The 284,989-nt window shown below is 41.4% G+C and overlaps 15 protein-coding genes and 1 long non-coding RNA gene across 41 annotated transcripts; 6 read left to right on the forward strand and 10 right to left on the reverse strand.

Moving 5' to 3' along the window:
• Window positions 1–1,412: 1,412 nt before the first annotated feature.
• bin3 (bridging integrator 3) lies at window positions 1,413–38,294 on the forward strand. Of its 3 annotated transcripts, XM_085179314.1 has the most exons (9): window positions 1,433–1,635; window positions 11,093–11,141; window positions 13,900–13,940; window positions 22,835–22,896; window positions 24,471–24,607; window positions 28,807–28,847; window positions 33,288–33,429; window positions 34,523–34,657; window positions 36,775–38,294. In XM_085179314.1, exons 1-9 carry the CDS (start codon window positions 1,628–1,630, stop codon window positions 36,919–36,921), a joined length of 762 nt encoding a protein of 253 aa, XP_085035440.1. In that variant the 5' UTR covers window positions 1,433–1,627; the 3' UTR covers window positions 36,922–38,294. The 3 variants fall into 3 exon arrangements, with proteins under 3 accessions (XP_085035442.1, XP_085035440.1, XP_085035441.1); XM_085179315.1 differs by lacking the exons at window positions 1,433–1,635; window positions 11,093–11,141 and adding an exon at window positions 11,148–11,479; XM_085179316.1 differs by lacking the exons at window positions 11,093–11,141; window positions 13,900–13,940 and having other exon boundaries at window positions 1,413–1,635.
• Window positions 38,295–38,417: 123 nt separating this feature from the next.
• Window positions 38,418–60,426, reverse strand: acsl2 (acyl-CoA synthetase long chain family member 2). The gene is made up of 20 exons (XM_085179307.1): window positions 60,317–60,426; window positions 45,729–45,961; window positions 45,521–45,635; window positions 45,300–45,364; window positions 45,093–45,194; window positions 44,481–44,580; window positions 42,977–43,155; window positions 42,823–42,855; window positions 42,580–42,631; window positions 42,349–42,422; window positions 41,970–42,047; window positions 41,743–41,877; window positions 40,926–41,060; window positions 40,208–40,376; window positions 40,033–40,121; window positions 39,833–39,949; window positions 39,619–39,762; window positions 39,429–39,530; window positions 39,273–39,344; window positions 38,418–39,187 (listed from the first exon to the last, which is right to left on the reverse strand). Exons 2-20 carry the CDS (start codon window positions 45,957–45,959, stop codon window positions 39,047–39,049), a joined length of 2,133 nt encoding a protein of 710 aa, XP_085035433.1. The 5' UTR covers window positions 45,960–45,961; window positions 60,317–60,426; the 3' UTR covers window positions 38,418–39,046.
• A 694-nt stretch (window positions 60,427–61,120) lies between these two features.
• On the reverse strand, window positions 61,121–68,280 carry prkg1l (protein kinase cGMP-dependent 1, like). Of its 2 annotated transcripts, none has more exons than XM_085178885.1 (20): window positions 67,869–68,280; window positions 66,998–67,199; window positions 66,772–66,886; window positions 66,398–66,564; window positions 65,912–66,025; window positions 64,479–64,584; window positions 64,255–64,318; window positions 63,998–64,075; window positions 63,725–63,819; window positions 63,497–63,562; window positions 63,310–63,387; window positions 63,131–63,227; window positions 62,914–63,053; window positions 62,740–62,829; window positions 62,477–62,618; window positions 62,231–62,394; window positions 62,008–62,130; window positions 61,746–61,808; window positions 61,587–61,653; window positions 61,121–61,510 (listed from the first exon to the last, which is right to left on the reverse strand). In XM_085178885.1, the coding sequence occupies exons 1-20, from the start codon at window positions 68,106–68,108 to the stop codon at window positions 61,427–61,429; spliced, it is 2,295 nt and encodes a 764-aa protein (XP_085035011.1). In that variant the 5' UTR covers window positions 68,109–68,280; the 3' UTR covers window positions 61,121–61,426. The 2 variants fall into 2 exon arrangements, with proteins under 2 accessions (XP_085035011.1, XP_085035012.1); XM_085178886.1 differs by having other exon boundaries at window positions 66,998–67,190; window positions 67,869–68,277.
• A 589-nt stretch (window positions 68,281–68,869) lies between these two features.
• ubl4a (ubiquitin like 4A) lies at window positions 68,870–74,489 on the forward strand. The gene is made up of 4 exons (XM_085178893.1): window positions 68,870–69,060; window positions 70,252–70,357; window positions 70,465–70,703; window positions 73,873–74,489. Exons 1-4 carry the CDS (start codon window positions 69,013–69,015, stop codon window positions 73,978–73,980), a joined length of 501 nt encoding a protein of 166 aa, XP_085035019.1. The 5' UTR covers window positions 68,870–69,012; the 3' UTR covers window positions 73,981–74,489.
• A 115-nt stretch (window positions 74,490–74,604) lies between these two features.
• On the forward strand, window positions 74,605–88,101 carry LOC146507011 (dynamin-1-like protein). Of its 4 annotated transcripts, none has more exons than XM_085178890.1 (18): window positions 74,605–74,855; window positions 75,308–75,434; window positions 79,999–80,140; window positions 80,378–80,416; window positions 80,608–80,654; window positions 80,760–80,831; window positions 80,926–81,012; window positions 81,151–81,313; window positions 81,629–81,749; window positions 81,843–82,181; window positions 84,052–84,172; window positions 84,277–84,432; window positions 84,543–84,632; window positions 84,726–84,824; window positions 85,003–85,119; window positions 85,209–85,318; window positions 87,633–87,792; window positions 87,973–88,101. In XM_085178890.1, the coding sequence occupies exons 2-18, from the start codon at window positions 75,333–75,335 to the stop codon at window positions 88,027–88,029; spliced, it is 2,022 nt and encodes a 673-aa protein (XP_085035016.1). In that variant the 5' UTR covers window positions 74,605–74,855; window positions 75,308–75,332; the 3' UTR covers window positions 88,030–88,101. The 4 variants fall into 4 exon arrangements, with proteins under 4 accessions (XP_085035016.1, XP_085035014.1, XP_085035015.1 ...); XM_085178888.1 differs by having other exon boundaries at window positions 74,605–74,816; XM_085178889.1 differs by having other exon boundaries at window positions 74,605–74,811.
• A 4,156-nt stretch (window positions 88,102–92,257) lies between these two features.
• Window positions 92,258–105,846, forward strand: disp3 (dispatched RND transporter family member 3). Of its 3 annotated transcripts, XM_085178873.1 has the most exons (22): window positions 92,258–92,276; window positions 92,516–92,605; window positions 96,560–97,561; window positions 97,642–97,861; window positions 97,944–98,080; window positions 98,177–98,311; window positions 100,082–100,242; window positions 100,396–100,571; window positions 100,681–100,772; window positions 100,881–101,045; window positions 101,387–101,548; window positions 101,635–101,781; window positions 101,885–102,021; window positions 102,116–102,285; window positions 102,387–102,517; window positions 102,791–102,975; window positions 103,092–103,218; window positions 103,369–103,514; window positions 103,610–103,769; window positions 103,887–104,000; window positions 104,090–104,262; window positions 104,349–105,846. In XM_085178873.1, the coding sequence occupies exons 3-22, from the start codon at window positions 96,568–96,570 to the stop codon at window positions 104,703–104,705; spliced, it is 4,089 nt and encodes a 1,362-aa protein (XP_085034999.1). In that variant the 5' UTR covers window positions 92,258–92,276; window positions 92,516–92,605; window positions 96,560–96,567; the 3' UTR covers window positions 104,706–105,846. The 3 variants fall into 3 exon arrangements, with proteins under 3 accessions (XP_085034999.1, XP_085034998.1, XP_085034997.1); XM_085178872.1 differs by lacking the exon at window positions 92,258–92,276 and having other exon boundaries at window positions 92,464–92,605; window positions 100,432–100,571; XM_085178871.1 differs by lacking the exon at window positions 92,258–92,276 and having other exon boundaries at window positions 92,522–92,605; window positions 97,944–98,311; window positions 100,432–100,571.
• On the reverse strand, window positions 98,176–137,422 carry bmp1a (bone morphogenetic protein 1a). Of its 2 annotated transcripts, none has more exons than XM_085178874.1 (20): window positions 136,640–137,422; window positions 126,672–126,785; window positions 123,811–123,927; window positions 123,218–123,335; window positions 121,679–121,857; window positions 121,351–121,456; window positions 116,695–116,819; window positions 115,008–115,123; window positions 114,734–114,836; window positions 114,348–114,464; window positions 113,858–114,003; window positions 113,549–113,744; window positions 113,179–113,304; window positions 111,908–112,101; window positions 111,604–111,784; window positions 111,361–111,486; window positions 111,069–111,196; window positions 110,489–110,702; window positions 109,939–110,189; window positions 98,176–108,639 (listed from the first exon to the last, which is right to left on the reverse strand). In XM_085178874.1, the coding sequence occupies exons 1-20, from the start codon at window positions 136,782–136,784 to the stop codon at window positions 108,505–108,507; spliced, it is 2,937 nt and encodes a 978-aa protein (XP_085035000.1). In that variant the 5' UTR covers window positions 136,785–137,422; the 3' UTR covers window positions 98,176–108,504. The 2 variants fall into 2 exon arrangements, with proteins under 2 accessions (XP_085035000.1, XP_085035001.1); XM_085178875.1 differs by having other exon boundaries at window positions 111,941–112,101; window positions 136,640–137,421.
• A 1,935-nt stretch (window positions 137,423–139,357) lies between these two features.
• On the reverse strand, window positions 139,358–158,766 carry kansl3 (KAT8 regulatory NSL complex subunit 3). Of its 8 annotated transcripts, XM_085178880.1 has the most exons (22): window positions 158,742–158,766; window positions 156,814–157,088; window positions 156,529–156,699; window positions 156,354–156,444; window positions 155,211–155,396; window positions 150,709–150,837; window positions 150,485–150,601; window positions 150,287–150,385; window positions 149,963–150,034; window positions 149,773–149,847; window positions 149,442–149,599; window positions 148,723–148,786; window positions 148,445–148,633; window positions 148,058–148,214; window positions 147,610–147,687; window positions 147,180–147,359; window positions 144,545–144,632; window positions 144,181–144,308; window positions 143,702–143,808; window positions 143,043–143,220; window positions 142,041–142,162; window positions 139,358–140,190 (listed from the first exon to the last, which is right to left on the reverse strand). In XM_085178880.1, the coding sequence occupies exons 1-22, from the start codon at window positions 158,742–158,744 to the stop codon at window positions 140,185–140,187; spliced, it is 2,673 nt and encodes an 890-aa protein (XP_085035006.1). In that variant the 5' UTR covers window positions 158,745–158,766; the 3' UTR covers window positions 139,358–140,184. The 8 variants fall into 8 exon arrangements, with proteins under 8 accessions (XP_085035006.1, XP_085035003.1, XP_085035005.1 ...); XM_085178877.1 differs by lacking the exon at window positions 139,358–140,190 and having other exon boundaries at window positions 141,542–142,162; XM_085178879.1 differs by lacking the exons at window positions 139,358–140,190; window positions 158,742–158,766 and adding an exon at window positions 158,360–158,631 and having other exon boundaries at window positions 141,542–142,162.
• Window positions 158,767–162,886: 4,120 nt separating this feature from the next.
• Window positions 162,887–166,392, reverse strand: LOC146507015 (uncharacterized). Its single transcript, XR_014877300.1, has 3 exons — window positions 165,364–166,392; window positions 165,102–165,184; window positions 162,887–164,801 (listed from the first exon to the last, which is right to left on the reverse strand). It is a non-coding gene; the product is annotated as an uncharacterized LOC146507015 (long non-coding RNA).
• A 117-nt stretch (window positions 166,393–166,509) lies between these two features.
• Window positions 166,510–167,434, reverse strand: msmbl (microseminoprotein, beta-like). Its single transcript, XM_085178894.1, has 4 exons — window positions 167,311–167,434; window positions 167,049–167,130; window positions 166,842–166,947; window positions 166,510–166,739 (listed from the first exon to the last, which is right to left on the reverse strand). Exons 1-4 carry the CDS (start codon window positions 167,311–167,313, stop codon window positions 166,610–166,612), a joined length of 321 nt encoding a protein of 106 aa, XP_085035020.1. The 5' UTR covers window positions 167,314–167,434; the 3' UTR covers window positions 166,510–166,609.
• A 1,221-nt stretch (window positions 167,435–168,655) lies between these two features.
• On the forward strand, window positions 168,656–196,152 carry antxr1a (ANTXR cell adhesion molecule 1a). Its single transcript, XM_085178892.1, has 17 exons — window positions 168,656–169,229; window positions 171,751–171,822; window positions 171,916–171,987; window positions 172,533–172,614; window positions 172,782–172,815; window positions 173,679–173,758; window positions 174,372–174,440; window positions 174,956–175,036; window positions 176,776–176,836; window positions 177,995–178,093; window positions 181,872–181,941; window positions 182,049–182,127; window positions 182,280–182,375; window positions 184,074–184,118; window positions 186,114–186,377; window positions 187,539–187,619; window positions 192,638–196,152. Exons 1-17 carry the CDS (start codon window positions 169,072–169,074, stop codon window positions 193,010–193,012), a joined length of 1,818 nt encoding a protein of 605 aa, XP_085035018.1. The 5' UTR covers window positions 168,656–169,071; the 3' UTR covers window positions 193,013–196,152.
• Window positions 196,153–202,984: 6,832 nt separating this feature from the next.
• Window positions 202,985–217,931, reverse strand: gfpt1 (glutamine--fructose-6-phosphate transaminase 1). The gene is made up of 19 exons (XM_085178895.1): window positions 217,805–217,931; window positions 215,702–215,809; window positions 214,621–214,728; window positions 214,362–214,487; window positions 214,220–214,278; window positions 214,000–214,134; window positions 213,851–213,912; window positions 213,587–213,666; window positions 213,393–213,501; window positions 213,107–213,270; window positions 211,330–211,425; window positions 210,973–211,070; window positions 210,664–210,784; window positions 210,231–210,388; window positions 207,354–207,468; window positions 206,758–206,885; window positions 206,491–206,658; window positions 205,894–206,055; window positions 202,985–204,924 (listed from the first exon to the last, which is right to left on the reverse strand). Exons 1-19 carry the CDS (start codon window positions 217,809–217,811, stop codon window positions 204,880–204,882), a joined length of 2,049 nt encoding a protein of 682 aa, XP_085035021.1. The 5' UTR covers window positions 217,812–217,931; the 3' UTR covers window positions 202,985–204,879.
• Window positions 217,932–218,615: 684 nt separating this feature from the next.
• On the reverse strand, window positions 218,616–223,366 carry nfu1 (NFU1 iron-sulfur cluster scaffold homolog (S. cerevisiae)). The gene is made up of 8 exons (XM_085178897.1): window positions 223,251–223,366; window positions 220,877–220,977; window positions 220,522–220,657; window positions 219,749–219,815; window positions 219,538–219,655; window positions 219,363–219,426; window positions 219,089–219,263; window positions 218,616–218,963 (listed from the first exon to the last, which is right to left on the reverse strand). The coding sequence occupies exons 1-8, from the start codon at window positions 223,307–223,309 to the stop codon at window positions 218,931–218,933; spliced, it is 753 nt and encodes a 250-aa protein (XP_085035023.1). The 5' UTR covers window positions 223,310–223,366; the 3' UTR covers window positions 218,616–218,930.
• A 42-nt stretch (window positions 223,367–223,408) lies between these two features.
• c12h9orf78 (chromosome 12 C9orf78 homolog) lies at window positions 223,409–227,648 on the forward strand. Its single transcript, XM_085178896.1, has 9 exons — window positions 223,409–223,551; window positions 223,713–223,772; window positions 223,895–223,946; window positions 224,110–224,180; window positions 224,262–224,339; window positions 224,517–224,714; window positions 224,879–225,015; window positions 225,097–225,201; window positions 226,780–227,648. The coding sequence occupies exons 1-9, from the start codon at window positions 223,475–223,477 to the stop codon at window positions 226,875–226,877; spliced, it is 876 nt and encodes a 291-aa protein (XP_085035022.1). The 5' UTR covers window positions 223,409–223,474; the 3' UTR covers window positions 226,878–227,648.
• On the reverse strand, window positions 227,154–231,313 carry med22 (mediator complex subunit 22). 4 transcript variants are annotated; one of them, XM_085178898.1, is made up of 5 exons: window positions 231,184–231,313; window positions 230,809–230,962; window positions 230,059–230,139; window positions 229,407–229,615; window positions 227,154–227,944 (listed from the first exon to the last, which is right to left on the reverse strand). In XM_085178898.1, exons 2-5 carry the CDS (start codon window positions 230,929–230,931, stop codon window positions 227,752–227,754), a joined length of 606 nt encoding a protein of 201 aa, XP_085035024.1. In that variant the 5' UTR covers window positions 230,932–230,962; window positions 231,184–231,313; the 3' UTR covers window positions 227,154–227,751. The 4 variants fall into 4 exon arrangements, with proteins under 4 accessions (XP_085035024.1, XP_085035025.1, XP_085035027.1 ...); XM_085178899.1 differs by having other exon boundaries at window positions 231,194–231,312; XM_085178901.1 differs by having other exon boundaries at window positions 231,241–231,305.
• A 1,042-nt stretch (window positions 231,314–232,355) lies between these two features.
• Window positions 232,356–255,936, reverse strand: aak1a (AP2 associated kinase 1a). 7 transcript variants are annotated; one of them, XM_085180347.1, is made up of 20 exons: window positions 255,111–255,936; window positions 251,745–251,863; window positions 251,100–251,208; window positions 250,460–250,602; window positions 250,174–250,295; window positions 249,989–250,070; window positions 249,768–249,900; window positions 249,550–249,653; window positions 249,137–249,216; window positions 248,877–249,040; window positions 248,112–248,281; window positions 245,392–245,613; window positions 244,179–244,366; window positions 243,700–243,893; window positions 243,541–243,609; window positions 240,988–241,092; window positions 240,681–240,782; window positions 239,435–239,593; window positions 238,957–239,046; window positions 232,356–234,890 (listed from the first exon to the last, which is right to left on the reverse strand). In XM_085180347.1, the coding sequence occupies exons 1-20, from the start codon at window positions 255,268–255,270 to the stop codon at window positions 234,037–234,039; spliced, it is 3,369 nt and encodes a 1,122-aa protein (XP_085036473.1). In that variant the 5' UTR covers window positions 255,271–255,936; the 3' UTR covers window positions 232,356–234,036. The 7 variants fall into 7 exon arrangements, with proteins under 7 accessions (XP_085036473.1, XP_085036477.1, XP_085036476.1 ...); XM_085180354.1 differs by lacking the exon at window positions 232,356–234,890 and adding an exon at window positions 236,116–238,429 and having other exon boundaries at window positions 255,111–255,935; XM_085180351.1 differs by lacking the exon at window positions 240,988–241,092.
• Between the last annotated feature and the right edge of the window lie 29,053 nt (window positions 255,937–284,989).

A 284,989-nucleotide genomic window follows, 5' to 3' on the forward strand; every position in this document is an offset into this window, starting at 1 on the left:
ACTGTGGATTATTTTGAATTGATCTGACCCAAAGGTATGCTCTCCTCCAAGAGACAAACTGTGTTATGTTGCTTTCTGTTAAAGATTGATGTAGACTAAGGCGTCTCCATGAAGCCATTTAATTACAGCTACAAACGTAATATTTAACAGTCTCACTGTTTCTGTCATTTATTGTTTTGTGGCTAAAAAAAATGAGTAATCCCCCACCACCACTATCATCCCACTCCCTTAATGTAATATAGCAGCTGAACAATAGAGCCTGCTCCATGTTCTTCTGAACAACCATCCGAGTAAGGTGTGAATGGTACAGACATACATCAATGGACTGTTGAACTCAGAAACAAACCCACCACCTTTAATAATGCTTTTCCAATCATTTTTTCTTTCTTTCTTTCTTTTTTTTTTACGGTCTATTGTCCAATAGTGGGCAGCTGAAAGCTCTGAAATTGGAATTTGCCTCATCCCCTGCTCCGTATTGGACTTGAGCCAATATCAGCGGCCATCTTTGTGCCAAACTGGGTTGCAGGGTTGGCTGATCAAAAACAATACATGATGAGAACTCCGCAGGAGCAACAAATCATAAATGTGACCTCCCTCTGCTTGCAACTGAAGGCAGCCTTGTGCTAATGTTTGTGTGCAACTGTTTGATTTGGTCTCCGTAAAGCTGGCCTAGGGCAAAGCCCTAGGTTTGGGCTCATTCATGACATTTAATAACTGTAGGATTGTTTTTTAAAGAAAAGAAAAAAAGCAAACAAAAAAAAGATGTTTGAAGAGATCTCAATAATGTGTAGATATTATAGGTAACTCACGTCATCTTATGGACTACAGGGTGGCTTCAGGGATTTTGTGGTCTTCGGCAGTGACACTGGTGTTCAGATGGAGTCAATACTCCCTGTTTTCTGTTGTGTTGTGTTTCCTTTCATTACAAGTATCCTCATGTTTGCATGTGCACGGAAATGTTCCAAAGTGCTACCCTCAGACGCTGTAGTGGGTGGCGCTCATTTCTTTATTATGCATGAAAATAAAAAGTCTCATTGGGTGAAATGGGATAAACCTTACAACAATGCAAGACAGACAATTGGAAACACACACTGGGATAACTGTTCTGTTGGCTTTTTTTTTTTTTTTTTTTTTTTTTTTGTTCAAGAAAAACAAGGGGTCTTGTTTAAAATGTTGTGGATGTCTTTAGCCTATTTCATGTTTTTATTACCTTATAATAAGGTCCTTTTATGATGAGCTGAATATTGAAATGAATTTTACTATATCCTTGTGATGGGGAGGTGTGCTCCCCTGTTTACCTGGCACTTCAGTTTGTTGTAATGCAATTGTTTTGTTATTTCTATGTATAAGTACTTGAATAAAGAAAAATATAACTTGCCTTCAGTTTACTCGGGTCTCAAAAGAACAAAAAGGCGACGTTTCAGTCTGATATTACATTACATGTGCTTCCAAGTGACTTTTTTCCTGTCGCTGCTGTGTTCGTGTCCCACAAAACTTCCTTAGAGGAAGCAGACGCGGCTAAGCTCCGGACTTCCTGTTTTGAGCTCGACTGCTGACTGGTAGAAAGGAGTAATACTCGGAAGATAGTAAAACTACCCAATGAAATCGGAGTAAAAGTTCACTCAAAATGAGCTGGTATGTACCCTGACTACATTGTTATGAATAAAATATAACTGTAAACGATCCATTCAAGTTAATTTAGGACTGACCTGTCGACCGGGCTCAGGCTATAATCTGGAAGCGCTCACAGACACCTATAGTGTAACTAGAGTTAGCTTTAGCGTGTCAAACCAAGTGTTTCACGAATAAAAACGTCTTCTAGTAACCTTTCCGTAAGACTAGGTTGCCCCAAAACCCTTTCTGTAAAACATGTGGTCGCAAAGCTGTAGTTGTTACACACAGTTGGCACTTCGAGGAAAAAGGATCGACAAAGTCGTTTACGAGCTACTTGTACAGTATATGTTAGCTAGCAGTTAGTTCGCCTGGTTGCTCTTAAATTAGGGAGGAAAATGACCTAACTGCTCTTTTAAGTTTAGGTTTCTTGTTTCTACTGTTTAATAAAATCTAGGGTTGTGGCTTTTGCTAAACGTGGAAACTTAGTGTTGTCAGTTGTCAGGTCGGACGGGTTTACGGTGAAACAATTTAAAGGGATTTAAACGTCGGTCGACAGTAATCAGCTGTGACTAGCTGGTATGTTGACACATGTTTTTGGGCTCTTTGTGAACTTTGATTTTCTAAGCAATGATAGCTGTGTGTCGTCTTCATTTGTGTGTCTCGCAGGAGTCGTGCCAAAAAGTGATTTCCAATTTTTCTGTGTTTTGTTTTATATGTCTACCATATATGTCTACCATTATATGCCTGTGCTTATAATGGTAAATAGACTGCAGTCAATCTGATTTAAAGGGGAGTTGTACATAAATTAAAAAAAGGGAGTTGTACATAGAATAAATAAATAATCTGTTTTGCAACTGTCTTTATGACTGCATTATTGTACCTACTTAGTTCATACTCTACATTATACTCAATCCGGTTCTTTTTTGGCCATTTAAAATATCTTCAAAGACCTGTTATGTTATATTTGTTCCCATTTCTTTTGGCCACCATGCCAGCTCTCTCTTGAAAAAGACATTTTTAATGTCAGTGAGACTTTTTACATGGATAAATAAAGAATATAGAAAAATGGCTTGATGTCATTCATGAGATATTGTTTGAGGAATTATTAGCCACCAAGTCATTTACAACAGTTCAGGTACTGGCAGGGATTTTTTGAGCGAACACCAGAAGTCATTTTTTGGTAGACAATCATTTTTTGGCACTGTGTAAGAAGGGCGATTGTCAGTCTCAGTTTGAATTCTTTAAGCAGATGTGGATGCCAGGCCTTTAGGTGATTTTTTTTTTTACATTTTAGCATTCAATTAGCATTAGCCAAGAGGTAAGATAATGCTACAATCATCAGTAAATCAACATGAGTAACCTTACTTAAAAATATGTTTATTATCTTGTATAAAGTAATAAAGAGAACACTTAAAATGCTAACATTTACTCCAGAAGAGAGCTTTATATAAACAAACTTTTCCCCCCCACATTGGAAAGCTGTGACATTACAACAGTGTAATTATTCAATTGCATTGTTGGTACTGGACAGGTTTGATGACGCAGGAACAAGTACCAACATGGGGATATCTATCCGGTCTTTAAGTGATGACGTGATGAATCCTGCTTCCAGGTCCAAACTACTCTGCGTTTAATAAGGCTTTTGTGGTTTTTTTATACATGTTTTAATGCTTTGTATCTTGTTCTATTTAATCTCAACAAGCCCCTAAAAACAGTCAGTAATCACTGTCGGCCTCTCTCGGTTTTTATTACCGCTAATCATTTTAAAGCTCAGTTTTTAAAACCTTACGATGTAACTATAGCTCAGCCCATGCAGCAGTATATTAATAACTAACCTCGTATTGTGGATGGATTATCTCAGTTGTTCTCACAACTGAAGTTCGGTCCGTTTACAGCATCCTGCCATGCAATTGCATTTGTACCGAACCTTCGGGAACGCTCACGTTAACTTTTATTGAGTGCGAGCTAACTTCCTGCTAACTTCTAACTCCCGTTAAATTTCATAAATTCAGTTTTCATGGATGCCTGGATGTTGAACTTAATTGTTACACCTGGTAGAGCAGCAACGCTGATCATTTTATTACAGATGAAAGGATTTGGACAGTTTTTAACTCTCAGTCATGCCATAGTGATCGTTGGACTTAGGGACCTGCAGTGGAGTTTGGGCCCAGGCACGCCTAATGACGTCAGACTTAAAGACCGGATTACACCATACAACTTTATCCTGTAGCTCTAAAATGCTAATGGGGTATTGTCATCACCCTGCAGGTGCAGCTACTAAAAATCTAATCTCAGCGACCTTGACCTCAAGGTCAGAGGCCAGGTTTTCTGAAAATTATGTGAATGCAATACAGGGTGGTGTAGGATTTTGCAATTAATAGCATAGGTTCAACTCCCAAAAATCTTGGATTAGTTCAAATCTCAGTGACCTTGACCTGAAGGTCAGGTTTTCTTAAAATCTTGTGAACATGATAACAAGATCAAGGTGACTTGGGATTTTCAAATTCATACCATGGGTACATCTACTAAAATCTCAGAGAAGTTTGAATCCCAGTGTCCTCTGGGTCAAGGTTAGAGGTCAACTTTTCTGAAAATCACCTAGGATTTTCATATTCATGCCACACATGCTTCTAGTAGGAGGCTAAGGGGTTAGCATTGGCAGCTACCAGTGCTTTTTTTATATTGTGGATTGTAAATCGATTATCACCCTGCCCCCACCACCCCACTCCATTTGTAGGTTTTCCTGTAGTTTAGGACTTCTTCCTTCTTCTTCTTCAGCATATATAGACAGATTAGAACAGTTGGAAATGCACGCTCCCCCTTTACTTCAGAAAGAATTACCCATGTGATACATATGCTACCAAAGAAAAACAAAACCTTTTGATATTGAATGGTACCAAGAGTACTGGTTCTGGTAATATCCCTACTGATTATACAGTTATGAAATCTCACATGAGAAGAGCTCCAAAGTGAGTCTCCTTCACACTGGAGTGATCTCAAGACTCCAGTTACTCTGCTTTCTTGGGTCTCCAGCAGCATGCGGTGTGTAAAAGTCGACTGGATGAATGTTCAGAAGAACTGTTGAAAGGCTGTTGCAGTGCCCTTTACAATGACTGTAATCAGAGCCCATCTATGGAGAACCCGTTCACTTATTGTTGGCTTTCTACCAAGCGGGCGCTCCTAAACAGTGAGTGTAGTTAATTGGCTTAAACCATTGTTTGAATTTGTTTACAGAAAACCCCCCACCAAAGTTTAGTTTCTTGTTGTGAATGTAGTGTCAATTATGTATATTCCAGAAATACTCGTATTTTTTAGTTATTTTCTTACAGGGATGGAAATAAATCACTAGCATTCTGCTTATATAAGCTTTTTTGTTGGTTAAGGGTTTTGCCAGGAACTGTAGACACACATGGTCAGAAGCTGTTTTATTTTCCACAGGTTATTTACTTGTATTGGGTGGAGTGGCCAAATTAAACTCACTTAAAGCCTTAGATGCAAGCAGTTGATCATTGTGAAGGTATAACAGTAAACAGTTTGTTGGCAAGAAAAAAGAGAGAAATTTTGCATTATTTTAATGTTGTGGGTTTTTCCCCTAACACTCAACCATTATCTCATGATTTTTTTAAAGAAAGATGACAGCACTTATAGATGGTTAAAACTGGAGTTTTTTTGACTAAGACATTTGAGCTTGATCTCCAAAATTCAAACCAAAATTCTAATCCGCAAAGCATATAAACCCTTTTTAAACCTACCACACGGTCACACTTAACACTCCGGTGCTCCCTTTTAAAACCATTTTCTCCATCCACTTAGAAAGTGCCAAGGCCCTAGTTACACAAGGCTAGACACTAGTTGGGAACCACCGGTCGCACGAGAATAATGCGTATTCCCCAGCCAGTCGATGATTGGTTGTTGGAGGTTGCTGGGAGTCACTGTAAAATCAGCAGGCCTAGAGAGTGGTCAGTGACACCCTGTCAACCACAAGTTGCTAGGGACAAATGTGTTTTTCCCAGTTGGTTAGTGAATAGTTGCTGGCAGGGGAAATCAATTGCAAAGAGTTATATGGTGCTTCAGGCCATGTCCACACTAATACGTTTTTATTTGAAAACGCATCTTTTTCTCTCTCCGTTTTGGCCTTCCGTCCACTCTGAGACGGCTTTTTCGTTCAAGGAAAACGCAGCGATTTGAAAACGCTCTCCAAAGCGGATACATTTGAAAACGCCGTTTTCGCATGCAGTGTGTACAGCGAACCCGGAGCCTTTTCGAAAATGATGACACATTTTAGTCATGTGATGCAGTCATGTGACCAATTAAACTAAGATAGCGGAGGGCATTACACAGCAGTTGTTTTGTTTGCGCTCAATTTTTACAGCCCTATTAAAGATTAATATCAGTTTCTACATGCTCCAGATAGTTTTTCTTCAAATTCTTTAACTCTCACTTGCTTTTGCAACTTTGTACTTTTGTGGTACTCGCAGCAACAACTCCACCTCATTGTTAGTCCATTTAAAAAACTCTCTGCTTTTCCTCGACATTTTGCTGCAACGTTTCAAAGAGCCAGAAAGTAAATAAACAACAGACAGAAATGAGGCAGGTCGAATCGTCTTGCATTTCACGCATGCGCAGTACTGGAACGTAAGTGTTTTCGGCCGTTTCAATGTGGACGCACAACTCTGTGAAAACAACTGAAAACGATAGTGTGGACGCAGAGCATTTTCAGGCGAAAACGCTGTTTTCAAATTTATCCAGGCTAGCGTGGACGTAGCCTTACTGAACCTCCTTGCAATTGCTTTGGCCAAAAGTAGGTTGCCAGTGTAGCATTGTAGTTTGCATTGATGACACCTGCTTGTCTGTAAACACTCACCAGCTATTGTCCAAGCTAAAGCTAGTGGCTACCTAGTATGCTTAGCTAGTGTTGCTCTCTTTTGACACTGGAAGTGCAAGATTACTACTGAAGCAAGGCACTCAGGAGCAAGCATAAACATCCCATACACTGGATTTTTGTACAGTATTTTCCCTGAGTTCTTTGTGTCAAAGTCACTCCAGAGATTGTCAGGGAAAGACTACTGTTTATAAGCTACATTATAATCCAAACAGACATTAGTAATTAAGATCGTTAATATAAAGGCTTGATAATCCGGTCTGTGCAATATTGTGAGCAATACTTTGTGGCTAGAAGGATAGTTTCCCTTCAAGAGGCAGGACTTTGCCTTCGTTTTAACATTTATTGTGAGATTCTTGTCTAAATGACATGCATTTACCAGCACTCCACTAAAACACTGATTGGTTTTTTGATTGTCACATTTGCAACATATTTATGTTCACAACTGTTGCATTCTCTCTTGTTTAGCATATTTTACATTTAGTTAAACTTATGACTAAATTATGACTATGCAGTTTTTTATGTGTTTTTTTTTTAAACAAATAACAGGGGTTGGTCATAGCAGCCCCTAATTCCATGTGGCATTTTACACATTTAAAAGTAAATTTGCATAATTCATGTTTTGTCTCTCACAATTCATGACTGTGATTCTAGAGAAAATGCAAAAAAGATAACTTTTCAGTGCACTTATGACGCGTATGTATATTAACTCACTTGTAATATATTTCAGGTTCTTAGTGTCATTCAGGCAAGACTGTAAGTAGTAACCATGATAGCGTCATTCAGTTCAGTCATTTGGTCAATAGCTGGCAAACGACACATCTATCAGTACGCACCGCCAACCGCAAGGTCAAGAGTGGGGTGCTCACCCAGTGAAAAGAGTCCTTCATGGGCTCTGCTGACTGATGCATTCCAGCAGGGCCTGCACACTTGGTTCTATGACGTGAGCGGTTTGACTTCAGGGTCATCATCAGAACAATTCCACTTCCCAGCATCTTCAACTAGCCTTCTGTGCTCCACGGAATATCTGAGGTCAAATGATGCACTATCTTTCTAATGGTGTACACATTTGCAGTTTTATTGAAAAGCCAATGGTTACTCCAGTTGGTGCATTATGTGTCCAGAATCAAGAAGACTGTTATGTCTTTGTTCTTGCCTACGTGCTTTGTTGATGGCAGTGACGTGTATTCTATTACAGCAAAGATTAGATAGCTCATTAAATGTGAGATGACCAACTTTTTGATAATGGCTGCATGTGTAAAGAGCCAGTTTAAATGCGTCTTGGTCAAGGAACGGGCAGAATCATGATCCACTGCAGTTCTCCCCAGTTATTTGGTTAAATCCATGTCATTACATAGTTATATGTCTATATGTTTTGCATAGTTATAAAAGCTGTCACATCAGACTGAGGCTAAAGACCGAGCTGACAAATCTCTGCATCCAATTTTATGTTCTTACCAGTAGTGGGATGTTTCATTTTTTATTGCTTTGATACTTCTTTAAAAACAACTTCTTGCTATGCTGGGTCTCTGGCTAAGTGAGAGAGAGAGAGTTATTGTAGGGATCCAAGCTAGCCAACAAGTTGGATTCTGAAAAGCCAATCACACAGTGTCGTACAGTGGTAATCTACCCTTAGGTCTAATCGTGATCGATTAAAAAGTTGGATTAAATAGGAAAGACAGCAACAGTAGCTATTACCGGCCGATTTGCATATTTTTTAATACTGCTGCCTTGTGAGAGTACACAGTTACAAGATGAAGATGTACGTCTGGAAGACTCATAGAAACTATGGACCTTTTAGATTTTAGTTCATATGTATTTTTGGGAAGTTTTGGCGCTGTTATTGGTGACCTTAATCATGTGTCTTCATAGTTATTTGAAAAATCCTTATTTATGTGTCTACTCGTGCGTGTCATCACTTGGCTTAAACTTAGTTTCAGAAAATTGTGGATTTGAGTTGGTGTAATGCACATTTTTTCTTTGTTTTTAGCAGTCGTCTGACCAGTCCTCTGCCATGTCAAATTCTAGTTCTGAGTTCACAGGACTGGGCTTACCAATGTTTCTAAATGTGACAGCCCCTACAGAAATATTGCTGTGTGAAGAAACAGTAGAAATGATTCTCACAGTGACTACCATCCTCCCTCTTTCTCATTCTCTCCCTCTGCTTGCAGTTGCCCTCCCCAAAGCACACTTCACCCGGTGTGTTTGCCAGTTCTCATGAGCAGCTGAAGAGAGTGACCACTTTTTTGGCTCTTTGCTGAAGTGCACATATTCTGAATCTATAATGTTACAAGCTTCCTTCAGTTTTTTCCCCCCCAAAGCAAGTGTGTCATTTGATACATTAAAGGGAAAATTCACACTAATATAGTGACAGTTTAACTGATCCTCTTGATGTAAGCACATTTGGATCCAAACTGCAGAGAAACTGAAAAACACAAGAGCATTTAAAGCAAACATTTAAATATATGTACCTCTTCTCCTTTGTAAACCATTCTTGCATAATACCCTTCTGTTGTCTTTTTGCTGTGGATGTCATGATTTATAGCTTGACACACCCATTAAATAAGAACAAACTCAAAACCTGCTTCCAAATGTTGGGCAATCTTGGCAAAAAATTTCCAATCAGTTCCCTGAACTTTTGGTTTAAGGACAACTATATTAATCTCATAAGATCAGTCAGTCATTTCATGCACCGTACAAAAAATGTATAAACATAATTAAAAATGGCAACTCTCTCTGTTTAATTAATTAATTTCTTATTATTTCTATTACTTTTTCCTCTTCATTTTATACCAGTAGTTGGGCTTAATTGTTAAAACTGATTAGTATCTTTCATTTCTGTAGTCACTTACTTTTTTTTAGTTGTGAGTTGTGCCTAAACTGTAGCTTAATTCTACACATAGACTTCAAAGTAAAAGTGTTGCAGATCACTGGTTGTAAATGCATGTGCAGAACAAAAGATTGCGTTAACAAATAGAACCATCATCACAAAATGTATGTTCAGCTATATTAATAGATGGGATATGTAGTCAATGCTTAATGTGTGGTTTAAGTCATAAACTTTCTGCTGATTTCTCCTTATACAGTCTGACTGGGCTGAACTGCTTCTTTTATGGTTGTTTTGTCTTAAATCTTAACTGATCTTACAAGAGGTAGTGTGGAGGCTGTTTCTTCTTGTTTTAACTTTGGGAGAACACCAATCTAAAACTCTCCGTGTTTAAATCTCCAGCTGTTGTGCTTTGGGTAAACAATCCCAAACAGTTTCAAAGACAGGTACGTGTGTATGTAATGCACGTAGTTTGACATTACAGTGTACCTATCACCTCATCGGAGAAAGGTGAGTCACATGAAGCTGAGTAATTTCTGTGGGTTTTTTTTTCCATGTTGGCTCACCCAAGTAGTGACATAGTGGGTGAAACTAATCCCCGAGCGAAAGCAGCAAAATGTTTTCAGGGATTTGTAACTGGTTTTTATTCTTTTTTTTAAATTATTATTTACCAAAAAAAGGTTGTCACCAGGTCAAAGTCCTTGTTATAATATAAAGTACCAGAAAGTCAAAATAAATGTAATTCCTAAGCCACCAGTGAAACTTGTTTTTTTTATGTATTTTTTTCCCCAGGCTTAATCATACTGTTTTTTTGACCATGTTGAGTTTTGTGATTGAGCTGTAGTCAAACGGATCTTTCCGACATATCTGTAGCTTTCCCTGGTTGCACAATAAGGTCCTACATCACACCCTCACTTTTCCATCTCATTAGTCTACACACCTTTCTTTTGACACAGCTGCTCACCCTGGCTGTCAGTAGCAACTGTCCATCATGTAGCTTAGATTTCAGACCATTAGTGCAACATCAATGACAACGTACAACATAGAGCAAATCACAATGATAAGGCAGTGTTTTCTGTCTCATGGATATCCAAGGCACTCTGATGCGCTGCAGCAACTTATTAAGGCATAGGCAAGGGTTTTGAAATGGGGATAAAAGATTGTGTTTTAACTAAGACGAAACAAGTTTCTTTTTCTTTTTACTGAAAGTAGAATCTCTGTGTCTTTTCCTTCCCGAGTGAAGAAAAGTTGTACTTCATCCTGAAAATTATGTGAAACTATTGCAGATACAGTGAGCCTTGTAACATGTTTTGGTGTTGATTGTTGTCACGGCTTTGTCTTTTTGAGTCCTGGTATATGAAGGTGGCTGGGGGGGGGGGGGGGGTAAGGGTTGCTATTTTTCTGATGTTATAACATCTGCATTTGATTGCCAGTAGGGGTCATGTAAAATCACACAGATAAGGGGACAACCACTTCTGTTAAGTGATATCTGCTTGCAGTGGCAGCCAGATGTGATCAGTGATGACACAAAGTTAATGTACATGCCACTGACAGCATGTGTGAGAGGAACAGGGATTGACAGCCTCAGATTGTCTGTGTCAGTGATCTACAAGAGGCAGTAAGACACCGGTAGACCTGAGCTGTCCTTTAGTCGGTCATCATGCAACTGTTGACAATTTAAGCATTCATTAATCTCACCTTTTTGGTAATCATTTCCTGTTGCTTGTATCGGTCAGCACTCATTGCTTGTTTTTTCGTGTTCATTTCAGGATCCCGTTCAAGATTGGACAACCAAAAAAACAGATTGTCTCTAAAACTGTGAGTCACAAGAACAAACTTTTACTCTATCCAGACATTCAGGTGAAACAGCAGTTTAAAAGCTGTAGTTGTTGAGCTTCACAAATGGCACAGACCACACGAATAGTAGTCTAAATACTGTCGTCCACAAAGATTTATTAGATGTCAATTTGTCTAAGTCTTTCAAGGGGGCTGAGGTGGTTACCTTGAAGTGACAGTGAGAGGGTGTTCTTCTTGCTGGAGAAAACCACTTCCACCATAATAGGTTTGTGGCCTGGCATTTAGACTGTGAGACAGGAATTCCAGCTTCCTGTGCCATCCTAGGCAAAAACCATGGAGTGGGAGAGATGGTGACAGCTGTGAGTAGGTCTAAACTCAGATTAACTCTGAGATTAAAGCAAAATTTTACTGTGGGAGTCACAGATTAACAAACAGTTCAGTTTTATCACAATACCTACAAAGGCAATTGTATCATGATATAATTCTGCGGTACATGATGCATTATAGTACACCGCAATATCTATGTTTAAAAAAGACCTTAAAAAGTGAAAAACATTGTATACATTCAGTACAAGCGGTGTCACTGTTGTATGGATTATTAAGATTATTCTATAGTTTACGTTCCCTTGAGTGAGTGTAAAAGGGTCCTGACTTATTTATTACAATGGCTACCACACAACCAGAACAAGCTGACACCCATCACTTTATCAGATCCAGTTTTCCTACCCAAGGAACACATTAAGGAGTGGTGTTAAATACGAGTGCATGGTTAGCACGTAATGCATGGCCAAACTGGTTTTTATCACCAGAAATTGCTAGTAATATAACTGGTATACAGAAGAGTGCAATTAGTATCTGCCTCAGAATAGCAAATCTAGTCTTGTAGATCAATTCAATGGGAAAATCAGTTAATCTCAGAAGAATGAGTAAAAAAACTAAATGAACACCAGATCTCAACACAAGTGCTCAACAACACATAGCCTGCAGTTACACATGCACACCCCCACACAACAAAGCTCTGAAAAATTCCAGCCAAACAAACAACCAAAGCTGGAATTAAAGTATGAGCGTCAACCACAGTAGCACACCAAAATGTTACTCCAAACAGAAACGTCCACACTAACCAAAATGTCCAAAATGACAACAAAGAGATAACCAAGCTACTGCAAAGCTCACAGCAATTCAAAATAGTTAATGGAGTCAAAGCTACCAGACAAAACTACCAAGTTAAATATTTTACGCCAGGTACAAATTAAGGAGTAGTGACACATAAGTGTTCTTGGTTAGCACATACAGTAATGCAAGGAAAAACTGTTTTTTATTACCCGAAATTGCTATTAATATAATTGGACACTCCCAAACAATATTCCTCTGAAAAACGTCTAGCAACAAACAACCAAAGCTGTAATTAAAGTATGATCATCATTTAGCAGACCACAAGCTAATTTGGTGATTAACACTGACTCAAACTTTAATCTCACCAATGGGTCGACAGATCCTGGACGAGCCCCCATTTGTCACAAACTGGCTCAAAGTAGGTGACAAGGAAGGAGTCCACACAAGAAGTTTACTTAAATATAAATTTATTTTTTAAACATAACCTAACCAAGACACAAAGATCACCAATAAGTTGATGCCATGTGAAGTGGAAGAGAGAGACTATGCAGGTCATCTGAGCCAGCTTTTATATTCTGCAATACACAGATAACATGTATTAGGCGACCAACCAACAGCAGCCATGGCTTTCATGAGTGCGGGCGGTTCCTTCCTTATTTATTATTAAAATGGCTACCACTCAACCTGGCTCGCAAAACAAGCAGACACCTATCAGTTTATTAGATCCAGTTTTTCTACGGCAAGTACAAATTAAGGAGTGGTGACACATAAGTGTTCATGGTTAGCACATACAGTAATGCATGGCCAAACAGTTTTTTATCACTAGAAATTGCTACTAATATAATTCCCAAACATTCCCAAACAACAGTCCTCTGAAAAACTTCTAGCATCAAACAACCAAAGCTGTAATTAAAGTATGAGCATCAACCACAGCAGCACACCAAAATGTTACCAAGTTACATATTTTACAACGCTATTCAAGTTTAAGTCTACAAATAAACCACTTAAACCTACTCAACTGAGAGACTCATTTGGCTATATTCGCCAAAAATGATATCTGAAACCCTAAATTCATGGACTTAACAGCCGAGCAAAATACTAGTGCTGCTCTCTTCCAACCGCAAAAACTCTAAATTAATGTAACCAATCCAAACTAATGTTATTTAGAACTGCAATACTAATGATCTGAACTTCTAGAACTTCCTAAGATGTTAGTCACAGTCTAAAATACCATAACAACTGTACTCAACGGCTGTACTCAAAAAGCAATTCAATTTAGATGACCATTTAGCAAACTGTAAACTAAGTTGATTAACAAGGGCCCGGACTTTAATCTTACTAGTAGGTCTAAAGATCCTGGACAAGGAAGGAAGGAGTCCACGCAAGAGGTTTAGTTAAATATAAAATAATTTATTAAACATAACCTAGTTGTTTTACCTGCATTTCAGCTGCTCAAACCACTGTCTGTCAATCCTGTTGCATAATCCTACAGGTAAAGACAGTGAATATGTCTAAGTGGGAAAACAAATGCCTTCTGAAGTAATCATTGTTGCTAGAAATAATTATATTTTGCACATATATTTATTGTCCGTTACAATTTTTGGAGTCATTATTTGTACTATGCCAAAATGCTAATATACTTGCAATGCATTCTTTATTTTAGGTTGAAAGAGACTTTGAGCGAGAATATGACAAACTCCAAAAGTAAGTTTCCATTATGCTTTATAAGACTAAGGAGGTAGACAGTGACTAAAGTTTCTCTGTGTTATTCAGAGTTACATTGGTATTAAAATAAACATTTTATATTTTATAAAAATATGCATGTGTTACCAAGTGTTTTCATGATCATGTTTTGTTTGTTTTAGCTTGGTGGTTTGTATATATTCGATATCTTAATGTCTGTCATTAGTCCTTCTGCCAACAAAAAAATCTGTAATGTTTTTGTATTATTTATTTTATTCTCATGAAATGACTTAATGTACAATTACTAGTCAGGATTATAAAGTAAATAAGAAATCTGAAATAACTAACAGTTATTTTGACTGCATATTTACATTTTAAGTTTTCGTTTTTGCACATGTAGATTTTCTTTTTTCTTTTTCATCTTTTGGTAGTTTTGGACACTGTTTTTTCTTGACGTGAAATATTAAGACATTTCAAACTTGGCCACAGCTGAAATATAAATTTTTTACAATTTAATGTCATTATGGATGTAGAAATTCTGTTAATGGTCTTTATTTCAGTTTCTCTGTGAAACAAAGGCAAGTAGGGATCACATCATTTAAAATTCAAAACTTGTAAGCTCAGTACATCAGGCCCAGTCTTACTGGGAAGCTGAGGTTACAAAAACTCCCTGAGGGCCCAGCAAAATGAGTGGGAGCATCATTTTCCTCTCAGGTTTTGTTGAGTAGGAGGGCCCTTTATCAGGAAGGTGTGGTGCCAATAGACCTTATAGATGAGTCAGAGCAGCAGGCATGTAGAGACATTTAGGTTCTCCACCCTAGAGATCCATATCAACACTTCATGGTGCTCCTGTGGTCTAAATGCAGTATACTTAGTAGTAACTGATAACTGTGTTTGCAGTTTGTCCATCTGACTGAAGACATTTAAATTCTTCTAGTACAAAAATAATCTGTACTTTAACACTCTCCCATATTGAAGTATAGACCAATTTCAACATCATTTTAATTTTAGTGTTTGAATAATCTCTATGATCTATAACAAAATGCAGCTCTATTTTCTATTATCTGTAGTACCGGCAGTGTAAAACAGATTTCAATCTTATAGAACTAGCCTTGACTCCCCCAAATGAGATCTGAAAGGTTACATGCAGATGTATATAGTCTCTCTGTATGTGCACACTTTTCCTCTATAGCCTGTTGCATCCTCCAAATTGATGATGGTCATATCTTGCCCTCATATCCTGTGTACATCCAGCTGGAAACATACCTGATAATTTCCTCTCAGCCTGAAATATCATTGCTTTGTTATCTGCATGTAGTGTAAAAGTGGCTTTAAAGTGCTAGCTGATAAAACATTTAACACAAGATCATCTTATTCCTTCCGCTACATCCATCCATCCATCCATCCATCCATCCATCTTCATCCGCTTTATCCGGGGCCGGGTCGCGGGGGCAGCAGCCTAAGCAAAGAGGCCCAGACCTCCCTCTCCCCAGCCACCTCCTCCAGCTCATCCGGGGGAACACCAAGGCGTTCCCAGGCCAGCCGAGAGATATAATCTCTCCAGCGTGTCCTGGGTCTGCCCCGGGGCCTCCTCCCGGTGGGACATGCCTGGAACACCTCACCCAGGAGGCGCCCAGGGGGCATCCTTACCAGATGCCCAAACCACCTCAGCTGGCTCCTTTCGATGTGGAGCAGCAGCGGCTCTACTCTGAGCCCCTCCCGGATGGCCGAACTTCTCACCCTATCTCTAAGGGAGATGCCAGCCACCCTTCGGAGGAAGCTCATTTCCGCCGCTTGTATCCGCGATCTCGTCCTTTCGGTCACTACCCACAGCTCGTGGCCATAGGTGAGGGTAGGGACGTAGATCGACCGGTAAATTGAGAGCTTCGCTTTTACACTCAGCTCCCTCTTCACCACGACGGACCGGTGCAGCGTCCGCATTACTGCAGCTGCAGCCCCAATCCGTCTGTCGATCTCCGGCTCCCTTCTCCCATCACTCGCGAACAAGACCCCGAGATACTTGAACTCCTCCACTTGGGGCAGGACCTCATCCCCGACCCGGAGTGGGCACTCCACCCTTTTCCGGCTGAGAACCATGGCCTCAGATTTGGAGGTGCTGATCCTCATTCCCGCTGCTTCACACTCGGCTGCGAATCGCTCCAGTGCGAGCTGGAGGCCCTCACCCGATGAAGCCAACAGAACCACATCATCCGCAAAGATCAGAGATGAGATCCTGAGGCCACCAAAGCAAAAGCCCTCCGCCACTTGGCTGCGCCTAGAAATCCTGTCCATAAAAATTATGAACAGAACCGGTGACAAAGGGCAGCCCTGACGGAGCCCATCACCCACTGGGAACGAGTCCGACTTATTGCCGGCAATGCGAACCAAGCTCTTGCAACGGTTGTATAGGGATCGAATGGCCCGTAGCAATGGGCCAGACACCCCATACTCCCGCAACACCTCCCACAGGACACCCCGAGGGACACGGTCGAATGCCTTCTCCAAGTCCACAAAACACATGTAGACTGGTTGGGCAAACTCCCATGCACCCTCAAGTATCCTCGAGAGGATGAAGAGCTGGTCCAGTGTTCCGCGACCAGGACGAAAACCGCATTGTTCCTCCTGCATCAGAGGTTCGACTAGCGGACGAACTCTCCTTTCCAGCACCCTGGCATAGACTTTCCCGGGGAGGCTGAGGAGTGTGATCCCCCTGTAGTTGGAACACACTCTCCGGTCCCCCTTCTTAAAGATGGGGACCACCACCCCGGTCTGCCAATCCACGGGTACTGCCCCTGATCTCCACGCAACATTGCAGAGGCGTGTCAGCCAGGACAGCCCTACAACGTCCAGAGCCTTCAGGAACTCGGGGCGGACCTCATCAACACCAGGGGCTCTGCCACCAAGGAGTTGTTTAACTGCCTCAGTGACCTCGCCCCCAGAAATTGGCGGGTCATTCCCCTCATCCCCAGACTCCGCTTCCTCCTTGGAAGATGCGTCAGTGGGATTAAGGAGGTCCTCGAAGTATTCCTTCCACCGCCTGACAATTTTCTCAGTCGACGTCAGCAGCGCTCCGCCAGCACTATACACAGTGCAGGTAGAGCACCGCTTTCCCCTCCTGAGACGCCTGACGGTTTGCCAGAACCTCTTCGAGGCAGTCCGAAAGTCTTTTTCCATGGCCTCTCCGAACTCCTCCCACACCCGAGTTTTTGCTTCAGCCACTGCCCGAGCCGCATTCCGCTTGGCCTGTCGATACTTGTCGGCTGCCTCCGGAGTCCCACAGGCTAACCAAGCCCGATAGGACTCCTTCTTCAGCCTGGTGGCTCCCTTCACCTCTGGTGTCCACCATTTGGTTCGGGGATTACCTCCACGGCAGGCACCAACCACCTTGCGGCCGCAGCTCAATGCAGCAGCTTCGGCAATGGAGGCGCTGAACATGGTCCATTCGGACTCAATGTCCCCCGCCTCCCTCGGAATGCTGATGAAACTCTGCCGGAGGTGTGCGTTGAAGATCTCGCGGACTGGGGCCTCTGCTAGTCGTCCCCAGCACACCCTCACTACGCGTTTAGGTGCACCAGGTCTGTCCAGCGTCCTCCCCCGCCACCTGATCCAACTCACCACCAGGTGGTGATCAGTTGACAGCTCAGCCCCTCTCTTTACCCGAGTGTCCAGAACATATGGTCGCAGGTCTGGTGATACGATTACAAAATCGATCATCGACCTACGGCCTAGAGTGTCCTGGTGCCACGTGCACTTATGGACACTCTTATGTTCGAACAAGGTGTTCGTTATGGCCAAACTGTGATTAGCACAGAAGTCCAATAACAAAGCACCGCTCGGGTTCAGATCAGGGAGGCCGTTCCTCCCAATCACGCCCCTCCAGGTCTCGCTGTCGTTACCCACGTGAGCATTGAAGTCTCCCAGCAGGACAACAGAGTCTCCAGGTGGAGCACCTTCCAGCACCCCCCCCCCCCCCCCCCCCCCCAGGGACTCTAAGAAGGCTGGGTACTCCGAACTGCCACTCGGCGCATAAGTGCAGATGACAGTCAGGACCCGTTCCCCGACCCTAAGGCGCAGGGAACAAACCCTCTCGTCCACCGGGAAAAACCCCAACGCACCGGCAGCAAGCCGAGGGGATATTAGAATACCCACCCCAGCCCGCCGCCTCTCACCAGGGGCAACTCCAGACTGAGACAGAGTCCAGCCCCTCTCCAGGAGACTGGTTCCAGAGCCCAAGCCGTGCGTAGAGGTGAGCCCGACTATATCTAGCCGGTACCTCTCAACCTCACGCACTAACTCAGGCTCCTTCCCCACCAGAGAGGTGACATTCCATGTCCCTATTGCCAGTCTTGGCAGCCGGGGGTCAGTCCGCCAGGGCCTCCGCTCCTGGCCGCCACCCGGCACACAATGCACCCGACCCCTATGGCGCCTCCTGCGGGTGGTGGGCCTGCGGGAGGATGGGCCCATGTCTCCTCTTCGGGCTGTGCCCGGCCGGGCCCCATGGACTAAGGCCCGGCCACCAGACGCTCGCCCTCGGGCACCCTCCCCGGGCCTGGCTCCAGGGCGGGGCCCCGGTAACCCTATCCCGGGCAGGGTAAACTGTTCCCTCTGTGTTTTTTTCATAGGGGTCTTCTGAATCGCTCTTTGTCTGGTCCCTCACCCAGGACCAATTTGCCATGGGAGACCCTACCAGGGGGCAAAAGCCCCCAGACAACATAGCCCCTGGGATCCCTGGGACACACAAACCCCTCCACCACGATAAGGTTGCGATTCACGGAGGAGCCTTCCGCTACATATGAAGCATATTTGCACTTCATATGTGTTAAGTATAAGTAGGTATTGACTTGTGGGTTCAGACAAAATGTAAACACTATTGTGGAACAGTAAGTGAAATTCCACAACTTAACCAATTTGGATAACAGTGTTTTACTTTTTCTTTGTCGATGTTATTTGATCACTTTTTAAGATCAATATTTTGTAATAGCAGTATAGGAAATCCAAATGTCCTAATATACGGCTGTGCAAGTCTATGTGAAAAAAGTATTTCAGTGACAAACTTAAATTAGTCATGTCTAGAGGTATTAAAATTTGATTTAGTCTGGTACAATTCTTGGTTTTAGAGTGATTTACATAGAATTGCAGTTTCTAATAGAGATGGCACGATACCACTTTTTTATGTCCGATACCGATACCTATATCATAAATTTGGATATCTGCCGATACCGATTTGAATCCGATATAGTGTGTTTTTTAATCAATAATATCTTGCTGCATTTTGTATAAGTTCATACTCAAGTTTAAATAAACAACAACTCTAAAGCTATTCTGTTATACCTGTATGTAAAAAAATACACTGCACCCAAAATATTTCATAGTTCAGCAATACTGATCAATCTAATAAACTTAAACCTCCTTCCTATTCTGGTATTTTAAAGAGTACTTAGCAGAAATATTAAGCAACCTAACTAATAGGGTTGCAAACTCCCAGCAAAAAAAAATAGGGAACCACCCTCCACCTCATGATGCTTAATCGACGTAATCAACTTTAATTTGATGCAGTGTGAAAAAAAATGCACAGAAATAAATTATTTTTCAAGAATAATTAAATAGATTCAACATCTTTCTTCAACAGAACTGCAGACTGCACAGATGGTACCTTCCCAAAGGAAAAAGTAGTATAGCTTACTAGGGTATATTAGACTTAACAGTTACTATATACAGTAATGGACTTCTATACATTTTACATCAGATTAAACTTTGGGTGTAAGATTCAGATAACTATGTATTGAAAGCTAGACATTTTAAATGAGAATAAGAAAGAAAAGTATGTCTTTGTGCCCCCCTTTTCCCTGTTAATGCCCTATCGGCCCCCCTGGCTAAACTTTGCTAGATCCGACCCTGCACAGTTACCAGCCGTCAGCTACATAGAAAAGGATCCTGGTGTAGAAAGTAATATTAAATAAATTCTAACAACAGCTTATCAAGGTTAAACGTGCTGCTGTTGTTCAGCCGCTGGTTTCCTCTTTCTGGCGCGAAGTGAGCAATAAACAAACAAGAGAGACGGACTCGCGACAGAAAAGCCGATCAGCTGATCATTAATTAGTTTCACGATTGAAGTAGCAACAGGAGAAGGAGGGAGAGAGAGGCAGTCGCTCCATATATCGGTTGTTAAGCTTAATGTGGGAGTGCTTTACAAACATTCAGAGACGAACTTACACACTTGCTTTACTTCTCTCTGGGATAACTTCCTCTGAGATGAAATGCCGGTTTGGTAGCGAGGCTCCAAATACACACAGCCGCTCTATCACGTGATGCATACTGGTGCTACATGCTACGGTTATGAGCCAAGTTACGCCATGTTGCAAGTTTTGTGAGGTGCTTTTTTGATATTTAATGGATCGGATTACATTTTTTATTTCTCTCCGATATCTGATCCAGTAATTTACGTCAGTATCGGACCGATACCGATACGTAATATCGGGTCGGTCCATCTCTAGTTTCTAACCTCAGTCTTGTGTGAAAAGCAATGATCCGAAAAGCAAATCAGAGTAAATGGTCATGTTGCAATGTATAAGTGATATATTCAGCAGTTTTCTTTAAAAGTCTTGAATGCCTTTAGTTTTCACCACCCTGTGTGGCGTGACGGCTGTGGCTGCATGGGTAGAAGGTTTAGGGCATAGGTCCAAGGAGCAGCAGCTGTTCCAGTATGTTACTCTATTAGCACCTTTTGGGAAGAGACTCCACGCTGGCATGGCACTCATCCAGTATGGCTTTCTCTCACCATCAGTTCTGACAGAGAAGGGAAAATGCAGCAGTATTTTTAAGTAGGTGGTAGTGTCTGGAACATGACTTTCACATGCACAAATAACCATCACAAGAATATATTCTGAGTGCACTGGGCTCAGAGCGCACTGGTTTGTTTACATAGTAAGATACTTTCACCCACTGTCTTACAAACTAATATGCATGACTGGCAGGATTATGCTGTAATTTTTTTTTTTTTTTTTTTTTAATTTTTCTGATATTATATTTTTGCTTGGTATTACTTAGTCTAGTATTGCAGTCTAAACATTTAGTTTGAGTTGTCAAATATCTCTACTTTATGTAATCTCAGACAGAAATGCTGAGATTAACAACATATTACAATTTCAAAATGTTTATGACAATGTCAGAATCAGTTATCAAGTTGTGGCTCTAACAACAAAATGTTATCATTTGAAGATTTTATGTCACGTCAGAGTTTAATGCAAAGATGTTCTCAACAACAGAGGAAAACTGTGATGACCTGAACTTGTCACACTGACTCTTCTCGTCCAAATATGTGCTAAAAATTGACTTAATGTAGTGAGACGAACACAGGAAGAATCTCTCTTGATTATTAGATACTCTCCAAATCTTGCCTGAAGCGTTGATGATAAATTTACTACAATTTGAAATGCCTGTTTCTGGATATTTGAAACATAAGCGTGCATTTTCATTAATTTAGAGAAAGCCTAATATAGCTTGTGAGACCTAGTTCTATCTAATTGGTGAGAGGGACACAAGAAGTTACTGTGGAGATTGTTCTGACAGACTGTTTTTTTCTTTCCCGTGGTGTGAACAGTATGGGATGAAGTTACATCATTTACTGCAAATGACATTTTAGGAACAACCTCCATCTGGTCTGTGGTGATTTAGTATAAAATCCTTTAACGTCAAAAGAAACAAAAGCTTAAAGAGAACATGTTCTGTTTTAAAAAAAATATATATATAAAATAATTATTTTACTATTTGTCCTTTCTTGGATAAACAAACAAAAGAATAAAAGAAAATCCATTTGCAGATGAAAATCTAAAACCGAAGTTGTCAAAGGGCACGTGTATTGGCTTATGCCACGTATCCTTCTGTATGTTGCATTTTGGGAGACTTGAACTTTTCTTTACGGTCCTGTAAATGCTGCTTTTTAATCAGCAGTCATTTTCAAACCCTTCAGTTTAACAGTTTAGATTTGGTTAGTGTACCTGTGAGTATCCTCAATCGTTCTTTGTTTCCCAGCTCCTAAACCGAAAAAAAATCTAAAACATTTAATTGGAGCCGCTTGACTTGCAGTTTTGGTTTGCAGCTCTGAAAGAGCTCTGCTTGTTCTGCTAGTGTCTTTATATCTTGTGGACATGCACAAAAATGGGATTACCGTTACTGACTTCCTATTTAATATTGTTCTTGAAAAACAAGGGTGGAAGCGAAACCTGACTGCACCACATTTTTCATCAAATAGGAGTAGTGTTATGAAGGTAGTCTCAGGGGAGATTCTAAACCCCTTGTTTGCCTTAATTGATATAATGAATGGCATGTGTTTTCAGCCTCCATAGTCTGGTAATTGCCATTTTTAACACACATCAATGGAATATGTGCAGTGGAATGATTGAAGACGTTAATGCTTTTGAGCGGAAATGTAGTTGACTGAAGGATTCACACTATTGTTAATTAGCTAACAGATTTTATGTGGAATCAGTCGAATGTGTAATTCCTTCTTAATCCATATTGTTTTATGTCTTTTTTCGAGGTTTGTGTTTTCTTTATCCTTGTCAATGTTTTTGTCCAAATGAACGGGTTCAGAGGGATTCAGGGATGAATCGATTTGAAAGTATGCATTCATACTTTTGTAACAGTGGAAAATTTTTAAAAGTTCAGGCCTTGATTTCAATTTTTTAGCATTTAAACAGCATATATCAATTGATAAACCTGAAGGTATCAGTAAAACCAGGTTCACATTAGCAGATACCAACGTTTGACTGATGTATTAATGCATGCCTACAGCTCATAAAGTAAATCTTGACTTCAGTATAGGTTATTAATTAATCCAAGTTAGGATAACAGATTCTTTACTGTACTACGAGACAAGAAGCGCTCTGATAATCAGTCTTCTGCTTGTCCCACAGGCTGGAGGATCAGACGAAAAAGCTTCACAAAGACATGAAGAAAAGCACAGAGGCAGATTTAGGTATGTTCTGTCACTTACTTGGCATTGCCGCCTGGTGAGCCATTGATCAGCACTTGTTCACCAACATACTTGATGTTACTTGGCATGTTTTTCAGGGCCAGAAAGATGTTTGGGTGCCTGTGTTTTTCTTTTCTTTTTTTTCCTGTGCTGTGTTCGATCTCCAAATGATATGACATGAAACAATTGTGTGTGAGTCTCTACCTTAATCATTTCCTTTTTTAGGCTCTTGTAGCTGTCATAGCAGGTGTGTTTTTTGTTTTTTGACCATGTGATTTATATTCAGTTGGGGATCCTGGTTTACCATCTCTGCCATCATTTATCCATGTATTTGTCTGCCACAAAACTCTTGTTTACTAAAGATTTATTTGCCGATTTGCTGGTTTTGTGTTTTTGTATTTGGGAAGTGGTAGTAGATATGGCCTGTGGTAAGTAGTCACTTGTGGGGGTGGAAGAGCGGGGATGGATGGAGCAGTGAGAGACTTCTTCATTTCCTCTCCTTTGTGCTCCGCAATATGAATGTCTGCATCATCAAAGTGTCATAGCTGTCAGGGCCTCATTATCGTTAATGGATTCCATCTGTTGCACAGGTCCCATCTCCACTAACTGCTACCAAACAAAGAACTGGACCCACTCTGCATGTCAGCACTGCATTTAATACACTTCTCTCTGTATCACGCCAAATGTGTTTATATGCAGCACTCTAGCGAACGTGCTGACAGTCATCTGGTGAGGGCCAGTAATATCTTTTTAAGGGTTGCTCCTGTACACATGCCAAATCAGGCTAAATAACAGAAGGCAAATAAAATATGTTAACTTGTCTTGCCTCATTCAGGACATGAATTTCACCTTTTCCCTCACTGCTAATAACGAGCCCTCAGGTCACCTTTTGATTTTCACTACCCTGTAATTAAAATGTTTGTCAGATCAAGCAATGTATTACAAACTGAGAGAGATGCAGAAACGCTACACCGTGATAATTGATTGGTTGAAAATTGGTCCCAGGGGAGTGTGAAATGACCAATGACTGTTCCAAATCTCTGTAAAGCCCATATTCAGTGCAGCTCCTGTCGTCAGCTTGTGTCTCCTCAGTGCACCTCATTTGTTTTGACAGTGAAGCCATATACTGATACATGCTCTGTGTCTAAACAAAGTGGCACGAGTGCAGATTAACGGTAATTGATGCTGTCAGTGTAGAAAAATGGCAAAAAATTCTTGTTGCACTGGTGAATATTCAACGCGGCAGGCAGCCCCACCACCCCCTCAGATTTTTACAATGGGGGCAGCACCGTGCCATTCGAGTTGTGTGCTTCCCGACAGGCTCACTTTTGAATACCCTACTTCATATAAAGTGATGAAACGCTTAAAGCTTCGGTTTAATCGACAAAAATTGCGTCCACAATTTCAGAACAATGTAAGAGTCTTACATGGAATTAGATTAAAATGTGTAGATGCAGACATCTTCAGTAACCATTTACAAAATCGGTATTTTGTGAATTTCTGTTTTCACGAAGTTAACTGTGTTTTAATAGTATTTTCTGCTTTGTGTATTGCATGCATATTTGCATGGCTGACAGCCATGTCTAAGGCAGCAGTGAAGATTTCCGCAGACCTCTTGAGTAACCCGCTGTGTGAGCAGGATCAGGCCTTCCTGGACTCTATGACTGCTTTAGATACAGCCATGAGAAGGATGGATGCCTTCAACCAAGAAAAGGTAAGACTCTTTCCCACATTTGGCATCTTTATCATGTTGCTCTTTTTCTGTTTTGGCTTTTTGACACGGTGATTTTCTTCAAATTGTTTGAAAAATTTTTTGTTTCTAACAAGCAAAGTAGGAAACTAGACAAGGGTTTGTTTTTTTGAAAATGCATGTTTTCATATTTGTCAATATTGTGCTGCCTGTGGACTAAAAACTATCCGTATGTCTTTCCTTCTGCTGTTTTTGAAAAGCATCTGTGGTATGATCCTCTATAAGCTCAAGCTACTGGTTATCAGCTGTGAAAATTGATGCATTTGTGACTCACTGGTGTCTAAAATAACTCATACAATGGATGGGCCTTCTCTGAAGAGGAAAACATGCCTTGCCACAAAATTCACAAGAGTAACTCACAGCTTATGTGCTGAGGTCTGTTGTATTTCTTGCATTACTTCCTAATACATTTGGCTTCAGGTAAAATCATTTTTTTGCATTGGTAGGTTACCCAATATGTTCTTGATGGATTACAGGAACTTTATTCTTCCCTCGGGGTGGAGTACCTATGATCAGCTTGAACACTGTAAACCTCTCAGAGCCGTACTTCTGGCAAACCCAACATGAAATCCTCCCAACACTTGTCCCGTCCTTCATGTACATTTCATATCATATTTTACATATTTTTCTTTCTGCTTAGATATTTGCAGCGCTTGCATTTGGGAAACCATTTCTTTTTTTCTTATTATTCTTGTATGTTTTGTCCTAAGGGCCAGCAGCAGACAGACCGGCATGTCTGCCTTTCCAGAACTGTAAGCGGTACAGCGTATTCTTGCTCGCTCTTCCACAGCTGTACTCTGTGAAGATCTCTCTGGCTGTCAGGGCTCTTCATATTATTTGCTGGGCGCCCTTCACTTTTTGATTAGAATCATCGCCACAGGTAGTTATAATGTGAATCATAGTGGCACTGCATGTGTGGATCCTCAAGGCACTACGCTGTGGAGGGTTTGAAAAGAGGAAAAAAATACAGGAGAGAACATAGGAGATCACACTAAGGCATATACCGATTGACTTTTTTCCATCTGTGTTTTCTTGACTCATTGCCCCGCTAGTAGGTGTTCTAGGCTTTTCACATTTGTTGCCTTAAAAATATTCCCCTTTCTTTTCATATTTTGCTGTGAACCAAAATGATTTCATAACCTTTCCCACAACAATGATCCAACAAGGGGGAGAAAATGAATTCCTTTGCAAACGGTGGGTAATGTTGTTATTCCATGGTAAAGCTGTAGTATAAGTATTTCAGGCATAACAGACCATCTGTCACCTGGAAATATACATATTGAGCAATGAAGAGTTGATTTCATATTTTCTGGGAAACCTCAGGGGCTGCACTCGGTTTCTATAGATAATCAAGCTGTAACCTGTTCCTCAGTGTATATAAGTGAAGCAATGTCCATGTTCCAGAAATCAAAGTGATGACTGACAAGTCCTCACTTTAAATGAGCATACTGTCTTGAGCTGGTAAATAAATGTCATCCTAATGTTCAGTGTTTGTATATGAGATTACAAGTGTCGCTGGTCTTGTCTCCTGCCTTTACTTGTTAGGATATACTTCCGTGCTACTCAGGCAAACTCAGTATTATTGTTTTGAGAATAAAACATACTAAAAGCATAAGACAGCATCCAAGCAGATATTCTGCAGCTGTCATTTATTTTCCTTTCCTTTCCTTGATTCTTCAGCTTTTAAGTCTTTCAGACTTGCTTTGCTCACAGCTCATCAAATTTTACAGGAGCCATTTTGAGTGACTAGACAAAGTAAAATGTAGGTTGGACTGAGCGTGTGGGTTTGTGACCCAGGGTGCATATGTTCCAGGACTTGGCTTGGTTGAGTGCCCAGGAGAGCACAGTTTGGCTGCTGTCAGGATGAAGTACTTTTGCATTCTTTAGATTTTTTTTTCAATATCAAATTTAATTAAATTTTTTTCCCCCATTTTCACTCTGTTTTTTCTTTCATTCTGAAGGGGGAAAAAAACCTACGACACATACTTGAGTGTGAATAAATAAGAGACAGCCATTCTTCCTTTTAATCAGATGTTTTTTTAATCAGAAGTCACTTGTAGTTAATGTCTTTATAATGTATAGTATTGTTCACTGTCTGTGTAGCCTTCCTATTTGTCTCTGTGACTGTCACTTGTTTGAAAAAGATTGATCCACTCACTTAGATCCAGACATTTTTTCGCTTGTAAAGGACAACAGTCACCAGCTGGATGGATTTTTCTTTGTTGTGTTTGTTTGGTTGTTTTTTTTAAACACACTTTTATTCAGAGTGACTTTTGACAGCTAGGTCACACCTGATAGTCTCTCCACTGCTCTCAGTCCTTCTAAATAAAATCCTTGCCTTAACCCAATGTTCACTTCCAGCTTTGGGCTGGGCTGTGTGGCTTCCTTTGTAGAGTGGCTACAAGTGAGCTAGAGGCAAAATAGTGATTGTGAGTACTTTCTGGTCAGTCTGTTGTATGCATCACCTCTAGGTTTTGCTAGGTGTTTAAAAATCCAGCACAGCACTAGAACACCACTCTTAACTTCTTCCTTTAAGCTGGCTGTTGATTCTGACGGCAACAGCAGCAAAACCTTATCGCTCCAGCAAAACAGACACAAAAGCATCCACCCTTTGCTCTTCTCCGTGTTGAGACGAGATGTTCTGCCGCAGGGCCCACAAGTGAGAGAGCCAGCAGATAAAACGTGCAGCGATAATGAAGGCAGCAGTGGCCCAGGTCTGTGTGTTTATTTCTGGGGCTGAGGAGGGCGCACAGCCCCGCCGGCACACTGCTGCCGAAGCTGAGCCCCAGTGTAGATGGCGGCAGCACAGTAGAGGATGCTCCGTTTGGAGGGATATTGATTTCCTCAGCGATCTGTGTGTATTTTTGGGAGGCCTGTGTGCCGGGATGGCCTCTGCTCCGTGACTCACTGATGGAGACTGCTGCTAGAGCGCCGGCCTCGGGCTCTGCGGGGCCTCCAAGGAATAGCTCTGCCCCCCCTCTCTGTGGGAAGGGGCAGAGGGTAGAGGGCACCAGCATGCTTAAGCAAATCTGCCGCTGTTCTTCTCCCTCCTCGCTGCATGCTCTCACCTTAGAAGCAGCGGCACCGCTCGAGCTGGGGAGGGGGAGATGGTGTGAATATGTAAAACAAAGACAATGTGAATTCCCATGTACTTATTTGTTATTGGTTCTGTGTTTTCCCTCAAACCACAATCAACCATTTTGTACTTGGAAATCTGCCTGTGTGAAGCAGCGAGTGTTGCTGTATGTTCTCGTAGATGGTCAGGGCATTTTTACAAAGCACAGCTGCGATCTTGCTTCCTTGTTGTTGTGTGATTGACTGTCCTTCCAATAGCAAGTGAGCATATGATTAGTGGAGCTGCTCACTGTTCTCATGCAGCTGTCACTTCACATCTCCCTGCTTTAAATTCTCCTTCTCTGTTCCAAGCGTGTTCTCTCCACTTGACTCGATTGCCTGGTTAACTTAGCCGTGTTACGCTCGCAGATCTAGTAGCAGCAGTCATTTTGAATCTGCAATGTAAATGACTCTAGAAACTTTATTAATTGTGCTCCAACTTCTCTCGACGAGACTTGGTTCTGAGGCTGGAGGCCTCGAGATGAGATGTTCGTTTACTTCCATTTAACACCCCCCCCCCCTCCCCTCCTTCCTTCCCCTGTCGGTTCTGCCAAACAGAAGGAGAATGCAGGAAAATATAAACTGTTATTGTTAAAATGTTTGTTTGTAAAGAACTTTCATCTTGTATGGCAGCCCACCCTCCACAGGAAATCATTTGGGCTTTGCTTTCATGTCCGTCCCCTGACAGTTCCATCCTTTTGTATCGCAAGCTCAATGAATATTCAGGGGTTTCTCCTCGGGGCTTGTGTACAATAAAAGAGTCAACGTCATGAAAGTTTCTTTGCAAGCCCCCCCCCCCCCCCCCCCCCATATCTTCCCCTTCCCCTTTTTTCTTATGTGCTCTGTTTGAAATATACACAATTGTTGGTGTTTGTGCTGCAACATTACATTGCAGCTAATGAGCAAGAGATGTAGAAGCTATTTGGTTCAGATTTCACTTCTGATGTAACTCAATTTGACAGTGAATAACAAATTGTAATGTCTCTTCATTTGTTAGAAAGGTGAGCAGTGCTTGTGTTAACAGCTTTTTATTTTATTTACTTTTACAGGTCAACCAGATCCAGAAGACTGTTGTCGACCCTCTGAAAAAGTAAGTGTCAGTTTCTTGTGCTGCTTCTGTGTTAAATGTCCAGCTTTAAATTTGAATCTGCAACAGGCCGCGGTCAAATAGTTTTAGTCTGCAATATTTGCATTTTTAGGAGAGCCAGATCGTGAACTTTTTGTGTGAAGTATGGTAAAAGCGATTTAGCTCAGTTGTGTCTTAAATTCCATGGCTGTGGAGCGATAAAAACCCAGTGCCCTGTGTCATTTTTACTATTTAACCTTGCTCTGCATATCTCACTAACTGAGTGGAAAGAATAGCTGCAGTGCAGGACCTCAGGAAGGCCTCCAGTGTAGTAATATGCATTATAAAAATGAACTGGGAGTTAACAGGGCTGCTGTGCTGGTAGTGTCTGGAAGAAAGTTTATTTGGTCTTCGTTCCTAATACTCGCCCCCATTTGAGGAGGCAGTGAATGCTATTCCATTCCTTAAGCCTCACTTTGCACACACACGCACACACGCGCAAAGCAGAGGTACTGAAGGGAGTGGCTGGACAATCCCACCCGTCTTCCGGAGCGCTTGTTAAGGTTTTCTTCCTCCTCCTGGCTCCTCCCAGGAGATTAAATACTTTGAAAGAGAGCATGTTCATACTGCTTGTATAGATTTCTATAAATTTGTGTTGAACTTTCTCCCCTCGTGAGACACTCGTTTTGTAAAGTAACTAATGTGAAGAGAATACTCCATCAAACCATGGATAGGTCAGGTCAGCGTGTGTGTGCGCGCGTGTGTCAATCCCTCTCTTCCTCGTGCGCTCTGGTGGCGGAGCAATGACAGGATGGAATGGTTCTAATTTCCTCTTCCTGGTGGGCGGCAGGCGGACGTGTGGGCAGGCTCAGAATATGGCAAAGGGCCCAGCTTCCTGGGCCCAGAGCTGCGGATTGGTTCAGGAGGAGAAATGTCTCAGGACAGTGCACGCTCTCACACAAACATACACACGTACACAAACACCAGCTCCGATTTTAGAGGGGGCGCTGTCTCACAAAGATGGTATTTAAGATCATAAAGTTAGGCATTTACATGAGTCTAAAACAGAACAGAGGAAGTGAGTTCATAAACAAATTTTAATGCCAAACTAAACTGACCTTTCTGTTTTCTTTTTCCTCCTTAAAAACGCAGCGCTATTACTTATTAGTTTATCAAAGTGTTGTCTATAGAAAACCAAGACGCACAAGCTGCTATACTTTAAAGCTTCCATTAAGATTCCATTAGTCCTCTCACTAATGAATATTTGTAATTGTTTTTCTTGTCTCAAAATACTCTTCTGGTGAACTTGTGTCATTGTAAAGACAATTAGAGAAGAGTTGAAAAGGAGAACGTTATGTTAATGGAAGACTTTCAATGGATTGTGTGTGTGTGTGTGTGTGTGTGTGTGTGTGTGTGTGTGTGTGTGTGTGTGTGTGTGTGTGTTAGCTACATGATTGTGTCCATGTGTGATTGCTATTTCAAATTTTGGCATCCATCCTTAATGCTTAGTGTGGTAAAACGCACAATAAACAAACGAAAAAGCAGCCCCCCTCTACTCTGCCCCCATCCTGCGTTCAGTGTCTCCTCTCTCTCAGGCCCAGACGTGCGTTTCATCCACTCTGCGGGGTCACTGAATGACATCACTATGTTTATGTGAGGGGAGGGGAGTGCGTGGGCATTGAGGCATGTGTGTTATCTGGGCTTTGTAACCTAGCCCTTTTTGCTCCGTTGCTCTTTTGGGTGAAATAGAAGTCAAGCCTGTTTTGAGACCTCTGCCCTGGGTTGAGCCAGGACTGGACAGACCACCTTCATCCCTCTCAATCAGAGGAACACGCTGCCCTCAGAGCAGGTTGTGGGGTTTGGAGCTAATGGGAGTTGTTGACCTTAGCTCTGGGGCTGATGCAGGCTTTTTATTTTTATTTTTTAGGGGGGGGATTGTTTTTTTGTAAAAAGGATGTTGTTGTTTTTTACCATCTTATGTGGTGTATCACGCACTGAGGCTGCGTGAGTTACGTGGGCTTTAAAGCACTAGGCAAGTCACAGCAGATCACACTCTTTCTTTGCACGCTTTTTGTTTTTTGTTTTTTCGGAGACTAAGGAGGTGTTGCTAGCATTTACGTCACAGACATTCCCATGGTCTACTGCTTTTAAACCATTTATACAACAGGTGGTAGTTATTTCACTTTCACACCAAGCATATTTTAAATGAAGGTGCCACGTGATGTGACCCTAATTTTTCTTCTGAGACCATGACGGACAAAGGTGGTAATTTACACATAAACAGTTCCCTTTCCCATATTTTTAGTGTGTTTTAATCTGATTTTTTTTTCTTTTTTTCAGTAGTGAGTTATGTGATGGTCATAGTCAAAAGTGACAGCCAGCCTGCTAGACTGAGGGTGTCTAGACCAGACTTGGGCTTGGCTGCTGGGTCAGGCTGGCCTGTATGTGGATTGGCCTCGGCTCATAAACACACTCTCTGCTCCAGATGCTATTTCCATCCAGCCCTTTTTTTTTAACCACACCCTGACCTGTCACGTGGACAGTGGTGTATCCTTGGCCTCTTTGCAACCCTCAACCATCTTAAGAAATCACCCAGACTAGGCTCACCGCAGGTACAGACCTTGCAGGCTGACCGGTAGTTATCCAACCAAGGCCAGGACATCGAGGGAAACATCCGGGGCCTGGACATTTCTTTTCTTTAAAAAAACCAAAAACTGTTATTTCAGTGTATGCATAAGCACATTCGGGTTCTCATGTGGGGGAGGGTAGTGTACCGTTGAGTCACAGTAACCGAATGTAACACTGAAACTTCAGCGTTCAGTGTGGAAGTGACACTAATGGGTTAACAAGTAGTTGGCTTTGTGTCTAGCTCTTTTTCTCCTCCTCCAGCACAAGGATAGCATTGGCCCTGAAGTCTCCCTGTGCTCAAACATAGTAGTTGCAGACAGCGTTGTCCCCTTTTAGCGCGCAAACAGCAGGCCACCGCGGTGTGTCATGAGGAAATTGCACCATGCTGTCAGGTGAACTAGAATCCAGCCTTTGTGTTGTCTGAAAGCTGGTTTGCTGCTGTGTTGTCATCAGCCCGTAGGACTGCGTTGGAAAGCAGTCATGCCTGGAGGGCAGTTGCATAATCCCTTGGCACTTCAAATATGCGTACACTGGAGCAGATAGTAGATTTGAGGATCGGCATCCACCCCTGCCGTAAACTGGGCCAGAGTGGTATTTTATAAATAGCGGTGGAGTGTGGGCTGCTGGGTTGGGCTGAGCTCATTGATGTCACTGAAACACTACAAGACCACTCCTTGCTTAACTTCCTGTCGGAAACAATCTCTGCTTGTCTGACATGGAGTTCGCGCCACTCCCCCCTCTGGCCTGTAGTAAGGTGCACGTCGGGCAAACGCAGTTGTAATCCAGGATTTCATAACAAACTCTCGGGTTCTCTCATCCGCCACACAGAACAGGGCAAGGGTTGGCATGGAGAGGAACGTAAATCATGAAGCCCACACATTTTGTGGCTAATAACACTATGGGCCGAGGCGCACACAATAAAGTATTGTAGTAGTGTGCCTACACACTTGGTAAATTGCTTTAAATGAGTCATTCAGAAAAGGCTATATCTAATTCTTTATTACGATTGTTTTTATTGCTGACTCACATCTGGTATGCACCTGCGTGACTAATCTTGTGGCCTGTTTTTGAAAAACAAAGTCAGTGCTTTTTGTTTACATTTTAGAAAATTGAAAAATGTTTAATTTCTTATTCAGGCATTCAATATATTGGTTAAAGCTATACCATTTGTTATAAATCATTAGCCAGATCTAAGCTGAGTTTAAAGAAATAATGTTAATGTTACAGTCTAACTTTCAGACATGTTAACTTGAAAATTTCTATAGTTTTATTATTAGGTTAGACATGTTCTGTATACAGTTTTCCTGTTCCCTATTAAAAACAGACACAAAACCAGTGCAACAAGTCCCAGGATGAAGCTCCGATTCCTGTTGCTAAGTTACAGATGAATGTTTTCCTATTTTTAGTGCTGAAGACTTGGATTCTTGTTGCAAGAATATATTTTCATTTGGAATATGATAATTGTCACAAAATGAATTGTTTCATGCCATTCTGAACTACAGTAATTAGATAATAGATTAGAGGAAGCTTAATGCAGAGCTGTCCTCTGGGGTTTGAGAATACCGCTACAATAAGATGTTGAGGAGCGGGATTTTATTAAATCATAATGACTTTTATTAAGATACGATGCAAAGCACAGTGCATGTCTACAAATTACATGGAGACGGGAAAGTTGTTTCAGTATTTTTAGTAACTTCCCTTTCTCTCAGGGGAAAAAAAAGAGGAAAGTTTGATATGTATGTCTGGGATCTTTTTTTCTTTCGTTGCATGCATTCACACGGTGCACATGCATGTTGTGTTCAGTAACCTGGTTTTCTGTGTGCTGGTGTTTTTCAGGTACAGTAGTGTCTTCCCCAGCCTTAACATGGCAGTGAAACGTAGGGAACAGACGCTGCAGGACTACAAGCGGTTGCAAGCCAAAGTGGAGAAATACGAAGAGAAAGAAAAAACGGGGCCCGTGATGGTCAAACTGCATCAGGTAGCGTCAGTTTTAAAGCTCGCGTCGGCGCACGTGTCGATCCACTCGAGCTCTCCCTCCAACTGCACAGGAGCAGAGTTCACTTGCTCTTACATGCTGTCCGTATTGTGAATAGAGCACAATAGGTGGAAAAAGACACAAATGCTGACTGGATATGAACAAAAATAGTTGAGCACATGCATACTGTACATGTGCGCTCCTTCACCCACGCAAGCTACCAGGCTCTCAAGTAGTGCCTTTTCAAAAAGGCACTGCTGCACATCTACAGGCACGTAATTGAGAATTGTAGACACACACATACACATATACACACACACGCACACACCATGAGGCCACTACAGAAGCACACATTCACAGATAGTGCTGCAGTGTTGCCTATGCTATTGCTTCTAACACATCCTCACATGGTGAGCCACCCACACACATTGAGAAAAGCACTGTCAGGGGAACAAAGCCTTGAAGAGGCCCCTACATCCATGCCCTCTGAGTCCCTGTGCACTTAAAGAAATGATCCTGACAAAACACTTGTACACCATTTCAGTTACAGCTGGCATGTGTAAATAAAACTAAAGTGAAGAGAGCATATCATAATGCAGCTGAAAGACAATATGTTTCAGTTTGAATATAGCAACTCCCCCTTCCCCTTAATAAAAATTCTCACCCTCTCACACTTATTCATTGTGCATTCCATAACTCCATGCCTACAGTAGACTACCCACTAATACATTCACACACAGATCAGTGGTGCTGGAGTCCACTCACAGCCAAGTCTGCCCACATTACCCACTCCTCCTCACTTTGGTCGTGATTACAGCCTTTTTTTTGCACTGCTTCTCCGTGGGAATTAAGCAAATATCTTTCAGAACAATAAGAGAAGAAGACAAATGATGGCTCAAGAAGTGAATTCACTTCAGACTAACTTGTTTCGCTTTGTAGGTATTAATCTGTAGCTCCTTAAGCATATTTTAGCGAACGAATCCTTAATGTGTAGTGTGTATTGCATCGCAGTGAAATGAAAGAATGTAACTCAAAGTCAGAACTGAATCCTCAGTGACCAGTTCTTTTGTTTTGCTCTTTCTCTCCGACATCACAGGCAAAAGAGGAACTCCGACCGGTCAAAGATGACTTCGAGGCCAAGAACAAGCAGCTCCTGGACGAGATGCCCAAGTTCTACCAAAGCCGCATCGACTACTTCCAGCCCAGCTTCGAGGCTCTCATCCGGGCACAGGTTAGTGACCTCCATCACCTTTAAGTGCACACCCAACGAACCTCTCACAGCTGCAGACAACCACCCTCCCTCCCACCCACCCACTGCTCCACTCTCTGAGCGTCGGTTAAACAGTGCATAAAAAATCTGATGAAGGGTCTGTATAACCTAGGCAGTCTGTCTCCCTCAACGTTGCTCTAATGTGATTAACCCTCAGTGACGGCCCACGCTGCTGTGTTTAGCTGAGGAAGGCCTCATCTGTCTGGCTCCACTGCAGCCCTGCAAGCCTTCCTCTAACCTGAAGCTTCTCTTAAAGCAGCTGGGTGTCTCAAGTTAGCGCCACTGTGTCCCCCTGACTAACCCCAGACCTGCCTGGCCATGTCATTTCCTCCTTGGGACAGCCACTGGCACAATCCTAATAAGTAAACTAGATTATCCCAGACCTAATGACAATTATGGAGTTCTGTGATGCACTTTGAACTTAGCAAATTAGCAGACATATAGTATTTCCCCACATCTTTTATCTTGAAGCATTAAATAAATCTTACCTGTTTTTGTCCGGTGCAAGAGGTTCCATTAGGCACGCTAGCCATTTCATTCTTGCAGCTTTATATTTATTCATATAATTCACACACATGAATGAATGTTTTCACATTTGCACAGCCATGTGTGGGTGGTCAGCGGACCTCGTCCCCAGTGCTTGTTTCATGTGCTTGATTTGGTCCTCCACACCCTTTTCTCCCAGCTGCTTGTTGCTGCTCAGCATCCAGCAGCAGAAAGAAAAAGAATAAAAGGCGTCTTTGTTGTGAGGCTTCAGTTTCACTATAACAAGTCCTGTCCAGCAACTGTCAGAGGGAGACACCACCTGACCTGTCAGTTTCTACAGATGATGATGAAGTGAGGCATTGTCTTCATTTATTCATCTTTTTTTTTTTTACTTGCTTCTCTTACAGTGGATGCTGTGTTTACTGAATCGAATCCAACTTAAATTATTCATTTTGTTGTCAAAGGTCAAAGTGTGACCTCTCCATGTAAATATTAAGCAGCTGGGAGTATGGTATGTTAAAATGGCTCTGTTTTACCCCAAGCTTTTTTTTTTTTCTTTCTTTTTTTTTGGGGTAGGTGGTCAGCTGTGTGAGCCGGCGTTTACTCCTCGTGATGACTTGACTAATTGTAATGGTAGTCTTTGCTACAGAGGGCGCCTAGACACTGATCTGGTGTACATTATCATCACAGTTCATATGGACATTTCCGATGGCCCTTTCAACAAGCCACTTTTGGGAAAAAAAACATATCCGCTTTACCCCCACAAGCAGCAGTAACCCAATACTTATAGCCCACTCATGTGGTTTAGGTGGCACATATTGGTATAAACATGCAAAGGTCTTTCAGGCGGAGCACTTAAAAAGGCTTGTATAAGGTGGTTTAGAAGCAGTGTCTGGTCTGCTTATGGCAAAATTCTCGTTCTGTTGTGACCCTTTTAGTGAAACAGTAAACGTTTCCCACGGGTCTCTCAGTTGGTTTTGTTGCAAGGGAACACGTGCAATTTTAGAGAAGTCGGTGTTGTCCCCCCCTTAAGGAGCATAGCATCGTATGTATCGCTGCATGAATAAATATTGAGATGTGTGTGTGGGTTTCTAGGGGTTGTATTTCCCAGTACTTTCATTCTCTGCCCACTCTTCTGGAGTCTTGTAATGTGATTAAAGTCTATTAATCATCAAAGCAACTCTCTAGGGAGCCTGACTCATGAACTAAGGGGAAGAAGCAGGGGTGGGAAGTGTCAAGAAAGCTTTCAGTGAACACTCTCTATCTCTTGTTCAGATTGGGAGAGAAAAGCAGGGTCACTACCCACTGAAGTGCTGGGTTTTGGGGCTTTGTCAGAGTTGTTTGATATCTGTGGGCTCCCCATTCTCCTCTCAAGTCACTTCTCATTAGCAGGGTTGAAGTAGTATGAGAACAGCAGCTTCAGACTTGTAAGCAGAAACACGATTAGACTGTATTTGGTGTTCAGATTTTGGATTCTGGTGTTTCCTGAGAGGTCTGTGGATCGACCTGTTCCCATTTTCATCAGAGGACAGATATTCTTTTCCCCTGCCATCACAGACATATGTTTTTATTTTTCCTTCTCTACCCACCAGGTGGTCTATTTCACCGAAATGTACAAGATTTTCAGCGAGTTAACAGACCAGATCGACCAGGCAGGGTTGACTGACGAGCAGAGGGAGAGGGAGACAGAGGCCAAGCTCAGCGAGTTGCGGGCTCTGTCCATTGTCGCCGATGACTGAGTGAGGAAAATACGAAAACGGGCTCTTTTCATGCCTCTCTGAATGAATTGCACTCTCTTCAAGCTCCTCCAGAGTTCAAACGGACAGCAGTGACCTAAACCTGATTATCCATTTGTTTCTTTGCGGCCTCATCCCCACCCCCAATTGCTCTTGCACTACACCCTAATCTTTCATCATCTCAGCAACTCAAAGCAGCTGAATGCCACATTAACTAAGCCATCAGCCAAGTGCAACATTATAAGCCAATATGTTGTCGTGTATTTTTATTTTCTTTTAGTAAAGGAATCAGACAGATCTTGTCAGAACTAATTAACAAGGTTACGCTTCATGGTTTCAGAGGTATCTATAACCATTTGTTTCTAATGTGTAAAGTGAGCAAGGAAATGTTTCTATTAGTCACATCTGCCTTGTTGGCAGCAGCGTGTGAAATATAGTTTTATTATCCAACTTTGAAATTACACTGGAAGGTGTTATGTAATGTAGTGTAGGTTTAAAAAAAAAAAAATCTCTCAATTTTGGTCTTTTCTGGTAATCTGTGAGTTTAGCTCTGTGCCATTCTGTGTGAGGGCTTTTTATTGGGGTTCATCAGAACACATTAACTCACCTGTGATAACATGTCTGACTTTGGCTATAACATTAAAAACGGTGTGACACGGAGTGGTGTTGAAAGGTCGACCACTCAGGCTTCAGACATATCCAGGTTTGTTTTCTTTTTAAACCCCACAAGTAAGAAAGAAAAAAAATCAAAGGCTGGTGCGCCCTCTAGTGGAAATAAAGTGACCCATATTTTCCTTTTGTTCACACCATCCATCCTTTGTTCTATTGTTGGTTAGAGTGTGTGTTAGCAAAGAATCTCACACATTGTTGGCAGCCTTAAAAAAGTATTTTTCTCTGTATCCTCTACATCAGGGTTGGAAGACAAATGTTTTATAGCGTCTCTTATTTTTGGACCAAATCATGCTCTCATCACATGCCTTTGTTTCCACTTTCCATCAGGTAGAGCCTTGGCATGATAACTACACTACATAGTAATGTAAACACACACTGAATGTTACTCATTAGTGAATTTGAAGTTACAAGTATGTTGACTATTTATTTTTTTGTGGCTTTTTATTGTAATTACTGAAGGAAAGGCTTAGCCGGTTGCTCGTCTTTGTGTTCTGCAATGCAGACTGTCTGATTACACGCCAATAACTGGATGAATGAAGGTGCTTTTCTAAGTTTAAGTTATAGTCATGGTTGATTTTTTTTTTTAAATATACCAAAATGAATACTTTGTGATCAGATTGGGTTTTATGTAAGTTTTTAAATAACGTCAGATGATATTTTCTGCTTCATTATTATCATCATGCAATAAACAAAATGCAAGAAAAGCAGCCAGTGACTATTTTGCTGTTGTCTTCGTGTGTGTGCGCGTGTGTGTGTGTGTGTGTGTGTGTGTGTGTGTGTGCTTCTGCACATGCCTGAGTTTTTATGAACTGAATGATGCAAACACGTCAATTACTAATCTTTATTTACTGGCATTAGTAAATTCCTGTTTACAAATCATTTTCCCCCCCATTCACCGCTCATTCATATTAATTGTTTAACTTGAGGTGAAGTCAGTGGTTTGAAGTAGTCACTAAGATGAAACATATTCATCAGAAGCTTATGTGACAGTGATGCAAAGACCCAACAACCATAAAATACGAACCTACAGTTAATGCAACGTCTAGGAGGAACAATGCCGTAAGTGCACATAAAGACTCCCTTTTAAAGTCTTTGCTTGGGAAAGCAACAGTGCAGTGTAAATAAAAGGATCAAAGTTAATATCAGTTCTTCCTAATATTGTCTGTGCTTCTCCTCTATGCAACTAAATGATAATGTCCATGTAAAATCTCATTAGTGACAATGACTGGAAGGCAAATATGGATCCACTTACTTAATTTCCTTGTTTGGAATTAAGAGTGAGATGTGGTTACAGGTGGATGACAAATTTCTGGAAAACAAAATAATATTCCAGATATAACGAAATGTAGGGTTTGAGATGAGGCACTGCAGGATTTTCACTCCCAGGTCCCGTTTTTGTTCTTTTATTGGACACCCCTGACCCACAGGTGTTGCGTCTGCGAGTTACTGAGTCGAGTTAGTATGCCTTCTTGCTGTACATGCTTGAAATCTGTTCCTGAAAGTGTCTGCGGATGTCGGCGCGCCTGCTTTTCAGGGTGGGCGTGAGAAGGCCGTTGGCAACACTAAACATCTCTGGATGCAGGTAAAGGTCCTTCACCTGAGACAGAAAGGTGAAGCATCGAAATCAGTTAAGTTCAGCCACTTTGTAACTTGTGCGTTTGAAACTCAATGAGTATGCTCACTTGTTCAAAGGAATTCAGCCGTGCTTCCCTCCCCACGGCATTCATGTCCTCTAAAACTGCCTTCTTAACATCCTGTTGAAGACAGAACCAGTTTCCATTTAATCCTGCTGTGAGGACTTTAATCAGATGAAAGTTATATTCCAGAATTAGGCCTACAGGATTTTGGCACAGCTCCTCGTAGGACCCCACAAATCCCCGATCCTTGGCCCAGTCAACAAACACCTCTGGGTCAGGGACAACTATCCCTATTAAATAAGACTGATAAGAAATGCAAGACAAAATGAAACATCAAACCGTGCCTCTGAGAACACTTCGCTTTGGATAAGAAAGCTAAAATGTGCCGTACCTGTAAACTGTCTCCATGCACAAACACCTGGAGTACAGGGACACAACGCATGTAGACGTTTTCTATCTTCTCCGGAGCGATGTATTCTCCTTGTGCCAGCTTGAAGATGTGCTTTTTTCTATCAATGATGCGCAGGGTCCCATTCTGACAAAAACAAGTGTGGTAACACAAACTCACTTGACTCATACAGACTAGTTAGTGTGTCTAATCTTACTGGAAGCCACTGGCCCACGTCCCCGCTGTGCAGCCAGCCGTCGCTGTCCAGGGCTTCAGCCGTCTTCTCTGGATCCCTCAGGTAGCCTCTGAACACGCTGGGGCCGCGAATACAAATCTTAACGGGACAAAGCAGTGAGAAGTCACCACACAGCATCCGCTGATAGGTAAAAATGTGTTCATATCTTTGCGCTGGCTGACCTCTCCTGCTCCGTTCTTGGCATAGTAATTCATCTCTGGGATGTCCACCACCTTCACCATGGCGCAGGGCAAAGGAGCACCAACATGACCTGACACAAACATACGCCTGCTGTTAACAGGAGAAACCACAACGGCATCCATCCTGAACACCTGACAGTAGAAGAGCGTTTCCTACCTGTGCTACAGTCCCCTGGCATAGAGAACGTGCAGCCCGCTGTGCACTCAGTCTGTCCGTAACCCTCAAATATCAGACACCCCAGAGTGGCTCTGAGGAAGGACAGCACTGCTGTGGAGATCGGTGCCGAAGCGGTCAATGCAAACCTCAGATTACCCCCTAAACTCTCCTGAAAAAAAAGAAAAAAAAAAAAAAAGTACCTACGGTGAAGTATTTATGCAAAGCAGTTCAAACACAATCATATTGTGGATGCGAGCTCATTCCCATTTTAAATCATATTCAACCTTGGTCATATTTTCCCATCTGTATTGATCACACCAAGCCAAAATCTTTCAGTCCTTGTTTGCCTGCACGCGTGCTTCTCCAATACACTCCCACAGGGCCAATATGCTCCGGGTGATTTTGGCACCGATTGCTGGAATAGTTGTGCCTCTCTTGTAAAGTTTGGATACAAATTTGTTGATTATTTGCAGGGCTGCTTGTCTACATGTACCACCGTGTTAAGTGCTACAAAACACAGACGACGACAACTGCAAAGTCAGGGATTTTCAGAAAATATGGCACTTAATAGTGAAGTTTAGAGAAGAAAAGATGTTCTGTGGGCTGATTTCAGAGGAGGCCACTGCAGAGCCAAGCATATGGATGAGTAACCTACATATGAATGTAAACAGCAGCAACAGGCTGAGAAAGTATATGATCCACACTGTCAGCCACTGACCTGGATCTTGTTGAACACCAGTTTGTCCCACAGGCTGTTGTTACGTACAACCCCGCTGTTGAGCTCCGCCTGCTTTCTTTTCACAGCGTAGTTGAGCAGAGCTCTTCGAAACGGTGAGGTCACCGAACCCAGGATCTATGTAAAAAATTGGCGAGAATGTACAAAAAACAGAAACACACCCAGGATTATGGCGGCCTTCTTAATACAAGGTAAAAAATATTGGATTGGCTATTTTTAGATAAGTCAGCAGAAGTCCTGTTCGGAGCGTTTTCCCCTTGTTACATATGCAAAGTGCTCAGTCTTAGTATTTCTGTCGTAGGGCCTTTGCCTTAAACTAAAAAGGGCCTTGACGTGACACCTATTGTGCTATATAACTAAAACAGAACTGAGGTGAATTCTCTGCGCAAATTTGAGGTATGTGCTGACATCACTGAGCACGCAAGTGTTGTGGGTTTAACGGGACTTCTAACCACACCAAGGAGCGATCTAAAAAAAGAGCAAGTCACACTGGAAGACGTGCACGAGAACGTTACCTTAAAAGGAAGATCAATCTGGATTTAAATCAGTCTATTTTATGGGGGGTTTTTTTGCTTTTCAGTTTTATTGCAATACAACAGTGGAGAGAGGACAGTGGGAAGGCAGGCAGAAAATAGCCTCATGACGGATTAAACCCAGGCCCATGCAATGACCTTACAGCACACGGGCTGTCTGCTGATGCCAGCGAGCTATACTGGTGCATGATTTTTACTAACGGGTGGATCTGCTGCACTTTGCACCTTGTAAAAGAAAATGAGGAGCAGGTAATGCGTTTGCTGACCTTGTCATAGATGCGATTGAGTAAACGAGGCACGACGGGAAAGAAGGTAGGCTTCAGAGTTTTAATGTCATCCATAAGAAGAGAAATGTCCCCCTGGTAAAATCCTACTCGGGCCCCGTAGCAGAACATAGAGACCTGCAATAGAAACAGATTTAATTTAGGGTTTATACACAAAAAAGTAGGAAAGAAAGAAAGACAGAAAAGCATGTGAGAAGAGGATCAACTACCTGAATCATTCTCTCAAACATGTGGGCAAGCGGCAGGTAAGAGATCGACACGTCGTCTTGCTGGATCTCAAACGAGCCCTGAGAGAAAAACGAGAAATGAAATGAGCAAAAAAAGCACAGGGGACAGATTAGGTTGAGGCAGCGGCATACGGCGAAGCCTCGCAGGCAATCAAACATGTTGTATGGCAGAATCTTTATACAGGGGCAATTAGTTAAAGTACCTCGCAGCGACAGGAGCAATCAAACACCCAATTAATCATACCATTAGACACAGCGGGGAGGGGGACAGTTTGGAGACATGCAGACACAAGCAAATGGGAAGCAACGGTAGCTGTGAGGCTGTTCTCAATTAGACAACGAGGTGGAAGTGTAGACAGACCTCCAGGATCTTAATGACAGAGGAAGTGTTGGAGGCGATGTTGCCGTGGGTGATCATGGCTCCCTTGGGCTTCCCTGGGTAAATAAACAAAACATTATTGCAGTGCCCCTGCGCAGCAAAGGAAACTGCAGTGGTGCCATAAAGAGTGGTTGTTAGTGGGCACTGAAGGGCATTTCTCTAATGATGTGAGTGAAGGATAATTACGGAGAGGCTTATGAGATCAGACGGTACCTGTGGTTCCACTGGTGAAGCAAACCACGGCCAGATCCTGAGGCTGGGGCGGCTATAGAGGGCAGCAATAAAATATGAGAACATGACAACGGACTTCCTCCGCTCTTAATTTAAGCCCCTGCTTATGAGTGAGTGTTAATGATATCCTATTGGACAGGAGCGACGACAGAGCTGTCACGCCAGTGTTTAGGAAGGGGGAGATCAGCCTTTTACGTGAGCAGCTCTGAGAGATGACAAACTCACCACAGGATCTTTGAGGTTCCTCCTTCCGACGTCCTAAGATGTGGACAGAGAGGAGTTGCTCGTATCAATTTGCACATCAGCAACAATGAGTCGATTAAAAGGGGCTACATTTAAATGGCTACGCCCCCACCCCCCCACCCCCACCCCAACTCACCATGAGCTGCTCCAGCTTTAAAACCTCCACCTCACAGCTCTTCGCCCTCTCCACAAAGGCCTGGCTGAAGTCGTTAAAGAGAACGAGGCAGGACAGCTTCGGAGTCGTGCCATTCTCCTTGTTCTCTAGCAGAGATGCCGCCTTCTCCTCCCGGTCACAGATCACCACAGAGATCTCCGCTAAAAAAGCACCGAGCACACACTTACACAGAATGTTTGTGAAGAAATGTTCTCATCAAAGTGTGAAATCTGTGGGGGTTTTCCACTCAGCTCTTCTGCCCGTCTCAAAAGGACTACCGAACACAGTCTCACTTTGAACTAATGAAGCCAGGATGATCGCATTTTTCACATTCAAATATTTCTCCTGTCTTTGAACTCGCACGCATATACTGCTGCTCAGGAACAGCTAAAACTGAGCAGGCGGGTTTACTTTTACTTCAAGTGATCACGTGTAGCCCTAGCTTTGTTTAATCTTTATACACACTCGGCCACTTTATAAGGTACACCTGCTCATTTACACAAGCATCTATGGCAGCAGCTCAGTGTTTGTAGCCACGTAGACATTAAGGACTTTGCAGCATGGATGCTGGTGCCAGATGAGCTGGTCTGAGTGTTGATCTGCTGGGGTTTTCCCACACAAACATCTCTAAGGTTTACAGAGAATGGTCTGGAAAAGTGGAAAATATCCAGCGAGCAGTGGTTCTCTGGGTGAAAATGTTGATGTGAGAGGCAAGACTGCTTTGAGCCGACAGGAAACCAGGAGCAACTCCGATAACCACCTATTTCAACCGAGGTATGTAGAAGAGATGCTCTGAACACGCTGTGCTGCACGTTCACACAGCCCACCTTAAAACAGGCCACACTGCGTTTTACTCCTGTCAGCCAATAGCAGGGAAACTGGGCCTGCAGTTTCCATAAGCTCACCAAACTTTGATAAATAAGATCAGAAAAAACATTGCCTTATCTGAAGAGTCTCAGTTTCTGCTGCTACATTTAGGTTGTAGGTTCAGAATTTTACGATCCACCCACAGCCTAACTTAGTATTGTAGTGACCACAGTGTACCAGTCTTCTGCTGGAAGAAATATTTTCTATGCATTTAGATAGAAATGCTTAATTTAGTTATTAGTTGGTTATTAGTTATTTACATAGGAGGGAAAAAAGCAAAACAACAGGAGCATTTTGTAAATGTTCGGGAAGTTCTTCTTTGAGAGTTCAAATCAAGTTAAAAAACCTATAAGAGGTAGAATTATGCAGTTTTTCAGTAATAACAGTGACAATGATTAATGCAGGACTTTTACTAGTAAAGGGTATTTTTATGCCTGTAGTACCTCTGATATTTATAGCATATTCTGTACACGATGATCTTCTTCCTTCTCCAATATTTTCTTTATTCAAAGGGCAAAATATCCATATGCAGTTTGTATGTCTGATGTGATGAAGGCTTCACGTTTGACACCATGTGAAACGTTTTCATTTTCGTATTTTAATGTGAAGGTTTCCTTACCAAGGTTGAGGATATGCACCATCGCCTCCAGTCCCAGCGTGTCATAGAGAGGCACCACTGCCATGGAGTAGGTGTAGCAGGCCAGCTCTGAGATGATCCACTTTAACCAGCAGAGGGAGACAAAGCAGCACTGTTACACTGAAGTCATTACCTGGGAATGACTTGGGGACTGGGATCCACTTTACAGTGCGTTTCATATTTATAAACCCATATACAACATAAACAACACTCAAGGTGTAGATCGGTCAAATGAGAGGGTTAGGGGCTCTAATAGAGCAGAAAATTGTCTTTTACTACGGCAATAATTGCCCAGTCCGACACTCTCCAATATTAGCTGCCCTGGAGACACACATTCACCACTAGCACTGTGCTGGCAATATAAATAAAGCCAAACACAATTTCACAATAGATGGATTAAAAAAAGAAAAAAAAGAAAATCCTAAATTCAATTTTCAAAATGTGTTTAAAAGGGCATGCTGAGCTCCGAGGGTAGAATCATCATCCACAAAACCTCCGCTGAGATGTGAGTTATTTAATAAATTTTTAAGATCAAAGGCAGCCAAACTAGAGTGGGATGAGCTGTCACACCACAGAGCAGTGGGAGGTCCATACCTCTGGCCTGTTTTGTGCATAGATCCCAACAAACTGCTCCGGATTAGGCTGGCAACCTTTAGCCAACAGGCCAGAGCCGAGCACCTGCGCCTGCTCAGCCACCTGAAGGATTACAGGCTCTCCGTGAACAAACAGTAAAGATCAAACACATTACATGGAAGTGCTGAGATAACTGGGAGGAATCACAGAAGTAACGATATGCCAGACCTCAGCGTAGGAGATCCACTCGTAGGGCTGACCCGGCTTCCTGAAGCCAAGACACGGGCCACTTCCTGAAGGACACAACACCGCTCTGTCAGCTCAGAAAGTCTGCTGATAGTTCTGCTATCAATCCACTTTCCAGTTTTCCTCTACTCTGTTCGGTTTCACACCGACCTCTCCATCAATAGGAGAGTGTTTAATGAAGTGTGTGTGAATATGCGCATCACCTGAGATCATCAGGCCCCTCTGGAACATGTCGTAGGCTGTCCTGGTGTCGTCATAGTAGAACTCCAGCAGAGTGTCATCTTTGAGGATCGCCGATCGCCTGCAGCTGGGATCTCCCTGCAATAAACACCACCCTGTCACTGACAGCCCTGCAGCAATGCAGAGCATGCTAACACATGCCTAAGCCAGCAACAGCCGTCCCTCACTCACGTTAACGGCCACAGACTGGGCTTTAAGATCACAGGGAGGGCGCATGGGTCGAGGACGGGTCACCAGCCAGTACGCTGTGATGGAGGCCAAGGCTCCTAAACCGAGCACAGAGGAGGGCGACAGGGAGGAGGAGAGAGGCAGAGACGGCAGAAGACTCCACAAGTCCTCCGATTCGGAGCCTTTAAGTCCTGTGCTGGAGCGAAGTGACCGCAACCACTCCCGGAAATGCATAGCTGAGGAGACAGGATGTAGAAAAGGGAAAATAAGCAGTCAAAAAGGAAGAAAATTACATGGTGCATGGGGACAGATGTTAACTCTGCTGCTACTTTAAAACAACAACAAGCATATAGAGTAGCAGACTAACACTGAAGGTTTTTTTTATTGTTTTCTGTGTGGATTCTGCTTCTTTTTTTCTCTTTTTAAACTTGATGTGTATCTGATAAATTTGATGCAGGGCTTTATTGTCTTTCCACGACTTTTATTTATATATTTATTTATTCATTAATCTGTGTTGCGGTGAAGTTTAGCACTAAAAGAAATGTCTACCTTGTTTGGGAGCTGGGGATTATTTTTTTACTAATGATTAATCTGTTTACATAAAGCTGCAAAAACAATTTAAAACCAACAAAGTAATTTAAAAATCCCAAGGCTAAAGTTAGTACCTCATTTTCTTCCTCACAGACCAGATTTTTTTCCAATTTGTTTGATTTATGGCTCCAAAGATTACCTGGCTTCCAGTGTCTGCTCAGTGTGCTCTTTTTTACAGTGCGGTATGACACTGAATTCACCTCTAAAAAAAGAAAACGAAAAAAGATAATAGTCATGATCGTCGCTATGTTCACTGACCTTTTGGCCTCTTCCAGAACGAGAGCTGCTCTCTCCCTCACCCTCTGCTGCAGGTCTTCCACACCTGAACAACACGCTGATCATCCACGATTTTGTTTTACATGTGAAATGACAATAAAAGGCTATTCTATTCTATTCTGCTCATTTGTGAAACTACACATGTCGCTCCATCAGCAAGACCTCCATGCTGTTTGGTTGGTGAGCCCTGAGATGTGTGGTTGCTGGATTAAGCACAAAAAAAAAAACAAAACACCAAAAAAAACACAGCACTACAGTGATCTCGGGAGCTGAAAGTGGCAAACCTGTGGGGCCTTGGTGTCTTTGCATGTTAGTGGAAGCAATTTATGCACATTTTCTCCTGTTTTGTGGCCAGCCAGGGAGCTTAGGTGTTGTACTTTTATTCCAACTTAGAGCTTAGTGGGGTATTTCCTCCTTTCTATCAAGAGTGGGGGGTTCGTTTTATTGTTTTTGTCCTTGAAGACCCTGAGGTCACTTTGCTTCCTTCCTTATTATTCCCTTTTATTTACTTTAATGCTTTAATTGTAAATACATTCTTATGATTGTAAAACCAACGTGGTTGGAGACTCAGTTCATGGTTGGGTGGCACTTTGTGCAAAACTCCACGTGTCCCCGTAGACTTCTCAGGGTTTTCAAAATCACTTTAACCAAGAAGGAAGCAAAGCAACATTTTCCCTTCACTCCATTTGGCAAACAGCGTGCTGGATTTAATAAGAGATTTGGGTCACATCATCAGGAATGATCAGTGTGATGATGGCGATGTGCAGCAGCACAGCAGATGAATTCAAAAATGGCCCTCTTTAAAAGCCTGCTGCACTCTGACTTTACAGCTCATTTGTGGTGCAATTACAGCCCAGCAAAAGTGGAAAAATCTTCAGGTGGTGCACTGGACAAGACGTTCCAGTTGCATGTGAGACTAGTCATGCTTCTGAAGCTCTTGGTGTGATGGAGAACTGTAAGCACATCTTTATCTATGCTGACTAATTTTTGCAAATGTAGATGCAATAACAAGACTTTTCTGTATTGACCTGGACTTTGAACTTGATCAAAACTACAGTCAGTTGAGAGCTACGTTTATCTGTTCAAACTAGAAGTAGAAAAATACCCCATCAATATTGCATAGTATTGCAATATTTTGCGAGGCAATATTGTATCGATATTTTATAAAATACATTAAAATACTCAGACTACTACGAACAAGTGGGCCAATCTGATGCACACTGGACGCACTTAGCTCGAGAACACTATCTCGTAATTCAGAGTAAACTAATAGCTGAGTGACACAAGTAAAAAATAAGACAGCAGCCTCCAACATCTACAAAAACCTCAGTGGCTACCTGGGGACTGTACTGAAATTCATCACATTTGTGATTGATTGCAACTTGTGGTGGATAAATAGTTGTCTGGAGCTTGAAGTTGTTGCACACTCACAACCAGTTTTGGGGCCAGATTCACTAAACAGGGGAAATAGCACATGAGTCCAATCCCTAAATAGTGCTCATAGGTGTAGTTAGTTTTATGGGGGATTTATAAAAGTTGCAATGTTTTCTAAACACAGTTGATTTTTATATCTTAAACTGCATTATTTGGCGTGAGCCCTAGCACCATCTCCAAATTGAAGGCCAAGTTCCATATAAGGGATGTCAGATTCAGGCTAGGAAGTGGGCGTCCTAAGAGAAGATGACACAACAAGAAGAGCGTTTCCTCACCCTGTCAACACTTAGGAACTGAGGGCAGTCTTCTACAGATTTGCAGTCGAGGTTTGCAGGACAATATGGCCGACGGCTCACTACCCACACAATCTGGAACAAACTGCACACAGACAATCTCTGGTGTCATAGGGCTGCCAGAAGGCCTGCCATGACAGCCCATTACCGTCGGGCCAGTTTGCGCTGGTGACGGCAACATGTGGAGGAACGTTCTGTTCAGTGATGAGTCCAGATTCTGCCTATGCCATACGGATCATAGGTCCAAAGTGCGGATATGACACAGAGAACACTATTCTGATTGCTGCACCGATACCGTAACAGCTTTTGGTGGAGGCAGTGTGATGGTGTGGGGTGGCATCTGCCTCACTTGGAAAAAAACTAAGCAAGGCTTGTCATCATTGGAGGCAATCTCAATGCAGAGAAATGAGGATGAGATTCTGCAACTAGTGGCATTCCCATATCTCCACACTCTTTGTCCAACCTGACAAGATGACAACGACATCTTCTAAGATGGTTTATCAGAGACTACCTCTGGAATTTGGAAGTGGAGAGGAATGGCTGCCTGCAGTCCTGATCTCAACCCCACTGAACACATTTGGGATCAGCGTGGGTCCAGACTGACCAACACAACCACACTGGCTAACTTGTGACAAACACTGGTTTAAGAATAGGATGCTGTCCCACACTAGTATGTGACCAAGCTGGTGACCAGCATGAGGTGGTGGTGCCAGGTTATTCTGAGTGTGTATGAGTCTTCTACATGCTCTTCAGACTTTCATCATCCAATCAAATAAAAAGGCATCAAACAAGCCTGAATAGGACAATAAGCTGTTTGGCGATGGCAAAGAAGATTTAGCAAATTTTCATGGGCGCAAACCACATACTCAACTCTGCTGCTCAACCCCAAATACATTTTCCTTACAAACGTGGCACCATTTCAGGGAAATAAACAGGCTTTCCAAGGGTATAGGATTTATTGTAAAGGAGCATCGTTACAACAAAGAAATTACGAAAACACAAATTTCCTTAATTTTTGTGCTAGGTTTATGTTATTGCAATGCATATAGCAAAATGTTTAAAATTTCAACAATATCTTATCGTCCATTTTGAGACAGTATCATATCATGGGGTGTTTAGTGATTCCCACCTCTAGTAAAAACAAAAGCCAGATCTAGCTCTGCGTCCCTATGCTTTATATGGGAAGAACAGAACAAGGAATTAATACATTCATTTACCTACAAGTTATTCAACTGCAGATGCATTCTTCTCATTTGCAACAGTACCAATGCAAACAGTGCCAACTTTGCCCTCCGTGGCTAAAACAACTTCACAGCACATGTGCAGTCAGACCGAGAGACACAGCTCCTCTCACTAACCGCTGAAGCAGTTCAGGTTTGCAACACTGAACAACATTTTAGGAGGAATTTCAGAGGTCAGTAAAGCGTTTCAACAATGTTAACATTAGCTGTTTCACTATCAGAAATGACTAGAAATTACCATTAGCCACCTGTTATCATTAACATAGCAGCTAGCAGTCTGCAGTTAGATAAATATGAATCATTGTTGCAGGCTGAACAAATTGCAGATTGAATACTGAGCAGAGCAGATTACAGACAAATGGACAACCAGGTGGGTTTCTGGCTGTGCAGAGCAGCGGGGGAAGGGTAGCTGAACCAAACAGTGTGGAGAACTAATCCGAGCAAATACAGAGCGAAATCCAGAGCAGAGCAGCCGAATCAGACAGAAGACATGGTAAAGGGATGCAGTGGGAACACTGGATAAGAGAGGCTGCATGTCCGCTACCTGCCTCATCCGCTGAGGGTTCTGGAGAGCCCGGCCAGCACTTTCTCGTCTCCGCTGGAGGGTCCGAGGGGCCCGTCTAGCCACCTGTCTCCGCTGGAGGGTCCGAGGGGCCCGTCCAGCCATCACCGTCATCCACGCCTGCAGCAGCCTCATCAGCTGGGGGGCCCGAGGAGCCCGTCCAGCAGTCTGCAGCTTCATCCGCTTCGCCTGGTCCGGCTTCGGCTTCGGCTTCAGCCTCGTCCGGTCCAGCCTCTGCCTCGGCCTCGTCCGGTGCTGCGGGGGCCACGCAGCCTTTGGGTCCCATACTGCTGCCGTCGGTCGTCTGCCAGGCCGCTTGTTGGGCGTCGTCGCCGCTGCCTTCCGCGCGGTCGGCCCCCTGAGCTGTTTCCACGCCGCCGCCGTTGCCGCCCCCACGGTCGGCCTCCGGAACTGGACTGTCTTGGACCCTTGCATTGCCATCCTTCGGGACGGCCCCCTGACTTATTGATGAACTGCTCTCTGTGCACCGGTGTTTTTTGTGCACGTTTTGTTGTTGGACTCTTTGTGCTTCTGTTTTTGTTCCGTCCTGGACCTCCGCCGCCCGCTCTGGGTTGTTTTCTAGTTGGGTGTGGGTTTTGTTTTCTGTGTTTGGGCTGTCTGGAGCCAGCTCTTGAGGGGTACTGTCAGGATCCTTGGTCTCCTGACCCAGCATGTTTAGTTCTTTGTGATTTTTGTATTATTGTACTTGTGTGAGTTATTCTATGGTTTCTAGTTTCGATCCCTTGCCCTTCATGTTTCTCTGTGTCCCCTCTGTTCTGTGTAAGTCTGTGTCTGCAGGTTTGAGTTTCCCCTCTGTGTCTTTCGGTTCTTAGAGTCCTCAGCTTTATGGTTTATGTCTGTGTTCTTTTCACCCATGGGTGCAGTGTCATATTAATGGGAAGGAGGTTCTGTATGTAGGAAAAGAAACACTGTTGAACCATGTGTGAAATAAATAAAGAAATGAAATGTTTCTTAGTTGCTGTCTTCACCGTGTCAAGTTCGCATGTCTGTGTTATACTTCCTGTTTTACTTTGAAGGTCCGGGTCTTCCTTGTCTCGTCAGTTCTGATTTCTCCCAGCTGTGCCCTCCTGTGTCTCATTCCCCTCGTTACTTCCCAGTGTATTTAAACCCTGTGTTTCTCTGAGTCAGTGTCGCGTTGTCCCTCATGCTGTGTGGATCTCCCTGTGTCTCCCTGTGTGTTTAGTTTGTCATTTTCCAGTTTAGTTTAGTTTGCTTTTGTATGACTTTTCCCTGCCAGCAATAAAGCTGAGTTCGTTGTGTTTAAACCTCGTGCCTGAGTGCCTGCATTTTGGGTCCAACTCCTGGCTGCCGCACAGCGATTCATGACACTGCAGGCAAATGTGGACAAGCTGATAAATTTTAACTTTAAACTACCTTTACAATAATTTAGTAAAAGGTGTTTCATATTTTGTGGTAGCTATGACGCCATTTTAAAATGCAGGCAGTGATCGGTTCAGTCTGCTTCACAATATCTTTGTTTTAGCATAACTAATATTACACTTTATCCAAAGATCATTTATACTCCTCATATTAGTTTTCCATAATGCTCTTCTTCTACAATAATTCAGTTACTTAGGTGTGTGTGTGTGTATTTATTACCTTCACAATTTGTAATGAAATTATCTAAGTAATTTTAAAAATGGATAAAATCTCTACACTTAACCTTTATACTTAATATTGAATATTTATTTAGGGAAAAATTCATTGAATAAATTTATTTTTTCCTGGGTGTGAGTATCAAGTCTAGTATCCTGACAACTCTAGTTACATATCTGTCCCCCTACACCCTGTTTATCCACATACTAAAGAAAAAAAATATATCATTCCACTTCTGAAACACAACAATCCAGCTTGAAGAGCCTGGTTTAAAAGGCCCAGCCACAGCGGACCACAGGTTTGGCACAGCTGAGAGAGAGAAGAAGAGAAGAAAAGACTCTGGGTCTATACAGGAGAGAGAGTGGTGGGTGTGGGGGGGTGGAGAGACACCAGGAAGTAATAACGATTGGCTTAACAGAAACAGGCACCGGGGTTACTCTCAGTCATGTTCTGCCACCCTTTCATTCGCCAGAGAGAAAGAGAGACTCAGGGTGTGTACAGTAGCAACGGGGGCTGGTGGCGAGATGGGGTGAGGAGGGAGGACCGGCTGGGTCCACCCCTAATGGTTCTCTGCCAAAGACTTCATTGTTCATATCAGAACTGAATGAATCAGGGAGACACGGGGAGGGGAAAATCTCACACACACACACACACACACACACACACACACACACCTCTACCAACAAAGTGCAAGACCAGACTTCTCCCTGAAACTGCTAATTTCATCCCCTCAAGCAAACCACTTCATCTTCTACCGCACAAGGAATTCACCTCTCTGAATAAACCTCCCCTTTCCCACATTTGCTCCCCCCTCCCTGAACGCTCCTCAACCTCTCACCCACTTTCTCCCCCAGTGCCCAATTGGAGAGGATAGCTTCCCCTTCCCTCCTGTTTAACCGGAGCTGATGCTGCGCCGCTTCCCTAGCCTGCACGGGCAAAGCAATGCCACACTCGTCCTCAGGAGGATTTATAATCTGCTTTAAGCATCAATTTATGTGAACTAAAGTTGTTCACTTCCCTCTTTACACCTGCTGAAGTCACAGAGCAGCTGGTGAGCCCCGAGTCCTTTCACTAGGTAAATAAATTGAAAACAAAGGGCTTTATGAAACATGACATCAAAAAAAAAATGACAGTGTGGTGTGAAGAGAGCTTCCTGTGGCCCCTTTCTGTCTTTCTCTCTCCCCGGCCCTCCCTTCTCTCTCACTCCCATTCATTATGGCTATTGTCAAGTCCCAGACAAGAACCATTGTGCTTCCAGCTCTTACTCCCAAGAAGACAGGAGACAAAAGGAATGGCAAACACATGTGAAAATATACTGAAGGAAAACAAATGCACCTTCATTCTCTGCCAGTTCCTGCAGGGAGAGCGCGCATTTGGCTACATTGTAATTCAGAGAGCTGCTATCACAGCAGGGCACTCGTGACAGACGTGCACACAGTTCACACAGTAAGTGCTGTGATGTTTGAACAGTAACAGCGGATCGAAACTATATTTGGTGTAAGTAAAGGCATCCGTATGTGGAGTATATGCCAAAATGCAACACACACACAAAACAAACAAAAAAAAGGTTCAAGTGGAGATGACAGGCATGTCGGTCTCCATGTCTGTGCATGTTTACTCTCGCTCACAAGTGGAGACATAACCGAGAGCTATTCACTAACAGAAGTATGACAAACACATGAGTGGAACGCAGCATGTTGAAATTACAGACATTAAAAAACACCAAAAAAAACAACCAAAAACCGGTTTTGAGTCAAATCTGGCATATAGTCAATAATTACAACCTCGTCAATGTTCCTTTATAACCGTCAAATATTTCGACTGCTGTCAAACTAATGGGGTGTCATGGGAAAATGTTCCCGGGCAGGTGGTAAAAAAAAAAAAAATTTTAAAACAGCATGGTGAGGTTATGAATTATTGTAAGCTTGAAAGATCTAGGAGCCACAGCAGAGACTGCTAAAGATTCATGTCACTGCTGAGATCAGAGGATAAGAAGAGAAGAAGACTAGACCCTGTACTGACTTGTAACATTTTCAGAGGCTGAACACTGCAATAGGACCCAAGTCTGCTATCACCTAATTTAGCTCAGCCCTCCAACATCCCACAGCACCTGACTGCGGAGCTGGGCCAGACAAACATCTGGACCATGCAGCCACGACTGCAGGTCTAGAATGAGCACCAGCACTCTCCGGGGCAGTGTGTTTTATGCTGCACTGCAGCTGTAACAGTAGATTTCCAGATGACACCCTACTGGAGTCTCTAGATCAGCAGCAACAAAGAAACAACTTGCAGAGAGGCGATTGGGCTTGAAGCAACGTGATGTAAGACCAAAAGCTTTTCCCTGAACACGGTGAAACTGGAAGAGATTCCCACTGACTTCAGCAAGATGCTCTCAAACACAACTGAGCCTCAATTAAACTTCTGTGATGAAAATTGTGTAGTTTTTCCTCCAGGAGTGTTTTTTGTAGATGCATTTTCTGGTGTGCTTTCTTTCCAAGTCAAATTTATGCATAAATTTTGACTCCAGTAACCACACGTGGGTCCTGGGATGAAATAAATGTTATAAAGAGGATCACAAGTTTGATTATTCAATTTTTTTTAAGTCCATGTTTTACCAAGAAAACTAAATAACATGCATCTATTTTCTTCTGTTTATCCAATTCAATGTTGCGCAGGAGAGCCTAGACACATTGACACTAACACACATTGACACCCAGATTCACACCTACAGCCAGTTTACAATCACCAGTTAACCTAACGCCATGCATTGTGGGCTGTGGGAAAAAACTGCAAGTAATCATCCATCATTAAAGCTGACACAGGAAGAACACAGAAAGTCCGCAGAGGAAGGTGACAGACTAATTTCAGACCCAGGATCTTCTTGCTGTGCCATGCCGTCCCTCCACTGCACCATCCCCACAAAATCCCAGCAAAACTTTTGTGTACAATTTATTTGTTAACAACAGTAAAAGTCTTACTCTTGGCAAAAGGGCGGAAATGTAAGCGTATGGAAGAGTGGTTTTTAGAGTTCAGGTGAATTACTGCAAAACCTGGCTTTATCACAAGCTTTTAATATGCTTTCAGTGTTGTAGGAAGCAGCCGTAAGCTGTCGGGATTCATGAATGTATTTTGGCAACATCACCGGCACAGTTAAGTAAAGCTTGCAAGTATAAACAAAGAGCTTGAAAGAGTGGAATTGAATTTGCTGCTCTGTTCAGATCGGTTGTGGTGGCTGTAAATGATTTTATAGAGCAGCCAAAGACTTATTTAACACACATGCACAGAGTTTCCTCTGCATTAGACAGGCAGGCAGCAATGCTCGAGATGCTTAAGCTGCCGTCTCCTTTCCTTGTTCGTGTTGTCACACGAAACATCGGATAACGATTTGGCTCTGTGCATCACACAGAACGTAAGAAGAGCTCTGTACAGTAGCTTGCAGAGCTTTTCTGTGGTGACGGGAGCAATGCTGGGGAATGCTCCCCCCTGACCCAGAAAACTACAGGAGGTGGCACAAAGGAAGAGGGGGAAGGTTTTTATAGCTGGGAGACAGGCCACAGCATTTTGTGCCAGCACAAGAAGACCGGTGTAGTCTGCACACGCTCCATGTGCCCAGGGAGGAGAGAGTTCTGGTTGGAGGGGACCCGAAGAGAGAGGACTGCGAGACGGACACGTGAGGCTGGCCAGGCAAGCGGGGCGGGGGGGGGGGGGAATGAAACGCACGGGTCTTTTCTGGCTGTGATTCCTAAACAAAGCGTGAAGAACACAGACACAAGCACGCTCGGTCCCAATGACGTTTCTCTTGTAGCAGGAACAAGAAAGACCACACATCCGGGATGCAGAAAACACTAGGGGTGCAACGATACACAAAATTCACGGTTCGGTTCGGTTCGATACTTTGGTGTCACGGTTCGATATTTTTTCGATACAAAAAAAATGTTCATGCCTTTTTATTAATTTGTCATTTATTAAATTTTCACGGCACATTCTGCACCACATCTCTGTGCGTTCATCATTTGTTTGAAGCCAGCTCACCTCCTGCAACCACTTTTCAGAGAATACGCGCTTCTTTTGTGGTTCGGACTCCTTCTGACATTTCTTTGGAGGTGGAGGAACATCACAGTAACTGCTTAAAGGAGCTTCTTCGACATCTTTAAGAGTTCTAAACAAATGTCTGTCCTCCTGAAAATCTTATGTACGCAAACACGCGTTGCAACTTCTTATCTTGTGCGGGTTTTTATTTTGACAGCGAATGCGCACCTGCGGACCACTTATGTGCAGCCCTGGTTATTTAGCTCGTCATATTGCAGCCACAGAAATTCTTTTGTCCATGAAACCATAAAGCTGCACTTTCTTTTTTCCTTATAGTCTGATTTGTCATAACCTTTCCGTTTTGTGGTAAGCTTTTCTTTGGCTGTCACTTCTTCACGCTGACCTGTCTTATTTGGCTCAGCAGAACTAAAATATATATCCTGCTGCTTTTACACACGCACTAACATAACGCTCAGCGATTCTCTGCGCGATCAACCTCTCACATGTTTAAGCTGCGGGAGATTTCACTTGTCATGTTTGCATAGTAAGCTAACGATTGATAAGACGATGTCAGAGGAATTGGTGCGCAAATTATCATCACTCACCAATCAGTACTGTCGCTCTCTATACACAGTTCACGCGATTGCAAAGTGAAAGCAAAAAACAAGCGCAAATTCAAACGCGATTTCAGTATGTCACATATTGACAGTGGCCGATGCCAATGACATAATTACCCAGCTACATTTCCAAAAGAATGCAAAAGCATTGACATATATTTTTCCTTCCTAGGATAGGCCGACGGGCAGGGCAGAGATAGATTTTGGTAGCCCGACTGGAAAAAAGCCCCGTCGGGCTAGCGATTTTGCGAGCCCTGTATCTGATTGAGGAATCACTCATCTTTGGAAAAGAGAGTTTATTATGGAGAAATGTCTCTTTCCAAAATAAAAGCTATACTATACGCTTCTTCTGGGCTATATTCTCAGCAGCATATTAAACATATCAGGTCCCCATAAGGAGAATCGTGTGCTAACGGCTGTCTAAATGACTCGGGTAAAGTTTGTAGCATGCTGCTTGTTGTTTTTCTCTGCTTCCACTTGTCTTTGCACTAGGATGATGTCGGAGTAAATGTGCAGTCATATTGGTTGTGTTCCCACTAGTGCTGTCAGCGTAAATCTGAAATGACATTAACGTCACAACACGGCAAATCTCCGTTAACGAGCTACCGCGGATCACCTCATGAGTGGGGCTGGAAGACGTCAACACATTAACGAGCTAACTGCGCTAACACACTAGTTCCCACCAATTGAGCATTGCTGGCACATCCAACATACTGTTTTACTTTTGTCCATGACAGGCTTACCTTCAGGGTCATACATCACATGAAAACCAAAATAGTTCCAAACGCCAGATCTGAATGAGGGTGGGGGAGGTTCAATTTGCCATGTTGCAACTAGCCTAGCTTCTGTCTCGCTAGCTTGCCCTGCGCTCAGTGAATCTGTGTTCGACTACTCCGCCTAGGCTGCACTGTCGAGCGCAGATCCACTGAGCGCTCAACACAGACAGCATCATCAGAAGGAAAGTTGATAAAATAAATTAAAAATGTTGTATCGTTCGATACATATGCGTACCGAACCGAAAGCACTGTATCGAACGGTTCGATATCGATACGAGTATCGTTGCACCCCTAGAAAACACCACTTTCCTCAAGGCAGTCAGGAGTCTCCCAGGGTCTCGAATTCACTTAAAGCCAAGCGGAGATTCTCGAAAACAAAGCTACAGTTGTGCATTCTTTTGCGGACGTTTCTGGTTTCAGGTAACTAAGCAGCGGCAGATTCAAACGTCAACATGCTGTCAAAGCTCACGTCTGACCGAGCCGGTGTATTTGTTAATTCTTAATGGTTGACTACAAACGTCAGGTGACACATTCAACACTGTAACTGTCAAATACACACAAGGGGATGCAAAACAGATGGCAGGAGGCCATATGGACAACTCCAAACACGTTGCCTCCGAATATCTCGACAGATTAGAAGTATGATTTAAAATGAAAGCAGATGTAACGTGTGGAAATGAACAGTGGGTGTGATTTTACACAACAAAAATGGCAGAAAACCTACAATTAGGGCTGAAACTCTCTCCAACTGTAATTATCCTCAACTTGGACCACAGACAAAATTCACAGCAGCCCCCTTTTCTCTGTACCTCGCTTACATTTTCCACATATAGCCTGTAAAGTTTGGGCAAGTTTAGCAGCAAAACAAACCCTCTACATATATATACGTTATCCCCCAACACTGGCCTTTTAATACAGATCATGTAGATAAAATAAAGCAAAAAGGTTCATGTACAGTGGCATGCAGAATGCAAGGACGAAGAAACTTCTTAAAAAATAAAAGTGTCTGTACTAAATTGATTTATGCAAATGTAAGCAGCGTCTTTATTGAGTGCTCGTGTTCTAAAGAATATGGCACTTCCTGCGGACTCATTCAGGCCTCCTCATCTCTGACAGGTGACCTGTGCTTGATTACTGCAGTGTCTTCAACGACAATTGACTTTTCCTTCTGCGAGTTCCACTTCAATCTAGACTCTGAAGTTAGCAAGTGCGCCATTTTTTTTGTCATGTGATTGCATTTGAGAGGCTTCTCTGACAGGTAGATGACCTGTCCTGCCTCTTACCCAGTGGGTGCTGCTGGGATAGGCTTCTGATAGTAAACAGATGTAAAATGTGATATAATGTTTGCTTTGTGGAAATCACAGCACTCTTAATATACCAGGATGTCGCTTTCAGGTTGTGCTGATCATTGAGTCCATTGATGAAAAATTATAAAAACTATTTTTATATTCCTTAGAGGAGCTTCACATTTTTCAGTGTGAGGAAGAAAAAAAAAATCACAATTGTGGCAGTAAGACTGGATTTGGGGAATACAATGTTGAAAACATCTGGAATCATTAACTGATGGTACAGAAAAAAAGAACATGCTGCACGTCTTTAGAACATTATCCTACCACCACTGAGACGCACAGATAAACAGTATCATGTTTTTGGGGTAGTTTTGCCATATAATATGAACTCTTTTTTTCCCAATAAATGAGAAAGGGTTCCACGTGTGCGACTTTAAAATCTGATGTTAATGACTGAATGATGTGTTGATTTAGTTTCCGTTTTTGTTTTATCATCATGGTGGAAATATGTTAATTAATTTAAACACAAAACATAACATGTCAACATCTTCCACTTATCCAATTCTGGGCTGCAGATGGGACTGGAGCCTTTCCTGGCTGTCACAGGGCAGGGGGCAGGACACACCCTGGAGAGACTGTCAATCTACTGCAAGGCTAACTCAGAGACAGAAAACCATTCACACCTACAGATGATTTAATAACCAAATAAGCTGACATACACCTGTCTGGACTGTTTGGAGCAAGACTGAGCCCACACAGAGAGGGCCAAGGGTTGATTTGAAACCAAGACCTTGTTGCTGTGAGGCAACAGTGCTAACCGCCGCACCAACCCCAAAAACTGTCAAGTGAGTATCAATAAAATATTTGGCGCTTTAAGTAAGCTATAAAGTGATAAAGTGAAAATTGAAGAAGAAAAACAGCATAAAGCATCTTATTAAGGAGTTGGACCTCCATGCTCCTCGGCACTGATTCTCTAAGTATTTGAAAGTGTACTTGAGGGACACTTTCATCTGGTGTTTTGATAATAGTGGTGGTGAACACAAACACGTGGGTCCACCGGGTGTTGACTTCAGTTGCGATCTAGTGATTTGCAAAGGTCAGAGCATGTGACTGTAATCACATGCGTACTCAAAAGCATTCAGTGACCCCCTTATGAATGAAAAAGAAACCACGCCGATTGGGAGAAGCAGTTCATTACTGGGTGGAAGGAATCACTCAGAACAGCCCTGGTTTCATTTTCAGTTGACAAAAGGCCATGCCAATCGATTTTTTTTTTTTTTTTTTTTGGTTTGTCACCATTTCAATTCACATAATCTGTGTATCTGAACTATGCTGGGAATGCATTAAGAGTAAACTGCTGGTGATTTTTTTATGGGAGAAGATTATCCCGTTCTCACATCCACAATACATTCAAACAAACTCCCAATCAGCTCACAGCTTATATGCTATATTCAGTTATTAATATTTAACCCATGCAAAAAACACAGGTGTTCAGTATTTAAATGCAACTTGATTTACGTACATAAATGTTTCATTTTTGCTTGTTTTTAACAGAGTACACAAAAGTTTAAGAAAAATGTTTTTACCAGATACACATTTTTCCTGCTGCCTCGAATCACTTTCAAAGAAATCTCTTTCTTTGCTTGCGTAAAACTTTTCACAAGTTAACAGGTTGATTCCTGTTCACATTCCTCCAAAATCTGCAAATATCAGCACGGCAGCATGGGAACTCGGCGTGCTGCAGCCAAACTTAGTTTCTTTCTTTTTTCACAGTCTAAGCCTGCTCAGTTTAGCTTTGTGCTTCTTTATCGAGCTGAGACGTCTGAATACAAACTACCGAAGAAAGAGACTCTGACAGAGACTTACCAGAGTGAACGCAGGTTTCCAAACGGTCGTTGACTGAGAGCCTCACTTAATCCTGCCTCAGGTCCACAGAAATTTGCCCACTAGTCCAGCTAAACGCAATTAACCTGTGTTTCCGGTCCAAATCTTCAAAATAAAGGACTGCGCTCAAACACTGTATACAAACACACTGACTTTAAAGGAAAACAGTTGTACATGTACAATGATAATAAGGGCTATTCTATTCTAAGAGAGGATAATATGAAAAAAATATTATATGTATATATAAATAACAAATAATTCTTATTTCATTATAATATATATATATATATATATATATATATATATATATATATATATATATATATATATATATATATATATATATAATTAGTTGATTCACTTTATTTTTAACCAAAGCAGGGTATATATAGATAGTTATTTCATCATCTTTGCACGCTGCACCATTAAACATATACATATGATATATGTTGCTATTTGCCTGTGTCATGTTGCCACTGAGAACGAAAAAAACAAATAGAGCCCGATTCCTTGTGTGCAAGCACTTATTAGGCCAATAAAGCCCATTCTGAATTTAAAGTATTAAAGTTATACAACTTCCTGTGTGTTTGCCTTTCCTTCCGGGCCTTGACGTTTTTCTGCAAGACTGGGCCCACACTGACGTAACTTCTTAATTACATTCATGCATTTGAGGGAGGGATCAAAAGTGATTGTGCAGTCCCCCCAGCCCCCCAGCCTACCATTGACAAAGTGAATCTCATGGTGGGAATCTAAGTTTAAAAGGAAAGAATAGAGAGACGCAGCTCATTTGATTAATGAATCTGTTTATTTATTGTTTATTGGATTCGATTTGACTCCAGTTATAGGCTATGTTTGGAAATGTGTAAAGGTTTTATGCAGATACACAGAAAAAACAGTCTTGGCTTAGCGCAGCAGGCAGTATGGATCACTTATCAAACAAAAGCTGCATCAAGTGTTACAGCGGAAAATATTTTTTGTCTTAAACTGTAATGAATTTGTAATGGCAGTAGGTCTGTGGGTAGTCAATTATTCATGGAGACTAAACCTGAAGTAGTGTCTGACAGGATTTTGTTTCCGGTTCATAGAAATCCCTCAGAAATCATCCAAGTCTGTGCACGGCTCCACCGAGTCCTCGGTATAAAGGCCAAATGAACCGCTTACCAAAGAATGCTTGACCTGAAAAAGACAAATTTAAAAAATGACTAACATGAAAAGCTGTAAAGACCAACAGCCAGTATTGGATTTGCCTTACTTTGGGAATAACCGGGGCTGTTAATGTCCTTTCACAAAGTCCGTCCCAGTTGAATCCTTCAAACCATCTGAATAAAAACAGAACATCATAACAACATGTTTCCAAGCAGAGCCTCAATGTTCCTCTCCAGAGTACCAAAAAAAAAATCCATTATCTTACTTGTGTTTCTGAATGTCCCTGGCCCCATTTCTCTGACTGCCCAGTCTCTCTGAGGGATTGCTCCTTGAACAGACCAGCAAATAAGCTGAATTAATAATCAGTTTCTCATCTTTAGGAGGTGGTATTACAGCACACTTGCACTGTTTCTGTCTGGTTTTGTGTGTTGAGGGTGGAAAAAGTGTGAAAAAGCACTAAATAACAATAATTAAAAAAAAAAATCTGTCCAAGCTTTCACACTGTGCTTAGTGGCTCATATTCACACCTGCACAGTTTCTTTATGAGACTGGAGGCACTTCTGCTGATGGTTTTTGGGAAGTCGACCTGATCGATGCCACGAATTGTTGCAGTGAGAATTTTCAGGGGGTCAGAGTGGCTGAATGGGAGCCTGGAGAGGAGAATAGGTGGCTGTCAAGATAACTTCAATCTGCAATCGGAAAAATATGCTGGAAAAAAAGGAGGGTTGTCCAAAAATTTGAAAAGCTTACCTACCACTCAGAAGTTCAAACACAAAAACACCCAGCGACCACAAGTCTGCACACATGTTGTGGCCTTTGTTCGAGATGATTTCAGGTGCCATGTAGCCCAGCGTACCACAAAACGTCCACGTTTTCTTACCCACCTCAACCTCCTTTAGACACCTGGAGCCAACCTGCAAGAGACAGATATGAGTAGATTCGCTCTCACCTCTGCTACATTTCATTTAACAAGACGTGACGTTAAGACTGTAGTACCAGCTTGGCATAACCATGCTCATCCAGAAGAACATGCTCAGGCTTGAGGTCCCTATAGATGACACCTTGGCACTGCAGAAAGGACAAGGCCTTTACAACACAAGCTGTGTAGAACCTGGTGCTCCATTCATCCAAATATCCTCTGAAACAGTTTGGAGAAGTGGCTGACATCAGGCGCAGGTCATTTAATATTTTACTGTGAGGAAACACAGTGGGACTACAAATACAGGCCTCAAATATTCCGTTTATTCTTAAGTACTTACTTGTCTTTGAGTAGATTAGATAAATCTCCACCAAGACAAGCTTCTGTCAAAACATACAGACGCTCTGCATCTTTAAAGGTGTTGTGCAGCCTGTGATCAATGAAAATAAAAATTACTTTCAATCTTTTTACTCAGCATCAACAATATTTTACCAGACCTAAGTATGGGACACACCTGACTATAAACGAACAGCTGGTCTCCATTAGGATGTGGCTTTCTCTCTGGATGTGCTCTCGTTGGCCACTGCTGACAATCAGCTTCTTCTTGAGGACCCTCATGGCAAAAGGACACTTTGTCTTGCTCTTCAGTTGCACCTTACAGAGAACAGAAGTAAATGCATTACATTATAGACACATCGCCGAGGGCGAGCTGCTTGCAGATTGACCCTCACCAGGTCTACGTGACCAAACTCCCCGACCCCCAAAGGGCAGATAATCTGGAAATCACTTAAGGTGGAAGTAGACAGGAGGGTAGGATCCACATCTGAGCTGCTTACAAGGAAAACAGGGATGAGCTTTTATTCTGGGTCTTCTGTATATAGAAATGAAACAGTGTTTTAACGCTTCTCACTAGACTTCAGGTTCACTGTTTTGTTGCTCCTCTTGACTGCAATCAGGTGTCAAGCCGTCAATGATGCCCTTAAAGGTGCTGTAGTACAGACAATTACGAATATTCACGTTAGATTAAGCACATTTTCAAAGACAGTAATGTGACAGCTGAATCACTTACAGTTTGTGAACAAAAAATATCCACTTACTCTCTGTCTATTACCAGGCACGTAACTTCTCCAGCAGCTATCACACTCACAGCCCGAATGTCCTCACTGAAGACAAGCAAGTATCACAAAATAAAACACAAGACTATCAATGCATATATATATATATATATATATGTGTGTGTGTGTGTGTGTGTGTGTGTGCTTTTTCATTATATGTGCAGAAATTTCTTTATAGCATCATCTGAAGGAGCTTTTTTTCCTTCTTACCCCCACAGAGCCTTTTCTCCAAACCACTGTCTCTCAGAGAGCTTAGAAAGAACTACCTGTTCTTCCTGCTCTTGCCCCTTTTCTGTCACTTTCACCTGTCAAATGTAATGAAAAAAGAGGTAATGGTGATGAGCGCAACGCACCAAAGTAAATTATCACCATCATAAAGTCATTTCCGCCACTGCTTTGACATTTCTGTCATCCAGGCTGTAAATCTTTTCCTCAGAAAGCCCCCCTTGATCTGCGCAGCAGGATGAGAGCAGAACACTTTACTTGGCCTTTGCTGATGATATAAAAGGTGTCTCCTGTGGCCCCTTGTCGAATGATGTAGTCGCCATCGGCGTAATGTGTCTGTGGAAGGCAAATGAAAACCGACAGCAGTGTGACCAGTGGAAAAATATCAATAAAACAAAGAAGGGTTCATCCAGAGAGCTTTCCTTGCACTTATAGAGGCACTGCATGTAAACATTCACCTCATCTATTAGCTGGATACATTAGTGTGCTTCACAGTTAAATAACTTCAAGTGTACCTCTTCCATGAGATCCGACATTTTCATGAGGACATCTGCTGGCAGCGACTGGAGGAAGGGAATGCTGCATACAGATACAAACAAAAAGCACTGGATATCATCCGCAATAGCTCATGTAGGTGCATGAGGATAATGAGCAGATACCATGCTCAGAGGTAAAAGCCTACATAGCCCATCAAAGCAGCTTTTTGGAGCTGCTCCATGTGCATCAGTCTGATTTTCACCTGCTAAGAAGCTCCACTGAATGGGAAAGGCGCTTGAGACCACTCTGCATGAGTATGGTCTGGTAGCTCTTGCGATCCACAACCCACAGCCTGCTGTCCGTTCGTGCTGCAGATCAAAACACAGAGACAGAGGAAGACGCTGTGTCAGTGACAGACGAGTGAAAGCACTATCGAGACTCACGCTGCCTGTGATGGATGTGGACGTGCAGCCAGTAAGTAGGCCAGGATTTCATTAGAAATGCTTACCGTGTATCGTAAAAACTAAAAATACTTGTTTTCCTCGCAGAGGTCAGTTGATATCAATCAAATCTAATTTCCTTCAGCCATCGTCACCATCTTTCTTTGTAATAGAGCTTGAAAGAGAGTGTCGTTAATTAATAATGACCAGTATTGATTGATTCACTGAACCTTCCTGCAAACGGAAGACGACGTCCCCTCCAGACAGTCTAATAAGATCGAGCATCTGATTATTGCGGTGCAGTCCTTGTCTCAGTTCCCCGTTTTTGGATACAAACCAAACTTTGTCGCTTTACCTTCGTATGGCACACGGCGGGCAGCCATTGGTTTTTAATTTAATCTCTTGTGCCAGATATGATGGGCAAAAAAGGTAATTTCAGGTCAGGAAGGAGAAAAATGCAACAGGCCTTAAATGGATTGAAAAAAAGAGGGTACATGGAACAAGGGGGAGCAGCGAGCAGACATCAAATGAGTTTTGTTACCAGAGAGCAGACAAATGTAGAACAGTGAATTGGAAAGGCTGCCTGGTTGCAGGATAAAGAGAGGAGTTTTTAAAAAAGGGGAGGAATGGGATGCTTTTGGGACCAAACAAGGCAAAACCGAGAGATTTTTCAATTTAAACTGATCCGGCCATTTTCACAGCCTATTTATTTGTGAAACCAGGTCAGACACACGCAGCCACGACTGAAAAGGTTTTCCCACAGGACTCTACGATCGGATCCTCAAAGGAAATGATAGCACAGTTTCTGCTTGTAAGAGGGGAAAAAATCACCACAAAAGCACAGATGAGAGGTTGCAACGCAGCGGTCATTAAATCGAGATTGTTTACAAGAAGATTATTTTTAAATGTTTGCAAGATGCTGAGATGCTGGATTGCAGGGAGGAGATGTGGCGGTCCAGGCAGCCGTGTTAAGCGGCAAAAACCGAGGATGCTTTAAATTCCTCACATCTGATAGAAGGCCATGCAAAGCTGTTGTAAAATCTCAGAGGGTCTTTTGATTTCGAATTCAACAGGCGTCTTTTGTCCGAGGCCACAGCCAGAAATCTTACCGCTTGTGAAATTCGCTTAAACTAGAATTATTTATATCCTCGCCGAATCAAAGTTAATCACAGAGACATTCTTCAGGTTGACAGCTCTCCTGTGACATCTGCGCGCAATTATAAAATAAAGAAGCCGATGCAAAGCTTTGATATACCTGACACAGAGTAGGTGTGGGTGCAGTTGTAAAGGAGCGCTAGCTCTCCAAACATGTCTTCTGGTTCAACTGTGAGCAGCTTCAGTCCATCTTTCATCATTTCCAGCCTCCCTTCTGCGAATAAACAAACACTGGGTGAAGGACGACGCAGAGAAGTGGGTTTTATGTCAGATAATGTACAGACTGAGAGAGATATACAGCACAAACAACAGAAAGGCAAGGCAACCGGAGATAAAGAGCCGCTCCGTCTCCTCAGGCTCAAGCTGACATTTCAACCCAAACTAGAAATGTGTTGCTCCACACTCTGTCACTTTGTTGCGTTTCTATTTGCTTCTGTTTATCAGTACAAGAATTTAAATATAAAGATATGATCAAGCTCATCATTTAATCAGTCTGTCCTTAAGCATCTGACATCTCAAGGAAGCCTTAATAAATATCCTCATGTGTGATTAATGGCGGCCATTGTGAGAGGAAAAAAGGATTTACCTTCCAAAACGTAAGCCTGAGTCCCAGCAGTCCCCTCCTGAATAACATAGCAGCCTTGATTGATGGTGGTGGAATGCATGCAGGCGATGATGGCTCTGATTTCTCCTTCATCAAGGTGCTTCAGCAAGTCGTTTCTCAGAAATGATGCCCGAATCAGCCTCTGGGACCTGAGGACATGAGGAAACGATATCAAATTTGCACGTGAGGATGAGTTATTAAACAGTGTCAATTGCTTGAGCGTCTGACAATGAATAAAAAAAGCATTGGTTCATCATGAGTCATGCAGTCAGCAGTCAGTGAGCCTTGAACATGAATAAACGTAATTTTTCAATCTGAGCAGGTGTAGCTCTGAAGGGAACACTGTGTCCTCTTACTCGTGGCTTTTGTCACAGCTTCTCTGTGAAACCAAGGCAAGAGTCACTGGGTCCAGAGTGAGGGGCTCACAAATCACCGTCTGCCTTCTGGGTCTCTTGTTGTCATCAGTTTGAGCTGAGGTAGAAGCAAAAAAATAAAGAATAAAAAAAGTCAGGGAAATTAAACAGAACTCTATATCAGTCCTAATAAGCCTTGCAATTATTAGAACAGCACAAAACTGCCTACATGCACTGACTGCAGAGGATCCTGGGAGGGAGACAGTGGTTCTGTAGCGGTCTAGTTCTTCCTGCAGCCGCCGGATGAGTTCATCCTTCGTGTCCAGCTCAAGCTCCAGCTCATCTATCAGCGTGTCCCTCTGGCGAAGCTCCTCAATCTTTAGTTGCAAAGCAAACTGAAGGTCCCGAAGTGTACCCATCACCTGCAAACACTAGCAGACTTCATCTATGCTTTTTACAAAGAGCCATCCATAGAGTATATACATTCCTACAGCTCCTATGCAGTATGGATCTATCTATAACAAACTTGATCTCTGTCTGATTTTGATCTACACACCTCTTTATTATTTAGCTAATCTGTTCAGGTGTAATGGCTTCTACCTGGATAAGAGCATAGATCCACCTGTTTTGGGCTTCTTGTACATTTCCACACCTATACGCGTGTTCATATGTTTATGAGCACATTAATGTTCACTGCAAATGAGTCACAGGTAAGGTATAGCTCCACATTGCAAGTATTAGCTCTAGTCTATTGTTCTGCATCTCTATACATAATTCAAGCCACATTAAGACAAAATAGAAAGAAAGTAGAAATGAAATGCTTGCACAGTAAATGTTAGTGCAAACTTCCTGCTGGGTCCCACACAAAAGTCTTAACAGGAATGAAAACATAAAAATAACATTGGATTTTCCATGTGACTGTTAGGCGTGGCTGATGCTTTCACGATGATTTTTTCTTTATTTTAATCTTTGCTGCTTTTACGCTGTTATGTTTCTAATTGACTGTCTGTTAGCACAGATGAGGCTGTGTCCGCAAACTGTATTAATGCTGTGCGATATTTCACACCATAAACAAACAAATGAACACAAACATCACTTACCACACGCAGCCTGTATGGCGTTATGGGGGTCTCTTTCACCGGCGTGTTTTGGCCTGGTTTGGCTGCAGACTGTTCACTCGACAGGTGCACATCCCGTCTGTAAGTGCCCAGCTGAAGGATGCTCTCCTCTCTTGCTCGCGGCTGGCCGGGGCTGGGCACAGACAGCAGGCAATCACATGACCCACACGGTGGAAACCATGCGGGGAGGGTGAGATGAGAAACGTGTGGACCGGATCCCATCTGGGTCACGGGGTCCTCGGGGTGTTCCTGAGCCTTGGGAGTAGGTGGGGATCCGGCAAAATGTGCAATGCATGTTAATGATTGTATGCCCAACCGATCATGAAGCAGGTTAAAGGCTGGCCGTGTGCACCGATCAAAGATTTATTCGTTTTCTCTCCATAGCAGATGTGCAGCCATCCTAATATAATTTTACCTTATATCATGTTTTTTTCTCAGTAAAGGCTTGATATGTATTTGATGTAGGTGCATAAAGTAACAAAATAAATGTTACTCTGCAATTGGACGGCAAGTAGTTTTCCGATAACTACAGTTTCAAACTACATGTGATGATGAGTTATGGTAACAACGCTATAATGTTGCAATAATGTGAGGCATTAATAAGAAAATCAGTAATAAGTTACTGTGTTCACCACGATACTAGTAAAAACACGCTAGAGCCATGCAGCCTTAGTCCACCTTATTTAAACACAATTTCCCTGTGTGTTATTTAAACACACACAAAAAGGAAAAAAATTGTTTAAAAAACGTAATAAATTAGCCCTAGTGTAGCATTGTTGATAATATTACTAATAGCCGCGTTATAAGTCAAAGCTGTGAGCCTTTTTGAGTTTTCCCATCCTCTTTTTTTCTTTTTAATATTCAACATAATTAGGAGAAAATAAATGGATTATTGTTTGTTTTTGTTGTTATGACACTTTCCTCTGAGGGCTGGTGTAGCTGCCATGCCACCCTCCGGCCAGCGCGCGGCGGTAGTGGGATGCGGGAGAAGAAAATGGGCCGTCGGCAAGCAAAGAATCGCGAGCTGATAAAGTAGCTGTACTCTGAAGCAGCACACTCCGGGAGGCTTTGTTACTTCATCTTTATTGTTGTGTATTTTTTTTGTTTTTTGAAAGCATATTCAAAAATGATCCTCACGGTGAAACCGCTTCAAGGAAAAGAGTGCAGCGTACAGGTGAGTGAAGTACCGCTGCGCTAGCTCACCGCCTCTTGCTAACTGCGATCGCAGCTAGCAGTTTAGCCGAGCCAGCATTGGCATGTCACATGCCGAGCTATCTTCAGAAAAACGGCTACGCATATGTTTTTTAAAGTAATAAAATAGCCTGTCAGAAATACTGGGATTCAGTGCTACACACTGTAGCCTAAACTAGCCGGTTGTATGGGCATTTCTCCTCAGAGTCATTGGTGTTATAGTGGCTGGCGTGCTAGCCAAATCCTGGATAAGATGTTGCACACAATCTCGCCTGACAACAGCTGACTAGTAGCTTTTGAAGCCGGTCTTTGTGGTTTCGGGGAAAGAAAAAAAAGGGGAAGTCCTATCTTAGGGAAACACTTTTTCGTGCAGTAAGAACAATATAGCTGTCAGTTAGCTTTAGCCTCAGTCTGTCTCTCACACAGCTAATTTTTAAAACATCATGAAGCACAAACTAGATTATTTCTAAAATCGTTTAAAAATTCTGTGTTCAGCAGAGAAGTGGTTCCATGCACAACATCTACGCTATAACAGTGATTACAGCCATTTCGTTTAAAATGTTAGCCAGAATGCACTTTATTTTATTTTATTTTTTAGAGAACGGGGCCTCTACAAAGGTCAGTACAAAGCGGGGATGTCACTTATATATATCCCCTTTCTGTTTTTTGCTGCTGTGTTTTTGGTCACTATCCTGTTGCATAACCCAAGGGCGTTTGAGTGTTAGAAGACAAACTAATGACTGGACATTCTACCAGAAAATCCTGAAGGATAGAGCAGAATTCATGGTTCCATCAATTACACGAAGTCTTCCAGGTCTCGAAACAGCAAAGCAGCCCCACCATCACACTACCTCCACTGTGTTTTACACCAGATGTAACACAGAACTCAAACTCTTCAAAAAGTTCAGTTCTTTTCTCGTCAGTCTAAAGAATATTTCCCAAAAAGTTTTGGGGATCATCAAGATGCTTTTTGGCAAATGTGAGATAGGCGTGTGTGTGTGTTGTTTTGTTCGAAATATGCCAAAAAACAAGAAATCAAGAATGGGACAAATACTCTTTTACAGCACTGTGTGCTGTGTAATTTAAACGCTGTTCAGCTGCACAGAAAGAAAACAGCTAGCGTCATGCTCTTAAATTACACATGTACTACATGATTGGGTTGTTTATCTTCCAGGTGACTGAAGACGAAAAGGTCTCCACAGTGAAGGAGCTTGTGTCTGAACGTCTCAACATACCAGCAAACCAACAACGGTTACTCTACAAAGGGAAAGCTCTAGCAGGTAGATGTGGCAACAGTGCCACATTTGATGGCAGCATTTGTTAATACTTTTCTGCATGCATCATATGTAAATTTTTAATGGCAATACATTATATCACTCTCCCTCAGATGAACACAGACTGAGTGATTACTCTATTGGTCCTGAAGCTAAATTGAATCTGGTAATCCGTCCCGTGGGAGAGAGGACTGCAGCTTCAGGGACAGCAGCACCAGGCGGCGGTGGTAGCTGTAGCAGCACCAGCAGCGGAAGCAGCACACAGGGAGGAGTATGGCAGACCATCTCCACTATACTTGCTAGACACTTTAGTCCGGCAGATGCAGCAAAGGTTCATGAACAGCTTATTAAGGTATTTAAATGCAGCATCATCTATTTTTTTTTTTTTTTTTTTTGTCACACAAGTTGACAGCTGTGCATATTTAATAAATGTAAAATATTAAAGTTGAAAGGGCCAGTTATGGATGATTTATGAACATGTAGTGGTAACAATGAGATACTAATTTAATTTCTGGAAATCTATTATTAATAATTACTACAATATTTGTATAATGCTTTTATCTTTTAATGAGAACGGATTTTACTGTAGAAAGTCGATGTACTGACAACTCTTGAGTAGGGCTGTGCGATATGACCAAAATCTCATATCCCGATAGAGATAAAGACATCTATCGTCCGATAATGATATAAATCACAAAAATTTTACATTTTCTGTACATTCTGAGAATCGCGGGCTGCTCGACTTGCGTAAAGTGTTTCCAGCTGGGCGTCGTGTACCTGGAGTCGAGTGTTTTAACCAAAGCATGAAACTATACATTTTTAGACATAAGTTGTAACAGCCGCCATTTTCTTTGTGCTGCGGGGAAAAGCCTGTTCTAACGTTTGAGTCTAAGGTTTATTTTTTTTAGCACCTGTCGGCCCTTTTTTGCTTCTCATCCATAAGTACTCTGCATACTCTTTTACGTGATTAAGTTTATTTTGAAAAGTCTCAACAGGATCTTGAGCTTTATTGTGAAAGGTTTATGTGGAAGATAAACAAGCGGCCACACGATGGTTTTACCGTCATTGTTGCTAAGGACAACTCATAAAAACAGTCGCTTGTCTGTCCATAGTGTGGTTATATCAAATATAAGAGAAAGACAGAACTTTAAGAAATTAATATAGCCACAGTGACCATCAAAACGATGAAAAAATATTGCCGTAAACAGTTTATTTTGCGACACCACGAAACAAACGATAGCGTAAAATGAAACGATAGACGTTTTTATATCGTCATCCGATATATATCGTCATATCGAACAGTCCTACTCTTGAGTTTGTTAGTTGATCAGCTCCTATCCATCCAACTGTGCTCACTAATTAGAAGCTACATTCAGCTGCTCCCTCATTCACGAGGCGTTGCCACAGCAGGTAGCTCTGCATGCCTTCCCAACGCAACCCCAAAGGGATTCATGTCTCCTCCTTTCGCTTGTTAGGCAAATATGTAAACCACTAAACTATGGAGCCACTAATTATGCTGGGCTAAATAATTAATTGAACAACTCAGACCAGTAGCAGCCAGACATGCGTGTGTGTTTGAAGGGGGGGAGGATGAAGCAAAATCTAGTTTGGCCTTTTGCTGCCAAATTCTGTTGTTATCCTGAAATTGTTGAATTATTTGTGTGCAAATAATTTTAACATCATTACAAAACAAACAGTCAAAATTGCAAACTAGCTTACCTCCACTTACGTCCACACTGTTTGGACTTACAGTGGGGCAAAAAAGTATTTAGTCAGCCACCGATTGTGCAAGTTCCCCCACTTAAAATGATGACAGAGGTCAGTAATTTGCACCAGAGGTACACTTCAACTGTGAGAGACAGAATGTGAAAAAAAAATCCATGAATTCACATGGTAGGATTTGTAAAGAATTTATTCGTAAATCAGGGTGGAAAATAAGTATTTGGTCACCTCAAACAAGGAAAATCCCTGGCTCTCACAGACCTGTAACGTCTTCTGTAAGAAGCTTTTCTGTCCCCCACTCGTTACCTGTATGAATGGCACCTGTTTGACCTCATCATCTGTATAAAAGACACCTGTCCACAGCCTCAACCAGTCAGACTCCAAACTCCGCCATGGCCAAGACCAAAGAGCTTTCGAAGGACACCAGGAAAAGAATTGTAGACCTGCACCAGACTGGGAAGAGTGAATCTACAATAGGCAAGCAGCTTGGTGTGAAAAAATCAACTGTGGGAGCAATCATCAGAAAATGGAAGACATACAAGACCACTGATAATCTCCCTCGATCTGGGGCTCCACGCAAGATCTCATCCCGTGGGGTCAAAATGATCATGAGAACGGTGAGCAAAGATCCCAGAACCACACGGGGGGACCTGGTGAATGACCTGCAGAGAGCTGGGACCAAAGTAACAAAGGTCACCATCAGTAACACACTACAACGGCAGGGAATCAAATCCCGCAGTGCCAGACGTGTTCCGCTGCTGAAGCCAGTGCATGTCCAGGCCCGTCTGAAGTTTGCCAGAGAGCACATGGATGATACAGCAGAGGATTGGGAGAATGTCATGTGGTCAGATGAAACCAAAGTAGAACTTTTTGGTATAAACTCAACTCGTCGTGTTTGGAGGAAGAAGAATACTGAGTTGCATCCCAAGAACACCATACCTACTGTGAAGCATGGGGGTGGAAACATCATGCTATGGGGCTGTTTTTCTGCCAAGGGGACAGGACGACTGATCCGTGTTAAGGACAGAATGAATGGGGCCAAGTATCATGAGATTTTGAGCCAAAACCTCCTTCCATCAGTGAGAACTTTGAAGATGAAACGAGACTGGGTCTTCCAACATGACAATGATCCAAAACACACCGCCCGGGCAACAAAGGAGTGGCTCCGTAAGAAGCATTTGAAAGTCCTGGAGTGGCCTAGCCAGTCTCCAGACCTCAACCCCATAGAAAATCTGTGGCGGGAGTTGAAAGTCCGTGTTGCTCGGCGACAGCCCCAAAACATCACTGCTCTTGAGAAGATCGCATGGAGGAATGGGCCAAAATACCAGCTACTGTGTGTGCAAACCTGGTAAAGACCTATAGTAAATGTTTGACCTCTGTTATTGCCAACAAAGGTTATGTTACAAAGTATTGAGTTGTATTTTTGTTATTGACCAAATACTTATTTTCCACCCTGATTTACGAATAAATTCTTTACAAATCCTACCATGTCAATTCATGGATTTTTTTTTCACATTCTGTCTCTCACAGTTGAAGTGTACCTCTGGTGCAAATTACTGACCTCTGTCATCATTTTAAGTGGGGGAACTTGCACAATCGGTGGCTGACTAAATACTTTTTTGCCCCACTGTAACAAACTCCTTTTAAAAGCAACAAAAATGTTTCTGAAGGTCATGCTTCCAGTCCTTCATGCATTATTTCTAAGCCAGAACATGTTGTAAATAAATGCACTGAAATGTTTTTAACCTGCTGTTTTTCAATATGTTTTTTCTTTTTTGTACTTTCTTTCTTTTCTCAAGGACTATGAACGTTCCCTTCGACAGCTTAGCCTCGATGACATTGAGCGCTTAGCGGGGAGGTTGCTTCATCCGGAGGGCGAGGGCATGGACACCTCATACATGGACTAAGAATGCATAGCTTGAAGCTGTTTTTTTCCAATTGTTGTTTGAGAGACGCTCAGTGCTTTGAGATGCATACGGTGTTCAGAGTGTTAGACTGTGAAAAATACAATGTCATTTTTCTTACAGAGAGCCCCAGGGTGAGCATGGATAACACTGACTGTTTATCTCAGCAATAGGGCTTTCTTATCTTGGATGAGAAAACGTGGCCTCTTGGAATTGGCCCTTGTCATTGATGGCACAGTAACCTCGACCTGATCACATAATATCTGAATACAAAAGAGTCCATTTATGAAGCTGTCTTCACATGATCTCTGGCTGCTACAAATTCCAGGGAACACTAACTTCTAATGGAGGGTATTTATTAGTAATATTTGGGTTGCGTGATGACTGGGTGTTTCCTGTTATAACCATCTGTGCAAAGTTCATACATGTTTTATTCTGTAACTTACTGATGGCCATTGTATGTAAATATCATGTTTATATATACAGATATTAAAACACAGGAAGAAAAAAAAGCCTATCTTTCCGCTTTTGTTGTGTGCTTTTTAAGTGTCAGAATATATAAATGTATAAGCAGTGTGGTTTGATTTGAGGTTTCACAAGGCGGGACTATACATATCAGCCAATCAGATGCTAGGAAACCTCGTGACTCAAATTTTTGACCAATTGGATTGACTGAGTAATACGGTTCCGCCTATGTGATCAGCTGACGGTCTGTATCTTTATGCTGCTAATTTTGGATGCCATTTCGGGTGGAATGAAGGGTTAACGCGTTATTTTAATACAAACTATGAAGAACAGGAAACTTGGATAGGAAGGAATATATCTTGAACATTGGTGAGGTCAGCATCGGGTACCGTTTCTTTAGCAGCTAAGCGAGTGTAAGCAGTTAGCCAGCTTATCCATTTTACTTCCTCCCTTTACCGAATAGATTTAGCAAGCTATAGTTAGCACATAACATCGAGTGTCTCGGTTTGTGCTGTCACCATTTGTTGCACTGTTAGTCAGACCTGGTTTCATCCCAGTAGTTGACAACTCGTAACCAGTGTTCATCTTAAAATGATACTTCAAACTGGTGCTTTACCTGGGAGGATTGAGCGTGGTGTTACACCCCTCTCATCAGGACCACTTCTCCCTCTGACGAAGCTATACTGTTTTTGTTTTTTTTTTTAACTGTTTTGAAATGGACTGCATTACTTTTCTCTACTTTCTTTCTCTCTATTTTATCTTTGCTTTCTTGTGTGTGTGTGTGTGTGTGTGTGTGTGTGTGTGTGTGTGTGTGTGTTTAATTCTTTTTTTTTTTCTTTTTTCTTTTTTTTTTTAAACAATGTAGCAACAGTGTCCGGTCTGTTGGAAGGATGGAAACTCTCATTCCCACCATCAACCGGTTGCAGGAGGTCTTTCTAACACTGGGGGCGGAGATCATACAGTTACCTCAGATAGTCGTGGTTGGATCTCAGGTAGGCTAGCTAGGACACATCTAAAGTACTGTGCAAAAGTCTGAGCTACCCATGATTTCGTTATATTTTGTTTCCAAGCAGCCAGGCTTTCTTCTAATTTTTAAAGTAGTCTTGAACAATAGTTCTTCAGGTTTTCTGAAGGTCTATCAAAGTTCTTCTTTGGAGACTGCCTACTTTTTACACTCCTTTTCAGTCGAGTCCTTGTACCTGAGCATTTTTACAGAAATGTTTTGTTCATTAAGTTAAATTGTTTATTCCCTAACTCAAAGCCTGAGCAATATAGCAGACAACTAACTTACAGAACATGCTTTAAGTTGTATCTTTGGGCATCTTGTTAGTGAAAAGAATTTATTCCCATTTCTTTATCTGTGAAAAATGCCAAAGTTGACAAAAAGTTCCCAAAAGAGCCGAAAACTTTGTATACATTAAAAAAAAAAAAAAAAATATATATATATATATATATATATATATATATATATATATATATATATATACTGTATATATTTATATATATATAGGCCCACCACCCGCAGGAGGCGCCATAGGGGTCGGGTGCATTGTGTGCCGGGTGGCGGCCAGGAGCGGAGGCCCTGGCGGACTGACCCCCGGCTGCCAAGACTGGCAATAGGGACATGGAATGTCACCTCTCTGGTGGGGAAGGAGCCTGAGTTAGTGCGTGAGGTTGAGAGGTACCGGCTAGATATAGTCGGGCTCACCTCTACGCACGGCTTGGGCTCTGGAACCAGTCTCCTGGAGAGGGGCTGGACTTTGTCTCAGTCTGGAGTTGCCCCTGGTGAGAGGCGGCGGGCTGGGGTGGGTATTCTAATATCCCCTCGGCTTGCTGCTGGTACGTTGGGGTTTTTCCCGGTGGACGAGAGGGTTTGTTCCCTGCGCCTTAGGGTCGGGGAACGGGTCCTGACTGTCATCTGCGCTTATGCGCCGAGTGGCAGTTCGGAGTACCCAGCCTTCTTAGAGTCCCTGGGGGGGGGGGGGGGGGTGCTGGAAGGTGCTCCACCTGGAGACTCTGTTGTCCTGCTGGGAGACTTCAATGCTCACGTGGGTAACGACAGCGAGACCTGGAGGGGCGTGATTGGGAGGAATGGCCTCCCTGATCTGAACCCAAGTGGTGCTTTGTTATTGGACTTCTGTGCTAATCACAGTTTGGCCATAACGAACACCTTGTTCGAACATAAGAGTGTCCATAAGTGCACGTGGCACCAGGACGCTCTAGGCCATAGGTCGATGATCGATTTTGTAATCGTATCACCAGACCTGCAACCATATGTTCTGGACACTCGGGTAAAGAGAGGGGCTGAGCTGTCAACTGATCACCACCTGGTGGTGAGTTGGATCAGGTGGCGGGGGAGGACGCTGGACAGACCTGGTGCACCTAAACGCGTAGTGAGGGTGTGCTGGGAACGACTAGCAGAGGCCCCAGACCGCGAGATCTTCAACGCACACCTCCGGCAGAGCTTCAACAGCATTCCGAGGGAGGCGGGGGACATTGAGTCCGAATGGACCATGTTCAGCGCCTCCTTTGCCGAAGCTGCTGCATTGAGCTGCGGCCGCAAGGTGGTTGGTGCCTGCCGTGGTGGTAATCCCTGAACCAAATGGTGGACACCAGAGGTGAAGGGAGCCACCAGGCTGAAGAAGGAGTCCTATCGGGCTTGGTTAGCCTGTGGGACTCCGGAGGCAGCCGACAGGTATCGACAGGCCAAGCGGAATGCGGCTCGGGCAGTGGCTGAAGCAAAAACTCGGGTGTGGGAGGAGTTCGGAGAGGCCATGGAAAAAGACTTTCGGACTGCCTCGAAGAGGTTCTGGCAAACCGTCAGGCGTCTCAGGAGGGGAAAGCGGTGCTCTACCTGCACTGTGTATAGTGCTGGCGGAGCGCTGCTGACGTCGACTGAGAAAATTGTCAGGCGGTGGAAGGAATACTTCGAGGACCTCCTTAATCCCACTGACACGTCTTCCGAGGAGGAAGCAGAGTCTGGGGATGAGGGGAATGACCCACCAATTTCCGGGGGCGAGGTCACTGAGGCAGTTAAACAACTCCTTGGTGGCAGAGCCCCTGGTGTTGATGAGGTCCGCCCCGAGTTCCTGAAGGCTCTGGACGTTGTAGGGCTGTCCTGGTTGACACGCCTCTGCAATGTTGCGTGGAGATCAGGGGCAGTACCAGTGGATTGGCAGACCGGGGTGGTGGTCCCCATCTTTAAGAAGGGGGACCGGAGGGTGTGTTCCAACTACAGGGGGAACACACCCTGTAGTTGCATAGACTTTCCCTCCCCGGGAAAGTCTATGCCAGGGTGCTGGAAAGGAGAGTTCGTCCGCTAGTCGAACCTCTGATGCAGGAGGAACAATGCGGTTTTCGTCCTGGTCGCGGAACACTGGACCAGCTCTTCATCCTCTCGAGGATACTTGAGGGTGCATGGGAGTTTGCCCAACCAGTCTACATGTGTTTTGTGGACTTGGAGAAGGCATTCAACCGTGTCCCTCGGGGTGTCCTGTGGGAGGTGTTGCGGGAGTATGGGGTGTCTGGCCCATTGCTACGGGCCATTCGATCCCTATACAACCGTTGCAAGAGCTTGGTTCGCATTGCCGGCAATAAGTCGGACTCGTTCCCGGTGGGTGATGGGCTCCGCCAGGGCTGCCCTTTGTCACCGGTTCTCTTCATAATTTTTATGGACAGGATTTCTAGGCGCAGCCAAGTGGCGGAGGGCTTTCGCTTTGGTGGCCTCAGGATCTCATCTCTGATTTTTGCGGATGATGTGGTTCTGTTGGCTTCATCGGGTGAGGGCCTCCAGCTCGCACTGGAGCGGTTCGCAGCCGAGTGTGAAGCAGCGGGAATGAGGATCAGCACCTCCAAATCTGAGGCCATGGTTCTCAGCCGGAAAAGGGTGGAGTGCCCACTCCGGGTCGGGGATGAGGTCCTGCCCCAAGTGGAGGAGTTCAAGTATCTCGGGGTCTTGTTCGCGAGTGATGGGAGAAGGGAGCCGGAGATCGACAGACGGATTGGGGCTGCAGCTGCAGTAATGCAGACACTGCACCGGTCCGTCGTGGTGAAGAGGGAGCTGAGTGTAAAAGCGAAGCTCTCAATTTACCGGTCGATCTACGTCCCTACCCTCACCTATGGCCACGAGCTGTGGGTAGTGACCGAAAGGACGAGATCGCGGATACAAGCGGCGGAAATGAGCTTCCTCCGAAGGGTGGCTGGCATCTCCCTTAGAGATAGGGTGAGAAGTTCGGCCATCCGGGAGGGGCTCAGAGTAGAGCCGCTGCTGCTCCACGTCGAAAGGAGCCAGCTGAGGTGGTTTGGGCATCTGACAAGGATGCCCCCTGGGCGCCTCCTGGGTGAGGTGTTCCAGGCATGTCCCACCGGGAGGAGGCCCCGGGGCAGACCCAGGACACGCTGGAGAGATTATATCTCTCGGCTGGCCTGGGAACGCCTTGGTGTTCCCCCGGATGAGCTGGAGGAGGTGGCTGGGGAGAGGGAGGTCTGGGCCTCTTTGCTTAGGCTGCTGCCCCCGCGACCCGGCCCCGGATAAAGCGGATGAAGATGGATGGATGGATGGATGGATATATATATATATATATATATATATATATATATATATATATATATATACAGCAGATGAAATGTATCTGAAAGTCATGTCCTTAAGAAATAGGAAAAAAAATTCATCAAAGACCTGACACAGAACCTGAGAGATGCATCTGGTCCTTCAGTTGATCCATACACTATTCACTAAAGTCTCATCAGGGTTGTCAGTGGAAGAGTGGCTGTCAAGTAACCATTCCTAAGGAAAGGAAACAAGGAGAAAACACTGAGGTATCCCAGATTACAAACTGGACTGAAAATCAATGGCAGCAGGTTTTATCGTGTGATGAATCCGTATTTGAAACGATTGGTTCAAATCATCTACAGAGATGTCAGGAGGGAGGCACTACAGTGAGTGTCTACTGTAAAACCGTGGACGTTCTATCATGGTTTAGAACTGCATTTTCAGCCAGTGGTCTTATCAAAATTGATTAAATTATGAACACGGAAAAATGCAGTCAGATTTTGATCCTCTATGTAGTGCCATCTGAAAAGCGTCTGATTTGCGGTGGCTTCATTTTTCAGGATGATAATGATCCCAGATACACTGCCAATGCAATAAAAGTTTACCTGGATATACAACACACACAATGGAACACTATCAGGTGTGGAGAGGCCAACCCTCAACATAATTGAAGCAGTGTGGTATCATCTTGACAAAACAAAAGGCAGACAACATCCGTTTGAATGTCCTTCAAGAAGCCTGGAGAACTAATTCTGAAGGCTACTTAAAGAATTGACAAAAAAGTTTGCCCAAGAGAGCTTGAAGTAAAAAGCTCAATGGTGATGCAGTTTTATCAAATTTTTATCTATAACATTCCATCATCTGTCATGTATGCTGTAGCTGAAGCTGTAAACTGTGTTCATGTTATTTTTTTTATTATATTCACAACGGCATATCCACACTGCATGAAAACTTTGCAGATGACTGTATCAGGGTTAAACTGATCTTATCATGTGTCATAACAGAGCAGTGGAAAGAGCTCTGTGTTGGAGAGCCTGGTTGGACGGGATTTCTTGCCTCGAGGATCAGGAATAGTCACAAGACGACCCCTGGTGTTGCAGCTTGTTAATGTCCCCCCAGTGCAGGAGAGGCTGAAGATCGAGAACGGTAAACAAACACAAATCTGTCACTGTTATATTCCTTTAAAAAAACAAAGTCAAGTGTAGGAAGTTAGGGTATGCAGAAGAATGAGGAGAATAGAGTAACAGAAGGTTGTAATTAAAGTGTATACTGCATGTAGTAGTTAACGTGCACCTTTTCTCACTGTTTTTAACTGCTATTCCTTTTATGGTCTTGCTTTGCTAACACTCTCTTTCTTCCTCTTCTCCTTCACTGGCTTTTCAGGAAATGGGATTAAGCAAAATGCCCAAAACAGCTACCCAGGTCTCTCTATACTTGATCTGCATGCACTTGTCTTTGTTTAACTTCATTTCTTTTCTGACATTTTCTTCAGCCTGATATTTCTGCGTCTAGTATGAATACAAGTGGCTTTGTCTTATATTCAAATTAATGCATAATGTCTCTTCAAAGTCTTAGTTTTATCTGTGTTAAAATTCACACTCCTATTTGTTCAGGTGTCAAAGCTGAAGAATGGGGTACATTTCTGCACTGCAAGAATCAGGTTTGTTTATCTTAGGCATTCAAATAATATGTGCACTGCATTGGTTCTGTATTGTGTGCTGGGATTATGTAATTTATGTATGTAATTTTCTCACTCTTTTAATAGATCTTCACAGATTTTCAGGAAATTCGTCGGGAAATTGAAGCAGAGACTGAACGAGGTTCAGGCGACAACAAAGTGAGAAGAACACTTTGATGTGCGCTCAGTAATGCTGCAGGTTCAGCTGTTTCCACTGGATTCATTATTTTCTTTCTCTGTTTTTCATATCCAGGGGATCAGTCCTGAGCCCATATATCTGAAGATTTTCTCTCCAAAAGTTCTTAATCTCACTCTGGTTGATTTACCTGGAATTACTAAGGTAGACTCAGCCTCTTGACAGGGATGCTGACTGGATTTGATTTATGCAAACACAGTGACGTTAGATAATCATTAATAATGATCAAATGTGTGCTGTGGTTAATTTAATGTTGGCCGCATACTGCTGTTGTTGTCTTAGGTTCCTGTTGGGGACCAGCCAAAGGACATCGAGGCTCAAGTGCAAGAGATGATCTTGTCCTTTATCTCCAATCCAAACTGCCTTATCCTCGCAGTGTCCCCTGCCAACTCTGACTTGGCCACATCTGATGCACTAAAATTGGCTCGTGAGGTTGATCCAGATGGTAGGACATTATTTATACAGGGTTGTTTTTTTTTCCTCAGAATTTATCTTAATTTTCTCTCTCTCTCTGTGCTTACTGCATGACGTGCTTCATTTTTAAATTGTTACATAACATGCTTTCATTTTTAAATTATCAAATGCGTCGAAAGAAGTAATTTCATGCTACTGATATAGCCTGTCTTTACAGTTTAAAAACCTTACTGACAGGAAAATGAATGTTCATGTGCTCCCTTTGGCTGTGGTGATAAAGAGAATGATTAAATGGGGGAACCGTTCACCCTGAATGATCTGTGAATGTTGTGTTGGTGTCTGTCAGGCCGTCGAACACTGCTGGTGGTCAGTAAGCTGGACCTGATGGATGCAGGAACCGATGCGCTGGAGGTCCTTCTGGGTCGAGTCATTCCAGTCAGGCTTGGGATTATTGGGGTGGTTAACAGGTTTGGAAGAAACAAACTTGCTTGTTGATCTATAATTAAAAGTATTAATATTCTGATTATCTTACTGAACTCGCTGTTTTCTTCTTGTTGTAGGAGCCAACATGACATAAATACTCAGAAAAGCCTGGAGGACTCAATGAAGGATGAGCAGGCTTTCTTGCAGCGCCACTATCCTTCGCTAGTGTCTCGCGCTGGCTCTCGCTATCTGGCCAAAACTCTCAGCAGGCTGCTCATGCACCACATCCGGGACTGCTTGCCAGACCTCAAAACCCGAGTGACTGTGCTGAGTGCCCAGTACCAGGCAAGACTCAACAGCTACGGACAGCCCGTAGAGGATCACAGTGCCACTCTGCTACAGATAGTCACCAAGTTTGCCAGCGATTATTGCAACACCATTGAGGGAACAGCCAGGCACATACAAACCTCAGAGCTGTGAGTCTGACCACACTCTAGTGGCGTCTAGTGGAGCTTTTGTTTTCTGATTTAGTGAAATGCCTTAACTCTTCTTTTTAACACAGCAGTTGTTGCACAAATCTGCATTTTAACTTACTTTGATGAGCGTCCCAAAACGTTGATTCTGTTCATCTGGACGTAGCGTTTTCAGTGAGAGAAACATTTCGTCGCTCACTCAAGTGACTTCTTCAGTCTCAGCTGATTGCAGGTTTCCCCAATCTTTTAAACAGGACATTTGCATAATGACTGAAGCTAGCCCACTAACGAGCAATGGCCTATGAGGTCAGTTTCTTGATCATTAATATGAAATTGTTATGAACATTGATCAACAGCCACTGATCAAAGACCATTGGTCAATGACAGCTGATCAATGGCCATGAGTACTATTCACAGAGAGGTGGGGAATGGCTTCAATCACAGCACTGTAAGATGGTGAAACGTGAAAAATATACCATTAGGCCCCCTCCTCAGCCTTCTTGATATGATGTTCTTCTGCTTTCCTGGCCACTGTATCTGTGGCGATGCTGTTCGCTCTTTGTCGTACCGTCCTGATGACACACAGTTTGTGCTCCAGTGGGTGATGAGAGTCAAACCTTAAATACTTTACGTTACCCATCAACTTTTAAATGTCCCCCCTTAATGATGGAAATCTCACAGTCTAAGAAGGCGGTCATTTTTCATAACCTCCATGGTAAACTTGATGTGTTTCTCCACCAAGTTAATCTGATCAGTGAATTGTGGTACGTCCTGAGGTTTGATTTTCAACCAGGTGTCATCCACATACCTGTACCAACGACTTGGGGGTGTTCCAGGGTAGGATAACAGAGCCCCGTTTTCCACTTCTTCCATGTACAAGTTGGCCACAGTGGGTGAAACTGGGGAACCTATGGCACACCCATGTTTCTGCCTGTAGTACTGACACTTGTATTTGAAATATGTGGAATGAAGACACAGTTCCACAAACACACTCGGTCGGTGCTGAGCGTTGTCCTATTGCTGAGGTTGGGGTCATCCTGTAATCTCTTACGAACTACCTGCACTGCTTCAGTGACTGGAACACAAGTGAAGAGAAACGTAACATCATATGAGACCATTGTTTCATCTGCCTCCATAATGACATCTCTAAGCTTCTCAACAAAATTCAAAGTGTTCTGGATGTAGCGTTTAGAGCTGCCTATCAACGGGTTGAGGATCAAAGCCAGAAACTGATATTATACGTGACTGAATTGATCGTGCAGACAATTGGTCTTAAAGGTACACCCTGTTTTTGTATCTTTGGTAAACCATACAGACTTGGTGTAGCTTCCCCTGGATGTAGCCTGTGGCATGAGGTCTGGTCAGCAGCATCGTCTTAATCTAAGTGCTTCAGACAATCTATCACCCTCTTCCTGTAACCACTACCTGGGTCTTGTTGTAGGGGTTCATAAGTATTTTTGTCAGTGAGCAGTGACAAAATTTTTCACGACAGTCCTTCTGGTTGAGTGAAACCGTGCACCTACCCTTGTCGACAGAAGAATGATTACATTGTTTTCCAGATGAACAGAATCCACTTTTTGGGATTTGCTAACCTGGATGATTGAGACTGCATCGAGACATTTGACGAGCGTCATGAGAGTAATGTCCTCGTGCTAATGAAGGTGTAAACTAAAGTGGTATCAGCATCTTCCGTTGGCACATTCCACTCTTCAGCTCTTACCACTTGATGATTAATTCATTAAAATACATGGGGAGCAAATATTGACCCTTTTTGGTTGACTGCATTTAATCTTGGCACAGCGAGCGTTGCTGACACGCAGGACTGAGACACAGCACTTATGTCACAGCTTTCACCTTTCTCTTCTTTCTGCAGCTGTGGAGGTGCTCGGATCTGTTACATATTCCACGAGACCTTTGGCCGGACCTTGCAGTCTATCGACCCCCTGGCAGGCCTGACTGATCTCGATATCCTCACTGCTATCCGTAATGCTACTGTAAGCTTCTCGCTTCTGTTTGTGTAGCTCTACTAAATCCTAATTCTAGTCAAGTCTGGAGCTGGTGTGTATTTGTGTTTGTGTGTATGATATTTGCCCTGCAGGGCCCACGGCCAGCACTTTTTGTGCCCGAGGTGTCCTTTGAGCTGCTGGTGAAGCGGCAAATTAAGCGTCTAGAGGAGCCCAGTCTGCGCTGCGTGGAGCTGGTTCATGAAGAGCTGCAGCGGATCATCCAGCACTGTTCCTCCTTCAGTACACAGGTGGGACCACAGATCATATTGCACTTTACACATGGTTGAATAAAGAAAATAGTGCCGCAGTAATTATTACAGAACCGTGTTAAAAAACAGCGTGTCTTTGCATTTTTAAGGAGCTTCTTCGATTTCCCAAGCTGCACGATTCCATTGTGGAAGTAGTGACTGGATTATTGAGGAAACGCTTGCCGATTACTAATGAAATGGTAATCCACAGCTTAAGCAAGATCATTATTTTTATATTAATTATATTAGTCATCCCACTGGATGCTTTTTTTGCTTTTTTTTTTTACTTTCAGGTCCATCATTTAGTAGCAATAGAGCTTGCCTACATCAACACAAAGCATCCAGACTTCACGGATGCGGCGCAGGTCTCTGCATCTGTCAACAGTCAGCAGGTAGTAGTTTGTTTCTCACTGCAGATACTTTTTTTCTGCTTGGCTAAACAGCAGACACTATGCTCTTTAAAAACTGAAGCGTAATTCATAATTAAATATTAAAACCACTTTTAGAGTTTTTAGTGGAATCCCAGCCTAAAAAAACCTGTCTTTTACCCTCTGAGTTGCTTGTTTTCAGGCAGAGGCTCTTGACGGAGGGAAGCGCTGGAAGAACGAGAAGGTCACGGAAGAAAAAGCTGCAGCTGCAGGCTTTGGGAGCCCCAGCAAAGGCCAGGCCATTAACCTCCTTGACACCGTGAGTAGTGGGATTAGCAGTATGACAAAGCACTGAAGTCATTGCAGATGGTCAGTATTAATATTTTGCTTGGCCCTTCTCTCTGTCAGGCTGTGCCAGTGTCCCGAAAGCTGAGCTCGAGGGAGCAGAGGGACTGTGAGGTCATCCAGCGTCTCATCAAGAGCTACTTCCTCATTGTCCGCAAGAGCATTCAAGACAGGTTTGACTGGCACAAATCCAGAGCACCCCAGGGGACCCTACTTCCCCTTTACATCACGTTCAAAGCTCAGTTGTTGCTGTTGAGTAGTTCAAATTTGGTGCAAACATTCAGTTAGAATAAAGTTGGTCAAAAGTGACATGACCTTACTGAACTCGCAATAATTCATGTGGTAATTATGTTGTCTCTTATAGGACAAAATGATTAATTGAGATCAAAGTTCAGCTTTGCTGTGACAGCATTCTGTAAAACCACTTCTCTGGTTATTATTCAGGAGCTTAAAGGCTTTTATACACTGGACATGTAAATTGTTCAAATGTTATGAGCGTTAAAAATATTTTTTGGGCCGGCAGCATAACTTCGCTGACCAATCAGACCATTGCATTTTCCAACAAGTGCACTGTAAGTCCGTGAGTCGTTTGGTGCCGGGCCGCGAGAGTTGAGGCTCGGGTGTAAAATTTATGGTTTTTGTGGTTTTTATCGTTAACTCGGTTTCCCTGGGTCTTATGTTACTCTCAATGTTGTTGGCGCATTTCAGAAGGACGCTGCTAATAAATTTACACAACTACACAGTGGATTCGTGTTTATTATTATATTTACAAAATACCACAGTTTTTGTCTTGGTCATTTTATTTTGTTGAGTTTATCTGCAACACCTTAAAGGCTGGTCCGTGAAAATATTTTCTGAAATTAAATTGGTCTGTGGCGCAAAAAATGTTGGGGACCGCTGTGTTAGACGACAAGTTTGGATCCAAAAACTTTGGAAAATTCTTTGTGTTTTCCGAAAGCACTCCGTGTGGCCTTAACTCTTAGATAAAAAAGTAGATTATATATCTTGGCCATTTCTGAATTGATGATACTGATCAGTGGTTAACCAAATATCTTTAGAGACTTTTACATCGGTAACACAAAAATCTGAAGGCTGTCTGTCTATCTGACACATTAAAACACTGAGCCTGAACTTTAAATAGTTAACACGCAGCCCCGTCACTGTCCATTTCATACCATCAAACATGACATTGCTAAATCCTCCCTCAAGGTCTGAGAGTACAACTGTGACCACTATGGTTCCCGCGGAGCTGTATTTTGGTGCAGAAGGAGCTCATGCTGATGGATTTCTGCCTGATGATGCTTAATGCGAGTGCTTGTACGATCTGTGTTCAGAGAGCAGTTTCTGATTTATTCCTTAGGGGAAATGTTCCCTGACTGAAAGTCTGGGTGAAGTGTTCGCTCGTTTATAAAATGTTGTCTGCTCCGGTTATATTAAAGTAATGATCCAGTATAAGTCCATTTACTTGCATTTGCCTGCATGGACTGGTTTTAGCTATGGACAGGGGTGGGCTTGGCTCCAACAGGCAGTTTAGCCACTCAGTCAAAAGTTCAGAAAAGTGTGTTCAGGCTTCCTGAACGACAGGCTTACAAGTCTAAATGTCAGCTCAGGTGTAACATTTGTAGCTGTATTTGTTCAGGTGAGACGTATCGTGATGCTCTTCTTCTCCCAACACCTTTAATGTTAGATCAGTGCTGATATGTATTGGTCAGATGAAAATGTTGTTTTTTAATGAAATCCATCAGATTTTTCCCTCATTTGCATCTTTTCTGCCTGGCCGCAGGGCACCGAGAGCAAGCGTGCCACTGCGTGCGTGTATTAACTTCACAATTAGATGTGCCTGATGGTGCTGTCAGTGTGGCTCGGGGTTAGCAGCTTTAACCTTTTATCTTATCAGTTGTTACTTAGATAAAAGAGCTGCATTGAAAGAGCAGTCTAACTACATGAACAAAGGCTTCTTATATAATGAGAGCTTTTATTTTTCCTCTAAAAAAGATGAAGGGGTTATCTTTACATGTAAACTAGAGGGTGACACATTTAGTGAGGACATTAGATTTGGTCTCTGTGGATATTAACTCATGCACTGTTTTCCCTACTTTTACTTCAATTACTGTAAGGGGGTTAAATATATCAGCATTTGCAATAAGAGTTTTTGTTCTGGGTGTTTTTTTTTGTTTATTTTGTATGTGTCTGTCTTAACTGTGTTGCTCTATTAGAGAGTAAGTGTGCAGATGTTGATTCCTGCAGTGATGTCTGTTCTCATACAGCTGCTACATACATACAAATCAGTGTTTCTTAATATTAGTTTAGTTTATTTTTTTAATATGAGATTAAGCACAAAATAAATCAGCAGTAATGATCTGAACAGGGACTCAGCTCTAACTCTGGAGTCCCTCGCCCTAGTTTCTAGTCAGATTACAACTTTCTTGGTTGGTGGAAGCATGCAAATTCAGAATAGTACCCTAGTGTCGGTCTGTGTGTCTACAGTGTGCCCAAGACAGTGATGCATTTCCTGGTGAACTACGTGAAAGAACATCTGCAGAGTGAGCTGGTGGGTCAGCTTTATAAACAGCCACTGCTCCAGGAGCTGCTCATTGAGTCACAGGACACAGCACAGCAGCGGACTGAGGTTGCTCAAATGCTTGAGGTAAAATTGGATGATGCAATTTGTTCTCTGAATGGGTTCTGAACATCGTGGAACAGCTAGTTGTTTTCTTTTTCTTTTTTTTCTTTTATCTGCGGTCTTAATGCCAGCAATTTAACCAGCCTGCCTTTCTTTCTTTCTTTTTTCTTTCTTTCTATCTTTTTTTCTTTCTTGCTTTCTCAGGCACTTAAAAAAGCCAATAACATCATCTCTGAGATCCGGGAGACTCATCTTTGGTAGCCAGAGGAATGCAACAACTTCTCTTGTGTCAAAGGAGAGCTCTGAGAGTTTGAGGGTGTATGTGAGTTTTCGGCAGTCTGTGTTAATGTGTGGCAGTACCACTGTTTTCTCACGGACCAGTGACCATAGCACATTCAGATCTACTTTTTTTTCCTCTCTGGCGGTTGCACTGAACAGCATACCGGAGCTGTTGCTTTTCACTGTGAATGCTGAGAGAGAGAGAGAGAGATCAATCACACTCAGGCTGAAAGTGTTATTTAACAGGTAGAATGTGACAAGCATAGCCGCGAACAAACATTTCCTGCAATACTTTGTGTGAAAACCTTTGATGGGTCATAAGTTTGTTTTATTTTTTTTGTAATGTATGTTGTGTATGGAGTATTTATTTTCTCTGTGTTTATTTTTTTTTATAAATTTGAAATGTGTTCACACTGCACAGCTCCATGCTTTCCAGGCACTGGCTTCCTCTGAGCCCACTTTAGCAGGTGCTAAAACTATGTTAGATTAGATTTCCTGACTTTAATCTCCTTTGTTGGAGTGTTCAGCAGATATAGAAATAAAGTGAAAGTCAAATCAATGCAGACTGCAATGCAACACTAAAGACAGGCTGCAGTCATTTAAAGAAATTACAGGTTGACTGCGGATTGTTTTTCCAGCTCCGATGCTAATCAATATCAGGTTTATTTTCCAGTCTCGTTTGCATATGAGCCTATTTTTACTGCCTGCTGTAAACATTCCAGTTTTGGTTGAGCAAACCAAACATGCCCAACATATCCTTCCCTCTGTTTGTGTACGATTTTTAGAAGACTGCCACATTGAGCTGGACAGCTTTAGTATAAAGTGTGTATGCACCATAGTGTTAGTCAATTCTTACACTTGAAGTGTGTTTTTATTTTATTTTTTAACCATTAAAAGAGTACGCTTGTTATATTTCAGATCCACATGATAGTACTGAAATTTCCTGTAGCTTTGTTTCCTTCCCCACAAAACCAATTATCCACTTGTTTCCACTGTTAATGATACAGAGATATAAGCTTGTTCGTATTACTGACCCTTTCCAGCCGCTCAGATAAACTGCCTCCAGGCAAGCGAGACAATTAGAAATGTAGATGAATCCTGCCTGCAGTTGTTTTTTTGTTACATTCCCAACCATAAACCTCAGTCTTAATTTACCCTGACTCATTTGCCCCTGTGCCAGTCACTGTTTCATTATGTAATATTCATTAATATGTAAAATAATGCATCTCTTCCCGGCTTTCCTCCCCCATTCTCAGGCTCAGATAATAGCCAAAACTAATGTTATCCTAAGTATTAGACTTTTTCAGGAAGACCTGCTTTAAACAGAAAGTTCGCCCCTGATCAAATATACATGTTCCCCTCCTCGACCTGCAGTGCTGTTTGTCTACTGGATTGTTTTGGTATGAAAGAAGACGGCTCCTACATGACACAGGGCAACCAGAGGTAACTCGAGTCAGAGTTTTCAGGGTCCCCGAAGGTGCCTCTCTTTTTCACCTGGCTAGATTGCTACGGTAACTGATGCTGAACACATGACCCGGTCAGGAGCATGATCTGATCAGTTTCCTTTTAGGATCAGGTGGAAGGACAGTGTTTACACTAATTATTTTATTTTCAGTTTGCTTTCAGTGAAAAGTTGTTCCTCGCTGAAGGAATATGTTTTGTATATGCAACTTTTTGAAGCCGTACTTTACTAACGCACTGAAGCCCAGCTATAAAGCTGCAGCAGCACAAAGTGTATGTCGCATTGTGACAGGAATTTGCATACATTCGGTTGGTGATGGAGAACTTCTGTGGTCCTAATCTGCTGCTAAGTCTCTTTGCACTGCTGGAAATACAGCTAATAGAGTACAAATTAGAAAATGAATTGTTTACATTTGTAGACTATATAATTAATAATTTCACTTTAAGCTGGCGACAAGTGATATCCACAGCTCTTTTATGTACACACCTGTGATGTTTAAGTATATCAGGTTTAAAGTTTATGAGCTCTAACATACAGCTGTCACATTAGAAATAAACAGCAGCACCGAGACCCACCAAATGATAAAATAAGTATATTGGAAGGCACTTCAGGCTGCTCCCTTATTTCCCGAGAGGTCGTCAGAGTGGATGAAACTGTGTGTTTGATTTGGCACTGGATGCCTTTCCTGACACGACCCTCACATTTTATCCAGGCTTGTGACCCTCACAGGCTGGGTTCCCAGAATTGAACCGAGGATCTATAGGCGAGTGTGTTTACCACTCAGTGTGATTTTGATGATTATGAGTTCATATGATATATATATATATCGTCATTACTTTCTCCTCTTATTTGCAGCAACATCGTTACCATTATATTTTACTGCTGTATCTATCTGTCTGTGTTAGGCATGTGACAGACTAGCTAGGGTGTACTCTCCCTCTCATTATATCACAGCTGGGATAGGCTCCAGTGCCCCTGCAAACCTGAACTGGATAAGTAGAAGAAGATGGATGGATGGATATATGTACTAGCACCACGTCAGATAATGTCACTGTCTGAAATATGAGGTGCTGAGTTGATGTATTTTAAGGAAAAAGAGTCAAATGATGCAGTCACTAACTGATGCTGTGATACCCGTTATCACCAGCTGTTTTTAGGGTTTCTTTTTGTTTGCTTTTTAACCAGTTAATGCAAAGAAAGCTTGGCTGAGTTGAACTTGCTTGATTTTTAGGTACCTTCAGCACCGCAAAGTGAGAGCTGTCTAGCCCACTTCTGCTCAAGAGATGGCATCAAATTTCTCCAAAACTGTGCAATTCACTCCAAAATAATCCAAACAGATAAACTGTACTTGAGGCCAGAGGGAAACGTGTACACTTTGGGTGTGAAATTTCTCATTAAGGGTACTATTAAACAGTAATTCTGTCTTCACTGTGTTTTTCTGAAAGCCCTGTATACGGTTGCATGTATGGTTCAGTATGCATGTGTCAAGGTATGGATGAATGTATATTTTGTATTATTTAAATGTATATTAAGATCATGTGTCAACTGCCTCATGAGTTCTTGCCTGCCAATATTTGTGATAAATGTTGACTAAATGTCATTTGGAGGGTCTCATTAAACCCTATCAAATGATCCCATGCAGTGAAGTGTGTGTGTCTGGTGTCATAGACAACATGCAGCTCCAACAGTTTTCGTAAGATGTGTTTGTTTGGTTTTTTGTTGTTTGTCCCTCACAGAGCTCTAGCAGTAGATGTGATTGGATTCACTCCTCTTCTTCACTATATTGATCTCGAGCGACTGAAAAAGTCTTTCTTACAGATGTCTCTGTCACAGTTACAGCAGCATGATGAAAACAGTGCGCAGCTATGAAGTGTCCTCCAGGATTTCAGCACTCGCGCACTCTTTCCCATTTTCAAACCTCTCTTCTCTGTTTGACTCCACGATGCCACAGAAAGAGTGAAATTTCACTACAGTTATCTGCTCTCATTTAGATGATGGATTGTCACCTTTTGATGTCAAGGCAATCCAAGTTAAACACAAACAGGGGTTGAGGAGCGAGGTGATGGATGAGTTGAACGTAGCGGTGTGAGGAGAGTGCTGGTCATTAATGTTGGATGAGAGCGAGCGAGGGCACTACAGTCCGGGAGAGTGCAGTACTGGCACAGCAAGGCAAACATGACAGTTGAGATCGGTGCTGAATTTACAGCCCCCACCAAATATTAGAGTTGCCGTATAACACAGCAGTCAAACCATTTACAACAGAGGACAGCAGGCTGAGCAGCTTCATTCACTCGGTCGGCGCTGAAGAATGAAAATGAAGCAATAACTAATAAACTCTTTTTCTCAGGTGATTATTTTAAATTGCCTGCACTTTGTCTCCCACTGTAACCAGTTATTCTTATTGCTCTCTTATAGCACACCCCACCTCCCCACCAACTGAGACTAGACTAGACCATACCAACTCTGATGTGATGGGAGGGGGCTTGGCTGCGGTACCGTGACAACTGCATCCTTTGGGTCACCCGTAACTAGCTGACTGATGCTTGAATTTTTTTCCGGTGACATTTTTGCAGTTGTATAAAAATCCCCGCGGGCTCGCCAGCCTGTCGCGGGAGGTGCAGAGAGGTTTTCGAGCCGCGTTTCCCTCCTTGTGTCTCGTACACTATTGAGCCAGTCAGCAGAGCAGCCTGAACAAAGCCATGGGAGAGAGAGAGAGGAGCTTCTGGGAAGAAATGTCTCTCACTGACTCTGTCGCCTCGACAACCGGGTAAGAAAGGAGGGGAGGGAGAGAAAGGACTGGGGAGCATAAAAGGAGAGGAAAACAACACACTATGAACTGCCGGGGTTAGAGGATTCTTGCAGAGTGAGGGGAGAATAGTGGATTTGTTTTTGTGTGGGTTTCTCTGCTGAGGGCTCCCTCAGTGTGCCTCTTGATGAGTTATTAACTATGACATTAAAACACTAACTGATGATTTCTCTCCCCCCCCACATGAGTGCGTGGAGCAGATGAAATTACAGAGGACAAGTTCAGCACATTACAAGTGGACCAAACAGGCCTGATCGCCCCACCTGTAATTTTTGTTTCATCAGCCTCAGGTAAGTCTCTCCCCTGTGTTGCAGATTTCTTTTGCTTTGATGGGATCGCTTATTGTTTTTGTCTGATCTTTTCTTTTTTCTTTAAATTAAATGTGAATATGAGATGCTGATTGCTGAAGGCAGACCATTTAAGCTGTTTGTCTAGAAAATAAAAGATAAAGTGCACTAATTGTTTTAGAAAGTTGTAGGAAATTGGTTTCATACTGTTATCTATGTCCTCTTATGCTGCCAAGATGGAGAAAAAAAACTACCTCCAGTGTAGTATGAGGCTTTGGTGTTCAGTTTCATTTAAGGGAGGGAGAGAAATTGAATTTTAGATCCCCTGGATGCCTCACACTGTATGCACAGAGCTTTGCGCTTTGCCTTCAGTTTGAGCAGGAATTCAAAGACAATAAGAAAATGAACATCTCTGCTGGGTGCAGATGGACCTTGAGAGTTTGATTTGAAGCACAGATTGAGAGTGTGTATAGAATTGGAGGCACGTCTGCCATAAACACACTGCTGAATGCTCATGCATAAGGAATATATTCATAAAGCACTAGTGGTGAAATCAATGCCCCTTTAAATGAGGTGCTATGCTGGCTGAGCCTACACCATGCGTGTGGGTCAGCAGGCAGCATGCGATATCCATATTGGATGAGATGAAGAGGAGATAAACTGAGGTGTGTGTGTGTGTGTGTGTGTGTGTGTGTGTGTGTGTGTGTGTGTGTGTGTGTGTGTGTGTGTGTGTGTGTGTGTGCGCGCGCGCGCTATCAGTATTGAAGGTTACAAATCTCTCACCTTTGTGGACAGGATAGGGATGTGGGGGTAAAAAAAAAAAGGCAGCGAGACTGATGGGAAGAAAAGGGCAAGAGATTGAGGGCAAACAGTGCTGAGAGAGATGTTGAGAGTAATGATGATATGTGAAGGGTTCAGGCTCACAGCAAGCTGGGGATTGCTCGGAGCGTACACCTCGCCGGCTTCACATCACCCAGAGATGTAAAGGAGGGTAATAACACCGACACTGAGCTTATCTGTGTTTTCACGGGAGAGGCCGTGCGTACATTAGGTTTTTCCAGTTCATCATCCTGGATGCCCTCATCTCGCTGAACACGACATACGAGACAGCTCTGTCCATCACCTACACCTGCTGTGCTTCCAACGAGCTGGCAGGTACAGCACAAACATCACTTGTTGGGAAAAAAAATGTAAAAGCTACAAAGTTCCCATGTGAGCCTGAACGCAAGCGGGATGTCAAAGGCATCAAAAATTCATTTTTCAGACAATTAACACAATTTTACACCTGAAAACCCAGCACGTGCAACTTCACTCCAGGCCTGCTGGTGCATTCACCTGTCTCATTTGTCACAATGTAACTGCATTACAGACAGAAAACCACAGCCTCTCCTTTAAGAGCGACGCAGCTTTAATATACACTCAGCCATATGGCAGATTGCTTTTATACCGACATACACTTAATGCACGATGCCAGCTTATTCTTATTTTTTTAATCCACACCTGCGCCGGTGTGGTTTAAATCGACTGCTCTCTCCTATTGTTTTTTTAGGAGCGACGTTGAACAGTTCTGGCAGCTTGTAAACACATTAGTTATACCAGGCTGCGTACCGCTCGCAGTGCTTTGCAGATGTACTCCACTCATAATTTTTGTACACGAGGCGCAATGTTCCTGGATGCGAAGGAGTGCCAGACTCATCGCGAAGAAACGAAAGGATGCGTCCCCGAGGCCGTGGGTAGTTATCTCTCTCTCACTGTACCTGCACGCCGCTGCGAGGCACATGTAGACAGTAGAGGGATCATAAAAAGCAGGCAGAGCTTGCACTGAGCCTGCCTCACTCTCCTAATTCATTCATACATCCTCAGAGTTTGAAATCTGCTCGATTGTGAGGCTTTTTCTTATGTCGAAGCGGGCCCTAAGATGCACCTGTAGTGCGCCCCCCCCCCTCCATAATTATTAACTAGCAGAAATTTCTTTTTGACAGATTTTCAAGAAGCCCACGGTTTGTTTGATGTCTGATGGCTGCGCCGTCTCTTCACCCACTTCCCCGTTTTTCTCTCCTTTCTGTGGGATATTTCTGCACTTCTCAGTGTGCCTTCTCTCATCTGCTGCCGAGAACATCACGACCAAAACATGCTTGAGAGGGGAGGGCAGGGGGGCAGAGAAGATTACCAAAATCTAATTGCCAAAATTAGTAGCTGCATTCAATTTCATTTACCCCCCAAGTACAGAATCACACCGAGTTTAGTTCTTCGTGTTTTTCAATGCAGAATAGTGAGGCTTGGACCGAAAACGCATTTGACGAGGAAAAGTCAGCATTAGAGGAAAACAACATAATAGGACTCATTATGGAATAATAGCCCACGATGGCCGCAGATAACCAGCATAATAAGTTGAAATTACACCAGCAATTTGGAACAAATTATTTTTCCTTGTTATATTTAAAATATATGTCTGTATTGTTTAAGCGAAAAGTCACTGAAAATAATGATAAGATGGTTTTCTTTTTGTTTAGTGATGCATCCTGAGCTTTTGTCTTAAAAAACAAAAAGCTACCAAACAAACACCCTTAATGCGTTTATCCTCTAAAAATGCGGGAAGCTCACATTCACACCGCGCGCCCCATCTGCACTCCCATTAAAAGGGGCAGCGGTGCCCTTGTCCGTGCACTTGGATGACACGGTGCTTAATAAAACAAAGTGTTGTCCATTTTTAAAAGAAGTCCCAAATTCGGCCTTTTTTTCTAAGAACGTGAAACGCAGGGCGGAGCTCTTGCTTTCAACTCCGCAGGTTTTAAGATCTATTGAATGTAAAATCCAGCGTGAAACCATGGTGGATGTTTGAGAACATCAAAAGTGTTTCTCTCAAAGGGCGAGGAACTGGAGGGTAAAGGATTTTAATGATGTGCCCGTTAAATACATCCCCCAGTCTGTGAGCCGGAGTCTGACTGTCGCACGGTGGCCGCACAAGGAGGCTGGCTGTTCCGAGTGGGGCACTCCCTTTATTGCCACCGTGAAATCAACTACGTTTAGATGTAAGAGCACAAACTGTCCCATAAATCAGCACGCCTACAGTTCATTTGGCATCTTAAGGGTTTGCCTCTCAACAGCCTTTCTTCCCTGCTCTCCAACGGGAGGAATCGTTTTTGCAAATATCGATTAATCCGTGTCATTTGTAAATTACTCTCTTTTATGATGGATTTTTCACTCTAGCTAGAAAGCTGACTACAGCTATCTTTTACACATAATTATGATTCAATGTCTTACCTGGCTGACCTTAAAGCATCGTTCTAAAGAGAATAGATAAATTGCTGCAGTTAGCAGACTCACTGCCACTTGAATGCAAACTGTCTGCAATGTCTTGTCTGAGAGAAAAGAAGAGTAGGGGTGGGGGGGAAAGTGACACCTATTGACACGATTAGTCGAAGGCTGCCCATCGCTGGAGATAAACTCTTTATACCCCGCTCACTCTTCTTGTCACTAATTAGACAAGTGAGATGATTTAATTTGGTGCAGGGTGGAAACAACTGCATCGACTGGTCATATGTAGAACCCCACTAGTACTCGCTCTCCGGGTGATAATGGCTTGCATGGGCTGGCAGAGAAAAGAATTAAATCACAGCTTTTTAGCCTGTCTCACCCCAAGCCCTTGTGATCAGCATCTTAAAGCAGGACTCAGCCAGCCATTTTCTATTACGAGCCCTTGAGGGGAAGAACAAGAAGGGGGAAAAAGGTCCCCCTCGCTCAATTTTCTCCATGCGAGCAACCAGTGGACGGCCTTTGTCGCCAGCTGCTTCAGGATAGACTTAATTCGCTCGTGTCCTTGCTCTCTGGGCGCAACTTTCAAAGTTGCCTTGTTCCCCTTTCTGTCGCAGCTGTGCTCATGTTCACCTGACCAAGTGGAGAAGAGCCATAACGTTAAGTGAGTGATGATCAAGTGGTCTTATGTGTCCCTGACAGGTGCCGCAATGGATGTGGATGATGAGCCGTTGCTGTTTCACACCAGCTGGGGTGGTGGAGAAGAGGAAGAGGAGGAGGAGCTGGAGGAAGAGGATGGAGCAGCACACGCCGCGGAGCAGAGCTGTTCCTCGGGGGATGCTTGGGTTTGTGGACTGTGGAAGGCAGTGGGGTGGGTTTACACGCAACCCTGGGCCAGTGGGGCGGTTTTAGGGGCAGCTGTCCTGCTGCCATGTGCCCTCTTTGCCTACATGCTGCTCTACTGCCCTCCTCTGGACATAGACCTCTCCTACAGTGCCTTTGAGGTTCACAGCCACTTCTCAGCTGAACGTTTTGACGCCCTGGCCATCGCCGTAAAGACTCAGCTGGGGTCGTGGGACAGACGCAGGCGAGACATAGATAACATGGAGTCTGAGGCGCTGCGAGAGCTTCTGCTTGAGAAGCTGGGCAGGAAGGAAGTGTTCAATAAGATGGATAATGAGGACACGGGGTCCTCCGCTCCCCAAAGGGACCCTTTACAAGCCAGCGATCATCAGAAGAGAGGAGCAGCAGCAAGCAGAGATGAAAGGACAGCGCCTCATCTGGGTCAGGGGGAAACGGGGACGCATGAAAGCATAAATCCAGGAAAAGGGGAAGAAGAGGCGAGATTAGGGGATGGAAATTCAACTTTTTCCCTCATTAGGAAGCGCAGATTTGTTCCCAATTACTACTTACAGAGCCAGGCTCTGTGGAGGATAGAGCTGGTGTTTGTGGCTCAAGGCAAAGGCGAGCGCAACATCTTCACTCCAGAGCGCCTGCAGACGATACACCAAGTTGAGCAGCTGCTCATGCAGCACCCACAGTTTCATCAGTTCTGCTGGAAGCCTTTGGAGTTACTGAGGGATCTGCCACTGGGGCCGTCCTACTGCTCCCCACCCAGCTCCCTCTTGTCATACCTCTACCCCAGTGAGAGAGGAGGCAAGATCTACTATGATGGCATGGGCCCAGACTTGGCTGATATTAAAGGCAGGTTGAAATTCCAGTTCAAGCTTGAATGACTCCTTGGGGTAGCCCAACTTAACTTTGCTGATTCTCCTCATGTGCAGGTTCTCTGGGCCTGGCCATTACCCACCCGCAGTTTTACTGGTATGTGGATGAGAGTCTGTCCCCGGAACATCTGTCCTCATCCCTGTTACGCAGTGAAATCCACTTCGGAGCTCCTCTGCCATCCTACTACTCCCTGCAGGACCGAGTGGATGAGCAGAGAGCACGCTTCAAAAACTTTGTGGTCCAATATGCAGACATCCTGGCCAACCAGTCTACCAGGTCAGTAAAAACTCCCGTATTCACAGGTACTGAATGCTATTGCAAACACTCAAAGTTGTTTTGTCTGTGTGACCTGTTCCAGTCAGGTAAAGGTGCTATATGGAGGAACAGAGCTGTTTGATGACGAGGTGAGACACACCTTCCACAATGACATGATGCTGGCTGTGGTCAGCGGAGCCTGTATTACTGTGCTTGTCTACGTCCTTACCTCCTTTTCTGGTACAGTATCCCCGTATTTCACTTACATCGATGTGTGTACATGTTTCTGTTTGAAGGCGCAGAAATATTTACAAGCTTCTTCTTGTCTCTGCGCAGTCTTTTTGACTTTCTTTGGACTTGCTAGCATTGGACTGAGCTGCCTGATGGCTCTTTTCTTATACCACGTTGTGTTTGGCGTGAGGTACCTGGGCATTCTCAACGGAGTTGCAGCGTTTGTTATTATCGGTATCGGTAAGTCGTTTAAGCAATAGTTTGACATTTTGTAAAACACTTTGTGTTTATGAAGATTGATGCCACTTTGGGGTTTGTAAAATACACTGAACAGCCATAACATTATGACCACCTGCCTAATATTGTGTTGGTCCCCCTTTTGATGCCAAAAAAGCCCTGACCCAGCGAGGCATGGATTCCTCTAGACCAGGGGTGTCAAACTCAAATACACAGTGGGCCAAAATTCAAAACTGGAACAATGTTGCGGGCTAACATTAATATTTATTGGAAAAAAATCTTCCTCCAGATATCAGAATCAATCCTTTCTTATTGACTCAAACAAGTTTTGCTGAAAAACAGAATATGGAACAAGCAAGGCTTAATACTAAACGATATATATATAGATATTAGCTGTATAATACCAGTAGGCCAGCTCTAGAAATTTGGTATGGCTTCGCGGGCCAAATGTAATTACACTGCGGGCCAAATGTGGCCCACGGGCCAGAGTTTGACACCTATGCTCTAGACCATGATGTTAGCAGCAAACTCTGCTGTATAGCCTTCATGGATCGGACGTGTTTCACCAGCACATTGGACAGATGCTTGATTGGATTAAAATCTGGGGGCCTTGGAAGCCAGGTCAACACCTCAAAATCATGTTTTTGTTCCTCAACCCATTCCTGATCCGTTTTTGCTTTGTGGCATGATGCATTATCCTGCTGAAAGAGGCCACGGCCATTAGGGAATACCGTTTCCATGAAAGGATGTACATAGTCTGCAGGAGTCAGCATGGGCACCCCGACTGGTCTGTGGCTATGCAGCCCCATTTGCAACAAACTGCAATGCACTGTGTATTTTGACACCTTTCTATCAGAGCCACCATTAAGCTTTTAGAGCAATTTGAGCTACAGTAGCTTCTCTGTTGGATCAGACCACACGGGCCAGCGTTCGCTTCTCACGTTCATCATTGAACCATGGCTGTCCATGACCCTGTTGCTGGTTCACCACTGTTTCTTGGACCATTTTTGATAGATACTGAGCACTGCAGACCGGGAGCACCGGTCTAGCCAGCACACTTTGAAACTCACTCAAATTCTTATGTTTCTTACACATCTACTTAAAGGACCAACATTCACTTGCGCCCTAATATAACTCATCCACTAACAGGTGCCACGATGAAGAGATGATCAGTGTTATACACCTGTCAGTGGTTATAATGTTAGACGTAATCGTATGTGAAGCTCAAGGCAAGCTTGGCTTAGCTACACCTAAATACAGAATTGAAGAAGAAGCCACAAGCCTGCCTCTCAGATCCACTAAATCTCATTAAAATGTAAAAGTGCCACCTTGTACTTTTACAGGGGATTTAATTACTACTTCTAGTGACTCAATGGAGTCTTGTCACCAGTTAAGCAAATGGCACAATCCCCCATAAAACCATAATCCCCTCCATATGACATGCTGTAGTAAAGCTGTGTTGTGTGCAGAGTAATTATATATACTCTGTATAAATGTTAATGACTGACTTCACTGTGAAAATTCACTGTATTTCTCTGCCTCTCGTAGGTCCCCATCTAGCTCCCATTTCCAGGCTTTTCACGCTAAACTAACAAGCTGCAGGCTTTAGCTGATTTCACGCACAAGACGCAAACATAGTGTCCTTTTTATTTTCTCACTCTCAGCTGTATGTAAATGCTACGTGGAGCTATTGCTCTGAAATGAGGAAAACTACAACTCTTTGTCATGAGTTGTGCTAAGAAGTCCTCCTTTTGTCTACCCTTCATCTCTCAGGGGTGGATGATGTGTTTGTGTTCATCAGCACTTTCAGACAGGCTTCTCATTTGCATCAGCCGCAGCAGCGAATGATCTACACAATTAAAACAGCTGGCCGAGCGACATTTCTGACCTCCTTCACGACTGCGGCCGCTTATGCCGCTAACACCTTCTCTCAGGTAATTATGGAACAGAGAAAGAAAAGAAAATAACAGCGGTTAATAGGACATGTACAGGGCGTATAAATGACTCTCCTACAGTGGGTCAATAGAAGTGCCTCTCTCAGCAGACAACCATTTTTCCCAAGATAAGCACAAATTGAATGTTTCAAGGTCCTTTACACTGCGCTTTGTTCACCTGACACTCAGATCCCAGCCGTGCATGACTTCGGCCTATTCATGGCTCTCATCGTCAGCTGCTGCTGGCTTTGGGTGTCTGTCCTGATGCCTGCTGCCCTTTGTATCTGGACACAGTTTGTGGAGCCTCGTGAACATGCCTGGTTGAGCTGGTAAGCTTTTGCTTCCTTACTTTTTGTGCGTGCTGTGTGACACCCACCCAGATCTAATCCCCCTCAGCTGTCTCTCTCTCTCTCCCCCTAAACTCTCCACCCCGCGAAGCTGGAAGTTGTTTTCGGGCCTGTCAGCGAACCACAGCCCTTTGTCGGACGAGGATGATGATGTGGCTCTTCTGTCAGTGGAAATGGAGCCAGGTGAGATTATTATCTGCCTAGCATCAGAATGAAGGCTGGCAGGAGGATTGGTTGTAAAAGTGTGTCTCGCGGGGCACCTCTGAGGCTCTTTTCCTTCGTCTCTGCCAGGCTTCTACGACACAGACGGCGATGCGGCCATCCTGTCCCTGTCGGTCGAGACACCTCTGTCCCCTCTGGGGCAGCGGCACGTGGGTGTGGTGAGCACCAATCTTCAGTGGGCCTTGAAGCACTTAGTGGCTAAGCCGGTTGTGGAGCGACGGAAAACTGTTCTAGGTGAGATTTAATCTTAACTCAGAACTTTCAAAGACAACATCAATTTATATCCCAAAACTCAGCGGTTGGGGCTTCTAAGATATTGTGTGCAGAGCTCTTAATGTTTGGTTTAGATGTGAGAGTCACCTCAGGCTTAAGTAAGAATTATTGAAGAAATTCTGTAATCTCTGTTTGCCCTGAGGGGATTCTGCCTGTCAGAGTGAGTGCAAAGCATTCTCATGAAAGATTCATCCACACTCTTTGAGAGTAACTGTAATTGATCCTCACTGCTGATCTGTCCCACAACTGTTCTATCAAACCCTCTTTTCTGTCATTGTTTGTTCATCTCCCTTCCGGCCCAGGTGTCTTTCTCCTGGTTCTGGTCTTCTCAGCTGCCTTCTGTTGTCTCCTGAGGCCGGCCACTCACGCTCCTCTTCTTTTCCGCCAAGATACAAACCTCCAGAGTCTGCTGGCTCTGCGGAGCAACCTCAGCGGCCAAGGCATCTCCTGTCCCATGTGCTCAGGTAAGAGTGGAAGCACAACTCGGTTAACTTCTTAGATCTGGAACGAATATCAAAAGAAAAAAAAAAATACATGTTGTGTCCTGCAGGTGTGTTCATGGAAAAACCCCACCCACTGCCCACCCACGCTCCCTCGTCTGCATTTTTGTATCCTACACATCAGCAGAGGCCGAGCAGGACAACTCCCGCTGCTGCTCCGAGTGAAGTGAAACAGGACTCACTCGCTAACCAAACAGGTAAAAACCCAGCACATAAAAAAAAAAACCCAAACCCAGCCCTTTTCTCATTTAAGCCCTGTTTCCTGTCTTTAAAATCCTGACCTTTGTACCTTTTTGCAAGGCCCTCTTGTGACAGTGTACGTATCAAAGTTAGACCACGGAGCCTCTACAACCATTTACCGCTTCTCCCTTAACGCCAGCATCCCGTCCCCGTGGAAGATGTGCAGCACAGAGCGTGAGGAGGTGTCATCGTTCCAGGTGTGAGAGCAGGAAAAAAGTCAACCTGATTATATTGGTAATAATTCGAGTCCCACTAAAGCAGCTTACAACTAATCTTGTTTTATTTGAATAGGCTTTTAATCAGCCCCATGGCAATTACACCGCCAGAATGACAGTGTGTGTTTCCCACGTATACCTCCCGTACGACAGCTGGATGATCACGTCCGGCTCGTGTGATCCTCGTCATGGCTGGACGCCAGATTTTTCCTTTTATGTAGCATCATCTCCACAGCAACACAGCAGGTGAAGGCACAAAGGAAGGATGTAAAACAGAGACTGAGACAGGCTGTCAGGTTGTTTTAGTGGGGAAATCTGTCATTTTTAGCTCTGCTTTTTCCCTTTAGGAAGTTGTACTTTGCTCAGTGCCGTCTGAGACCTCATCCCAGCCGCGTGTGTGTCAACCCGCCAGGCTGTGGCATTAGCTCTGGGCCTGATGGAGCTTCACGGGGAAGCTTTTATACGTTTTTTCCCAGCGGTGAGCAAGCAAGCATCTCGTGATAAACATAAAGACTGTTTGTTATCATCAGGAAAACAGTTCTCACTCCGCATGAGTCACGCTGCACAAATGTCTTTTTCCTGTCATTTAGTTGAGTCTTAACTACAGAGAAAACGCACTGATGTGACTTCTCCTCTTAAAGTGAATCCTCTGGAGAGTTTTTTTTTTCCACAGTACACCAGTTATGCAGATATTTTTGCCCTGTATAAATAAACGTGGTTGAAAGGGTTTTCTCTGCTTCTATTTTCAAAGATCCCTCGTCTGCTGCCAAAACAAAACCATCCAAAACGTTTGGCTTCAATCCGTGCAGCGGCGGTGTGTGCGGCCAACCGGCGGTGCGTCCTCTGGTCGACACCGGAGCCATGGTTTTCCTTGTGTTTGGGATCCTGGGAGTGAACCGAACCGAACGCAGGGACAACCACGTGATTGGAGATATGGTGATGGTCACACCTGCGCCACATGCATCTTAAACTGTCGACTGGAGGAACGCCGCACCGGATTTTAAAAGGACTTTCTCACCAAATGTAAATTTGTTGTTTGATTCTCTCCAAAGGGCAGCATTATACTGGATCCAGACTTTGATATTTTCCAGGAGATGGGGCATCTTTGTAAAATCTGCAAAGCTGTTAGTGCAAACACACAGCTCGTGAAGCCGGGAGGAGCACAGTGCTTGCCATCAGGTAACATTTGCTTATGTGCTGGGAAGGGAAAGTAACTTTTCAAATGTGGGTTTTTTTGTGGCACAAAAAAAGTAATATAAAGTCAAATCAGCAAGGTTAGGCCTTCTGATTTGACAGCAAGCAGGCTAAAAAGTCTGTTGTTCCTCATAGGCAACAAGCTATCTTCCATTCTGCCTCTTCTTCATCCCGAGTGCCACTCTCTCCCTGAACCCAACCTACTCCCAGGGCAGCTGTCCCATGGAGCGGTGGGAATGCATGGGGGGAAGGTCCGCTGGCTGTCCATGGCCTTCGAATCTGTAAGTCTCTTCATCTCCATGCGACAAACCGCTGTCGGTTTCAGAGTTGCCACAACCCCTTAATTCTCTCTCTCTTCCTCCGCCACCCTTGTAAGACCACATACAAGGGAAAATCCTCATTTCAGACGTATTCCGATTTCCTTCAGTGGGAGAACTTCATCCAGGAGCAGCTCGCAACTCTCCCGCAGACCTCTTCTCTGCAAAGAGGCTTCCAGACGTGTGAGCACTGGAAGCAGATCTTCATGGAAATCATAGGCAAGTGAGAGGTGGAGCAGATGTCAAAGAGATGCAGTGTTCGTTTTTGTTTTTTCCTTTTCTAAAACTGGAGACAGATAAAAATGCTGAAAGTGCTGCCCTCTTATCCTGTTGTAGGTGTGGAGAGTGCCCTCTGGAGTCTGCTGCTGTCTCTGGCCATCTGCGTGGCAGCTGTTTCTGTGTTTACCGCACATCCTCTGCTGCTGCTGCCCGTGCTCGTGACCATTCTCGGTAAGAGCCGCACTAACATATTTACATTTGAAAGTGATGTTTTCAAATAACCAAGAGTGCATTTCCCTCATGTTTTTGGTCTTGAATAGGGGTGATCTGTCTGGTAGTGGCGCTCATGTATTGGCTGGGATGGGAGATGGGAGCAGTGGAGGCAATTTCTCTGTCAATACTTGTTGGATCCTCAGTGGATTACTGTCTACACCTGGTGGAGGGATACCTTCTGGCTGGGGAGACCACACCTTCTATGCCTTCTCATAACTTGGTACGCGACTATTCTAATTTAAAATTGACCACAGCGTGGGTTTTTTTTCAGAGTCTGCACTTTTTAAATCTTGATTTTCTTCGCAGGAGCCTCAGGCCGAGAGACAGAGGCGGACTCTGGAGGCAGTGAACCATGTGGGTGTTGCCATAGTGTCCAGCGCTGTCACCACAGCGATCTCCACAGTCCCTCTCTTCTTTTGTGTCATTGTGCCTTTCGCCAAGTTCGGCCAGATTGTGGCCATTAACACGGCCGTCTCCATTTTGTTCACCCTGACCGTGACTGTGGCCACGTTGGCCTGCGTGGCCCCGGCCCGCTTCAGCAGACACCCAGGCGCTGTACTCAAGGCCAGCCTGGCTGTGATGGCAGCCGCCTCTTTGGGAGCAGCTCTGTGGTGGGTCGGGGGACAGCTGGGTGCCATGGCCTGGCAGTCACTCACCACATAAACACTACTGATGTCACACAGAGGCGTTCCTCTGTATGCAACCTGTGAGAACTATTTTCTTTCTTCCATGTTTGTGAAACAACGGCTCAGTACACGGTTACATACTTTACAGCACAAAGATGTCAGAGTTATCACAGTTTTTTTTCTTTGTTCTCACTTGTATTGATCAGTGGATTGTTAAGTATAGAGGGGAAAAAAATCCTCACTCTGGGTGTCTCTTTTTAAAATCTAGTGTAACTGAATATGTGACTCATAATAGTAGGTTGATCTCTGATTCACACGAGCTGTTTTTGGTTTGTTTCCCCCCCTTCATCTTCAGCCCTAGATGATGGAGTAGTTGTTGGGAAACACTGACTGAGTCACAATTTTCATCTGTGTTACTTATTGAGTTGTGAAGAGTTGCTGACTGTTCTGTGACCTGCTTTTGTGAACACTGACAGCGCAGCGCTGCGATGTCCGTAAAGACCAGTGTTAATGGTTCACTTTGATACGTGACCATGTTGTGAAGCATCAGAATGTTTCTTTGTTTTGTTTTGTTTTATTCGTTGTTTTGTTTTCTTTGTCTCGATTTTGCACTGAATGTGATTTTTCAGCCACATTTGTATCAGAGCTTATGATGTCCCACTGTGGCTGGATTAAAAGTTCTATAAACCAAATTTATACTCTGTTTTTATGTTAAATGTAATGTAAGGTGATGTAAATGTCTGCGTATGCTGCTCTTACTCATTCTGAACTGAGCTTTGGATGCTGCCAACACACGTTTAGAAGAACTCTCAAAGCCAATATTTAGCACAAGTCACTTTCCTCTTTTGTGACTTCGTTTTATCTCAGATCTTACAAAATGCTTCAAGGTGTCTATTTTTGTCATTGGGTTAAAAGAGACCTTTTATCAGCTCCTCAGGTGTACTCCACAAGCCCTCCACCACACTCACAGCCTCTCACTGTAACCTGCTCTGTTCTCCCACAATTCAGAGCACCACTCAATAGCGTCTCCACTCTGCCCCGCAGTGAAGGTGACGGCCATTTGTCAAACCGCACAACATAATAACGGTCGGGGGAGAGGGGCTGACTGCAGCAGGAGCAGTAAATTCTGGTTTATGTGCGTGTTGTTACTCGTGGATGTCAAATAAAGCAGGTGCAGAAAAGCTCGGGGTCTTTTCTTTTTGTTTTCCTTCCTCCTGTACGGTTATGTAACGGAGCGGCGGGATGACGGCCTGTCGCTGTTGGCTTATAATCACATAATTACCGGGAGAGCTACTGTAGATTGCTTCACATCTCTGGGCGGCTGTTAATAACTCATATGAAAGAGGTCAGATGAAACAATGAATTGCATTAATGTTTCATGCTGGTTATTAAATAAAGGGACGCTGTTCTACACAAAGAGGCATTTTCTACTCAGCGTGATGGAAATGGATGTAGGAAGATGAGAACAAATAGGAGTAAAATTAGAAGGAGAAAAAAACCCATTGACTTTTGTTCTGGAGAGACTTTAATTTCCACTGTGAATGAAGGGGAGTGTTTGAATGTCTGTGTACCTTTCACATTCATTTCCTCCTCCTTTTTTTTTTTTTTTTTATTACCGCAGTGCTTCTTGTAGGGTACCTAGATGTATCGAGCTTGATATCGACATCTCTCACAGCTATTTCTGTCTACCATCTATTGACATCTCTCTCGCTACCCCTTCATTTATCGATATTCTCAATCTCTTTCTACTTATTTCAATAACTCTTGAGATATAAAATAATGAGAAATATTGAGATGTGTCTCTACTTATGTTTATTTATACCCACCTATAGCCATGTCTATTAATTTACATGGTACTTTTTTGTTTTGTTTGTAAAAAGATCTCTCCAAGCCTGCAGTCTAGTTACACATTTATGTATGTGCAGTACTTTTGTTAAGTAGAGTAAAGGCCCTACTGTCAGGCACTCGAGCAGTTGTTTTTTTGTTCAGCAACATCTTTCTGCTCCTCATATTTTCATGGAAAGAAAAAAAGCAACAGGAGAGTAATGGAATAATCAGAGGCAGAGTGATGTTACATGTAGAGGAATGAATATTTAGCAAAGTGGAAAAGCAAATGCTTTCCTACTGTCGTCTGGAATGAAAAAGCTCCCGTCTATAAATACTGAATAACAGATAATATGAATAAGAGATAGTCTGTTTATATTTGACTTTGTTGAAGAACCTTTGCAAACACAGGAAAAGAACAAACTTACTTCAAACAGGGACCATTCAAGTCCTCTGGTCTGTTACTCCTTCTTGCACGTCCTGGGTAATCTCTGCCAGAACACAATTTAACTACAGTGGCCTAAAAAACAGGTTTACAGAGCTGAGCTCAATTAGCAGTATGAATAAAAGGTCAGTCATCAAACAAGTGTGTCAGACCACAGAAGGCTCATGCAACATGGTGCTGAATAATAAATAAAGAGAAGGAATGAGTGAGCAACAAAGTATATTCAACACTGACCATTGGCTATACATCGGAAGGCAATTATAAGGCTAACTTCAGAAATACCTCCCCCCATTACATTATATATGTAGTCGCTATGACAATAAATACCCAGGCTCGTTTGGTTCTTGAGAAATACTTCATTGTAGCAAGAAAAAGGCATTTTCTCTGGAGAGAAATTATTTTACATCAGACGTGTAAATCAACACTGAAACATAAGTCATATCTTTATTACCCCATGTTACAGGGCACACACAATGTTCAAGTATGCCTGAGGAACTAAATGGAGCAATTACAAAAAAAAAAATATATATAATAACAGAATAAGAGATAAAATGCATTTAAAAACAAGTGAACTGGCATTGCATTTCACAAAATTCCATAAGCTCATGATTTTGGAACAATTCACTGTAAAGTGCTAACTGGTTCGAACTGAGAAAAGCACACGTTCCCTTTGAAAGATCAAACATTACTTTATACACGGAGGTACAGTAATACCCAGTCATCAGGCAAGCAATTACCAACCAGAAGATATGGACCACATTTCATTTATTAGTCCTTTGATAAGATAACAGATTCCTACATTTGCTTGTTAATGGTAACAACGAGAATCTTGCCGCTGGTTGTCAGGACAAAGCCAATTACAAATGCTGGTGTTGTCACGGTACCGTTTTCCTCCTTGCCTTGGAATTACATGCACTTGACTGACATACAGTATCGATATCTCAAGTCAAGTCCTTTTAATCCTCTTATGGATAGGAATCCTTGAATCAAAGGGATGAGAGGAGAGTGAGGTGAAGAGAGCCTTTACTGAGGAGTGCAGGAGATGTTCCCCATATGCCTCCTCCTCTTCTTCTCCTCCCCGTGCATGTGGCAGGCTGGCCTGACAAAAGCAGGGATCTGTCCAGCTGATGCCCGCCTTCCTACAGGTCCTGAGAATCCACTGTTTTCCTTTGTGCCTTTCTCGGCATGTATTTTTTTTTAAAAAAAAGAAGAAAAAAAAAAAAGAAGAATAAAACAAACAAACAACAAAAAAAAAACATATCTGGGGGTATTGGGTCAATACATTTTCCCCTACTGTCCACCTAAAGCAGACATCCACCCTCCCACCCCAATCCTAACCATAGAAAGGTAAAAACAAGGTGTACTGCAGAATGGCTTTTACTCCTCACAGTCTGTGGGGGGAGCTAGAGCCCCTAGGAGCTGAGGTGCGGTTGGTGGTCTTGCGGCTGTTCTGTCGTGTCTGATTCATTTTGTTGGCCGAAGGGATCCGAGCGTCTGGCTGGCGCCTCCCTTGGGGGCCCCTCCGTTTGCCCCTTTGCCCTGCACGGCCCCTTCTGGCCTCCGCTGGTCACTTGCGTGAGTGCAGTGTGTCCTGGAACTTGGTGCTGGTGTAGCGGACGTGAAATCCCTTTTTGTTGATTGTGTCGTCAGAGTGGAACTTGATCACAATGGAGTCACCGGCCGAGTAGATCTCCTCTGGAGGCTGTCAGGAGGGACAAAACAACAGATTCGTTTGTGGCTTTCTGCTTCCCTGAACTTCAATTCAAACTAAAAGGACTTCACACATGCTGAAGTCCAATCAGTGAGTTTGACAGAGCTTCTTGACTGCTACTGCTGTAAAAGCCAGGGGCCATTGGTCTGGGTCCAAGACTAGCCTTCTGCAGCTTTCTCTTCTTTTTTTTTTCCGTTTTGTTTGTTTTTTGCTTGAGCTTCATATTGAAGTGCACCGCTGCAGAAAGCGTATTTCTTCCCTGAATAGAGCCATATAATGTGTTGCTACACACATGCTTCAAAAAGAGGAGGTAATTGCATTACGTGAGTACAAAAATATTAAACATTTGACCTAAGTGTTTGTCAGAACACCATTATCATGTGAAAATTGATTTAAAAAAAATCAATTCGAGCAATCATTAGTTTGTTAAGGCGCCGAATCAGCTGGCCCGTGGTTGTCACAAAGACGAGCGTTGCAGTGTCAGAGCAGTCAAAGCCCGCGCGACCAACTGTAAACACACTGGACTGCCGATTAAAGCCGCCGGTGAAAATTCGCCACAACATAACGCCCTGTAAGTCTTGGCTTATTGGGAAAGGGATTTAAAACAAGAAGAAAGCGGCCCATTCTATTTTATTGTAGACCCAGAAACAGTCTACTGTGTAACTGAGAAAAGCCTCGGGGCTGAAAGTAAACCTCCCCCACAACGTAATGAGTTTTTACTCTACTTTGGACTGAACTGTGTCAGTTTATTTCAACCTGTTTTATAAAAGGAAACTTGATTGAGGAGCTGCTCCCCGAGGAACTCGGGCTGTTACGTCCCCTACAGCGAATGACTCATAAGAATGCGCGTGAATAAGAGGCCAAAGCTTATTAGAAAATCTTGTAAATGAAATCAAGCTGTTCTCTAACCTGATGAAACTCGAGTTACTATTCCCCACAGGACTCATTGTTTCATAGACCAGCTGCAGCCTCCATCGGCTGATTATTTCACCGCTGGAAGTAAGTGCCAGAGAGTCCAGCGACACCCAGGGAGTGACCAGCTATGTTGACCTGTAGCCACCTCCACAGCAGCACTCCCATACTCAGGAGGAGCCCGCTGGCTTAAAGCCAGAATCAAAATCCCCAGGCTGGGTCAGAAAAGTCACCCCATTACAGGCGACAGGATCAGTTTTGACAGGATTAATAATTCCAACAACTCCCTGATAATTACATCCGGCCAGTCACGGTGCTTCTCTGCAGCAGGAGTTACCCAAAAAAGAATCTCAGAGAATTATTGGATAATGTTCTTACCCCTGAGCCACAGTAGCGCCCCAGCCGTGGAGACTTTGTGTCAGGGCCATCGAAGAGCTCCATGTAATCATAGCCGCAGTCCGCCTCTTCTTCGATCTCAAAGGTCTGGAAGATGAGCTCCACGCCGTAGCCTTTCTCCGCCGAAATCACCCACTCGCAGTCAGAGGCTCCGGGGTAGTTATTGTCTCCAAACTGGGCATGGGAGAACAGGTCCTTGGTTTTGACTTCTGCCTTTAGTTGACCTCCACACTCTGAACAGAAAAGTTGAGTTAAGCATTTTTGCAGACAGAAAGAAGTGGGCAGATGGGACCAGCTGTGCTTTTGTGTCTAGAGTCATCCTGTTACAAAAGGATTCTTGAACATGGTCTGAATCATCACATTTTGAGACAGGGTGGTGAACATTGACCTAAAAATCCTGGAAGAACATCTAAAGCCCTTCATGAGGTTTGATATAACTAATTGACTTAAAAATAACAAAAACCGATGTGAAACTGTACACTGTTTTTTTTTTTAGGAGAAAAAACCCTGAATGCTGTAATACAACTCTCACCTGCAGTATGGGAAGCCTCAAAGCCTTTTTTCTGCACAGAATTATCAGAGAAGAAGCGAATGAACAACTTGTTGCCGCTGGATGTGATGGGTGGAGGCTTCTTAGTCCCACAGAAACGACCCAGTTTCTGCGCTTTTCCATCGCGCCCGTCGTAAATGTCAATGTGGTCATAGGCACACTCCAGGTGGGCCTCCATGTCAATCTCATTGAAAGCCTGTTAGAAATGAAGAGGAAGATCAACTCGAATGATAAGGCTTAGACATTAAAGCCCTTTGTCTTTTAGCGAGATAGTAAGGTAATATTTCTAGAAGATAAGAACTTAATTAACTCGGCACACGGAAGATCAACGCACGACATTGTTTCAGCAAATGACCGACTCTATATCTGTGGCACAGTGGGCAAAAATGTAAAAACAATAACAGAAGGGGGAGCCACACATCATCATTAGGAAGGCCATAACAGTTTCTGACATGAGCACAGTAAACACAGATGTTCTCAGCGGATTTAGCAATTCAATTATGCAGATAAAGCTGCTAACAAATAAATAAATGACTGACAAGCAAGAGGTTGTGGCACGTACGATTTTGATGCGGTGACCTGGAGTGGTGGTGAGCACCCAGGTGCATGCCTTTTTGCTGGGGTATTTATCTGGCCAGTTGGGGCTGGTAATAATGCCGCTCACACTATTCACAGTGTGATCACAACCAGCTGCAAGGAAAAAAGAAAGAAAGGGATAAAATGTCAACACGGTGCTCTGCGTCAGGATAATCTACAATAGGCTCAAGCACTGCACTCTCACCAAAATCTAAGAAGAAGACGAGTAGATAGATCTATTTAAAAAGACAAAAGACAAAAAATGTTATGTGCAATACCTTCTTTGCAGTCGTGTCTGTTCTCATGCAGCACAAAACCACTCCTACACTGACAGCTGTAGCTCCCAAAGGTGTTGACGCACTCATGCTGACAGCCACCGTTCTCCTTGGAGCACTCGTCCTTATCTGCAGGACCACAGAGGACACAACAACGCTGACGACTGCTCGCTTTGAAGACTTGACGGATAGCAGATCTGAGTGAGTGAAAGCAGAGACCGTGCAGAACCCTGCCAGAAGACTTACCTGAGAAGAACTGCGCTTTAAATCCCTTTTTGGACACTGTGTTGTCGGATTTGAACTCGATGCGCATGTTGTTGTACTGCGAAGTGATAGCTTCTGGTTTCTCTGCCCCACAGAACTTCCCGTGTAGCTTCGAGTCGGCCGACAGCCCGCTGCGTACCTCCACGTAGTCGTACTTACAAACCTGCACAGGACGTGTTATTTGGTTTTAATTACAAAACTGAAGGAGGAGAGAAATGCTTCATTTGCTATGATTAAGGAGAGATGCGTCGCAGTGACAAGGAGCAAAAGTATAGAACAAACCCACCCATTGTTCATTTAACATAACCCCAAATCTCACATCATTGCCCTCAGTCTCGAAGACGTCAAAGAGCAGAGTGATACGGTACTGCGTGGGGGCAACCAGCTGCCAGATGCAGTTCTTGTTTGGGGGGTACTCTCGGGGCCAGCCTGGACTGGTTATCGAACCGTTCAGCTTGGTGATGAAACCTCCACAAGCAGCTGGACACAAAAGACAGAAAAATAAGCAGCTTGATATGCGTGCAGGTGTCCACACACAAAAATAAATAAATACATGATATCACTGTATATTTCTCAAGGATTGGTTCCAAATGTTACGCTGCCATCTGAGATTTCCTTTGAACATAACAACCCTCAGAAAAATGTGATTACTGCCTGACCTTTCTGCCAAAGCTTTGTAGTAGCAACGCAGGATATAACACAACAGCAGCAGCTGGTGATACACATTAGATCACTTGGCTATTCTTAGTTAATTCCGTCAGTCATTAACTAAGTAAAACAAAAAGCTGTGCTGACACATGGACTGTGTTGAAATCCAGAAATAATAATAGTGCACAATATCTAACAGATATTTATATAAGCAGAGGTTTTAGGGGTCATTTTAACTCAATTTAAATGCAGGTTTAAAATATAAAAATGTATCTTAACCATGTAAAGCCTGAACCCTGAAGTTTACTGAAGCAAGAAATTGAATATTTGCATATACGAGTGCATCAGTTATCTAAAACATAACAGGGGGTTAGTGCTTAAAAAAACAAACAAACAAACAAAAAAAAACACTGTCTGCAAGCTTCATGTGGAAATATTGCACATACACCATGAATGTATATCCTTTCTAATATGCATTATTTTAATATTAACACATTAATAAGAGAACTACATTCAGTTATATGCATTTTTTAATTCATTTTAATGTGTCTGTCTTTAATTTCAGGCCCCATTAATTCAACATCAGCGAAATATTTGTACACACAGCAAAGAGATGGGTAGTTGGCGGACTTCCTGTAGAGGCAGAAAGGGATTAAATGGTAATGTTGTGCAGCTGTGTGTGCTAGCAATTGGGTCTTAAACAACAACATATAATTTGAGGTAAAATAAAGCTTTCATTGTTGTAACACAAATCAGAAAAGGCCGTGCCTGGCCAGCACCACTATTAATGCTGGCTGTTAGGAGTAGGACTGACTGTACTTATTGTATTTGGGTGGCTAACTGTGTAAAGTGCTTTAGCATGTAAATGACATGGTGAGCAGGGCTGGTGACTTTTCTCCCTGTACTTACCCTCACAGCTGCGCTTGTCAGCAGCCAGCTCATAGCCTGGGTCACAGGCACACTTGTAGCTGCCTAGTGTGTTGACACAGCGTTGCTCACAGCGACCGTTGTCCGGCTTGGAGCACTCATCCATCTCTGAACACACAAAGATATGGCCCTTTTAGCTGGCCCCCCTGGCTCAGTGGCTTACGAGAGAAAACCCTCCAAAACAACAGCAGTCGAGCAAAGAGGGTCGCACAGAACGCAAAGGTGCAAGAAGAACAAGGATATATGAAAGAAAATTTAAAAAGGTCATGACCTACAGAGTGAATGTTGGAACATGCTTCAATTCAGATGCTGACATTCTCTCCTAGAAGTTGTCAGCACTTAAAAAGTTCACCTTTGAAGAAGTTTGCAGCAAAGCCGGCCTTGTTGACAGAGCCATCTGAGACAAATTTCATCCACAGATGGTTTGAGCTCGTTTTTATGTCATCTGGCTTGTCATAGCCGCAGAAGCGGCCCAGCAGAGGGCTGTTTTCAGAAATCCCATCGCGCACTTCTAGATAGTCATATGCACAGCTGTCGTGTCTCTCAATCTAAAGAAAAGCAGAAGATTTGGTGTCAAAAAGGGGAAAAATTAGTCATGAAATCCAGAAGAAAGCATGAACACTATTCTGTTAAAAACATTAAAAATGCATTGGTGTCTTACCTCAAAAGACTGGAAGGTGAGGCCTACGTGGAAGCCCTGAGCGACAGAAATCTTCCACACGCACACTTTGTTTGGCCTGTAGTCATCGGGGTAGTTGGGAGACTGGATCTGGCCATTGTCCTTCTTCACCTCCCCGCCACAGATGGCTGCATGTGACAGTAAAAACAACACTGAGGTATTTCATTGCTATATCATCAGTATTTTCCTTTGGAAAAATAAGGTGCTCACTGCTGATTCACTGATTTATGCATTGGGGATTAACTCAATGCCTTCACACTTACACACATACATCATCCCTTTGCACGGTCTGCAAACAATAGAGCTGAATGTGAAACCTGGCCAAGATCTGATTAATGCAGCATAAAATGCCTGACACATCAGCAGTAGGAGAGCCAAAAAGGTTTTTTTTTTTGCTACAGCTTCTACACATATTGTCGGATGTGTGATCCGACCCTGCGTTCAGCATGCATGGAAGAAAATGAGTGCTCACCTTCATAAACAGCAGAGAAACCTTTTCCCACCCAGTTACTGCTGCTGCGGAACTCAATCCACAGGCGGCTGTCAGTGGAGATGATCGGCTCGGGCAGCTTATCGCCACAGAAACGACCTGGGTCACAGGTGAAAACATAAAATCAAACATTTGAACCTCACAACACCCGCAGTACCGGCAGAAATCTGTCTCCAGAGCTCTACAAACTTCACACGAAGCACACTGCATCCACCAAAGACTGCACCCAGCTTTCACTTGCAGCAGTTGTTGGTTTTCTGAAACTGAATGTCTATTAATATTTTTTTTCCCTTAACACAAAAGTTGACCAGGACACATCTGGGGGTTTGTTGTTCGTTAGCTGCTCTCTGAATTCAGTTAAAACTGACCTTTAAGTGGTGCCTTCCTCCAGTATCCATCTCTGATCTCCACATGGTCATACCAACACAAGTGACTCCTGTACAAATCCATGGAGGTGAAGTTCAAAATGATCTTAATAAAAAAATAAAAACCCATTACTGGGACAGCAGGGGGCAAAGGTCACACATTGCTAAATCTCAGATAAATATGATGAAACCAATAAACTGCATCAACATGAAGGAGCCAGTGATCTTTGCTTAAAGGCACCTCAAATCAAATCTGACACTTTCCGTGAGCTCGTACCTTTTCCCCCGGTGTGACTGATATTCTCCAGATGCAGTGCATGTAGGCCGAGTATCCATTTGGGAATCCAGGAGAGGAGAAATTCCCGCTGCTGTCCTGCAGACTGTCTCCACATCCTGTGCACAGAGACAAACGCACAACTGCACGTCAGGCCCGATGCTCTGCCAGTCAGTCTCTGTCTGAAATCACCTAAGCTACTGAAAAAAACCCACAACAGCTCTGAAGTAGATCCTCTGAAACTTGCGGCTGCGGAGACAGATGCTTGATGCTGGAATTATAACACTCAATGTGAAGAAAAGGGCAGTGCTTTCATGTTCAAAGGCACATCTGCTGATAATATTCAGCCACAACCCCTCATCTCACCCATCCCTTCCCCCACCTACTCCAGATGATGATCACACAAAGGAAACAAGAGAGTGTGAGACACTTTCTCTGAGCATCTTCTGAAAATAAACCTGGCCCACTATAAATAACCCGGCCCTCTGGAGGATGTGATGCATTATGTACGTGTTGCCAGTGAAAAAAAACAAAAAACAAAACAGAAACAACCTTTAGTTTGATTGGCAAAACTAAGTGTGCGACGACTGAGTCCAAAACAATATGCAGCCTAGAAGAATGAGTGTGTGAGGCTCCAGCCAACTGGGGGAAAGATGCCTTTAATTAAGGCACAAGGAAATAATAGAAGGCTAGATTGGCATCTTCAGCTGTCCGTCTCGAGTGGCGTGTAAGCACTTACAATCACCCTTGGATTTTTTTTTTTTTTACCTTGAACTTCATTTAGTAAGAGTTAAGAAAACACTCTCCTTGCCTGTTTGCGTTCAAAGCAAGAAACCGACGAGCACCGAGCTTCAAGCTGTGTGTAATAACGCTTTGTGCGGAGCTCTGCCAATCCTGAGCCATTAACTAACACACATTTGAGATGACAAACACTCCTAGGAATGCTGCATGAATGGGAGATCCGTGGCTCTTTAAGAATTTTTTTAGTTTTTTCCAAGAACACATGGAGAGACTCACTACCTCATCCCCCCACAGCGTGTGCCACATCATCCAGTCTTCCTCAGGAGACAGCGATTTCCGTGATGAAAGAGACAGAGCACTTGCAGTGATGCACGCAGATACATTTAAAACTTCCACCTCTGCCCTGAAACCACACTGGATGATCCACTGTGGTGACCAAGCACTGTGTTTACTCATTGAAACTGACTGCTCAGCTGTCCCAGCTTTACCTGCAATTAACTGTCTGACACCAAATGCATTCAGCAGAACTTCAGAACTTCAGAAAAGTACAAGGATTACATAACTCTCCTTAGTGTATAGCCGCGTGGTTTACATTGTTGGGAGTAAACACGCGTGTCTGCACATCACAGCTTGTACAGTCATTTCGGTTATTGTCTTTAGAAGACCAGCTGTTCTTTTGCATCTATCTGGGAAAACAGACTGACTAACTTCCTGTCCCTGGGTAGTGTTTACACTCCTCCCTGCTTGGGAGTCTGGTACGCTATAGCTAAGGAACCACACCACATCAATCGCCGATGTGCACAGCGTAAGCTGCATCTGCGGAGGCCAGGAGAAGTTACAGACCTCTCTCTTCCTCTCTTTCCTTCTTTCTCAGGGTTGTGCTATGCATACATTCAAAAATAGACAAGAAAAACCCCATAGCAGACAAGAGCTGTCATTTTGGCCTTACTGGAGCACTTGTAGAGTTTGCGTGCCTGTGCAATATCCCCTTTGCTAAGTCTGGTTCTTTGGCCAATGGGTGGTCGCACACCGTTCACATCGTAGCGTGGCAGGATGGTGTCCAGGAAGATGCCTCTGTAATTCAGAGAGAGAAAGAGAGAGACTGATGTTAATGTTGCATAAAACACCAACTGCATGCGCACCCTCCTGCAGTCTACTCCAGCATGCACACATGCCACAAAATTTGTTTGTTCACAGGATTAGGTAACTTACCATCAATCAGTGCAGTTCAATCACTGTCAACATTAACTAAAGAATTAAGAGTTCTACATACCCAGTTAAAAAGGAGTGCTGACAGTCAGAAAGTCAGAAAGAAATGTGGTTGCTTTTGTAGAAGAAAAATGAGCAAATCCAACTACCAGACAAGACACACATGGAGTGCTCATTATCATGTTTACTTTCTGGATTAGCATTTAAAACAAGATTCAGGATATCAGAAAAAAGTTTAAAAAAAAGGCTTGTAATGAGATGCCATCAGAATTTATTTCTCTTTAACCAGCTGTTGCTCATCCACACCCATGTGGACACAAGAGGGCTTTCATTAAGATAAAGACCCAGCTGCTTGTACAGTAAGAAACGACCTAATTAAGATGAACATCAAACCTCTTATCTATGAATATCCCCACTTTTGATAGCATAACCAGTCAGTATATGCTTTGACATACTTTACTGTTTGACCCTTGCTCACTCTCTAATGAGGTTCATTAAAATTACGATACCATCTGAAAATGTTTCCTGCACTTTTACTCAGCATACTGAACGTTCATTGTCCACATGTGTGCGTCTGGGCTTTGAATCTCCCTGTATCTGGTGCTACTCTGCAGTTCTTTCAGATCTACTCATCTCTTTGATATGGGACTGCTGTTGAATTTCAGTCTTTCTTTAAGGTCGAGGTCACACAGTCCATTTCAGAGGTTAATGCTCAGATATCATCCTTTGCACACACACAGACATACCTGCACTAGTGATAGACCCAAAACTAAGAGCTTAAGCCCTTCTCCAGAGTTACTGGGAGTTCAAAATAAATTCCATAAGCCGCGGAGGCAGGGAAATGAACATCAGCCACATTCTTGATAAACATCCAAAATGAAAACTATAAAAATAAATAAAATTAGATAAAACATCTGCAAATGTTAAAAATGAGACAGGACAGAACAGTTAGTCCAGAAAGACTCCTTTTTACAAAGCTGCCTCACTTGACACTTTGCTAGTTTATCATCTTCATTTTTCTGTAAGTATTGGCAAGAAATGGTCTGGCTCCCTGGCTGTTCCCATGGTGACATGCCTATCAACGCCAGGCATGTGCAAACAGAGCAGCCTGAGCTAACAGTTTAGGCTCTGCCTGTCTGCGAGCTTCCAGGAGCCCGTATGCTGGCTGCTGAAGAAAAAAAAAATTAAAACAAAACAATGCCACTCTAGTCGGTGTCAGAAAAGACAAAAGGGGACACTGGCAGATCTCTATTTGAGCTGGCACTGCTCCACACACCCGTCCTGAAAAAAAAAAATCTCTCGAGCAAAAGGAGGGGGAAGGCAGAGCCATGGGTCGGGTAACACACCCGAGACAAAAAGCAAGGGATCAGCCCTGCTTGTCCCCAGGAGACACGGCAAAACATCAAGACAGGCCATGAAATCTTCCGAACAACACCCGCGGCAAAGGCCCTGGCTTCCCACGGTGATTTACTGTAAAACACAGAGCAAACACACCGGCCAACAATGGACAGACAAAGAATGACACTGGCACAGGTAAATCAGCCAATCAGCGCTGAAGAGAAAGTGCTTGGAATGACTTGTGAAAAGCCAACAGGAGCCCCTCGTCTGCTAATACAGCTCTGTGAAACATTCCCCGGCAGTGACAGCCACTGCTTCTCATTTCTAAGCAGCCTTTTTGGATCAGAGGAGTTTGTATAGGAACAGAGTCAGAGTTGGACTGAAAACAGATCAGGGTGGATTACCTCACATAAATATACCCCATTGTGCAGCCAGCTGTAGGACATACTGCAAATTTATAAGATTAAGAGCCTAAGTCCAAATGATGACCTGGGAGTGACCACAGCTAAATGGACATGTGCTGACCTGACTGAAATCCAATACAAGATAAAAACCATTCCCTCTTTAAAACCTCAATTCCATGGAAGCAGTGGCTTTGTTTCCTGTAAACCTGGAAGCTAAGACAAGACAAAAGTTTGTTGTTTGCATGGAGAAGGAGTACAAATGTCTCTCTTCCCCTTTGTCTCTGTTCTGCAGTCCTCTTCGGTACACTAACAAACACTGGAAAAGTAGCAGTAATTCATCGCCGCTCGGCGTGAAGTGCATTAACGACCTACAGTTTGGATGCACGGGGTCAGACAGGAATTTCTGCATACTGGCCTACATCCAGCCTCAGCCTCTGTTTAGACAAAGATTTACTCCCCACTTCCCACTGTCTGTTTGTTGCGAGAACATGGCAGCTACCTGGGAAGAGGCCACAACTCTGAGACTGTAACCTCGGGCATGGGAGAGCCGGTGGTGGGAAATATAAAAATATATGCATGTGCAAAGCTGAGGAAAGGGCTAACAGCTGGTTCTTATATGAGGCGGAGGTAGTAATGATTATAGTCTGCGCTTACTTGTTTTTTTGCTTTAACTTTAGGTGCCCGGAGATCAATTTACACCCACACTGACTGACTGAAGGCTGTCTGGTAGATGGAGGGACAGTTCTACACACTGAACTAGTATCATATCCGGCACATGACATTAGAAGATGGCCATGATATTCACACGCCTGCAAACCTCGGTTGTCACAGCTTTCAAAAGTAATTTAACGTACACAGCCAAGTTGTCATGAAGCCACTTGCAGTGAGTGTAGTGCTGCTTTTGTAATTACAATAATGAATCAGCAGCTGAAGCAGAGTCAAATACTCCTAGTTCCTCTATTCTGGCTTTGCAGTCATCCAGATGGTAAAAATACTTGAAATTAACCACAGCCCCCAATGACTAGGTCAAGAAACCAGGCTGACTTGTGTTAGTCATGTACCTTTTTTTCCCCATCTGCCTTAGATGGATCCTTCATCCAACACTGTAGCTTCCCAGTGATGTGCTAAGCAACAGCACAACATCTGGCAGGCCTTCCCATAGAATACAACAGGGAGTGAAGAATGAGGTCAGCCGATGACAAATTTAAGAATCACTAAGAATACAAACAGTTCCTCTTTTACAAGCACATGTTTTTCTAAGCAACAAGTTTCCGGCAGATTTAATGCCAAAATTACAGCTGGTCCTCTGCAGTTCTTTGTACTGACGTTACTGTCCCAAGTCTATGACGCACAAATTTCGAATCATGTGACTATTTAGTTTGTAAAGCATTAAAAAGGAAAACATCTGTATTTTTTTATCCTATGTAGATTATTTAGGGATTAAAAAAAAAATGCTGCTAGGTGTGTGAAGACATTCAGTTTGGAGGTAGTCATAACACCAAAGTGCTGTGAAGATGCCAAAATGTTTCACTCCAGAATATAGGTCTCTGCAGTAACCTTGGGTGACATCATTTGTCCCACCATGAAAATCTTTTCAAAGAACTCTAAGGACCATAATGAGGTGGTTTATGGATGAAACCCTTTACGAGAAGTTTCACACAACCTTGAAGGTGGTGTCCATAAATGCTGTTGTCATGAGGCAGGGCTACTGTTGCTGAGCTAGCTGCTTTATTGGGGCTGCTACTGCAGGAAAAAACAGCAGGAACCAAACAAAGGAGCCTTAATTTAAAACAGGCAGTGTGAAAGAGCAAGTACATCCCAGACAAACACTTTTACTACGCCTGCAAAAATTCACATCTCACTTTTCTTATTTAGAGTTACAATGTGTCTATTGTCATACTGCTAATCCGGCAAATCCCAAAATTAAAGCGAGAAGTGTAAATGATACCGTTTACAGGTAAACCTTTTAAACAAAGACCACCGACCAGTCCAAAGAGACCCAGTAACAGTCTGAAATGGAACCTGACATCCAAGTTCTTCTTACAGCTTCCTCCATTTACCTGATATATGACTCCCAGTACACCAGCAGGTAACCTAACCTTGTCCAAATATCACTTAAAAATCATAGTACTACTTCTACAGTTGACTTTAGGCTCAATGCAATGTGAGGATTTATTAATTTATTTCTTTTAAAATGTCATGCCAAAAGATATTGGATAGAAATTGGTTTATTTTTGCACTTAGTGACGAAAGACACTAAAGCAACAGCAAGCGTTGACATTTTTTAGCAATTTCTTGTTAAGAACAAATATGCCACTGCTGTTTCCGCATGTGCTGGTCTGGTGTGTATGTTTAATATAGAGTTTAATATGATGAGCTTGCACAGCTGCACTGATCTCTACTGGACTTTCTAGCAAAGAAGTAAATATGTGTTTTTTTATTTATTTCTTCCTTACAAGAATTGGGATTTGTGCCACATTACTGAGTGGCTGCTCGCAGACACAAACCTGGAGCATTACACACCAGTGCAGTCATGAAACATGGAAATGGAAAACGAGATGAGACCAAAGTCGGAAATGGTTCAGTCTGACTCGCTCTTAGACTAGTTCTTATGTCTGGGGCTTATGGAGTTGAACTTTGGGTTTGGCTCCTACCTGGAGAATGTATTCCTGGCGTAATGCATGATACTGTCAAAGTCATAGACTTCTCCTAAAGAGTCCACCTCTCCTGGCTCCATCTTCAAAAAGTTATATTCCTGTCCTGTAAAAGAGAAAAATTCAGACCGAACCCTTACATCAGGCGTAAATATAGACTCTCAGGATTAGGTTCATGAAAAAACTTCTGCAAGTTTGTGGTGTTTTATTCTTAGCTCAGAGTGTGTGAATAAATGTGTGACTCTTAATATTTTATCTAACTCTCTGTCTCCGTCTTTCACCTACACACATTATTGCTGAGGGATCTCGGAGAAACCTGAGGTCTTACCTGGTTGAATGTTGTCCCTGATAATGCTGACGTGATCATCTCGGTCGGGTCGTGTGTGTTCGTGCCAGAAACCAATAACATGACCTAATTCGTGCACCACAATGCCAAACTTGTCACAGTTTTTCCCTATGGATATGGCCTGGGGGCCCCCTCCGCGACGACCCACATAGGAGCAACACCTATGAATCAGCAGGCAGACACACATGGAAACACAGGCAGGCAGTGTGTAAGTCAAAACACAGAGACTAGACTTTATGCTTCACTTCATTTAAAAAAAGAAAGAAAAAAAAAAGTAGTGAGTGGAAAAAACGAGGTTAGCAAAGAGAGAAAAAGGAATGCATCTCTGGCTCTATCTATCTCAACATGCTGCTTATGTATATAATAAAACTAGAAAAGAAATCACCTCAGTATCTCTGGTCTGTTTTATAGTCAACACATACAGGAGTGACATTCATTCATCTGTCTGCTAGTGGAAACGCTGAGAGTAACTGAGGAAGCTGGCTGCAGCGCTCCATCTCGATGTGACATGAAAGGTTGAGTGTGGGAGCCTGCAGGATGGGCACACACATAATGGCCCTGTGGGCCAGACAGCCGCTCTCTAATTACAGCGAGCCAAGTCAGGCTCTCCTGAGACACGCCTTGAACTTTGCACAGGACAGATGGGGGCCTGCTGAATATGCAGCAGAGTCAAGCGTTCCCACTGCTAACCGCTGCTGCCTGTGCGGATAATGTCATCGTTGTTGCTCCAGAGGCCAGCTACTGGGCTAAAAATGTCTTTTAACAGTTGGCTAGAAAAAGTTTCATGAGTTGCATGCTTTTTCCTGTTGGTACTGAATGATACAAATCAGCAGGAGAGGTACATTTGAGTAATGACATAATGGTATCCAGCTTGTGGACTAAATCTGAGAGGTTGATATGTCCCCTGGAAACCTCTTTAACAACTCTGACTTCCTTTTCTCAAAATCCTAAATGGATTTGCATCCTCAACACCAAATGTTTTAATGAAAAACTGTTTCACGACGGCTTACAAAGAAAAAAAAAACAAAACAAAAAAACAAAAAGCCCTGCACATCCAAACAGGTTGTCAATAGTCGCTTAGCAACGAGAGCCACCACCAGCACTTCCCCTGCGTATCTGTTTAAAGAGAAATGCTGAGTGGACACCAAGCCTGACTTTCAGCAGAGTGCAGCAAACAGGCAAAGGAAGTCTCTCCCTCGTGCTCTGTCCTGCACACCGGGTATGATTTAAGCACTCAGTGACTGATGCAGTGTGATGATCAGGCACAGGAAATTCCTGCCCACCGAATGGTTTGCGCTTTAAGGGCTGGCAGGGGGGCAGAAAAAAAACCCCAAACCCAAAACAATTCCTACTGACTGCAGAGAGACTGCAAGTAGAGGATGAACAATGGAGAAACTCTGCTGAGCAGGAAGCAAGGAAAAGTATTAGGGCGCTAAATAATTAGCTGCAGACACTGAACAGAAACAGGCCATTGTTCAGCTCCTACTGTACACGTGGGAGCTTAAAACCCCACTGACTCACCCACATGGTCGGTAGGTGAAAACAATATAGCTTTCCTCAGTCGTCTTCTCAATAAAGGTCACACAGGTGTGCTTCTCCCAGTGCCGCATGGCTTGGCGGAATATAGCCCGCTGGCTGCCTGAAAGGGAAGTCGGAGAGGGTGAGAAAACACACTCCAACAGCATTTCATGGAAGAATGGAGATGAATAGAAACACAGTGAACAGACGAGGCTTAAAAGTAAAGTCATACCAAGTTCAAAATGTGCCTTTCACATCGTTAACCACCATCACACACACATGCAATTTAAAGAGTCCCAAAATGTTATATTTATCATGTCAAGAATTCAATATTTGGTTTGCTTTTTAATAAATTGCACAACTACAAGCATACAATTTTAAGGCGATGTAACAAGATCGCACAAGATCTCAGAAGTAAATATGGTTATTTCTAGAAGCAAAACACTATGAAGGGTACCACGTACTTTACTTTGCAGACATCCAGTATTGTTTTACAGATTATAGTTTACCGTGATTTGTGACTTTAAATGGGAATGAATGATGCTAATTATGTTTACCACATCTGGTCACACGTGAGCACATTACATGTTACTTACCACTAAAGTTTCCACTGATGACATAAGGAATGACGCCATCGGGCCAAATGCGCTCCGGTCTGGATGTGGCAGCTCTTTTCCTGCGCCGTGCACCTTGCCTGTTTTGACTGTTTAAGCCTGAGGATTTGAACCAACCACGAGACAAAATAAAGATCATTCAGAGCATTCCTGGGTGAAAAAACCCAGCCGTTCCTCCAACATCGGCACAAAGAGATAACAAGCTGTGCTTCTACTTAATAGATTCCATTTTTTTATTTGCAAAAGCCAAAGGGCTTTCTTGAAGGCTTGAAGCCAGTTATATTAATGTTGGCTGGTTATTAAAAAACTAATTTAAGTAATTACATTAATTCCATCAAAGAGACAGTTGTTCAAATAACACTGTACTTCTCGTTGTGCGCTGAATGGATTTTTATTAAAGCCGAGTCTTTTCTTCTTTCAAATTAATTTTAATGTCACTCATCCTCACATAAATGCCACCATACAGACTAAGCCCCCACCTAAACCTGATTATTATTATTATTATTATTATTATTAAAGAAACATCCTTATGCGAACCTCAACTTTGATAAACTTGCAGAACCAGCATGAGCTCAAAGTGCATGTGATGAATAAGCCACAAGTGGATGTAGGCTTAGTCAGTCCATCTATTAAATGATGCATATTTGCAGAAATACAGATGGAAGCGATTTATCTGATGAAGCAGTTACTGCTGTGGTTTTAATTGGGATCTTGCATTCTACGTTAGGACACCAATTTAACTTGTAGAAACAACAAACAAAAGGAGCCAATGATTTATACGTAATCGAGCAAAAAAACAATTAAGTTCCTGCAGCAAACACCATCAGGGGTTTTTCTTGTATTTGTAACATCATCCAGAGTTATTAATAATAATTCTAAGAAGTTGTGACTCTCGATAATGTGGTGTGTTGCAACTTCACACAAAATCCCCTTTAAAAAAAAAGAAAAATGAAAGAAGGAGAGTGACTCCAAACATGAGGAAATCTGTAGGAGTGAAAACTTCAGCAGTCTGATGACCTTAAACTTCTGAGAAAGCCCATTAAACATATGCACCAAGTGAATTTAGTGGGTGCGCTGGGATGAAGTCATTTTTTTTCTTACACAATCATATGTTTGTAAAGCTTAACAAAGAACTGTTGTACTTTCACATTATTCTTTTATTTGGCCAAATCATTTAATGTATTACAGAGAGCTGGGACAACATCTACAGTTCCCAGATAAAGGCTCCAAAGCTGATTTCACTTAGTTTTTCATTTTGCAGGAAAGGTGTGTAAAATAAATGTGTCATCACTGTGAGTTCTATTAACAAAAACCAGCAGAATCCATTTGACACAGGGGCGCTTGTCTAAACTTTATTAACTTCTATTAGAAAACACCTATTAACACACTGACCTATGTGCTTTGTGGTTGAGGTACAAACAGACATCACCTTCTTCCAAGGTGTCCAATTATTAGAAACTTCATTGGGAAACGTCACCTGGGTGACCCTGATGAAGGCCCGAAGCTGCAAAAACAAGCGCTGGTTGTTGTTTCATAGCTACACTTGAAACGGTGCGGCTCGGCTCATCTTCTCTTAGTATATTTGATTAACACGCATGCCGTAGATTGCAGCACGCTTTTTAAATTTGCTGGAACAATGTGTTCTGTTGAATTTCAGTCCGCAGGACTAAATCTTAGCAGCCGGGCGAGATCAATTAGCACATACACTTGTGCATGTGTTGTGGAAAAGGCTGATAACAGCCAAATCTGCTCAGCTAACTGATAAGAAGTCCTGGGGAGGCAAAACTTGTGCGTGATGTGTTAATTAAAATACAACGATTAAATCTTCCATGTTCGTCCGTATTTAGACGGGGAATGTTCTGGGTGGTGGTTTTTTTTAGGTCAAGGCTTTAATCTGAAGATAAAGTACCCAAGACTTTTAACGTGACCTCTAAAGTGACATGATAATTGAGGAAAATGACATATCAAAGTTATCTTTACTGCCAATTAGGATCCACACCTGTGCAGGGTGAGCAGGTATTGATATGCGTGCAGCCCGAGGCGCCAAGCGTTTCTATGAATGAATGTTGATCAGGGTGGAAAACAGCCACCTTGTGCAATGCACAGTTATACCGGCTGCGTTTTCCTATTTTGAGCTATACCTTTCCACTACTTAACACTCGAATTTGCTGTGACTAAACTGCTCAAGCACACAGATAATTATTCAAAAGGTGAGGATGTACTTGCAACCTGCTTCTGTTTCATGAGTCTCATCTTAATTCCCCACCTTGGGTCAAAATTCATACTAAAAGTCAAACCAACACGGTGAATACTTTAAGCTGCTGGAAATGTATTCATAATTCTCCCCCCTGCAAAAAAAAGTTTGCTTTTCTTGGCGCGCTTATTAACTCGAACAAACAGCACTGCTCAAGCACAGACAGATGTGGATATACTTGTTGGTTCATGTTCGCTCAGAATTTACAGGATTGCGAAGTCCACTGGTCCCGGCTGACTCACAGCGGTTGATTAAATAGCACTTTTCACTGGAGAACATAAACCCGACAAAGCCCAGCAATCATTCTTAAACATGATGCTACAGGTGTAGCAACGTAATGATATCATCACAGTTGTAGGCATAAACATTTTGAAGAAGGCTCATTAAAAAACACAAAGCTGCCTTGCGGCAGGTGCTGCTGGAGCCGACTCTCAGTTCGAGAAGTTGGAGCGGTTTTACGGCTGTCGTGTTGGGAGCACAACGTCTTTGTCTGACTGACAATATAATCTGCTTTGCCTTGGTGCTACAATAACTACATTTTACATCATACTGTAACCTCAGAGGTCTTTCTGTCTGTTGTTGTTGTTACCTGTATTTGTGCGATTAACAACCTGGACGGTTCTTGCTGCCAGATCTATTATTCTGTCCACTTTAAAGGATCGCAGGTCTTCCTCATCCAGAGCAATGTCTCCCAGAAAGGCAGCTGAAAGAGACACACAGAGACAGCACATGTCAGACTATGTGTAAGGCGATCGCACAATATGAAGCATCCGTTTGCACTGTCCTGTAGCCTCAAGCTTTTCCTGCTGCTCAGACTGGGAAGTCCAGCCAAAACTCTTGAGCAAGTTTCTTAAGAAGAAACACACACACACACACACACACACACACACACACACACACACACACACACACACACACACACACACACACACACACACACACACACACACACACACACACACACACACACACACACACACACACACACACACACACACACACACACACACACACTTCACTCCTTTCTGGACTCTGGCTCCATTTACTCTCTTTATTGTGGAACCCAAGTAAAGTTGTGAAACAGAAGTGTGTCAGTTCGGATAACAGGAAGGCTGCCTTGTATTAACCCAGTTACAGGACAGAAAACAAAAACAACACACTGACTTGTGTAATGCATAGAGCATGAACTTGCTAACCTACTGACATGATTTATGAAAACGAATTGAGTCTAGAAGGTAACATAACGTACCGTGCCACACTTGGATAGTTAATGGAAGCTATCAAATATGCTACAATGAGACACCGACGCTGCCTTGACCGAGTAATATGGGGCACCTTGAACAAGTAATAGCTCTTTAATGGGCCCAAGGAGAGAGAGAAATAACTAAACAGTCCCACTTAATGAGGAATGTCCTTTATTAGATTTTTTTTTTTTTTAAACTAAAAATCTCCCGTTGCTAGAAGTCCACTCTGCAGAAACTGGGTGCTTGGTTTTACGGGCTTTTAACACCAGCACGTTTCTGGAATTTATAGCCAGGCCTGTATGCAGGACTTGGGAGGGGATGGGGAGTGGAGTGGGGCCATTTCTAGAGAAGGCAAAGAGGCTGCACTGTAATCCATCACTAACCAGGACATGACAACTTGAGAAGGAAGAGAGGAAGGTGGCACATGAACAGGGAAGGCAGCTATGGAGCAGAAAGAAAATGACAGCCTTCTGCATGCTTGTTTGGTGGGTTAGTGTGATGGAGGTAGAGACCAACCCCTCAGGGGCAAGAAGCCCAGAGGACCTTTAAAATGCAGAGTAAATGGGAGTGATTTATAGCGGGCATGTTTGTCAGAAGTTTTAGTCTGTGATCTTAAATCTGACACCCCAATGCAAGGTGTCCTTACCGCAGAATACACAAGAAATTCATTTTGTTTCATTCTGAGCTCAGGATATTTTTGGTTTTGTTAAATACAACACATACATTTGGCCAGATATGACAGTTTATTTCCAGTATGTGTATAAAAGTTTTACTGAGGTCTGAGACAAGAGAGAAAGGGATGGAAAGCACAATAGAGACACTAAAGAAAACCCCTACTTGGCTCTGGCATTCAAAGGAGTATTATTGAAACAATCTGGAGCTGGCTCTGGTAGATGCAGGCTGTTTAGTTTTTTGTTTTTTTCTTTCTTACCCCGAAGGTCCTACAAGGATGCACAGCTGAATGACTTAATTAGAGGCTAATGGCACAATAGGAAAAGGTGTTTGTCACAGCTGGCATGGCAGGGCACGCAAAAAAAGATTCCAGAGGTCCTCTAATTTCTGCAAGTCAAAAAACAAACAAACAAAAAAAAGAAACTGTCCAAATCTGAGACAAAACAGACCTCTCACAATCAGCACTCACACTGACAGCCACTGCCAAACACACTACTGTTAAGGGACAGCAACCAGATGTTGAGCAGTGCAAGACAAACAGATCTGACAACAAAAGGACTTTTTTTTTTCCACTTTTATCTTCGGATTATTTGATTCCCAGAACTAACTGAGTGCTGAAAAGAACAGACAATACTTAAAGAACAAAATTCCAAGTTATACAAGACAACACAGACAGATAAAACACTACTGAAGCAGGAAAAACTGGACAACACGTCCTTTCACGTGTAACGTTTCTGTATCTAACGTGAAAAGCAGCGATTCAAAAAAAAATAAATAAAAAAATCCGAGGTGCGGGCTTTCTCCCACCCCCTGCGCTCTCCGAGTCCCAATCATCCACAACTGTTCTGGAGACAGGCCGGTTAATCCGCAGTGTCATTGTTCTCAGACAACAGTGGAGAATGAAGTGAGCAAATGCACAGCCCGGTGGCATTATGAACTCATTTCCCCCAGGCGCAGCAGTCGTCCTGGAGACGCTGTTGCAGGTTTATGGAAAGACTCTCAGGGATTGTGAATTAATCCCCTTGTCTCCTGGCTTTAATTATCCACAGACACAGGGTTTTAGGATTCTTTTGTGTACAACTCTGGGCTGGGAATGAGGACAGGCTATGGAGAAAGGTGATAAACTTGCATGGAAACAGAGTGCTGACATGATGCAAAGTACAAACACAGTGAGATGGCAGGTTACAGCCAAATGAGTGCGGCAGATGGCAAGTGATCACCATGGAGTACAGCGCTGCATCTCTTTCCAAACATTTTTCATTACCTAATTGACAACAGCTGCAACTAGTATAATAATATTAATATCCATGCAGAATAGCTGGGTGAAGGCAGCATGCTTTCTCTCTCTTTTTGTGCAATAATCCATGCATCTTTTGCAAAAGAATGCAACTTAAACACACATAAATACAGGACCGATCTTTAAATCAATGGACTGAAAAAAAAATTGACATCTGATTAAGTCCAACCTCCCCCATCACTGTTTTTTTTTTTAAAAAGTTAATCTAAACCATCCTAATCCTTCTCATCTTGGACTGCCCATCAATCAGCATATCCAGTCAGATTACACATGAGACCTCAATCAAATTAATCCCATTGATTCGTGTAATGCCCTAGCCTCGACCTCTATGGTGTCAAATACTCCTGGACTATTCCCATAAATCTCCTTCCGTGAATACCAGACCACGACATCTGCCACTGAAACCTGCACAAACATCAATACTAAGCCTAAACAGGCACTGAAATCAGCCTATATTTAGAAGGCCAGTTCCACTCGGGAGACCACGGTTTACAGCATCCCCCCCAGTATGTGACCCAGTGATTACAGATGGGAAAAACTTGGCTAATATGCAAGCACGGAATGCATCACAATACCCGGCACCGCCTTTCACCACTGTGTTTGCTGACAAATGCTGCAATTTGAATTCCAATAGAGGTCAGCGGTATATTGAGGTAAGGAAATTACCATCTGATGAGTGTATCACTAAGTTTTCCCAGGTAGAAGCTCCCCCAACCCTCTCAAGAGGAGCTTTTGTTTCTTTAGCAGCTGTTTGAAACTGAAATACACACAAAAAAAATAGTCAGGTAAAAAAGTCTGTGCAACAAGAACACAGAAACAAACTAAGGAATGAAGAGTGTGATGCCAGTTAGCTGTCCTTTGTGAAAACACCAGCTGTTATTTATGCTTACCTTGACATTTTCTAACACTGCAATTTGAGCACAGGGCAGGAGAAAGAAAGAAACTGCATATCTGCACTGCGCTCGCTTAAAACAAAAAACAAAAGAATGTAACAAACGTGTAATTAGAAGAAAGCTTCTGACAAAAGTAACAAACTACTGCTCGAGATTCAGGCAATTATTTTCCAATAAAAGCCTGACGTCTCGTCGCCCACAGCTGCGATCAAGCCCGAGCTGCTGTCATCGCCCTGCAGCGTCTATCGTATTGACAGAGGGGCTTCAGTTGCAAAGGGCACACAGCGAAAGACTGCCGCCCCTTTAACATTTCACACTCCATCAAGCCCATTAGCAGATTGGATTTCCCAGCTCATCCTCGCCACTGATTACTGATATACCCAACTACCAGTCGAACTACCTCTAATGATTCACCAGCTCTCCAACCATTTGTCTCCCCCCCTCCCCCCCTCCCCAATGCCAGCACTACACACTACTTGAGCTCCTTACACAGATGAATAATTCAGTGTCAGACCGTAAGGATTCTCACCTTTGACAAAACGTATTTTCACCATCCAGGCTTAATATTTCAGTTTAGACCACTCTTTGCATAACACATTGTTTCGTGTGAGTTTTTCTCAGAACAGATGTGCAAACAAAAGTTTAAATGAGCTTGTGGGTGAACTTAATCTTGGAGTAATCCTTAACTCATAGCTTTCCAATAAACATAACCATCTGCAGTTAAAGAAAACACCTTTAGTATTCATTACAGGTGGGGGAAAGAGAGAAAACAAAAACAATAACAATTCAACAAAGCACGGATGAATCGTTCCGGGAAAACTGAACAATGAAGGAAAAACTGTTAGGTTGCTCATCATTCCAGACCAATTAGGCATCATTTGAGCCACTTGAGTGAGCATTGGCAAAGCATTCAGGCTCTGCACTCACCCTTGGCTTTTCTGTAATGCAAGATTAGTTATTACTTAGCTCTGACGACAAACATATTGTTCAAACTAAAGCCCTGAGATCACACCTATAGATTGCCTCCTTAATCACTTGAACCCTGCGGAGAGAGAAGTGGCAGGGGCTCTTTAATGTAAAAACAAACACTCAGTGTGGGCTCGGCTATATGGCCTGCATTCCATGATAAAAGAAAAGCATCTGCTTAAGTGTTGCTTGAGGGCCTCGTCTTGAAGTTCAACAAGGCAGCCCCATCACCCCAAAGCAGGAGCCGGAGATAGAGCTGGATAATGAGCGGCATCTGTTTTGAACTGCTGTTTTCCAGCCACTTGGATTTTTTTAAAAGACACAATGTCCTTACACATGGGATGCCAGCATGTAGCCGATTTTACATCTACAGGATTGTTCATCTTTCTAAAAATGCAAAAGCATCACAAATATACAGCTTAAGTCATTTCAAATGAATGAATCACAGTCGGATACCAAAAGGTGAGGGGTGACACAACTCTCTGTTGACAGCGACAAATTCTTCATGAGCAGAAAGCAGACTGGGGTGAACTTACCAGGCCCCTTCATGAATGGGTCGCACTAACCTCACCTGGGATAGTGTGGCACGGTAAGACCGGCCTGCCCTAAATCTTGTTGCCGTGCTTTCTCTTGGCAAATGGTGAATGACCCCATCTGTCTGGAGTGTTTTGGCCAGTCTGAGTGAAATGGAAGAAAACTACTTGCATAGGTGAGTGCATAAGAAGAGGTGCAGAGGTTGACCTGTCTGCAGATGAGGCCACAGCAGCAAAGAAGCCTTCTGAGGTAACCTATTTTCAGATCTTTGGGGAAATTATCCATAATAACTGGTGGTCTGAGAGGGAAACTGGACTCCTGCACTTCCTTCAAGTTGTAAAAAAAACCCAGCTGGGACAGCAGACTTTTGCCAATCACAGGTCGTTTAACACCTAAAGTCCAATTAATGTCCAAAGCAAAGGAGTCGAACAATCTAATCTCGTTAGAAAAAATAAATGTCTGCAGTGCACGTGTGAAAGCGGCTTTCATTTTAGACCCGTGCCATATGACGTGTGAGCATGTGCCAACGCTCAGAGCATAGCGGAGAGAGCTGCAGAAGAACTGTTGTCTGTTTTCAAAATTGCATTGTACATCTCTCCCTGCTGCAGTTTTAATGTGCACAACGGTCAGCCCACTCAGACTACGCTGTCACAGAGTATTTAATAGATTAAGATGTCTGCTTCATGAATGAATGCATGCATTCAGACAGTGACTACTTTTCCGATTATCATTTAAGCAGAGAAGACAACAAAAGCATGACTGATTCTCATCCATTTTTCATTTTGAAAACGAGTGGCGCTAATCTCAGTGGGTTGTTAGAGTCTTAAATGTTTTCCTGGGACGCTGCCAAGTTAGGAGTTCTGCAAACTAAGGAATTTTCCACTGGTTAACTCCTAAATAGAAGGCATGATTTCAGTGTTATTGCACTGCTAGATTAAATCAGTATACTTTTTTTGTTGTTGCCTGGACTAGAGATGAATCATTTAAACCTTTGTTAGTGTAAAACTTTAAAAAAAAAAATGTTGACTTATCCAGGGAAGATAGTTAAATAGTCTCAGCTAACAAGCACTGCAAATAAGCAGAGCATAACAGCTAGAGAGTCCTCCTGCAATGATACACTGGAGCCAAATAACTTTTTAATTAAAACCCATTAAATTCACTTCCCAGACTTGACCAGGCTAACCACAGTCACTACTTTATGACTTATCATGGTGGTACTTGAGTGTAAAGTGGGAGGGCTAAGTGAAAGGAAGAAAACTTGCTGTGAAGAAGAAACTCCCGGGGGGGTGGGGGGTGGGGGGGGAATGGGAGGCAGCATGGGAAAGCAGAGATAATTGAATTGACTAATTATAAAATTGAATGATAACGCCCAGACACCACAGTGCAGTGAGCAGGTAAATCCCTGCCTCTAGCCTTTGAGCGCATTTCCTCTTCTTTGATGTTGTGAGCCATCGTAGAAGAACGCATCAAGCAGCTGTAGCTCGACACTATCATCAGGAGTCAAAGCACTGAGATGGCATCATATTGAGATGTGATTTCCAACCCCTGCTTACAAAAATCTGAATGGGAGTCATTCAATTTCATGTATCCGGCAGTAATTTGTGAAAATCCTTTCACTGTGTGGAAGCAAGGACAGCCCTACAGAGGACGAGCACACACACTCTTCACAGTAAGCGTTTTCTTGGGTGGAAGCAGCATAACATGAAAATGCTGACCTTTAGCCACAGAAAGAGATCAGATTGACTCATAGTGATGGGCTCAGGAAAAATAAGAGAAAAATCAATAATCCACAAAATCATCGCTGGTGCCTAAAGACAAGTCTGGTTTTATTTGTTTGGGGTTTTTTTTTTTTGCTAGAATGAATGTCTCCGTCTCTGATGTATTAAACTGAGTGAGGAGGAGTGAGGAGGAGATCTTGGACATTTTGCTGCTTAGTAGGAAGAAGAAAAGCAGGTGGGTGTTGAAAGAGCTGGAGACTGGGAGGGTTCGAAATAGTGGGAGTTCATGCTTGTGACCATCTCCCAAGCGCATGTCTTCAGAGAGGACCGTAAACAAAACTGTGCTCGTGACACCTCGGACAAACCGCAGAACAAATAACGATAACATCCTGAACCCGATAAACATCGGTCAGGACTGAGGATTATTAAGCAATGAGACTTTTCTTTTCTGTATCAATATTTAACTAAACAAACTGCTTCTTCCTAGAACTGACATTGTCATTGTTTTGTCAGTTTACCGCTCAGCAACAAGAATCAACATTTACCAGTTAATCCATACTAGAGGTCCGGTACGAGCACTTGAATGACTCAGATAAGAGGACAGCGAAAACAGGAAGGAACATCTTCATCATTTGGACTTCACTCGCCTGTTTTTGTCATGTTTATGTACAACAACAACACTCTCAAAGCGCAGTCTTTAGTTTATCCTTACTCCTCTTCTTTGGGTAGTTGGGTAACTAAAAGTAGGAGGACTGGACTCTGTTGTATAACTGTCTGACACATCAGAGACAGTCAAATGCTAAAAATCAGTAAGCACTTCCAGGACTTTAGAGGTCATTGTGACTGAAGCCAACTCTCTGTATCTGTAACCTGAATACTTTTACCAGATGGAAAAGGCAATCTGTTCAAACTTCCCCAAAGGGATTTGGCAAGACAGTGAGCTCACAGTACAAAGAAAGAAAGAAAAAAAAGAAAAGACTACAATGACAACTCGGATAATCTTTGGCAAATATAGAGGGAAAATATGCAGGTCTCACCACAGGCAGAAGAAGCACATATATAAAGGATGAACCAGAAGTATGCACACCCCTGTGGAACATGACCAGTAAAGTATTTGCTTCATTTCAAATTTTCAAATTAAGAAATAGATAAATGCTTAAATATACTATTTTAAAAACAGGCCTCATTCTGCCTTTCTTTAGATATATTTCCAGCTCCGCTTTGATTGAGGTGTTTTTGTTGCTTCTCTTTAAAATTCCCCTGAAAAGGTGCTGCACTGGATTCAAGTCAAGTGACATACTTGGACAGGCCATCGTTTTTACTGTTTTTTTTTTCTTCCTTTCTTCTTTTTCTTCTCTAGAGACTTTAATTTTGGCAGAGGGTTTTGAATCATCATTTACTGGAATATTGGTCCGTTCCCAGGCTTCTGGAGAACAGGAGCATCCTCACGAGGTGGCTTTTTAGTCATTTTAGTGCCACCTTCCCCACTGTACGGCAATCCATATTGGATGCACCCACTCTGAGCTGGACTAACAGATCTTGGTCTGACCAAAGAATAGGGTCCTAACATTAATCAGGCTTCTCTTTATCTTCTTTAGCTAATTTTAATCTTGTGATTTTTATCGTTGTTGTTGTCAGAGAGCAATTGAGAGTTAGAAATTACCATTGTGGAATACCCTTAGAGAGCTGTCACACAAACTGATTTGCACTGATCTCCGTGCCAACTCTGATGCACCTTTTGTTTTTTCAGAGCCAAACTGTGCAAGCAGAGCACTGTGTGTTTACGTGTGTGTGTGTGTGTCCGTGGGGTCATTTCAGGAGGACAGCCACTGCAGCTCTGATTAGTGGCACCACGGCTAGTACCTCCTGATTTCTGCTGCGCCTGCGTTTCACTTGGTAACTGATCTTCCTGTAGGCTTTTCCATCTGTGCCAAGTCTCACAGTCACATTGTTCAAATTCACTGAGGACATGGGTCCAAAACAGGCACTTTTTCACAGCAGCCATTTTGGCATGTAACCCAAAGTAAACACAAGTCTAATTGATAAAAAAAAAGAAGTAGTAATAATTAAGGTCAAATTTAGTGTGTCACAGCGATCCCAGGCGAGCCAAAGCCAGGGGGTTTTGCCCCCATCTGAATGGAACTGGTCTACATGGGCTTATATTAATTACACCTATGTTAACCCTGCAAGGACATGTCAAAATGGCTGCTGTGGAAAGTTATGCCACTCAGGTCATTTCATGAAATATTTGCAAGGAAATAAGGCCAACTTGAAATCACAGTCGTCCTGAATTTGCTCCAGCAATCCAAAGCTTTTTTAACTTTTGTGTCAGTGTTCACAGATCTGAGATAGTCTGTTGAATTATTCAGCTTCCCCTTTGGAGCCTGTGTCTTCTTTACAGTTTAAATACTCATATACTTAATGCAGTTACTGTACAGTACTGTAAATTTATGATTTGGGGTGGGGTTTTTTTTAGCTCTTACCGTGGAGGAGTGGAGGCTTACTTCTTCCCTGTACTGCAACAAATAAAGACAACCGCCAGCAGAAAAATATGTGCATAAATATCTAAACTCGACTGTACTCTACTTTCTCCCCTCCTCCACTTTGTTTTAAGTGGCCGTGCAAACAACCGGTAGGGAAAGAAAAAAAAAACCGAGAGGAGATCTGTGCACTGACAAAAACGGCCAGCAAAGGGAGAAGAAGTCTGCAAATCAAAGTGTAAAAATCCTTTGTTTCCCCAACAGCGCAGACTTTTTTATTTTATTTTTAAGTATATAACAGAGGAGACAGCCTGCAGGAGGGATTTGATCACATTTTTAAGCACGAGTGCAAACAGCAGGCTCCAACTTTTTCAACCGAAAACTAAACCCCCCAGAAAACTTTTCATGTGTCGCGAAATGCACACGGAAAGCCTTCAATCGATGCGTTTTCATCCCTACGATCCGTGGAGCCGCTCTTTGAGCTGGGTTATACTGTGTACGCCTCGGATGGCTCAAACTGCAGAAACTATGTCACTTACTACAAAACAATTGCACACAATGTTCCCTCAAGCCTTTTAAAAACTACATCCACTACTGTCATCTCTCCAAAAGCGTTGCTCTGGCCGCTCCGTGCGAGCTCCACGTTGTGTCGTGGCATTTTTTTTTTTTTACCTCCACATAAATATGGTTTTTAAAAAAGAAAATCATACACAGTACAAGAGAAAGAAAAAACGATGACAAATCAAATCTCACCAGCTTTGCAGGGATCCTTGTAGTCGATCGTCTCTGATGTGGCAGTGGGCTCCACATAGTAGCCTGGATCAATCGCGTCCAAATCGATCGCCAATATCACGCCAAGACATGATAGAAGAACCAAACACCTCGCCGAGAGATCCATGTTTGTGGAGGGGAAACGGCGAAAGACGAGGGATAAAGGTAGAGGAGAAGAGAGGGACAGAGGGAAAGAGAGACAGAAGTGAGAAAGAGAAATAGAGTGAGAGAAAATGGGAGGTTTTTCTCTTTTCTTTTCTTTTTTCTTTTTTGGTCGGGGGGGACGAGATCCCTCTGGAGGGCGGGTTTTAAATCCAGCCTCTCTCCGGTGTTTTCTTGGTTCTGGGGGCAGTGATTTCTCTCATCCAGCCGGAGCTTAGGGCTAGTGCGGAGGACTGCCCGAGAAACTTTGATGATATGGCAGCCCAGCAGGGGCGGAGAAAATCCCCAATTACCACAGATGCACGTGTGAATTTTTATTGTTACCTTGTCTGCGCGTGAACAGCGTGTGAGTGACGAGAAACTGGCCGACCGGGAATGTCTCTTTGTGGATAATTATTATAGTGACGATAGTTTCCCCTCTGCTCTGCTGTACACACGGTCAGAGACCCGAATTATCTCACCGGAACCACCGCTTTGTAAACACCCCCCGGTTTATAAAAGTTCAGCCGCACTCTGCGCGTAAATTCGTGTTTTTTTCTTTGTTTTTACACTCCACGTTGTTTCCCCCTCTCCCTTTACTTCCACGAGCGCGAGACAGCTTCGCCGAAACGTGCGCAATTATTCACACGCGCACACTACCGAACGGCCGCCCACTCGCATTATGACATGCACGCGCAAACAAACAAACAGACCCTTCTGAAGTAAAGGAGTCACGAGCGAAACAGAAGCGGTTAGTGCGCCACCTGTCGGTAATGTACGGAACACATTTAGACAGATTCACAAAGAGTTAAAATAAAAAAAAGTAAAAATAAAAAACAACAACAAAGAAGAGATAACCACGGAGGACAGTCTGAGATATGGGACGCTTGTTTCCGCTAGTGAGGGGAAAAAAGACAATCATAAGTCAAAATTTCGATGTTATCAAACTTCTGAGAAAATAACTTGAAATTTCAAGTTATTATTATTCTTATTTCCAGCAGAAGGTTTGTTAATCTTAGTAAAACGTGTGGCCCTGAACCCTGAAGGGTAGGCTGTACCCGACAGGTGCTCTAGGGTGGCTGTAAGTCAAAATGTGGAGCAGGTGATCTAATAATCCGCTGGTTGTTCGAGCCCTGGCTGCTCCTGTCTACATGCCAAAACATCCCTGGGGAAGATACTGAAGCTCAAGTTGATGCATCCATTGGAGTGTGAATGTCAGACAAAAAGCATGGACAGAAGTGCTTGTATGAATAGGTGAGGAAGGCATGTTTTCTGTAGTGCTTTGAGTGCTCAGGTAGAGTAGAAAAGCACTATATAAGAACCAGCCCATTTATTTTATCCTACCAATGGAAATTTCATCCACTCTATAAGTCTGTTTATTCCTTGTGACTTCATACCTGTACATGGTTTGGTTTATGGAAACGTGTTTGGGGTTTTTTTGCCATAGAAAAAAAAATACAAAAATGTGTATTATTGCAATGTATTATTATGTTGTTTATTGTAGAATAATAGCCCAAAATTTTAAATGGTAATTAATTTATTTCAGTGGCAGAAAGAAGCTTCCACATGCAGTTTGTTATAATTATTATTATTATTTAATTACAAGCTACTAAAATGAAAAATGTATAAGCTTTCTTAATCCTAGACAAAAGGGAGCCCTGAGACAGTGCATGGTAAGATGCCATGTGTCACAGCTTGCTTTATTCTATCTGTGCAAGTTGGATCAGTTTCTTCCTCATGTCATATCTCATTTGTGCTTCAAGCAGTGATAAAAAAAACCCCCAAGAGATTCCAACTGAAGTCCTCCGATGAACCACTTTTCCACCTATCCAGTTTTTGTGGAGCATTTCTTGAGTTCGTGTTGGATATTAATAGTTTGTTCATTCTTTTATGTCATTTATGCTTGTAGCAGGAGGTACCTACAGCTTACACAAATTAACCATTAAATTCATTCTGTTACCGCTTTTCATTCACATTCCATCTTTCCAATACTGCTGATTTCCCGCTGCGCTGTTCGGGCCTTGTACAAAAAATATGTTACATATTTGTACCTGTGAATATACACACATCCTGCTTCATTGTTTTGCCCGCTTTACTAACATGAAGTGTAAAGTGTAAGTAAAACACTTCTATTCTCACTGTACTTCACCTTCAATGTCTGCAGGACAGTAAAGCTGGCCTGCAGATGTGATTGGATGGCTAAATCTCAGATGGAATGCTTCAAGAGGGGCTGGTGGCAATGATGTGAGGAAATACCAGCAGCTGCTGTTGTCTAAATGGGATCCTTCATACTATCTAATGTATACAAAGGTTTACATACAGAGGAAGAGAGACACTCCTATCTATATCTTATCTGACTGCTGACAGGATGTCGTCTGCAATAAGTGGGCTGTATTTATGCTGCAGCTGTAAACACAGCAGTGCGACTATCACGCATTGGAGCGAGCTCCTCCATAACATTTTGAACAAGAGGGGAGTTTCTCAGCTCGCTCAGTGCTACAAGTGTTTAGCACACAAGGCCAAATGTTTACATTAGCTAAGTAAAGCAAAAGCATTGCATTCAGGTAAATATGTTTATTTCAAACATAAGCTCTGCGTGCAGTGAAGTCATGAGACGGTGCAGATGGGAAACAGTACCCTGGTCCAGTGTTTGAGGCTATAGAAAAACAGGTTCAGGTGGAAACGAGTGCAACAAAAGCTTGGAGTTTTACAAGTGCAAATACCTCAAACTAAGCATCGCAATACACGTCTCCTTTTCAGAAGCACATTACATCAAATTATATTATTATTAAAATTGCTACATAAAAAGAAACAATTATGACAGACACTTATTATATGGATTACAGTTATTGGATCTATATGGACATATACGATACAGCAATGATAGAACTCAATATATTCTGAGTATGCTAAGGACTTCAAACATTATCTTTGTTGAGATGCACAGCAGGTTTTTGATCAGGATGAACTGTTGCACAGCTGTCCTTTTGTAGGCTTTACCTGGGCTGCACCACCACACTCCAGGTAGTTTACAGTTTACCTTCAGCATATAATTTTCTCCCAAGAACATGTGATCATGCTGTCAGTTTCAAGTCAAAGGTGTAATAAAAGAGTGCAGGCTGTAGCACGACGACATCCCCTGAAGTTAGCAGTGCCTGTTCTATCCAGCACAGACTCGGACTTGTCCACAACTGAAAGCAACTGCCTTGCCTTTTCCCACCATCTCCACAGGGGAGCCCTCTGTGAGGCGTGGTCTTCTGCACACTGTGCGGCGGTGTGTTCGTCACTATGGGGAGGGAGCAGTCTCATCAGCAGGCTGTGGCTCCTAAGGTACTTTTGCACATCACCATCTTGCATCAGGGATTTGCCCACAGTGAGCCGAGATTTCAGTGCTGCAAAAGGGCACAGTGCAATTAATTAACTCTCAGTTCATTCTTGGTTTATATTAAATTCTTCGGGGCAATAACATGTTTGACATTTACTTTAAAGTCTGCTCGGAATCCTCAGATATAATATTGAGATATTTTCAGCTGCATCCAGTTTCAGAAGTGGAGCACACTGTGATCCAGACTCTAATACTTATCTGAGAAAGACAAGGCATGGGAGGATTTTGTGTTTATTTCTACAGTGCTGCGCAAAAGTCTCGAGCCACCTCTCAGTGCTTTATGTTTTGCTATGGAAAATGGGGATTTAATGGATATGGTGATTTACTAAAACATGCAAACATATATGGAAATAAGGCAAAAAAAAAAGAAGAAGATTTTTGCACTGTTTTAACAAGCTTCAAAGTCAATATTCGGTGTGGCCACCTTTATTGTTCCTTAGGTGAGCATCCCTCTTATTTCTTTAACTAGTCTTCAGGAATAGTTCTCCACCTTTCTGTAAGCACATTCAAAAATCTTCTTTGGATGCTGGCTGCCTTTTGTTTTGGTCTCTGTCAAACTGATTCCACACCGCTTCAATAATGTTTAAGTCTGGGCTCTGGGGAAGCCAATCCATGATTAATAGTGATCTATTGTGTTTTTCTTTTACTTTATTATAAGTGTGTATGAGATCATTGTCATGCTGGAAAATTCACATGACAATCTAAACCAGAAATAAAAACAAACATTTGTGTTCATCACTCCATAAGACCAGTTCATGTGCACTTTGCCATATCTCAACCTTTCCTTTCCTTTCCTTAAGAATGGCTTCTTGACAGCCACTGAGACCATTTCTGACGAGACTTTAGTGAACAGCAGATGGATCAGCTCAAGGGCCAGATGTATCTCTCAGATCCTGTGTCAGGTCTTTGCTGAATTTTTTCCTATATCTAAAGAACATGACGTCCATAGACTGCTCATCATGATGAGTGATATATACATGTACATAATTACCTTGGTGGTGCAAAATAGTGTTGTGTGCCTGTTAAACTATATTATTTTTGGCATTTTTCATTGATTCAAATAAAGAAATGGGAACAAATGTGTTTTAATGACAAACTGTTAGTAACAGATTGCCTAAAGATATGATTTAGGAATAGATCTTTGCTAAGTTGTCTCTTATGCGTACACACAATGTTGGTTGAGCCCTTCACTTAGGTGCCTTTTTTGCCTGCATGCTTCGTAGGTCAGTGTTAAGTGGCTTAACAAACAAACACCTTTCTCTGAAAATGGTCAGGTACAAGGACTGGACTCATAAAATGAGTAAAAAGAAAGTCTGGCTATGTGAAGGCAAAATATTAAGAAAGTGAAAGAAATTCACTTGTTTTTCTTTTTTAACTTTTTCCCATTTCCTCAAATGCTGTCATCTCTTCGTGAAAAAGAAAAGCTGTAACTGTCACTTTCACCTCAGTGTGTCATTTCTAACAAACACTTCAGTGTTTTTCTGTTAATGCATCTTCAGTCCTCAGTTTATGCCCCAGTGGCTGTATGTGACCTAAAATACACAAGGCTACAAGATACTGTGAACAACTGGGTCAAAGGATATACAGTAAAGCTGGTAATTATTTTCTAGACTGCCTCCACAACAAATTATAGACTAGTGACAACAAAAATCATTTTAAAAGTAGGCACTGGGGTGCCATGTCAGTGAGAACCATTACAAGCTATCAAACTGAAAATTTTAATGGGCTGCATGAACATTTGCAGTGATAACAGAAATCTGTCAAACTTTGTGTTAGTCAGAAAAACATGTAACCAAGAATAAGGGGGAGAAAAAAAAGCTCCAAGTGTGTCTGTTTAGGTGCTGAACTGAGACGCACCTTGGGCTCATGGGTACGAGCTGAAGTCACAGCTTCACCACCAGCTTGGCTGACAGATCCCACTCTACTCGGATGTGCTCCTCGAAGGGTCACCGTTATAGAAGTGGGGGCTTTCTGCCCTCCTGACAACAAACACCAACATACACAGAAATAACAAGCTATAAATGATTTACCTCCAAATACACCAGATTAGACTAAATAATAATTTGCTGCAAACATGCTGTGATGCAAGTCATCTAAAGGATAACTGTTGTTTTTTTTTTTTTTTAAAGCACGTTCATGTATGATATTAGATGACCATGAAAGGTAAAAGCAAATTTGGAGGTTCAGGTAAGTGAAAGGGGTGAGAAAGCCAACTGATTTACACTCACAATAAAATGACAACAAGACGACAATGAAAACACAAGTTTGATTCCAGTCTTTATTACAACAGGAACAGCTTGGGTAATGCCATGTGCCAACGTTATTGCTTCTCAACACAACTCTCTAGGAGGTCAGCGTTAATATAAATGAATAATTGAAAGCAGGTGATTTAATGGGTTTACAAAATAGGCAAACAAAAAGAAACAAACATGAAATGATCGCTTGAACAAACAAAGCTGACGCAGAAAGCAGTTTTGACTGAAAAACAGGAGTCTTATTAAATTTGGTCAACCCTCTTAACATTGATCTTAACTTAATTCACAATTATTCAGGATCAAACTGTTTCATGCCTTTGTGTGTCCGACGTCAGATAGAAACTCTAAATTGTGACTTTCCATTCCGTGAACATGAAAACATGTATGCCACTAATCTGCCATTGGCTGCTGTACGTGTAAGCTGCACATTCCTCTGCAAACCTTACAACAGTTAGGCTCATTCCAGGCAAACCATCTCTGCAAGTATCAGAGATGTCCTCTACGTCCGGCCTACAGACCTCCTGCACTACTGTTTCCAAAACAAAGGATGAACAAACTCTGGGCATTCAACGTGGCCGTCGTGTCTTGGCAGCTCGAGACATACCGGTGGTCTGGTTGGTGATGTGCGCCAAGCCAGGCAAGCTGCTAGCAAGTTTGGCCAGCCCACCATTAGTGAGCAGCTGATGGATCGCGGTGGTTTTAGCCACTCCTCCTGTGGTGACCACAGGCACTGCCCGGAGCAGAGCACTGCTGCTGGTACCGGCGGAGCTCAGGACCGAACCCTGTGGAATGGCACAAACAGCATGAGGGCAGATGAGTGGACAGGATAGATGATTTTATCATCTTTTATTCCATTAAGTCACTTAAAAGAAAAAAAAGAAAAGAAAAAAAAAGTAGTTTGGTAGTATTGAGGCCGATTAGACACAATGATGACATCTATTAACAAAAAAATGGGGAGAAAAGATTAATCTTGCTATTAAGTTTTTTCCTTGGCAAGAAAACATATGCTCCAGTTTTTCTTTTATGTACCTAAACCATGGAAGTTCCACTAGATCTGTGTGTTTTCAGTTCTTTTAATCATTTGGGTAACCAATTACAAATGTGGCATATTCAAAAAACTGGATTAACACATAACTACACACTTTAAAAAAATAAAAATAAATAAAACCCTCATTGAGTGTTATAAATAGTCTACATAATCTATAGCAAATGGATGGTTCAAAACCTGGTTTAGGAATCGAATACAACCACTCCAAGTGTTACCTGAGTGCCACCTGTGTTGGCTGCTGTTGAGGGAACGTTAGGAGCTTTGGTGACGATCTCCTGAAGACTGAAACTTAGGCCTTGTAGAAGACTGCTGGCGGAAGGTGCTGCACACACACAGATCAATCATTGATTGGGTTAAAGCAATCCCAACTAAACAGCACAGAAATTATTAAGGGAAAAAAAAAACATTCCAAGGCCTAAACTAACAGCGCACACACACACACACACACACACACACACACACACACACGATAGCCAGGGCAAGGTTTGGGTCAGTGACTGACAGCGATGGCGCAAGAGGTGATCAATGATGATGTTTGCTAAAACATGTCCAAATTCTCAGCTCAGCGATCAAACTGGATCCCACACAATAAAACCAAGCAGAACTGCACTTGTGTTTTGATGCCACTATGCTGAGATCAGCTGCACAATTAAGAGTGCAAACAAGCGTGCAAGGCAGGACAAGACGAACATACCTTGGGCAGTGGCTGGAGCTTGCGCCTGGGCTGGTGTGGAAGGGCCCGACACCATGCAAGGCTGCACGCTGCTGAATGAGCTGGAGCCTGGGGACAGGGCACCAGACACCTCTGAGAGACTACCAGACCTGCAGTGACACACATAACCACCAGTCTACTCAGGAGCTACCCCAGCAAGTGCTGCTTTGGCCATCACTCAGCTCCCAAACTCCAAGTACACCTCTAATCAATCCCTCTGCACCAGACACCCCAACAAGTGGGAGTGGATGTGGGTGTAGGGATAGTTAGGGTTTCAAGTGCTCCAACCTCAATGTGTCAGTGTGTGTGTGTGTGTGTGTGTGTGTTATGGCGCTGGCTTGCTTACCGTTGGCCTGTAAGAAGTCCAGAGAGCTCCTTGGCACCAGCTACAGTCTGTCCCATTGTCACAGTTAAGGGCTTTCCTGAGACACCCACTGCAAGAAAAAAAAAAAAGAAAATATGAAGGACAGTCAGTTATCTTGCTTTGGTAAAAACAAAAAAGGAACACAAAAACAAAAAAAACATAAATAAATTATGATAATTTCTAGAAAAAGGGTGAATCTCAAAACAACCACCTGGTCATTAATGACAGGCAGAATGTTTGATTTTTCAAAATAAAGGCTTAGCAAAGCCCTAGTTTAACTTTAATAATGCATAATCAACAAAAAACACATTTTTCATCTGCACAGTTGAATGAACTTAACCTGCTCAAAGCATCTGTCTGCCCACAAGTGATTTTAATCAATGCATGAAAGAATGAACTATATCTTTTTATTCTGACCAAAACAAACAAAAAAGCCCAGACAAGTTCTCTCAGTGTTTAAAGATTCAAGTTTGTATGAAGCTATGTATGACAAGAGAGGCAAATTACCCAACACCTTATAGTGGGTGACTGCAGGAATGTATTGCTGATTGGCTGAATCAGTCACTGGTTGTTTTGTGTGTGTGTGTGTGTGTGTGTGTGTGTGTGTGTGTGTGTGTGTGTTTTTTTTAAAGTGGTTTGCCTCACCGACAATTCAACCAAGTAAATAATTAATCCATCTAGTGCAATTCAAAGCAGTTGGCATTTTTTGGCCATTTTGGGAATGTCCATGTTGCACTGATTTAAGCAGCAGATAAATAATTATTTTAGAGAAAAATAACAGTTTTTTTACCATCTATAGAAACTTCACTTAAATTTATTTTTAACAAAAACTATGTTTTATAACTACAGACTACTTTGGGCTATAAACTATCAGAACCTTTTCTGTAATTTTAAATTTTTATTGCACAGAAAAACTTAGATACACTGTTGAAGCTATACGTTTTAAAAAAATCTTATATTAACCCTCTGGGGTCCAGGGTATAATTGGCCGTTTTTGATTACTTTTGATTTTACCTCTACATGTCACATTTAAAAACTGTTTATCTTGCCTTGTTTGGTATCATTATTTTCAGCACAACCTCAAATATCTGGCTTTGGAGTTATTTTTTCATTTTGACATACTATATTAGCACAATTGATCTAAACTCAGACAATTGTTTTTAAATTTTAAATATTTTTTACTGTAAAAACCACAAACATGTTTAAAGAATCATTTTCATAACTTGAAATGCAAATAGAAATTATACATTTCTAAAAATTGTGCACATTTGGCAAACAAGAAAGTTATATGGTACTATTTACTTAAATCTGCAGCCAAGGCCTCAGGCGTTTTTTTTTTTTTTTTTTTTAATATAACCATTTAAAACGGTTTCCAGAACAATCAGGTGTTCTGCATCAAATAAGAAGGTACACAAATTATTTGTGCCAGTCCAAAAAATAGTTTTTGTCCACTATAAGACAGAGGAGAACACCACAGGCCTAAACCCTGCAGGAGGTGTATCAGTCCAGTTTTCCATGTGGACACAGTGTTTACACTGGAATCTGCCCTTGGTGGCTTTTTTGGAGGAAATGTGACATTCACTAGTATACCTGACACACAAAACAAAACAAAAAGTACACAACACAGTAACTATAGCCTCCAAACACGTTAAATGTCACCAATGTCTCACATGTGAAAACTCGCCCTCTCTCTTTCTTTCACTCGCCCGATTTCTCTCGCGGGCGTCACTCCTAAAACTTCCCCTTCTCCCTAAACAACCAAGTGCCACATGCTGCCATATCATTTTTTGATTGGCTCACATGGTACACTTTAACACCAATAGGGAACGGGTGTTTTTACCATTTCTTTCTGCTATAAACACCACTGTTTTGTTCAGAAAGAAACATCACATGTTTTTTTTAGCATAACTCTGGTGTTACGTGGCCCATTGACACAATTTAAAAACTGGTATATAGTTTGAAGTCCAAGTTGAATTGGAGACTCTGGGTCGCTGCATCGTCTTAAATTGGTCATGTGATTTTGACGCGCCAGTGCGTCCGTCGACCCCAGAGGGTTAAGACATCTCAGAAATTAAATATGTAGCTAATCTTCTTTACTGGTCAAGCCCACTTCACATCAAACTAACTTGATAGAAAGTGAGCTTGACCTCCCTGACCTAGACCAGAGGTTTTATATGCAGCTGTGGTCATTTAACAGTGAACGCTATTGCCAGCTGTTTGTTTACTTAGATGCTGCCAGTGGAGTAGTCCTTCATCTGGTTGCTACATTTAGGCCTTCCTACTTGCTGGTTTCATCTGGTTTAAACTGCAATTATCCAAAGTTGGTCTATTGGACTGTGGATTTTTTTCCCCCGACAGTGAGTTCTTTCATGACTGCATATGCTAAAAATGTTGTGTGGAGAGCAGGGATGACATTCAGAAGTCGACCCTTGTGGTTGTTTAGTCTAGATACAACGCCGAGCAAGTGTCAGCTTGTTGTGTGTGAACCAGTTTAGTTTATCATCATCTTTAATATCAAGAATAACAAAATTTCATGAGTATCAGCACCAATTTACACAATTTCTGGTTACCAATACTCCTAAATCAAACCAGTGTTAAAGGATCCCAGGTTTTGTACCTTCATGTGCAGCAGGACTGAGGCTGCCCCCTGCTGAATCGCTTTGGGAAACAATAGTAACCTTGATCTTTGCTCTCTTGGAGGCTTTGCTTGGAGTGGGACTAGGTGTCTGCCTCCTCTTGCCATGGGACCGCAGTTCATCTCTGTCCAGGCCCTCCATCTGATCAGAGGTCACCGGCACTGCACGGCACAGACAAACACACAGACGAACACACAACTATCAGTGAAGTACTGAAGTGACACGAACCTGTGAGATTTCATCCTTAACTAACCCCAAGCTTTGAAGTTAATATTTGCTCTCAAAAGCTTTATAAAGTTTTAATGCAGTAAAGTAGTCACATTAGTCTACAATTAAAGCAGCGGAAACAAAGGAAGAAGAGTGAAAGGGAAAGAGGAAAGAAAAAAGGAAAGAAGAGGGATAGACACTTACCAAAAATACAAGGAGGAGTGCCAGGAGGAAGATTTTTCCTCACAAGCATGTTTTGTTTCATAAAAGCAGCAAACTGAGCTGGAATGAATTGGAAAAAAGAGCCGGAAAGGAAAGTTGTAGGAAGAGAAGAGACAAGAGGATGAGAGGAAAGTATTTCAGTCATGTTCTATCTTCCCCCATCAGATGTCGTGACTTGATAATCTCTTCAAAATCTTTGTTTTCTACCATCATTTTCACATCTTGCATTCTACCCTGTCTGGTTACCTTGTAACACCTCTGCAAAAATTCCACTGGAGTTAAGATCAATGGCTCGTTTTAACAAGTTCAAATAAACAAGTGGGGCGAACGGGACAACTGTGTACACACAGGTACAAAGGATCACAGTGCACAAGCGTATTTACAGAGCCCTTTTCAATGAATTCAGAGTTGAGTGAGTTGGTGCACTGACCTTGAGCCTGCTTGTGAGTGAGCACTGTGCCGGAGCGCTGCATGTGTGTCTTGAGCAACTGTGTAGCAGTGATAAGGCTGGACTTCTGTGCCGGAGAAAGACCAGATGTCTTGGGTTTGGGACTGGATGTGGGACTGCTGCAGACACTAGATAGATCCTGAGGATCGAGTGAACATGAGCACCTGGTGACTCATATGCAGACAGTGTAGCTTCTTTCAATCATAAGACATGATGCTATGACTGCAATTCCACCATACAAGGTCTTATTATTAAAACTCAACAGCTACTGTTGAATGATAACAGTTATGATACACACCACTGTATAGTTTACCATCATTTCATAAAACAACATTTTTTTTTTTCATAAAAATACGGAAAACTTCTTACCTCAGATCCTGACGGCGAGATAGGAACTCTCAGAGCAGGGGAGGATGGTCGTCCTCTCTCCATGTCAAAGGGAAGCTCCCGTCGAGGCCTTTTCTTCTTTTCTGTGTCCATGTCTCTCATCTCACCTGAGCCATGACCGTGGCCCTCTGCCCGTGTAAGCACACCTGAAAGGAAGTCAGCGATCTCATCCTAAAGACCAGTGAGAGAAGAACAAAATATAAATATTCAAAATATAAACTGCAGCAGATGAAAAATGCTTTCTAGCTATGAGGGCCCACCTGAATGCAGCGGTCCACCATGGTCTGCGTCAGTCCTTCTGATTTCATCTTTGCTGAATTGATTCTGTGGAGTGGTTTAGAGTCAGAAGTGGAAAAATATTAAGTGTCATACTTGACCATGTAGCCAATCAATTGTTCAAACTATTAAAACGCGTTTTTAATCGCAGATATATGGTCTCCGAACATTTCATCAAGAAGTTCAGTGTCATATACGCTGCAAACAAAGTAGTTACACTTGAGCAAAGAAATGCCATATAACCCCCCCCCCCCCCCCCCCCCAAAACAAAAAACTGTATTATTGCCCAGCAAACTTATCTCATTTATGCGCCATCTCTTGAGTTAAGTGCCTTCTTATCTTTGAACCATTCATAGATTTTTTTGAAAGTGGTCAGGTACAAGCATCGGTCTGTTTCAGTCAATTTGTTCTGAAAAAACTATGCGAGACCTTCAGAAAGCCTGGAGAACGATTGCTCATGAGCACTTTAAAAGCAAAATATATAGAAAAGAAGGACTTGTGCACAAAACTGTACATTAAGCTTCTGAGTAAATCTTTCTCATCCCAGTGATAAGTTCGATACAGGCATTTACTTGCTGTGAAGCGAATATCTTCCAAGCTTCACTGACATAATGAGGAATCTACTTGCATTTGACTCGTTGAACTTCATCTCTGGACCCTGCGAAAATATTATGTTTTTCAGATCTTTAAGGCTGTGACTGACCTCAGATTGTCATCTGCGCCTCCAACCACCACCATGCTGTTGTCTGCCCTGAGCTTCTCTCTGAACTCCTCCATTCCTTCTGTGCTACACTGGAGCGCGTTCTGGCCGACCACAAACAACACTGGTGTCTTCATGTCCAGGAGCGGGTCATCCACATCCTGTAAACCAGCAATATGTGAAAAACTGGCACAAGCAAAGTTTTGTTTTTCAGTTATATTAAGAAGAAGAAGAAGAAGAAGAAAAAGAAGAAGAAAGTATTTTTTTCTAACAGTTGAGTAAAACATCAAAGATAAAAACCAATGCTGAAGCTAGAAAATGCTTTAGGTCATACCCCACGTGGCCCATTGACTGTTAGCAGGGGGAAGCCAAGACAGACCACAGCCGTCAAATACTCCATCAGGGACACCTGGAGTCAAAGTTTATTATTAAAATGTATTCTATTGCACACCTTTGACAATAGTGCACTTTTATTAGTTCATCACATTAAATCACTATGATAAATACATGGTAAAAAGTCTTACGTGGCAAGCCATAAGAGCCCCAGCGTTCCAGCCGACCAGGATAATGGGTTTGTGAGGAAAGTGACTGTGAACCTGGTGGTTACATTTATAAAAACATGCAATCAGTGCAGGTACAGACGCACAAACAAAAAAAAAACAACAAAAAAACCCATTATATAGCATCTCTAGTTTGGACAGTGATCTGAGTCATTACCTAATAAATACAATTAGAAATGTGCATATTTAAAAATCTGCCACATTCATCTACATGAATTTAACAAAATAAGATCACAATCACATCACAGCTATAGTCACTAATGCATCAAATAAAAACCAACACCCTACCTCCATGACCTTGGCCCTGACAGTACCCAACATGTGCTCTAGGCACTGGGTGATGCCAATATTGGCCCCGCTGTTCACATGAGTGTGTATTGGGATGACCTAACACAAAAACAGCTGTTTTAGGCAGTTTTCTGTGACAAAACAGGGAAGAAAAATATTTCTGTAAACACAAAGATTTGATCTGATGGGACATCTGACCTTTCCAAAAAAGGAGAGCTGTGACTGCCAGAATCTCATTCTTCGTGAAGTGGAGAGGGCGGGATTGGTTGGGCTTGATGGTGCAATAAGGATGAGCGGGGATCCTGGAAGCTTGCTCTGGAAAAAAGGAGGAGGAAAAAAAAAAGGATTCAGGGGTCACATGTGTAAAAAGTTAAATGAAAACGTTTTCTGTTGAAAACTGAAAGCGACTGATTTAATTTTACCGGCTTGTTTTGAGACAGAACTCCAACAGCTGGGTCCCATGGCCGTTTCAGTAGCAGTGACAGTGCCTCTGCGCTTGGAGCGCCGGTCTTTGCTGATGACAGCAACATTCTGTCGATCAGCGAGGGCAACTAAGCAGACAGAGGAACGTAACAATGAATCAACAGTCTCATTAACCCTCTGGATTCCATCAAAATCACTACCCTCTCAGCTTGTTTGTGGCCAAAAATGGCCACCCCTTGTTTACGTTTACAAAATGCTATAAAATTCATATATATTAAGAAAAATTCCCACTTTTTTTTACATGATTTTTTAGATTAGTACCAGTGCTGTTCATGAAAATCAAAATTTCATTCAAATTCATAATTTTAACCCTTTAAATACCAGTTAGATCACATAATCCTAGGAACTCATAAATGGAAAAAATCACAAAACCCCAATTTTTTTCCAAATAAAACATGCCATCTGATTTACTTTCTAACCATGATGGAGGTTAGATGTATAACAATAATTAAAAGTATCAATGACTTTTATACATCTTTGTTTTTTTGTGCAGTGACAGAAAAACATAAAAACTTCCTCTCAGCTTGTTTGTGGCCAAAAATGGCCACCCCTTGTTTACGTTTACAAAATGCTATAAAATTCATATATATTAAGAAAAATTCCCACTTTTTTTGACATGATTTTTTAGATTAGTACCAGTGCTGTTCATGAAAATCAAAATTTCATTCAAATTCATAATTTTAACCCTTTAAATACCAGTTAGATCACATAATCCTAGGAACTCATAAATGGAAAAAATCACAAAACCCCAATTTTTTTCCAAATAAAACATGCCATCTGATTTACTTTCTAACCATGATGGAGGTTAGATGTATAACAATAATTAAAAGTATCAATGACTTTTATACATCTTTGTTTTTTTGTGCAGTGACAGAAAAACATAAAAACTTCCTCTCAGCTTGTTTGTGGCCAAAAATGGCCACCCCTTGTTTACGTTTACAAAATGCTATAAAATTCATATATATTAAGAAAAATTCCCACTTTTTTTGACATGATTTTTTAGATTAGTACCAGTGCTGTTCATGAAAATCAAAATTTCATTCAAATTCATAATTTTAACCCTTTAAATACCAGTTAGATCACATAATCCTAGGAACTCATAAATGGAAAAAATCACAAAACCCCAATTTTTTTCCAAATAAAACATGCCATCTGATTTACTTTCTAACCATGATGGAGGTTAGATGTATAACAATAATTAAAAGTATCAATGACTTTTATACATCTTTGTTTTTTTGTGCAGTGACAGAAAAACATAAAAACTTCCAAAAATGGCCACCCCCTGTTTACATTTACAAAATGCTATAAAATTCATATATATTAAGAAAAATTTCCACTTTTTTTGACATGATTTTTTTAGATTAGTATCAGCGCTGTTCATCAAGACCAAAATTTAATTCAAATCCAGACTTTTAACCCTTTAAATCACAGTTAAATTACATAATTTTAATGATTTACAAAGGGATAAAAGCATAAAATCCCCATTTTTTTTCTAAATAATACATGCAAACTGATTTATTTTCTAACCATGATGGAGGTTAGATGCATAGCAATAATTAAAAGTATCAATGAGTTTTATGTATCTTTGGTTTTTTGTGCAGTGACAGAAAAACAAAAAAAATCCCTCTCATTTTGTTCGTGGCCAAAAATGACCACCCATGTTTACGTTTTCAAAATACTATAAAATTCATATATATTAAAACATTTTTCTACTTTCATTGACTTGATTTTTTAGATTAGTATCAGTGCTGTTCATCAAGACAAAAAATTTAATTCAAATCCAGACTTTTAACCCTTTAAATACCAGTTAAATTACATAATTTTAATGATTTACAAAGGGATAAAGGGATAAAGGGATAAAAGCATAAAATCCCCATTTTTTTTCTAAATAATACATGCAAACTGATTTATTTTCTAACCATGATGGAGGTTAGATGCATAGCAATAATTAAAAGTATCAATGAGTTTTATGTATCTTTGGTTTTTTGTGCTGTGACAGAAAAACAAAAAAACCCTCTCATTTTGTTCGTGGCCAAAAATGGCCACCCATGTTTACGTTTTCAAAATACTATAAAATTCATATATATTAAAACATTTTTCTACTTTCATTGACTTGATGTTTTAGATTAGTATCAGCGCTGTTCATCAAGACCAAAATTTAATTCAAATCCAGACTTTTAACCCTTTAAATACCAGTTAAATTACATAATTTTAATGATTTACAAAGGGATAAAGGGATAAAGGGATAAAAGCATAAAATCCCCATTTTTTTTCTAAATAATACATGCAAACTGATTTATTTTCTAACCATGATGGAGGTTAGATGCATAGCAATAATTAAAAGTATCAATGAGTTTTATGTATCTTTGGTTTTTTGTGCAGTGACAGAAAAACAAAAAAAATCCCTCTCATTTTGTTCGTGGCCAAAAATGACCACCCATGTTTACGTTTTCAAAATACTATAAAATTCATATATATTAAAACATTTTTCTACTTTCATTGACTTGATTTTTTAAATTAGCACCAGTCCTAGTCATGAAAACCAAAATATAATTAAAATTTAGATATTATACGCTTTGAACTGGGTGTGGTTCCCAATCAGCCAGAGTTCACACCCAGTTTCACACCTTGGCTCAGGCGATTAGAGGATCATCAGGGGGTCCCTTTGTCCCTCTTGGGGGGGGGGACACTCCCACCTTCTTGCCATATTGCCAGAATAAATGGTCTGGAAGCTGTTAGGTTTACTTACAGCAGTAGCAACGTCTGCACCTGCATAAACTCCAGGACACGTTTACAAACAGTGTTTGTTGTTGTTTGCGCTGCAGCTGCAGGTTTGAACTGTGCAAAATGTCCTGTGATTGGGGTTTTTTTTGTTTTTGTTTTTGTTTCTAGAGTTAATATTTTGGGTATGGTCTCTTTTTATGAAAAATACAAGAGTAAAAGTGCTTTTCACATGTGCTTCAAAGCTAAGTTTGACTGGGAACCTCAAAGCTCAATATCCTGCATCCACAGGAATTCACTGCAGCCTATGTAATGTTTGATGCGTCATTATTTATTCCAGTCTATCTTGCAAATACATGTTTGTGCTGCAATGTCATGCACAAACACAAACTATCAGATCCTTAAGACCAAACCTATGTCAAAATTGTTTCATTATATTGGTCCATTGGAATGTGGTAACCCATCAAACGCCCCTAGTGGAAACCAAGAATATTACATGAAATTGCTTGCTTGGCACAAAATGGGCCAAGGATCTCATTTGGTGAAAAACATTAAAAACTACAATTTTCATGTGTTGAGTTTAGAATGAAAGCAATTTTACCTAAATCGAATGATATAGTACTGCCAGTAACAAGGAATCAAAAAAGGTGGTTATAATGGGTTTCAATTGGCCAAAAATGGCCACAATCAGTAAAATGGGAACAATTTGGTGTATAGTGAATATTATTGACATTATTAAGGAGCTGATGTTGAAAAATAAAAAATTTTAATAAAATACACACCTTTGGAAAGTTTCATTCCATTTGCATTAACAGAACAAAAATGGTTGAAAACCGAAAAGTGAAGTGGCCAAAAATGGCCAGATAGAAACCAGAGGGTTAATTAATGGTGACCTGTGTTAAGCTTAAAGTCAGTTTTCTGTGTCATAAATGAGGCCCTCTGTTAACCCAAATCACCATAGTAACTTATCCTGAACACATAAAATGGAGCAGGTTATACGCCAAGTTTGGGTTGAAAAATGAAAATAAATGAATAAATAAAAAAATAAAAATAAATCACTGCAGATTATCTTTTATACTGTTGGAACTGCAGCTATAAGAATTAACACCAGCAATAGCGCTTCATTCAATAAAATTTATTTCACTTCAATCTGCCTGCAAACGAAAGCAATTTCCAAACTTCCTTTATTAGTCTGTGGGACGGTAATACTTAATGTTTAAATGGATCCTGTTTAAAGTGTCAGCGCTCTAATGTGCAGCCGTCACCGTAGGAAAAAAACAAAAAAGTCCAGCAGCACTGAGAGCTAAAACAATTACCTTGAATTAAAATCTTTATTGTACTGCTTTGAGCACTAAATCACCAAATTAAAAAAATTTTCTGCAGCATTAATCTTTTGTCTTATTTGCAATATTGTAGCACTGAACTTTCTAATCTTCTTTATAGATTGTTAAATCACCATTTCATCATCATTATCATTTGAGAACATCTCAGAAGCAGGCTGGAATCATAGAAATTTTGTGCGAAAGAAGAGTAACATGATGCGTGAAACACCCCTTTTATGTGAGCATGTGCAGATCCTGAAGCAAGAAACCTGGCTGATACTCATCGAGCTAGCTAAGGCAAAGAAACCCTGGCTGGGTTGAACTTTGTAGCCTATCCCTCTGGCACAGGCCTAACAGAAAAATGTACATCAGTTCATACTCTTTATTCAATTACGTACCTTGCTTTTGAGAGTCTGCAGCACATCCAGGTATGCAGCAAGCATGGCTAGGCTTAAAGACTCAATTAGAGTGGTGTGTAACCACTGTGTCAGTTTGGTGTCCCAGTTCACACTGGCCAGCGCATGCCGCACCTTCCTCGCACACTTGTCCACAGCTATCCTTCGCAAAATTGGCTCATTGGAAGTCTGTGAGAAACAAGATCACAGAACAATTCAGTCATTTTTACTTCTGAAATATAACCTACAGAACCAGAAATCCCCACTATCACTCAGCTGGCGAGTTCAGATGGTAAGCCCTAAAATTAGTTGTCATATGGTAAAAAACTTTTGTAAATTTCTCCTCTCATGCTTTCAGTTGCTTCTGTGTGAACAGATTATCCATCAGTGCATCACCCGGTAGCTTTCTTCATTTTTGTTTATTAAATTTATTAACCAAAGCAGCAATAGGGCATGAATTTCTCTGGGCAGAACTAGGGACTCAAAAACTACATCACACATGGGCAAAACATGACCCGAGGGCCAGAGCGAGGCTGCACAACACTTTTAGACACCTGGAGCCCTGAAAGAAAAACTAAAATGAACCCCGCCAAAAAATAAGAATGAAAGGGAGGATTATGTTAACAAAGCTTGGGGAGAATAACTGCAGCAAGTCTGTGCTGCTATTTAGTAAGTCAAACAGGGGGTGCTTCACTACAAACTTTTTGTGATGAACTACAACGCATTACAGATCTTAGCACATGGATAAACATCCAACCCCCATTGGGCTTGAATGCATCTTTTGCAAATCTCAAACAGCAGTAACTTACCCTCATAACTTAGCTGCAGCCACATATGTAAAACTGAACAGACAATTAAATCCATCATTCCTATACAAGTGTGTTTGTTTATGGGCTTCACAAACAGAACAGACTCTGCATTTAAAAATGTTCTTAATTTATTGATGCAGGAACATATTTCTATTATTGCATCAGCTGAGTATATCCATATTTAGATATTAGGCAACAACATATTGGGACAAAGTGCCATTATTATATATAATATATCATTTAAACTGTTAAATCTTTTCCCACAGTCAAACAAAGAAGTTGTGAATAATTCTTAGTACCCTTTAGTACCCAAAACAAACAACAACAAAAAACTTACATTTTCATTGGCCAGGCGGGCTAGTCTTTCCGCTTGCAGAGCTTTAATGACCTTGTTGAACAATTTGTTCTGGGCCACTGTCCATCCAGTCCTGAAGCAGAATTATTTCAAAGAGATTTACTGCAAGTGGATAACTTTACATGATAAAAGGTGGAACACTGAGGTGGTTGCTTACTTGTTTACATGTTCCTCCCAGTCATCAGGGGGCGGGGGACTCTCAGCAACTGTACGAGCAAACAGGACATGCCGCTCACACTCCTTCATCACACTAAGGGCTTTGTGGTTATCATATAGAGGAACGGGTGTTGGCATAACAGTTTCCACATCTATTAAAGAATCTGAATCTCTGCAGACAAAGAAAAAAATACCGCATCACTACAAGTGATTAAAAATGCTCATCAGATTACTAATTTTACCATGGCTAAAGAGAAGCAGCCTAATAAGAGCATTTTTAACTCACAAAACGGGTTCAGGCTGGCGACGTGGGGTAACAAACAGTGTCCTCGTGGGTCGAGCACTGCTGGCATCTGGGTGGGCATTCCATGGTTTGGCATAGCTGTGGTCCAGAAATACTAAATCTAACTCTCTTTCATGGGCTGAGAGCTGGAACAACAAGGATGTGCCCATCTTTCGAGCTGAGGTCTGGAAGTCTTTATCTCCACCACGATGCATCCTCTTCCTGGGCCCCAAAGGGCCCCGGGAAGACCTTAACAACTGGTGCTGATTCAGGACAAACTTGGGAAAGAAGGGAAGAATTGTTTTTGTATTTTATGCAAGATAATCGAAGAATATTATCAAATTTGTCTGCCAAAAAAATGACTTGATCATAAAGTGGTATTGCTAATTTTACAGAAATATTAGTTGTGAAACATAGAAATCACACACACGCCCACGCACACATATGTGGGGGGAAAACTGTGTGTGTGTGTGAGAAGATTTGTATCAATTTTAATATTGAAACTCTTACATCATAAAACCATAAAGTTTGTGGTAGGGCAATAGCTCCAGACAAAGCCTTTAAAGCCCTTTGATTGTTGATATATCAGAAAGACAACAGAATAATTGAACTACAGTCTGCACTACTGTATAGTTCTGTATAAATAATCATTCTGTACATACGATAATTTTTAATCCTACAACTGTTTAGAACTTGCATAGTTCACATTTCTGTATAACTGTATATCTCAGATTTCTGTATAGTTTTTTATTTCATATTTATATCCTGTTCATAGCCTGTACATAGCTTGTACTCACTACAGCCTGTACATACTTATAGTTATAGAATATTCATAACATACTTCATACCGTGCACATTATAACATACCACAATAGACCCATTTCTGTAATATACTTACATATCTATATTATTGCTAATATATATTGTAATATATCTATATCATGGCTAAAGCACTTCTGGATGGATGCAAACTGCATTTCGTTGCCCTGTACCTGTGCATGTGCAATGACAATAAAGTTGAATTCTATTCTATTCTCTGTGGAAGCGAGCACATTCAAGGGTCTGCATTTACACAATTTCGAGGTTTTTTATGCATACTGATAATGCGTTGAGCTCCAGGGCTTTACGCTATTTTCCAAATATAACTTATTTATAAGTTATTGATTAAAAAACAACAACAGCCGAAAAAGCCACAAAGCAACAATAAAAGCACTAACAAAAACAGCACAACGAGCGATAGCGAAACAGTTTCAGTCCTGGTACAGAGTCAGACTGACGCTTAACACGTTTATACTCTTTAAGCACCACCTATTAGCTTCTACCATGTACTGGATATTACTTTGCCATTATAAACAACATATTAAGTGGCGTGTGGCAAATAACCAAACATTCCACTTAATACGTGGGTTAAATGTAATAGGTTCAATGTTTATCACATATACATTCTGAAATTCACCCGCGACTGAAAGCTGCGTAATGACCTAGCATGCTAGCATAATCATAGCGAGCTAAAAGCTAAGCAAATGGTGTACCGCTCTTTACCTCTTACTTTGCTCACTCCATGTTGGCCGCGACGGCTTCAGCTCCTGCTTCGAGCAAAGCAAATATAAGAACGGCGTATTTACCGGGCAATGAAAGAGGTTATATGAAACATAAACATTTAGCTCGTAAAAGCCACTTCCTTTTGTTCGCTTCGTTGCCTTGTTAGGCTCCGCGCCCTCCCTTTCTAGGCCCTAAATTCAAGCGGCTCAGTCAGGCCTGCTGTTTCTACCAAACTGGCAACCCTGATCGTGGCGCGTCAGACAGAGAATGACGCAAAACATGGACTGGATTAATAAAAGTCTGGATTATTATCGGTACCCCAGAAATAAAATACATGATTTAATGACATGAAATGTGCGTAACTGTAACTTGTTAAAAATGAATCCTACCATTTCCAAGAGATGGTTTTTTTCTTAGGTAATGTCATTCTTCAAAGGTTGATTCTGTTCATCTGGACATAGCGTATTCAGTGGGAGAAACGTTTTGTCACTCATCCAAATGACTTCAGTCTCAGCTGACTGCAGGTTTCCCCAATCTTATCGTACATTTGCACATTGACTGAAATCAGCACCACTGAATGAACAATGTGATGGGAGGTCAGTTCCTTCATCATGATTATGCAAATTCGCATGGCCATTGATCAACAACCACTGATCAATGGCCATGAGTACTATTCTTAGAGAGTTGGGGAATGGCTGCAATCACAGCATTGCAGGATGGCGAAAGATGTACCCGTAGGCCCCCTCCTCGATTCAGAGATGGTCTTTCCCTTTTCACGTAAACGGCCTCCTTGACTCCGCGCTCAAACCAGCGATCCCCCCTGTCCAGGATGTGTACATCCTCTTCATTGAAAGAGGTAATGTAATGATGTGATTTGCTCTAAGGAATTTCCCTGTCACCCGTCTGCACGCCCCCTATCCCTTGCTAAATTCTTTTTAAAAAAACAAAACTGTAAATAACAAGAAAAATGCAATTAGTAACCGACTTTCACTTTCAGAACTCCAGATCAGTGAATGACAGTGACAGTAACACCGGATCCTGTTCCGTTTCAGCTTTTCATTAAACCAATAATAAAGCCACTGTTTCAGTGTAAAAACTACAATTAATTAAATACAAGAGAAATGAACCGGTTTCAGGGCGACAGGAGAAGGAAAAAAATCTATAAATGTTCCTATTGTGTGTTAAACAACTGACATACTCCATGACCTCACAATTCCGTACAAAAGTGAGTTCTTCTTTTTACGTGTACACACGTCAGGTTTCAAATTGCACCCGTGCAGGCGGTTGTTGTCTTATAATGCTTTCGTAGCGGTTTTTGATACGGGCGACACGGGCGGTTGCCCGGGGCGGCATCGTGGTGGGGGGCAGCATCACGGGCATCGGCAAAAAAATAAAAAATTGCTTGTACTCATGCTGCCCCGACATCAGCCAGGGCATATTGGGAATGTCGTAGGCACCGATCGGTTTTCTATCGCCCATTTGCTGGGAGTAAGGGCGCCCTTTGTTTGCGAGGTGAGCCTGCTGCTTGCGGCACAGGGAGGAGAGGGCGGGGCGGCTGGGGAGTCTCTGGATGGCTGGAGCAGCATCTAATAACCAACTCGCAAAATAAAACAAAATAAAAACAAAACAACAAACACGAAAACACCAGACATCATGATACAGACTTATAATTTGCACCAATGTTTTTTCGAAATTCTATACACGAAAAGTGAGCGCGAGAGCCCTTGGTGCGCCTGCTCGCTGCTGAAGTCAAAGTAAACTTTATTGACTATGTGCACGTTAGCATATGCTACTTCCGGTGCGGAAACTCCCGTGGGAAGCTTTGTTTCCGGTGTCCTATTCGCGCCTGGTTTACGGTCCAAAACAAGTTAAGCAAGTGAATGAATCAAGCGGCGATTTACACTTCTATAGATGTCTTGGGCATTTACCCGATATATCTGTAAATAATGTTCATCAACTTGTCGATATTTTTCCCCGTGCCTCAGGGCAAAAGAGAAAATGGATTCAAATGTTATATTTCTCAGCTGTCCCTCGTTTATCGCGGGTGTTATGTTCTAAAAATAACCAGTGATAGGTGAAATCAAGTAGCCAATTTTATTTTTTGACGGTGCAAAACGTGTCGTGGACATTGTGGACATACAGCACTGCACTTCAGAGTCACACTGCTAGCCATTGATGCAGAGATTCTGTATTGTACAGGAGAGACGTAACGGAGGAGATCGTCTGCAGCGATCAGGACGCAGGACAATGTGATGTAAAAAAATAAGCATGCAAACTTGCACGGAAAAAATCTCACAGCCAGGTGAAAGGTGAACCGCGTTATTAGCGAGGGACCGCTGTAATTTTTAAGGTAAGTCACAACATACCCTTCATAAATACTAATGTGTAGAAACCCTTACCAGCAATCATTCATTTTTTGTGTGGCTTTTTTTCACGGTTCATTAACATGCTGTGTAGGTGTGTACTTGACTAGCTGATATCGACATAATGGGAGAAACACCTGGTTTGACTATTCTTCACCTGTAGTGTGAATGCTGAACATTTGCCTGTTTAAATCATGAGACCAGTCACTATACAGAGATGTGCTTCTGAATGTGGACGATGTGTCTTCTGCATGCAGTAATGCAGTTCTGCTTGTGTTGAGTGATGTAAACAACTGATCGATCTAAACTCTTTAAACGTCAAAATTGATCATTAGATTTTTTATGACACAACAGTGGTGAGTGTTCCCACCTTCTGCTCTTTGTAACTTAACGCGATCTTTCCGTTTTCGAGTTTTGGACATGATTTTGGAGTATATCTTCGCAGTAGCGATTGACCGCAAAGTAAAGCTACCGGAAATGTACAACCCCACATCCGGTCTCAAACCAGGAAGTTAGCATTTTTTCGTGCACAGGGTCAATTGTCATCTCCGCTACATACAGTTCAGTATATAGAGAGACGAGACGACAAGGCTCCAGTTACAGCAGTAGAAGTAAACAAACAATAAATATAAGACGAGTAAGAAAATAAATATACACTTTAGGACCAGGGGTAAAGGGATTAATAACAATTTAAAATTTATAATTTACAGTTTGATGATTTAAAGTCTCACACACAACCCATCGAAAGGGGAGGAGGGCCGCTTCGAGCAAAGCAAATGCTCGAAGCATTTGCTTTGCTCGAGCATTTGCTTTGGAATGCTTTGGAATGCTCTATTTGGAAGCAGAGCACATGAATGACATGTGCTCTGCTTCCAAATAGAGCACATGTCATTCATAATGATGTAAATCCAAGCCCATTATGTATTGATGATTTGAATCCTGGGTTGTGTGAAATCCCAGAAATACACCTGTGAATCTGTGAACTAAGGTGTAGGTCTATTAGGTTATGTTGTGGTGATCCTCTAGTTGGGGGATTTGTGTTCATACTGGAGTGCAAAATTCAAACCAATGTAAGATGGACAAGAAAAGTTCAAAGCCATCAGGTGCTCAGTTTAGAAAAAAGGGAGTGTTCGCCCGGGGCGCCAAACAGGGACCGCCACTGAATGCTTTAATGCTCCAATTAACACTGGGGCCACTTTGGACTTTACACATCTGCTCCAGACACATCCGCCACCAGACACAGCCTTGAAAGGCTGTCCTATGTTGGTAATAATTCTAATAAAAGTGAGCACAAAAGAGAGGAAGACACCCTGCAATGAGCTGAAACATTAACTTATTTGTTCCTGCTTAAAACAGATTATTATTATTATTATTATTATTATTATTATTATTATTATTATTTGGTTTTCATATGTACCTGTTTTCACTGATATTAACTTTAATAAAAGGAAATTAACTAGACAGGGCAACATGGTGGCAAGGTGGTTAGCCTTGTGCAAGAAGGTCCTGAGTTCAGTTCCACCATCAGGGGTCTTTCTGTGTGGACTTTCCATAGTCTAAAGACCTGCAGTTAGTGGTTAATTGGAAACTCTAAATTGTCCATAGGTGTGAATGTGAGTGTGAATGGCTGTCTGTGTCCCTGCGACAGACTAGTGACCTGGCTAAGGTGTACCCTGCCTTATGCCCTAAAACAGCTGGGATAGTGCGACCCTGAAAAAGGATAAGTGGAAGTGAATAGATGGATATAATTCTTTTCTGTCTCTCTTTTTTGTCATATTTTTCAAGGAACCTATTTTTGAGAACAGCATAATAAAAATGAAAATTCTGTTTTTGGTGTGCCACTCCAATATTTTTAGTGTCCCCTATATGGCCACCGTGAAGCCAGTGTGAATGTGCATTAAACCTACATTCTTTTTAAAAGCCAAAAGGGAGCAATAAGTTTACAGAAAACGACCCTTGCTTTTTACCTCATTATAAATGTTCTCAATATGGTCTCAGTCACTAATTTTGGGTAACAAGTCTGTTTTATGACTTGTATTCAGTCTAAGTTACAGAAAGGACGGTTTGAGGCATAGATTATACAATAAAGGCATAGATCATATCACTAATAAAGGTATTCTCAAGGGTTGGATAACTGCCAAAAACAAGAGGCTCCTGGTGATTTTTGAAAAAAAAAAAAGAGTTTGGGTTCAGTTTAAGATTTGGTAAAACCAACGAATCAGAAAGGAAGGAAATCAATGAGGAAAATATGTTTTGGTAGCAGACTGACTAGGGATGACAGTTTTCAATTAAAATCATGTGTAACATTTTACAAGATTGAAGTCACATGTCGTTTAATTTTCTGTTCTTTTCTAACAATAACCTGTCATAGCTTGGTTGTATTTGGAGCTGAAAGTGTGCAGCAGTGACATGCCTTTATAAAAACTGCCATAGCAATATTTATTTGTGTTGCAACTATAATGTTCATAATTGTAATTTGATTACTTAATCTATCCTCCTGTTCAGGTGAGATCGCGTTTAAAATATAGAAAGCTAAAAAATATTTCATAATATCAGTGTGCAGTGTCCAAAACCAATGGCTGACACCACTATGTCCATCTACTTGCTCTCTGACCATCACAACCAGCTTTACATAGTTTCTGTTGTAATTCAACTATTCTTCTAATAATGTTTTAATATTAAAAACTTCACCACACACACACACACACACACACACACACACACCCACCAGAACTATGTCTGAGCCAAGTTACGAGAACTACTGCTCCAAGCAACTTCATCCCCTCGATGCTGGAATTTCTTTTGCATCCGTAAAACACCCACCAAGTGTGAAGCAGCTTAGTCTACTATTATCTGATCCCTGCTGGGTTAGAGTTGGCAAAGGTACAGACGTTCTTTTTTAAGTAGAAGTACAGCTACATAATTAAAAAATGCTCTGGTAAGAGCTCAAATACTGATTCAACTTCTTACTCAAGTAAAACTGAAAAAGTACAGGCTCTGAAATCTCAAAATAATACATTAAAAGTAGCTCTTTGTTGGGCATTTCCATCTGTGCAAAGGACTTCATGCAATTCAATATAACACAATATTAGAATTGTATTAGAACTCTAGTTCAATTGAATTTCTAATTCTAATGCATTAAATCACCTTGAACACAAACAAAGAAAACTAAAAACTTAAAAAAAACCCTCTATTTTAAGCTGCCTAAATTTTAGAAGGTGACTTTGCCTCCACACGTAAACAGAAAAGTGAGTATAGTCAGGGATTAAAGTGGGATTCGGCAGATGGGGGTTTTAGTGATTATGCGTGGGGAAAAGAATCACAACTCACAATAATTTCCATGAACTCTAATAGATTTTCTTTGTGAAAATCTACACTGATCTACGCTGCTGAGGTTTACTGCTCTTTATGAATTTGCAGAGCTGAATTCAACAACATATTGCCAGTTTCCATGCCCACCGATAGTATTCTGTTTATACTTTTAAAAAACTCTTTAAACCAGAAAAAACCCATAACTTCACATCATATACAGATACGTATACAGCAATAGAAAGTAGAGATATTTGTGTAAAAATGTGGGGAGTACAAGTGAAAAGTTTTCAGAATAAATAATAATACTATTAATACTCAGAAATATTAACTAATAAATACTCAAGTAAAGCAAAGGTACTTGAAAATTCTCCCAAAGTATAATAATGATGTGTTTTTCCTTTAATAATTCCCACGTCTGTTATTTGGTGAGTGACAGATTGCCAGATCTCTGCCTGTGGAACTGAAGGTTGAGATGCCTGAGCTGAAAAAGTGACTGAGAGTTGGTGGTTGGTTTCATATGAATTCTTGGTCAAGAATCTAAAACGACTAACAGGCATTTTGAAAAATGGCACGAAAGTGACATGAAAGGCATCATTTATATGAAACGCCAATCTTCAGACTTCCAGAACGCCATAAAAAACGAATCCCTTCAATACTGAACTAAAAACTGGACACCGTATTGTTGGCTCATCTTTCTTGTGCACTACATATTCACATGCCTCTGGGTCAAACACTGACACACAGTCATCAGGGAACCGTTGTGGGGTGGCACACCTGTGATAATGCAAAAGACACAGTTAACAGTGCATCATGTAAAGTCAAATATAATTGATTTTTCCATCTATTTAAATACCAGTAATTTAATGTAAACACTCAGGCACGGCAACATCTGGTGCAAGTACAGTCCCAACAATTAGCTCTCCATCTAGAGCCCACTGCATGCCAATTGTTATTGTCATCCTTACAATGGGTTGATAGATAGATAGATAGATATTATTCTGGCACAGTTCCTATTCAACTAAAAAAATGTGAGTGTATGTTTATCTCTGTGTGTTATTTCTGTTTTTTTCTTGCCAGGTTCTTATTTTTTTGTTGATGCACTCACTATTTGTCAGTGACAGCAGAGCGCACAGCAGCAGAGCCAGAGCCAAATATTTCTTCAGAGGAAAACAAACATTGCAGTTTGATTAGGCACCATCTAAGTAATTACTTCTGTACATTTAATTACCAGTAAACATTAAGTTTTATAAAATTGCTGCTTATTGCCATAATTTATATAATTTTAGCCTGTCAGAAATGTACAAAACAACTGTTAACTAACAAAAATGAAACTCACCATCCTGGAAGTCAGATTTGCCAGATCCAAAAAGCAACAGTCTGAGCAACAAAGGATGCTTTCCTTTTAAACACCTTTGGATGTAGATGTAGATGGGAAGATTCGCTACATACATGTGGAAGAGGTCAAAATGTCTCAAAAAGCAAACAACCAAAAGTGGTGCTCGAGAAAGTCGTTTTTCTATTAGTTTGTATTCATTTTAAGAATTAGTTAAACAGTCAAATCAACAAATATTCAGATCTTCTTTATTTCTTTTAAATCGGAGAAATAACTTGATATGCCAAGTTTAAACAAACACAGTTTGCATGCAAGCGTACAAGCTTACTGGAAGTTACGGGCAGTGGGATAGACCACCCCTCCCTTCTGTTTAATTTCAAAGGTCAGGCAGCATTTTTTGGAAAATGATTTAGTTCTTGCTTCAAGGTAAATAGATATTCAGTTCTGATATCACATGGTGAGTTGTCACTGTGCTTTACTATTACAGGTATGTTTTGTTTCCAATGAGGGACTATCAAAATAAGACAGGAAGTAATTAAAACATGAAAACACTGAACACTTAGACAGAGACTTCACCACGCAACACGGAGGAGGCAAGAAAAGTGATAAGTGAAGAGACGCACAGACATCTGCATGAACTAAATACATTAGCCTAGACAAGAAAGGATAAACACTGAGGGAGGAATAAACTAAAGGAAGAGAACTAAATACACTAAATATAAAACCCCAACCAAACCACAAAACAAAGAGATAATACAAATAAATAAAGCCTCAAAGTCCAACAACCTCTCCACACAGGGTCAGAGACCCAGAACCATGACAGTGAGTACTCAGATTGGGTGAAAATGTCTTAATCTCATTTTACACATTATAGCAAGCTGACAGTGTAGCTTAATATGTGTGTGACTAAACTAACTGGGACTGAAGATAAAGACCAAGAACAAATAAATCAGAGCTTCATGAGACATCTCATCTCATAGCTGAAGGGATGGTGTATTTGGTGACAGAGTGAGAGATCTCTGTCTTGGACTTTGGAGCTGGGAGTGGAAATGGAAGTTGGGTGTCAGAGAGTTGTTGAAGAAGTGGGTATAAGACAAACTCAGACAGGCGATAGCAGTCATGACTAAATAAAAAGCATCACCACCAACATTTTTCTTTTAATTATTTTATTTAGTTGTTTTTGCATTCAGTGGTACTCACCAAAGACATATTTATGGATTTTTATTCAAGAGTCTAAATATTGATTGAATCACTTTCCGGTTGCAGCAAAAATTGGGCATAGTTCTGTTGGGTTATCTCTCTTGTGCACTACATATTCACATCTCTTTGAGTCAAACACTGACACACAGTCGTCGGGGAACTGTTGTGGGGTGACATACCTGTGACAATAAAGTAAAGTTAACACAGTTAACAGTGTATTATGTAAAGTCGAGATGACTAATGTTTTACTCTACTTAAATAACAGTAATAAATGTACTTACCCAGCACAGCATCCTTCGCAAGTACAGTCCCAGCATTTACTGTTTCTCCATTTAGATCCCACTGCATGCCATGTCTCATCCATATCATCCTTACAATGGGTCATACCTATGAGTGAAAAAAAGATCATGAACATTTTTCAATGTTTATGTGTGTGCACAAAGAATATACTTTATGTCTTTCAGTATGTATTATTCCTTTTTTCTCACCATATGTCTGAGGCTTAACAAAGCACTGACTATTTGTCAGTGACAGCAGAGTGCACAGCAGCAGAGCCAGAGCCAAGTATTTCTTCGGGGGGGGGGGGGGGGGGGGGGGAATTGCAGTTTGATTAGGCACCATCAAAGTACTTACTTATGTATATTTAATTACCAGTAAACATCACATTTGATGATAATGTTGTCATTACTTTAGGCTATCAAAATCAGCCGTTAACTGAATTTCTTCTGAATTTGCAAAAATAAAACTCACCATTGTGGAAGTCTGATTTGTCAGATCTGAAGAGTTCTGAAGAGTGAATATTGTGTTTCTAATGCAGGGGGCTTTCCTTTTAAAAACTGCATGTACAATGACCTTTGGAAGTAAACAACTGGTGGTTTTGCCATATAAATGTGACGTAATGACAGCTTCAACTCAAATGTCAATATTCTCTAATGATAAGTGGCTGTAAGCCGGTTGAATTTAGAGATAAAAGTAAGTCATACCTGTTGCAGTGGAATAACAAGATGCCACAGTAGTCTGCGACTGAATGTGGTAGTATAGCAAAATACAACACAAACAAAACAATTGAGATTCAGGGGAAAAAAATATGTAATTCACGGTCTGTGCAGCAAAGGTTTATATCTGCATAGGCTGCATTGGATATAGTTTGTCAATATTTCTAATCAGATGAAAAAAATGTTAAATGAGCTGAAATACACCATATCATTGTCCTGAAAGCCAAAGTGCAGAACTGTTGAAAGCTGAAAAGAAGAAGTTTTAAAGTTGGAAATAGCTGAACATCTTTAATTGTACATAAAAAAAAAGCTGATTAATGACAAAAGAAAATTTAAAGTAACAAAAAAAATCTGGATGAATACTGAAAGTTCATATTCTTTAGATCACTTGAGGAGTGGAATTATAGATTTCAAATGTCTAAACTCAAGAATCTCAAGTGAAGTTAAAGCTAACTGTTACCATCGATGTTGGTCCTTTGGTGTATTTGTAATGGCTTCCAATGTGACACAGGCATCCAAAAGGTTGCGATTCAGTTGGGGTAAGTAAAAGTTAGTAGTGTAGGTAACATCTGTGCAGCTCACTGATGTTTTGGAGCCCACAAGGGGTCAGCGTTCAGCAACAACGGTAACAGTCTTCGTGTCTTCGTGCACAAGCCATTAGCAACATCTATTCTACTGTCACGGTAACTATCTCTTCAAGTTTGATGAATGAACTTTGTTTTTGGAAATCAGAAATTGGTCTACACGGTCTTCACAGTTATGCAGATGTCACCTAAATGTGTTGCTAGTTTTACTTCTTCTCCTTAATGTTATCTTTCTTTCTTGTTGTTCACATGATCACATGTGACAGTAACTTTCTCTTTGCATCATGAAACCAAGATAAATTCTTTGCATGTGTCTTCAGCATTACTGGGTTTCTGCAGCTCCTGGTTTTCGTGTGTAATACGTTCCAGCACACAAGGAATCAGACACTATGAACTGATTCCACAATATTTGTGGTCACTTTATAAAGGGTGAATTATATAAAGGCAGTCACTGATCACCACTAGATGGTGTGATAGGGCAGCAGACTCCAGTATTTGCTCTGCATTGTGTTCTTCGCATCATATTCTGGAAAGGAAGAGTGAGAGAGAGAGAGAGAGAGAGATGAAAAGAGTTAGACTTCTAGGGTTTGTGGATCTTTCTGCTGGATGGCATTGCCCTTTACAAAAACAGCAAATATCAGTGGGAGGGTGCATGGGGCTCTTCTCATCTCTACCTAATACTGTGTTGGAACCACTGATGAGAGGGTCCCAACAACAGTGAGCTCCATAGCACTCGTGCTTTGTCTCTCTCCTCCTCTTCACCCTCTGAGTTAAGCTCGCTGCTCTCTATTGGATCATTGCTTTTTACACTTCAAGGATCTGTGCAGGGCTGAAAGAAGTTTCTGCAGGGAGGATTAAAACTTTGAAAACAACCGATGCTGGTTTCCTTCATCATCTGATGTTTATGAGATTTTTGTTTTTTTTCTGGAATAATGCCTTTGTGCTGGAAGAGAAGCTCCTGGTTGCCAGTGGTGTTTGGGACTGCGCTGGTCGTTCTTACTGCTGGCAATGCTGGACCGAATCAGGACAGAAGGCAACCTCAGTCATCTTCGTGCTTTGGAGGCTTTGATCTCTACTTTGTTTTGGATAAGTGAGTGAACTGACAGACATTACCTGATTTTCTATCGATAACTGAAACCAGTTCATGATTTTTTTAAAAATCTAGGAAGAAGCGTTTGTTGACAAAACAATTTGGTGTCTGTCTTTGTTTCTACCTCCAGTAAAGTTTCTTCCTACCCTGAAAACTTAAGACAGTTCTCTATCTAAACATTTTATGCATTGTTATGAAATCATACTTATGCACAAAGTTTAAAATGCATATTTACTTTATGCATAAAAGAATTGTGCTTTTTGTGCCCCCTACAGCAATAAAATCATGGTTTTGCCAAGTGTTTTTATGATGTCATCACCCCATTATGAGTCTGGTGCAGGAAAATGGGTTAATGATGCAATGTTTTCATAATTGTGATTGTTGCTCCATTTAACTGTCAGCTGCAGTCACAGTGCTGTGTTTGGTGTACATACGTACCTCACTAGCAAGTGAAAAGCTTCTCTTGATAATTACGTTTCTTCATATTCTCAGATTTTCAAATTCTGTGTATCTTAGGGAGTCATAATGAGAAGTTATTTGGACACAGGTCATGATTTAGAATCCATTTCCCTGTTTATCTAAGCTCAGTTTGAGTTATCTTTGTTTTTCATTCAGCAGTGCAGCAAAGGCAGCTGTACAAATCTGCAAAGTGGCACAAACCTCCCACAATAATCTATCACAATTACATTTGACAGTCTTTTGGAGTGGGCATGTCGTGGACCTTTTTCATTTTGCAGGTTTCTGCAGGCAGCACATGATGCATTGATAAGTTAAACCTGAATTTTGATGCTCTGCAAATTTAGAATTTTACCAACTAATCCTTTTAGGGTAATAACTAATAATATTTAAGGCAAATCAGCACATAGCCTCTCTAGAACCGATGCTTAAATTGCTCAGGGAGTTGCCTTTGGACTATAGCAGAGTACTTACCTTCTGACATTTGTATTTTTAAATCCTGTTTTCAAACGACTTGTTTTTATTATAATATCATCACATGCCAAACTTCTTGGCCAACTAGGCCAAGAAAAAAAAAGATCCAACTCATTAAACCACTCTTTTTTTATTTGGAGGTTTTAATTGGTGGATTTTTCTGTAGCTCCATTGTTTAGAGAGTCTCTACATGCAGAGGCAGAGAGAGATTTTCCAGTTGTCCTACAGTACTTCTCAGTGCCAAGTCCAGGCACATGCTGCTATTTCTTAGAGGAAAAATCAGGCACTTATGCAGGAGTGAGCAACTGTTTGCATTAGCCATGTTTCAAAGACACAGGTTTACAGGTGCACCCTGGCAGCATTTGTTGTCGGGCATTAGCTGTTCCTTTAAATTTCTGTCTCCTCTCCAGGTGGGACTTCACTTTGCCTCTTAGCTGCGATGTCCTCCACCTGCCCTCACTGTCTTCTCACAGTATCTGCCTGATCTCTCTTCTCCTCTTCTCTCTTTTCCCCATGTCTGCGCTGCCTTTCTCCACTTGGTCCAGATGTTCCAGTGTTTCAGCCTGTTGGCTCAGATGTTTGTGCTGGGACTTGTGTCATGGTGACAATGGAAAAATACGTGTGTTATGAAAACACAATTTCATTGAAAGCCGTGATAAAAATCAGCAGTGACACATTCAAAAGACATCTAGGCTCACAAAATGTCGGCGTTATCAGCCAAAAAAACTGTAGCTGTGTACTGATATTGATACAGATAATTGAATGAGATAACTATACAAAACAGTTTCTCTGCTAAATCCTTTAATCTCTCCTCGATCTCCTGATTTTTATTTCCTGACAAAAAACAGAGTGGAATTTGGCTAACTTTGCTGTGGCATTTCCTATGCAATCAAGAAAACGTTAAGTAAAAACTGTGACAGTAAAGAGAGAACAAAGTTCAAGATGATTAACAGAAACACTGATCGGATGTTATTACGCAGCAGGGTTAACGAAGCCTTACTGTGAGTGTATTTTGATGACTGTAAGACTAAAGTAACTACAGGTGCACAAAGAGGATTTTAGAAATTCGAAGATCATTACTACTTCGTAGAGTAAGTTCACCATCCTCTCCAAAGCATTTATTCTGCAGGCTCTTTCAAGTCAGCTGTTTTCTTTGTAAGCACTCCTTCCCCCCTGGGCACAGACACAAGGGCCCCCAATGTCAGGGGCGGTGGCTACAGAAAGAGACACAACTACAAACAGATGCACAGCTTCAAAAACATGACCGCAGCTACCCGAAAGAGACACAAACAACAGAAGAGAGACCACGAACCATATTTCACAGTGACATACAAAGATTAAAACAGACATAAAGTGCATTTTTTATGGAGACAAAACAACATACAAAAGACTCAAAAGACATGGTGGTATAATTTCAGGTGCTTTGGGGTCTTTTTAAGACTTGGTCTTGCACCTGTCTGAAAGTGCTAGGGTTTTTTTTTTTTTAATTAATGCCTTGGGCTACTGCCAGAGGAGAGGTGATGTAGTTTAGATGCACAGCTATGATTTTAAATAACACATCATCATATTAATTTGATCTTTTTCTTCTCAGATCTGGGAGTGTGCAGCATCACTGGACTGAAATCTATCACTTTGTTGAAAATTTAGCTCAGAAGTTCATAAGGTAAAGAAATAAAAGTGTTGCAACAAGAATCTGTGGGAAAGTTTGTAACAAGAAATGATGACAGATGAATGTTTTCTCCTGTCTTTTCTCCAGCCCACAGTTGCGGATGTCCTTCATTGTGTTCTCCACTGAGGGACGGATCTTAATGAGGCTCACAGAAGACAGGTGGGTGCAGCCCCTCCTCCACAACAAGAAAAAACAAAAACTGGTCCTAATCCTTTAATTTTCTGCCATCCAGCTGAAAGGAATGAGCGTAATACCAGATCTGGACTGAGGTCACATACAGTTATGCGCTTAAGATTTTTATGACCAAGAAGAGATTCCAGACAGATACTTTCCTTTGCTCTGCAGAGTGTCGCCAGTCTGCACAAATACTTAATCATGTGGTGTTTGACACGATGAGGACAGTTTATGTATCCAATCTTTTAATGTTTCAGTGCTTCCTGTAGATCTTACTCTACAAAAGGCTCATTTCCTGTCTGTCTGTGCAAAAGTGTCTCAGGCCAACACACACCAATACCATTCCAGTTTATTCATCTGTTACACATTGCTTGCATTTTCTCAAAATGCTGCCCTTATGGAAGCTATTATCCTGTCGCCACGCCCTAAAGTATCTGGTTTTTATGCAAAACCATGTTCAGAAATGAATCTGACAAAATAAATATTTCAGTTAGATGAGATATTCCCTTGTCTTCTGCGTGTCCGCTCAGGGAACGCATTCGCAAGGGACTGGAGGAGCTTGAGTTGGTTCGACCAGGAGGAGACACTTTCATGCATCTGGGCATCATGAGGGTGAGTGGACCTTCAAGCTGGCACCTCCTGCTTCAGCTGCAGCACAGTCACCGCGTAGTTCAGAGCACTAGATGACTGAAATGTTAGAGACGCAAGGAGTTCCCTCATTCCTTGCATGCTACCAGGCTTACGCATGTTTAATTGATCTTTTCTTTTATTGTTTGCAGGCCAGTGAGCAGATATACCACGGAAACATAGAAGGTGTGTTTTATTCCTCCTTATAGTGCGCTGCAGAGAGTGTAATTTTTACCAAAACCTGTGAATGTATGAAAGTTTTGTCTGTTTCTGTGCTTTACTGAACTGGGTGTTACCGACTTTAGGGACAGGAGGTCAAAGGGGTCACAAGATAATTAGCGTCTGAGCAAAAAAACACTGTTACATGATGCTCCCACATGAAATTGCCTTTTTTGTGTGTGTGTGTGTGTGTGTGTGTGTGTGCGTGTGTGTGTGTGTGTGTGTGTGCTTTAATGATGCTGTTACTGGTCCAGGCCTATAAACTAGTCACAATAAACAACTTGACAAAGAAGAACACAATTATTGCTGAGAGCTCAGGGGAAGAGGTAACCTTCAATGTAAGCCTTTGAAAATTTATGCACACGTCAATAAGAGCCAACAGTCGTGGCTTTAGTTATGGTTTACATTTGCTCGTTAACTTGAGGTCACCTTTAGGAGGCCTTTAGATGCATGTGATTTGATTTAGACTGAATAAGATATGCAATTACAACAATTAAGGTTTAGATTATGTAACTACAAACAGTGTTCTGTTAGCTCAGTCAAGGTGGGCTACGTTTTGGTAGCGTGTGCATGCGTTTGTGTCATTCTGCCTGTAAACACGATAGCTTGGAAATTTTAGGATGAATTCTGATCAAACTTTGTGGGGATGTCGAGTGGGGTCATGTTAACGATACAACATACAGGCATATGGGGAATTATATATGGAGGATGCCAAATATCATGTTACTTTGTATATCTGACTTTGGTTATCTGAAGTATGTAGCTAGAGTATTTCATCTGCTAGGCCAGTACAACTGCAGCAGGGGTGACTGTATTCTTTTTGCTCACAGGTTATCGCACTGCCAGTGTTATCATAGCTCTGACGGACGGAGAGTTACACGAAGATCTTTTCTTCTACGCTGAGAGGGAGGTGAGAGGAAGAAAATAGGTCACACGTGTTTCACAACCAGGTGAAATATGTAAACATATGTGGGACCAGATCAAACACTGCCATTCTGTACATCACCACTTTGATCCTCATCTTTTAGTCAGACAGCGGGGCCAGAGCCTTTCCCGGATTCATACACCAGAGCTCAGTCATTCTATTCGCATCTGCTCTGGCCTCTAATAATTCAGATGCTCCTCTGATTATTCAGACTTTGCTGGTGAAGGCGTGTGAAAGCCACAGGCTTTAATCAGCTTTTAGTTGCTTGTTGACATTGGGGATGGTGTTCCTGAAAATGTTCCTCCTGGAAGCTGTAGGAGGTCTTAGGTTGTTTCTCAATGTCAACACCAAAAACATATTAACTGGAAATTTGTGGTTTTGTGGCATCTGGGGGACATTTCGACTGTTACATCATGTGTGATTAATATTATTAAGTGGAACTATGATGGTGCTTGGCTTCTTTTAAAGAGCTTTTCCAAGTGCCAGATAAAAACAAGCCTTTTTTGGGTTTGTTGTGGATGGTGTTGTGAAATGCAGAGGTGTAATTGAAGCCAGGTCTTCCTCTTTTTTGCTGTAAATCTGTGTGTGTACTTGACAGGCCAACCGCTCCCGAAGTCTGGGTGCCTCGGTTTACTGCGTGGGGGTGAAGGACTTCAATGAGACACAGGTGTGTGTATGCTTTTAAGTTTTAGTCTGAACCTTACTGGCTTATGGCACCTGAACTTGAGAGAGAAATGGATAGCACTGCTGTAAAAATTTAAGCTCTGGAAATCCAAACCTTATTTTGAAAATCCTTAAACTAGTGTTTTTAAAGAGTCAAGTGCTTGACATCACATAAAGTCATAACTGTACATAATTTAAACCCCGTGTCACTGTCTCTGTTCATGGACAGCTGAAGCAAACATATTCAAGTGAGTTAAGTACTCCAGCAAAGACATGAAATATGTTTTAACTTATGCAGCTTTATCCAAAGGCTTGGTTTCCTAATCACTGCAACATGCCAAGTGAAGAGAACTTTTCTCCCGTCCCCTTTGTTTGTCGTTCAAGCTGTTTTATTTTGAGCTCTAAAGAAAGGAAGTTGTGTAATTTTGTTATGCCACTGGACAATGTCTGAATAGAAATCTTGGATGAATAAGTGTGCCACTTGTCTCTTTTGATCACAGTAATTTGTTTTCTCTCTAGCTGGCAAACATTGCTGATAGTAAAGACCACGTCTTCCCTGTAAATGATGGATTTGAGGCTCTGCAAGGAGTCATCGATTCAGTAAGCATTTCAGTTCTACATGTTTACATCAGACAGACGCTCGGCATCCGTGTGACGTGTTATGATCAGGACTTTCAGACACAGGAAAAGTCAACGGAGATCTTATTGCTTTAATAGGCTTTATATAATCTCTCCCTTGACCTCCCCTTTAATCCATAAACATGTTGATCAAATATCAGGAAACTAGTCCTTCTGGACAGAGACAGAATTCCAGGAAAACCTGCTGTGACTTTCCTTCTTTTGATCAGTGTGACTGATAAACACAAAGTATGTCCTGTATCTCGTAAGATTGACCTCAGTGTTTTCCATTTGAATGCTAGGATGAAAAATTTGAATCAGTTTGCTGTCAATGTGCTGATGTCACTGGGATATGGGATTTGTTGAGCAGAAGTAAGGGCCAGACAGCTGAATGACATCTGGAGCAGATTAATGGCAAGTTGAAAGCAGCTTCTTCTCACTCATGTGAAAGGGGCAGTTGATCATGAATCGTCCTCTTGATCTTTAGGGTTAAAGAGGGTATGTTCCTGGAGAGCAACAAATATATATATATATATATATATATATATATATATATATATATATATATATATATATATATATATAATACTCAGTGTTGGGAAGGTTACTTTTAAAATGTATTCCATTACAGAATACATGCCCCAAAATGTATTCTGTAACGTATTCCGTTACGTTACTCAATGAGAGTAACGTATTCTGAATACTTTGGATTACTTAATATATTATCATGCTTTTTACAACTACATGAATGTACTATTGCTGTGTGATTTATTACTATTGCTGGAGGTCCGCGGCTCCTAACCATAGTAAAGGGACCTCTGGCTAATACGTCGGTTCCATATCGGGCTCATAGCTGAAAACTAGCTTTACTTTGTTGTCTGCGTCAAGTTTGAGACAGAGAGGCAAAACACGAACACGGTGTACAGTCGAGTTTTAATAGCTTACTTACAACTGGGCTCGTCAGGCACTCTTCTTGGCTGCAGTGGTTATTATTATATTTACATGCTTCCAGCTCCCGTTTCTGCTCGATGACAACTCGTACTTTTCTACTTCCTTTTTCTCCCTCCTCGCACTCACAGACACAAGCGGCTGGCTTGAACGCGGCTCACAAATGACGGCTCACTTTACCGCGGTCACATAACGGGTATGGCAGTCCATTCTCGCTGCAGCACGGACTACACTGCCCATGAGGCTACATTCTTTAGAGCTATGACTGTAGCATTCTGCCTATGAGCTTAGCACAACAACAACAACAAAAAGGTGCTCTCTCACCCAGGAAACACATAGTCGCAGAGAGAGGGCGTGTCACCCTTTAACCATGGCATCCATAACGCTGCCGCCTGGAACAACAGAACATAGCTGTCAAACAAAACCCAAACAGTCCTGACCCGCGACAATATGAAACAGGAAAATACCGCCATGTAATCCATTTATTTCAACAAAGTAACTGTATTCTAAATACCACCTTTTTAAACAGTAACTGTAACGGAATACAGTTACTCATATTTAGTATTTTAATTGCGTAACGGCAGTACATGTATTCCGTTACACTGATAATACTGTACATCTGCAGGATGTAAATGGGAGCAAAAATTTATTTAATAAGGACATAAAAGTGGACTTGGCTCAAAGTGGCCATTCAAAGTGGAAAGAAATAGATGACCACGAGGGAAAGATGGACAGCAGGAAAACCACAGTGCTTATCTCAATGTGTCCCTCAGATCCTCAAGAAGTCCTGTATCGAGATCCTGGCAGCAGAACCATCCAGTATCTGTGCAGGAGGTAAAACTTTACTCTAGTTCACCTTCCTCAGGCCACTCATTATAATATTAGGATTTTTCTTAAAATGGCGAATGAATTTGAGTATGCCAAAAAGTATTTTCCTAGAGCGCATTTACCTCCTAGGATGGTATACTTGTATCAGAAGCTTTCAAGCAGTCATCATGGGCATGGATATCATGAATCGAAATCTATCAGTTGAGAGCGTTTAATGAAGTCTTCTTTTTCCAGAGTGTAATAATTGTACGGCTTACGTCTTTAATGAATTTAAAAACAAAACAAGAATTGGGTGTTTAATTTTTTTTCAGTGTCACAAATATGCATAAAGGCTCATTTACATACGCCAAGACTAATATTTGATTAAATGTCCCAAACTGTATCCGGCAAGACACTTTTGGTAGCCATCAGTGAGTTTCTGGAATAATTCTGGCTGGATATTTTACCACTCTTCTTGGCAGACTTGGTAGATTTCATTTAAATCTGTTGGTTTCCCGGCACAGACCTGGTTCATAAATTTTCAATCGGGTTGACGTCAGAACTTGGGGAAGGACATTCAAGAAGCTTAATGTTAGGGATATTTGTTTGGGATCATTGTCCTATTGGAAATGTGTCAAAGCAGGTAGTCCTCCTTCATTTTACCATCTATTTTGTTCATCAGTACCACTGGCAGCAAACAGCCCCAGAGCATGATGCTACCACTACCATGCTTGACAGCTGGTTTAGTTGTCTTGAAAGTCTCACGTTTACAACTCCAAACATTTCCTGGTCAGCACCCTCTAAATCTATTGGCGATGTGAAACTCCCTTTACTGGGATAGTGAAAAAGGTTTTTGTTGTGTAGTTTCCAGTTCATGGAATTCTTGGATCTTCCTGAACATCATTTTCCTCTCATCTGAGGAGAATCCACACTTGACCCTGTGTGGATTAGGGAAAATCCAATTTACACACCCAGTTCTTGTTTTAAACTAATTTCCCCTGGAAAAAGAACTGTTGAAAGAAATTATTAAAAGCTCCAAATTTCCACGACATTCATGCTCAACACAAGTGTATGTAAACTGCTGCTTGTGATTACTTTGGATCAAAGAAGATGAAATAACTTCATTTATTTTCAATAAAATTTTATAGATGAGGTGACATAATGTGTTTCACTTCGCCTTGTCAGAGTCCTTCCAAGTGGTGGTGAGAGGAAGTGGATTCCTTCACGCCCGAAATGTTGACAAAGTGCTGTGCAGCTTTCGAATCAACGACACCGTAACTAAGAGTAAGTGAAGCATTGCTTATCATCCTTAAAGGGTGTTACCCCTTATTCGCTGCATGAGCTATTTTATTACCATATAACGTCATATCTGATTATGCTGTTAAACTATGACAAAGACGGCTGGAAAACACAGATGAGTGTGTGAGACGTTGTGAAATTCACCTAAATCACAACGGCCTAATTTTCCCAAAAGATCAACACTACGTGAGCCACACAGCTGGAGTCTTCGATGATCAAATGAGCAGCCAGGTTTTATTTATGCTTTTTTTTTTTTTAAAACACATGGTGTAATTTTACAGTCTGGAAAGAAGGTAAAAATTAAAACAGGAGATTAAGGAGAACCTGTACCACACACAAAGGAAATATCTTTAAAGTGGCTTACAGTAACGCTTCCTACTTCACATGCCACTGCAGCTGCATGAGGTGACAGTCTAATTACAAAGCAGGACAATAATCAGCATTTACATAGAAATGAAATGTGTGCTCCGCAGAAGTAAGACCACTGTGACCGTTTCTACTTTTATTGTTTTTACTGTTTAAATCTACAAATTCACTGAGATGATTTTCTGGAGCTTGGATTTGAATTCTAATTGTTTTTGCATGATATTATCCAACGTCCTGTAAAACTGATGACATGGAAGCAATTTGAGCAAAATTATCTCCTCATGTCAATCCCATTATACGTGGAGGCTCCTCCTCCACATTCATTCACTCCTCTATAACTTTTGCACACAGACTTCTGGACAGATTCAGCAGTAAGCTTTAAATGAAAAATAATATTGTCACAGTTAGCTTTCAGAGAGACAAATGTATCATTTCTTGAGCAATAACTGCTCCTGCTGATTCCTGCTCTCAGTCCTCTGCTTACTTTGCAAGTATGGAAAAGTGTATAAAAGGAAAGCAACGACATGCAACTACATGTGTCAAGCAGATGAATCCATGTTTGGGATTTTATCCCCAGGAAAAAGTAGCAGCAAGTATAGCCAGGCGTGCGGGGATTTGGCAGTTTCTGTCCTGAGCTATTCATTGTTTTTGTGACAGATGTTGTACTGGACAACTGTGGGAAGGGTGAAAGAAGAGACTAGAAGAAATTAACACGGTTAGATGAAACGATCCACCCAATCCTGTGTCTGTTTGATAAACATGAAGCTGCGGCTAACCTGGCCCTGTCGACATGTGACCAAATCCACTCAACAGCACTTTTAAAGCTGACAGTTTGAGCCATAGTATGACACTGAATAAATGTGGTTTATGTCACACCGTTGATATAATATAAGACATTAAGGTTCAAGGTTACTTTATTCATACCCGTAGGTAAATTTGCTGTACAGAAAAAAATTATTGCATTTGGCATCCCTTCACAAAACACACATTAAACCCGACAAACACATATTTGATAATTAGACAAGTGATAAAAAAAACAATATAAATAAGATCAAGATGAATTAAATAAAACAGTTTTTATTAAGTTCAGTGACAGCAGCAGGGACAAAGCTCTTTTTATAACTCTTTGACCTACACTTTGGGACTAGAAACCTCCATCCAGAGGAGAGAAGCTGAAATTCACCCCATAAAGGATGGGAGCCATTATTAAGGATTTATAAAGCCATTCCTCTGTAGCTGTTTAGAATACAGGGAAGCCAGACAGGGCCATGACTCACATATAAGACGACATGAAGAAGTTTAGTTTACAGATTTTTTTCTTGCTGTGTCTCATTATGCCAGCAGGTGGCAAGTACGTTAGTCGAGTCGTCTGTGTTGCTGCTCTGTCCACGCGCAGAATCATGTCAGAAAAAGTCGGAAGAAAGCGCCAGAGTCCAATTTGGGATTACTTTGAATATGACTGTGTTTTGGATAAAGCAAGTGTCTTGTAGTGGAAACAGACAAATTATGAGGGACATTTCTAAAGGGGAAAAAATCCCACAAACCTTAAAGTGCACTTGAAAAGCTCACACAAGAAGGCTAACCTAGCTTACCTTGAGAAGGTAAGGGAGCACACTCAACCCTCATCCCCAGAAAACAGAAGCTAACCCCAGGCAAGGCAGCGTGATGCATCCCGAGACAACAGGACTGGGATATCTACACAACTGTGTGAGTCAATTACCTTCAAAAAGTTTATCAATTCACTTGAACCAAAATTACGAACACCCGGTGCTGCAAGAGTTAATAGTCTCATTGGGGCCAAGATATAAATTTTATAGTTGCCTGGTATCAATGGTTGTTCATCTGCCTTTATTTATTTATTTATTTATTTATTTAAAGAACCCATAGGTGGGAATGTGAGTTGTCTGTCTCTGCATGTTAGCCCTGCGACAGACAGGCGAGCTATCCAGGGTGCAGGGTATGGTAGCTGGAATAGCAACATACCCAAGGATAAGCAGAAGAGAATGACTGATATGATGAAACTGGGATTTTGTTACACTTAATTATTGCAAACACAACTAAAACTATAACTGAAACTAATCAAAACTAAACTGAAACTAAGGATTTTCAAAAAAATAAAAACTAAACTAAACTAGCAAACAATTGGTAAAAACTAATTAAAACTGATATAAAATTGAAAATCTGAAGTCAAAACGAAATAAAAATAAAAACTAATGAAAATTGCAAAACTATTAAAACCCTGCAAATTAGACACAAATGGTTGTGCTTTACACAATGCTTTCCTGAGAACTCTCACAGTGCAGGCTGGGAAAAAAGCATAAGTAACCATCTGCACTTTTTTGCTTTTGCAACTGTAAGATTCTTCAGAACTCAGCTGTATTTAACCAGTGTCACCGAGTTTATAGTATGGTACAGAGGATGACTAACCTCTCAAAAATCAGCCATAATCTTAAGCAATAACTCCAAATAATTAAGTGGTTGAAGATGAACTTCAGTCATCTGTCTTCACCTCCCAGTTAAACATGACCTCTCTCTGAGCTTGGGGAGTAAACAGTCTTATAAACCTTTATGACACTGACTTCGGATGCCTGCCAGAATCCTTTTATCCACCACGGATTTAAATTGTGGAAAAATGTAACTGCAGCAAATCGTGTTTCATCAGCTCTGAGCTGGACAAAGTTTGCACTTTGCTTTCACGCTGTAAGGCCACTCTGAGGGCAGGGTGGGTGCAGAGTTGAACTCTGACATCTGTCCCAGTTCGTGGCGGCGTGGAGCTGTTTTGGCCTTGCTCCCTCTCTCGTCTCTTCCTCTCCCTCCTCCGTTGTGTTTTTTTTAGAGAAGAGCAGCCGCTTGTGTTGATTTCCTCAGTTCTGGGGTATGCGCTCGCCTTGCCAGGATAAGCAGACAGGCTTGCGCGATGATGCTTGTTGGAGCCGCTTTTCTGGACAGCCAGCTGGATGAGGAGAAGACCTACATTTTGCCAGAAAAACAAAAAGTGTGGTGAAATTGTTTGTATTGGCATTCCTGAGCAGGGTGCAGATGCCTTCAGATGGGAAAACAACAAAGTGCTTGTTTTGCAGATGCGGTCCTCTCTGATTGTTTGTCAATCGACTTACAGTGAAAGATGTGACATCATTCAACTTCTGTTAACAAATGCATAGTTTCCGCTCTTGTTGTCAAATATTTGTTGAATTAAATTGAAGTCATGTCTAATCAGTCAATAAATTCATTTTACTGCAATCTGGCAAAGTGATGTGATAATAAACGGTGATTTGAAGGTGAAAACATGTTTCAGGAGCTGCATGTGTCCTTGAACACTGCTCACAATTCCAGTCAGGAAAGTTTGTCTCATGCTTTTGCTGTTTTTCATGACCCTTTTTCCCCTCTGCTTCTCTAGTGGTGAAGCCATTGGTTGTGGAAGATACATATCTACTCTGCCCTGCCCCGGTGCTTGAAGAGGAGGGGATGTAAGTCGTATAATTTACTTAAATAAATGTGAGGTTTCAAATGAAACCCTCTGCTCTGCTTTTCAAGGTTAAAACGGGGCTGAGATATTTTTCTTTTTCTTTGCCAGGGCAGCAAATCTTTATGTCAGCATGAACGAGGGTCTCAGTTTCATCTCTAGCTCGGTCACAATTACCACCGTGAGCTGTGTGAGTACAATAAGATATAGGGGCACTTGGCCTTTAGCAGGGGCTTGGAGCAGCACAGAGTGTGGAGCTACAGACCGGAATACAAAAGTGGTTTACATCCAGCGCTCTTTGTGTTCAGACAGCCTATGCTGACGTGTCTGTCTCTTTTACAGTCTGATGGGACCATCCTGGCCGTAGCTCTGCTCATCCTGATGCTGCTCCTGGTCTTGGCTCTCCTCTGGTGGTTCTGGCCTCTGTGCTGCACTGTGGTCAGTTCCCTGAAGCAAAAAACGCAACGAAAACATGCACTCGTGCTGCTTTACAGATTGCTCTCAGCCTGCTCCTTCTTACATTTTACATGGCTACAAAGAGTATGGGGGCTGTAGCTGAGCCATTTACGTCCTAATTGATACCACAGACAATATAGTGAAGCCTGGAGTCTGTGTATCAGTATTCCTCCTTTGGATCCTTGCATCTTGCAGAAAAAAAAGTGATACATATTAAAACTAATATTTGATTCCTTTCTTTTTAATTAATCCAAAGGTTCAAAAAGCACTCAATTTTCCCCCCAAAATTGAATTTTTTATGATTTAGGTTGTAAAGAGTTAATTTTTACTGGACTTTAAAAAACACTCTGTTCCTGAGGGATCTTTGTTGCTGAAGTTAGTCCACAACCAGTCACAGCCATCAGGTGAACATGCGTTTAAGCAATTATACCTCTCCTAAAATTATTTGCGTTTCCAGAAGTTACTGCAGGTAACCTCCAAGTCAGTATATTCACTTAAAGAGATGTAACTTGTAGCAGATTTTTCTACCATTTATGGCTTTACTTGATTTGTTGCCAGTGGTGTGGAAACAAAAGCCTCTATAGCCTGAATGTTTTGGTTGATATCTTTGTCACTATGAAGTTTTTAAGTAGCGGGATAGCTGATTCCAAGTAAAGAGTTTGATTTTTTTTTTTTTTAATTTTATGTACTTATGCAAAAGCCATCTGCTCAGGACTCGGTGAAATGAGGAAATGCTTTCCAAAAACATGTTTGTGGGATTATTTAGCATCACGGTATTTCAGCAAACTCACTTGCTACAACATGCCCTCTGTACAAATCCGTACATCTCCTTTCAAATCGTCATGGGCATGGTGTCTCTTCAAAATGCACTGCAGTGTTTCCATTGGAGCTGGAAACAGGAAAGCTGAGCCCTGCCAGAGAGAGATGTCAGCTTTTACAACACAGCTTTCTCTCCCTTCACTCTTTTTCTGTCCATGTCAATTCGCTTGCAAGTTGAAGTTCGTGCAGCAAGTGTGTTTGGGAAAAAACGACACTAGGTTACCAAGGGAGTCTTTTTTTCTTCTTCTTTTTGTTCCAGGATTTGGAAAAGAGTGCAGGAAAATCACAAATAAGAATCAGAGTGACTTAATTTGCCAAATGCATTTAGTGGAGATGAATCTGTCACCTGTGAAAAAACCCTGACGGCTCATGCAGTGAGGAAAAAGTTTACATGGGGATAGCAGCGGTGTACATTGTTGTGCATTCATCCAAGTTTTGAGTTGCATAACATCGAAGTAGATGGATAAATTGTTTTTCTTTCCCTATTTATGTGATACTAACTAATGTATAAATACTATAAAAGTTATCCATAAAACTAAAAGGCATAATGTGGCATTTATGAGGTTGTTACTCTTCTCTTGCTTTAACCAGCAACCTCAAGGCAAAAAATCTGGATAGCAGATTTCTAGGTCAGCGCCTTGCTCTTGTAAGTTGTAGAGACTAAGAGGGAAAACATTTCTCAGTCATTTGCTGTTGTGTAGCCACGTCACTGTGCATAAAACGCGCATTGTTCTGACACGCAAAAAGCATTTTCAAACATGTCTCTGCGACTTCTGTCATCTCCTGATGTTAAACAATGCTCTCCATCTTTTTCTTCTCATTCACTCTGCTTTTTCTTCCCCTCTTTTATTTCGCCCGCAGATCATCCACGAACCACCACCACCGCCAGCTGTGGAGGATAGTTCGGTAGGAGCTTCACAATCTCCGCCTCCTATCTGTTTTGTGAAGACTGAAAAAGAGTGCTTGTGATTTAAGACTTCGACAGCTGCCAGTGTTTAGCTTATGTAATTGTTAGAGTGACAGCGTAAACTTCAATGACCACACGGCGTCACTGAGTTTCCAGCTTTAAACTTTCAACACTCGTTTTCTGATTCATTTGACGAGAGTTAACGCCCTCTCAGAACAACAGCATCGTGACTTTTACAGCACCCCGCCACACACACGCACACACACCATTTCTGCTGTTTGTAAGAGCACTGCTGTTGTGTCCAAGACTTTAATTTATGCCTTTAAAAATTATAACCATTTGGACCTGCAGTAAGAAGTTTAAAAACTCAATAATAATAACTCAAAAACATAATTTCAATTTAGTTTTAAGATCAAACCGCAAGTCCAAATGACTCGATTCAATACAGTTTAACAGTCCTCAAACACGCTGCTGCAGCTGTGGGACGTATCAGGCTGCATCTGTTTGCACAAAATTAAACAGAAAATTAGGTTTAACTGCTGAATTTACATGCCAGTGACATCCACGGCCTCAAAGACTGCTTTTATTACGGTCTCCTCTGTGCGACATCCTGGTAGGATACGAGACAGACAGGGTGTATTAAAGAGCTGAAACATCACAAGTTTGGCTAGTGGGCTTTTTCATTTCCTTTGATCAGACAAACTAGAGCAATGGGGACATAATGACAGCTCAGGGATAGGAAGGACAGAGAGAGAGGGGCATTCATTCCAGTTTGCCTGGTAACAAATAAGAGAGCAGTTCTGGGCAAAAGTCTTGTGCCACTCCTCTCTATATTTTGCTTCCAAGAGGGGCTATTTTGTCATAGTTTTCTTGAGCAATAGTTCTCCAGGCTTTCTTTGGAAATTGGCAGGGAACCATTTTTTAAACTGTATCTTTCGGCACTTTGTTACAACAGCCTGTGGCAAAAACACAGAAATATTCCTGTTTCATAACACATGCCAAAGATAATACAATGTTACAGGCATAAAATAGTATTTTTCATGAACAAGATGATTCAAAACGAGTTACACTTGGTATATCTCTGCATGTTGTGCAGTGTGTCCTTAAAAAATTTGAGGAAACTGGACAAGAAAGGGACATCTGCAGCAGATGGGCAGTATCTGGAAATGTCCTCAAGAAATAGGGAAAAAGACCTGACACAGGATCCGAGAGATGCATCTGGCACCTCAGTCGATCCATCTACTGTTCACTGAAGCTCCATCAGAATTCATCTCAGTGAAAGGGTGGCAGTCAAGAGTGAGGAATCCAAATTTGTTCAAATTAGTGTCAGTACTTATGGAGTGAGTGAGTGCCTACAGCATCTGTAAAACACGTGGAAGCTCTGTCATGGTTTGGTGATGCATTTCAGCCAGTGGCGCTTGCTGGGCAGCTTGTCAAAATTGATGGAAATACGAACACAAAAAAACAACCATCAGATTTTGATCCACTGTGCCATATCATCTGGAAAGCATCAAATTGGCAGCAGCTTCGTTTTTCATCATGACAATGATCCCAAACACACTGCCAATGCAGTAAAAGTGTACCTGGACAGAAAAACACACAATGGAACACGATCAGTCATCGGTTACGCATTATTGAAGCAGAGTGGGATCTTCTTGACAGAGAATGGAACAAAAGGCAGGAAAGCTTATTTAAGACACTTCAGGCTGTGTTGAAGAATAAAGGTGATCATACCAAATATCAAAACTCTTTTTTTGCCTTATATACTGGATTTCCATGCATGTGAGTTTGCAGATGTTTAAATAAATTGCTGCTCCTATTTTGCTTTTTCCTATAAATGTGTAAAGAAATAAGGGGCAGGCCAGGACCTTTTGCACAGTACTGAATGTTTACTGCCTCTTAGTTCAAGCTAAGGGGTGATAAACATTGGCGAAATGGTTAAACAACAAACACATTTAAAAAAAAAAAAAACATTCCCTGTTGCTCTCCCGCAGGATGATGAGGACTTTGAAGCCCCCAAGAAGAAATGGCCGACTGTTGATGCCTCCTACTATGGAGGAAGAGGCGTAGGGGGGATCAAAAGGATGGAGGTTCGCTGGGGTGAGAAAGGCTCCACTGAAGAAGGAGCAAAGCTGGAGAAGGCCAAAAATGCCAAAGTGAAGATGCCTGACCAGGAGTATGTGTCGCCACCCCCTCGGGTTCTTAACAATGGCATGCAGAAACCGCCGGCGCCACACAACTGGTACTCACCCATTAAGGTAAGGTACACTTTATCTGGATGGGAGTGTATGTAAAACCTGTATTGGCCTTTCTGCATTGTTGGTGCCTTTCCAAATGTATGTTCCTAATACCATAGGCACCAGTGCAACTCTATATCGTCTGAGACGCAGGCTTTTGAACTCAACGCTGATAACAAATGGATGGCCCCTCTCCTCTTTAGTTCGAAGGACGGAGTGCATGTTTTCCAAAAAGAATTTGACCACAGAACAGTTTTCCACTTTCACTTTTTTCTTTTTTTTTTAAAAGATGTGTTTCTGCCATCAAATTCAAAACGAGCTAATATTTAAAAAAAGAAATAGTAAAATGTCTCACTTGAAACATCTAATACTTTTTCAGCACCCGAACATTTTTGGAACTGAGTTTTACTATAATGTCCTGAGTCAGACGTGATCATGGAAGTACTGAGGAACAGCTTATCACTGTTGTCCTGAATCATTCCTCACAAGTGTTACCTAAACAACTTAAAGCAAACAGGATATGAGTTTTAACTGAGCCACATAAAAATGAGTAAATACTGGAGAATTTGAGAGTTATTAGTTTAAAAAGTATTTGAAGTGTGGGAATCATGGTTTTTAACAGCTCTGCTGGGGCGCATACTACATATAACACAGCATCTGCCACAGATTACTCCATGCTAATCTGGCTGAGGATATGTTAGTACGAGTATGGTGTTTTGGTGAAAATAGCCCGAGATGTGTTAGGGTATTAAAGCTTAGGTGACAATTGGCACACGGCCCCATTCCTCCAGGACCAGCGTGGGGTTAAAGGAGTCATTCTGAAGTCTTCCCAGTCAGCAGGGGATTGCTAATAGAAACCAGACTTCTGTTGGACTGACCTCCAGGGAGAAAGGCTGCACAGCCAGGAGTTTTTGTGAGCAAAAACAGCTGCATTTTTTCTGCTCTTATCCTCAAAGTATTTGCTGCGTCTGAAAAGTATGAAGAGCCAACTTACAGTGGACTGAAACCATTTCACCGTGTCGCATTGAGATAAATGGATGAATTAAACGATACATCAAACTGCAGCTGAAGTCATTTGTGTGAAAAAGAAGACAAAACAAAAAATAACAAGGGTTGGAAGCAGAAACCAATGTAGGATTTTACATTCTCTTAAACATTTTGGTCTCTTCTCCATTTCCACAGAGCAAACTGGATGCATTGTGGGTGCTTTTAAGAAAAGGCTACGACCGTGTGTCTGTAATGAGACCTCATCCAGGTGACAAGGTAAGAGCAACACCAACCCTGCACTGGCATGCACTGAGCGTGCATTGTAAATCGTTCTGCATTTCACGGGCTGACGTCAGGCTTGGCTGTGCATTAGCTTTTGGAAAATAAAAAATTGGCAATTAAATCGATTGTATGTGAAAATGTTGAGAAAATGGACCAGCTGTAAGCAATGAAGTGTGCACAGCGAGACTCGTGGGAAAAGTTGCAGTGGGATTGGACTTAGACTGGCTACAGTACGCAGCAATGTAAAAGCGTCTGGTGAAGTCATTATGAAAAAACAAAATGAAATTCCTCAAAGACCAGCTGCAGTGGGGGTGACAGTGCAGTGACCGCTGCAGTTGGAAGCTAACATGAAGTCAGAGACAGTAGAGTCTGTATGCGGTGAAAAACGGGAATTATGTGTCTAAAAATGTCACCGCATGCGTTTATGTAATGATTCACATTTCTCTGGGTCAGAGTGTTGATCTAAAACCATTACCCTCACAGGGTGAAAAGACATTTCTGGCACATTTAAACAATCATTTTTTACATTTTCTAGAATTTTCTCTGCAACTACTGTAACTCTTAAGTGTTTCGAGTAAATCTAAAGTACACTGAGCTAGTTTCAGATTTGACTCAATAACAACCCGGACAGGATTTTCTGCTAGAAGATAGGCCTTTAAATGCCATTCCAGGGAGGATCTGCTCCTATTGTTTGCACAGAGCTGTATAAGGTGACACACAGCTGTGTTGAAACATAAAGGAGAATTTTGAAGATGAGAGTAGGAAGAAATATTAGTAGCCCACCTTTCTTTTATTTTAAACTTCTAGTGAGAATACCAGTTACTCCCAGTTACTACAGTTAATACCAGTTATGCATGCTTTTAAACCTATGTTTTTGTAATGTTATGCATATGCATATTATAAACTCAACAGCCATTTCGTTAAGTACAACTGCTCAGCTGTTTATTAATTCACATATCTAATCAGTCAGTCAGGCAGCAACTGATTTAGGCATGCAGACATGGTGATCTACTCAAAACCATCAGAATTGCCGGAAAAAGAATAAAATACCCAGTGAGCAGCAGTTCTCTGTGGAAAATGAAAACGCCTTGTTGATGTCAGAGGAGAACTCCCAGACTGATAGGAAGGCAACAATAACTCAGCTAACCATTTGTAATAACAAAGGTATGCAGAAGAGCATCTCTGGAAGCACCGGACACATATCTTAAAACAGATTTAGTTTATAGCAGCTGAAGACCACAGCAGCAGCAGGTGCCATCCCTGTAAGCTGAGAATAAGAATCTAAGGCCACAATTCACACGTCGTCTCAGTTTTTGCAGGGACATTTAAATCGCATGTACTGAATTCTGCATAAACATCATGAAAGCCTTGATCCATCCCGTCCTGTATGAATGATTCTGGTGGAACCCTGGTAATGTAATAGTGCCGGGGATATTTTCTTGGAGCATTTTCGGACCAGAGTGTACCCATCATCTGACAGCAGGATAACACGACACATCACAAACCTCAAATGATCTCAAAATGACTTCATAATGAGTTCACGAAACTCCAGTGGCCTTAACAATTAGCAGATCTCAATCAAATAGAGCATCTTTGGGATGTGGTGAAACAGGAGATTCACATTAATCTGCAGCAACTGTGTGATGTTGTCATGGTAATGTGGACTAAAATCTCTGAGGAGTGCTTCCAGCACCTTGCTGAATCTATGCCATGTAGAATTAAAGCAGTTCTAAAGGCAAACAGCAGACCAACCAGTTACTAACAAGTTCAGCAAAGCTCACCAGTATAGTCCATAGTTATATAGTCCATAGTTTATGCAGTTACAAAAGAAATATAATTGTTTGGCATGAATAAGCCTCTGGAATTTTCAGACTGATGTGTTATTATACGGCCAAGTTTCTTCATCTTCATCAGTGCAGTTATGCAGCATTTCCTTAAAGAGATACACTGACAGTCCAGCAAGACCCTCAGGTCATGCTGAAGAGGATGGGAAATTACATCTCAAGGCAAACTTATCAGGATTCATACTTTAAACTATTTCTTAGCCTCCTTTGCTGTATTTTTTTTGTCTTGAAGTGAGCCACATGTTTTTAGTGGGTAAAAGGTCTGTATGTAGGTGAACCAGTTTAGCAACCCGGCTTGTTTTCTACAGTCATGGTGTTGTAATACATGCAAAATGCAGTTTGGCACTGTTCTGCTAAAATAATCAAGGCGTTTCCTGATTAAAAACAAACAAACGAGAAATAAGTGTTCTTTTTTTCTTTGCATGATAGAGTTTTAACTTGTAATTGTGGATGCAACGAGCCTGAGGAGCCGATTTCACCCTTTTTTACTTCAGCCTCGGCCTGTCTGCGATGCTCTTTTGTGCCCGAGAGGCATTTTATAACAAGCTTTCAAGCTTATTATAAAATATTATACAGGATATTTAGAACTAACTAGGCAGCTCATTCTCTTGACAGTACTTTTTGTATTATGCTGTTTATGGACGTTTTAACCAGCACCCAGATCACTGAGAAACAAAGTGTCGAAGTGTGTCTTCCTCACTATAAAAGCTTTTCATTAGCTTACTGGAAAAGAAAAATACTTTCTGAGCAGTGAACACTTTCTGAGCAGAAAGCTTGTTCTGATTGCAATTAGGAGTCTATTTTAAAAGCCTTTTTATAACTCACCCTAAACGAGTGCAGCAGCGGGGAGGAGGAAGCCAGCCGATCCAGTTGTTGCTGGAGAAAAACCCTGTTACGTGTCGCTTTTGTGAGCCTTAAAGACTGGGGTCTTTTCAGTAATTAAAAATAAAAATCAGAGGATGTAACACAGCAGGTTACTGGGTTACTGAACCATCACATATTTCAGTAGTGACTGACTGTGAATGTAGATACAAGTATGATACAGTCCAGGAGCCCAAGAGACATAAGGATCTATGATATTCAGTATAAGATGAACTGTACAGCATGCAGCATTTGGCCTATTTCTTTTCCCCCAACAGTCATTTCTCCTCAGTGTTAAATAAGAGACACATTCCTTATCAGCCTATTGCAACTCCCGGGTCGACTGAGTGCAGCTGCTCCAGGGGTGTAACTTGTTTCTGGAGTATGATGATGTATATCTCCCTTGAATGACCTCACTTCATTTTGAATGGGTGTAAATGATGGCAGGTCAAGTTGTCCAATGAAATAGCTGCATAGCTTCTCAAAATTTAAGCTGGGACTGAGAATTACAGCACATTTTTAAGGTCTGCTGACATTAAAATACACATTATGTAGCTGTGTACGGACAACAGGAAAAGGCTTTTGTGAGAGGGAGTTCATTCAGCTGTCAAAGCAGGAACGTGTGTGTTTTGTCAAAGAAAGTTCAGAAAAGTGGAGACATTGGTTCTTCACCCTTCAAATTCTGAAGTTATTGTTTGATCAAATGAAAAAAGAGCAGCAGATAAATTAAAAAATGTCATAGATCCTATGTTTTTACTTAGTACTAACTTTCTCATAAACTTAGAATTAATTAAAAATATAGGAGCTGGCGCCACTTTCTTGAGTGCAATGGCTGAGATAGATATGGGACTATTTTGCCAAAATATGTTGCACCCACCCAAATCGGTGAATTAAAGTCAAGCACTTATGGCATGCAGACTGCTTCTACAAACATTTGTGAAAGAATAGGTCACTCTCAGGAGCTCACTGAATTCCAGTCTGGTACTGTGATAGGATATATTTTACATATAGCGTACGTAGTATGCCAAAGATGAAGGAAAAGAGAACTCATAACAGTGTGTTGGAGGAAAATGTGAATTCTTACCTATGTTTTATCATCTAAGAAGGGGTACTCCTCAACAAACAAGCCAAAATGCAAAAGAAAAGAGACAACTCTTCCTCCTCACCCCAAGACTAATCTCCTGAACTGAAGATGGGGCTCTAACACATAAAAATGTGCATAAACATCCTTATTTATTCCAGATATTGTCACAATTACTTATTTTCAGCAGATTTGAAATGTGACTCTCCTGTCTCCAGATACTGAGCTAGCTAAACAAAAAACATCAGCTGGTTATAAGCGTGTGGTTACCGCCAACAAGCCTACGAGTGTCCTTGAAGCAAAGATGAATCTTACTTTCTCTCTGACAAGCAGTTTGATTCTCACATTATATGAGAGTTTATTTGCTAAGTGCCAGAGTCACACAGTGTTAGATCTACTTCAAAGACAGTTTCACTAATGCCAGCTAACAGAGGCTAACTGCAGCTAACATAGGCTAACAGTAGCTAACAGAGGCTAACAGTAGCAGACAAGGTCAGGATATCCTCAACAACTCAGTATCAGTGTCAGTGGTCAAAAGTGAGCTTCAACAACAGACCGACTCATATCTGACTACTTTCAGAAAGTTTTACAACCTCAGCCAGAGTAAATAGATGTAGATATTTTTCACTCTGCATAGTGAAAGCCGAGATAAACAGTAGACTGACAGATTGCAAAATATGTTCGGGCAGATCTGATCTGCTTTTTAGCCACGATTTATTGCAAACAGTTGATATTATTCAAATAGTATGTTAAAATATAGTACGTGCACTTTATGGCAGTAGTTTATGAATGTATGAAATTTTGCTTTGGCTCTTAGAAAATGCAAATATCATCTTATTGTTCTGAAATGTCTTATTAGACTTCAAGCTAGTTGCCAAGACAATAAAATCATTAATAACGTTTTTATAGTGAATATACGCTAAGTAAGCAGTAGGGTCACCACAGTGAGATTTTTTTTTTTGCAACCTTAGAGGTCACACCTTGTTGGATCATCAAAAGAAAGCAGGTTTAGGCAAATGTTTTATGAGCCTCACTTTTCAAACCCATAGGCTAAATCCATCTTCTATATACAGGCTATGATGTGAGCCAGACCTTTTCCTTTCTGTCATTTAGACTCAATGTCTGAATTTTCATTGTGAATTTTTGCCTTTGATTGATCAATTAATGGATAACATTTCATGTTTTCCACTTTGCTAACAAAATCTGAACACTGTTTAATTTTATAGGGCAGATGCATGAACTTCACCCGTGTAAAATCCCCCCCTAGCTACCCACACTTCAACAATCACCCATCTCCCATCTACAACCCACCTGGCAGGAATCCACCTCCACCGCAGGGCACCCTACCACCGACTCCCAGCGCGCCGCCCTTCTCCTCGCTGCCTCCAACCCCTCCACCCATTTCCACCCCTCCCCCTTACACACCACCTCCCAACCGGGCTCTTCCTCCAACCACCTTGCACATACCCGCCCCACCGGCGCTCTCACCCACGCCTCCGCCCTGCGCTATCCCAACCGGCTTGCTGCCACCTCTTCCCCAGGGACCCCCTCCTGGACGAGCCCCTCCACCTGCTCGCCCTCCGCCTCGCCCTGGCCTGTAGAAGTCTCGTGGGAGACAGGAGGTGGTCACACAAGACTGAAAAACATAATCCAGAGTTCCACCAGCACATAGCCATCTTTGATTGTAACTACGAGTGAGGTGCAACAAGGTGCCAACCTCAGCAGGCTGTAGCCTTTCAGACTTGTGACGAGGAGGAGCGAGAACTTGTTTTCAGCTATTTGTCTACTTTTGTACACATCTAGCCCAACAGTGCAATTGCTTGGATGCTTGAATTACATAGACATTCCCTTTAAATGAGATCACGCAGGCCGGCTCAAAAACATTTGACTGAAGACTGTACGAATTCTGACCGAGCAGAGGATCAACAGCTTGTACTAACAGCTTTATACGCAGGCCCTAGAGAAGGAGTACAGTTGTCTTCTGAATGGCCATGTCACTAAAACAAATGCCAGTGTAAAGTTCCTGTTTTATATAAGAGAAAAGAAAAACACTCATCCTGCAAATGTTCCACATACAGCAGAATAAGGATGATGCAGAGGCATCTGAAAACAATCCTTTTTTTAAATTCTTGAATGTTTGCATGCAAAAGTGCTCGAATCATCGTTTGTTGTTTTTTAACATTTGTACTTGTTTTTATACATTTGTAAATACTTTCATTTTTTACTTTGTACTTGTGTAGACCACACTCTTTTCATTTTGGGGAAAGAAAGACAATCGGTGATGACGGCATGGACAGTAAGTGTACTGAAACAGCAATGCAATGTATCTGAACTTCCATTGCTCAACTCCTGACTCGCAAACTATTTTCATCCAACCTAATGTGAGCCATGTCTGGCCCGTTTTCTGTGCTCATTGGTGTAAACAGTAGATTTGGCTTTACCAGATTTATGGCTGGAACTGACCTGACCAAGATGACTGTAATTACAGCTGTAGGTAAGCGATGCATAGGATCTGTCTGTTAAGATGAGGGTAACTCTGGGAATCAGGGAAAAGCTTTGCACATCGTCTTACTCGTCCACCTATGGCTTCAAAAAAAAGTTGTACATTATTAATGCAAATATGCGTGCTCAGTTATATGTGTGCTGTACATTGATGAGTCAGTAAACAATCTTGTGTTACTTTTTTTGCAGAAAGTCTTTAATTCCTCTGAGAATAAAATACAATGAAAGCCATTCGTGGATGTTGATATGAAGCTTTTACTCTCATCACAATCCCGTCAGTACTGTACAGTAAACACAGACTGGTGTGTGATTCATTTAAAAAGCAAGGAAGCAGTTTAGCTACATAAAATCTGACTCCGTCTTCTTATTCTTTTCTTCAGATGCTAATTTGAAAAACATTCTGTTTTACTTCCGGGCAGCAAAAGCAGCCACTGATCCACATGTTTACTGTGTATGCTTTCATCAAGAGTCTGTAAAGCCTTTAATGCGTTTAGCTGGATAGTCCCTCAGGTCACTTTTTATCCACAGGGCTCCTTTAAACAATATTCTGTACCTCCCAAACTAAATGTACAGCTGTTCTGTTCTCATTTACCTACTGACATTACCACTGCGTGAACGTCTGCAGGCCCTTACTCATTCCTTGTGACAGAAAAACAGAGAAGAGAATACTTCATGTGCAGCAAACTCATTCAAGATGTTAATATATTGCATTATGTTACAACACGAATAGGGGAGCCATCTTGGAAAATATTTGAAACAATCTAATCCTCAGGAAATATGCATGGGCTGCAGAAATGAAAAGGCCTGCCGAGGGTGATGACATCATGATGATCTGGGAACAGTGTTGGGAAGGTTACTTTTAAAATGTATTCCATTACAGAATACAGAATACATGCCCCAAAATGTATTCTGTAACGTGTGCCATTACATTACTCAATGAGAGTAACCAATTCTGAATACTTTGGATTACTTAATATATTATCATGCTGTTTACAACTACGTGAATGTACTATTGCTGTGTGATTTATTACTGTTACTGAAGGTCCGCGGCTCCAAACCGTAGTAAAGGGACCTCTGGCTAATATGGTGGGTTCTGTGTCAGCTCGTAGCCAAAAACTAGCTTTACTTTGTAGTGTGGGTCAACTTTGCTAGCGAGAGACAGAGAGAGGCGTTAAAAGGCTGCTCCAACTGAACTTATTGTTTTTGGAGGAAAACATGAACACGGTGTACAGTCGAGTCTTAATAGCTTACTTACAACTGGGCTCGTCAGGCACTCTTCTTGGCTGCAGTGGTTATTATTATATTTACATGCTTCCAGCTCCCGTTTTTGCTCAATGACAGCTCCTACTTTTCCTTTTTCTCCCTCCCTCGCTCACAGACACATAACGTGTATGGCAGTCCATTCTCCCTGCAGCACGGACTACACTGCCTATGATGCTACATTCTTTAGAGCTATACCGGTAGCATTCTGCCTATTAGCTTAGCACAACAACAACAAAAAGGCCTCTCTCACCCAGGAAAAACGCAGAGCGAGAGCGTCACCCTATAACCATGGCAACCGTAACGCTGCCACCTGGAACGACAGAACGTAGCTGTCAAACAAACCCAAACAGGCCTGACCCGCGGCAATATGAAACAGGGAAGTACCGCCGTGTAATCCATTTATTTCAACAAAATAACTGTATTCTAAATACCACCTTTTTAAACGGTAACTGTAACGGAATACAGTTACTCATATTTTGTATTTTAAATATGTAACGGCGGTACATGTATTCCGTTACTCCCCAACACTGTCTGGGAATAACAAAGAGGACAGAATCAAATCAAATGGCAGATTTTATAGTAGAATTTCGGGCAAATTTTAAACTTTGTTGCTGTTGCTAACCTCTGTTTCTAAAGTAAATCACATAAACTCATTGGCCACTTTGTTAGGTACACCTGTTCAACTGCTCGTTAACACAAATATCTAATCAGGTGTTCACATAGCAGCAACTCTGTGCATTTAGGCATTTAGATATGGTTAAGACGACCTGGTGTAGCTCAAACAGAGCATCAAAATGAAGAACAGAGGTTGTTTCAGTGATTTTGTATGTGGAAGGGTTGTTGGTGTCAGATGGGCTTGACTGAATAACTCAGAAACAATTGATCTACTGCGACCTTTCTGCACAGCCACCTCTAAAGTTTACAAGGACTACAATCTGAAAAAAATCAAATAAAAATTAGCGTCAGTTTTCTGGGTGAAAATCGTGGGGGGGGGGGGGAGCTGCTAAAAGCTGTGAACTTCCTTTTGTGTTGAGGTGGATGCAATTGTCATCTTGCGGGGGGTTACTAGGGTTCCATCACTACATGACTGCTGGTCAGCAAACCTGGGAAACCCACAGATCATTGGAACTATGCCGCGAAACCGCTTCCAAGACATCATTCAACACCTACGCTTTGATAACAGGTCCACCCGCAGTGATTGAGCAAAGACTGATAAGTTCGCTGCAATTTCCAGTGTGTGGGGATCATTTGTCACCAACTGCATCACGTGCTACAACCCTGGTCTACATATCACCGTTGATGAACAGCTTTTCCCATCAAAGACTCGGTGCTGTTTCCTGCAGTATATTGCAAGTAAACCTGACAAGTTTGGGATCAAGTTTTGGGTGGCTTGCGACCTAAAATCCAAGTACATTTGCAATGTCTTCCCATATCTTGGCAAGGACCCCAATCGTCCCAGTGGGGAGAGACTGTCTGAAAATGTAGTGATGAGGCTGATGGAATCCTAGACAAGGGCAGAAATGTTACCACGGACAATTTCTTCACATCGCTTTCACTTGCGCAAAAACTTCTTAGACGGAAAACCACCATCCTCGGCACAGTCAACAAGAGTCGCTGGGAAATTCCTCAACCCGCTAGACACACAGATCGCAATGAATTCACCATTCAGGTATGTTGCAGGTCTTTTGTGGTTCTATGTTCATGTGTTTCATTGTGTGTAAAAGTGCTATGGAAATAACAATTTATCTTATTTCTTAGGTGTTTTCAACCTCTGCTGCCACGCTGACGGCGAATGCGGCCAAACGGAAGAAGACAGTCTATATTCTTAGCAGCATGCACAGCGTGGTTCAGACTGATAACACCACCAAAAGGAAGCCAAACACTGTCACCCTTTACAACACCACAAAGTGTGGCGTGGATGTGATGGACCAGATGGTGCGGGAGTACACTGTCCGCAGAGGAACACGGCACTGGCCAGTTGCCGTGTTCTATAACATGATTGACATGGCAGCACTGAATGCACATGTGCTGTATCAAGCATGCACCGGGACGCAGGAAAGACGGGTGGACTTCCTGGTGGAGCTTGCAAGAGAGTTGGCTAACTCTCATATGGCTGGGAAGAAGGCAAGAAAAGAACAGTTGCTTTGGACACAACCCTCCACACCTAGCCCTGGAAAAAGAGCCATGTGTCAGGTCAAACACAAATGCAAGAACAATCATGCCACTGTGCGATGTGTTCACTGCTACAGATACACATGTGGTAAATGCAGACTACAGATACCATGGCAGTGCCAGGATTGTGAGTGATTGCTGAAAATGTTGAAATGTACTCACTCACTTTTTATTATTATTTGTAAATATGTGTACAAATGGTTGTTGTTGGTTTTTTTTGTACTGTTTTTATCAATAAATCTCAGCAACAGAGGAAATACACCCATGTGTGTTGATTTCTCCCTAAGATGGCAAACTGAAACACAAGTTTCCTTGTGGCCCAGGAAACTAACCACTCCAAGTGGCTCAGCATGGCCCCACCTTATTTATGTAACAAAAGCAGCAGTTCACAGGTGATTAAGGATATTAGCTAAAAGCCTACCAGCCATTTGGCTGGAAGGTGGGTTTTAAAGGTAGAAAAGCCAAATGGCTGCTCTCTGGGACTTTAACTGTTAAAGCCATGACATTTCCTGTTCCCACTAGGTGGCGCTCTGCGTATTCCTGACAATGGGCATATCAATCTGTTCAGGGCGGGTCTGACATCATGCCTGTAAAGTTTGGTACTGATCAGACTGGATTTCATTGAGTTATACTAATTTGTTTCTTCATGGCGAGACATCAAAGTTCGCCATGCTTCTGGGGTCATACCCTTTCGTGAAAAGTCACAGTTTTCACTGTAACCCAAGACCAACTCCTTAATGCTTTCCTGGAGAAATTTGAGGCTGCAGATGTCACCCATCACAATACTGTATCCTGTGGAATTAAAGACATTATTTTACTGTTACTATTCATAATCATCATAATGAATTTCGTAATCATTATCATTAACCATTTCATTAATTCTTATTTTCATCAAAAGCATTGATTGAAGCTGTTGGTATTATGTTATAATTTGTATTACTGGGGTTATCATAATCACGTAGTAACCTTTTCATTACAGGTGTAGTTGTAATCATTTTATATACACTTTGCATGTCTGTGCTTATTTAAAGAGCTGAATCTCAGTCAGGTAGTTGAAGGTCGTGAACTTTGTTTGGCGCTATGATCAGACAATACATGGTGTAAGGGATGATGAGCTATGGAAGAACATGCTTACACAACACATATTTTACATTCTTTTATTAAGTTTTGAGTAGGGGCATTTTGGTAAAACATTTATTCAATAGATCACATATACTTTTAGTTAAGATCCTTACACACACCACTGAGAGCTTCTGTCTGGTAAAAGGTTAGAAGCGCCAACGGGCGGGGTGAGGCTGAGTGCATTGGAGGACGACACACACATACACACACACATACACAGACAACAGTTGGGCTCATGTTTGGGCTAGGAGTTCGAATAACAGTTTGCAAATGCCTGTAGCTGCAAAGGTAGGTCTGGGAAAGGGACAGTCTGCTCCAGGAGATAAGTGAGAGTCGGTACCTGGCTTCGAGACGGAGAGAAGGCTCTTTCCATATATGTCGAAAGTCGTCAATATTATTGTATGTGCTTTGTATGTGTTTTGACGCAATGAAGGGGCGTCATAAACAATACCCTGATATAAAATAATTGTTTCTGTAAAGTTAGGGGCAGGTGATGGCTGATGTGTGCAGTCTTCATCTCCCCGCACATGTGTGTTCATTAAAATCATTGTTTGACCGAAGCTCTTCTGGACCATGATTGTTTTGTGTGCTCACCCTCAATATCTGGGGTCCGTTCTTCGTACCTCGCTAAGTAAGTTAGCTGGATTTGATTGTTGACGATTTCGCGTGATCTTGGATCGTTCGGTTCTCCGAAGCTCATCCGGGACTTGCTGTCATAGCAACAGATCCGTAAGCGTAAACCTGCTTGGGAGCAGGCTTACTTTATGTAAACAGGATTAGATCGCGGCCACTCAGGTATGTCCGCTTCATTTATACGAAAGCAACAGCGATATTTTTCGACTGTTTTTCCATAAATAAATATTATCAATGTAACTAAAGATAATGCAGTATTTGATTCTTTTATTGATTTCATACAGATACATACAGGTCATTTCCTAAAAAAAGGGAAATGTACTATTAATCATTCTATTTCATGTATTTGATTATTTCAGATGTAATTCATATTTTAGAGTAGTAATAGTAAATTACTTCGTGTAATCAAGATGAGAGACCACGGCGGTGGTCTCAAGGTGGATTTGGGAAGTCTGTCGCAGCCATGTCCTGTCCGTTTGTACGCGAGCAACCCATTGCGGAAGGTGCAAGATTGATAAGGAGAGTTTTCAGAATTCAGCGTATATTGCGGGATAGACAGGATCCTTTAGCTCAGCGCGACAGTGTGCTCATAGAGAGATATCGATTTTCCCGTGAGGGTATTATTTACTTAACCAACTTGTTGGATCCCTATGTTAAGAGTTCCACTCACCGTAGTCGGGCATTAACAACTGCACAAACTGTGTGCATTGCCTTGCGTTTCTTTGCGAGTGGCACGTTTCTGTACGCTGTTGGAGACGCAGAGAACATTGGCAAAAGTGCTGTCTGCCGTTCCATTGGCAAAGTATACCTGGCACTCAAGCAGAATATTCTTATATTTCACTTTTACTTGTTCCCATGTTCTAGTGGGTCCTGTTGTGGCTCTAATGTGAAAGAGGATATAATATAATATAATATAATATAATATAATATAATATAATATAATATAATATAATATAATATAATATAATATAATATAATAAATTACTTACGAGTTTAATTTGTCAGCAACTTTCTGCCAGCCCTCTCTCCTTGCTTTTGCAGCCTTTGCAGTGTTCCCTTGCGTTTTGATTAAACTCTGAAACTCCTGAAATCCCTCAATCAAGAGTTCTTGCTCTGCTGCCGAAAAATACTGAGCGCGCTCCTTCGACATTTTCGCCGACCAATCAAAGGGTTGCCGATCAATGTTTCTAGTATCGATGCGTAGCCCCTTTTAAGCCACCCAGTGATCTCACATTACTTCATCCAGCTGTACTAATCGTGGTGTGTTCGGAGAACCGGAATAGCGAGCTCAAAGTTGGCGCGATGATTTGATCTTGGATGTGTCATTTGATCTTGGATGTAGTAAGCGAGGTACGAAGAACGGATCCCTGAACCCGCAACAATCCCAAAGTGTAAAACATGACATTTCCTGTTCCCACTAGGTGGCGCTGTCCTTGATGTCAAATATGGCAGTTGAAATATGTTCAGGGGCGGAGCCTTATCATAAGTGTGCTCTTTGGTCCAGATCGGACAATGTATGATAGAATTAGAGGCAATAAGATTTTCATGGCGAGTCATCGAAATTCGCCGTGGCACCACGGCCTCACGTTAGATATGTGTACCGACTTTCATACATGTAGGTCATACCCACACCGGGGGCTCGCATTTTTCATTTTTCTAGGTGGCGCTACTGAGCCAATTTTCCCTGGTCATTAAAATACGTAAATTTTCACCAGACCTGATGCGGGTGCAAAATTTCATGAGTTTTTGAGCATGTTTGGGCCCCCAAAAGGCCGATTCATTTGCCGAAATAATAATAATAATAATAATAATAATAATAATAATAATAATAATAATAATAATAAACGAAGCAGATACAATAGGGCCTTCACACTGTCAGTGCTCGAGCCCTAATAACCACTCATTACACCCAGGGGTGCAGAAGGGCATCTCTGAATTTGTAACACATCAAACCTTAAAACAGATGGTTATAGCAGCAGAGGACTTGCAGATGCCCCTCCTGTCAGCCAAAAACGGGACTCTAGGGCTACAAATCTCACCTATTCACAGAAATTGGATAATAGAACACTGGAAAAATCTGATCTTGAGTTGCTTTGGATGATAGGGTCAGAATTTAGCATACAGTATGAAAGCAGGGCCCATCCTGAGTGTTGTTGCTGACCATGTCCATCCCTTTATGACCACAGTGCAATGGGGATAACACACCATGCCCCAAAACTCAAATTATCTCAAACTGTTTTTTGAATACAATGTGAGTTGCTCTGAGGGCAAACAGGGGTCCAAACTGGCACTAGCAAGGTGTCCAACTATGATGGTGTGTCTAATGTCTTCAAATACAAGCATCGCATTAGAATACAAACAGCAGAATGTAAAACTGGGTTCTTGTAAACCATTTGGCAGAAAATGTTTGATGGTTATTAAAAGCAGCCATGAATTGCCAGACAGTAAATATGTAAATATAACTGAATATTCACTAGATTTTCAAAATAAAATTACCAGCATTTTAACTGAAGCTTCAGCTTTATGCTTTAATGTTCACTGCTGCTGGCTCAAACTGACTAATCCTAATGAAGCAGATTTGAACAATTACATCATTAGGTTTGTTCATTTGGTGATCAAACGTAATGATATTTCTGGTAGTCCAAGGTAGTTGGATTTTAAGCAGCAACTTAAAAAGATCCAACTGCAGATAAACAAGGAGACCTAACCTAAAAGAAGATAAAGAGGACACAGCTGTTTATTGCACTTTGACTTGGCACCGTCAGGAAACATCTAATAGATACCAGGTGAACCTGCTGATTGCTCCCCTGCCCTTATTATGCAGAAGATGCTACACTTTTAAGAAAAAATAAACACAATATCAAGTCTTGACAAGATCATATAAACGGCTACAGTTACAGAAACTCAGATTTCTGCTTTTGGTTTTTCAGGACGTTTAGGCATAGAGGTTAATGTTCATGGTTAGAGATGCGCATTTCCTGTGATAACACTTAATTCCCGCCCCTCTAACAAGAGGCCTGCAGCAGAGAAAATCCATTCTCCTTACGACACCAAGCTGTCTGCAATTAAAGTCACAACAGCTGCTAACACTTATTCAGCCCCACTGACAAAAGCTGCAGTGACGCTTTGATTTATAAGAACTAGCAAAGTCTGGCTCCTACACAGAGGATGTTACCTGCTTCACATGATGCTCTTTATAGATGAGAAACTACCCAGGACGCTCCCCATGCTTGGACAATGGAGGCTGTTACTGTTGAAAGCTGTGGTTACTTTCCATAATTACTCCACAGCTGCGTGTGAGGCCGCCGTTGTGGTTAGTTTCTGCAATGAAATCCTTCTGAGAGCTGCACTTGCTTTCACCAGGAACTTGACTCTTTACCTCGCAGTCTTGCTGAAACTGAACACGTTCATCAGGCAGAAGCTGGCAGGTGTGCTCCTGGCACGTGAAGGCTTGGACCAACATGCATGCTCAAGCTGCTGCTCCACCTGGCCTCCATCGCACACCTTCAGAAATTACAGCTGCCCTCCGTGTGGCTGTGGAGGAAGGAGATCTGCAGAGCCCTTAAAGCCAATCAAGGCAGTGCTGCTTGTGCTGCCCGCGCTCTGCCGCTTCTCACTATCTCTGTGTTTGATGTCCTTTGCTCTCATTCAAGTGGCAGTTTCACTCCTGCCTTGTCTGTGGAGCAACCTCAGACACTGCGTCTCCACTGTAACAGCTCTACGTGGGAGCATCAGACCGATAGTGTCAGTCTTCCTGGAGTTTGGCACCAGCGGCGGTGCCAAACTCTACCCCTAAATACCTCCAGTACCTCAACTCTTTGTGCAATCTATCACCTGAAAAACTAAACACAAGTTATTTTAATGACCAGTCCAAATGTGCCTGAATTTCTACAGCGTATTTATTGGAATAAAAATCATACAGACACCTTTTGTTATCACTGTCAGTATTTTAGGTCATGTAAATCCACAAGCGCACACATCCTCAATCCAATAACTCCCAGACACTTTTAAAAGATACGTAAGTGACACTTTATTGCATCAGTTCCACTAATAAATAGTACTCCCACTCCCTCTGTAACCCAACAGATGGTGCTAGGATCCAGTGCAGCATCCTTAATCAATACATCCAGTCAGTAAATCAAAGTGTGTGGGTTACAAAAGTACCTGTAACAACATTTCACTGGCTCAGAAAAGGCTCAAGGGGGGAAAATGAAGTCCAAGTTAAGGCTTGATTGTAAATGCAAGATAAATATCTTTAAACTTAAAGAATGCAGGCTTTAAAAAAGCTGTTCCTATTCTTTCTCTACTGCATAACTGTGTGTGTGTGTGTGTGTGTGTGCGCAATGTAACTTTTTTCTTGGCTTCTGAATTTAAAAGACACCTGGGATCACAGACACACAGCTTGGCATTTGGCTTCTGACCAAAGTCAACGTCTACAGTATGACATGCTGCCAAGCGACTGTGTGTATACGTGCCCTCAGGGCCTCAGAATAACTTCATAGCATACGATCTGCAAAATCAGTTCATGTTTGGCTACAAAAGCAACAGTGAAACCGAAAAAAAGATTTGGTTTATGATTGCCAAAGCCACCAGAGAGAGATTTTTGGTTTGACATTTCAGATGACAGTAACATTAACATTTTAAATGAAAGAGTAACTTCAATAATATAAAATTCCTTCCAAAAAAAAACAATTAACAAACAAATGTAACAAAAGGAGGAAAAAAAAGAAGAAAAGCTACAAATGGTCCCAAAATTGCAAAATGACGGTGGCAAGGTGTGGGCTGGCGTCTGCCTCTACTTCAGGTTTGCAACTTTATCTCAATTGCATTACTTCAGTTTATTGATTAAAAGAAACCTTCATGCGAAAAGTCCCACATGAGAATGAAACGCTAAACTGCACCCAGAGAGTGTTTACAGTAACAGGATCGTGTCGAGAAAAATAGGAGAGAGTGAACGAGCGACGTCTCAGACTCTGGTGTAGGTGGTTCCTCTCATTAACTGAGTGGACCAAAACCAGAGTTTAAAAAACCGAATTCCTGGGCTAACACACAACAACATTAGAAGATTTATGACAGTATTCACAAACTTTTTCTGATCGGACATTTGATGCTGCTCTTTGCTGCGTGTCCTCAGAAGAAAATCCAAGAGGGGAAAGTGTATCAAAACCACACTGCAATTATGAAGAAGCGATGACCTGTGGCTTGGAATGATTCAAAACTGTGGTTTACTTCAACTGTGGAGTAAAGACACTTTGAATGATTAGCTGCCAAGGAAAAAAATCCCAACTAAACTACAAATCATTGCACTAAAAGAGAAAATGAGCCAGTGAGGTCTTTAAAGCGTAAACTACTGTCAGCTTTAACATCAGCTTCCAGAGAGCCCAATCAGCATCAGATAAACATGGAAGGCATGCCCATAAATGGCCAGCGATGGTTGATACAGGTTCACCCCCAAAAAAGTGATATATGCACATTATATGTCATTCCCAACCCATTCCTTGCCACTGGCAACAACAAAGAAAAAACAAATGCTGTTAAAGCTTTCTGATAAAAGAAACAATGCAACACTGTGATAATACACAACAGTGAGATACAAGAGCGATTACTGAAAGACTGCATAAAAAGAAGAAGAAGAAAAAAAAAGAGCCACGACACACATGACACAGGACAGGACGTCATCTTCTGATGGTTTACTTCACATAGACGCTTCCTTTGGGGTCTGTGCTTGAATGTGTGTCTATGCCAAGCTTTTGTTGTTAGTGATGAATGGTGCGGCTCACTCTACTGTCACGGACTTGGCCAGGTTTCTTGGACAGTCCACCTGCGTTTAAACAGAGGAGCAGACAATCAATAGCCTTACAGATGAAAAGGAGACTGTTGCTGCTGTTGACTAAATGCTGCTGTCAAAACACCCGAGCATGATTTATACAAATCTTAACAAAAACATACTTTAATCTGCGAGCCAGAGATATGGCGGCTTGGCTGGCTCTTGTAATTATCACACGTCCTGTCCAAAGCGCTTCTCCTCCCCTCGGACCAAATTACATAAAACACAGGGCATGCGTATGGTGGAGCTGTTTGTTCTACAGAGCTGCACGGCCAGGACGTTTCTCTGAAATGCTCTGAAAAACTCACTTAGATGCTGACTTTGAGTTAAGCTGCTCACTTTGACCTTTAAAATTCCTCAAAAACAGAAAATCAAGGGAACAACACATCTAAGTCAGTTCTGCAGCACCAGCACAAACATCAGTAACAGCTTGTGGGCTTTGCCAATAAATGAACCAATCGCAGGTCAGAATTCGCGCACAGATGGAGGTTATTTACATTTAACTATAATTCTTTCAGTGTGGCAGCTAACCACATCGTCATCACCTTCACCACCAAGTTTGCCAGTTTACATCGTTCACAAAGTAGGCTACATTTTCAAGCAAGTTGGGGACATGCTGATTTACAGATATAAACACTGCACGTTTATTTTGGCAGTGTTTCTGCTTACAAAGCAGTCCTGAGCGACAGCGCTAGATGATCAGTGACAGGCTAATAATAACAGAACATCTCATTTATATTGTGCTCCAGAATCTTTTGCACAACTGTCCTCTTTTATGTCCTGAAAATGAATCATCGACGTATTTTACACAATCATACTCTTACTACACCTGTAAACACAGGTATACTGATGATGACTGTAAGAGTGGAAATGACTTGGGAAAATAGTATCTCCATGAAATGTTTGAATTAAGAAGCATGCTGGATTGAAAGTTGTTGCTGATCCTGAAGGGAAAGCACTTACATCGTAGCCTCTCAGGACAGCCAGGTGGAAGGACAGCAGCTGCAGAGGGATGACGCTCAGGATGCCCTGCAGGCAGTCCAAACAGTGAGGCACTTTGATGGTGCGGCTAGAGTTTTTGATGGTTTCGTGATCGTCCTTGTCGCAGATCACAATAGGACGACCCTGTAAATGAAACAAAGAGATGAATAAAGTGTGCGTTTTCACACCTCTAAACCAACATCTGTTGCAGATTGTTGACTACACGATGATGGAGATGCGCTGAATCAACCTCTCCCCTTCCACCGACTGAGTTGAAGGGCCAGAGGTGACGCAGTGGTCAACATACTTTCGGGGTTTGAACTTAATGAGTTATGATGCAAACAGTTTTCAGAAAGGAAAAAACTTAAATGGATTCAAATAAACACACTTAGTCAATTTCCACGCTATAATAAACACTGTAAAGCATCACATTTAATTTTGATTTGTCAGAGTTTGTTTGAGCATTTCAGCCAACTAAACAATCTGGGCTGATCACTTGTGACTGGATTATAAAATAAACCAACACACCGACATTACAATAAGGCTGATCACAAAACATGCGCCATGTGCGATTCTTACCTGGCGAGCAACAACTTGCTGCAGGGCATTCTGACACTTGACATAAGTGTGGTCTCTCATTATGATCATGATCACCGGCATGAGTTTATCCACCAGGGCCAGCGGGCCGTGTTTCAGCTCTCCTGCCAGGATACCCTCTGAATGCATGTACGTGATTTCCTTGATTTTCTGCAGGGGAATAAAAAAAACATCCAGACTTTAGATAAATGCAAGCCTATGCTGTAATTAACAATCAAGTTGTCAGATGATAAACTCGCATGTGCTCACCAGTGCTCCCTCCAAGCAGGTAGCGTAATGGTAGCCTCTGCCCATGATGAGCACACTCTTCTGCTGGTACAGCTCTGTTGCCAGCTTCTGGATTTCATCATCCAAACTGAGGACCTCCTTAATCAGATCTAACACACACACACACACACACATTTTTTTTTCTTGTTTAAAGAGGCTGACTGGCATCGACAAAATATGAAAAAAATATTGCAGCAACAGAACCTAGACTCAGCTTCTAATGTTGGGCAGGGAGTGGTAGACAAGCCAGACATTCCTTATTAGGTTACTATTGGGGACATGTTATCATGTGCTTTAGATTCATAGAGTCATGCAAGAGCCCAACGCCAAAATCTAAAGCTATTCATCCGTCTGCCCCCCTTCCCGCTCTCTCTCGTCTTCTGATCCTTTTGTTGCCGTTTAAGTTTGTCCTCTAAGAGGATTTAAAAAAGAAACACCAACAAAAACAAAACTAAAACAGGCTGTGGATGTGCTTGATCTTGGGTCTGAGAGCCAGCTTTTCCAGTCTTTTTGTGTTTAAACTTCACATATGATCAGGACTTCTCTGGCTGAATTACAACACATGTGGCGTGACTTACCTGGAAGCACTCTTAGGCCCTGGATTATCTCACGGCGCCTGGGCTGCACTGAAATCCTGTCATCGCACATCAGGAGGGCAAACATGATCAAGGCCACAAACTGACTGGTGTAGGCCTGAAGACGAAAAACACAACAGAGAAAGCAGAATATTTATTAACTGTAACACAATTGCTAAGATGCGGTTTCTTTGTCTGTCTCTACTCTGACTAAAAAAGAAAACAACTGCTCCCTAACTATTTGCATGAAGGTCACAAAGTGGACCACCACCACTGCACAGTGAAATATTGCTTGCTTGTGACCTCATTTCTAGAGGGAATGGTAGATTTCCTGTTTTGCAGCTCAATATCGAACCAACGAAGCAGCGACCAGATCACGACTTGAGCCTTTCGGTACAGATTATGAAGCCATGTCCTTCTTTTTCGCTTTGTTTTGATTGCAAATTTGGTCTCCAGTTTATAATCTGCACCAGATGAAATATGGAGAGGTGGGTTTTCATACACATCAAGCAGCATTATAAAAAAAAAAAAAAACGCACGCAGTTAAGTTAGTGCTGCTCATCCTAAAAACCTTTGTAGCCACATATACCACAGATGATCTCTGATCCTTCTGGAAATGTCGCTTCTTATAACCTAAACACATCTGAGACTCTGTGCCTGCCGTCATCGCTACCCACACCCTCTCCTTCCTTCATCTCCGAGCACGTTTGGAGGTCTTCCATGCTCATTTAGGAGATTCAATCAGGGTCTGAGAGAAGCCAAGTCAATTCACAAGACTCTCTGGACTCAGAAATGCCAATGTGCAGGGCCAAGAAAATAGCTGTAAAACCTTTACACACCGTTTCTTTTTTCTTCACAACAACACACAAATCGTAGTCCTTCAGAGCTGTGGCAACATATTTAACCCACATTTTCAACCGTTGATCTCTTCCATATTCATACTTTCAAACTTGTCAGTGCTTTCCTGATGCACAATGTTCCAACTTTGACCCTGCAAATGTGAGCATGCATGCATGCATAGCTGAAACATAAAGAAAATACAACAGCTGTGATCTAGAAAACAAACTTTGTAATCCTGTAAATTCCCAGTGGAAAGAGTTATGTAATTCAAAAGCAGGCTTCTCTTATTTACTGTCGGCTGACCTGCCAGAAGGATCTGCCTCATGATAGCATCAAAGTGTTTTGTCTTTTAGTGCTAATTTATGCAATGAATCTTGAATATGAACAAAGGAATTGGAAATTCCCTCATTTAAAGTTAAAAAAAAAGTCCTACGAGCATGAAAAAGCAGAAAATTGAGACCAAATATATGAATTTGGGATGATTCAGCATGTGATTAGTTGCAAACCAAGTCAGTGTTTGATAAGCTTGGTTGTTAATGTGCAGCATTCGGATGAAGTGGGTGTGGGTGTGTGGCCCTGCCAGCCGAGCAGTAAATGATGGCGTCTCTGAGGCGTGCTCTGGGACTTTGGAGCAACACAAGAGTCACTGAGCCAAGAGCTGGGGCAGGGAAGGACCTGCTCCACTTTTCCTCCCTCTCTCTCTCTATGCTCCCTAGAAAGAGCAGGGGCTTCAACTCTGCTCGAATCCCAGCTGGCAAGTGCTTTCAGTGAGGGGGTGGGAGAGGCATGAAACCAAGTGTCCAAGGTTTACATGAGCTGAGATGAGAAAATCAGGCTTCTTTAACTCCCTCTGGGATAAGAGTGGAGGACCACGTCAACTTCCAAAAGGCGGGACCAGAATTGCAATTGAGTTTTCATCTGGGTTTCATTCAGAGTCAGCGAGCGTCCAGTTCATTTACGAGATGATGCAATTAACTGGTGTACAGTACTTTAGCTAAGTATCAAAGGCTCAGTTAGAACAAATCAAAGAAATCATGCGCTATTTTTCTAACTTGAATGTAACAAATTCATTTGGTGTGCTGCCTCTGAAAATATTCTCATAGACAAAAGCAGAAAAATGAGTAGATTGCTTTTTTAAAATGGGGCAATAAACATTCACTTCAACTCCAAGGAAATGTGCTGTTTTCAATCATCCACATCCAAGCCTGCCACAACAAGGTGAAAACACACCCAGCAGTACATTCATCTTCATCACTAATGACTCAGTCTCAATGAAGTTTAAATAGAACGACTAGGAAAACTCTATGGCTGGAAACTTGGTTGCTGCCCAGTGAACTGATTTAAAAATTTTTCTTTTTGGAGCCTGCAACTGGTTACAAGTAGTTTGGCAACCTGTCTCCAGCTCCAACTGACTGCAATCACCGTCAGACACATTGGTGAACATTTGAAAGGCGGAGTCCACTCAACTGGTTGTATCCTGGTTATATTGCTATATAAGATTGCCGAGCCCCTGTCTCATTATGCAGTAAAATCGTCATCCAACAGCAACTATGCCGATATTTGTGGAGCAACTTCTGACTTTCTCTTCAAAATCTATGAGGTTCTGGCTGAATGCATGCAGTTAGTGTGAATTTATTTGTATGTAAAAGGCAACAGATTTTCTATTTTGGTTGATTTATCACACACAGATTGCATGTAATTGGCAACTTGGCCCCATTCACCCCTCAAAATGATTACAGACTGACTGTCTTATCACCGTTTTATCACTCTTTATATAAGTTGCTTTGAAGGAGGCAACTGACAGCGGCTAGTCTGTGTTTAAAGTAGCTATTTCAAAGATAGCAAGATAATAATAACAGGAATTTTGGTAATGCTGTGTAGCATAATATAACCTAACCTCAAGAGGTTAATGTAAGAAGTATCCTTTCAATCTCCAGTGACACAATAAATGCATGTTGTGGTTTTCCACTTCCACGGTGCATAAAAGCTGCACTCATAAAAACCGCAGAGTTAATCAGAGCCACGGTTGCCATGGTATACCTTGGTGCTCGCTACTCCGATCTCTGGCCCGGCGTTGATGTGGACGCCACAGTCAGTCTCCCTCGAGATGGAGCTGCCCACTGTGTTAGTGACGCCCACAGTCAGAGCCCCCCTCTCCTTACAGTAGCGCAGGGCCATGAGGCTGTCAGCGGTCTCCCCTGCGGGGTCGGCAGAAATGGAAAACACAACCCGTTTATGGAACGTAACAATTCACACAATAAAACTGATTTACTGACTTTTGCACCCTAAACTAGTCTGATTTAAGACAGCTTTACAGAAAAAAAATAATCCACAGGTTTCAAAAACTTTGACTCAGCATTTTGAAAAAGTTGAGCACATAAAAAGATAAATCAAGAAGAGCCCCCAAATAGAAAGTGGAATACAAATGGGGAATGTGCCACAGATCAAGTCCAGATGGCACTGGTCTCCACACCTGACTGGCTGATAAAGAAGCAGACATCGTCTCGGAAAACAGGGGTGTTCCTGTCCAGGAAGTCGCTGGCCAGCTCCACCATGACAGGCAGCTCGGTCAGCTCCTCCAGCACCTGGCGGGTCTGGGGAAAAAAGCAACAGCATCACTTTGTGAAAACGTGCCAGCTGTGAGCAGAGCATAGAGTGTGTCAGGACACGAAGCTCATACCACAACACAGGTGTCACATTTCCTCTTGGATTCAGTTTGACTATTTTTATGACGGGACTTTGCACCAATGAACAAAAGGTGGTTAAACAAAAGACTACTCACTGCTACTCCTGCATGATAGCTGGTGCCACAAGCAATGAGGATAAGTCGGCGACACCTCTGAATCTCTTTGATGTGATCCTTAAGTCCACCCAGTGTCACTGAAAAGCACAACAAACTGCTCAAAGACCACAAACACCCCACAGGAGAGATGGGACATTTTACACTTAAAAAATGTACTTAGAGCTGTAAAACTTTTATAGGGCGTCCTTGATCCTTATTATAATGAACTAAAGGTAGTTGCACATGCAAAACTAAATTACTTGACGCTAAAGACTACAGTGAAAGCCAAAGATTGACACTTTTGAGGAATTGTCATTTCTTGTCTTGGTAAATATAATAATAAGGCAGTGCTCCAACCTGTGTTGTTGTCAAAGTTGACTCTCCCTCTCATGGTGTTAACAACAGACTCTGGCTGCTCAAAGATCTCCTTCTGCATGAAGGAGCTGTAGTTGCCTGTAAAATGAGGATCAGATATCAATCAGAACATTTCCAGAATTAGTCCAAAAAAAAAAAAAAAGGTAAATACCAGTTAAGCACTCAGTGACAGACTTTTTATAAGCCTCATAAAACCCACATGAACTCAACCGACCGAGAGAGGTTTTGTTTACATGTATTAAGCGTCCGAGAATGCAAACCACAGCCTCCTGAAGGAGCAAAAACAAACGTCCTCACTGTGTTTTATTGACAATCAGCCCTTCCTGGAAATGAGAGTACTTACTGGGTAAACTTTCTTTCTCTATTAGGATATTTGGAGCCATAGCATGAGTCATGCCTCAAATGAAATAAAACAAACACAAAACATTAGGGAGATAATGCTTTCCTATCAATTAAAAACCGTGACGGTAAAGAAAATATATATGCAAGTGCTTTTCAGCCTGCCTTTGAGAGCAATTTGGGTCATGCGAATTAGGTTATTCAGCAGAAGAAAAAAAACTAGGAAATGAGAGGAGAGAGGCTGAGTAATGACAGGACCACAAAGGAATGTCGAGTGCAGCCAACATCGGCTCACCTCTGCCCTCTGCTGGACTGCTGAGGAAAAGTCAGTGAAAATGAAGAAAAAAGAAAATATAGACAGTAACCATGAGATTTAATCTCCTTTTTTTTAAAGCTGTGTTCATACTGAGCAAACCTCATGTTCGTCATTTAAGGACACAGCAGCAGGATAGATGAAATACTTCAATTCCAAAAATCATATCCGCAGGTAGTCCGATAACTGATTAAGTGCATGTAACAAGTTGATTCTTGGTGCAATTTTGCATGCAAAACAGACCTTATGCACATCGACTCCAAGTCCTCATCAGGGTCTGACAAATATAAAGTCAGTCAGGATTACCTAACAGCCCTGGGAAGCAATTTAATCCTGACTGATTATAGATTTGTCAGATTCTTACAGACCTGGAGTCGATATGCGTTTGCATGCAAAACTGTCCCAAGAATAAAACTTACATGATTGTGGGGTTTTTGTTATGATTTTATACATGAAAAAAGAGAAAATAATGCAATAATAAAAATGTGTCCTAATTCCCATAGTGAACGGTTTAACTTTGGTGACTTGGGGAAATAATTGTTTTTCTTTAACAACAATTAAACACTGAGAAATGCTTTTTATTGGGTGCATTTGTCTAAGCATTAGTAAGGGGAATTGTACTTTTTTTTAAAAAAGTCACAAATTGCACATTGTGCTATACATTGGGTATTAATGGCTTCACATTAAAGCTAAAATTTAAATGTTTTCCACCTTTGTTTGAGTTCAAATCCTGGGGCTGGAGTAAAATGTTGAAAAAGAAGGAAACAGCTGTCTTAGTACAAACCTAGCATAATATTTCAACTCGGGTCAAAAAGGGAAGATGGGAGTGATAACATCTTAAAGCAAAGTGGTTTGTTTTACCAACAGTGGTTTCTTTGGTGGTGCTGCTAATCTAGCAAGAGTGTAACGACTAGGATGATAACAAGAACAACCTCAGGACAAACCGTTAAAAGCAAGCCAAACTATGTAAGCAGCTGGTCATCAATTATGACTTGCAGGATAATAACAGGATTTGAGACTAAATTAATGGCACAGTATAAATGATTTATTGACCATTAGTGTGGGAAAGGAATGCATGTTGTGAAGAGAATTTGTCCCTCCACTCACCCATCATGATCTGCTGTAGTTCCATCTGCAGGGTCTGGATGGCACGGGCTGGGTAGTCTCCAGCTGTGCGCTTTATCCTGTGAATCGACAGCCGGCCATCCATCACGGCGGCTACGTCGTCGTCCTCGAGGAAGATCACCCGGTTTGTGTGCTCGATCACCGCGCTGTCGTGGCAGATCAGAAACCACATCAAACGTTTGATTTTTGATACACGGATAAAGCAGGCACATAAAGAACTGGGAAGTCTCACTGAGCATCTTTGTGCACTCTAACAGTATCTGCTTACCTCGCATCAGATGCAAAGTAGTACTCCACCGCTTTTTCATCTACTGGAAACAGGCAGGTGTCCTGGTCTGTCCTGGGCAGGGTGCTGCAGCTCTTCTTGTCTTTAGTAGCTGGGATGTAAAAGAAAACAGGCCTCAGGCAATTTCATCCAGCCACATTTGGATACATTTGACTAGAAAGAGAAACTGTAACTACATGAGCGGTAGAGCACAGGAATATGATCGCTGGACAGCTTGTGATCACTGCGCACTCCAATCAGCAGAGGACCTCCCCTCCTGTATAAACCACAAGAAAATATTCATGTTAAACCACATTCTGATATTTTAACAGTATATGGTCTAAATGCATCGCAGACAGGTTTCTTATACTGTCAGACTTCAAAATGTATTGTATACATTTCGACCCGTCTTAGACGTCACTTTAGGAGATTTAAGATCAGCCATCAGTGTGTGAGTTTACCTTGTACCAACCACCTCGCCGGGATAGTGGACACTCTTGAAGACCAGTGCAAATGCTCCTTCCTGCAAGGCAGCAGGTCAAACAGGAAGTCAGGTCTTTTTATTGTCTGATTGCTTTTGCATCTTTGGTGTACATTAGCAAGTCCTTACCAGCTGCTGAGTCACACGTTCAACCAGCGTGGCGAAACTGATGTCGTCGCTCTCCCGGTTGTCATACATGTACTTCACCAACTTGGCGATGCTCTCTGTGTCAGTCTCTGACTCAAACTCATAGCCTTTGCTCTCCTACAGAAACGAGAAAATGATTTCGCTTTACAAATCGGAACAATGAAAACACATCAAGAAATATTAATGAAAAACATCTGCTCACCAGGAATTTCTTCAGGTCTTTGTAGTTGGTGATAATGCCATTGTGAATGACTATGAATTCTGCAAACCAAAGAGGACTGTCAGAAACGTAACACAGAATCAAACATTTAGCTGTTTCTGTACCAACTTGAAACATCACTCACCATTGTTTTTGTCAGATCTATGTGGATGACTGTTGACTGGGCTGGGCTCACCGTGAGTGGCCCAGCGAGTGTGGGCAATGCCACTGTGGACATCAAACTCCACATCCAGGTCAATATCCTGCTGTTCTATAAATCAAACAAACACACCCCCAAGACAGACGACATTAAGTATGCGAATTGCACCACGGCGTGCAGGAAGGGAAATTGAGGATTCGGTCAACTATTAATTCTCTCTAAACGAGCAACAATCTCAGCTTACTGTGGATCTCCTCATCCAGGGCCTTCACTTTTCCACGCTGCTTGATCAGCTGGATAGATCTGGCGTTGACCTCCCAATCTTTGCTGTTGCCCCCATCAATTCCAACACCTAATGAAATTTTAAAAAAAGTTAGAAATAGCAGAATCATAAAGATGGCAAGGCCGTAGGTATTAGGTATAACGGTGGTATTACTATTATGTAAGTAAAGTCTTCTTTTTGGTCCAATGTCTGAGCAGAACTGAAAGAAAGCTCCATAAGTGGTGTGTCAAAGTTCATCTAAGTAAAATAACTACCGACTAATGCCTAATGCCTGAATTATGCTTCAGCTGGAAATCTGGAAACCCCTTTTAGCTGAGCGGCATAACCTTCTACATAACATGATGGGCACCTCCCGAGAAATGTAACTACACATCAGGTCAAGGCAACCCACAGCTATTGTGATTTGCCAGTTCAGTACCCCTGATGCATTTCAAGATACTTCTTTGCTGAGTTTTTTGAATGCATCAGTGAGAAAAAAAAATTATTTACTCAGTATAAGGAAAAATAATCATAGTGTAATTAGAAGGTCTGACAGCAGATTCCTTGAAGAAGATTGCTGAAACTACCAAAATGGATGTGAGCGAAAGTACAAAGAAGTGGAAAACCAGAGGGATAAATATAACTGCCTCCAGAGAAAACAAAAAAAAACAAAACAAAAAAACAAAAAAATAATAATAATGTAACATAAAACTGAGCAGAACAAAGAGCGAGGAACCAGGAGAAAAATAAAAAATCCCAGCATCTGTTGGCACCGTATATAAAACACTGGGACACAACCACACGTTAATCAACACGTAACCACACACAAGCATAAATCAGGCACAAGTCATTAGTGTTGGCATGTATTACTGAAAAAGAAAACATCAAGTGTGACTTTCAGGACAGTTGCTGCATTAATGTTACATTGGAGACCAACAAACTATTACAACATTTTAGCATTTCTTGAGTAACCTCTGAGGAGGTCTGAACACAAGAAAAACAAAACAAAACACAATTTAAAAAAAGGCAGAACTTGTTGGTGATGAGTCTCTCTTTTCCTTACCAGCTGAATCATAGCCTCTGTACTCCAGACGCCGTAGACCTTTAAGGAGGATCTCAAGGATTTCACGGCGAGTCCTTGGCACGTGGTAGTTGAGATAGGCAAAGATTCCTTGGGGAAGGAGGGAATAATGTTTTAGAAACCTTTTCTTTATAAAGAATTTGTGCTACCAAAAGGAGATTTTTATTTATTTATTTATTTGCAGTTGGAAGAGCAGATCACTTGAAATGCTTGTCAGACTAATACCCCTGTAGCATTTGAGAGTGATGTTTAATTCATGTGGGTTTGGTGAAGGTTGGCTAAAGTCACCATTACAGTATTTAAAACGTTTTTTCCGATGCCAAAGGACATCTGACATTCTGTATGCTGCATGGATTTATCCCATCAGCTGGTTTTTATTTTAAACCAGCTTTGAATTCATTTTGAGTTAGAAATTGTTTTTAAAACAATTTTAAATCTTAAAACAAAACTATTTATGATGACAATGATTACGTAAAGGTGGCTGGTGAAACCACAGAGAACGTAATTTGACTCCTTCCTGGTGTAGCAGGCCAAGAATTACTGGGAGTTGTCAATCTGCTGCTATTCACAGTTCAGTGCCAGACAAACTAATGTAACACATGAGAAACAAGTCATACAGGCACTGGAAAACCTGATATAGTTATCTCTTGGCAGATAGACCTGTTTAAAGACAATTAAGTATACATATATAGACCTGCCGTTTCCCTAAGATAACCTCTTGCCTACGTAAAGCAGAGGTAGGGGAATTGTCAAAGGAATGACAAAAATCAGACGCAAGATGTTTCTGTTTCCCATCTGTAAATCATTTTAAGATATTTACCTTGTCACTAAGACTTGAGATTTATTTGTGTGTGATTACTAACCCAAGTGAGAGACCATTACGATACAGAAACAGGCCAGTGTAAATCAAGATTTCAGCATTTTATTGGCAACCTCCATAAATAATGAGAATTTACTCCCTAAAACATCTGTCATCTAGTCTAATAAGAAACACACACAGAAAGGAGTGACACCATGAATGGCAAAAAGAGTGGGCATAAAGTGCAGCCCTGTTACAGGGCTAAACACTAACCAGTGGACATCCTGGCTCAACAGAGCATTCATTCAGAAAAGCAAGTGATGGAGGTGGACACTGAGGGGTAAAGAGAAACAAAAGGGACCCTTCTGCAAATAATCAGTGCTTAATGGTTAACCTAAGCAAAGTGGCACCTTACTGTGACAAGAGATATTGATAGCAAGGTGGCTTGGTTATGGAAGTGCTCTGATTGTGATAATAGTGAGAGAAAACAGATGTCAGGTATCAGTCACAGGACTGAGATAGATGGAGACGGCGGAGACAGGACAGGATTAGAAAGCATCAAACTGATTATGACCACTGGCGTCATATAGACAGTGAAAGACTGACGTTAATTCACAGCGATACACCAGTATTATATAGTACAATATTTGCTAAAGCCTTTGGCACTCTTTTAAGGGGTTGACTCAATTTGACTTAAAAAAAACAACAAACATATTTGATTTTATGTTTTGTTTATGCTATTTGTATATGTACAGCATTTTGTGGACACTGGTTTATATGTTAAAGTGCTTTATAAATAAATGTGGTATGGTATGGTATTATCCCAAAGAACACAGATCATCTAGTTACACTTTCATTTTTTATAATAACAACGAGTCTAACTCGTTTTCCAAGGTCTCTGTCACAGTCATCTAGATCCACAGACCACAGTAACAGACAGAGATTTAGCTACTGGAAACTTACTCGGCTGGTAATAACGTCGTAAAGCAGGTTACCATTTTAATGTCGCACTCAAATATCGACTCTGCTGCTCGATCGTGTTATCCCACATCAAGCAGCTTTCAGAGTAAAACGGAAAAACACAGACCGGTTTATATTTAGCTGGCTAGCAACATCATGTTGGTCGTACAAAACTCACTTTAGCCTCCCCTAGCTCATTTCCAGCATTTATCCTCAAACTAACATGGCAATAACTGAATAACTATTCAGCTAGCTATTCTGGTGAAACGTGAATCACATACATTCAGCGCCAATTAGTATAAATATAGAATAAATGCACTACTCACCACACATGGCTACAGTTCTGCTGCCAGTTACAGCTACTCTGAAGTCGGTAGCTGGGAACGCCTGTCAATAAGCTCCGCCCCCGATGATTCCTATGAATCATAGCCATCCGCGTTCTTCCACGGCGCCTTCTGATTGGTCGGGAGGTCTGTCGATTCAGGTTGCGCCTACAGACGTACGCATTTCTGACGTGGCATCAGGATGCGATTCGCAGCCGGAACATCCTGCAGATCCTGCTGCTGCTAGAGTCAACATCGGCCCACAATGGAAGGCCTGTGCTTTCTACTGGCCGTGGAAGGAAAATATTGCTAAAAAGGCCCAAAAGCCTGTGTATGCTCTGGCGATTTTAGAATTACTGAGGTACAACGTCCCTCAGTAGAAATCCACCAATGCTTTTTAAAATTTTTATATACAAAATTGCCTTTTATGGTTTTTGGTCTTACATAGTTTAAATGGTCCATATAATTTTAGTGGAAAATACCCACTTTCTATTTTCCCTTCTTTTGGTCGCTCTGTTCATGTGTCACCACCCTGGATCTGACCTTATTGGTAGTATCCTCTTATGCCGCACCAACCCTCTGCACATCCTCTAAAGTCCACTTCTTGCCTGGCAGCTACATCTTCAACAACCTTTGTCCAGTATATCAACCATCCGTCCTCTTGTGTTTCAACTGCTCAACTCGAGCTGTCCCCCTGACGTACTCATTTCTAGTCCTGTCCATATTGGTCATTGTCAATGGAAATCTGAGCATCTTCAACTAGGCCACTAGTTGGAACACTTATGTACAACAAAGCAGACAAATGGTCACAAAATATTATAACAAACTTTATTTATACACATACGGTATACAGATTTTAAACCTAAAAGGCTGCTTTTCTTGCTTGACAGATGTTGAGTAATAAAATATTCCAGTCAGCTGTTCCTGTGACTGGGCTATTCTTGTTAAATACTGTCACTGTACAAAAAAAACAAACAGCTGGGAAACAACACATACGAGATTACATCTGAATTGATAATGGTGATGGTTTCTTTCACACAGCTGTGCTATCAAACACATTTTATTGCAACTATTGCTTGCATTAAAGTCGGTAGCTGGTAGAGACAGGAATGTGTATGATTTCAGTGGTTCAGACTTGAGCAGCCTCCTCCTCCTCCTTCACCTGGAAGACACGCATAAAAGCTCTTTACAGCTCAAGTGTTGAACATGAAATATAAATCAAGATGTCAGGATTAACATCTTAAAAATTCCTGATTCCTAAAATCAAATGAGAGAAAGACAACAAACCTGTTCCACCGATTCAACCTCGGGTACATAAAACTGTAGCATGTTTTGGATGCCACTCTTCAAAGTCACAATTGAACTGGGGCAACTGGTGCAAGAGCCCTGCAGCTTCAGTTTAACAATGCCATCTTCAAATCCGCGGTATATAACATCTCCTCCGTCCTCTTGCACAGTTGGCCTGACGGAGTGAGAACATTGACTTGTATTAGGCAAAAAACCCAAAAAGCATAGGAAGCAACGGGCCCTGAGGTCATAGTGCACCTTCATGAGTAGTTACCTTATTCGAGTCTCTAGTAGTTCTTTAATCATAGCAACTACCTCGTCGTCGTCATCTGACGGTGCTGAAAGGAGAGGCAGAGATTGTTGTTCCTCAGCATTCAAAGCAGCTTGTTATTTCTGTCTAAGTCGATGTTTTGATAATGGGTAGGCCACAGCTGTTTGAAAAACCACACCTGTATCTGGGCTTGGCTGGCTGTCCTCGTTTACAACAGGAAGCCCGGAGGTAAAAAAGTCCATAATGGTAGCAAACACATCAGGCTTAATTACCTTCCATTCCAAATTTGGGTCAGCCTAAACAAAGAAGGATGAGAAACCAACCTATTCTTAGTTGAGGTATGCCAAGCTGTGCCAGTGCCAATTCTTACAAACTGGGCATGAGTTTACCTTTGTGATGGTAATAAAGTCAGGGCCCAGGAACACACTCTTGACTCCATCGAGCCTAAAAAGCTGCCTGAAGACAATCACTGAGGTTTTATTACGCCACACTTCAAAGATTCATCTTACACTTAATACAGAAGGTTGTGCAATGTTTGTAACAAATAAATACACACATATCGACGTGCAAATTGTGTGCAGGTATCAGTCACATTTATTAACATAATATTTTAATGGGAAATAGAATTAGAAAATAATATTTCTGTTCAAAATTGTTGCACCACAGTGTCATAAAGATCAAGTAGAGGTAAAAGCTTTACACTGAGGATCTGAATCAGCAGCGTGCTGGGCTGTGAGAAAAGAGGTCTACTGTTTCTGTGCTTAGCAGAGGTTACACCTTTTTTCACATTGTCCCTCTGACATGCTCATTCTGATCCTGTCCATCCTGATCACTCTAAATAAAAAAATTTAGCATCTTCAACTGTGTCATCTCTATTTTTTTGTTTGTTTGTTTTTTGTCAGGGTCACTGTCTCCAAATTATACATCATAGCAGGTCTCACTACTATCTAGTAAAATGTCTCATTCACTCTTGCTGCTTTTCTTCTGTCACAAATCACCCCTGACACTCATCTCCATCCACTCCACCCAGTCAGTTATTCACCTGTCGTGTGCACTGTCCAGCGCACTGACCGCATGTATTAAAACTCATCTACCTACATCTGCTATGCTAAGATGACTGTTTGACATTAGGCATTTCTCTCAGACCAGTAATCTCACATACCTGGCTAGAGGTGAGCAGTGTGCCTCACGAGGGCCCGCAAAATTCATAGTTCCTGTTTCAAGAACTGTCCGGCCAGGCAGGAACTTCATGCTGTTTGGATTTGGTGTGTCCTGCGTCTGCACAAACATGGTCCTTCCTGGGAAGAGAAAAAAAAACAAAGAAGAAGAATGCAACATAAATCACCTTTTTTCATTAGACGGTGTCCTTATTTTATGCAGCAACTCTTTACTTTATTGAACTGCAAGGCTAATGTTACGTGTCCTGCTCAAACAGCAGCTGCATCTATTGGGTTCAAGACAATCACTCCAGTATTAACACATTCAATGTTACATGTGTGATTATTATGAATACAAACCAGGAACAATCCAGATGGGGTTTGAGGGCCATCTGTTTGAAACTCCTGTGGTATGTGAAGGCAAGTGTAATCCAGTGCTCTGAAACCCACTGACAGCAAGACTGAAAAATGCAGCAGATTAAGAAATTTAATACAACGCAGCTCACACTGATAAATGAATGGTGTTAGAAATCAAAATGTCAAGTATCCGTGCCAGCCCACTTCATCTAATGCCTTCCTCTCTGGAGCGGTGAAGTAATGATTTCAAAACATGAAGGTGTGGTGAGATTAATCCACTAAAATGATTTGGTGCACAGTGTTTGTACAACTAATAATTTGTAGCAGGAGTATTACAAACTGTTGCATAAGGCAACACGTAAAACAACCAAAGGGGTCATGCAGAGCTTAAAACGATACACAGTGCAATCAGTATTTGTCTTACTTTAGCCAAGGAGAAAGAACTGTCTGTATCATTTCACTGATAACTAAAAATGTATTTTTTTTATAAGACATTTGAATTACAAAATAGAAAACACAGACATACACTGTACAATTACAGGCAAAAATGGCACTGTATATGATATGTAAGGAAAGTGGACAACAGCAGAAATCTGTCTGTTACTTTTATTTGGTGTTAGATTTGCCTGAACCTGCTGATCTGCTGGGATTTTCCCAAACAACCATCTTCAGTGTTTAAAGAAAATTGTCATAAAGAGAGAAAATATCTGGTGAACAATGGTTCTCTCCACTAAAGCACATTGTTAAGGTCAGAGGTCAAATGAGAATGAACTTGATACAAATTCAAACGCAAATAACAACTTATTACAACAGAAGAGCTTATCCAAATGCAAGACACATTGAAGCTTGAAACAGATGGCCTGCAGCAGCAGAAGACCACACTGTGTGGCACTCCTGTCTGCTAAGAACAATAAACAGGATACTATTTACACAGGTTTAACCAAAAATTGGAAAATGGAGCACTGCAAAATTATTGCCTGGTCTCATGAATTTCAATATCTTTTTTTTTAAAAAACAATTTCTTTTTATTAAGAATTTTTCTTTAATACATATAAACAAAAGGAAAAGAAAAAGATTACAGTTGTTCTGTACATTCGGGATGAATTTCCATTTCTGCTGCGATGTTTGGACAGTACGGTCAGATTTGTCATGGCTCCATCCTGCCTTGTATCAATGGTTTAGGCTTCAGGTAGTGTAGCAATCGTGCAGATTTTTTTTCTTAGTATACTTTGAGCCCCTTATTTCCATCTGAGGATAAATTGGGAATACGTGGAATGACATGCCGCTCACCATGTACATCCCTTTGTGAAAGTGGTTATAATGGCTTGCTTCTTTAACCCTTTATTTACAAGTGCTCTTTAAATGACAGTAACTATTTCCGTTTTTGCTAAAGACATAATTCAAATGGTTCCAGAAGAAGGAGAAAACAGGCTTCATGGGATACTTAATTTATCATGGTAGCACAGGAAATTCACAAGGCAAAAAACAAACAAACAAACAAACAAAAAGGCCTAAATTTTACCAAGTGAACTTCACATTGCCTTAACTCCTCAACCATTTTGGTCACGTCATGAAGAATTGAGGCAGTTCTTAAGGCAAAGGGGGTCCAACCCAGTACTAGAAAGACGTTTGTAATGACGTGTCTGAGTGTATAAGACCGTAGAAACACCAGCAGAAACAGAGTAATTGTGAGACATTGTCTCTTATGGAAAGTTATTTTAGTTTTGCCTTTTGTAATTAATTGTTATTTATATTTTGTTTTGATGTTTTAATCCAGTTTAGTTTGAGTTAGTTTACAGAGTGAGTGCAGATTGTTGTTGTTTTTTTTGTTTTTTTTTATCACTTATTGAATTAAGGGCATATGTCGGAGGCAAGATTTAGTAAAATCAGTGCAGTTATAAACTTCTTAGGTGTAAATAAATATATCTATGAAAGCCTGATAAGGCAGTTTAAATGTGTTTTTAAACCAAGCTAAGCGAACCGTTATATTTTTTGTTAACTATAATAACTTATAGATATGAACTGTCGAGAGTAACGGTATCCCTGTGTACAACTCAGGATAATCGGTCTAAAGTTTTAGCACTTATGCAACAAAAACAAAAAAACTTTTTTTAAGTTTGCAAAGGTTTGTTATGGTTGATACTGACGACTTTAAAGTGTTAATAAGCGGCTGTATGGTGGAGACGTTTAAAGCAGTAAAACATCCCCACACCTCCCTGCGCTGTAGCTGACTGTCTGCGTCACTCCGCCGTTTAGCCAGCGTGCTACCGTTAGCCTGCCTGACCCTGATGCTTAATATGCCGACACATTCATGCACACATGAAATAAAGCAAAAACAGAAAACAATGCAGATATAGATAAATACAAAACAACTTACAGACGAGAAAGTCTTGCGGAATTACCCAACAATCTGCCGACCTGTCTGTAAGTCGCCATGTTTGTTATGGTTATCTAAACACAACGGAAGTGGCGCGGTAAATAAGGGGACGTGACGCACTATTATTGTACATTTGTTCGTCCCCCCTCTTATCCTAGCAGCAGCTACACTCAAGTCCAGCTTCTAGAAAACTCTGAAATAATTTTGTGTTGTATCTAAAAAAAATGCCGTGTGGCAAAAATTTTAGAAGGAGAAGGGACTCGTCTGATGTGGAGGAGGATGAGACCACCGAAGAAGTCAGGTAGAGCCATCCGTTTAACCACAGGAATAAAAAAAAAAGCCGTTTAGAGTAATGCTATGTATGCTAATGCTAATCGCTAAACGCAGATAGTTTGTTGTCGCATTTCATGTAAGCTGCCCAGGTAATGTGTTTGCAATCGTTTGTGTTTCATGGATGTTTAGACATAAGGTAGAAGAGGCTAAAGAGCTACAGAGTCTGCGCAAACGACAGACCGGAATCAGGTAACGTGAATAAATCAAACCACGAACACGTTTCATCCAGTTACTTTACATGAAGTTTTACAGTCTGCGGTTTGAGCAGTTAAATACCAAATCACAGTTTTTTTTATATTTCTTTTATTTAGTGTGACCGCCTTGTTGGTTGGAGAAAAACTTCCACCAGAGGCTGAAATTGAGGTAGGTAGTCAGTTTTGTAATATATATATATATATATATATGTATGTATGTATATATATATATATATATATATATATTTTAAATTGTAATATAGCTTCATTAACCAAGGTGTTTTGTTTTTTGAACTTATGTCTATTAAAATTATTTTGATTATTCCTCACAGAATGACCCATTTAAACTGAAGACTGGGGGAATTGTTGACATGAAGAAAGTGAAAGACAGGAATAGAGACATGTAAGTGAGTTTTCAACTATTTTTAGCATAATTGCTCTACGCTGTGCATTGATATGTCATCATTTCATGTTATGTATTCAGGACAGAAGATGAGACAGACCTCAACCTGGGGACGTCTTTTTCAGCCGAGACAAACAGAAGAGACGAGGATGCGGATATGTATGTGTGCTTTTTTTTTGTTGTTGTCCCAATGTCTGATTCTTTTCCCTCCACTTTAGTTAGATATAGCACAGATTAATTAGAAGAGACATTTCAAATCCCCAGCATTTAGGACACAATTCGAGATACCCTCACACTTGTTTACAACATGGCTTTATCATAAATTTATCCTCACAGGATGAAATATATTGAGACGGAACTAAAAAAGAAGAAGGGCCTGGTGGAGGCTGAGGAGCATAAAGTTAAAGTGAAGAATCCAGAGGACCACCTGTACGAGCTGCCTGAGAACATCCGAGTCAATTCTGCCAAGAAGACAGAAGAGATGTTGTCTAATCAGATGCTGAGTGGCATCCCTGAAGTTGATCTTGGCATTGAGTATGTACCGAGAATATTCTAGTAATCATCTACACTTATTTTAGACTCAGCAAGAGGAGTCTTTTGACTAAAACTGCATTTTTGCATGAGATATGGCACGAACGAATGCTGCTTTTTACGTGTAGCTTTACTAATGCAACTTGTGTATGTAATTTCTTTCCTAGTGCAAAGATAAAGAACATTATCCAGACAGAGGAGGCAAAAGCAAAGCTTTTGGCAGAACAAAGAAACAAGAAAAAAGACCATGGCACATCATTTGTACCCACGAACATCGCTGTTAACTATGTCCAACACAATCGATGTAAGTAATCTGAAGAGAGCGAGATATTCCAAAACCTAAATTAAAGTGGATTATACTGATCAAGATGACTTTTTCTTTCAGTCTATCATGAGGATGCAAATGCACCGCAGAGACACCACAGACACAAAGAAGAACCCAAAGCAAGACCGCTGCGTGTGGGCGACACAGAGAAACCAGGTCCAGAGGGTAAGAGACTACAGATACGCTCACTGCTCAGTACACAGAAATAGTTCTGTAACAGTTGGATAAACAAAAGAAAATGGGTGGGTGGAATCACCCTGGCGAGCGGGCAGTATGGACACTCGGCTTTGTGACTTTGAGATCAAGGTCAGAAGTCAAGTTTTCTGAAAATTATCTTAGCAATTTGGAGATTTTATCATCTCATAATTAGAGATGGACCGATCCGATATTACGTATCGGTCCGATACTGACCTAAACTACTGGATCAGATATCGGAGAAAAATAAAAAATGTAATCCGATCCGAAGTATCACAAAATCACCTCACAAAACGCGCTACTTGGCGTAACCCAAGCTCGGTGCGTCGGACCAGTATGTGTCACGTGATAGAGCGGCTATTGTCTGCGAGACCTGTCGGGGGCCAGGTTGGGCATTAACAAGGAAAGGGGGGCGCAAAGAAATATTTTTCTTTATTATGTCATTTAAAAACTTTGAATAAATAATTATCTGAATCTTACAACAAAAGTGGTCACCTGATTAAATGTATAGAAATCCATTATTGTATATAGTAACTAATAAGTCTAATATATACCCTAGTAACCTATAGTACTTTTTCCTTTGGGAAGGTACCATCTGTGCAGTCTGCAATTCTGTTGAAGAAAGATGTTGAATCTATTTAACTATTGTAGAAAAATAATTGATTATTGTGAATTTGTTTTACACTTGCATTAAATTAAAGTTGATTACATCGATTAAGGGCGGGGGTGGTTCCCTAATATTTTTGCTGGGAGTTGGCAATGGGAACCGTATTAGTTAGGTAGGTAAGTACTCTTTAAAATACCAGAATAGGGAGGATGGTGTAGGTTTAAATTTATTAGATTGATCAGTGTTGCTGAACTATAAAATGTTTTGGGTGGAGTGTATTTTTCGCATACAGGTATAACAGAATAGCTTCAGTCTCTTTTTTTAAAACTTGAGTATGAACTTATACAAAATGCAGCAAGATATTTATAAAAAACAGTTTTATTGATTACAAAATATGCTATATCGGATTCATATCGGTATCGGCAGATATCCAATTTATGATATCGGAATCTGTATCAGACATTAAAAAGTGGTATCGTGCCATCTCTACTCATAATGACAATAATTTCACAGAATCAAGAGAAATCTCTGCACACGAAGGGAGAAGGCTGTGACCTTGAGACCCTCATGAAGCAGTAAATTAAAAACAGGCATGAATCTGTAGTAGGAATGACTGCATAGACTCAAACACTTCAAAAACATTGCCAACTCAAAATTTAATGAAGTCTAAGTTGAAGTGGAAAACTGTCCTGTGGGCCGGACCTTTCAGAATGTGAAACTCTTGATTTAAGTCACTGTCACTTGTGCATTTCCAAAAATAATATTTCTCAGTTTCAGGATTTTCTTCTTTTTATCCAAGCTAGATACAAACTGTATCACAATCATTGCATTTAATTTACTTTCAATGGCATCCCCCATTTGCTTGTGTGTCTGTGTGGGGATTTATTCTAAATCTTTTTGAAACCTTTAATCTGATTTCTAACTTATTTGTTCATCCACAGCTCCGTCACCACCAAACTACCGCAAACGTCCAAACAATGAGAAGGCTACAGATGACTACCACTATGAGAAGTTCAAGAAGATGAATCGACGATATTGATGTGGATATATATAAAAACATTTTAAACTCAAGATTGGACCATAAATCATTTGAGGATCCCAAACGGCTTTTAATGGCATAGCTCTAACATCAGGGCCACACCGTGTAATTATTGTATATAGCTCCTGCTATTTGTCTGTATACAGTACAGTTGTTAATGTCTCAGATTTATTTTGCTCAGGATTGTCTTAAGTTTAAAAGACAGGAATACGTTAAGGATGCAGATTCTGGTCTTAAACTGGTCAGGATTTTTTTTTTTCTTTTTAAATCAGTGACTTTTCCCTTTTTAAGTGTCCACTGTTAAATGTTTAGCTGTAGATTTGTGTTTAAAGTTTTCAGAAAAATAAATAAAAAAGAACCAAAAATATTGTAATATTTGATTTAATCTGATGTGCAGTTAAATTAAACAGACAAAAGTAAACCAATGCCATTCTTAAAAAAAAAAAAAAAATACATTTAATGCAAAGTCTAACACAGGAATATAAAAAAGTACTTGAGTTTCAAAGGTGAGTTAAGTTGTTTTCATTTTCTTTTAGTTTTACTGAACGTGATTCAAGTCTAGACTTTTTACAGTGAAGTTCTTTATCAAATATATCTTCTAGTTTGTAACTAGGCTTGATGCAGATCTTGGAAAGCAGCAGTTGCACTTAAGAGCCTACCACTCAACACAAGCATTTTAGGTGGTTTAATACAACAGTCTCTTATTTTTGTGATGTGTTAATCCAAAAGAAACCATTCATTGCAAAGTTTAAGTCCAGTTTTAAAGTCCTTGATACAAAAAAGTAGCAAGTCAAACAACGGTTCACAAGCTATAACTGAAACAAACTGATCCAAACTGGGCAAAAGCAAACCGACAGGTGTCCCCCTTTCCTCCTCACGGTTTCTCTACGGAGGTGTTCCCGTGTCCGTTAAGGTGGTGCTGGGGGTTCGTCTCCTGAGATGGAGGCCCGTCCACGTCCTCGCGCTCCCCGTGCGTAGAACTGTTGCTGCTGTTCGCGGAGGCCCAACTGTCTCGACGGCGGTAGGCCTCGCACAGAGGCAGGTCAGTGCTGTCCCACTGACTGTAGCTTTGCAGAGCAGAAACCAGCAGGAGGCAAAGAATCAGTGCAGCACAGAAAGAGAGGAGCAGACGAGAGCAGCAGGTCAGAAACAAGCACAACCAACTCGGAGAGGAGCACGTGAAAGCACATTTGATAGAAGCACAGAGGTTATGCAGAAGCACCAGAAAATACTTACACATAAAACAGCAATTTATTCATGTGTTACTATTTAGAGGGATGACTGTTGATTAAGCTCAGCAGAATGGTGAGAACAAGTGCTGATGGATCAGAAAAGCAGAGCAAGTGCACCGAGCATGGCAGACCCCAATTTGGCATGATGCAAACAGAGCTCAGTGACACCTCTTAACACTTGATCACAGAAAACAAGACAAACTACTTCAACATTTTGTCTCTACTTTATTTCTTAATCATCCTGGGTCTCTTGGAACAGTGGGCAAAAACTGGTAAACATGTACAACTGCACCGTGCGACTGTGGCTGACACTGATGTTAAGGTTACACCTTTTAGATTTTAGGGACGGAATGAAAAACATCTATTGTGGAAACTCTAAATAAATACCAGCAAACGTGTGTGTTTAACTGCACAGTCCATCCTTAAAATGTAACACAAAAGGCCATCACAACTTTATTTGACTTAAATACTAGATATAAATAATCTTAAATTGATTAAAATGATACTTTTACACACAGAAAAAAAATATCTATAAATCTATATATACGTGTTCTTTGTAGTACCCAGCAAATTTCAACAATTCATCCATGTAACAGCAAATCAAGTGCTTTAAATGATAGATTTTTAATAAACTTTGTTCATTTTCATTTTTTCTATTACTATAAATGAACAAGGAGTTCTCAATACTGAGATTTATAAATGCTGAATCTCTCCTGCGTACCAGATAATGTTGGGTAAACATCTCTCTAGGCCAGCGGACCCTGCAGACTAGTTCCTAGGCAGTGACTAGTTGCTCTGCTGTGATTGGGTAGTTTTTAAATCAGACTGGTGATAACCAATCGCCTACTAATCACAAGGGACAATGAAAATATGAACAAGATCTTTTCCTAGAGCTTCATCAGTCACCTATCCATGAAACAACCAATCACAGCAGACTATAGTGTCTCTTCTAGTTGATTTGATCTATCACCAACCATTAGAAGTAAAATCAGTAAATCTGCTGTTTTTGGTTCCAAAGTGCTGATATTTAAGGGCATGACCTCCCTCTAATCATCTCTTATAATGATTTCTTTTAAAAAGGTCAAGGCACGCACTAAATAGTAACAATGTAAAGGCGCTTGTGGTGAGATGAGGTTCATTACAAAGACCTATAACAATTTTGATGAAAAGCTCAGTTTAGACACTGTCACAAGCCCTTCCCAGGGCTCAGTGTAAATGGTGAAATGTGAAACAGCGGTACCGGGAATGGGACGACAGATGCGCAATGGGATGGGGGCAAGTATGAGCCTATTTATACCTGGAGGAGTAATATTCTTCCTCTAGCTCATACAGGTCGATGGCAATCTCGTCACGGAGTGACATGAGCTTCTTGTCGCACTCTTCCTGTAGCGAGCGGAGCTGCTGGTTCTGCAGGCTGATGGCGTCATTCACGGAGGGAAAGTCATTCAGAATTAGGAACTGCTTCAGGTCAGAGACCAGCTTCATGAGGGACTCGCCGGCACGTACCTGGCACAGAAACATAGAAGAGGGGAAGCAGGTTTGAAAATGATCATAGCGATGACTTGTTAAAATTTCAATTTCTGCACAGAAAAGATTTTTCGCTAAGTGTAGAAACCGATTCATTCACAGGGCTGTAATGCGTCTATCAGTTACATACAAACTACAACATTTCAATACAAAGGATACTGCAACAGTCAAGTGCAGCCCCAGATCTGACTCTTCGACAGAAAGCTAAAAGAACAGAACTAGTGCACACATCAACATGTTTAAAGTAATATGATAAATTACATGGATAATATGTTAACCTTTCAATCAAAGGAGTCTTTCTTGGAAACAGATGTAACCAGCTTTGGATTTTTTCTTCCCCACAGGTAAGAGAAATAAATAACAATAAAGCCCTGAATATGTTGTATATGAGTGTGTTGTCAGACGTTTTCTGCAGTACTTACAATGTTGGCTGCTCTGACATGCATCTCATAATGGTCCTGCTCTGCCTGAGTAGGTCGGGATACCTGTGTCTCATCCTCAATCTGGACAAAGAGATAAGTGGTAGAATATTATACTCGTCATAATGGCGTGTTGTATTTGGTCCACTTAATCAATGTAAACCAATTTGAAACCATTAAGTGACATTTAAACAACACTAAGCTGGAACTAAGGGACGTAAAGTGTGGAAAGAAAAAATATTCTCCACACCATTACACCACCAGCACCAGGGTGGATCCATGCTTTCATGTTGTTTACACCAACTTCTGACCTTACCATCCAAATGTCATGGCAGAAATCGAGAGTCCGACCAGCAAATGTTTGTACAATCATCTGTTGTCCAGTTTTGGTGAATATGTACAAACTGTAGCCTCAGTTTCCTGCTCTTAGCTGACAGCAGTTCCGTCCAGTGCGACTTTCTGCTGGCGTAGCTGTAGCTCTTCTGCATACCTCGACTGTAGGGACTGGTTATTTTAATTACCAGTGCCTTTATATTTGCCTAGGATATTATGGCCATTCTTCAAGCATTAACACTGCACCTTCACACAGAGAACTGGCGCTCGTTGGTGCTCGCTTTGAACTTCAGCAGGTCGTCTTTGCCACATTATGATGTTCAAATGCGAGTAACAAGGCACGAAATGAGTTGTGAGCAGCTCTGATTGTAGTAAAAACACGAAAATACACAAAGAGTGAGGTGACAGTATGTCTGTTACCTTTGCTGTCTTGATTATTTCTGTGAAGTTGTCCATAATGGAGCGGATGTCATCTTTGAGCCTCTTGTTGTAGTTTTGCAGTAGAGTCTCTTTGCTCTGAGGAAGCACTCTCTGAGTAGTCATCGTGCCCGGGTAAACACACACCTCACGTCACCTGTGTACACCGAAATAACACACGCGGGCGCCTTTAGGCGATGAAGTTTACAATAAAACAAAAAAGGCTAAACACATTACGAGCACGCAAGTAGCTAGTAGCTAGCACCGAAAGGCGAGTGCTTTCAAAACAAAAGCGAAGTCTCGCTCTCAAACAGTTTTCACATCTGTACCTGTATACGAATACACTTTAGTACGGATTATTGAATTACTGTTACATACCGCTTTTTACCACATATTCTACAATCACTTTTGTTTTCATATAAAACAAACTCCTACGTTAGCGCCTCCCCCTCCTCTTGAAGTTTCTGTGCTCACATCCGGTATCTCCCTGTAACACCGCACTCTACCGGTGCCTCCGGCAATTGCATATATATATATATACATATGTATATATATATATATACATACATATGTATATATACATACACACACACACACACACACACACACACACACACACACACATATATATATATATATATATATATATATATATATATATATATATATATACATACATATGTATATATACATATATATATATACATATGTATATATATACATATATATATATATATATATATATATTACAGATTTACAGTTTAAAATTCCCAATGAAATAAGGTAACAGCAATGTATTTAAGTAAAATATATAAATAACCAAAACAAAAAGTATTTTTAAAAATTCATGAATGCATAAAGTCAACATGTTGTGTAAGAATGTGATCGGAGTTTAAATAGAAATGAAATGAAATTTAAGACAGCGTGCAATCCCCAAATTGGACATTTCTGTAGATGACCAAGGTATTTCCTAGATATAATAACGCATTTATTTCTTTTACCAACAATCAGTCCACTAACCGATGAAAAGAAATCTATTTTGCACACTAAGCATTGGAGGACCTACATTTAAGAAGAATGTACTTCAACCATAGTCTAACCATATGACCACAACTAGTTCATTTGGTAAATAAACAAACAGTTCTCCCTTCTTATGAACTACATCCAGAAGAGCAAAAAATGTAGGCAAATATGAGAACACCCAGGGTACCATTGTTAAAGATAGTATAACTAATTCAATAGAGAGAAAAAAAAACAGTTGATCTTTATGAGGCAAGATGTGATCATTATTATTTATGTAAAATTTGGTTGATTTCTTTTGTATGGAATGAGTCATCATTGTATAGCAAAACCCAAAACCCATTAGCCTCCCTTATTATGTTGGTCAAGGTAATGTTTCATTATGCTCGAGGTATATTATTAATAACCTAGAATTATATATATCAAATTTAAGAGGTACAAAAGATAACACTTAACTTGTGGTGGACCAACTTCATCATGAACTGAATGTTTTGACGATCATTTAAAAAACAAAAACCACATGCACACAATTTTGATTTACATTCATTTAATAGTATCTCATGACAGTTTTCAAAGGCAGGCTGTGCAGCATAAGAAGTATTTTGAGTGCTTTCCTGTCCAACAGTCTTATCAACTGTTACTCCAAATGTTTCCTACACAACAGCGGTCAACCCCCCCCCCCCAAACAAACAAACAAAATAAACAAAAACAAACTTACAGCTGTGTTACAAACAAAACACATTCTTCAAGAACCGTGACACTCTGTCAGTGATTATGTGCAATCGTCTTGTTTACAACTGGGATGAGAAAAGTAAACATTTATATCAAAATACCGAACACTTCGAAATAAAAGATTTTACATTGCAAAGGAGAAAAACATAATTTAAGCTTTGGGTTGAGAAAGGCTGGATCCCTTTTGGGAACCAAATAGGTCTTCCATGATTCTATAAAGAACAAAGACAATTAAATAGTCTGAATGGCAACGGAAACAAAATCCAACAGGAATGTCATCAATCAGACACCATATAAGATTTCACTTGGACAACACTACATTTACCCTGACTGGAACTGCGAAGCATAAGTGCCGTAGACAGTTGTAATATTTATTTATTTATTTTGAAGCTGCAGTCAAAAGTTTTCACTTCAGTTGTTCATAAATGTGTCACAGTTAGGATACAGAAGTCGACAACAAAAACGCATTCCTGTGCTTGATGACAATCTTGTGCGTGCGTGTACAGCAGACAGCAAGAGGAAGTTGTACATGATTGTACGCAGGTATTTGGTGCTGAACACGAGTACAGTAAGATTATGTGAATGCAGCAGTGTCTTTATTTTCATTTAAGGAGGGCACGAAGGCAAACGTGATGAATGCTGCTGATGTTCTGATGTGGTTCTGAGGTGCAGCAAGGGTGTTAAGGCTTTGGAGATGTCATATTGTACAGTGAGGACAAACAACGGGAATAGTCTTCATTTATACAACATAAGAATTACCATAATAAATGTTATATGACTAACATTTACTTATAGTTCGTACATGATGTGGAACAAACTGTTTTTGTATGACATGATTGTGACCGCAAACGTAACGCACACGTTTAATTTACACTTTGCATCAACATCCAGCATCTCCTTTATGAACTTCGAAGCATAAAAGACAAAAAGTAACTGTAAATGTTTAACTGTAAGGCATTTGCACATTTCTAGTTTAATTAAATATTCCTAGGCTGCATCTTCCCGTCTTTCAAGCTTCTATGAAGTTACGGTCATGTCATTCAAGCTGACTACTAAAATAAAGGAATGAGGCATTTTCAGATCGTAGTTTCGCAATGAAGCTCAAACTGTCCAGGAAATTTAACTGCCACAGCTGCAGACAGTCTATGACCTCCCTCGCTCGACACACACCAAAAAAACAAAAGAAAAACTGAGGTAGGCGAGAAAACAATCAAATGCTTGACCATAATGTAGTCATTGTGTAAATGTGAACAAGAAGGAAAACGTGAAAGGTAGAGGAAAGAAAACAGTGTGAATGTGGGACTGATGTCAGTTTACTCAAAGTAAAGATGACCTTGCACTATTTGAGTTGGTTAAGAATGAGATCCATGCAGGCCTGCAGTCCCGCTGCAGCGCTGGTGACAGCATGCGGTACGCCTGTTACACTTTGCATATTTCGGTAGGCGCGGATTCCCACTGCCCTGACCTGTGAGTGTGCGTTCAGGGCTTTTCTTGCGGTGCCTTGAGGTGAAAGGGTGCAGAGACAAATGGGTCTACAGCGCTCACGTCTGAGGTCCACGAGTGCAGAGGTCCAGCGGGGACAGATGCTACAGCAGCCTGCTGGCTCGCGTTAGACACCGCTCTGTGAGCTGCTGCTGGCTGCTGGGGCACAGGTCCTTCAAAGTGTCGGGAGTATTTGGCCAGAGCTTGAGGACGGAAAGGTTGCTGGGCAACCTGTTCTAAGACTCCTTGATCAGAGGTTACAGCGTGAGCTCCAGCTGCGTGGGGGTACGAGGTCTTCGGCTGTGCTCCTTTGGGCTCCTTTCTTTTTCCGAATGGAGCCTGAGAGAAAACGTCGAGTTGCTGCTGCTGCTGAGCCGCGAGTGGACCGCGTGGAAATGGAGCGTTAGCGAATACATCACTTGTGTCTTCTTGCGCAATCAGAAAGGGGGCTTTGGAGAAGATATCTGCAGCGCCCTCCATCTCCTTTGCTGCCTCGTGTACATGTTGGAAGTGATTCTGGGCAAAGGTATTTGGAGTAGGTTGATCGAAGGTTGTAGCTGATTGTGCTGCTGCTGTGCCGGAGTGCAGAGATGGATGGAGAGCTAACTGAGGCCCTTGGTCTTCTTCATCCTCAGAGTCCTGCAGCAGAGGTCTAGAACCGCTGCAGTCATGGGGGGCTATGTGACTCTCAATGCCTTCACCGTCCTCTTGCTCGTCCTTGTGTGCTTCTTTTTCTTCATCTTCATCGCTGGAGTGCACACAGCCCTCATTCTGTGGAGAATCTGCTCCTACAGCTTCAGTCTCTTGTCCCTCCTCAAGAACAGAGTAGCCATTACTCTCTCCTTGGAGATCTGTTCAAGCAAGCAAAGATAAGAGGGGAAAATAAATTGGAGGTAAACAAAAATGTAAGAATACAAATGAGAAGGAACTTTGCCATCTGTGGTCCAGCTGCCCATTTATCTACCAGATCCGTCTCGCATAACCGATTGACTCTAAAATCTGTAAGTCACTGATTTTCGAGGATGACTAAACAATGAGAAACCATCACAAGACTACAACAATTCTACTCTGAACAAGTCACAGTCACAACACTACCAGTTCTACTAGTACGTCACCACATTAACCTTGTTTCCACAATTCTCAACTCAACCTTCACAAGTAACGCCCAGTGTTACAGGAAAACAGTGGCAGCAGTTTTGCTTTAGGTTAAAACTGAGCCAGCTGAGGAGGAGGGAGCATGAGAAAGATCTGTGGAAACAAGGGGAAAGAGCCTTCACAGCAAAAGTGAAAAATAGTTAGCAACAGACAGACTGCACAGAAGACAGATCAGTCTTACCTCAGCAGTGTTGACAGCAGTTGTTAACTTGCAGCTCAGGGGGAAAGGTTAGTTGAAGCAATTAAAGGAAAAGACCAGCTTTTGGCTCTTGTTTTGTTTTACTTCTAGGGCGAGGTTTGCCTCCTCTCTTGTGTTTTAAACCGTCCACGCCCTTTCCGTATGACTTAAGTGTGAATATGACAGTTTGGAGCTGACAAAAATATCCCACAGTGTGACAGCTCACTTAAGTGTGTAGAAAAACAGCTTCTCATCTCTCACGATACAGCTCATAGTCTGTACAGTCAACTTGAGATATTACCTCATGAACAGACACACAATTTAGGAAGGCAAATTCGAAAAAGTGTAAGGAGGAATAAAGTTTTTAGGTTTCTGAAAACTGATCTGATCACAACAACCACTCTATTTATGAACATTACACCGGGTGATATGAATAGGATTCATGACAATACCCCATTAGCCTTTTATGGCTAAGGGAACGCCAAGGGAACGACGAGTCTGATGATCTCCATCAGTGATACTTCATTAACACTTTGATGATTATAGATAGTCTGTTTGCATTTCAACCCAAAGAGCACAGCAACACACGTAAAAGTCTGCAACCAGTGGCAGAGTGCTGCAGGATGCAGAATTATAGTGGACTGCAAAAATATGAACCGCATTATTAAATGGAAAGAAAATGGGATGTAGACATTTAAAGTGGTTAAGATCAGATGTAATACAACTCACAGCTGACACACAAGCCTTTCTTATGATTATTTAATGAACTATAGGAGACAGAGGTGAAAGGTATCCCAGTGTTATCAGGAAGTTAGTTCCGTCATTAGCTCTGTTAAATAAAATCTATTCACGCATATACAGTAACTTACATGTACCAGTACTAGTGTATAACCTAACAGCTGCAATGGAGAGCAACGCATACTATCCAGTCAAGCGAGTCAAAAGCACTTAGTCTCATGTTTGTTTGGTGACTAAACCGTGAGCACTAGATAAATGTTTGACAAGAACTAAGAGAGAAGACAGAAGGACAGAGTCGACAGTTTTGCACTCTTAAATAAAGCCTCATACACAAATATGTTTTATCTATACATCCTTATACAATTTTTACATATTTTATAATGGTCCTCAGTTAATACATTCTTTCTAAAGCACTATCAATAATAGTCACTTTTAATCATAACATGATAAAATGTTACACACTAAAATCTACCTTTACCAATGCTGACAAGTGCAAAAAAAAGGAAAGAAAAAGTGTTACTTTATGTATATTTACATTTCTCTTTCATCTGGACAGATTGTCACGACTGACTTTATGGTATATGGTAACAAAGGATTGGCCAGAGAAGATTGAGAGGATGTCAGTGGGAGAGGGAGGAAGGATATTTTCATGTAAAGTTCCTTCATTAACATAATACCTACACAAAATAATGACATTTACGTCATACTTCCCCCTCTGTGACGGTGGTATTCTGCTAAAAATCTGCTCATTTATACTGACCCTGAGAGCGGACCAACACAGAGGAAAAACAGCATGATAATAGAGTCTTGTTTAGCTTTGGCATCGGAACAGGTCAAATACCTTCATTCCCTTTTACTTCTGCTGTGCTTACCTCAACGATGGGTCACAGGTATGAGAATGAGCTGACATACGTGGTGTTGTAGATAATGCTGACAATGGTGGGAAGCTGTGCTGTGGCAATGGAGCCGAACTCACCAGCTGTATTAACACTGACCTCAGCAGTTTCAGGAAATGATTACAACTGACAGATTTACAGGTGTAGCATTAGAATACGCTAGACACGCTGCTTAACATCCAGAAAGAGGGGACAGTATACAGGTATGCTCAAGCCTGTGAAGCCACTTGGTCGGTTTACACCAGTGATTCCCAAAGTGTGGGCCACAAAGGTACTACAGGTGCCTGCAGTAATAACAGAAATTCAGAAATGACGCTCAAGTATGTACAAGTATGTACATATTTAAATGTATTTATTTATATAAAAGTGAATTAACACTGGTGATCGGAGGTGGTGAGTTTGTGAAGTTTTTCATCACTCTGATCTAAATTTACGCTCTTGCTTTGAAGTCTCAGTCCCAGTGGCAGGTGGCCATGACACTTTGCATGTGATTGGGCAGCGTTAGCAATTTATAGCAAACAGCCTGTGTTGTTTATGCTTTTTTAAATAGAAATGTCAAGAAAAAACACACCACCCTCTGTTGTGTTTTGATTAGAGTGAAGATTTAAGACTGGGTGGGCCCCGTGGGATTTTCTGGTTTTTAAGTGGGCTGCAGCACTCTTGACTTTGGGAATAGCTGGTTTAGACAAATAGATCTATAAAGGAATCATGGCACATAATGGCTTGAACAGATTTGACTTTGCATGGCTATGCGCACTCCAACAGTGTGAGAAATCTTTAAAACCTATCCAAAACTGACACTTCTTCTTTTATATGTAAACTGGTTCAATCCGAACAGAAGCGCAGCTCCAGGTTGCATCTTTGTTTGGTCAGTAGTTCAAAGCTCTCTTAGGAAAGTGCATCAAATTATCTACAGCATTCTACAGTCTTTAGTCAGACCCCTGACACATATAACCATGCTTAACATGTGCATACGATGATGGTCGACCATGGCCGTGCACTCTGTTAAGGATGTTAATGGGAGTAAGAAGAAAGCATGAGGAAGACCATGGTGTAGCCAAGACAGAAGCGGACGATATGCTCAGGCATTAATGAAAAGATTTTTACCAGTGTGGGAATGTCAGCGGCTAGCAGAGACATATGAAACCAGCTATCAGGCAACTAGAGATGGAGTTGAGGCCAAGGAGGCACATAAAGAGAATACTGGCTCCTCTTGGTTCATAAGGTGCTACATTAAGTGTCTCTGCGTGCCCATCTCTACCCCCCCAACCCTCCCCGTATCCCTTTGTTAGGATTGCACACTGCCCCTTCGACCTCTCCCACCCCCTCTAGAGGTCGATGAGCTGATCCACCAGCAGAAGGGAGCGAGCCAAGTTGGGGATGCTGGACTCTGAACTGCCACTGTTGGTGCGCGAGTGACCACCTGGAACGTGCCAGAAAGAAAGAGAGATAGAGACAGAGATGGGCATGGAGGAGCCGAGGGAGAGTGTGAAAGACAAGCAAAAGAATAAGTCATTTTAACAGGGATTGCATGGAGAAATTAAAGAGAGGGAAAATGACCAGGATGAGGGGAGAGAGATGCATGAATAGGGGGGTAGAAAGAGAAACAAGCAGAGAGTGAGCTGGGATAACTTTTATACAGCTGCATCATTACAGGGGAAGGGGGGAGTTAGAGAAAGCCATACTAACATGGGGAGACTTTCAAGATAAACTAAAAAGAGCCAAAACACCTGCAAGATGGCGAAGCACTGGGAGTTAAAAGATGACTAATGTGAGAGCTTGATGAGATAAGAAAAAAAGCCACCCATACAAGACTTCTCACATCAGAAATCCCAGAAACACGCTAATGGTGACTAAACTGGGAGGGGGGGCTAGCTCATTCATCTTTGTGGCTCACAGTCTGGGTTTCAGCAGGTGTGAGTGCTCATCTCAGAATTAGGTTAGCCTTACCTTGATTTGAGTTTTTGGAGATGAGCACTGGAATAGGATCAAACTCGTCGTCATTGCCCTTCTCCCCACACGACATGAGGAAAGCAGAGTCTGTGGTGAAGGAAGAGGAAGTGAAGTAACGATGGAAGCGGGAAGAGGTTAACTCGGCCAAAGAAAAGAGCAGGAAATTAAAAAAGAAGGAGAAGGAAAAGAAAAGAAAGGAGGATGCGAGTAGATTATAAACGGAAGCAGCCAGGGCAGTCAAAGTTTTTAAAAGCCATTCAGTTTTACATGGCTTTTAGCATCTTCTACAAATGAGTCAAGGGTCTGGCGAGGCTGTCATTTAGTGTCCAATTCAATTTCTACTTTTGCTTTTTACTGTTTCAACAGGCCTTTCTATTGTGTGGTTGATCAGGGGTCTGCAATTGTGTTGCCACAAACACTGAAACCCCGAAACCCCGCCCCCCCACACACGCACGCGGAAAATAAAAGGTCTTACCAGAAGCAGTCTGACCAGCTGGCAGCTCCTCCAGGCAGGATCCAGCGCCAGGAGGAGCAGAGGAGCAAGAAGAAGGGAGAACAGAAACAGATGGGTTTCCATGACAGGTATGAGATAACAGATCACAACCCAGCAGAGAATCCTCCCCAGTGAGAGAATCTGAGACAGCAGCCAGAGAAAGAAAGGGTATGAGAAAGTAAGACTGTTAGTGCAAGGAGCAGAAAAGGATGCATTGTATTACTATAATAGCTTATATGTGCAAGCATAAAGAGTCCAAAAGCTATGTTAGCTTCATTTAATAACAAACAATAAAAAGAGGTGTCTCTTTTTCAATGATTGAGCACAATTTTTATTTCTATAGCACTTTTCAAGATAAACGTGGCAAAGTGGGTCACAGAAAAATGCAAGCAGATCTCAGTGAATAGACCACTTAACACCCTAAAGCTTAAGCAGGTTATGGTCCATATAACTGAACTATCCTAAAGCAACTGTTCTAGTTATAGTCCAAAATGATTGTGATCTGGAACTAGGGCTGTGCGATATGACCAAAATCTCATATCCCATATATCCAAAATCTCATATAAGAATTCTATCTTCCGATAACGATATAAATCACAAAAATGTAACATTTTCTGTAAATTCTGTGAATCTCGGGCAGCTCGTCTTGCGGGAAGTGTTTCCAGCTGCGCGTCATGTACCTGGAGTCGAGTGTTTTAACCGATGCATGAAACTACACATTTTTAGACATAAGTTGTAACAGCCGCCGTTTTCTTTGTGATTCAGTTTATTTTGAAAAGTCTCAACAGGATCTTGAGCTTTATTGTGAAAGGTTTATGTGGAACATAAACAAGCGGACACCCGATGCTGTTACTGTCGTTATTGCTAACGACAACGCATAAAAACAGGCGCTTGTCCGTCCGTAGTGTGGTTATATAAAATATAAGAGAAAGAGAGAACTTTAAGAAATTAATATAGCCACTACAGTGACCATCAAAACAATGAAAAAATATCGCCGTTAACAGTTTATATTGCGACACCACGAAACAAACGATAGCATAAAATGAAACGATAGACGTTTTTATATCGTCATCCGATATATATCGTTATATCGAACAGCCCTATCTGGAACACCAGCAAATGTTTGAGTTAATAAAAATCAATAAAACTACATCTTAGGATTGTTGCAGTTAACCATGGGTAAAACAGTGATCGGAAAAAGTGCTATTCTGAGGTCCAAGATGCTAACCTGGCACACTGGCAGGAATGAGCTCTGGCTGGCCCAAATGTCTCTGGGGCTGGGGAGCCTCCAAACCAGGAATCAGTGAGTCCACACACACCTCTGCCTTTACTACATAAACACAACGTAAAACAGTAATACAAAGATGTTATTAGTAGTACAGAAAAAAAAAAAGAAGAAGAACATCTTTGTTCCTTTCCCAGATGATATGCCTGACTTTGTAAGGATGTTAGAGAAAAGAAAGGGAAGGAAGACATATGCAGAGCAAATGAGGAATTTTGGGGGGCAAAGCATGGGACAAGAACATAGCTGGTACCATTTGTGGTGCTCTCTGCAGCAGTATTGAAGGAGTCAGTCAGGGTTAAGAGGTCAGGGAGCAGAAGAGAAGTATCAGGGGACTTCTGTCCCTCAATCAGCTTCTCTGTGAGTGAACCAGAGAAAGAAGAGGGAGAAGAGAAAGGGACAGATGGCAACAGAGAAAAGGGCAATGAGAGAGGATTTTCCATAGAAATGACAAAGAAGCAGAGAAACTACACTTTGCGATGGTGCATGATGGCAAAAATCAACAAGGACAAATGCATCCATGTGCCTTCATGGTCAGCACTTTTAGAAGCAAGATTCATCCAGCAGACAGTAAGAAAAAAAAATTAAGGATATCATGTAAATTTCCAGGTACTTTCACATCAATATAATAAAATTACTGAATCATTTGTTAGTTCATATCAGGGTTGTCAAACATAAGGCCCTGGGGCCAAAAAAGGCCAAGTAAAGACTCCAATCAACTGCCTCTGGAAGATATAAGGAACAGCATAAATGTTTTGACTTTTAAATGTGTTTTAATGAGTTTTGCAGCTTTTCCTACAGATAGAGATCTGCATCATGACTAGTCATACTATACAAAAGAAATAAATTTTACTAATTGATTGCAGATTTTAAACATTTTTTAATTATTTGGTCAAAGTGAGATAAAATCAGTTTGACATCCCTGGGTTATAGTTCCTTCCTCAATAGCATTCAGTTGCCAAAAAAGTCTTTAATGCAGAAAACATTTCTCATGCTCTTTCACACCTTCAAAAACTTCAAGTTAAAGCAACCAATGAAGACCTTTCTTTTTATTTTCCACAACATTTTCAGCTCATTTTTGGAGCAGTGCACAAAAAAACACAAAACCCACAGTTGATGTTCTTAAGTTGTCGTTACCAAAACAAATAAGATCTGATTTTACTAAGTACTAAGTGTGCTGCATGCATGAAGTGTATTTCTATTTATTATAGTATAAGTGTATTTCATGCAGTTACTAATTTTTCACTGCAGCCTTATACTCACAGGAAACTGCTATGGGGCAAAGAAAGGGTTGGGGGGGGGGGGGGGGGCATCTAGGACAAGGAATGTGTTGGCTCAGAAAATGGCACAGCAGATGTGACCTTCTGACCCCTTCGCTATAGGAAAGACGCCAATGCTGATGAAAAGCTTTTCACAAATCCTAAATGTCAAACATTTGATTTTCACAGGGAACAGTGAAAATATGCAGTTTTAAAATGCTACATACAGTATGTTTTACATGCTGTTGCACTCTTGCCACAAGGCTGTTTTCACGTTATCTCAGATGGGATGTTGTGCTTCTTTAGCAGAAGTCAGAGTGTGTTTGCTTGTGTGCATTCTATCTCAGTAAGGGATCCAAAGAGTCAAAGAGATAGCTTAGGCTGGACTGAGAAGATTACCCACACCCTTATTACGTAACATTTTTATCCTCTCAGTTCAGGCCTTAAACAGTATGTAAACAAAAAAAAGAAAAAAAAGGTAAAGAGGCATGAAGCATACACTTCCAGAAGCACTCAAGACTAAACAGAGAAGAAAATAAAAAGCTGGACCGTCATTTCAACAGGAGAGTGCGCTTAGCTTTCTCTTGTTCTTAGCAGCACTGGTAAGCAGGCTCCACTAGTGGTAAAGCAATCCAATTAACAAAGGAGAATTTGTCCTTCGCGTTACCAGGCAACAGAGAAGGAGAAAGCACAGACCTGCAAATGAGATGCGATCTAGCTGTAGCAACACTGTCTATTCATGAACGCTGACAAGAAGCCACTGTGAGGCTGCTCGCTAAGTCAACAAGGTAGAACTGTGTACTAATCCAAACCACAAAAACTGGCACTTGGAAGCTAACCTGTGGATGGTGTGAAAGCCAAGAAACTACCTGAGCAAATACAAAGTCACTCATGAGGTATATTTGCTAAGAGTCCAGGAGAATCAAAGGGATGGCTCGTTGTGCGTCCTGGTGTGACATCAATAATATAGAGTGAGAGGCAGTTAAAAGGGTCTGAGAGACAATAGCGCTGACGCTACACTTGTGAGGTGATGGCTATAGATCAATACTGCACAGTGGACTCTAAAAATTGAGACAGCAACATATAGAGCAGCTATAACCTACACAACAGAAATTTTCTAATAATATGCAAGAAATTAGGGATGCTTACTCAAAGTCAGTGCTTGGAATCATCAGTTGAAGATCTGCAGTTTAAAGCTAATACTCTGACTTGACTATTTGCCTGCTTACAACAAGCGCAAGCCTCTAGGGCTGTCCTGGATACTGGCTTTAGTAGTATCAACAGCTAATACTTGAATATTTCAATATTAACAACAATTAAAAAAAAAAAACAATCACCATGCAAATAAGATTAAGATGATGGCTGTGCTGTGATTTCTGATGGTTACTGTTTTCTTTTAATAGAAGTACACAAGCCCACCGACTAATCCTTATGATAGATTGGCATTATACGCATATACTCAATCACTGAGACAAATCCAGCTGGTTCAGAAGCATCCTTTACAAAGCTGTCAGAGGCATACTGCCAAAAGCTAAACAAAGACTTACCTGGAAAGGCATTGAGGCTGGGAATGAGATTTTCATTGGATCCCGCAGCTTTCTCTCCAGCTGCAGCAGCTGTGCACAAGTCAAAGGAGGAGAAAAAACAAACAGGTTTTAGATCATGGAATGATTCACTAATGCTGTGTGTGAACAAACTGAACTTACTCTCAGCTAGCTTTGCAAAGTCTTTGTTAAGAAGCTCCTCTGCTGTTAGCTTAGAGAAGTTATCGTCGCCAAAAGGATTCCAGGCGGGCTGAGTGTGGGGGACAGTGAGTGCTGAGGAGGCGTCCCCGTCACCTGGATGGTATACACTCTGTTGGGACGAGCAGGGGGACCCAGAAGGAGTAGTGCTTGCTGATCTGCAGTACAAAGATAAATATAAAAGACAGTAGGAGCACACAGTGAAACTACACAAAGGATGTTAAGTCAATGCACAATGGCCTCCTGATGTATGCGGTAGTAAGGAGAGAGAATGAACAGTTATTTAAAGACTGAAGTGAGAGATTCTCGAGGATCTAAAAGAGTTATTTGTCCTCTTTCTGTGCTGTGATGTGAATGGACTGTCTATTGCACGTCGACCTTCACTCAGTGTCATGAAAGAACAGTTCATCCTCAGATCACTGAGGGGAGTTCATTCTACTCACTTGGACTTGTTGAGGCTGGCTTCAGCTGCGGCTGCCTGAAGTATCTGGGTCGACTTGCTAACGGGGACCCCAAACACGGCACTGTGGGTGACATCACTAAGGATACGTCTGTGGCCACTCTTGGTGGCCGTCTTTGGCGAGGAGGGGGGTGTCAGGGAGCCAACTTTGTGGATCCCTCTGCCAGTCGTCTGCAATGAGAAAAAAAAATGATGCAGAGGGGTGAAAATGTATTAGTAACTAAAACCTTTTAAGGTACTGTGCAAAAGTCTAGAGTCTTTTCTTTATATTTTTCTAGAAAAATAGTAAATGTTCCTGTGGTCTATAGAAACACATGCAAACATACATGGAAAAAAATTATATAGAAGCACAAACAGAGTTTGTACAATTCTAAACAGCTTGAAAGTCAATATTTGGTATGACCACCTTTATTCTTCAACACAGCCTAAACTCTGCTAGATAAGCTTTCTTGTCATTTCTGGTCTTTAGAAGTATTTCTTGAAGGACAATTAGCTCTTCATTTTTCAAAGAGTCAGCTCAAAAACAAATGGTATGTTTTTGCAGTAGGCTACTGTAACAAAGTGCCTAAAGATACAATTTAAAATTGGTTCTGCTCATAAAAGCCAAGCTATCTGTTAAGTGTAGATACAACACTGGTTCATCTATTGAGTTAGCTGCCTTTTCTATGTTTGAACAATTCAAAGGTCAGTATTCCTCTGAAATGGTGAAATGAGTGAAAAAGGCCAAAGTCCAAAGAAAAACTTTAAAAGACCTTCATAAAGCCTGGAGAACTATTGCTCAGGACCACTTAAAAATTACACGCAAGTCTGGCTGCTTGGAAGCAAAACATAAAGAAAAAACTGAAGACTTTTGCACAGTTCAGTATTTCAAAAAAAAGAAATAAATGAACCAGATACAAACATTAGAACAAGTAAGAGCAACTGGAAAAGAAAATTGATCAAAGAGATTGAAGATTGCTCCAAACTACAACTCTATGAAAACAGGAAACATTTACAGGAGAGGAAAACATGAAACAGTCTGACAGAAACTCATGAAAATCCTATACATTATACAGTCAGTAAAAATGGAATGAGATTTTTCGAATATTTTGCCACCGAGAAGAGGAAAAAGTGAGCAAAAGTCTGGATGTGATTCGTTAGAGACGAGCCAATAATCAGCCCCGACCCAAAGAGTAGCAGCAGGAGTAGGACGTTACCACAAACTCTGGACCACGAGCTGCAGGACCAACAACTGCGGACTCGGGGATGGGTGTGAGATGGGCAGCTGCAGTTTCAAGGACTAAATGCTGCTGCTGTTGGTGTTGATGCTGCAGGGTAACAACTTGAGGAACAGGTTTATATTGCAGCAGACTGGATGCTTGTGATGATGTTTGTTGTTGCTGAAGTTGGTGGTGGTAGAGGTTCTGTACCAGGTGATGCTACACAGGAACACCACACAGCTGACCGTGAGCAAGGTAAACTGTGGCCCAACTGAAATATTTTCTGTTATTTATTGCAAAACTAAACCAGATTAATTTTTTCTGTTCTGCTTCACCAGCAAACAACATGAACGCACAGAAGAAAACCTACAACAAACCTATAAAAATATGGAAATATTTATTGCAGCTAATAATAAAGTGGGAATCTCAAAGGGTTTGTTTGAACAAATGTCTGTTAAATTGACATTTATTGATAAATGAGGTAACAGAATGGGAATTTAACAGTTTTCTGAGGAATGATTCCTAATAAGTAAATATTTGATTTTGCAGTACAAATGCAATGAGTTTGTCTGTGAGCTTAGCAGTTCACACTATCATTCCTCAAGAATGTGTCAACGAAACACGTCAACAGGCGTGTATAAAGAAAAAAAGTTCAGCATAGCCAAGATTTTTTTTTTCCTGTTAGCTGGCTTGATGAAACCTAACAATCCAGTCTGAGACAAAAGGTATGATGGTGGTGGTTATTAACTTTCTTTGTTAACCTAGGCTTGCTTCAGGTGCCAAGCGGGCAGCTGACATGTCATTTGATACTTCCTCCACACAAAACAAATGCTTTAGCTCCACCTACTCTGATCAGAAACATTATCAGAGGAACAGGTAGTAGAGATCTAGAAAAAGAATTTAAAATACACCTCCTATTGCTGCAAATAAGACAAGTGAGCAGTGATGGCAGAAAATCATCAATCGCAAGCTCTCCAAGCACTAAAATAAAGTGAGGTGTATCAAAAAGAATCATCTGATTTCAAAAAGCTATCATTTTAAAGTGACAGTAATTGAAATAATGGACATAGAAGCTTGTGGTAAATTTTTAAAGTACATGGCTGAATATTAAGTTTTACAAACAAGACAATGTTAACAAGTTCTCAATGTGTCCCCCTTCAGACACACAACATGTCTCCACAATACTCAAACTTGCCACTGCTGCTGTTATGCTACCGACCAGCAACCACGTGACACTCACGAATCTCCTATTTCTAATAATAGGCATTTCCACTGTTACTGGAGAATGGGGAATAAAACCACTTTAAAATCAGACGATTCTTTTTGATACACCTGTATAAATGCTGTTTATTTCCAACTGTACATTAGGGTTTCGAAACTGGAAGTTTTACCAAAATTCAGACCAAAATTAAACCAAAACTCTGAAGATAACCTGCGCAGGAATAGGTTGTGTGTTCAGCATCAGTTACTATGGTGATCTAATCAGGCAAAAGGAGAGACACTGTCATAACACTGAAAATTTGTTGACAGCAGATCTAGTTAAAATCTTACAAGAATGAATGGAAAAGGAAGCTACAGTGAGCTGGTTAAATAAAGAGCTGCAAACAGCACATTTCCTGCCTCTCAGCCAGGTAACTTCCTCCAACCCTTTCACTGAGGTGTGGTGCTAGCAGTCTCATGTTATGTGCAGCATGAGAATCAAATCACAATTGCTCACAGAATGAATGAAAATTACACTTACTGCCTGTCAACTAATTCTTCATTTTCTCATTGTTATTTCTTTATTCATCTGGGGAAAAGATGGCATCCATAAGTGTTTTATTTGGGAAGTACAGTTGCTGCTGGCCCTGGTTCTTCCTATCTGTAACATAAGACACACTATTGCAGGATTGCTTAATATCATTCAGCTCCTTCTCAAGATCGGATCTTGACTGATGCCAGCTTCTAAATTTTACAGATTTCTACATATTACAGGACTACAGATTGTGACAACAGTCCTCTTCCAGCTCTGGAGACCCATTGCAACATAAAAGCCTGAATGTGGAGCTGGTGGAGAAGTGTTTCATGTTGCACTACTAAACTAGAAGTGGAGTTCATCTACAGGATGAAGCATTAGATTATATTTATAAAGTATTTGTATAGGACAAACCTATAAGAAGTATGTGACTGTACGCATAAACACCCCTCTCGCACCATGAACACAATCTAACTGGTAAGAAACCAAATCAAACCTTTGAGATTACCACCTTAAGTCTGGGAGCAGCGTAAATGTGTAGCTTTGGCTTGAAACACACACACACACACCAGTGATGAACATAATCATGTGGAATTTTAGCTTCACTGAAACTAAACAGAGCTCTTAAAACTGATTTTCAAACAAAAAGGAGGGCAGCTCAGCCAAAAAACAATATCACTAAAATCCACAGAAATCAAAATAGTTCATCATGCAAAACACAGACAGCCCACACCTGAAGTTTGTATTTTCAAGTGTGTCTCATTATCAAGCCCAAACCCTTTGTGTGGTATCACACTCTTCTTGTTATTGCTTGCACAGTGAATATGCATTTGATGAAAAATCCCTGATGCTGTTAATTCTTTGAAAACAAAGGCATTAAAATGTCTCACCACGCGTGCACAGCATTATTCAATGCCATCCATAAAACAGCACACATTGCAGCTAATCACCATTTCCATTCTTGCTCTAACAGTCTTCCTACCTGCTGAGTGCTCTGTGGACTTAAGAAGGCAGAAGCTTGCTGCTGCTGCTGCTGCTTAATAAGCAGCTGCTGATGCTGAGATGTAGCCTGTGGCTGCATGTTAGCAGACGGAGCCTGTTGAGTAGGTTGGACAGCAGCTGAAGCTGGAGGAGGGACACTGATACCGACACCTGTAAGGGAAGTTAATACGATATATGAGAAAATTATAAAAGTATTCTTGATCATCAAATACGACACAGATTCTTTTTGTGCAGATTCTTACATGAACCAGCTGTCATCCACACAAACATTGTTGTGCAAGTGAGTGAGAAAATCTTAAATCACCTCGCTCTCGAGTTATTGGATTCACAAACTTGGGTATATACGTCGCCCGCCCCCACAGTGGGGTGACAACAACACCCCATCAGCCTTTTTATGGCTGAGGGGCAAAAACTAATTGGACCGATACCAATCAAAAGAATGACTTTGAACAACACATAAATAAATGTGAGGGTGAATCATGCCACCATCTATTCTGTCTCTGCAAGTTGACCAGAAGGGACGTCAAATAAAAACTAAAAGCCTTTAAAGAGCAGACTAAACCAATAGGAACACAGCATCTAAACAGATTTTATAGTGAAATTCTTGAGGGATTCATGAACCAAAAGTAATTCAACATAAATAGTGTTATTACCAGGGTAACAGTCATCATAAATCCAGGCTTTGATCACAATGGTTTTAACCCTGACATATAGAGAGAATCATAGTTTAAACAGCTCCTTGTACCTATAGCCTGGGGTGCCCCAGTAGCCACACCAGGCCTCTTGCGTGGGGTGAGTGCTGGCTGGATGGGAAGAATGCCTGATATGGGCTGGGGCTGAGCCTGGCCAGCTTTGGGCCGCTGTCGAGGTGCAATTGAGGTTTCCGTTGTAGGAACTGGGTCTGTGAGCCTGATGGAAGAAGAAGAAAACTCTGCAGAGTAATGCAAAGTTTCTTATGACAATAATATTAATAAAAATAACACACACGCTTTGCTTGTCACTCACCTGGCTTTGTTTTGACTCTTTTTGGCCACAGCTTCACTCGCTTTGATAGGCTCAGGAAGTTTTGCAGGAATAGGTGAATTCTGCAGGAGAGAAAAGATTTATCAAAAATGATCAAATCTTTTCACATTTTTGATTAGTATTTTCCATAAATTTTTTTGTGCTTTGTTATTACTAAGAGCCTAGTGACAAAATCTGTACTGTCATTAATATCACTGTGTCCTAGATAGCCGTTTCTAGCTAGCTAGGAAAGTTTCCTCCTGGTTCCTAGAGGAAACTCAAACCCCAGCACACGAGATGTAAAATCAAAGACATGTAGTAACAAAAAGAAAACCTAAGTGATGACCTGGTAACTGCTGAGCACACACATATTTTCATCTAATACTCCCACTATTGCTCTCGCCGTGATGACTCACATGTAGATTTGGGACGGGGCACTCTCGTCGAGCCAGTTTAAAGGCAAAGTAGGATACTTGGTAAATGTCTGGCCTCTTTTCAGGATCAGGTTCCAGCATGTATCCTGAGACACAAAAATTATTCTGAGTTAATTTGCATTTAAATTTAACTGCACCTACAGACTACACACATTCAGAAAGCAGAAAGGTCGCTTGATCTAAGCAAATAGAGTACTTACTAATAAGACAGTGCATTTCATGTGAGTAGCGGGAGTTGTCTGGGATGGTGAAACTGCCATCACAGATAGCCACTTGGCTCTCGCCGAATGGAAGGGTGAAGTAGCACAGCTTATAGAGAAGACAACCCAAGGCCTGTGCAGACAAGGAAATTAACACATATAAAAACATATACTCTGTATGACGTCATAGTAGTTAGATAATATTTTTAAGTTAGCCTCACCCAAATGTCTGCCTTTGTTGTGATGACATTTCCCCCATAGAGGTTGACCATCTCTGGAGCACGGTATGACAGCGTAGTATACCTGCAGTAGCAGTAATGTATGAGAACAGACCAATGAGCTTCTGACATATAGGGAGAAAAAAGGGTAGATGGTACATAAAGAGGAAAAAACCCCAACAACTAACTTTTTGATTTCATCTTCTAAAACTGCCACCCCTTCTGTCTGAGGATTTTGGAAGCGGTTGGTGGCACTTCCAAAGTCACAGAGCACATAGTGTCCCCGGTCATGAAGAAGAATATTTTCCACCTATGTGTGGAAGACAAGATGAGACTTGTGAGATGTGATGTACAGTGAAACAAACGCAAAAAACAAACAAACAAACAAACAAACAAAAATTCCAAATTACTTAATTCATTAGCTAGATCTGTGCTGTCAGTAGTATTTGCATACAGAAAATGTATTAGGCTTGCCTTGAGATCTCGATGGATGATTGGAGTCTTGCACTGATGTAGACGAGCGACCGCCTCGCACGTGTCACAAAAGATCTGTAACACCTCAGCTTCAGTGAAGCCCGTCTGTAGCCGCTGGTTCATTAGGTTCACCACCTGGCCACCTAAATGAAAAAAAATTAGTCAATAAAAAGACATAAATTCCTTTTTTTATGTTATTATTTAAAGTTTCTAGGTAATGTTTAAGGCTCAAATATAAGTTTACTCTGATACCAACACATCTAAAATAAATGACAAAAACATACATTAATCTTTATCATTCACATGACACTTCAAAGCGGTCAGCTTTTACATAAGAAACACATAACACATTAACATTGCTGTTTATAGCATAACAAAATTAATACATTTTCAACACTACACAATTTAAAAACCCTAACGATGCTCACAACTGCACAGGCATGTTAACATTTTATCTTTCTACAAATGACACAGCTAAGTTAAGCACCGAGTAAAACACAAGTTCTATTGACCACGACAGCTATCAGCTGAACATTTGCCTTTGGAAAAAAAAGAAAAGAAAGGATGCTGTAAGAGCCGAGGGTAATGGAGCTTTGAATTCAGAGATAGAAAGGCATGGGGAGGGGGTTGGGCGATTTACCTCGACAGAAGTCCATTAAGATCAGGACTTCCCACACATCACCAGCTCCGACTGCAGTTATGCTGGAGTCCAGGAAGCCGACTATGTTTTTGTTACCCACCAGGTCCCTCTGTGTAAATAAACAGAGAAAGAAACAGGAATGATGAACAACAAGAGAGGCAATTATCAAATATCATGCAGTCCTAAGAAATTTTATTTGATAGATCAAAAAATACATCACTGTTTGTAAATTCTCAGTTTAATTTTAACTGCCAAAGGACTTAAAGTAATGATAATAAAATCATCTGATAAGCATGTCACCAAGGAGTGGCTACAGGAACTGGTTTGTTTCACTTACAGTTAGGAAACGGACATGCAACTGAGCTTACAAGGCAACATTTTAAACAGAACTTCATGTTCTAAAATGGAACTAATTACAATCCTGAATGCTGCTTTGTTATCACCACTTGACACAGGTCAAATAGTGTTTTTGCATAACTTTTTTTTTTTTTTTTTTAAATTTCGGGCATTCGGGTTGATCATATTTGCATTTTCTGTGTCAAATTACATAACACTAGATAGATTTTTTTGTTTGTTGCTGAGCAGGCTAACAGTAATGCAAATTGCTGAATTTGCTCCAGTCAGCTTTGGGGCAATCACACTCACCATAATTTGTATTTCAAGTTTGCAGATCTTCAAATCGTGTTCGTTGTTGACATACATTCTTTTTAGTGCACATCGTGCACCTTGATGAGTCCTCACCAAAAAGACTATGGCAAAACCTCCTGCAAAGAGAAGAACAGGGAGAATGGACAAATTGAAATGCAGAAATAGAAAAACCACCATAGTTATGTCTCTTGCATTTTTTGCCACCATATACAGTGCAATTATAAGCGGCACTGCATTGGTGCTAAAACCCAGGGCGTTCTTTCTATAAGACAACAGTGTTAAGCATACTGCCTTGCTCAGTCTGCTTTGAGTTTATTTCTCAGGACAGTGACCATCTGTTGACAGTGACTTGATTTTTACTGAGGAAAAAAGACGACCTTGGCAGATCAAATAATCATAACCTAAACTACAAGGAGCCTGATAAAGTCACAATAAAAATGAAATCTATCAAACATGTGCAACAAATTGTTTTATCCAGTTTAAAGCACTGGTGTCAAACAGCCCTGCAGCAGGGTATAATTCAACCCTGTTGGATGGCCTGGGTTTAGCATAAACACTGTGTGGTGAGTTAGCTGACTGGCACAATAGTCACAAGACCTTGAAACAAAACTGTGTGAGTAAGCAGCTGTGCCAAAAAGATGCAAGAAGACAAAACTGACACGGCATAGGAAGTGAGAGAATATATCATCCCACGTTTAGTCACAATGATGACAGTGACAACCATAGCAACTAAAACCACCAGGAATCATACCACACTAATAAATAAAGCACAAACTGAGTATCTCTCAGCAGATATCTGGATATGTTAGATTCAATTATCATTGTTATTATTATTATTCTACTACTATCAGCATTACTCAATACAAGCTGCATTGTTAAAGACGTTCATAGAGTACAGCAAGATTTTTTTAACAGGAAACCACACTAAATATGAAATCATGTGGCCTTCAGTCCTCCATCCTGTGTGGGTCAGCATGAATGAGCAAACTTAGTAATTTTACTGTTGCCAACATGAATTAAATGACTTGAAGTTTCACAATGAAGTGCTAAATTCTCTGCATATAAGAAAAAGGAGCTGGCAGAGCACATTGCTCAGTAATTAGTGTTATGACATGAAAAGCAATTGCTTGGATGAGATATGAAGTTTAATTAAGAGCTGAGGCCTGTATTGAATCAGAATAAAGAGCAGAGGCTAGGCGGGCACGTGTGTGTATAGCCCAGCAGAGCAGAGGCATCTGATCCACTGCTGTCTTGCACAGTCTAATCTGAGATGCCTGTTAGAAATTAGAAGGATTAGCGGCAGTCTTAAGCAACATTTAGCAGTGGTCTACTGTCTCAGGAGATGGGGTGAGTAAATAAGTCCAGCTACAAATAGCCACTACTCCTTGACGTAAAATGATTATAACACAGTTGTAAATGCACACAAAAATAAACCTTTGGGCTCTGCAATGAAAAGTGTCACCAATGCTTGTAGTGCTCAGTTACAATCTGTCAGTGTAATGGAACTTGCATAATAAGCATCTAGGCTTTGGACTAAGACACAGCACATGCCCTCACAACTACGATGCTGTTTACAAACATATGCACAACACTGCAGTGACAGGGAGAAAAACCAGAGATCGTCTCAAGAGATGGTGGCATAAACTATCTAATCTAACTTAGAAAAGTTTTTTTTCCCCTCTGTTAGAAAATGTGATAATTATGGTATACAAAAAGGGAATGACTTGCACATTAATGACAGCAGGATCTGGTGGCACTAATGTTACCAGCAGTAACTCTATACATCAGTACAAAACAACACTTCCTGCTGACCGTAAAGGGAGAGAGCTGTGTGTCAGGAAATCCAGAGGTAAGTCAGTAATAAATCACAGATTTACCCAAGACCTAAAGCTAAAAAAAAGATAACACTGTTCAAAGCGTGCACCTCCAAACCAAAGTTACAAAAAAAAAAAGTTACAAAAGCAGCACAGTGCGCTGCCCTCACTGCTTTAGTCAGCACAGGGTAAAGTGTGTTGCCACAAAGTTCAAGAGTGACAACAAAGGGAGTTGGAGTAAGAGGAGGAAAAAAATAATTAACTACATGACGCAGCCAGATAACAGTGACTGCAGGCCCAGACTTCAATGAAAAGCATCTGAATAAACAGGTGTATTGCCAGTAGCTGTACTCGAATTACAAAGAGCAGCTCTACTACCAGATCAAAATGTAGTGAAAGGAAAAAATAAATAAATAAATAAAACCTTGCATCTTGGGGAAGCTGTATATATAATTATGGTGATGCCATTTAGTAGGCCTAAGAATTACACACCTGAATTGTGCTTTTCTAAAGTTACTATCTGCAAAGTGTGCAAAGGCCAAAGTGTTTCCAGAACTGAACTGAGCTCACAGAAACAAAGAAATTCCCTAACATCCCAGTACAGGGCGGGTCTGAAGTTTGCTGTGGAACTCATTCATAAAGCCAGTGTGTGGCCAAACACATGGTTCCCATCTATAGTACTGATAAATTAATCAGACTTTTTTCCATCTATTATTTAGTAACAGGCCCTCTTAGCTAACAGAGGACATCAGACTCTCATTGCAAAGACAAATGACCACAGGGAAAAGGTTTACCTCTTTCACAATATCCGTTTAGCCTGTTCTAGTAGAAATGACCTTAAAAAGGTGCAATCAGTCCTCACCACTAAGTTAAAGATTTGGATTAACAAATGAACATGCAAGAATATTTTCACCTGGAAAAGTTGGTGTGAAGTTATGTCTGAGTTTCAGCTTACTGTAAGGTCACATTCTATGTGCCAACACATCCTAACCAACAACTTCCAGTTAATTTTAACTTGTGCAGTCTACATCTGCCAGTCCCTCTGTAAATATCCATACAGGTGACTCAGCATGGCGTTGGCCCCTTACAGCACAGCAGGAAATCCAGTTTTGCTATGTTCCTCCCAGCCTTCAAGTAAAGAGTGTAGTAATGCAAGGATAATACACACTGAGAGATGTAGAGCCCATCATCTTTACATCTTAAAATTTCAGCCTAGTCTGTCTTCCTCCTAATCTGCCTGTTGTTATTATTATTGTTATTATTAATAATAAACAGATAAGCCAGGTTTGGGCAACCTGGCAGCAAACAGGCATGCAGAGGACTGCCTAAATGTGTAACCTCTAAGCCCTGACCAATAAATATTCATTAACCAATGCCATTTCCACTTAGTAATGTATAGCAAACATGATAGCTTATCATTGTGTTAGTAACATTACTCTGGCTGGACCAAAAACAAAACAAAAACAGGCCCAATTGTTTAAATGAAGCCGTCCAAATAACAATTAAAGTGGTTGTAGTAATCCACATAAGGGAACGCCACGTAGTTCACCTTCAGCGATTGTTTCCTCCACGGTTACTTGATATCTTCCAATGCTGAAGACTCGTCCGATGAAGCTGCCTCCGCCGCCGGAACCAGCGCCTCCTCCACCGGCTCCAGGACCAGGCCCGGAGCCCCCAAACTCCCGACGGGAATCAAAAAATTTCTTCATTTTCCCTTGACACTGCCCAAAGCAGGACCGAGTCCAAAAATGTATAAATGTCGCGACAACGACAGTAGTTGGACAGAGTCAGTCGCTGAGGTGCTGGCGTTAACGCTTCAACAGCTGAATGAATGCTGCTAGCTGGCTTCAAGCTAAAAGCTAGAGAAACTAGCTGGACCTTAAAATATCCCGAACACTGCTGCCTGATGCTGTTCAGCTAACTCATGGTTTGAACAGCAGGCGGAGTCAAATAATGCAGAGAAGCCGCTTTCCACTCTATACCAAAATCAGTACTAGCTACACTATGAGCCGGACTATGAGCCCGAAAAACCCCGTCAGCTCACCTAGCTAGCTAGTCAGCTAGCTAAGCAGCCAGGTGCCAGCTGTCAGTCAACACACTAGCAGCCAGGTAGATTCCTGATATCAAGTCCAGGTCGTTACACATCTCGGTCGATATTCTCCCGAGCGAAATGTTAGTCCACTTGCTGCCTTATACCTCTGTATCGTTGAGAAAATGTCAGCTCTTTACTGTTTGTATTCGTGCTGCAGGTTAGAATAAGCCTAGTCAACTAGGTTAACTTAATGACAGAGCTAACACAGCCACTAGTACACGCTAATGGCATAAGTCCTCCCCATCTCCCCTGAATCCTGCTGGATTGCTCCTCGTGTGATTGGTCAAATCAACAGCGACTTCCTGTTAGTCCACCCTGCTTGTCCCTGAGCTGTGGATTGTCAACATATATAAAGTGAGTTTTGTGTTGTTGTTTTTTTTCATCAGTCTAATTTACTAATAACAGTAAAATAAAAGGAAACCAATTTAATCTTTAATCTCAAATTTGTGAACAAAGACGAGGAAATATCTACAGAAGAGGATCCCCACAGAATTCATTTGCTATGTGATTTCTGTTCCAAACTTCTGAACATATTAGATATAAAGGTGAAAGATATGGAAGATATAAGCTATAACAACAACAAAATAATAATAATAAAATGTATTATACATATCCTCTTGAGAATCAAGGAAAAAATAATTTTTTGTGTGTGGTTTTCTTGCTCTTTGGAGGTAAAAGAGGCCACCCAAACACACGAGATATCAATGGAAAGCCCATGATGCACTCTATTTAGTACCACAAGACTTAGTAAGGTAGCTCAAATAAGTAAAAAGATATAGACCAAAAGCAAACGTCCATTCCAGATAACATAAATGAATAGGATAGTTCTCAATATTTAAATACAAAAACCAAAGTGAAACAAGCAAAGCCACAGTAACTAAACTAAAATAAACTGAGAACAAAAAATCAAATCAGTAAAACAAACAATAAAGTTGGCCAGTTCAAACATCCATGATAATCTTACATTTTTAAACACAGATATTATGTTAGTTTTATAATAAAGATTCATAATTACAAACACATAAAGTCACTTAAATTCAATTCACTTTGGTTTTATTTATTATATAGCACCAAATCACAGAAGCAGTTGCCTCAACAGTTGCCTCAACCTTACATTCCTTATAATTTAACAAAAGACACACTAAAGAGAGCCAGATATTAATATGAGTTTCATATAAGTTTCATTAATGATCAAATGTAGAGAGGTGTGTAAACACATAGAGAATGAAGAAAAAAGTCCCACGACATGGTAAGGAAAGGATAAAACACACCAACTGTGCCGAAAACTATAATGGCTATGTATCTGTTTAAATACTGCTGTGACATGTCATATTTACCATCCATTTGTTACCAGCACCAGACGTAATTATAACAAAGAGTTGACGCCAGTCCACTTCAGCACTTCTCCACGAGTGAATTGTCTTTACTGATATTTGTTGACATTTTAAGTTATGGCCAACTATTCTAAACTTTGCATTTTTAATCTGTGTTTTTCACTGCCATAGGAAATTGTTAAATAAATCCTATTCTTGCCTGCTTGAAGTTAAACACATTCACATTCTTAGTTGCATTCTTGCTTCAGGCCAATGCAATATCAAAATGATCAGTTTTAATACTGTCATCTGAAATTCAAAAGGTGAGATTAAATATTATTTATAGCTCAAGTTTCGAAGACTGATCTGAGGTCTTGGACGCTTGTGTGAGTGAAATACTTTTTCCTGCAGGGGGCGCTGTTTCATCACAAAATAAATATGGACTTGTAGACTTCTTCCCCCTATCTCAAGGACCATATTAAGTTTTTCCCTTACCTTGATGGAAGCTTTGTCTGTCTGTGTGTGTGTGTGTGTGTGTGTGTAAACTTTTATAAGTAAGTGAAATTTGGCTGTGAAAAAAATTGGAGCCAAACTTTTAAACAAGAGCCACTTTTCTTATTTATACCCAAATTCCTGAAAGACAGTCAAACTCAAAGTGTTTGCAGCATAGATCCAAAATCCACTCTTGTGTTTGTCATTCACACTGTAAATAATTTAAATATATAATGCATTATGGAAAAGTTCCATTCATATCATTTTCTCACAGCTCCCTACTTATGTACTGTATTTGGACATGCATGATAACTTGTTTACAGAATATAGGACATTCATTTGAGTGCAGCTATTATCTTGGAATAAATGTAGCTACACATTTAAACATGTGGTGATCATTTTGCTAAAATAATTGAGCCATTAAGCTGTTTCAGCTGCAGAGTTGTTAGTGCTCCAGTGATAAATGACAAAGCTCTGATGCATTCTTTCCTCTGTGATCATCTACAATATGTTGGATCTCAGCTGACCGAATAGCTAAAGGTAAACAGACTTTGTTCTCATTTTGTGTGGTCCCCCGAGAACCAAAACATCCTTACAATTTGGCGTCTGGACTCAGATAATGTGAAAAGGCGAGGTCAGAAAAGCAAACATAATGTATGTGTACCAACAAGTATTAGAATAGAGCTGAATGGTGCCTGTGACCGGAGCGGAGCTGCAGTTACATCATTAGAGGAGTTGTATCTGCCACGTTGAGAGAGAGAAAAAATCTGAGCTCTCATAGGCTAGAAAACATGCCAACCGTAGACCTTTCTTCTCCATGTGTAAAATTGCCAAAACAAAATACGAGGTTTGAATTCTTGGAGATCAAAGGGATATGAACCTTTTATTAATAGTTTTTCCTGTGGATCACCTTTTTCTAGAGAAATTTTAAAATAAGCAGAATGGAAGCAAAGATTAATTTTACGCTTTTACCTCCGCCTTATCTCACTGCCTTCCTCCAATCCTCTCAGATGAAATTTATTAAAAGATCAATCCCAGCATATTACTTTTTTTTTTTTGCTTGCAAGTTCTCCTACACACATACACACACACAAACACACACACACATGTGTCGTGTACAAATGGCTATACTAATTAGAGATGGACTGATCCGATATTATATTGGTTTCGGTCCAATACTGACGTAAATTACTGAATCGGATATCGGAGAGAAATAAAAAATGTCATCCGATCCATTAAATATCAAAAAAGCACCTCACAAAACTTGCAACATGGGGTAACTTGGCTCATAACCGTAGCACGTCACAGCAGTAGGCATCACGTGATAGAGCGGCTGTGTGTATTTGTAGCCTCACTACCAATCCGGCATTTCATCTCCGAGGAAGTTATCCCAGAGAGAAGTAAAGCAAGTGTGTAAGTTCATCTCCGAATGTTTGTAAAGCATTTCAACCGATATATGGAGCGACTGCCTCTCTCCCTCCCTCTCCTGCTGCTACTTCAATCATGAAACTGATCAATGATCAGCTGATCGGCTTTTGTGTCGCAAGTCAGTCTCTCTTGTTTGTTTATTGCCCACTTCACGCCAGAAAGAGGAAACCAGCGGCTGAACAACAGCAGCACGTTTAAGCTTGATAAGCTGTTGTTAGAATTTATTTACATTCTACACCAGGATCCTTTTCTATGTAGCTGACTACCGAGATGTGTAACTGTGCAGGGGCGGATCTAGCAAAGTTTAGCCAGGGGGGCCGATAGGGCATTAACAGGGAAAAGGGGGCACAAAGACATCCTTTTCTTTCTTATTCTCATTTAAAATATCTAGCTTTCAATACATAGTTATCTGAATCTTACACCCAAAGTTTTAATCTGCTGTAAAATGTATAGAAGTCCATTACTGTATATAGTAACTGTTAAGTCTAATATACCCTAGTAAGCTGTAGTACCTTTTCCTTTGGGAAGATACCATCTGTGCAGTCTGCAAATCTGTTGAAGAAAGATGTTGAATCTATTTAATTATTCTTGAAGAATAATGGATTTCTGTGCATTTCTTTCACACTGCATCAAATTAAAGTTGATTACGTCAATTAAGCATCATGAGGTGGAGGGTGGTTCCCTATTTCTTTTTTTTTTTGCTGGGAGTTTGCAACCCTATTAGTTAGGTTGCTTACTCTTTAAAATACCAGAATAGGGAGGATGGAGTAGGTTTAAGTTCATTAGATTGATCAGTATTGCTAAACTATGAAATATTTTGGGTGCAGTGTATTTTTTGCATACAGGTATAACAGAATAGCTTTAGTGTTTTTTTTTTTTAACTGGAGTATGAACTTATACAAAAAGCAGCAAGATATTAAAAAAACAGTTTTATTGATTAAAAAACACACTATATCGGATTCATATCAGTATCGGCAGATATCCAAATTTATGATATCGGTATCGGTATCGGACATAAAAAAGTGGTATCGTGCCATGTCTAATACTAATGACATGGTTTGACCTTTATCTTTCCTTGACTCCAGATGGCTGCTCTCAACAAGATGGCCTTTTTCACTTCCAAATGACCTTTCAGTATCTTTGCATTGTTGTTATAGTAATATCATGAAGCATATAGTTTATTGTCGATTGTCTAACCATAACGACAATGAACTATATATATAAGGAAATACATCTGCCGGCTTGTTTTGGCAATCAAACCTGTTTTAAAAGTAGCTGATTATTAGACTTTTTGGAGCGAGTGAGTCGTACCCACATGTGAGAGGGAGCTGGAGTGCCCTCCTTCACTCAAGCAGCAGACACAATGAACATCTGGATCTCATCCCCCTGTAAGGGAAAGCTAATAATCACATACCTGAGCAATCACTCTTGACTTTTTTTTGGGTTCAGCAATGGCGAGCTCGGAGCTTTAATTATTGCCTCCATTTGTCAGCAGCGTAAAGCTTTCCATAGGTACGGTCCAAACTCTGACATTATATAATATATATAATATCCTAGACTCTGGAAGCCAAGCAGGTACATTTCTGAAAGAAGTCTGGCTCTCTTTAAAAATTCTGACACTGTGCAGTTGAGTATCAAATGGAAATTTTTTAGGGGAACATGTTGATCACTTCCTTTCTACTGTAGCTTGGTCCGGGTCATGGTTAATATCATAGCCCATTGCTTTAAAAAATAACAAAACAAAAAACCCCACAGTCCCAACACTCTCTGCATTGCCCTCTAATCTTCACCAGAGCTGCACATTCGCTTTAAATCCTCGCTGGTAGTGCAGGCACAGGAAGGAGAACTCTGTTTCCCTTTAAAATATTCCAGCCTCATGATTCATGGATCAGGCCTGTGTGCTTTATTTTTCCTAACAGAATTTTCACAACTTCTCCTTCACTTGATTTGTCACCCATTTTCACCTGTACTGTTTAAGGAAAGGGAAACACACACAGTAAGTAATAGTGCAGAAAATTGAGGACAGACTTCCTCTTTGGATTTTAAGTTTGGCTGCTATGTGTAACGCCTCATCGCCAGCCAACACAAACTAATTTCATTTTCATTCCCCTTGAAGTGCTAATTCAATAAAAAGCATATTTTAAAGCCTCAGAGGATAGAGACATCTTTTCAGCTGTCAATACCAAAATTTACAAAGTGCATGATCATAAAAAAAGGACCACTACGTTGGTTGTATTCAGAGTCTGAATGAGATGCTACCCTCAGAAATCCTGCAGCTGAATGTTTACATTACAGATATACTGGGGCGAGGAGGCTATTATAAATTGCCATAATGGTCTGATAAATTCACAATATTCACACGCAAGTCTGCAGTATTAACTTTAGTATTTTTTAAAATCCTGGCTACAGCCCTGCTTGAGCCACGGCAGTCAACAGGCAGAAAAACAGTATGTTAACACCAACACAGACAGATAATCACACTTTGTTTAACATCCACAACAACACGCGTGGATTTAGATTCAGAGGGCCAGGCGATGCACACACCATGTCGTGAGGAAAACAGCACTTACCCCTGAGCCACTGTGATGATGACCGTGTTCTCCTGAATTACGGCACGTTTGTGTATCACCTGCTCTATCACAAACTGCTGAATGCACGTTTTATGTCTGTGGCACAGGGACGTGCGTCTCCTGACTGGACGCGATGACAGGCAGGTAATCTGTCATGCTCACACCATGCAGCAGCAGCGGCTTTTGGATTAGTCTTCTGTTTGCAAAGGCGGCAGGTGCGCCGATGGAGAGTGGATGGTGCTGATGGCCGTGGTGACAAGCAGCCAGTCTACCTGGAACAGCCGTGCTATCTGATGGAACTCGTGGCAGCTGGTGCAACAGTGCAAGGGAAAGAGAGGGGGAAAAATCAAATCACATCTCTGACCCTTGGATAGAATTTGAATGTGTATTATGTGTGTGTGTGTTAGGCTTGAATTGGTCTGGTGACTTATTGTTCTGTTCTCAGTATAGTTGATAATGTAACTGTAGTGTTTTGAGTGATTATCTTGCAAGTTATGTGTGTGTGAAAAAAGTTTTGCACCATTAAATGGCTCAGGGACTCCTCTCTACTCATTAGCATCTCTTATCAGCCCACCCAGCCAACAGCAATCAGTACCGATCAGTTGAGGCAGGAAGAATCAGGGATGAAAGGAAGAGGCCACGGGTAAACTTCCTGTGGAATGCAGTCTTTTCTATAGCGAAGGGTGGAGTGCTTCTTACAGACAGGAGAGGGGAGCATTAACCCTTTTATTTTTTAAAAAAAATCATTTGTGGTCACAGAACACTAAGCAAGAATACTTCCCTGTGTTAGTAAACAGAGACAGTCGTTTCAAAAGATAAGGCTTTTTTTCAGGGCTGAGGAAATGATCGTGGTATGTCAAAGCCCTGAGTGAATCAGATAGCATTTAAGTCATTTGTAGCAGTCACGAGTTGGCTGTCAGGCCAGGTGATTTGTTTCAAATGACGTATTTCATCAAGTATTTAAAATAGTCTTCAGTCCGAGTGGGCTGAAGCAGCAGATCGGGGCAATCTATAGCTTAAGCTAAGCTTTAAATCCCAATTCTTCCACAAATGCTCACATTAAGATCCACGGCACTATACGTAGGAGTACGCTATTAATTGTGTGATACTTATAGAAGGGCTTCTTGTTTTCTTACTTCCTCTTCAAGATTTCCTGCTCTTTTGTGTGTGTTACTTTATCCGGTTATTACTGATACATGACATGACCAGAGGCAGAAACACCCAAAATCTATAAACTTCATATTATTGATTTAAGCAGAAAAAAAGACTGTGCATGTTTATTGTATGTCTTTAGCTGTTTCTCTGCTCAAAATACAATCAGGGACATTCTCTAGTCTTATATCATTTTTATATAATTTTTTTTTTTCATTTATATTGTCTTATCATTGGGGATTACTGAAAACAGATACTCAGATTTAGAAGCTGCTGACCATCTCAGTGATAACAGATTCAGAGTATAAGGAGATGACCCTGAGATCAGTGTCCCTGTGGGGGAAACAAAGTCTCTTCAATCTTATCTGAGGCAACTTTCTCATATATTAATGTGTGCGTCTGTGTGTTTGTTAATGTTCATCCCAGAAGAATGCGTCTTTAAAAAAAGAAAAAGAGTCTAAAACTCATCACTGCTTAAAATCCAACAAGTCTTCTTTTTCTTTTTTTATGATTGTAACTTTTAAAAAATATATTTTCAGGTCTAATATTATATATTAAAAGGTTTGAGGAAGTGTTTTTTTTTTAACCCTTGTTATTCTTTCTCTTCATCACTTTATCCTTTATGTTGACTTTGTCCCAGGCCCTGTTTTATGCACAGCACTGTAGTAGCATGGTATGTGATGTCATACGTCATCTTTCAGTGTTTCCTCACTACTCATAATTTTGTCTTAATTCACCTTTATTGATATTATCATTGTTATTGTTATAAGCTCAGCAACACTGAGTCATCAGTGGCTTTGGAAAAAAATAGCATTTTTATTACCACTTTATCAATATTTGAAATGCTCCTGACTGAATTTTTTTTGGCTTTATCATCAAAATATGCGAGCTATCTGCTTAAGTGAATTCCAGTTGCTGTTTAAATGCAAGTGTTGCTATTATTTTTTATTCGATGACCAAAATAAGAAAAAACAAAAGCACCAAAACAAACCTTTAACATCAGCAGTGCTGCTTATAACTGAAACCTTTGGCAGTGTGGAGCTCCGATGTAGTTATTTTTTGTGTGGAAAGTTCACACTGGATTTAGACTCCACTTTCTGTAGTAGAAAATAAAGTTGCTCATTCCCTAGAGGGAATGAATCTGATATCCTCCCCACTTTTAAACTAACTCTGGCACAGCAGCTGCATTCGTCAGATGTACTACAAACCTCTGGTGGTTTGTAGTTTCACACTAATGAGGAGGTCAGCAGAGTCCTTGTGCCTGACCTCGGAGCCTCATGGGGGACACCGAGCGGGACTAACAACAGCGAAATGGATATGAAAGCACTGATACGTGCGACAGCGGGGGTTTGGTTTGTGTCATTTCAAGCTGTGCATAAAAATACTGCTACATTTCTAAGTGCTGTTTAAGTTTTAGGTGTTTTTTTTTTATATTGTTGCCTTACAACTGTACGCAATGCTTTCATGGTCCGATTTATCAACTGACAAAAAAGCTACTGCAAAACAGAGATTGTCAAGGCAATCAAAAAAGAATTCTGTTGAAAAAATTACAAAATCTCTGCCTCTTTGGGTCTAATTTAATGTCCTATCTCGCCCAGTTTCCATACATGTATACGCTCGCACAAACCTGCTCATTTACTGAATCCCGTGGTAGGATTCGGCACAAGATCGTCTGATAAGCTAAATGGAAAAGTGTCCTAAAACAGCTCATGAGAACACGAGAGCCGCCTAAGTGGACTTCTAGTTGGGCTATGATGGCACTCGGTGATTAAAGTAATCTTAACACCAATCAGTTTGCTACTCAGGTTATCTATAACTGCAAGTTTCTAATACATGAAATTCATGACAGTTAAGAGTTTTCTCTTCACCGCAGGAGGAAGATTACATGTTTTTTTGGTTTTTAGGGATTTTTTTCTGTAGTTTCAAATCTCCTTTTGTGTAAACTTTTTTGCTGCTTGTAAAGAGTGGACAAAACCATTTGCAAAAGTAATGAAAAAACAATCAAATGGAAATGAATAACCCACAGGAGCAAGAGTAACAAAATGCGTCATCTCCAGGACTGAAACTGCCGTGAGGTCAGGAGGAACTGGCAAGTGTGTTGTTGTTTGTTGGTTTTGAGCTGAGAGGCAGCAATAGCCCACTTTCCTCTGACCAACTGACATGGACTTGCTATAATTACTTTATATTAATGTTTATATGCATCAATTATAACTGATGTGTACTACTCTATAAGCAATTATCACACTTCACTGCAAAACAAATAAATGTCTGACGGAGCCTATTTTTAATTTTTCCTTTAACAATTGTTCATAAACCACCCGCACTAATGCAAAGCAATAATTATACCATCCAATTAGCAACCCGCTGCAATATCAGAGGAGTATATCATTCAATTAAGCAAAACACCTAAACACATGAGAGAGCAGTATGTAACTGAATGTAACTGAATTGAGATTTACTCAGAGAAAATGTAAATCACTTCTACATAACATTAAAGTTTCTCAAGCTGCCTGCTCATTGATTTACTAACCATCATCAGAGAGATAAATGCTATCATGAGGTAATCATGCAGTAAATCTTTAAACAGCAAAGCTACAAGTACACAGTGTACAGATATGCTAATCAGATTTCTTCTCTTCTGTTAAACGCTAGTAACTTCCCCAAAATCAAGTCATTTATTTTTGTTGACTTGTACCTTCAGTCACAGGACCAACCAAATCCTGTTAAGACAGCAAAAAGACTACCCTAACCTCTAACTAATTACATAATAAATAAACAAATAAAGCATGATTGGGATTAATAAGTGCTTGCATAGCTTGCTAATGTTAAAAACTATATTAATGAAAGCCATCTGGTCCAATGGTCCATTTAATCCCATTAATTGCAACAACATTTTCCTCATTCAGTCTGTATTTGTTTAAGTGATCAAAATACACGTGTGAAAGTTTCTCATCTTTGAAACAGCGCTAAGAGTCATGAACCGGGTTCAAGTCATCTCTCCCACCGGACACTCTTAGCATACGTGCAGATCATAGTTCTCTCAAAAGGAGGCTCAGTCAAAGCCCACTTTATGCCTGGATGAAGGGAAAGGTTGACAAACATAAGACAAATGACCAGTCACTGTAAAATGAGATGGATGGTGTGAAATGAAGCAGGTATTGAGCGGGTTGTCATACGCATCAGCAATGTTTCCTGAGCCTGCCATCTCATCTCTGGCCTCCAAAATAACACACAGCTTTCTGGCAGGCGAAGCCGTCCAGACTGAAATAACAACTGAGAGCGAGTAGGAGGATAATGCTTTCTCCTGCTTAAAGTCTAGTTGTTGTTTTTTTATCTGCGCTCCTGGACATTTTTCAAGGGAACCCAGAAGTTGTAGATTAAAAAAAAAGTAAAGATATTTGATATATTTTTAGATTTTCCAAATCAAATAAAACCATACCAATACCACCATTAAAGTGAATACATTTACAATCAGACTTTTACTCACCAACGTCTTTGTGGCAGTTTTAGAAATGCTCCTGTTGCTTACCCAGCTGGACTCCGTTCTACCTCTGCAATTCCAGACATCAAAAAATTAGTCAAAGTTGGAAGGTAAAGTATTTTCATAACCAACACGAGTGTTGGGCTTTAACTATTAAAACAGAACCAAGAGTTCTCCTGAATAAATTAATTATTACAGCTGTTACTTTGGGAAAACTGACAAAATAATATGAAAAAAACTGTTGCAATGATATATTACCTCATATGCCAATGAGATGATGATGATGTTTAATGTTATTCAAGACTGGCACTGTCAGTGCTGTTTAGATAACAGCATTAAGTCCTGAGTTTAGCCTGACGTTTCAGAGTTGCCTTGTTTTGTTACATTGTAGAAAGAAAATGAGAGCAGGAGAGCAATGCAAGGTTTCCTTTTGATTAGCCACGTCACTAGTTCTGGGTCTTTACAATATACAGCAAAAGTTTTGAGCCACTTCTTGTTTCTTTATATTTTGTTAAGAAAATGACAAGTAGTTGTGCAAATACATACAAACATACATTCAAATACAGTATATAAGGCAAAAATGAGCTTGAAAATCAATATTTGATATGGCCACCTTTCCATTTCAGCACAGCCTGCACTCTCATAGACAGCAGTAGTCTTCAGGAATAGTTCTCCAGGCTTCTTAAGGACATTTAAAGCTCTTCTTCTTTGGATGTTGACTGCCTTTTGTTTTGTTCTCTATAAAGATGATCTTGCACTGCTTCAGTAATGTTGAGGTCTGGGGAGGTCAGTTAAATGAGATGCTTTCCATATGGTATTGTAGAGTGGATTATAATTGGACAGTACTTTACTGTATTTGTTAAATGAATTCATTTTGACAAGATCTCCAAAACAATTGTATGAATGGCAGCGTCAGCTGGTGAAGCTCGCTGTCGTACCTCTCTCCTGACCTCCTTTGTAAAAATTGATGCCAATTTGAACCAAAAATTTAAAATTCGTCACACCATAACACCCACTTAAACTAATTTTCAATTCAGTTCGGTAATTTGGCACACTTCAATCCACCATCCACTCTCCGTTTAAGTCATTCAGCCCTGCAAACATACAGTTAGCCAAAACAGGACTTCCAAAGGAGCGATGCACACATAGCATGAGCACTCTTCAAAAGGAGATGACCTTATTGGGGAGATCTGTTGAATGTAAATTAGGCAGGTGTTTACTTATTCTAGGTGGAATCAAGCAAATTTCTTACTGCACCTCATAAATTTTATTTGGACATCTTTTAGTAAGATTGATGACATTTCTCTTAAACTGAACACATTAATAAAAAAGAGGTCAGACAGAGCAGTCACAGGGTCACAGTAATATCATAAAACAACTTTAAGTGCGTGTCTACTGTCACTGGCATGGTAGTGCCAGCAAATGGAAGAAGTCCTAGGCAAGGAAGGATTATTTATAAACAATTTTCCCCCCTGAATTGGTGACATTATGAGATCACCGAGGAGTACAATCATATCTGTCAGGTCACAAATCTAGCATATGTGCCTATAATACCGTCTGAACCATAATATCGTTATATGACATCATATTTTTGCCAAGCAATAGGGATGATGAATGAACAGGGAGCAAGGCCCCAAAAAGGGACCAACTCTCATCCAAACAACCTTAAACTAAGTACTGCACTCAGTTTCCCATGAGTACAAGTGCCAAGTTTGACGTGAATAAGATTAACAGTTCCCAAGATAGGGAGGACAGACAGACAGAAAGACAGACAGAGATTCCCTGATTTAATAGTGAAATCCATCCAGCTTGGACCTTCATTACTCAGCATAGAGATTGCGACATTTGAAGAGTAATTTTTGTGCCTACAGACAAAGTGGTTTAGATTATCTACCTAAACTGTCTAACAAACTGACTGTGTTTTTTTCCTCTAATTAAACCCCATTTTCAGATCTCCGCAACTGCTTTGCTGATGCGACCGATAGAAAAGTTTGCCAACACAACCAAACAGGGCTAAAGTTTTAATAAACTGCTATTATACTTTGAGTTTCATCCACGAGGAACAAGTACCCATTAGTAAAGTTGTCATAATGTCTTGCAAGTGTCAAAGTTGATTAAATGCCGCCTTGTACACTAAAGGCAGCACAGGGAGGTGGTGACCTGTGGTATTTACTGAGGTTGTATATCCAGTATATTCACTTACTAAACAGAGGTAATCGACTGTGTCTGAATAACAATAACTTGGCGTATGTTATTGTGGGTATTGTGGGAACGCGATTACCTCAACCCCTGGCACTGCTGTGTGAACCTGAGTCTCTGGAAGCCAGTGTTTGTCTCCATGTTTTAAACTCATTTTCATCAAGAGGACAGATAAGATTGATCCAGAGGAAATATGGAGGAATACTCTCTGGCTTTAAATAAAAGGATTCTGAAAACTTAAAGGATTTTGTTTCTCTCAGCTGACCCACTTCAATAAATCATTGACTCCAGCTATTAACTACTGTATGAAAGAGGGATGTGTTTGTCTCCTTTAGAAGTCAAGAGACGTTGTCAAAGTAAACCACATAGAAGCAATTTTCTCGTGTTTTTCCTGGGCTGTGGTGGATTATAAATCATAGTGCCAGAAGGCCGGGTAAAGTGGTGACAATTTGAAATAACCTCTGTTCCAACAGATCGCTGGTAGTAGCCAGCATCGGGCTGGGAAAGGATTAATGAAGTATGAGATTGGGCTCAGTGCCCTGCACAAAGTAGAGTCACCGCAAAAGTGGAAGCAAAAGAAAGTTCACTTCACCTCAAAGACATAATTTAGCCCTCTGTATGTGCTGGCCTCTGACCTAAGGGAGAAAAGAACACCATCACTTCATTAATGTTATTTGCCAGCATAAAACCAAAAATGGTCGGCCTTCGGTTGTTGACAGCATTAAGTACACAGTCAGCATTACTTCTTCCAAAGCTTCTCTGCTATGACAATAGCTCCTATATAGGTCAATTAAATATCCTCAAAACACCATTTACAAGTCTAATCAGGAACATCTAATATGTCCTGTAATCATTCCAATTATCATGACTGAGGAGACTCGGAGTGAGCTGCACTGTGGCTGTGTGCCACTATGTCACTGTCAATGTCATCACAGCCATTAGCGTGAGGTAATCCCGAGGAGCTATCAGCTTCTCTCCAGAGATGTGATCATACTTAAATAACTAACCATAACAGACCCAAAGGTGCAAGGCACACTGTCTAAGGTATAATTTATTACTTTCGCACATGTTACACACACCTTTAACAGTAGATAGAGAGATAGTTGAGACCCAGTAAACTGTCTGATGGAAGCGTTTGAGTTAGCTGTAGTTTTAATCACAAACACAGCAGTCTTCAAATGTGTGTTATGGTTTGAAAGTCATAACCGATCTGGGGAAAGTGAAACACTGATTATCTGTGACAACACAGCTGCTTTCAGAGCTGCACTTGTGCAAGAGTGTCATTAGTTCTCATAATATGACTCAGGCTGAAAGTACTTCTTTTTTTTAATGTTTGCTTTTCTTGAGCAAATTCTTTCAAATTAGGTAAGGGTATCATGATGTAAATGCATTTCTAGTAGGAATGGTTATATTTTTACATATTTACAAAACAAAATATGAGCATATACATTTGTTTTCAATTGCAGTTTAAACATGCAGAGACCATAGTACAATTACAGTCAGCTGAAAGCATCAACTGACTGTAAAAGGTGAAACTGGCAGGATAATTCCCTTGTTTAAAACAGTTGTCTGTTCAGTTCTTTCAAAGTTTGAGCTAAAATGTCAGCTGCAGACAGATCATTTGGTTTAAAGTCACTTCTGCTCAGTGCCGTCGTCCAATTCCAGCTTTCATTTTGTGTGTAGACTCCTCTTTTGGGAGTCTACACACAAAATGTACATCTGATTAACTGTAATATTCGTTTTGCCTCATATACAATTCAGGCAAGGTCACTGTCAGAGGTGGTGAAAGTTCAGACATTCTGTAATTAAGTAGAGGTAAAGATACTAGTGTTAAAAAAAATACTCCAGTAAAAGCTTAAGTACTGATTCAACTTCTTTACTCAAGTAAAAGTGAAAAAGTACAGGCTCTGAAATGTACTCAAAGTAAGAAAGTCGCTCTTTGGAGGCGCCTGGACTTCTTTAAGTTCTTCTTTGGAGGTCGTTTCTACCAGCTAGTTTTATGCAAAGCTAACTGAAACTTGTTATGTTAATGTAATCATAAAATCATATTAGTTGATGGAAATAAAAACTTTATTTAAGTCTAAATTTAAATTCAAATTTTTTTCTTTTCCCCCCATCCTGTCTTGCAGTGTAGCAATCAAATTGTTGTCTGAAGGCCAAAAAATGCTAAAAAAAAAAAAAAAATTGCTTTCACAAGTGCAGCACTAGGATTTTTTTTTACATTTTGAGAACCACAATGGACAAGACTGAACAGAAAAGAAAGAGAAGAAAGTGAAGTTGGGGAGAAAGTTAACAGAAGGAGAGAAAAATAGAAGAAAAGAAGAGAGAGAGAGAAGGGGAGAGAGAGTACAAACAATGTGAATCTGCTTCAACACCTGCTGAGAGGAAAAAAACCAGCAGACAGACCACAGCAACAACTATCATATACATTAATAACAATGACAATACTACTGAACAGCGCACAGTACTAATAATACAAGATATTTTTAGAGGCAGCAGCTGCCCAAGATAGTGTGTGTCTGCGAGTACCTGTGTGCACGCCTGTGTGTGCGTGAGCACGCTTGTGTAGGTTTCTCCATGTAAGTGTCTAATAGTGGGTGTGGGGGGCTACAGCCCCACAGGACCTGAAGCAGGCATGGAGGAGACCTGGGCGCCAGATAGTCCCCCAGAGCATGAGAGCCCCAGGATTATCACTACAGGGACAACTGCAGCCTCCAGATAGAGAAGAGCAGAAGAGAGTCTTGGGGGAGGTCATCCAGCAGCCACAGTGCAGAAGCCCCAGGGGGCTGTGGCGACCAGCCCGGAGGCTCCGCCAGCAGCTGGCTACGCCAGAGCAAACTGAGGTCTGGGGCTAGAAACCCGAGACCCAGAAGCACCCCACCCCCAAGCAGGGGCCCGACAGAGGGTGGGGCATCAGTACCTGGGAGGGAGTGTAGCAATGGAAAATAGGCCCCCACACCTGGGGGAGCCTGAGATGTTCTAAGAGAGAGGTGGAGTCTAAGACCTGACCTTACACACTAACATATACAAACACTCACACAAATACCCAAAAAGGAGACACACAGTAATGAATGTTGTCTAATAAATATTCTCAGCTTGAATCAGATAACCAGAACATAAGCAGAGAAAAAGAAGGAGAGTAAACAAAAAAGAGCTCCATTTCCAGTTGCCTACATTGTAGAGGGTGACTTTGTCTCTAAACAGAAAAGGAGTAGGGAAGAGGTTAAAGTGGGATTCAGCACGTGGGGGATGCCTAAATAAAATGGCTCAGCATGGGGAGAAGAATCATAATGCACAATAATTTCCATTGAGAGCTTCAGTAGATTTTCTTAATGTACAGGCTGTGATCAGCTGATCTAAATCCATCATGGTACAGCATACTAACCCGTTTATTCTGCACTAACCTGTAGAGTATTTTCATGCAACCTTTAAATAACTCAGTTACTCTACCTCAGTCTGTTTTTTGCAGAAGATGTTACGTGGTAAATGGACTGATTCTTATATAGCGCTTTTCTACTCTCCCAGAGTACTCAAAGCACTGTATACAATATGTCACATTCACCCAATCAGACCCATTCTCTTAAGCACTGACTCTAAACTGAAGGCTTTTTTAACAACATTCAAACACACATACTCTTGCCATGCAGACTGGAGGAGCCAGAGATCGAACCACCAACCTTCCGATCAGTATGCTCTACCTCCTGAGCTACAGCCACCCAGACATGTAGTCTGGGGGTGGCTATCTGAATTAAAAACACGAGGACTTACATGTAAACTTCGAATGTCCAGTTTATCAAATACCGCTGAGAGTCCTTATATTTAAATCTGACTCCAGCTTGTTGGTCTGGTGAACAACTTGTCACCTGACTCAACTAGGCTCTCCTCCACACTGTTCTTATTTAGTGCTTTACAAACCTGAACATTACGACTAACAGGTGGATTTTCCTGTTTGAGTGCAGCTAGTGAAACAGTGAACAGCCAATTACTGCTAAAGAGACAGAGAAAGTGGACAATATATCTTTGGTTCCTTAACATCAAACCCATTGTTGCCGCCAGGGACAGCCACAAGTGCTCCCCTTAAACGTATTTTTTGTTTTAGTGTCCTTATTTTCCTTTGAGTTCTCGATTCTGTCGCTAGTTAAAGTTGAAAATGTAAGGAGTAGAAATTACAGATATTTGTTTAAAAATCTAGGGAGTAAAATTAAAAAACTGTCAGAAAAAAAAATACTCAAGTAAATTACAGATACCTAAAAATGTATTCTTAAGTACAAAAACAAAGTATTTGTACTTTGTTTCTTCCCAGCTCTGGTCACTTTTACTATATGAATATCATAATAGTACTATTATTGAACTCACACAGATAATGTATACTTCTGTGTTAAATCTAAACCACAGTACGGTACATAATAACTACAAATCCCTCTGAAACCCTATGAAATAATCTGCACTGTAACCCACCATGCACCTGCCTGGAAATGTAACTAAATTTTGATGTAGCCCACAGCTATTGTGATTAGCTTTTTCAGTGCCAGTTTCAGTAACATTTCTGGCTACATTTTCACAGTGGTTTTGTGAGTTATAAGTGTGAGAGTAATAATAGTTACCTCAATATAAGGAATAATAACCATAGTAAGGAGTCATATATGTCAGCAAATTTCTGGCAGGAGATGGTTGAAACTACTGGAATGGATGTATGAATGAATGTGCAAAGAATTGGAAAAGTTAAAAAAAATATGCTTTCCTCAACAAAACCAAGGACCAATATTTTTGGATCAACTGTTTTAGAATTGCAGACTTTTAGAGTGCTAATCCTTGCACTGAAAATTGCAGTAAGCATTGCTATGGTATTTTAATAAGCTAGCAGCTAGCTTATTAAAATACCCCCTATACTCTGTTGTGTCTGTGTGAAAAATAAACACATGCAGCCAGCTTTTGTCATGGTCTTTGCCAAAAAATGTGGACTAACATGGTCAGGCCAAAGATAAAAGAACCTAATGACAGTCTGGCCAATAAACAAACCTCGAGTGGAAACCAAGCAATTAACTTGAATCTCTATGACAAATGCTCAGACTTACTGGCAACTTTGGTAGATTCCACATTTATGCATGCTGTTGCTTGCAATAAGAATGTAGGACAATGTTGAAATAAGACCACCCCAACTGGTCATCACTGACCATCCCCATGCCTGCTTCTTCTTTCCTCTTAGAAGGGAGTTTTTCCTTCCCACAGACCCCAAGTGCTTTCTCACAGAGGGTTTCTCTGTATTATTGTAGGGTCTTTACCTTACAGTTTAAAGTGCCTTGAAGTGGCTGTTGTTGGCGCTATATAAATACATTTTTAATTTAATTTAATGACTTGGTCCACAACAGCTAATTAGCCATAATGCTTTCTTCCATGAAGCCCTATTTCCACAGTTATTTAAAGATCTATTTCCACTGCAGATGTTTTGACCGAGATGAAAATATGTTGGTGTTATTATAGTTTTCCTCAATTGCTTCGTCACACACCTCACAATATTTTCAAAAGATCTCAACTTCAATTCATGCGTCAAAATTAATTACGTTTTAAAATAAATCATTGACACTAAACGTACAAAGTCTTTTGGCATTGTCTAAACGCAGCTGATCAAAATGTTTATCTATTTAGTCAGTATGACAGTGAAAATTATTGTGTTCCTCATCTTCCAATCACCTAAAAGTCTTGCTACACTTTTTCTTTCCACAGACACATATGGTATGATTTTAAGAGCATGAGGTTTTCGATTCTAATTTGGATGATACGTTAATATTTGTCCTCCGGTAAAGAAAATACAGCAAACTACACCAGCAGCAACAGAAAAACAGCCTTAAATTTCACATCAGTACACCACGGAACAAAGAATGCATGCACAATATATTGTGTGCATCAATGCTGGAAATCACTGGACAACCTGTTGCTCCTGGTCCCTGTGACCATATATTCTCATCGATCTGAGCCTAATGCCTTGCCTTCCCTGTAACAGGAATAAACCGTTGCTACACTGCATCCATCCTGTGCGCTATCTTCTGTTGTCTTGCTGCACTGCCACGCATCCTTGCTTTCCTCCTTTTCCATTGGTAGCAGTAAAATGTCTATATCGGCAGGCTTGTCTGCAATCACAGACTACTGTAATTCTTTGGCTCTCTAGGTCTAAAATATATTTTTTAATACTCACACTCATGACTCACATCTACGGGCTCCAGAGATTTTGATAATTAGATAGGCAGTTCTATCATATTTTGGACAGTAAAACAATTCAGCTGGTACAGACATAATCTATTTCGATCACAAAGACATTGTTGTTCAACTGCAGATGGCTGTTCTGAGTCATTTGCCATAATGCCCTAAAACAGTTGCAAATGATAAGAAAGAATGAGAGATGTTCTGTCTGATATAGAAAGTGAAACAAAAGATTTATATGTTAAATGTTCTTCGGAAAACTTTGACAGACCATTCAAGAAATAAACAAAGGCAGCTGAGAAAAACGATAAAATCTCTTCTGTTTTTGTTGTTTGACTTTATTTATTGTTACCCACTGCTGAAAATTCTTACTCCACTGCTTACTACTCATAGGAAAATACTCACGCCAAAGTAGAAGGAATAAATGAGACATTGTAGATTAACAAGCAGCCAGTCTGCATTTTTGTAGGTATTTACACATCATTGACAGTAGGCGCAGGGTTAGCCCCAGTGAATGCAGCATTCCTCAAAGTAATCCCCCCCCCCCCCCCCCCCCCGTATCACCCCTCAGCCGATACCAGTGATAACATAAGCCAAACAGCTAAACAATGAGCTAATATGTCCCAGCCTGGACTGTTCACTGCACACAAAGAAACCAAACAAATATTATTTATAAATGTAATTTAGTGTAAAACAAAAAAATAACCCAGTGACTCTCTCTATTTTAGTAACTGCATTGTAATAATTGAACTTAAATCAGTGAAAGCGAACGCCCACCAACCCCACCCCACCCCAAACCATTCTCACCAGATTTTGAACTCAAACCTAAAGTAATGTTTTGTGATTTTATGTATAGATCTCCTCAGTTCCAAATAAGATTACAAGTTTAGGACGTTTCAGTCCTCTCTCAGCCCTCGAGTAAAAAAAACTTGAACTGGATTCAATTATGGCTGCGCTGTGGCAGGGGGCTGACCCAGGGGATGGCCATGTGGAGACCAGCGTGAGGGCCTGAGAACAAGAACTGGAATGTCAATGTACCAATTCACAAGCAACTGTAAACTGCATTACTGGGTCTGGAACAAACCCCGGGGGTACTTTAAATAAATATATAGGTTTATGCAGCTATCTCTTTTTTTGCTATTAAGAACATATACCTTGTGTCTCAAGGGAGCAAGCCTTTGAAAAATGTAATTGAACTGAAGGTTCCTACTGGTCTCAGAAATGTTCCCACACACTCCCATTGGCCATGTGTGTGTGTGTGTGCATGTGTGTGTACGAGATTAATCATACTGGTGTAAGGAAACCCAGACATTTCCAAGTTCAAAATGGTCTCATATAGGCACACCCTTCAGTCCTCGGTTCTCTATCCGAGCCCTCCTTTCCCATTGTCTCCTCCAGTAAAAACACCCGGCGTTATCTCCTGGAGAGCTGATAATGCTAGTCTTGTAAATGCAACACTGTTTGTTCAGCCATTATAGACTAAATGCACTAGAAAAAAAAAGTGTCTGTACTTTGCAGCCAAATCGGAGTTAAACTTATTACACAAGTCTAAAAACAGACCTGTTCTCCAAGACATCCATCTGGGCCAGCTGGGGTGAGGCTGCTCCTTGCGTGCTCAAACTAGACCTTCTTAATCATTAACATCAAAGTTTCGTATATTCCGTGTTGCATAATTTATGTAGTGATAAGCAGTCAACGAGGGATGCTGTGATGTCTAAATGACTTCACAACATCACTAGTTCTAAGGTTTTTTTCCTCTTTTAAACAAACACATTGCAGACGGACGTCAGGTTCAGGGCACCAGGTAAAAGGTGAAATGCAGGTTTATCTGATTTGGAGTGGAAACTACAAGAGATCTGATCATCAGATGTAATATGTCTGGACTTACAAGTGGCGCCTATCTGAAGTGACATGCCATTCTGTGGCTCGTGGAACATATACTTAAACTTAGGTGTTTTTTAAATGTTTTTTTTTTTAAAGCAGATACTGTGTCACCTGATCAAAGACATGCTATTACAGGTCATTCAGATCTGAAGTTAAACTTAACATTAATATCCCATCAGTGCATGCATCTAAGAAGCATAATCTAATCATCTAATCTAAAATGGATGTAAGGCTTTGAGACACTCTTGTAAAAGCAATCCTTGTATAATGATGTACTGTTAGATTTGATAGTTGGAGGGCAGCTGCTGAACAGCTTGCCAACCTAATCACTCATCTGCCTCCTTATCTGCATGGCCAAGAAAAGCGCAACACAAAACAAATCAATCTCTGCCCATTAATTTGGCTTTCATGGACAATGAAATGCTTTCTTATTTCCTGGAGTTATGATGCTATGTGTGTGTGTTTCTTTGTTTTGTTTTTTTAATCTTCAGGGTCAAAACACGGTCAGATGCAATACTGCCATCTGCGCTCTACCTGTTTTAGGAACCACAGATGGAGGTCGAGTTTACACAGCACACACAGCAAAGCCATTCATTCAACACACCGACATGCAGCACTGGAAATTTCCTTTGTACTGTGATCACATCAAGTGTTAAAAAAAGCTCAGTGAGGAAACTTGATTCATCGTGGTTATGGAAATTGTCAATGACATGCCAAAGAGTACACACCTGTTGTGAATTAACACATAGGTTTTACCCACTGTGTTTTCATGTATTAGTGTTACATTCATGTAGTTACAATTCTGAAACTAGTTAATGGTGGTCAGAAGTTTACAATCATTCCAGTGAAGTTTACTAGTTTACAATGTTTACGATCATTTTTTTTATTCCACATATGATCACCACAATATACATGTAACCCAGCTGGAGAAACGGGTAAAAATAAGATGAGCTTTATAAGGTATTTGTTTAGTTTCAGAATCATTCTTTTTAGGGATGCACCGATACCACTTTTTTGGAAACGAGTACGAGTACGAGTACTTGCATTTCAGTACTCGCCGATACCGATACAGAGTACTTAATAAAAACATGATTTAAATTTACAGGTAACAGCTTTAGTCCTATAATTTAACAAAAAAAAAAAAAAAAAACAACCAAAAAACAAACAAACAAGGGACTGGTTTGGAATTAAGAACATTTATTTAAAATGAAAAGCATGGTGTATGCAACATATTACAGAATAAATAATTATGAAAAAATTTTTTAAACAGTGACAGTGCCACTCAAGTATTGTTTTCAGTTTATTGTAAACTCTGCCGCTTTGGACAACACAAGGGGCATTAATAAACATCTTTGCTATTTAGTGCACAATATTTGAATAAACTAACAACATCCACCAACATAGACTCACTTAATGGAGAGAAAAAGTGAGTGGCAGGTTTTTTTTAAAGAAAAGTAGCTTTTCTGCATTATCAGCAGTCAGACTGTTTCTGTTTTCATCTATAATGTGTGACACTGAGCTAAAAAGCCTTTCACTTTCCACACTGCTACATGGGGCTGAGAGGTATTTACTCGTCTGTTTCTCTGTTTAGAAGTCTCACAAGCACAGTCACAGCTGGGATGACATCAGAGGCTAATGTGTTGTAGCTGCTCACTTTTTTAGTTAGTTCCTCAAAGGGGGCAAAGATGGCAACAGTCGTCTCCATAAGAGCCCATTGGTGAGCAGTGAGATAGTCAGGGAGTGCATGCTCGGACACATACACGCCCAGCCCTTGCTTTTGCTCAATGAGGGACTGGAGCATGTAATACGTGCTGTTCCAGCGCGTCTGTATGTCCTGCTGCAGTCTCTTTATTGGCTGGTTGAGCTGTCCCTGAATGTCCTCGAGGCGGGAGTAGGCTAAGGCGGAATGTTTAAAATGCCCAACTATTTTCCGTCCCACTGCTATAGCATCAGCTATGCTCCTCTGTGCTAATAAGCATGGGTAAATAAGCGTGGGTAAACTCTTTGTACTCATTGTCGTGTTGGGATTTTAGGTGCTTGCTCGGGGCGGGCACTTGGCGCCTGTGATTAACCCCTTACATGCCGCTCAAACATAGACAGGTCTCAGACCGTGGTATCTGTCCCCGGTATCGGGGGACTTTTAACGAGTACGAGTACTTTAGAAAATGTGGTATCGAGGCCCATACCCTAATTCTTTTATTTGTTTTATTTTATTGTCACAAGAATTGATAATGTGGAAAAAAATGTGTTTATTTCCACACTTCCTGCTGTGCCTAGCAGGAGCTTTTATTTTGAAAGTTAACAAGAAGTTGTGTGCTTTACATGGCGTAGTGATACCTGCCATTCGAGGAAAAGAAAAGTCCGAAGCTATCTTGATTAGCAGCAGAAACTGCCGCGGTTACGGAAGCAAGGCCTTGTAATCGGAAGGTTGCCGGTTCGAGCCCCGGCTCGGACAGTCTCGGTCATTGTGTCCTTGGGCAAGACACTTCACCTACCGCCTACTGGTGTTGGCCAGAAGGGCCGATGGCGCGATATGGCAGCCTCGCTTCTGTCAGTCTGCCCCAGGGCAGCTGTGGCTACAACTGTAGCTTGCCTCCACCAGTGTGTGAATGTGAGAGTGAATGGGTGGATGACTGGACGTGTAAAAGCGCTTTGGGGTCCCTAGGCGGGACTAGTAAAAAGCGCTATACAAATACAGGCCATTTACCATTTACCAAGGCTTCATAAAAGTTGTCAAAAAGTGTTCAGAAGTTATCGGCTAACATTTCAATAGTGAGTTGAATGTTAGACAGAGCTGCCGAAATCAGCAGAGATGGCGGCTAAGTTAATAGTGTTCCACGTGTCTCGGTAAGCTAACTGATTTACCTTCTATGTTCAATGATCGTAACAATGATGCTAATCATAGTAGTTAATGCATATTTTTCTACTGTATGTGTCATGTCAATGATGAGCGTTTGTGTTATGAGGGAACAAATGCAATTTGATAGCTTTTGTGCTGAATTTAGTGTAACATATGTTCTGAAGAAATGTAAGCTTTAACATTTGTATTTTATTTGTCTAATAATTGTGTTACGTGTGTGTCTATTGCAACTATGTTGGTTAGACAGAAGTTCTAACCTGAGTTTCAATTTAATCTGTTAACTGAAGAGTACTACAATTTTTCAGGATGTAAGTAATTGCAAATTGCAGTTATTGTTGTTGAATTTATGATTAATTTGAATGCTGGAAAAAGTGATAGATGAGAGACTATAAACCTGTTTTTAAATACAGGTCAGGTCTTTTAGTGAGCTTTGAGCTCCACGCGAAAAGACCAGTGATTCCAATTGATGGCGAGCCTCCCAGTGTGATTTCCAGGATCCAGATCTGCACAACCAGTCAGACGGCCAATGGTTTATCTGGTTTCTGGTAGGATTCCACCAGTCACCCCGGCTGGCAACAGTGAACGGATAAGAAAGAGTGCACTCTAGACTATAAAAACACTAAGTGTGAAACTTCACCCTTTTTTGCTAACTGACAGATCATTGCAGATCATTCCCTCATTCCCTCATTCGATCTGTGTTTTGACTTGACTGACCCTCTACTCTATAAACTCCGAGGAACAAACTGAACTATAAGGTTGCAACCTAGCAAATACTTTCAAAGGGACAATTTCAATGATTAAGGACAATGCATTTTATTTCTATTTTTATTTTAAGGGCCCTAGTTGTTGTTTTGCTGTGAAACTGTTATTGTTGAAACTAAAGTCGCAGTTAACTGAAATTTCTGTGTGTTATGATTATTCGCACTCATGTCCAGCTCCTCCCCGAACCTAGAGTGAGGTGTACTTACCCAGGAGTGGGTTACATACACACAGGCTTAGATACATACAAACACTCTTAAACTTGGTAACAAGTGGTGCTGGAAGTTCTACAACGTCATTTAACTTGACAAGACCAGGGCCAATTAACTTCTTGTTAGTGGTCATAATTGACTACAACTGTTTGTCTTTGCCAGCATAAAAAAGATTTGTTTGACAGCACTCATTGTATTGACCAATACTCAAGACAATGGGACAGCCGAGGAGTTCAGTGAAGGTCTAAGAAGGAGAATTTACACAAGTTGCTTTGAAACAATTCTAAACAACAGTATGTACAGTTCTTTGAACTGCATATATATTGTCAGTTCAAAGAACTGTACGTACATACAAGTTGTATCATCACTTTTCTGGGGTCTGGAAGAAGAAGCAAACTGTCACACTCAGATGAGAGGAAACTCTTTAGGATGTTTGGGAACAAACCAGGAACCCCCAAGGCTCAAGTCTGCCATGAAGTGGAAACTGCTAGAACAAAGTGTCACTGTCCAGTGAAGTGAGTTTTACATCCACGTGGACTGAAAGGCTCTGACCAAGTAAGAAAGCCTCTCCAAAACCGACACTTTCAAGCTCAATTGAAATTTGCAGCTGCTCACATGGACAAGCTAAGTTTTATGATCAGAAGAGACAAAGGGGAGGCTTTCAAACCTAGGAACACTACACAAGTGCATGCATGGTGGTGGTGGTAGCATCGTGCTCTGCTTTGCTGCCAGTGGTACCAGTACATTTGACAAAGTGGATGGAATAATGATCAAGAAGGACTATGTCCAGAGTTTTCATCCTCACCTCAAATCAACAGCTGGGCGGTTGAAACTCTGAAAACAACTGGGTGTTCCAGCAGAACAATGGTGGTTTTGAAATGGATAAAACAGGCTAAAAAGTTAAAAAGCTCAGTCCGTGCCAGGAAATCATCTAATTTAAACAAACTCGACTGATTGTGTTTAGAAAATCCTGTCATAATTGTGCCAGAAGCTTGTTGATGGCTACCAAAAAAGGTACATTTAACCAAATATTAGTGGGGATATATGCATATGTTTGAGCCTGTATACTTTTTATTCTGTGTGGATTAAAGAAAATCCTAAATAAATGTGAACTTTTGTTTCTATTTCTTGTTTTTAAAGTCACAGAGAAGAAAGAAGAAGAAATCATTAAAGGCCCCAAAATGACCACGACATTTGCGCCAATGATGAGTGGATGTAAAGTTCTGACCACAACTCTAATGTCATTTGACTCCCTTACAGACAACATTTAGGAAAGTTCATTGACTCGGTTTTTGTGCATTACAATATGCGATTAAAGGTCAAGGGAGTGAGTCATTGAGAGAGAGATAAAATTTGTCCCAAACTTGCCGAAGAATGTGAAAAATGTAGGTGTCATTAAGCAGTGAACTCCCCCATCATCGTCATCAGCTTAGGAAAGTATGAGGCCACCTGATTCCTGACACTCAGTAAATATAAGAGCTCAGCCTCAACCTGCACTACAGATAGACATCATATTGTTGCACAACAAGCAGTCAAAATTATTGATTTTTAGCAGTGATATTAAGAAAACTGGAACGTGCTGGCATTGTTGTACAAGGTGACAATAGGGATGGGTACCGGTATCCGGTGCCATGATGGCACCGGTTCTGACATAAACAGTAGTAACCAGACCGAAAAGAAGCGCACATTTCGGTGCTTTATTTCGGTGCTTTTTTTTTCCTGAGATGTCATACACTTTGGATTCCAGCCAATCATTTTACCTTTACAAGCGTAGTAGGCGGGCCCAGGTACGTACGTTCTTTTAGAGCAGAGCTACAGATTAAAAAAGCCCAAGGCGAAGCGGTCAAAAGTATGGCTGTACTTCACAGCAAAATATGCAAACTCAGCAGTCTGCAACAAGTGCTTTAAGGTGATACTGTGCAAAGGAGGTAACACCTTGAATCTGATGAAACACCTTGAATCTGATGAAACACCTGGCGACGCATAGTGTTTTTTTAAAAGCCGAGAAATGCACCGTATTTGATAGCTTGCTGCGAGACCTCACACCGAGCACATCTACTGCGGGTGGGTTGCCTGTTATTGGACCCGGAGTTAGCAACATCCCCCAAGAACCGGAAGAGGAGAGTCCTGGCCCCTAGCCCTGCCAGTGTAGCAGAAATGATGACGGATGATGATGGCAGCAGCAGCCATTCTTCTCTGGGCGAGTAGCTTAATGTTGTTCGTGTGTAATTTACGTTGAGTAGGCTAACCACGTTATTAAATTAATGCATGTAAGGTGAACTAGCAAACATCGTCGTAGCTACATGCGGCTGTCTTCTTGTTTGATGGCAGATACTCCCTTCACCCTTGCCAAAAAGGCTAAAATGACCAAAGAAAAAGTGGGAAACAGCTAAACATCAGAGGTTTTTAGACAAAGTTTGTGTTTTTTTCCCGTCATTGATTAAGCACTGCTTCCAGCCAAGAGTGATGCCATCAATCCCCTATAGCTGCAGAAAAGGCTAACATTGTTTTCTTTTTACAAAAAAACAGCTAAACATGAGAGGTTTTTGGACAAAGTTTGTGTTATTCATTCTTTACGCACCAGTTCGAGCACCGTTTAAGCACCGGTACCGTTTCAAAAGTATCGGTTTGGTATTGGTATCGGATAAAACCTAAACGATACCCATCCCTAGGTGACAGTCAGCCTACCTCTCAAGGAGCAAATAGTCTTTGGCCTAAGCTTGGTCCTGTCCCCCTGGCATCAGGGATCCATCACAGTGGAGGAGGACAGGGGAATGCTGGAGTCAACCAACCAGGCAGCAACCCAGGAAGCTCTAACTCAAGAAGGAAGCATGATTTTACTGTCAGATAAATGAGGAATTCAATTAGAAGACATCTGTGAGGCATCAGAAAATAGTAAGGAAGAAAAAAAAACAGTAGAGAGAGACAGATGAAGAAAGACATGAAATACTGGACATTTGCTATGTCAACTCTACCTTTATATACAGTATAAAACTGTCAACACACACAAACTACTCTGACTACAATATGGCTATAAACTAACAGTTAAACTGCTGATTCAACATTGTGACAGTCGAAAATAGACCAACACTAATCCAATCCACTCCAATCCAGACACTGTGCTGCATCAAAGACCAACTGTCTTGGTTTCCCATGGCTCGCTGTAGGTAACAGCATTAACTCTTTCCATGCTACAGGAAAAGTAGGCGTTCGAAAAAACGCATGAGAAATCACTGAAGCATATTTAATTGACTTTTTATTTGTGGCGTTAACTCCAACTGAACTCATCTTTTCCAGTGCAGTCCTATGAAAACATTAGTGCACACAGACTTCATCATTCCTTCTATTAAGGCTAAGTGGGTCATGACAATAGACAGGATAATCAGATCACTTTATTTGATTTTAACCACTACATACTCTTGGCAGTATAGCACGTCTCTCTCTTGGTGGGAAGGGCCTCTGTTTAAAATCACACACAATCTCGAGATTAGTCAGTGAGCTTAACCTCCTGTGTGTCCACGTTTCTGGTTCCTCACTGGAAAAATGGCCATCATTTCAACATAGCATGGAAAAATAGTCTATGAACAAATATTTGTTTTCACTTTAGCGGCTTGCATCCTTCATTTTGCTGACCCTGCAGACATGTCTCACTTGGCACACTGTTGGGTTGGTGGTGGTGCGTGTGCGTTGGGATGTGGGGGGAGGCCAATCATTACAAAATGGTTTATGCAGTTGGCTTTTTGAACATTAGACACGTACACACACTTAGAATTTGAGGCACACACACACAGAGCGCATGAAGTAATGGACAAAACTTCTGTGCATGGATGCGGATGGAATCATGGTTCACTGTTCAGCTTAATATTTGACCAGAAAGTGTCTGCTCAAGACTTAGAGTCAGGAAAAAAAAGAGCAAGAACAACAGTAAAACTGCCCACGTTAATTCGTTATTATCACACCGTGTAACACGTTACTGTAATCACATTACATAAAGCAATAATGTATTGCATTGATGTACTAAATTCAGTAGCACAATCACAGTTACAATTTTGTCATTACTTGTAAGGTTTAGTTATTTGCACAATGGGCAGATAGACGAGTTTTTGAAGTGCAGAGACTTTCAGTGCACTTGAGCAACAATCAGCTGATTTAAGTTTATGTGCAAAGAGGAGGAAAATGATATCCGGTCGTTAAGTGATGACATGACGAATCCTACTTCTGGGCCTAAAGTAGTCTGCGTTTAATATGGCTTTTGTGTTGTTAACATGTTTAATGTTATGTATTTTCTTCTATTTAATCTCAAAAAGCTCCTAAAACAGTCAGTGATCACTGTTGACCTCCCTCGGCTTTTATTACCGCTAATCATTTATTTAAGCTCAGTTTTTAAAATCTTAGAATGTAACTACAGCCCAGCCCATGCAGCAGTATATGAATGACTAACCTCGTATTGTGGATGGATTATCTCAGTTGTTCTCCTGGCTGAAGTTTGGTCCTTTTACAGCATCCTGCCATGCGATTACATTTGTTCCTGACCACCGAGAACACTCACGTTAACTTTTATTGAGTGGGAAAAAAGTTAGCTTGTTTATATTATGCTAACATAGCTGTGTCGCTAGCGGTCACGTAGCACATCATTATATACCAACTAGCCAAACTTCAGTAACCCTACAAACGTCACTGCTGTTTAGTTTTCTGTCTTCATTTATGTTGGAAGTGATAACAGAGCTGTACGTTTTAATTTGTTTCCAAAACCCCGCAGTCAGGACATGCTATATTGTATTTAGATAG

This window comes from Neolamprologus multifasciatus, chromosome 12 (genome assembly GCF_963576455.1).
Source record: "Neolamprologus multifasciatus chromosome 12, fNeoMul1.2, whole genome shotgun sequence".
Taxonomy (NCBI): domain Eukaryota; kingdom Metazoa; phylum Chordata; class Actinopteri; order Cichliformes; family Cichlidae; genus Neolamprologus; species Neolamprologus multifasciatus.

Excerpts from the sequence above, each read along its gene's own strand:
- bin3 (XM_085179314.1), top strand. Across the intron at positions 13,941-22,834 it reads GAATATGACAAACTCCAAAA|GCTGGAGGATCAGACGAAAA; the intron begins GTAAGTTTCCAT and ends CTTGTCCCACAG. Across the intron at positions 34,658-36,774 it reads AGGCTCTCATCCGGGCACAG|GTGGTCTATTTCACCGAAAT; the intron begins GTTAGTGACCTC and ends TCTACCCACCAG.
- acsl2 (XM_085179307.1), bottom strand. The coding sequence starts at position 45,959 with ATGCATTTCCGGGAGTGGTTGCGGTCACTTCGCTCCAGCACAGGACTT. Across the intron at positions 43,156-44,480 it reads GGTGCATATCCTCAACCTTG|CGGAGATCTCTGTGGTGATC; the intron begins GTAAGGAAACCT and ends GTGCTTTTTTAG. Across the intron at positions 42,632-42,822 it reads GGAACCTCAAAGATCCTGTG|CCGCCCCAGCCTCAGGATCT; the intron begins GTGAGTTTGTCA and ends TGCCCTCTATAG.
- prkg1l (XM_085178885.1), bottom strand. The coding sequence starts at position 68,108 with ATGGGATCCGGTCCACACGTTTCTCATCTCACCCTCCCCGCATGGTTT. Across the intron at positions 63,388-63,496 it reads TGCCTGGTAATAGACAGAGA|CACCTTTAAGGGCATCATTG; the intron begins GTAAGTGGATAT and ends TCTGTACTACAG. Across the intron at positions 61,654-61,745 it reads AGGGACATTCAGAAACACAA|ATGGTTTGAAGGATTCAACT; the intron begins GTAAGATAATGG and ends GTTTTTATTCAG.
- ubl4a (XM_085178893.1), top strand. The coding sequence starts at position 69,013 with ATGATCCTCACGGTGAAACCGCTTCAAGGAAAAGAGTGCAGCGTACAG. Across the intron at positions 69,061-70,251 it reads GAAAAGAGTGCAGCGTACAG|GTGACTGAAGACGAAAAGGT; the intron begins GTGAGTGAAGTA and ends TTTATCTTCCAG. Across the intron at positions 70,704-73,872 it reads TTCATGAACAGCTTATTAAG|GACTATGAACGTTCCCTTCG; the intron begins GTATTTAAATGC and ends TCTTTTCTCAAG.
- LOC146507011 (XM_085178890.1), top strand. The coding sequence starts at position 75,333 with ATGGAAACTCTCATTCCCACCATCAACCGGTTGCAGGAGGTCTTTCTA. Across the intron at positions 80,417-80,607 it reads TGCCCAAAACAGCTACCCAG|GTGTCAAAGCTGAAGAATGG; the intron begins GTCTCTCTATAC and ends CTATTTGTTCAG. Across the intron at positions 84,173-84,276 it reads CTGCTATCCGTAATGCTACT|GGCCCACGGCCAGCACTTTT; the intron begins GTAAGCTTCTCG and ends TTTGCCCTGCAG.
- disp3 (XM_085178871.1), top strand. The coding sequence starts at position 96,568 with ATGGATGTGGATGATGAGCCGTTGCTGTTTCACACCAGCTGGGGTGGT. Across the intron at positions 100,243-100,431 it reads CCGCTAACACCTTCTCTCAG|ATCCCAGCCGTGCATGACTT; the intron begins GTAATTATGGAA and ends CCTGACACTCAG. Across the intron at positions 103,515-103,609 it reads TGTCCATGGCCTTCGAATCT|ACCACATACAAGGGAAAATC; the intron begins GTAAGTCTCTTC and ends CACCCTTGTAAG.
- bmp1a (XM_085178874.1), bottom strand. The coding sequence starts at position 136,784 with ATGGATCTCTCGGCGAGGTGTTTGGTTCTTCTATCATGTCTTGGCGTG. Across the intron at positions 114,465-114,733 it reads GAGGAAGGCACCACTTAAAG|GTCGTTTCTGTGGCGATAAG; the intron begins GTCAGTTTTAAC and ends CCTGTGACCCAG. Across the intron at positions 108,640-109,938 it reads GGCGCTACTGTGGCTCAGGG|CCTCCAGAGGAGATCTACTC; the intron begins GTAAGAACATTA and ends CCCTCCTGACAG.
- kansl3 (XM_085178877.1), bottom strand. Across the intron at positions 150,386-150,484 it reads AGCTCTCCTTTTTTGGAAAG|GTCATCCCAATACACACTCA; the intron begins GTCAGATGTCCC and ends TTTTTGTGTTAG. Across the intron at positions 149,848-149,962 it reads GGGCTCTTATGGCTTGCCAC|GTGTCCCTGATGGAGTATTT; the intron begins GTAAGACTTTTT and ends CTTTGACTCCAG.
- msmbl (XM_085178894.1), bottom strand. Across the intron at positions 166,948-167,048 it reads TGTTAAGCCTCAGACATATG|GTATGACCCATTGTAAGGAT; the intron begins GTGAGAAAAAAG and ends TTTCACTCATAG. Across the intron at positions 166,740-166,841 it reads TGCGAAGGATGCTGTGCTGG|GTATGTCACCCCACAACAGT; the intron begins GTAAGTACATTT and ends TTATTGTCACAG.
- antxr1a (XM_085178892.1), top strand. The coding sequence starts at position 169,072 with ATGCCTTTGTGCTGGAAGAGAAGCTCCTGGTTGCCAGTGGTGTTTGGG. Across the intron at positions 175,037-176,775 it reads TGCAAGGAGTCATCGATTCA|ATCCTCAAGAAGTCCTGTAT; the intron begins GTAAGCATTTCA and ends TGTGTCCCTCAG. Across the intron at positions 182,376-184,073 it reads GGCCTCTGTGCTGCACTGTG|ATCATCCACGAACCACCACC; the intron begins GTCAGTTCCCTG and ends TTTCGCCCGCAG.
- gfpt1 (XM_085178895.1), bottom strand. Across the intron at positions 213,502-213,586 it reads TCCTGTGCTCTACCGCTCAT|CTACTAAAGACAAGAAGAGC; the intron begins GTAGTTACAGTT and ends TTTACATCCCAG. Across the intron at positions 211,426-213,106 it reads ACTACAGCAGATCATGATGG|GCAACTACAGCTCCTTCATG; the intron begins GTGAGTGGAGGG and ends CTCATTTTACAG.
- nfu1 (XM_085178897.1), bottom strand. The coding sequence starts at position 223,309 with ATGGCGACTTACAGACAGGTCGGCAGATTGTTGGGTAATTCCGCAAGA. Across the intron at positions 220,658-220,876 it reads CCCCATCTGGATTGTTCCTG|GAAGGACCATGTTTGTGCAG; the intron begins GTTTGTATTCAT and ends TTCTCTTCCCAG. Across the intron at positions 218,964-219,088 it reads AGGTTGAATCGGTGGAACAG|GTGAAGGAGGAGGAGGAGGC; the intron begins GTTTGTTGTCTT and ends CGTGTCTTCCAG.
- c12h9orf78 (XM_085178896.1), top strand. The coding sequence starts at position 223,475 with ATGCCGTGTGGCAAAAATTTTAGAAGGAGAAGGGACTCGTCTGATGTG. Across the intron at positions 223,947-224,109 it reads CACCAGAGGCTGAAATTGAG|AATGACCCATTTAAACTGAA; the intron begins GTAGGTAGTCAG and ends TATTCCTCACAG. Across the intron at positions 225,016-225,096 it reads CTATGTCCAACACAATCGAT|TCTATCATGAGGATGCAAAT; the intron begins GTAAGTAATCTG and ends TTTTTCTTTCAG.
- med22 (XM_085178898.1), bottom strand. The coding sequence starts at position 230,931 with ATGACTACTCAGAGAGTGCTTCCTCAGAGCAAAGAGACTCTACTGCAA. Across the intron at positions 229,616-230,058 it reads ATGTCAGAGCAGCCAACATT|GTACGTGCCGGCGAGTCCCT; the intron begins GTAAGTACTGCA and ends TTTCTGTGCCAG. Across the intron at positions 227,945-229,406 it reads GAAGAATATTACTCCTCCAG|CTACAGTCAGTGGGACAGCA; the intron begins GTATAAATAGGC and ends TGCTCTGCAAAG.
- aak1a (XM_085180347.1), bottom strand. The coding sequence starts at position 255,270 with ATGAAGAAATTTTTTGATTCCCGTCGGGAGTTTGGGGGCTCCGGGCCT. Across the intron at positions 249,217-249,549 it reads GCCCCGTCCCAAATCTACAT|AATTCACCTATTCCTGCAAA; the intron begins GTGAGTCATCAC and ends TCTCTCCTGCAG. Across the intron at positions 243,894-244,178 it reads GCCAGCCTCAACAAGTCCAA|ATCAGCAAGCACTACTCCTT; the intron begins GTGAGTAGAATG and ends TTTGTACTGCAG.